At 45.1% G+C, this 287,295-nt stretch overlaps 6 protein-coding genes across 11 annotated transcripts; 1 reads left to right on the top strand and 5 right to left on the bottom strand.

Moving 5' to 3' along the window:
- Positions 1-5,592: 5,592 nt before the first annotated feature.
- On the bottom strand, positions 5,593-23,464 carry LOC134410626 (somatomedin-B and thrombospondin type-1 domain-containing protein-like). Its single transcript, XM_063143994.1, has 5 exons — positions 23,092-23,464; positions 13,477-13,659; positions 12,434-12,524; positions 6,710-6,868; positions 5,593-5,727 (listed from the first exon to the last, which is right to left on the bottom strand). Exons 1-5 carry the CDS (start codon positions 23,351-23,353, stop codon positions 5,622-5,624), a joined length of 801 nt encoding a protein of 266 aa, XP_063000064.1. The 5' UTR covers positions 23,354-23,464; the 3' UTR covers positions 5,593-5,621.
- A 5,842-nt stretch (positions 23,465-29,306) lies between these two features.
- SLC25A1 (solute carrier family 25 member 1) lies at positions 29,307-72,257 on the bottom strand. Its single transcript, XM_063143887.1, has 9 exons — positions 71,987-72,257; positions 45,790-45,897; positions 42,040-42,139; positions 39,413-39,551; positions 37,457-37,541; positions 36,167-36,271; positions 33,010-33,125; positions 32,106-32,179; positions 29,307-30,081 (listed from the first exon to the last, which is right to left on the bottom strand). Exons 1-9 carry the CDS (start codon positions 72,102-72,104, stop codon positions 29,967-29,969), a joined length of 960 nt encoding a protein of 319 aa, XP_062999957.1. The 5' UTR covers positions 72,105-72,257; the 3' UTR covers positions 29,307-29,966.
- A 9,873-nt stretch (positions 72,258-82,130) lies between these two features.
- Positions 82,131-138,528, bottom strand: CLTCL1 (clathrin heavy chain like 1). 6 transcript variants are annotated; one of them, XM_063143883.1, is made up of 34 exons: positions 138,468-138,528; positions 130,422-130,629; positions 125,454-125,722; positions 124,975-125,136; positions 123,983-124,096; positions 120,886-121,059; positions 118,447-118,644; positions 117,986-118,186; positions 116,661-116,813; positions 115,293-115,415; positions 114,490-114,627; positions 114,069-114,233; positions 112,516-112,696; positions 110,097-110,260; positions 108,891-109,016; positions 108,067-108,209; positions 105,985-106,219; positions 103,626-103,748; positions 103,019-103,164; positions 101,752-101,935; positions 100,189-100,381; positions 99,039-99,196; positions 98,729-98,893; positions 98,255-98,362; positions 97,431-97,598; positions 96,648-96,797; positions 95,570-95,701; positions 94,763-94,873; positions 93,282-93,452; positions 91,985-92,206; positions 90,656-90,676; positions 85,988-86,063; positions 85,668-85,737; positions 83,967-84,052 (listed from the first exon to the last, which is right to left on the bottom strand). In XM_063143883.1, exons 1-33 carry the CDS (start codon positions 138,507-138,509, stop codon positions 85,700-85,702), a joined length of 4,962 nt encoding a protein of 1,653 aa, XP_062999953.1. In that variant the 5' UTR covers positions 138,510-138,528; the 3' UTR covers positions 83,967-84,052; positions 85,668-85,699. The 6 variants fall into 6 exon arrangements, with proteins under 6 accessions (XP_062999951.1, XP_062999952.1, XP_062999956.1 ...); XM_063143885.1 differs by lacking the exon at positions 85,668-85,737 and adding an exon at positions 85,084-85,117 and having other exon boundaries at positions 83,978-84,052; XM_063143884.1 differs by lacking the exon at positions 83,967-84,052 and adding an exon at positions 85,083-85,117.
- A 9,097-nt stretch (positions 138,529-147,625) lies between these two features.
- On the bottom strand, positions 147,626-160,225 carry SNAP29 (synaptosome associated protein 29). Its single transcript, XM_063143768.1, has 6 exons — positions 160,170-160,225; positions 156,140-156,507; positions 153,905-154,101; positions 153,052-153,137; positions 151,002-151,106; positions 147,626-149,805 (listed from the first exon to the last, which is right to left on the bottom strand). Exons 2-6 carry the CDS (start codon positions 156,362-156,364, stop codon positions 149,648-149,650), a joined length of 771 nt encoding a protein of 256 aa, XP_062999838.1. The 5' UTR covers positions 156,365-156,507; positions 160,170-160,225; the 3' UTR covers positions 147,626-149,647.
- Positions 160,226-162,117: 1,892 nt separating this feature from the next.
- Positions 162,118-255,161, top strand: PI4KA (phosphatidylinositol 4-kinase alpha). The gene is made up of 55 exons (XM_063143880.1): positions 162,118-162,328; positions 166,859-166,975; positions 167,869-167,962; positions 168,589-168,677; positions 169,624-169,696; positions 170,889-171,148; positions 172,315-172,381; positions 174,771-174,919; positions 177,127-177,192; positions 177,790-177,886; positions 179,337-179,528; positions 181,352-181,452; positions 181,703-181,832; positions 183,129-183,258; positions 183,673-183,768; positions 185,414-185,597; positions 187,070-187,173; positions 187,672-187,840; positions 191,886-191,936; positions 206,090-206,198; positions 207,206-207,342; positions 208,874-209,007; positions 211,064-211,146; positions 211,521-211,591; positions 213,839-213,963; positions 214,920-215,001; positions 215,191-215,274; positions 216,503-216,592; positions 218,002-218,121; positions 219,271-219,363; positions 219,821-219,977; positions 221,012-221,139; positions 221,960-222,118; positions 223,211-223,362; positions 223,948-224,055; positions 225,634-225,761; positions 225,853-225,972; positions 227,851-227,930; positions 228,513-228,706; positions 229,242-229,332; positions 231,861-232,028; positions 233,449-233,502; positions 234,366-234,486; positions 234,901-235,030; positions 236,735-236,805; positions 238,119-238,191; positions 238,344-238,414; positions 241,388-241,497; positions 246,056-246,160; positions 248,143-248,268; positions 249,699-249,819; positions 251,509-251,668; positions 252,675-252,764; positions 253,310-253,393; positions 254,434-255,161. The coding sequence occupies exons 1-55, from the start codon at positions 162,161-162,163 to the stop codon at positions 254,483-254,485; spliced, it is 6,318 nt and encodes a 2,105-aa protein (XP_062999950.1). The 5' UTR covers positions 162,118-162,160; the 3' UTR covers positions 254,486-255,161.
- SERPIND1 (serpin family D member 1) lies at positions 196,468-203,857 on the bottom strand. The gene is made up of 5 exons (XM_063143909.1): positions 203,768-203,857; positions 202,106-202,983; positions 198,900-199,173; positions 197,049-197,193; positions 196,468-196,821 (listed from the first exon to the last, which is right to left on the bottom strand). The coding sequence occupies exons 2-5, from the start codon at positions 202,965-202,967 to the stop codon at positions 196,630-196,632; spliced, it is 1,473 nt and encodes a 490-aa protein (XP_062999979.1). The 5' UTR covers positions 202,968-202,983; positions 203,768-203,857; the 3' UTR covers positions 196,468-196,629.
- Positions 255,162-287,295: the final 32,134 nt, after the last annotated feature.

The raw sequence follows: 287,295 nt of genomic DNA, 5'->3' as shown, positions 1-287,295 counted from the left end.
GCCATTGGGAGGGGCGGGGGGGAGAGAGAGAGAGAGAGAGAGAGAGAGACGCACACACACAACATTCCAAACATTTGTCCACAACCATCAGGGATTCACAGATTCATTGTTCTCTGCTGCCTATACAACTGCAGCCATTCAGAGATAGCAAGCCGGTTTTGGAGCGGTGGGAAACCGAGAAAGCGTGTGGGGTGGTGGGGAGGTTTACGGCTCAAGATGTCAAATTAATTCACAATATTATCCTAGTCCTTTTGATTCTCAGTAAAGGAATGTCTTGGACTCCTTTGGAAGGGAAAGTTGACTTGGGAAGGACATGTATATTCCAGCAGTGCCTGTTTATAGAGACAGTCCTTTTTTTCCTAGCACGCTGCTGTCTTTTATTTTCTCCCTATTTTTTGCCAAGCGGAGTGAGCTACATATAGCTCAGCTGGTTTGTTTTACCACTCATGCCCAAAGTCTTTGTAGCCTAGTGAAACAATTCACAAACAACCCATGGTTCTGGATTCACATGCAATGACAACCCATGGTTGAAACAGCTGAGAGTTCACAACCCAATCATGGATTCATTATTATTGTTGTTGTTCGCGGTTAACAAACCATTGCTTATTAGCATGTCTGGGTTCACACATCACAACAATCCAGAATTCAACAACCCATACTATGGCTTAGCTTTACATGTACGAATCCCAGTTCTGACCTGGTGTGCATGTAATGACCCAGAGTGTCATATCTAACCCTACTGCCCCTGTTTTGAGAGAAGATTTTCAGGTAATCAATCAGAATCAGAACTAAAAGACGCAGCGCCAGACACCAGCCAGCCTGTACTAGTGGGGGAGAAAGCTCTCACGGGCGATTCTCCAGCTGGGAGTCAGCCCTCTCTAGAGCATGTATCCTCAAGGCCAAATCCTATACATTCAGTGGGAAGTGAGGTTTCTTCTGGAGGTGAGCGTCCGGACAAGCTAGCTGATGCTAGTCCTCCAGAAGCTGAAACGCACAGGGCAGAAGGAAGGTGTGAGAAAGTCAGTGAGATTAAGCCAGAACCTGCCTCCGCACCAGGCTCTCTGAAATTACGGGTGTTTGGGAAGTGACTTCCTATTCTTCTTAAGCAGATAATTGTCTTGCTTAGTTTGCATAGTTTTGCATAGGGGGGCATTTCCGAGAGGTTAGACTCTCTTCAGGTAGAAGAGACGTCTGTTGCTTAATAAAAGCTTTGTGGATTACCCTATTTCTTTGATTCTAAGGCGCACTTTTTTCCCCATATAAACATCTCTAAAAATGGGGTGTGTCTTAGAATCGCGGGTGTGTCTTAGGTTTTTTTTTTCTGTTGGTGATACTGAAATTAGCGTGCGTCTTACAATCGATGGCATCTTACAATCGAAGAAATACGGTACTTAGCAAGCTTCGCGCCCACTCCCATTCTGTGTACAAAAGCCAATGAGATTGGCAGATGTATCTGTCTGCAACGATGATAGAATAGCATCCTCCACTACACCTAAACACAGCAAGCTAACTTAGGGGGTGCAGAGTAGGCTGCAAAGTACACAGGTCTCTCCTCCAACCACTTGCTGCCACCTCCCATCATTTGCCGCCTGAGGCAACCACTTCACTTTACCTAATGGTAGGGCCGGCTCTGCTTTGGCCCGGAGAGCCCTGGCTCCACTACAATGCTGCAAGAAACGCAAGTGGCCTGTCTTCAGGACACTGCACCCTCAGGGCAGAAGCCAGGGCCTTAGTTCCTCAGCAAGGCCCACAGCGGACAAGGCCCTCTTGTGAAAATAGCATTCAGTACTCTGATCCGAGCTGGTCTGTGGAAACCGTAATTATAATTTCCCATTGTGTCTCCAATGTAGCATCGCTCAGGGGCACTGTGGGGGAAAGGGCAGCTCCTTAAGACTCAGCAGCCCAATATTAATTGGAGAACCGCTGATCCACACAGGAGGGCTCCCCACAAAAGGGTATTCTGCTGAGGAGCCCCCTCAAAGCTGGCGACAGCCTGCTCATGCTTGCTGTGCCCACGTTGCTTTCGGACAGGGTGCGCCGAAGACAGATTTAAAATGTTTTGGTTTGGTCTTCAACTCCCAGAAGCCCCTGCCTGAATGACCAGTGGACAGGAATGCTGGGAGTTGATGTCCCAAATATCTGGAGATGTACTTTCCGCCCACTCCTGCTTTAGGACAATCTTCCTCAACCTGGTACCTTCCAGGTGTGTTGGACTGCAACTCCCAGCCAGCCATGCACCTCTGGAGAGCACCTGGCTGGTGGGTAGAAACAGTCCAGTATCTGAAGGTACTTTACTACAGAAGATAGATCTCCAGATGTTTTGGGCTTCCATTCCCAGAAGCCCCTGCTAGCATGGACAATGATTGGGAATGCTGCGAGTTGAAATAAATAAGTCCAGAACATCTGGAGAACCTGCCGTTGAGTGGTCCACCACTTGGGACAGCCACATACAGATCTACCAGCTCCCATCACGCCCATGTGCAATCTGCAGCAGCTTTTTTCTTCTCCTCTGTTGCAGTCCAACACGTCCGGAGGCAACCAAGTTGTGGAAGGCTTAATCGCAAGCAGTGCCACCTCTTGATCACTACTATCTCATTGCCATTGCCACCAGCTGCTCTGGCTCCTCCTCCTCTTCCTCATCATGGCTACCGCTTGACAGGTATGGAACATGTGAGCAAGTAGGCAGGGGCATTTCCTGCTCTTCACCATCATCATTGTCTGGGCCAGAACAAGAGGCAGGTGAACAAGAACATTGGGTGAAACAGAGAAGGACCATCTGGGAAGAGAAACCTATAGACTGCACTCCTGAGTGGTACTATAAGTAACATTTGAGTGGAAGTATCAGAGGTGCAGATATTTTTTCCCACTACCTTTTCTCTCTTTTTTTGCTCTCTTCTGACTTCATCAGCGTCCCCACACTTCATTGCATGAAAGGAATAAGCAAAACTGGATAGAATCAGAGGCATGGCCTCCTGTATAAACCATTCCCTTTTTTTTTTGTTGTTGTTTATTCGTTCAGTCGCTTCCGACTCTTCGTGACTTCATGGACCAGCCCACGCCAGAGCTTTCTGTCGGCCGTCGCCACCCCCAGCTTCCCCAAGGTCAAGTCTGTCACCTCCAGAATATCATCCCTCCATCTTGCCCTTGGTTGGCCCCTCTTCCTTTTGCCTTCCACTTTCCCTAGCATCAGCCTCTTCTCCAGGGTGTCCTGTCTTCTCATTATGTGGCCAAAGTACTTCAGTTTTGCCTTTAATGCCATTCCCTCAAGTGAGCAGTCTGGCTTTATTTCCTGGAGTATGGACTGGTTTGATCTTCTTGCAGTCCAAGGCACTCTCAGAATTTTCCTCCAACACCACAGTTCAAAAGCATCTACCTTCCTTCGCTCAGCTTTCCTTATGGTCCAGCTCTCGCAGCCATAGGTTACTACGGGGAATACCATTGCTTTAACTATGCAGACCTTTGTTGCCAGTGTGGTGTCTCTGCTCTTAACTATTTTATCAAGATTTGTCATTGCTCTCCTCCAAAGAAGTAAGCGTCTTCTGATTTCCTGGCTGTAGTTTTTATGCAAACCCATTTCCCTGACTTCAAGGCTGTGGCAGAAAATCAATTATTCCGTGCCAGTCAAAAAAGAAAAAGAAAAACAACAGTGCAGTTTAGGGTTCTGTGATTCACGCTTGCAGCATTGTGCCTTCATGTTTCAGGGAGCTTCCGATGTTGTGACTTTGGGAGCTGTTTCGCCAATTCCGTATGCCAATATTCTGAATTTGGGGGTTTTCAGTTTAGCATGTGAAATCGGTACTTCCACAACATTTTTAAGGTTTTAAATTGATCTTTGTAAACTATGGTTTTACTTGTGAACTGCCCAGAGAGCCTTGGTAGTTGGGCAGTATAAATATGTATTAAATAAATAAAAATAAAATAACATTGCAATGGTGACGAAGAGGCGCATTTCCATGGGACTCTTGTCAGTGGGACCCCGCTGGAGTAGGAACCCTCAGTCCGACTATGCCTGCCCATGTTGCTGGCTTTGATCTAGAAGTACCCTAGTGCAGGGTACAGCAGAATATTACCTCCTGTATCTGAAGACTGTTAGAACCTTGCTGATGACCCTTCCTGTAACTGAGGTGTGCTACGATACGTTTAGCTCATTGTCAAAGATCTGCCGAACATTCGGTGCCTTTAACCAAACTCCACATCAGCAAATACATGCAAGCAAGCCCAAAGGCAAACGCAGCCAGGGCCGCGTGATCTGAGAAAAGCAACCTGTGGTTAATGCGTGTTCGTGCAGAAACGCTTAGCTAGCCGCCTGCATGATCTGTTGAATGAACGCACACAGAAGTGTCCGCTCACTGGAACAAATAGAGAAGTGCTCAAATTGAGACAGAAGCCATTTCAGGTGAAAATCTGTGAGAAATTTATGTGCCTGTTTGTATCAGGGGTCTGGAAACAAAGCCCTATAAGGAGAGACTGAAAGAACCGGGCATGTTTAGCCTGGAGAAGAGAAGATTGAGGGGAGACATGATAGCACTCTTCAAATATTTGAAAGGTTGTCACACAGGAGGGCCAGGATCTCTTCTCGATCCTCCCAGAGTGCAGGACACGGAACAACGGGCTCAAGTTGCAGGAAGCCAGATTCCGGCTGGACATCAGGAAAAACTTCCTGACCGTTACAGCAGTACGACAATGGAATGAATGACCTAGGGAGGTTGTGGGCTCTCCCACACTAGAGGCCTTCAAGAGGCAGCTGGACAACCATCTGTCAGGGATGCTTTAAGGTGGATTCCTGCACTGAGCAGGGTGTTGAACTCGATGGCCTTAGAGGACCCTTCCAACTCTACTATTCTATGATTCTATTACTGCCTATTTCTTCTAAAAACCATCTAGATTTTTAACTGCTCATGTGGCGTGAGATAAAATCACGTTGATGGACACCCCATCCCCCCTGGCAAGAGAAAAAGGTATCAACCCCCACCCCCCAAAAAAAGGCAGTTTTAACTCTTAGAGAGCATCACCAGAACTAACATACACTCCAAAAACTGACATAGAAGATCACATCCAATCCTGAACTTGGTATTTCTTGTGCAACAGGTTCTGGCCCCTCAAATGTTAATTTTCCCGCTTTGGCATAACTTCCTGTAGAGCTAAAAGCAATCATGACATCACTTCCTCTTGTCCCTGCTTTGTCCTTCAAAAGACTCCTTCTTAGGCACAGTCGAGTTTTCCGATCAGAAGAACTGAAGAATCTGGCACCTTTGCAGAAAGCAAGAAAACCAGCCGTCTTCGATTCCAGCTGCATCAATGGAGGTAGGTCGCATCTGTTCTTCCAAGAGGTATGCAATTTGTTTCGGGGGGAGGTTTAAAAAAGAAAGAAAACGCATGAGACATCCTTGTGCTTTCAATCATCATATGGCCAAGCAGCTGATAAAAAAGGTGAAAGGGGAGAGGAGGGAATAGATCATGGATTTATCTTAACGCTGAGGTAAAAAGCGGCGTGATATTTGCATTTGGTATCTTCTTCCTTTCTTTAGCCTGTTGTTTAGCAACCAACGTGTCAGTGGTTAGGTGCCTCTCTCTCTCTCTCTCTCTCTCTCTCTCTCATGTTGGTCACCCAGCTGGACAGGTCATACAAAGATAAAGGATTGCTGAGGACACGCACAACTTTCTTGCGAAGACTCCTGCACCCAGGATCCCTGACAGCTGGTGATGGAAGCCGCAGTCCAGAATGTTCTAGAAGTGAGAAGAGAGCAAACAGACCAGATCGGTTACACCGCCATGGCTTCCCAGTTTGTGGGTCTGTTTATTTATTTGTGATATTTACATACCGCTAAATGGAACCCCATTCCTATATTTCATATAAATATGAAAATTTCATGTAAAACACAACCTTAAAAACACAACCTAAAAGAAAAAGGTTTACCTATAAAGCCTTACATGGCTTGGGACCACAATACCTGACGGAACGCCTTTCCTGACATGAACCTACCCGTACACTTCACTCAACATCTAAGGTCCTCCTCCGAGTGCCTACTCCAAGGGAAGCTCAGAGGATGGCAACAAGGGAGAGGGCCTTTTCAGTGGTGGCCCCACAATTATGGAACGATCTCCCTGACGAGGATTGCCTGGTGCCAACATTGTGATCTTTTCGGCACAAGGTCAAGATTTTTCTCTTCTCCAAGGCAGTTAACAACATATGCGGACTTTTTAACTTACCCCAGAATAGTTGTTTTAAATGGATATTGTTGTTTTTATGCATTTGATGGTTTTACATTTTGGTATATTTGTTTTTAATGTTCACTGGTTTTAACCTTTGTAAACCACCCAGAGAGCTTCGGCTATGGGGCGGTATATAGATGTAATAAATAAATACAATTCCGCTTACAATAAAAGCAATGGAAGGAGCAGTAAGACGGAGCAGCCTGATTAATTTCATTACAGCCCAGGGAAAGTCTGGGTGAACAAGAGCGTTTTCAGGAGGGGTTTGAAAGATGCCACGTTTTCTGCCTTCCAAACTGCACAAGGGAGGTTTTCCAAAGGCACATTGGGGGATTGCATGGCACCATTCCATTAGCAATCTGATGATCTTAAGGGTGGCCTGGGTATGTATAAGGGAAGGCCCAAAAAGATCAGAAAAGATCAGACGTCACAACACCATCCTTCACAACCCAAGTCAGCTGGAGAACGGCAAACGGAGGACCCCTGAGCTACCTACCTGGATCCTAGAAGCCCGTCTCCTTGGCATCGTTTCTTGCTGCCTACGGCGTCCCGTTGGCACTCCACGCAGACGCGCCTTTCTCTCACCAGCTGGCTGCTCCAGAGGTGCAGGCGACAGGCAGCCGTCGACTGTTTCAGACGGAAGTAGATGCAGTAACTGAAAACAATGGAGAGAGAGAGAGAGAGAGAGAGAGAGAGAGAGAGAGGGTGATCTCTCCATGTTCACTTAAATTGCGCTCATCCCATTTCACACATACACATACACACACAGAGAGTGAGAGTGATTTTCCTGGGAACTTTATGAAAGGGTAGAATATTAACCACCTATAAGCATCGTTGTTTAGCTTAGAAAAAAGGCAAATAAGGGGAGACATGATAGAGGTGTGCAAAATTATGCATGATGTGGAGAATAGGGAGACGTTTTTCTCCCTCTTTCATAATACTAGAACCCAGTGGGGTCATCCCATGAAGCTGATGGGTGGGAGATTCAGGACGGATAAAAGGAAAGACTTCTTCACACAGCACATAGTTAGACTATGGAACTCACGACCACCAGATGTGGTGAGGGCTTTCAAAGGGGGTGGGGTGAAGAAAATCCTGGAGGAGAAGGCTATCGATGGCTACTAGCCCTGATGGCTATGTGTTACCTCCAGTAACAGAGGCAATCTGTCCACGTACACCAGTTGCTAATATACACCAGTTTGATAGATTGGAAGCATAAACATACCACTTTTCACTGGTTAATGCTGGGATGCAAAATGTCTTACAGTCCAGGGGCGAATTCCATTTCAGAAGGCTCTCAGGGGGCGCATTCCAATGGGGGGCGTGGCTAAAGGCAAAAGAGGTGGGGCCAAAATACCAGTATGTTTTCTCTTACTTCCTGCCAGTAAGCAGCTAAGCCTTAAGAGAGGCATTCCAACCTTTTAGGATAGGAGGGAAAATCCAGGAAACTATGAAGTCATCAGTGGTCAGGGGAAAGGGGTGTGGCCATTTGGGGAACCCCAGAGGGCCAGATTTGGGCCCCAAAACTGGGGCTCTCAACCCCCACCGTAAAAATAATCTGGCCCTATAGTACATGCATGAAATAATGGTTGTTGTTTTTGAAAAGGCCTGAGGCATCACGGCTCATCTTACAAGCATCTGTCCCTTCTAACACAATGCCAGCACTACAAAGAACGGGGAGACACAATTTGGTTACAAAAGGGACACCGCTCCGTTTGTGTGCCCTTTCAAACTACTCCCGCAGTTACTACACTATGCCTTGGTGTGCAGCATGTGATCGCGTTCTCAGTACAGCAGATACTGCGCTGTGTTGATTAACCAGGGCCGGCCCTACCATTGGGGTGAAGCAGTCACCTCAGGCGGCAGATGTTGGGAGGTGGCAGCAAAGTGTTGGAGGAGAAACTTGTGCACCTTACAGCCTGCCATAGGCTCCCTAAGCTAACGTGCTGCCTTCAGGTTCAGCGGAGGATGCTGTTGTATCAACATGTTGAAGGAACAATCCAGGCAGCTTTTGTACTTGAAACAGGAGACGATGCCATCCTGTTCTTCGCCTTGTCGAGGAAATCAAGCTGGGTGGTTCTTTTATCCATGCCCATAAGTATAAGAAAACGGCTCTAGAAATCATTAGCTATATAAACCATAAAGTTCATGGCTTCCTGCTCTTCAAAAACCTATTTTTTAAGGATGCAATTGCTTTTACAACCGGCGGTGTCCACCCCAGCAGTTGTAGGGTGGAGGACGATGTCTGCAAGGCAAGATAACTGAGAAAGAAACAGATGGAGATGTTTTTCCTGTAACTTGAAATACCCATGTAGTGTCTTCTAGTCAGAGAAGTACTTAAACTCTGTACATGCCTAAGTGCTTTGCTTCTCATTGGTTGTATTGCAGAGCTGTATTATGATTGGTGGGAAAGTTCTGCCATTGTATCCAAGGAGAATTGACCCTATAAATATGTTAGCCATTCCTAAAATTCTTGGGCAGTTCATCAGGTCTTCTGAGACTGTCACCCTGCAGCGCTGCTTGTAATAAACCTTCTAAAGAGAGAGAAATTGTGTCTTGAGAGTCTGTGACCACCACTCAGTGAACCACAGGGACCCGTGGTTTCGGGTTCCACCACAATTTGGCGACGAGGACAGATGAGTGGTACACTGGGAAGCCCCTGCTTCATGGAGACCTGACACAGGAAATCCTCCAACGTGCGCACAGATCAGGTGAGTAGGAACCATGTTAAAATCCTACAAGAGGAGGGCTTTCCTTGGTCAACTCTCCCTGGAAAAAATGTCTCAGGCCGGCCCTGTCATTGACTTTTGCCCACCAAGCAGCCATTGTGTTGGGGGGAGGAATACCGGTACAGCAGAGCCTCATAAACAAAGGGGGCTCCAATGTATATCCTGCCCAGGTATACCTGGACTGCTTAGTTTGTTGTCCACATACTAACTGTCAATCGGCAGCTGGAGGTGAAGGCTATCCATGGCTACTAGCCCTTATGGTTGTGTGCTATCTCCAGTATCCAAGGCAGTAAGCCTGCGTGCACGAGTTGTTGGGGAACATGGGCGGGAGGGTGCTGTTGCACCATGTCCTGCTTTGTTGGTCCCTGGCCGATGGCTGGTTGGCCACTGTGTGAACAGAGTGCTGGACTAGATGGACCTTTGGTCTGATCCAGCAGGGCCCTTCTGATGTACTTAAACACAAGCCCCCTCCTACTCTCCTTTCTTGGGGTTCTTCCTCTTCCAAACAGACCTGGACCAGAAAGCCCTTTCAGATAAAGGACACCCTCAAATAGAAGACTGTGCTCTGTAAAATAGGACACATCCCTCGCCCGCTCCCACCTCGCCAGGGGAGACCCATACGTGTTCGTGGCTCTCTCTTTATAACATGATCACTGCATCAAGCTGAAACACCTTCCAGGGATGACCAAGAAATGGTAGGCATGCATTCCCTCTGCCATACATCATTCCAAGCTTCTTATGTGAGTGCCAGCCCGCCACTTCTGCGGTTTCCTGTTTATTCCTGGCTCCCAAACTACATTTCTGGAGGTGAAACCAAGCGTAATGTTCTTCTGTGGTGGTCCATACAGGATTAAAGGACCTGGGTATAGTGATGTTTGAAGAAATCCACAAGGGATTCAAATGAGTTTGGATTTCTTTGAGTCTGACCAGCCGGCCAGCTTTTTCCAAATCAGGAGGATTCACAGGCAGGGGTGGGTTTTTGCGCTAACGCACCTTAGCGCAAATAGAACGGGCTTCTGGTTTTAAAAAAAACGTAATTCTATTGAACAGACAATGAAACAAAAGGTGCCCAACAAATCCACAAGACAGAGACGGAATGGATTTAATGAAATCTGTACATCTGTGCTCAGGTGAGGGACAGGAACAGTGAATTATAGCTGTGAAATATCGGAGCTGTAATGCAAAGTATTTTGGCTTGGCTTGTTCTTCGATGAGGAATTAAGACCAGATAGATCAGCCTTCCTCAACCTGGGGCACTCCAGATGTGTTGGACTACAACTCCCAGAGTGCTGGCTGGGGCATTCTGGAAGATGCAGTCCAACACATCTGGAGCGCCCCAGGTTGAGGAAGGCTGAGATAGATAGATAGATAGATAGATAGATAGATAGATAGATAGATAGATAGATGATAGATAGATAGATAGATAGATAGATAGATAACCCTGCTACTGATGTAGATGAAAACAGATAAATCTGATGTGTTGCTATAGATCCACAGAGCTGCCGGCATTTTTGGCCTCTCCTTTGAGGTGTGGCTATCAGGATTGTTGCGATGAGCAACTGCACTTCAACATCTACCACTGCAACATCTCAACGCAAGGATGGAGGAGAAAGCATTGATGATTTGCCTGGGACTGGTTCCAGGAGTGGCATCAGCAATCTAAGAACTAGTCCAGCCCCATAGCTCAGTGGTAGAGCATCTGCTTTGCATGTGGATGGTCCCAGGTTCGATCCCTGGTAACTCCAGGTAAGGCAGGTGAAACTCCTGCCGGAAACCCGGGGGAGCTGCTGTCAGTCAGTGTTGACAATACTGGCCTAGATGGACCAAACGTCTGACTCAGTATAAGACTGCTTCCTTTGTTCCTATGTCCTTGAACGGACAACATCAGGATTTGAACCTGGGACTTTCTTCATCCAAGGCTCTTGTCCCCTCCCCATTTCCACATTGCATCAATAAGCCTCAGGGTCAGGCTTCTGCATCAGACTACTAAAAGCAGGAATGTGTCTCTCCGACATCCCGAGAAGGAAAAGCACAGGCAGGCAGGCCTCGTTATCTAGTTATCTTCAAAGCTTTTCACAGTCTAGCTCCTTCCTATCTCTCCTCTCTCATCTCACACTATTGCCCCGCTCGTGCTCTTCGCTCCTCTGATGCCATGTTTCTCGCCTGCCCAAGGGCCTCTACTTCCCTTGCTCGGCTCCGTCCATTTTCTTCTGCTGCCCCTTACGCCTGGAACGCTCTTCCAGAACATCTGAGAACTACAAGTTCAATCGCAGCTTTTAAAGCTCAGCTAAAAACTTTTCTTTTTCCTAAAGCTTTTAAAACTTGATGTTGTGCAGACTTTATATTGTTAGTTTTACCCTACCCTGTGCCTGTTTGCATTCTCTTCCCCTCCTTATTGTTTTACTATGATTTTATTAGATTGTAAGCCTATGCGGCACAGTCTTGCTATTTACTGTTTTACTCTGTACAGCACCATGTACATTGATGGTGCTATATAAATAAATAAATAAATAAATAAATAAATAAATAATAATAATAATAATAATAATAATAATAATAATAATAGAAGTTACGAGCCACTGTGAGCAAGGCAGGAAGGCAGCACAGCTTTCCTGGTGTCTTTCGGCAACGCCAAAGCCTCAATCCCTCAAGCCTGGGGCTTTGATTGCGTTCCTCTAATTAGTCCAGCATCTCTTGCTGGCACAGCACACTGTGAGAATGCAGCAGCCAGAGACAAGCGGTGGAGCAGGCGGCATTATCCACTAATTGTCCTGCCTTGGCCGCCTACCTCCCCGCTCTGCTGGCTCTGTTTCTCTTTAAAAGCAACAGCAACATGACAACAAATAGATCCTGGAAAAGTATATGTGCTTGTTTAAGCAAGAGTTGTGGGGAGCTGAGGAGGGGAGAATCATAGAATAGTAGAGTTGGAAGGGGCCCATAAGGCCATCGAGTCCAACCCCTTGCTCAGTGCAGGAATCCACCTTACAGCATCCCTCTTGAATGCCTCTAGTGTGGGAGAGCCAACGACCTCCCTAGGTCATTGGTTTCATTGCTGTACTTCTCTAACAGTCAGGAAGTTTTTCCTGATGTCCAGCCGGAATCGGGCTTCCTGTAACTTGAGCCCGTTATTCCGTGTCCTGCACTCTGGGAGGATCAAGAAGAGATCCTGGCCCTCCTCTGTGTGACAACCTTTCAAGTCTTTGAAGAGCGCTATCATGTCTCCCCTCAGTCTTCTCTTCTCAAGGCTAAACATGCCCGGTTCTTTCAGTCTCAACTCACAGGGCTTTGTTTCCAGACCCCTGATCATCCTCGTTGCCCTCCTCTGAACCCCCTCCAGCTTGTCTGCATCCTTCTTGAAGTGTGGTGCCCAGAACTGGATGCTTACGTTAGACTTGTTCAAACATACATGTCCATCCAGAATCGAAGCATGTTCACTATGGGCCATGTGGTCCCAAGGGGAGTTTCACTGCCTGATTCTTTGCCACACCTACCTTGGTGACTTCTCCCTCATTAGCAGATGAGGTCTTCTCCAGGGGTCCTTAAAGTCCCTTTTAAAAGAATCAGGCAGAATCTTAGCCACCTCTGTCAAAAGAGCAAAGCGGGGGGGGGGGGGGGAATTGAACACATTAACCGATTGAAAAATGCACATCCCAGCAGGCTGATGCACAGAAGCACGGCAGAGGATAAACTGAAAATTAATCAAAAAGGCAATACAGGTTTTCAAACTTGCATCTCTGTTATTATTTATTATTAGGAGCCCCATCCATTTGTATGGTGCTTGTCCGCAAAGTTTTATGAAGCTCACCACCTTTCAGTACTTCAAGATCTGAAAGCAAATTAATCCACATTTATGTTTATTTAAAATAAATCCATTCACATATGGATAAATCAAATTACACTCATTCAATATGTATTGTTTCTATTCCAACCCTTCACAAAGCAACACGCATCTTTCATAACACAATAACATTGGCTTTATGCTATGAAATATAGTGATTTCTAACTCGCCCAAACAATTATTGATAACGGCAAATAGATTCATGATGGCAGAAGGGGGGACTGGGTACGTTGGACACAGGTAAAAGGTATAGCGATTGCTGTTCAAGCTAACATTAGTTAAGAAACTGGGATATGCAACCACAGTTTGATCATGGTTTGTTTTAACAAGCTTTGGTTAGAACGAACCACAAGAGTTGAATTTGTGGTTCAACTCTTGAACCACAGAGTTGAATTTGTTCAACTCTCTGAACAAACGCTGAGGTTGTTTGTTGACCTGTGGGTTGTCTGAACGCAGCCAGGGCGGCTTGTTAACTACCCTGAACGACCCAACAACAAACCATGGGTTCTTAAGGTGGCTTTTTCGAGAAAATCAGCCACACTGCATGGTTGACAAGCCACCCTGGCTGCATTCAGACAACACACTAACCCACGGTTCAACAAAACCCCACTGATTGTGGGTTAGCGAGTTGTGTGAACAGCCCCAACATTCAACTTTGACTCGTGCTTTGTTGACCGCATTTCTTCTCCGCGTTACCTTTCGCCGTCTTGCAAACAGGGTGATCTCCGAGGCAGCCTCTCCTCTGCTTGAGATCCGGACAGGGGGTTCCCCCGTTTCGAGGGGGCACAGTGACCTGACGCGTCCGGTCTTTGCTGCCCGTGCCACACAAAGAGCTGCATGCGCTCCAAGGTCCCCAAGGGCCGACCACGCAATCGACAGCTGCTGGAAATGAAGTAAAAATGACAAGGGAAGAAGGACACGGCGTGGGTGGGTGGGTGTAGAAACCGATCAGGGTGTGGCGAGACCAAGAAGTTCCAATCTGATCACGGGAGACAGAACGGTTTTGACGAGGGACGGATGAACGCCAGCAGAGAGAGAAAGAGAGATGGTGTGTGGAAGAATAAAAGGGGTGGGAAAGGGGGAGAAGAGGAAAACAAGATCAACTGTGTAGCAAAAGTTGGCATGGAAATTTTCCTAGGTCTTCTCTGCAACCCAGGCATGGAGGCCTTTCTCTCCTTCCGTCCCCGGCTTGCTCAGGTCACGGCTTGTTTCGGAGTCTGACGGGCATCACTCAAAGAGGCTGTGCTTGGAATCCTGAGGATTTAAGGGTGGCCAAACAGACCCATGGAAGCCCGTCGAATAATAAGCCGCCTGTCTCCATTGGCAAAACATGTTAACTTGGCCATCCTTCTGACTCACTGCATCCAGCTTTCTTCTCAGGGCCTCTCCCTTGGCTGTCTAGCCTGCCTGCTTCAAAATCCCACGTCCCGCAGCAGACGGGGCAGCAGACGGGGCGGCGGGGGGTGGGTGGGGGAACCATCACCAACCAAACCTCTGGGCTCTCCCCACTCTGAAGTTTCCCTTCCCCCAGTCTCTTGTCAAAATACCCTACGACGCAAAATGGAAATCCTGTCTCTTTCAATATAGATCTCGATCCAGGGCTAACCACTTATTTCTTCATTCATACATACAATATTTCTATCCCCTCCCAAGGCAGCTTACATACATACATACATTGAACATACAATAGCAATATCCTGCTCCACAGAGAAGAGACCATTTTAAGATTACCCTGCAGTGTCCGGGGGAAACTGACTTCTACACTGCTGTTACGTTTGCCAAATGTCAGTCCACGGAAGTTTTGGGGTGATCAGTGGCCAACTTGGTACACACCCAATGGGTCAACATTTGGAACGTTGATCGATTTGCATTGCATTTTGCAGATAAAATCATTTGTCTGCGCTCTACCTTGGTTGCTACTTCCACATCGCCCCCAAAGGGGAAACACATCACTAGTTTCTCTCTTACTAAGAAAAAGTTGACAGATTTATGTGTGTGTGTGTCAATAGAGATCTGTAGCTAGTGCACAAAGAGTGCAGGACCCTCCAAATGTGTTGCACTACAAACCCATCATCCCCATCCTGCATGGGAGTTCTAGTCCAACCTATCTGGAGGGCACTAGGTTGGAGAAGGCTAACATATATAACTTCTTTAGATTTTTGGGTTGTTGCTTTCATAATATTATAATCACAACTGAGCTCTCTGCTGTCTTCACACAGGCCAGGCCAACATAAACATAACCACCAAACTCTGCTATTTTTAGTCACTGGACTTAATCCTCCGTTCGTGAGAAATTCCAGATGTGGCAGGCAGCGGCGGCTTCCCTTTGGCCAGGATGGGAATAGGTGGCTTCATTTTTCCAGATGCCTATTGTCCCAGTTCAAGGGAAAACTTGCCCAGAATCGGCGACGGCTGCCATGTTGGGTCAAGTCAACGATGACACGGACGTGTTCCTGTGAAGCCGAGGATTAGGAATGTGCTCGGTTCTTTCGACGGCCTTTGAGTTCACAGACGCTGGAACAATCGCTTCCTGAAGGCCGTGTAATAAGATCTGCTCCCCTTTTTCACTTTTTTGAACCGCTTGAAAACTCTCATTGATAAAAAAAATTTTGCACACTAGGGGAAAGAGGAAGTTGGGAAGGGGCAGAAGGGAGAATCCGACAAAGTTCATCCAGTCTTGCCCTATGGCCCTCAAAAACCTGAGCCAGCTCTGTGCACTGTGTCAGGGGTTGGCACGGTGGGCCTCCTGCCGAGGGCCCATGCGGAGACACTCCCTCACACACAAGGCATTGACGCACCCACCTCCCTCAGGCTAAGCACCACCACTTAACTACCTGAGGAAGGGGTAAAAGAAAAGTATAACCTTTCCCTTATAGTAGATGGAAAAGGTGAGATTTGGAAAAGGCTTTTCTGTGAGTATAGCAGGCTGAAGGTTTAATGTAATGTGTTTATTTAGAGCCTTGTGTGGCGCAGAGCGGTAAAGCAGCAGTTTCTGCAGCCGAAACTCTCCCCACGGCCTGAGTTCAATCCCAGCCGAAGCTGGTTTCAGGCAGCTGGCTCGGGTCGGCTCAGCCTTCCATCCTCCCGAGGTCGGTAATATGAGTACCCAGTTAGCTGGGGGAAAGCTGGGGAAGGCAACGGCAAACCACCCCGCTATAAGGCCTGCCAAGAAAATGTCAGCGAAAGCTGGCGTCCCTCCAAGAGTCAGGAATGACTCAGTGCTTGTACCTCCAATAGAGCAGGAGGCACAGGCAAACTGACATGTGGTTTTATGGTAGCAAAATAAAGAAAATGTTTATTGTAGTTTACAGTTCTTAGTTCCTTTGAATTATATTCCAGTCCTGCCTATTCTTAATCATACTGGTAGTAACCAATCTAATAATAACAATCCTTAGTCCCTACGATCTTATTTTCACTCACTCCTCACACAACTCAACAAGAAATCACTCAGCTAAACACATCTGCCCTCCAAACCCAATCACCAACTGAACCCCTCAAACCATTCAGCTCCCCCTATATAGACTCCTCCCCCTTTCCACCGCATCACCAGCCACACCCACTCAGTCCAACATTCCGCACTCTCTAAACATACTCAATCAGACATACCTAAGGGAATAGAAATGTGGATAACGCCACAGCCCACAACCCAGCAAGGGGCCCTCTGACAAGAGTTCCCTGGAGTTGCTCCTTCCCTCCACCATTGCAATCTTCTTGTTCATTAGCTCTTCAAGTGCCTGCAGAAGGCATGAACATGGCCACTGGGTGCATCAGGGGCAGGGTTAGCCCAGATGAGAGCCAGTATGGTGTAGTGGCAAAACTGTTGGACTGGGAGTCGGGAGAACCAGGTTCTAGTCCCCACTCGGCCATGGAAACCCACTGGGTGACTTTGGGCCAGTCACAGACTCTCAGCCCAGCCTACCTCACAGGGTTGTTGTTGTGAGGATAAAATGGACAGGAGGATTATGTACACAGCCTTGGGTTCCTCAGAGGAAAAAAGTCAGGATATAAATGCAACAATAAAGTCAATTTGACCATATATTTTCTTCCTTGCCTTAAGGTAGGGGTCAATGTCGGCGCCAGACGGGCCTCGTCAGGGAGATTGTTCTGCAGTTGGGGGGCCACCACAGAGAAGGTCCTCTCTCTTGTCGCCACCCTCCAAGCTTCCCTCGGAGTAGGCACACGGAAGAGGACCTTAGATGTTGAATATAGTGTTCGGGTAAGTTCATGTCAGGAAGTGTTGGACTGGGAGTTGGGAGATCCGGGTTCGAGTCCCCACTTGGCCATGGAAACCCACTGGGTGGCTTTGGGACAGACACAGACTCTTAGCCCAACAACCTCACAGGGTTGTTGTTGTGAGAATAAAATGGAGAGGGGAAGGATTGTGGGTTCCTTGGAGGAAAAAAGGCAGGATATAAATGAACAACAACAACAATAATAATAAATTTCTTTCTTACCCGCCTCTCCTTCCTGATCGAGGCAGAGAACAACAATAAGTATAAAATACATAAAATATTGATTAAAAACATAGTAAACATTATTAAAACTTCCTTAAAAAAATCCTAAGAACATACTAAAAGCATCCTAAAATTCCACTGGATAGGCCTGCCAGAAGAGATCAGTCTTTATCGCTTTCTTAAATGCTAAAAGACTGTTAAGTTGACGAATCTCCTCCGGCAGGCCATAATAATTATAATGACCAAAAGGAGGATGAGGAGCAAGAGCAGCTGGTGACCATGGAGGTAAGAAGGTGGACTCGCGGAGGAAGGGGCGCAACGCACTTGAAAACCAGCCCAATCACGAGAAGAAATGAAGTCTGTGAAGGAGAACTGTTAACTAATGTCACTTTATGGGGATCAGACAACAGGCTCCCTGTGCAATGAAAGAATGCAAGGGGGGGATCGTGGGACCAATTTATTTATTTATGCATTTATATCCCGGCTTTTTTCCTCTAAGGAACCCAAGGCGGCATACATAATCCTCCCCTGTGAGGTGGGTTGGGCTGAGAGTCTGTGACTGGCCCAAAGTCACCCAGTGGGTTTCCACGGCCGAGTGGGGACTAGAACCCGGACCTTCCGACTCCCAGTCTGACACTTTAGCCACTACACCATACTGGCTCTCATCTGGACTAACCCTGCCCCTGATGCACCCAGTGGCCATGTTCATGCCTTCTGCAGGCACTTGAAGAGGTCTGCAATGTAATGATGTATGCACAAGGTTTATTTATTTATTTATTTATTTATTTATTTATTTATTTATTTATTTCATTTAGATCCTGCCTTTTTTCTCTCCAAGGAACCCAAGGCAGTGTACATAACCTTCCTCCTCTCCGTTTTATCCTCACAACAACAACCCTGTGAGGTAGGCTGGGCTGAGAGTTTGTGACTGGCGCAAAGTCATCCAGAGAGCTTCCATGGCTGAGTGGGGACAAGAACCCAGATCTCCCGACTCTCAGTCCGACACTCTAGTCTACTCCTTTACATCCTAGCCCAATCAGTTCTATGCATGTGCATCGCTACTCGCATAGAACGCATGACAGCTGCACATGCGGAGGCAGGGTGACTCCTTACATCAGTGCTACAGAACTAGTTTTGGGTGGGGGGCAGAATGACCCCAGCCCCAGCCCTCCGCAGGATGTATAATGTCAGGTAGACGTGGCTATGCCCCTGCCATGAATGGATGTGGCCACACCCATCTGACCTCATCTGCTCTCTAGCCCAAGCTTGGGGATCACAGAATCATAGAATAGCAGAGTTGGAAGGGACCTAAAAGGCCATCGAGTCCAACCCCCTGCTCAATACAGGAATCCACCCTAAAGCATCCCTGACAGATGGTTGTCCAGCTGCCTCTTGAATGCCTCTAGTGTGGGAGAGCCCCCAACCTCACCAAGCAACTGGTTCCATTGTCATACTGCTCTAACAGTTAGGAAATTTTTCCTGATGTCCAGCTGGAATCTGGCTTCCTTTAACTTGAGCCCGTTATTCCGTGTCCTGCACTCTGGGAGGATCGAGAAGAGATCCTGGCCCTCCTCTGTGTGACAACCTTTCAAGTATTTGAAGAGTGCTATCATGTCTCCCCTCAATCTTCTCTTCTCCAGGCTAAACGTGCCCAGTTCGTCTCTCTTCATAGGGCTGTCTCCAGACCCCTGATCCTCCTGGTTGGCCTCCTCTGAACACGCTCCAGCTTGTCTGCGTCCTTGAAGTGTGGTGCCCAGAACTAGATGCAATACTCTAGATGAGGCCTAACCAGAGCCGAATAGAGAGGAACCAGTACCTCACGTGATTTGGAAGCTATACTTCTATTAATGCAGCCCAAAATAGCATTTGCCTTTCTTGCAGCCATATCGCACTGTTGGCTCCTATTCAGCTTGCGATCTACAACAATTCCAAGATCCTTCTCGTTTGTAGTATTGCTGAGCCAAGTATCCCCCATCTTGTAACTGTGCCTTTGGTTTCTATTTCCTGCTAATAAAAAGGTGTTGGGGTCATCCCTCAAAGCCCTGGCTCCACTCCACTACCATCAACTATATGCTTCCAGAAGGTACATTGTCTGTGCCTCACCAAAATACCCTGGGTTCAGATATTACAATAACCCACGGTTCAACAAATAACCCATGGTCCAACGTCAACCCACATTGAACATGGATTAGCATGTTGTGCGAACTCAGTCAATGTTTGTTTCCCATCGTAGTCGACTTTCCCACGGTAGAGGCCTCTGCCCCACGGTACCAAGGGTCCCCCGTCTTTTCCTCTCCTGGCATCCAGCTGATTCCTCCACTTTCTTTTTCTTCCACAGCCCTGTCGAATAGTCTGTTCATGCACGGCACATCAGACCTCAGCGCTTACTTGCTTTGGCTAGAGGGACTCACCACCACTCCCAACCTCTCGACACATATGACTTTCCTGTGTGCCCGGGAACTACAGGGCAAAACACACTCCAAAATCAGGTCCCATTTCCGTTTGTCAAATTACTTGGGTTTGGGGGTCAAAATGTCTTACTTTCTTACCCAGTGCCATCCCCTCCAAAGGCACTATCGAAGAGAGAATGTGAAACCCGTTAACTGGTTTCGTCGTTTCCAGGAGATTAAACAATACCCACCTCACCCTATCCGCCGTGGAACTCAGCTTGGAAGCTTGCCTAAGCATTTCACTCAGAGGGGTAACCGAGGACACCATTCCAGAGCCTGACTTCCAACGTTTCCTGGAAACAATTAGGGACACCCTTATTCTCACCCTGAGGATCGTTGCCCAAGTCTCTACCCCTGTTCCACACAGGCAAAGGTTTTCCTCCACCGCCTCTATGCGTATAGCTATCACCCAAAAGATGGAGATGCATCATCAAAGGTGGTGAGACTTGCACACAATTGAATGTGCTCTTTTATATGTTCAGATGCCAGTTTAGAAATGATTGCAATTTAAGCAGAAATGCAATTCATCTCACCATTGTGCAAAAAACCGGGGCCAGGTGACGTTGCGTGGCCCACCTGCTCAGCCTGCCAACCAGGTGCTCCTAACTGTGGGTGGGCAACCCTTATGATTTTTTTTATCTTTAAACTAAAACTGGACAAGGCAATTCTTCAAACAGGAAATGTCTTCAAATAGAAGAGTGTTCTCTATAAAAGAGGATGCATGACCACCCTAGTCCCAACACCTTGGTAGGGCTCTACTGCTGACCCTGGGTTTCCTGCCCCAGTGGGTCGGGTCTGAGCTACCTACCACTTTAATTACCCACAACGCCTCTGAAGTTGCATCACTCCAGGGCATTGTGGGGCATTTAAATGGGGCACCTGCAGCCGCTTTCCATTGTCACTAGAGGGGTGGGAGGGGGACCAAACTCACTGGGACTGGGGGACAGGACACTGCCAGCTCTCTCTCTCCCTCCCTCCCTCCCTCTCTCTCTGGGCATGTCTACACCAGGCGATATCCCGGGGATCGTCCCTGTGCGTCTACATGATGCACAGGGGATCCCGGGAGCAGGGAGGGAAGATCCCTGCATTTCCCCGGGATATCGTCATACCCTTTTTTCTCGGTTTCCCCCGCTGTCCTGGGATGATCCCGAGGATCGCGGATGGTGTGGCCGGCTGTCCCAGCTTCTTCCCTCTTCCCACAAGTAGCGGGGGTCATCTGAGGGAAGGAGCTGGGACAGGAAGAGTCCAGGGCCATCGGGGATGGGGTGAGGAGTGGGGTCGGGGTTTTTTCTTTCTTTTTTTACTTTCTTTTGCGTTGGAGCGTAGGTGCGCGCCAGCTCCTGTATTCTTTTTAAAAAATGGCGGGCGCAACGTCCTCCTTCCTCCCTGGACGTCACACGCCGCATGCGAATGCAGGGGGAGGATCTCGCGATCAGCATATCGCAAGATCCTCCCCCCTCCCTCCTGATCGCCGGGGAGGTGTAGACATGCCCCCTCTCTTTCTCTTGAAGCTGATCTTTGGGGTTCAGGCATGAAACGAAACCGGGCAGCACTCAGTTCAGTTGCTCCCAGCTGAGTTTGCCCCCGCTTTCGATCATGAATCTGTTTCTAAACCAACAAGGTGCTGCCCCGTGGTTTCCAGCTTCCTGACTCTTTTATTCACGGGCAGATGCCGTTGCTCGGTAATCGAGCTGAGTTGTGACTGGCCTAATCTCCGTGGAGATTAGGGATGGCTTATTGGCGCTGTTCTCCCACCTCCCCACAGCCCCACCCCGACAGCGCTGTGTGACCAACATCAAAAGGCAGGCTTCTTTACAACAGGCGTTCACAGGGACAGAAAGGATGGGACAGCACAGGGATTCTCAGATGAACCTGCCCTCTACTGAGCAGTGCCGGCTTCAGGTTTCGGAGGGCTCATGGGCAAGACACCTTCAGTGGGGGCCCTCCACCTGTGAGTCTACCTTCTCGTTGCCATTGCCACCAGCTTCTCTTGCTCCTCACACTCTTCCTCATCATTGCTGCAGCTCACTTGCTTGGCAGGCAGAGAGTCAGAGAGCATGGAGGCAGGAACATCTGCTCCTCAACCCCACTACCACCATTGTCTGGGACAGAGCAAAAGGCAGGTGAATAAAGAGGTTGCAATGGCAAAGAGGAGGACCAACTCCAGTGGGCTCTTCTCAGTGGCCCCCAGCTGGGTTGTGGACACTTGGCAGGTGTCCTCCCATGCCTACCCTTGACACCCATCCTAGACTCAGGAGAAACATCTTTTCCGCGTGCCTGGCCAGCGGTGTCCTGAAGAGGGCCTCTCCTGCAGTACTTAATGACCACACAAGTTCCTCATGGGACAGGCAGTTCTTGGATAGTCAGGTTCGAAGCCATTTAGGACTTTAAAGGTTAGAACCAACCCTTTCAATTGAGCCCAAAAAGGGAGAAAAGAAGAAACAAATGTGAGAAACAAAATAAACCCATATCAAACAAAACAAGACAAAAATAAGGGGAAATCCTCACACACACTGCAGCGTCTTAGCTGGACCGTTTCACTCTAGACATGGTGGGGAGGAGGGGTGTCACGTGACTGAACCCTCTTCCATTCAAAGCAACTCCCTGTACATAGAAAGCAAGTATACCAGGGAGAACATTGGGCTAGAATTCTTCTCACAGCATTAGGCACACATAATCCTATACAAGAGGGGTCCGTCCTTGGGGCCAAATCCAGAGCACCTCCAGCCCTCTGGGGTTCCCAAATCGATTCTTTTTGTTGGCATCCTATGCATTTCTACTTGGAAATAAGACCCGTTCAGTTCTATGGGACTTATTCCCAGGTAAATTTGCAGAAAATGCAGCACATGGGCCACATGTCCCCCCATCCCAGACATTCACAATGATGTGTATTTTATAATTGACACAGGAAAAAGACTTATTTTCTTTTTCTCAGCACAAAGATCAGATCGCCTGAGGGGTGGATCTATAAACATGTTTAGGGGATGGTTTACCACTATGCAATCCACCCACCACCTTTGTACCAAGCTGTAAAGGGCTTTAAAAAGTAGGCCCCAGCTTGTGCGGCCTATTCCCTCTCTGGGACCTGGTCTGCATTCATACCTTCCAACAAGGAATGGTAGCTTTCTTGCGTTCGTTGGTGTCATCGGGGTCAGAAGGGGCCAAAATCTGGGGCCCTGCAGAATGAGCAGAAGAGCCGTCAAATCCAGCAGAGCTGGAAAACCCCACACGATCGGAGTACATGAAGGAACACACATTACCATATCTGTAAGACCATCGTCCTGAGAAGCTGTCTATAAGACCATTAAGGCCAGAGTCTAAAATGATCTAACTGTGCTACTGTTACATTACAACACCCCCCCAAAGTGTCACTGTAGTCACCCCCTTGCCACAAAGTGGTAACTCACCTGATATCTGACAGACAGCATGATAATCTTCACAGCAGTCTCCTGTTTTCTCACAGTAAGTGTCGCAGTAACACGGCGTTCTCCTCCGAGAGAAGTCGGAGCAATCGTTATTCCGGCCCGGGCAGCATTTGTGGGTCTCCCGGTTGCCACATCCGCCCTCTGCGTAACGAAGGGGGCCAGTTGCCAAAAGCCATGCGCAGCAAGCAAGCCAATATCCCACACTAATGTGCATGTCCCTCGTGACCTTTACTTTGGCTCGCATCCTTACAAAAGCTAGGGAACCACTAGGTGCGGGTGCCCTTCGCCTCGGGAGCTGGGACCGGACAGCCTTCAAATCCAATGGTTCTTGGAAAACGTTTCGCCCGATTTCATGCACTCTTACTCTAATACTGAAGCCGAGCCGCCCGGGGAGGAAGCCAGCACTTCAGCAAAGTATTAAGAGTAACATGATGTCCTGGAGCAGAAGAGACTGGATGAATGCCTCAGCCCTCTCATCTATTCAGCTGACAGCATGCAACAGGGAAAAAAAAAGATGCCTCTTCAAGAGGCCAGCGTAGGCAAGCAATCATCAGTGACTGAGCATTGCCATCTGGTTCGCTGCAGAAATTGTTGCTGCTTTGGAGACACTCCCCTGCATTTCCCCTTTCAGAGACCCATGGTGGTGAAAGCTGTCACCGTTCCGCTGGGCTTCTAGTTGGACTGTCTTTTTTATCCAAGAAACAACATCTAATGGCATGAAGTGCCCGATGAACCCATGGCGATTGGCTGGACGTTTTAAAAAGTTGTCCCCACCACCACCCTCCTTTCAGGTCTAGTCTAAAGGTTCCTCCTGGGTCTTAAAGCCAGAATTCTTGTGCTTTCACTTCTCTCCAAAGCTGGGAAAACATTTTAAAATGCAAAAGTTCCCCAGAGTGGATTGAATAGAGAGAGCATATCTGACAACTGTGTATCATGCATTTGATGAAGTGAATGCTAGAAGTCCATAAACGTTTGTGCCCTGATTAATCTGTTCATCCTAAGGTACCCGAAGCCAACAGAAAGGGTAAACACCACAGGAGCTGTTAAAAAAAATCCAAGGATAAAGAGGCAGGGGAGGGAAAAGATATTTAATATAATGAAAGAACTCAGATGCATTTCGGATCCTCAGGTCGTCCTTCAGGGACCTGAGACTCCATAACGCGACCAAATTCTTTCATTACATTAAACATCCTTTTTTCCTACCCCTTTGCCCTTGGTTTTTTGACAGATCCTAAGGTACCACAAGACCACTTTTAAAATTTTGCTGTGGCAGACTCACTGGAACACAGCCACCTCTCGAAATCCTATTATTGGCATCATGGCTGTGAGAGTTTGCTTTTGTATGTCCGCTCTGAAAACAGGAGTGCAAAGAAACAACCAACAAATTGATCCAAATAGCCGTTTCTGAGAAATTTATTTCCAGGAAAATGGGCCAGTCTCCTTTAAGCATCATCTGCCCTTCTGATGTTCTTCACAGGTTCTTTCTCTCTCTTAGGACCAAACTACACATGATATTCTATGTGCAAGTGTTTTTTTAATGCACATTGCATTAGAATCATAGAATAGTAGAGTTGGAAGGGACCCACAAGGCCGAGTCCAACCCCGTGCTCAATGCAGGAATCCACCCTAAAGCATCCAGATGGTTGTCCAGCTACCTCTTGAATGCCTCGAGTGTGGGAGAGCCCACAACCTCCCTAGGTAACTTATTCCATTGTCATACTGCTCTAACAGTCAGGATGTTTTTCCTGATGTCCAGCCGGAATCTGGCTTCCTGTAACTTGAGCCCGTTATTCCGTATCCTGCATTCTGGGAGGATCGAGAAGAGATCCTGGCCCTCCTCTGTGTGACAACCTTTTAAGTATTTGAAGAGTGCTCTCGTGTCTCCCCTCAATCTTCTCTTCTCCAGGCTAAACATGCCCAGTTCTTTCAGTCTCTCTTCATAGGGCTTTGTTTCCAGACCCCTGATCATCCTGGTTGCCCTCCTCTGAACACGCTCCAGCTTGTCTGTGTCCTTCTTGAATTGTGGAGCCCAGAACTGGACGCAATACTCTAGATGAGGCTGAATAGAGAGGAACCAGTACCTTAGCTATAGGGAGCTGGTGCTGATAATCAACAGGATCAAAGCAGGAATGGAAGAGGAGTTTAACCCTTGCAGTCATGAGAAAAACCCTTTAAGGTGCTATTTGCCTCCCACCCACCCCACAGGCTCAGCACCTTGTGAACTGCCTTGAAACAGGAGTATTAAAGTATTTGAAATATGTAATAATTTCAAATACTTATTTAAAGCAAATAAGTATTTAAAGCAAATAAGTATTTTACCCTACCCAGTGCCTGTTTACCCTACCCTGTGCCTGTTTGCATTCTCTTCCCCTCCTTATTGTTTTATTATGATTTTATTAGAATGTAAGCCTATGCGGCAGGGTCTTGCTATTTACTGTTTTACTCTGTACAGCACCATGTACATTGATGGTGCTATATAAATAAATAAATAAATAAATAAATAAATAAATAATATAAAGCAAATACCAGCTTCTGAAGCATGGTTTTTCTCAGGGGAGAAAAAAAAGGTTACAGGTTACATCCCCCTCTCCATGCCTGTGCTGATTCATTTGCATTAAATTCTATCAGCTGATAGAATTTGCATTAAAAATGGGAAAGACAGCACATTAGATGAGAAGACTGCAATTAACGTGTAGTTTGACCCCCAGCCACTGTGTGATGCCAGCTCCGTTGGGGACGACATCCTGGACAGAAATGATTAATTCCTTGGTGGCCATATCCAATGAAGAGTAAGCAAGGAAAGAACGGACCTTTCTTTATTCCGGGTGCAGATCACAACTGGATTCTTTGGTATGCACTTGCTGTTGACTGCATCTCTCAAACTAAAAACTGTTCCCAGCTTTCCCGGCAGAAAGCTTCCCTCTAGCCTGAGCTTCCGACAGGCGAGCCGACTAGCTGCTTAATCAGCAGGTTCTCATCTTTGTCAGGGTGGGCGGGTTAAGGGGCTCCCATTGTGTTTGGGACTTTGGAGTCCCTACATATCCCATTCTTTGCATCACACGGCACGGAGAACTACAGCCAGCAGAGAGGCTGGTGGCTGCGATTTCGGCAGGGCTGTGAATCCATTCTGGGTTTTAGTCAAAACCAGCCAGAAGTCTAACAGGGCTATCCAAGGTGCTGAACCTATTTCAAGGATAAGTGGGTTAGACAAAATTCTTGGAGGAAAAGGCGATCCATGGCGACTACTCTTGATGGCTATATGCTACTTCCAGTATCAGAGGCAGCATGGGTATGTCCACCAGTTGCTGGGGAATATGGGCGGGAAGGTGCTGTTGCACTTGTCTTGCTTGTTGGTCCCTGGCTGACGGCTGGTTGGCCACTGTGTGAACGAAATGCTGGACTAGATGGACTCTTGGTCTGATCCAGCAGGGCTCTTAAGTTCTCAAGAAGGCACCCCAATTCCCAGTGTTCCTCTCCCCACACCCAGACACAGGTATCCACAACCACGTTGCCCTGATCATAAAGGTTCAACCTATAGACAGCATGGCTAATCATGGTTAATGGTTATTACCTTTATACCATTTAATATAGTGAAATTCCTAGACTTTTTGGGCCCAATGGGGTAATTGTGGGGTCCTCAACATAAGAGCTATGATGGATCAGAGCCCATTGAGGGTTTCTTGGCCAAGAGTCCTCCAAAACCTGGCACTGGCACTTGCGAAATGGGGATTTAGTTGAGTTTTGTCCCTCCTTGAACAGGCCCACTCGCTCGCCTGCATGGAATTTCCCGGTCGCCTCCGGAGACCAGGCAAGCTATTGGATAGAAGGCTGTGATGAATCCAAGAACAGCGCTTGTACATAGAAAGCGGCAACGAAGCACAGAGCTCTCCTCCCGGCTCACCATCTGTGCAGGGTTTGAAATCGCTTCTGCGGAGCCGTGGAAGGAGGCAGTTCGGAAGGTTCCAAAATGAAACGAAACAGCCAAGTGACTTTATTAATCAGGCAACTTTGGTTTTTATTGTTGGCGTCCTGGCTGGAGAGTTTGGAAATTCCAGAGTCATTCTAGTGTCGGGCTGCCAGTGCATACAGTGAGACATTTAAAAAACAGAAACAAAACAACATTCATCTCCTTGATTTGTAAAACAGGAGCAACAAACCCCCCCTTAGCTCGACAGAGTATCAGCACAATGAAAGAAGCCGGGGCTTTGATTCAGTCATCTGCTATCAAAGCTCACGCAAGGCGGCGCTCCTTAAAACAGTCAAGTACACTCAAAACCACAAAAGGTTGAAAGGGGGGAAAGAAGTGAAGAAACGTTGCAGGGACAAGTTGGGGATCTCATTTTTTGTGAAAGAACGCAATAAATAATATTTTATTTTAATGATGCTCATACATCAGGGGTGGGTAACACATGGGCCACACGCATACACACCCGGTCCTCTTCTGCAGGCAGGAAAGAGGGGGAAAAAATCAGTGGATTGCCACTATGGAGCCTTTGAAACGCCCCAAGTAGCTCGTTTTCTGGCTAGTTTGGACCTTTCTAAGGCTCTGGAGGGGTTCGTCGCTGAATTTCGGCAGCAAACTTGACGATTTAGTTTGCCACCGTGCCACTGAATTCAGCAGGAGTCCAACCTTCGAGGGGTGCGTGGCATGTCCACGGGCTGGAAATAAGCCACACTTAAGGCTCGTTCAAAAGGTTTCACATAGTCTAGCTTCCTAAGAATTAAGCATACAATTTTATCCAATTTGCGACTCTTAAGATACCTCAGAACGCGGGAGGCACAGGAGCGGTTCCACCTTGGCTGCCTCTGCCGGCCGCTCCCTCAATCAACGAACAGGCTGCATTTAGTTCTCAAGTAGCGTGTAGCTTACAAACACAGAGGGGATAGGAGAAAGGGAGAAGGACCACATGTACCGAAAGAGACAAAGACGTACAAAATTTGGCACAAATCTGTAGTGGAATTGTTACGTGAGTTCTCTTGGCACCTAGATAAAAAAGACAGGGTTACAGTTTTCTCGCAAAACAGTACAAGCATGAATAAGTCAGCGTCATCTTTGTCGAGACTCAGACTCATCTAGGGATTCACCCTGGCCCTCAAACCGAAAGGAAAAAAAGAGAAGCATCCAAGGAGACGGAAATTAAAGACCATTTGAAACGGAGGAACTCTTTAATGGAGGAGTCCCCTTGTTCATCGAACGTACACCACGAAGCAGAGTGGAAAGGGCGAATCGCTTTGCCCTTTCCTCCGTTTTTTAAGGCCTAACTATTCTCCCCTCCCATTTTTTAAAAAAATGTAAACAAGAGAATTCTATGGAATGAGTTCGTATTGCGGAGCGGGCGGGGAGGAGGGTGTTTTGTCCAACCCGGCAGGAAGATTCAAACATGCACAGAGGGTCGTCTTCTCGGGGGCCGGGGAGAGAGAGAGCTCCCCAATTCTCAAGACGTTTGTTGTGCGTGCGCGAAAAGGCCAGCCGTGACACTGTTTTGGGATGGGGACACAGCAAAACGTTTAGAAGAATTGACTTGGGGAGTGGGGAGGCAATGAGGCCATTTCTGGATGGGGCTGGCGGAGCGGGTGCCAGCCAGAGAGGGCAGGGGAGAAAGGGTAGCAATTGCTGTCTGCCACTAGACTAGCAGCTGCTCTCTCACCTGGCCCGTCTTTCCACAATTGCCACTTGCTCAACCAGCCGAGCCAGAACGGGGGGCTCACCTTCTGGGCAGAGGGCCCCCCAAAACCTGGAGCTATCCCCCTTTCCAGACAACGGCTCTCCCAGCACTTACAGCTAGGACAGGTGCTTCTATAGATTGAGAAGCCCTTACCTGTTCGTGAGCCAGCTAAACGAACATCACACACACACACACACACACCCATGCAATGGTCCGAATCCCCACCTGGGCCAAAAGTCTACAAGATCTGCAAATGGCTGCTAATTGCCAAGTCGTGGAATGTATTCTAATTTTTGTTTTGGTCAACATCTCCAAGACGTTCCTTTGCCCGCAGCGATCATTCTGGAAATATGCCAATACCAGGGTGGGAACGTAGATCGGACACCCCTCAACCTTCAAGGTTTTGGGGGGAATCGGGACTATCTGTAAGTCAACCACAATCCCCTGGGCTTCTTTTGGCGGATTCACTGCACGGGATAGGTGGAAGCACGGGATAGGTGGGGGTTCCACCACAGGATAGGTGGAACCCCCCACCCTAAACACACACACACTTCCTGGTAATCTTCCTAGCTTCTAGGAGTTCTTCCTAGCTAATCCTCCAACCCTGGCTCCTTACAACATCCTTTGCTGGGAGAGGCATCAGGCATAAATAACGGCATCAAAAAAAGAAAAGGGAAAAAAAAACACCATCCAGAGTTTTCGTTTTCTCAAGGGAAAAAATAGCTTGAATTTGTCTAGCAGTGCGTGCGTGCGTGCGTGCGTGCGTGCGTGCGGTGTGTACATATTTCCTTTCTCCCTCCCTCCTAGGTCCCCCACCCAGCTCCCAAAGTTGGCAAAAAATGGCCCACCCGAAAATGGCACCTGAACACATTTCCCTGCCTTTCCATCCCGCCCCACCCCCAGCCCAAATTTCCCCCTGGTCATGTTATCATACAATCAATAATTTAAAAAGAAATTCTCCACGGTTCACTCCGATAAATAAGTGTCACGAAGCTCGATATGGAAAAAGCAGGCCGAGGGACTTGATCCGTGTGTCCCGTGTGCTCGCCCAAACTCCTGGCACCGTAAATAGCGGAGGGGGTGGGGGGAGAGAACCACCCCCTAGAATGCCTTCTGTGGTTAGTCGCGCCCTTCTCCCAGCTGTTGCCTGGCGGGTGGGGAGACGGGGCCGCTGCCGCCCGTCCCCGGTGCTCAGTCCGTTTTCCACACCTTGTTGAGTGCCTTGACCACTTCGTCGTAGATGATGAACACGATGGCCACGTCCAGGCAGACCCGACCCAGGCGGGGGATAGTGCCCTTGTAAAACCTACACAAGATGGCGGAAGAGGAAGGGGGGAGAGACCAGGGTTGGCTCCAGGTATTGGAGGACCTTTGATATGCCTCCTCCTTCAGTGAGTCAACCTTCTCACCACCATGGTCACCTGCTGCTCTTGCGCCTCATCCTCTCTCTCATCATGGGTACCACTGAGGAACATAGTAAACTGCCCTATACGGAGTCAAGCCATGGGTCCATCGAGACCGGTATCGTCAACGCTGACTGGCAGCAAGGGCTCTCCAGGGTTTCAGGTGGGAATCTTTTCCTCGCCCTACCTGGAGAAGCCGGAGATCGAACCTGGGACCTTCTGCATACAAAGCAGGTGCTCTATCACACTGAGCTATGGCCCCTCCCCAGCACTTGCTTGCTCAGCTGGTGGAGAACCAGTGATCAAGTTGGCAGGGGCATCTCCTGTTCCTCCTCCTCACCACCACCATTGTCTGGGCCAGAGAGAGAGGCAGGTGGACAAGCAGGGGGCAACAGTGAACAGGAGTAGCAGGTCCAGGGGGGACCTTGGTACATGCCCCACCATGCCTACCCTTGACGTCAGCCTTGCGTGAGAGGGCATTTCATAGACACCAAGCAAGACAGACATAGCTTTGGGCGCCAGTCAAAACTCAACCTCGCTCGTGATCTCCCTTTAGCACAGGGTGCACTGCTGAAATGCCCTGTAGCTGTAGCCCCCTTTGAAAAAGCATCTGGGCGCCACCGTTTCAATATTTCCCACAATGCCCCAAGATGTTGCACATCAGGGGCATTGTAGGAAATTAAAATGGCGGCTCCTGTCCCTAGCTGCCTGGCTTTGTTACCAAGTATGTAGGATGGGACACCCACCCCCGAAGGGGCACTTTGCTCAGGGCCCCCTCAAACCTGATCTCCCTGATCCAGAAACATGCTGCCCCAATGCTCACACGGAGCGCCTCTTCCTGTAAGACCCGCGCAGTAGACTTAATTCCGGACCACAACACGGAGGTCGTAAAAAGGGGCAGAGGTTCCCGTGTCCAGCCCTACAATCCATTCATTAAAAAGAGGAGTGGGCAACTTGTAGTGAAAACCATTTGGAGGGGTGCAACTCCCAACAGTCCTAGGCCGTGCTGACAACAGTAACACAGCGACAGGCTTGAGTGGTGTGCATGACTTGGCTTGTCGGTTGTTCCGTGCATGTTGCTCCTCACTGAAATCCGAAAGCTAGTTCAGGGCTATGGTTTTCTCCAAATTGATTGTTATCTGGCCTGCAGGGGGCTCAGCGCAATCCCACCACCCCACACTGGGAAACAACTGGGCATGTTTAGCCTGGAGAAGAGAAGACTGAGGGGAGAGATGACAGCGCTCTTCTAATACTTGAAAGGTAGGCCAGGATCTCTTCTTGATCCTCCCAGAGTGCAGGACACGGAATAACGGGCTCAAGTTACAGGAAGCCAGATTCCGGATGGACATCAGGAAAAACTTCCCGACTGTTAGAGCAGTACGACAATGGAACCAGTGACCTAGGGAGGTGGTGGGCTTGCCCACACTGGACACCTTCAAGAGGCAGCTGGACAACCATCCGTCAGGGATGCTTTAGGGTGGATTCCTGCATTGAGCAGGGGGTTGGACTCGATGGCCTTGTAGGCCCCTTCCAACTCTGCTATTCTATGATTCTATGATAAAGGTGGAGCAAAGATGGCTCCTGGACAGAGGGCGCTGGCTGGAGGAATGCTCCTCCCACCAGCGCCTCAATTGGGGAGCCAACTGGGAAAAGGCAACGTGACACAGACTTTCTCTAGAGGAGTTCCAACTGGCGCTTTGACTAGGGACGTGAGGTGGGTGGAGCTTTGCCCTTGACATCCATGGGATGAGCCCCGCCCCCTGATGACATCCAGACTGTGGGAGTGGTCGGGAGGGAGGGGGCCTGAACCAAAAAAGTTTCCTCACCCTGCTTCACACTACCCCGAACTGAGGCTTATCCCCCTCCCCCCCACACACACACTATCCAAAGCCCCTCTCCAAGAAACGAAAGAGCACGCAGGACTTACGCACGCGGCCCTTCATGTTTCATGATTTTATAGGCACAGTCCCAGGTGCTTTTGTACTTGTGTGCCTCAAGACCCTACAAAAGAAAGGGAGAAAACAGAAAGGATCAGCCATTCGGATTTAGTAACATCCCTGGGAAGAGATTAAATACCAAGTGTCGGCTCAAGGTTTGCTTGTTTTTGCAGCTCCACAGCCTGTCTGCAGCATGCTCACCTTGTCACACCTGTTTTATTTCAGCCTCAGGGCCAAACTAGAGAGAGAACAAGAGATCCTATGGAGGTTGTGGGTAATCCCACACTAGAGGCCGTCAAGAGGCAGCTGGACAACCATCTGTTAGGGATGCTTTAGGGTGGATTCCTGCATTGAGCAGGGGGTTGGACTCGATGGCCTTGTAGGCCCCTTCCAACTCTGCTATTCTATGATTCTTTGAAATTAACTGGTCCAGTGCACTGTTGTCTGGTTTCTTACACCTGGAGAGTTTGTTTTGAATTTGCTACTGGGAACTTTGTCTCTTCCGTTCTGTATGGACAGGCACCATACCAGGGGCCTGCTGACACAGCACCCCGGGGTTGCCCTCTTCAATGATCTGTTGCTGTCAAATGCGTAGAGCAGACTCGATGGCCTTGTAGGCCCCTTCCAACTCTGCTATTCTATGATTCTATGATCCATGATTGGATCCTCTCATCTCTTTGATTTTTTTTTAGTACATGAAAAAGAAACACGGCAGCAACAGCTTTGCTGCGACCCACCTGGACTGATCCCCTGACCCACTTCTGGGTCCCAACACAGCAGTTGAAGACCACTGTTCTAGACCCTTTGTTGAACTAGACTTTGCTGTCGATTGTCATAGATAACGGCAAATTCCATGAGGCAGAACACAGTTGGAACACAAATGTCTTGGCCTACCTGCATCCTGGTCTTCACGACATCCAACGGGGTGTTTCCAAAGACACTGGCTGCTCCGGCAATAGCCCCAAATACCCCAGTGACGAGCGGGTTTATGACTTTGTTTGGATTGTCTCCTTGAAGAATAAGAGGCGGTGCATGAGGAAAAACGAATCAACAGAAAACAGGGTGTCAGGAATCTGGTGACGGCATGGGCTGGTTGACATCAGGGAACAGGCCCATGTGGGATGGATGAGGAACCTCCGTAGGCAAGATTAGGTCCATGGGCTGGAGGTTCCCTATCCCTGATATACATTGGATATTCAACATCTAAGGTCGTCCTCCGGGTGCCTACTCTTGAGGGAAGCTCGGAGGATAGCGACAAGAGAGAAGGGCCTTCTCTGTGGTGGCCCCCCAACTGCGGAACAATCTCCCTGACGAGGCCCGCCTGGTGCCAACATTGTTATCTTTTCAGCGCCAGATCAAGTGTTTTCTTTTCTCCCGACATTTAACAATACGAAAAGAGACTGCCCCCCCCTTTTTTAGGCTCGTTTTAAAAGTTGATATAGCGGTTTTAAATGTATGTGTATATTGTATGTTTCTCTGGTTTTTACTTTTTGTATGTTGTTTTTAAGTGTCTAAATATTATGTAAACCACCCACAGAGCTTTGGCTATGAAGCGGTATACAAATGCAATCAATCAATCAATCAAATAAGGTAGCAGCCTAAAAAACGTGATTATATCTTTGATTCTAGATTTGCCTAGCCCTGTATCCATTCCAAATGCCCAATTTGACTTGCACTGTGTTTATTTATTTTGTTACTAAGGTTATGGGACAATGCATTTTATTAAAAGATGAATATAGTAGCAGAAAAAAATTGCAGCTTACTTCATTTAACCTATCCCTCTAGCCCCTGACTTGGCTCCTCTCCGAGAGATCTTTCAAGTCTCAGCTTATAACTTAAATTGAGCAGATTATGTGTTCAACTCGGCTTCCAATTGCCCTTCCGGCATCAACTTTTTGTTCTCAATTTCATTTATTACACTTTTTAAGCCAGGTGTTCCTCTAAACAGCTCAGGGGAGAATATGTAGTCACCACCTCCACGTTTAATCCTCTGAACACCTTTGCAAGGGCAGGTGAGGCTGCAAAATGGCAAACGGCCTGAGCCTAACCAGGAAACGTTGTGGCTCAGCACGGGTTTGAACCAGGGCCAGTCCAAGGCCATCGCTAACCACTACACCACACTGTAGTTCTCAAGACCTAGCTGTTGGTATAATCTAGGGGTGTGCTCCACTCCATTATGGATCCCCGGATCCAAAGCGGAGCGGCCCGATCCGGACTTCCGAAGCCTGGTTCCGGAGCGGATTGGGGGAGGTCTGGATCGGGTTCCGAAGCGTTTCGAGTAGGGGATGCATAGCCCTAGTATAATCCTGTCTCACACACAAAGTTGAAGCTCTCCTTTCCTCTGATCCTGTCCCAGTCACCTATAGCTCAGTTGCTGATGCAGGGGGAATGACGCGAAGCCACAGGAGAAAATAACTAGGGGAAGCATTACCAGAAGGTAGAAAGAGCCAAGGAGAAGTGTTGCGCTTATCCTGCATTTGAAGATCTGCTCTTGTTAACAGTGGGATTTTGTGCGTGTTTTTGAGCTTAGTCCTTAACTTAGATGATTTTTTAAAACAGCACTTCTGACTAAAGTGAAGTTAAGCGTTAAGAAACAGAGGAATAAGTGAGCAGAGTTTATTAGGAGGGCGGGATTTCTGCTCATGACCATTCCCTGTGCAACAGAGAACAGGAAATTGGTTGAACAGCACCCCTTAGCGGCTTGCTAAAAAGGATAATTTATACCTGGTTCGCACCTAACAACAAACCGAGTTATGGGTTGTAGCCTTAAGCAGAGTTTACCCGTGATTTGTCTGCTAGATGAATGTGCAAAGCACAGATTGTTGTTTTTAAATTCCTGGGCTGTTTGACTCCTGCCTCTTTTGCCTCCTCCTTCCCTATGTTTTAGGATATTTTAGTATGTTTTTAGGATGCTTTTAGGATGTTTTTAAACGGTGTGTGCCATGTTTTTAATCAGTATTTTATGTGTTTTGGGCTTGTTGTTCCCCACCTCAATCCAATCGGAGAGGTGGGTAAGAAATATTATTATTATTATTATTATTATTATTATTATTATTATTATTATTATTATTATTATATCCCAGTGCCTTTGCAACGCTGTAGTACTAACATGTAGGGCAGCGAGGGTTTTTTTTTCATTCTTTTTTTACCAATCTTTCTTCTCACCTTTGAAGCCTGGCAAAACAAACCACAAACAATCCATGGCTCTGGGTTCAAACGTAATGGCAACCCATAATGAAAACAAGCCAGAGTTCGCAACCCAACAACAAATTGTAGGTCCTCTTCCTGGGTTGTTCGTGGTTAACAAACCATAGTTCTGGGTTTATTTATTTATTTATTACATTTCTATACCGCCCAATAGCCGGAGCTCTCTGGGCAGTTCACAAAAATTAAAAACATTCAAAGTATAAAAAAAACAGTATAAAACCATAATATAAAATACAATATAAAAGCTCAAGCAGATAAAAACAGCAGCAGTGCAAAATTACAAATTTAAAACACCGAGTTAAAATTTATTGATAGACTGTTAAAATGCTGGGAGAATAAAAAGGTCTTCACATAACGACGACACAGGAGTCAACAACCATACTCAACCCGAACTCTGGGTTGTCATTACGTCTGAACGAGGTCAGAGACTTGTGGCATCTTAAATGCGGGACTGCCTTTCAGGAGTCTAGTCTTGTGGGTGGGTGGAGGGGAGGTTGGCATTATGACACATAGGGAGGAGGGGTTAACCCTTCGTTAAATTTGATGTGCAGGGAGAGGGATTAATGAGGCACAGTCCTGACAAAATCAACCCGCTAAAGCTGATTTTTGCTACAAGAGGGAAGTTGATTATTGACACTGGTCAATACACTGGAAAGGAAAAATCCAATAAATTCCATCAGCGTTGCTTTTATATTTGTTTCCTTGCCATCGTAAACCTTCCCGGTTAGTAGATTTCAGACTGTGATATCATTCAGGGCCTACCCAGTAGAAGGAGTGAGGCGGTAAGGGGGGAAAAGGATGCAATGCATGGGAAATAGGGACAAAAAAGCCGGGATCCAAATACCTTTGTACCAGTTCCTGAGCGCTGTCATGACAAAAAAGCGAATGGCTTGATTCGACCCCTGTTTTAGGACTGTCGCCGTTAAACCCTGGTAAGTCCCCCTCAGGCCTAAAGCAAAAAAGAAAGAAAGAAAGAAACTTAAGATGAAGGATGAACAGAACAGGGGTAAAACCGAAGCTTCCAACACATACACATACAAAACATTCTTAGATGGTTTATAACAAAGACCCTGGGATTTCTCCTCTCTCTCTCTGTCTCTCTCTCTCTCTCTCGCACGCACACACACACACAAATTGCAGTCTTTCCAAAAGTCTCTAAATTCCCTCCAAACCACTTAGCTTGAACCTCTTGTTGGCATGATTTTAAAAAAAAGCAGTAAGAGGGGAAGAAAACTGATATCTTTTCAAGTGGGATGTGGTCACCACATCACTTAGATCCATCCTAAGCAGGCGTTATCACTTGTACACTGTGTGCAATCTCTGATGGCATAAAGAGGAATCTAGAACTAGAAAAAAGTGCTATAAAAATGCAGTTTCTTTGCTCCAGCTTCCATGGTTTTAAATTTTTGTATATCTGTTTTTAACGTTCATTGTTTTTAACTTTTGTAAACTGCCCAGAGAGCTTCGGCTATGGGGCAGGATAAATAAATAAATTTAGAGGGTCACAGGTGAAGATGCATGCGAGCCTTCAGAGGAATCGAAACTGCGAAATATGAAGGAGCTGCAGAGATCCTTGAAGCTTCATCTTATTCATGGGTTGAAGAGGGACAAACTCTTCCAGAATCATAGAAGTTTAGAGCTGGAAGAGTGATTGGAGATTATATAAGGAAATTTCTCCTGATATTTAACCATTTCCAGCCATTACTTTTTCTTCTGCCCCCTGGAGCAACACTGAACAAATCTGCTCCATTCTGGTTCACAGATAAGACCATAAGAACAGCCCTGCTGGATCAGACCAAGGGTCCATCTAGTCCAGCACTCTGTTCATACAGTGGTCAACCACTTGCCGACCAGGGATCAACAAAGCAGGATATGGTGCAACAGCACCCTCCCACCCATGTTCCCCAGAAACTGGTGCACACAGGCTTACTGCCTCAGATACTGGAGGTAGCACATAGCCATCAGGGCTAGTAGCCATTGATAGCCTTTGCCTCCAGGAATTTATCCAACCCCCTTTTAAAGTCATCCAAATTGGTGGTCATCACTACAATTTGTAATTACACAAAAGACTAAAAGTATCCTCGCAATGGGAAAGGGCGGCATTGTCTCATTGCTAGCGATCTCCCGGACTCACCTTGTTCCCGGACGATCGACCGGACTCCGTGAAAGAATCCTCGATACTTCGGCTGCGGGGAGCACTGATCGTGGATGAACTTCACCTGTGGAGGAAGAACGCCATGGAACCGATCAGCAAAGCGAGAGAAATGTCAAAGTCACTCTAGGCCTGAAGGCCCCATAACTCAGAGGGATTGAACCCCCCTCCTCCTCCTCCCTCCCAATCCCCTTTCCTTTTGTGTCATGTCTTTTAGATTGTAAGCCTGTGGGCAGGGACTGTCAAGAAATACTTTTGTAAGCCGCCATGAGAGCCTTTTTTGGCTGAATGGCGGCATAAAAATCCTTAAATAAATAAATAAAATAAATAAACCCATCCTTTGCATTCAGCTCGCCAACTCAATTCCTGGTGCCTCTAGTTTAAAAAGAGTTCTCAGGTAACACAGGTGGAAAAGATCTGGGACTGTGACACCTCGCATTCCCAGCCAATGTGGCAATAGGAGTTCTAACCCAACACATCTGGAGATTGGAGAAGGCTACCTGCTATACTCCATCCACTTTAAGAACATAAAAAGTGCCATGGTAGATCAGACCAAAGGTCCATCTAGTCCAGCACTCTGTTCACACAATGGCCAACTAGCCATCGGTCAGGGATGAACAAGCAGGACATGGTGCAACAGCACCCTCCCGCCCACTTTATTCATTTACTGCTCTTTTTTAAAAACCAATGGGGCCTTTGTTTTTTAGATTCAAAGTATGCTAGGACAAGGGCGCTGAGGCATAGCGCAGGGGCAAAATCTAGCCATCCTGGGGTCCCAATCCTGCTCTCCAGAGGTCCTCAGGCATCCCTCAACCGCAAGAGAGGGGGAAAGGTCCCTGCACCTCTTGCTGTTCCCCACAAGGTTTCTGAAGTTAGCAGGTCAGTTTCCATCAAAGCTCATCTGAACAAGACTCTAGAAGTATCATTGCTCATTGAAGGCGATACAGAAATAAAGAAAGGGGTAGGTAGTTAGCAGCACCACAGCAAAGCAGGTTTATATAATACAGGTCTGCCCCTTCCTGGATCTGCACTGGGAAAAAGCGGCACACGTAAAAAGCCCCCCAAAAGTTTGTTTTGCTGCATTTACATGATTTCGGAAGCTGGTTCCGTTACAGCTACCAAATATGCGATCAATTAATCAATCAATTCAATAAACACTCTCCGTCGCACACCCTTATACCAAGTCAGACCACAGAACCATCTATGCTCAGGATTGTCTGCACCCCCTTTCCCAAGCCTGACGCCTTCTAGAGGTGTTGGATTATAACTCCCATCACCCCCAGCCAGCATGCCCGGGGAAGATGGGGGTTGTAGTCTATAGGCCGCTAGGTTAGTCTGTACCAACTGGCAACAGCTCTCTCAAGTTTTCAAATCAGGCGATTTGCCCCCCTACCTGGAGATTGAACCTGGTACTTTCCACATGCGGAACCGGGGCACTGAGGGGCTCTTACCATCTTTCCCACACTGTATGACCAGAATCTATGCTTTCCCCTCCTTCTCGTCTCTAGAGAGATTCTCTCTATATAGGGGAAGTTATGACATGGGAAGTGGCTCTGTTAAACCAGTACGTTCTGACAAAAAATGAAAACAACTCCAATTCTACCCCAAATAGGTTGGTGGGGTGTGTGGGGGAGAGTGAATGTGGTATAGTGGTTCGAGTGTTGGACTGGGACTCGGGAGATCCGGGTTTTGGTTCCCAATCAGCCATGAAGTTCACTGGGTGACTTTGGGCCAGTCCTCCATTATCACCCTCATAGGGTTGCTATGAGGATAATGGAGCACAGAAGGGCCACCTTGAAAGGAGAAAAACGGCAGGATATAAATGTAATAAGGGTCTCAGGTTCTTCTCATTCAAGGAAGAATTCGGAAAACCAAGTCCTGGGATTCTGACTAATAGGGAGCCAGCAAAAGAACACAACGGTGTGTTTGGGGTTTTACCTTAATCGTTTCCATCGGGCACACCACGACCACGGCTTCAGCCACGCCAGCTCCCAAGCCAGCCAGAAGGCCACGTTTGCTGTCCAGCTTCCCATCTGCATCTCTCATGTGGTTGCTGAGGAATTCAAACATGCCGAACCTAGCAAGAGAATGGAGGCAGCCCGTGAAAAAAAAGAAAGGGAAAAAAATGCAATCCTCTTGCCAAAGGGAAGACAAATACTTTATATATCAACCCACAGCAGCGCAACATGCATTCATTGTTCCAAAATAAAAAGACCCCCTCATGGTTCTCAACTCAAAACCACCAGGGTGAAAACAATTCATGCAGCACTCTGCTGCTTGCGTAAACCAGGCCCACGATACGAAACTCCATTTCTGATAACTCTTCCATCTTGTTTCGCCTCCCTCCGTTCTCCCTCCTCCATCAAGCTCCTTGGGTCACTAATATGGAAACAGGCCTGGGCCGGTGGATTGGCTCATGACATTTTCCTCTACTCAGAGGTAATTTCTGTGTGCCGAAATAGGGCCAGCCCTACCGTTAAGCACAGAGTGAGTTGGCCGCCTCAGGGAGCCCATCGGAGGCCTCGTGAAAGGGCAGCAAAGAATTGGTTATTTAATTTATTATTTCTACTGCCTGTAAAAAAGGGAGGAAGGGAGAATGGCTTTAGGTACTAGGCACCGTGACTTTGAGGAGAGGGGCCGCCATTTTAGCTGCTCCGTCTCAGGCCGCATGATTAGGGTGACCATATGAAAAGGAGGACAGGGCTGCTGCATCGTTAACAGTTGCATAGAAAAGGGAATTTCAGCAGTTGTCATTTGTATATATGGAGAACCTGGTGAAATCCCCTCTTCATCACAACAGTTAAAGCTGCAGGAGCTATACTAGAGTGACCAGCTTTAAAAGAGGGCAGGGCCCCTGCAGCTTTAACTGTTGTGATGAAGAGGAAATTTCACCAGGTTCAACATATATACAAATGACACCGGCTGAAATTTCCTTTTCAATACAACTGTTAACGATGCAGCAGCCCTGTCCTCCTTTTCATATGGTCACCCTAAGCGTGATGTCTTGGGCCAGCCCTGACTGAATAATGGCTGCTTTGTAACCAAAGACGCTGAGGAGCCAATTTCTTTCTTCCACCATCGAGTTCCAGGCTTGCTCCCCATCCTAACGCCTCAAGGCTGCTGAGGAAATTACCGGAGTGGAATTTGCCCACCTTTTCCCCCACCGCCATTCAGATATATCCTCTTTGCACCAGCTGAAGATTATAGCTCCGAGGCCAGAGAAGGAGAAGCCAAGCAAGGGATGGGAAGAAGCCTTCCTTCCCTCACCCTGCGGCCATGCTTGCCGCCGACAGCTTATTAGCGGGAGATTTATTTCTGCTGATGAGGGAAGTGACAGCTGCCATTTCCATCCTGGCTCCATCTGACATCTTTGCCTTCTATTTCCTCAGCACTCATTCCCTGGCAACCTACTCTGGGCTTGATTGATTTATTTTATTATTATTTATTATTAAAATAGATTTAATATTTTAAAATATTTTGTGAACTGCATGGTGCTTCAGCTATTCGGCGTCAGAGAAATGAAAATAGTATTACTACTAATACTAATTCTCTGGGCTTTATTAATTATTATTAAAATATTTTAATACTTTAAAGTATTTTTGTGAATGGCCCAGAGAGCTTCAGCTATTGGGCAGTATAGAAATGAAATAAATAGTAATAATAATAAAAACAAAATAATAATTATTATTCTAATACTCTGGGCATTATTATTATTGTTGTTTTTATTGTTGTTATTATTATTATAAATTTATGCATTGCTTCCCACAGCAAAAAGCACTCCAGAAATCCATAATGAACATAAAAGAAACCAAAATCAATATAATGCATAATCAACACAATACAAATAAAAATGAACACCATAAAGACATAATCTAAAAACAATGTAATTTGAAGTGTTCATTCACAACACACAAAAACTGCCCCCCCTCTTCCACCACCACCCCAACAGTCTAGAATGAACCCCACAAAAGCAGCTAAAAAGAACTGAACCATAACTGATGTTCAAAGATGTAGGCTTTTGCCTGGTGCCAAAAATATGACAGTGTCAGTGCCAGATAAGCTTCCTTGGAGAGAGCTTTCCATTTCATTTATTTATTTATTTATTACATTTTTATACCGCCCAATAGCCAAAGCTCTCTGGGCGGTTCACAAACGTTTCCATAAACGTGGGGCTATCACCGAAAAGGCCCTGTTGTCCAACTGCCTTCCCCTGAGCTTCTCTCAGAAGGGGCAAACAGAGAAGGACCTCTGAGGTTCACCTCAAGGTCTGGGTAAGAGCGTTAAGCTAAAATATGCTGGAATTTTGGGTATTTGAGGCTTGGTCGTTTTGCTTTTGACCCACCCCACTGCTGGAATGCACCCCCTGAAAGCTTCTCTGAAATAGAATTTGTCTCTCTCGATAAAAGGGGCTCTGCATCCCTGAAGGAACAAGCTTCATAGTGTTTTTATGTAATTTGTTAAAGAATATTGCACTATCTAGAATTAGCGTAATAAGAGGCATGAGCACAAGGCCTGCTGGGCGCCAACTTCAGTATCCCCGAAAGCGAAATCCAAGAAGAAATTACCTCACAGCGGCCTTTGGTATGGAGCCATATACCAATGAGCTAAGACCTCGGTAAAGACCTTTGATCCCATGGTCTCGCACTGTCACCTTCACGCAGTCCGCTGAGGGAGAAAAAGAGACACAACATGAAGCCAAAAAGTGTATTGTTGTTGTTGTTGTTGTTAATAATATATGTATTATTATTGTTGAATACTTTTTTTTTTTACAAAAATATGCCATCTTCCAGCCCACACCGCAACCATACATTACTAGGAAGGAATCCAGTGAAAACTGCCTTGAGTTTTGGAGGATTCCACACACACCCTCCCAGTTTATAGACTTCATCTAAAAAGACATCTTGAGGCAACAGAAAAGTTTTAAATGCAAAAGACGTCTGCAGTCAAAACGTTCGAAAAACAAAAACAAGTCAATTGAAACATTTAAGTCAAAGAACTAAGAATGAACAAGCTATACGATCAACAAGATATTTATGTTGTCTGTATGTGCACTATATGTTTATATGGGAAAACAAGTACTTTGTATCATGTGTTTTAAAATGTTTGTTTGTGAACCACTCAGAAAGCTTTGGCTGCGAGCCAGTATAGAAATATAATAAACGAATGAACAAATATGAAGCAGGACAGAAAAGGCCTGGATGAAAAGATAGGTCTTTCATGGGCGTCTCAAACATGCCACAGTTGGCGCTTCCAAGGCGGAGGTGCATTTCACAAAGTGGGTGCCACCACAAAGAAGGCCCATTTCCGGCTGCCATCAGATGCAAACCTGCAGGTTGCATGACAACTAGGCTTGGCACCAGTGCCCAACCGGGTCCAAGAGAACCACAGCATAGTTGCCGGCCTGTCAGCCACCTGCCTTCGTCCAGAGCCACCACTGTGCACAAAAATAGAAGTTCCAGAAATGGTGCATTTCCAAAGTTGCAGAAATGGCAGCTGTAAAGGCCCCATGGAACATTGAAGATGCTTGTGCAGCGCCGAGTGAAGGCGGGCGGCAGCAGCTTGGAGGGAGCCCAAAGGAGCCAGGTGCGAGTGAGTCCATCCATCCCTAAATACAACTTGCAAGGCCTCTTCCAAAGATCTTTGATCTCTTCCGGCAGGCCTATCCAGTGGAATTTTAGGATGCTTTTAGGATGTTTCTTAGGATGTTTTAACAATGTATACTAAAAACCAACATGGAGAAGGCCAAATGAGTATTTCTGCGGGAAGGAGTTCGTCAGATGGAACCACAACAAGCCAGAAGGCCCCGTCCTCCATACATAGCAACCACATTTCTATCGCTGGTGGGAGATGGAGGGGGTGAAACTGAAGGGCAGAACCTCTGCTTTGCATTTCAGGGAGAATGTGCCAGGTCTAATCACTGGCATCTCCAATGGTTTCCAAGGTTGAAGGAGGAGGTGAAGATGGAGAAGACCCTGGAAAGTCATTGCCAAGCCAGGATAGACAAGCCAGGTCAGGAAAATAGTCTTTGCCTGGTATGAGCCAGATGCTACTTCAACTTAATGGATCTTCACCACCTGGTTGAAGTCAAGTCTATGAGCTACCACCTAGGACAGTCTTCTCCAGCCTGGTACCCTCTCCAGATGTTTTGGATGCAAACTCCCAGCATTCCTGGCTGAGGCTGATGGGAGCTGAAGTCCAAAACATCTTGAAGGCCAATCTAGGGCTAAACAGTTGTCTGGACCCAGTAGTCTCTTGTCAGAACATAAGAAGAGCCATGCCAGATCAAACCAACGGACCACCCTTGTGTTGACAAAATGGCCAAACAGAAGCTTGCAGGAAGCCCACATAAAAGGCGTTAAGCGCATCAATGCTCTCCCGTTTGTGTTCCCAGCCGCTGGCACGCAGAGGCATACTGCCCGTGATGCAGAAGGTAACACACAACCGTCACAAATAGTAGCTTTATCCTCCTGCACCTCATCTCCTGCAATGACCTCAGAGAAGATCTAAGTATTTATCTTACCAAATTAAATAGCTGATTATCCTTGGCTACCCTCATTCTCCCTGCCTTTTGCCCGGTGAATTTTTCATCACCTTGGGAAGATGCCAGCAGGTGTGGGCAGGAGGAGAAGACAGCATATAGACAAGAGGCAGTGAAGGCTGGTGGCTCCAATGTCATTGCAGCAGAGAATCCACTCCAGGGTTCAGAAGCAGTCAGGACGCTGCAGGAGGTCTCCAACATGCAACCTTGGAGAGCTCCTTTAGAGTTCTGACTGGGTTTGACTGAAACCCGGAGTGGATTCACCGCTCCACTGACATCGGGAGCCACCAGCTTTCATTGATAGGAGGAGGATCCTGGAACGACTCAAGCACATTTCTGCCAAGTTTCTGCCATCTACGCACTCCTACTCCCCCCACCCCATCCCCGGTGCCGGCTATTGATCCCCCCAGCCACTGCACTGCCGGCTCGGGGACAGCAGCCCTGCAAGGTGAGCAACTGAGACCGCTGCCAAAAAGCTACTAAATGCTGCAACGCGGCGTGTGTGAAAAGGAAATCAGAAGATCACAATCCGGCCTTGTTCCAGACAAACTGGAACTCAGCCATCCTCTTTACTGATTCAGCTGGGCCATCCTCTAGGCAATGAATCATCGGCCACTGTCTGCCGCACACAAGGTTCCCCCCTCCCTCCCCCTTGTTGCGATCACAGGGTAGATGCAGCTGGCCTGGTGCATTATGGGTCAGAACTCGAGGTTACTGGAGGGAGACGTTTGTCAGGCTCAACGTACCGTACGGCGAACGCCGCAAGAATGTGGTGACCTGGGAGGGTGTTTGGGAAGGAGGAGGCTGGGGGCTGATAGAACTCCAACAGGAAGTGGGCCTCTCTCCATTTCCTCTGGCAGAGGCTCAGTGAGGGAGTTCAGTGTCTGAACTGGGGAGGCCCCGTTGCTGAGTGGTAGAGCACATGCCTAACATCCAGGAGGTCCCAGGTTCAATCTCTGATATCTCCAGTCCAGAAGAATTCAAGAAGCAGCATCGGACACCCTAGAACAGCCTTCACCAACCTGGTGGAGCACTCCAGAAAACCCTCCCTGAACGTGGTGCTCTCCAAATATGTTGGACTACCTAGAACAGCTCTCTAGAACATCAAGCGCCCAAGACGAGCCTAGAACAGCAGAGCTTGACAGGACACTGTGTGATTTGTTGCCCAACACATCTGGAGGGCGCTGGATTGGGGAAGGTTGTTCTAGAAGAACCACAGCTACCCAGAGCAGACAGAACTGTGCCAGACGGACCCATGGTCCGACAGCTTTGTACACAGTCCCAGCTCTACCTGTGGGAGGTTGGCGTTGGGCAAGAGGCCCCTCCTAAAGTGGGAGTACTCGTCCTCTCTACCATCATCGTTGTTGGCATGTTCTCTTCCTCTGGGCCCAATCCATATTGCCACCCAAAGGGAGAAGGTGAGGGTAGGGTCCTTCTTCTATCATTACTCCCTTGCTTAGAGGAGCCAGGAATAGAGGCAGCAGCGGCTGCAGGAGGCTACAGGTATTGGCAGCACCCCGTTGTCAAGTTGCAGGCCTAGGTAATGCCCAACAATGCCCACTCCCGGCGCTGGACTTTTTTGTATGTTCATACGTCCCCATTCACCTTCAGAACGTGGCACTTTCCTCCACTGCACAACCTGGCCTCCCAGGTCACGTTGGCTGGTGTCACCTTTGGCTACCTCGTGGGAATTATTGGTGGGGAGGTTGGTCAGCCCCTCAATGGACACAGGAGAAACCCGGTGGCTTTCTTTCAGTCCCGCCAGGTGAAGACTTACCGATGCCTTTGTAGCGTGGCGGGTTGGCTTTCTCATCCAACTGCAGCTGGGTTTTCACATATTCTGTGGGGAATGTAATGCAGATCTCAATGCCGCCAGCAATGCCGCCTAGGAATGACAAAGGATAAGATAAAAGCGCTGCTTGTTTCCATTTAGTTCAAAATTAAAATTTAAAAAAAACTTAGCAACAGCCTTCCTTGTTCTGCTTCGTCAAGCGTACATCAACCCCATTAAAAAAAACACTTTAGGGACTGCGCTGTCTTTTTGAAATGTCCCCCAGATGCAAGAATCAGGTAGAAGAAGGTGGTGAAGGGCTGAATAAAGATGAAAGCTGGGGTTTGTTTGTGTAATCCAGCTATGGAGACAAGGTTGCAAACATCAGCCAATCCTCTTCACCCTGAAAGAGGCCTCCTTAAGAGTAACAACCATGAGCAAGGCAATGTACTTATTCCTTTGCAGGATCAATTTTAAACGTGCTAGTTTTGGTTTTTAAAGCCCTGAACAATTTAGGACCAGTTTATTTTAAGGACCGGCTGCACCCATATGAGATCTATGCCAGACGCCCTGCACTCTGACCCACCAGCGAAAGCCATTTAATCAGCGGGAAGCAAGAACAGGGCCTTTTTGCTGGTGGCCCTACACCTTTGGAACTCCCTTCCCAGGGAAGTACACATGGGCCCCGTCACTGCTGGAATCGTCCAAAGGGCTTGAAAGACCTTTTAATCCCAGTCTGCTTTAGGTTTGTTTTAATATGCTGTGCATCCTAAAAGATGGGTTAAAAATATTTCCAAACAATAAGAAACCAGAAAGTAGACATGACTGGGCAGTCATACGATACAGCTGACGAAGGAGATTTTTGGCTCCTCCTGAAGAGAGACTGAAATCAAGAGCATCAGAGGTGGGAATCATTCCTGTCCGACTGAGGTTTGCATGAGCCCATTCCTCACATTTAAAAAGGAATGAAAGCGGTTCAACACACCAGTGATCCATTCCCATCAGTTGCCCCCAGGAAGTGCACAAGCAGCTGAACCGCCATCTCCTCTTGATCGTTCCCATGTAACGGATGAGAACCAGAAGGGGCTGACCGTGTGCCGTCATCAACAGATACAGAGAGCGATCAAGAAGATGGCTCGGGAGGAAAGATGGCGCTATTCAGTCTTGGGGCATGCGGAGTTTGAGATGGTGGCAAAACATCCAAGCAGAAATTTCAGACAGGCCGTTGGGAGGAGTGAGACTGGAGGGAGGGAGGGAGAAATGGCCCGTGATGGAGAAATACAGCTGGGAACTATTGATGAATAAGGTGAAAACCACAGGTCTTAGAATCATAGAATAGCAGAGTTGGAAGGGGCCTACAAGGCCATCGAGTCCAACCCCCTGCTCATTGCAGGAATCCACCCTAAAGCATCCCTGACAAATGCTTGTCCAGCTGCCTCTTGAAGGCCTCTAGTGTGGGAGAGCCCACAACCTCCCTAGGTAACTGATTCCATTGTCGTACTGCTCTAACAGTCAGGAAGTTTTTCCTGATGTCCAGCTGGAATCTGGCTTCCTTTAACTTGAGCCTGTTATTCCGTGTCCTGCACTCTGGGAGGATCGAGAAGAGATCCTGGCCCTCCTCTGTGTGACAACCTTTTAAGTATTTGAAGAGTGCTCTCATGTCTCCCCTCAATCTTCTCTTCTCCAGGCTAAACATGCCCAGTTCTTTCAGTCTCTCTTCATAGGGCTTTGTTTCCAGACCCTTGATCATCCTGGTTGCCCTCCTCTGAACACGCTCCAGCTTGTCTGTGTCCTTCTTGAATTGTGGAGCCCAGAACTGGACGCAATACTCTAGATACTCTAGTCTTCAGGAGTATGTAGGGAGAAAAGCACTGGGCCAAAAGCAGCTCCCCAAATGTCACCAATGAAGATAATACATTCACTACTTTTCTTTTTTATTTACGCAAAATAAGTTGTTTGTAGCAGGCCTTCCCAAAGAAAAGAAAGGGGGGGGAAGAGTCAACTATAATGGCAGCCAGGAGATCCACTGAAATGCTAGGCAGATGCCCGCACATCCTTTCACTTCGGTGCGTGTATCTTGCAAAACAAAACAAAAATACAAATTTGTCTCTCCTGCATCATGATTTTGGTAGACTGAACCTGAATGCATGCGAAAAACTTACCATGTAAAAGCAATACACAATGGGAAAGGGGGTGGGGGAAGTTTAGTAAATAAAGCATTTGTTTCTGAAGAAATGCTAAATTGGGGCAGGGAGAAAGAAAAAAAGAGCCTTTCAGAAGCATTTTATGGGGGGCAAAGCAATGCAAGCATAAAAGCGTCTGAAGCATGTTTGGCTTTGCGTTAGGGCAATTCTGCAATGAAAAGAAAACACACACACACATGCAGATACACACAACAACCCACATCCCTGCCTTAAGGCAAAAGAGCCATTTTGGATGCATTAGCTGATGAGAACTCCCACTCTACAACCTGAAATTGCCTTAAGGGGACAATTCAGGAAATCTCCACGTAGATCTAACATAAGAAACAATATAAATGAGAGAGAGAGAGAGACAGAGAGAGAGAGAGAGAAAGTGTCCAAAGGGGAAGCAGGGCCATTCCAGTAGCCCTGAGAAAGACTACATCATTTTTTCCTCTTCCCTTCCCGTTCCTTTTTCCTTGCGTGCCGTGTCTTTTCAGATCGTAACCCTACAGGCAAGGGCTGTCCTATTCTACTGATTGCACCCTAGCAGCTCAGGAAGCCTTTCTGGCTGAGGAGCGGCATAAAAATACTCCAAAATAAAATAAATATTGCATGTGCACGCAGGCATGCAAGAGGCCGAGAAGGAAGAAATACATCCAAAAAGGCGCAGATTCGCATCCGCTGATTTACAGGCATCGATGCAAATTCAGAAATAATGACTCTAATTTAAAGAGAAATGCAATACATCTCGCCGTAGCAGAAAAGACGGTGACCTATGCGCCAGCCTGCTCAGGCAGCTGTCCAGGATCATGTGCTAACCATGGATGGAAAACTTTTAAGGCTTCTCCTGCTCTCCCCCTTCTTAGGGTTCTTGTTTTTCAACTGGACTTGGACTAGGCAGCTCTTCAAACAGAGGACGCCTACAAAGGGAGGCCTATTGTCTGTAAAGTAAAAAAACAGCCTCCAACAGTATTTCCTGCACCATTAGTAGAATAGGTTTTGCGGCTCAAGAGCGCCCTCTAAGCTGCAGTTCCAGCTGGACTACAGTCAGCTGACCCTCGTAAGCCAATCAGGACACACCAGGGTCAATAAAGTTAGTGCCTCTATCTACTGACCCTTATTGCAAGTCAGAGTTCATCAAGAAAACTGTGGGCCTGTTCAGACAACACTTTAAGCCATGGTTAGGCCACTAACGCTTTTTCAGAGAATGGTTAGTGAGTGTGTTGAAACCGTGGTTGTGTAGCTACTGTGGTTAGGAACGGTTCACACAACATGCTAGGTCATGGTTCACACATCACGCTAAGCCATAAGGTGTAGCTCAAAATCTTTAACCACCATGGCTTAGCATGTCTTCTGAACAGGCTCTGTGTCTCACTCCGTTCCCATCACTCAGCAAATGCAAATTTAAATTGCTCTGGCCATACAAGCAAAAATATTTTTACACCCACTCTCAAGAGGACGGAGAACAGCCGCCTCCAATTAATGCAAGCCAAGCCATTGCAAAAAGATCCGTCGTTGTGCCTAGAAGGTTGGATGCGTTCGTGAGTGCCCGTCATTGAGTGCTCTTATGCCTCCCCGTATGCAAAAGGGAGGGGATGAAGATTACGTTTCTATCCTGCCCTTCCTTCAAAAGGAGCTTAAAATTAAAAGGGTGGTTTGGAAATACAATATTTAATCTACAGAAAACAGCCATCTTCCATTGCAGTTAAAATAAAATAACCCACGCTCTTCCCATAACTAGTCATGTTCCACCCAGCAGTCTATGCACCTGAACAGGCGCGGCTTTGACACATCTTATTTCTGTTCCGGCTGGCATGCGTGAGATCACACACACACACACACACACAGAGAGAGAGAGAGAGAGAGAGAGAGAGAGAGATCAGGCCCTGTAACCTGACCTTTCCCTGCAGTAAGAATCCGCCTTCACATTCCGCCCCTGTCAACTGGCAGAGTCATTCTTTCCCCTACTGCCATTCACAAGGCGCACTACCCAGGCATGACTCAGCATAAGAGGCACCCCAGCAGCGTCATTGGCTAGCCAGGGATACACCCAGTCAAAGCCCAAGCCCAGGAGTTAAAAGGAAACAGGGTCAGCTGAGCCGTTTCTTCAGGCTGTCATGAGGACAAAGCTGCCGGCAGGCCCACAAGGGGAGTGAAAATAATAATCTGTGCACGCTGGAAATCTGATTCAATGAGAAACTGCCTTCTGCATTAAAAAGTTGGCACCCAGAAATATGCATCAGATTAGTCCTGTTTGCCATCTGAATTAGGAAAAAGACCATGCCAGGGGCAATCAACAAGACTTCTAAAGGTTTAAGGCAGGATTCAAAAACAGCCCCAAGGGTTCCCCGGGATTGCCCCAAGGGTCCCCTGGGATTGCCCCAAAGGGTCCCCCAGGATCGCCCCAAAGGGTCCCCCAGGACTGCCCCCTTTCCTCTGACCCCACTCCTTTCACACAACTCCCAACCGTATGTAGGTTTCACAGCATTTATGGAGGGTTTTTTTTTTTTACCCCATTCTAAAAGTTTGAAATATTTCTCCTAAGGCTCACTTAACTGGCAGTAAAAGCAGTCGCCTACAACACGCTGATATTTCATATTTTAATTGATTTGGCTCTTGCCCTCTTTGACCCCTGAATTTTTTTCAGAAATGGAACTTGGTCCTTGGGCTGAAAGTTGTTCTGTACCCCCAGATTTATTTATTTATTTATTTATTTATTTTAAAAAGAGGAAGAGAACCTGGGTAAGGCATGGGGAAAACAAGTTGAGCTACTTCTCACTAACAATTATTTGATCACTATCCAACAAGCACAAGCCATGGCCTGCAAAATGCTCAACATGCTATTCCACCTGAGGAGAGAGATTATTTTTTTTAATATAAGAGAAACTGACAGAGCTAACTTTGCGAAAGAGGTCTTTAATCCCCACAATTACTGAACAACAGTGCAGTGTTTGTGCCCGAAAGGATACTCTGCAAAATCTGAGACTGTTCTCAGCTGAACGACACCGACAACTATTTCTTCAAAGAGCACCCATTCCTGTGCAGCTAGGGCAGCTTCGACAAATAATTCCGCTGGAAGGCACTTCATTTACTCTGAACTTTGAAGTGCCTGATATGCTTCAAGCTCTATTTGTGCGCTAAGATAATGTGAGCAGATTTACTTGTCTTCACATTGTCTAGAGACTGGTTTGTTTGCTGTTTTGCAAGGAGCAGCTCCTACATTTGACAGCAGACCAGATTTTGAAGGTTTGCCGAAAGCACGGTGGTCCGATGGCCCATAAGGCCCTGGGCCATGTTGGCGCAACCCTTGTCCCCGGGCAGATGGGAGAAGCAGTCCCTCGGTTGCCTTTCGCGACAGCCGCTTTCGTGGCCGAGAAAAGTTCAGAAGCGAGAAAGCGCCCCTTGACATCTGCTCCGCCATCAATCACAGAATCATCTCAGGCAAGAGAATGGTTTTACGGGCTTAGGCACGAAGACGTTACAGAAATTACAGGAAAGATGCCGCAGAACTTTTGCCACACTTGGAAGTCAAAAAGCCACACCCCCAAGGGCGCACGCTCCTGAAATCTCTGCCGACTGAGGTGTAGAACGAAAGAGGTCACGCCACAGCCCACATCCTCTGAGACACTTCACAGCAACCCTGCCGCAATCTGCCACCTTCCAAGAGGTATTGGACTACAGCTCCCGTCAAACACCAGCGTGGTTGGCTATGGATGATGGGAGTTGTAGTTCAGCACAACTAAAGAGCAGCAGTTTGAAGAGGGCTGTTCTACACGAACCGGGTATCCTTCAAGTTTCAACTTTGTCTCCTTTTCGTGTTACCTGAGAAACAAGTTTTGGACACCCGCCCTGTCCTTAGTTACAAGAGGCGCCGTGACTCCTCTGCATTTGTTCTCATGTTCCAGTGCCAGAGGCTCCTTGTGAGGTGATCCCATCGAAGATTAACGCCATTCTAAGGACTCTCCCAACCGGGTTTTTTTTTTTTTAAGTTAACAAAGGTCTCCGAACACAAGTGTTCTTTTCTGGCTAGAGGAAAGAACAGCACCAGCCTCAGTCCAACCTGGCCCCCGCTCCGGCCATCGGATCCAGGAAAATATAAAAGGCTGAGCTTTTGGACGGTCTGAGGAAGTTTGGCTGCCAGTTTGGCTTCTTCTCACTCCACAAAAGTACAATTGTTCGACGCTCAGACATTTGGGGTTAGAAGTCAGCCATCTTGGATTTCACGTCGGAGCCCGTTGCTAGGATGCCGTCACCGGGGTGTGCAAGGCCTGTGTGACCAATGGCCTGACATGGGGGAGAGGGGCAGTGCCCCTTGGCGTCGGATAGGAATGGACTTGACGATGGTCCATTTCCCTCGCCAACCACACACCTGTGGGAAGCCCGAAATCAGGACGTGACGGCCGCAACCTTCTACTGCTGTTACTGGCAATGGGCACAACCGGTATTCATAAAACACACTGGCAGGGTGATGATGGGATTTGTAGTCTAAAACACATTTGAAGGGCACCCACTTGGGCAAGGCTACCATAGAAGCTCTATTCAGCCATCATGCCCCATAGCTGCTGAACTAGTTCTCAAGAAATGCCATCTACATTTGGCCCAACCGTGCGACAAACCAGACAGGATGCTAGTTGCGTGAAGGCTATTAACGTGCACATGTGTTTTGCTTCTATGTAAATATTTATTCATTTATTTGGCTTCTATCCCTGCCTTTCCACCCAAAACCCATGAGCAGTTTAAAAAGGGAAACGTTAAAAATGAAAGCCTGCTTAAAGTAGACCAATGCCCGGCAATAGCCACCCTCATAGGCGCTTGATCCCACGGCCAGAAGCAGCTTACAAAATAAAAAAAGGAGAATGACCAGAGACAGCCCAAACACAGGTTCGGCAGTCTAAACACTTATTTCAACCATTTTTCTGTAATCGTGTCGGGTTTTTCCAGGGCTATCGCTTAGCACCTGAACAAAAGGGCCTTTGTTTGTGATGCAGTGCTCAAGGAGCCTCAGAACCGAGCTATGGAAACGCCGTCCAACCCGAAGCAACGTGGTAACAATGGGAGAATTCTGTACCCCGCTAAAGCCATCGCGCCTGGTACAAATCCAACAGGGTGAGCGTGTAACGCTTGTGAACGAGAGGGAAACAGGCAGCAATTTCACCGGGTGGACAAAACCCAGTAAAATGCACCCAGCCCAGAAAAAACACGGACCGACCGTTGCAATTCCGCTTGTAGCTTGCAGACTTAATTTTTAATTTGGGGCATTTCAAAGTCTGTCCTTCGTTTCAAGGCCTTTGATTAATGTTCTCTCCCTCTGGCTTGTGTTGCAATGGTATTAGGAGCAAGGGCTACAGTAAAACAGGTGTCCTGGTTTCAGCATGTGGCTATTCCAGCTCCTGAGAAGCTGGGTCCATTCGCTACTGACAAATAAAATAACTTCAAGGAACAGAAATGGAAGGAAACTCAAATAAGCAAGCTTGCCCAGAGATAGGAAGGCCGGTGGAGGGCGTGGACAGATTCTCCAAAAGGAAAATTGCTTACTTAAATCGCTGCTGCATAGGGCAGAGAGTTCTTGGTAGATGAAATTCTGTCTCTTCCTTCAGGCAAGAGATTGTATAGGGCTTGATGCAAAACCCTCCCATTCAGATGGGCAGCCTGCCCAAAGAAGAGGCCTGCGAGAACAATATGGCACCCATCGAAAAAGGAAAGGAACCTCTCGTGCAAGCACTGAGTCATTGCTGACTCTTGGAGGGATGCCAGCATTCGCTGATGTTTTCTTGGCAGGCCTTAGAGCGGGGTGGTTTGCCGTTGCCTTCCCTGGCCGTTATTCCCTTTCCCCCAGCTAGCTGGGTACTCATTTTACCAACCTTGGGAGGATGGAAGGCTGAGTCGACCCAAGCCGGCTGCCTGAAACCAGCTTCTGCTGGGATCGAACTCAGGCAGTGGGGAGAGTTTCGGCTGCAGAAACTGCTGCTTTACCGCTCTGCGCCACACGAGGCTCTTATGGCACCCATACCCACCAGTAAATAAAAAAAGAAAGGAAAGAGAGGCAGTTTCTCTGAACTGCTTGATTTGGCAATCCAGTACCTGCTGGCAAAGCGCACAGTTTAGCCCATGCATGGATTTGATCAAGCCAGTGCTGGGGAAATGCCCAGCTGCAGCAGAGATTTCACACTCAATTCTTAAAAATGAATTGAGGGCTAGGAACTTGGGGTTTTGTTTGAAATGACAAAGAAACGCCGGTGCTCTCAGGAGCTTGGGGTATGGGTTCCGTGTAAAAACTCTTCTGTAAAAAACTTTCCTGGTAAATCAGCGCCAGATCAGCCCCCATTGGTTTATCCAATCCCCTTTTTAATCTGTCTAAATTAGGGGCTTTCTTGATTTGTCCAATCCCCTTTTCAACCTGTCTCAGTTGGTGGCTTTCTTGAAGGACCAGATTCCATCGTTACCTATGTGCTGTGTGCAAAGGTAATGGAACCTCTGCCTTGTATAAAAAGACTAGTATTCCAAAATCTGCCCCAAGGATCTCTTAGCTTTTTCCAATTTCTTTTTGCAGGAGCTGTTCCTTGCCAAGAGCCTTTCCCAATGACTTGGCTGAGACACAAGAAGGCAAGGAAAGGGGGGGGGGGTGGAGAGAGAGAGAAAAAACCTGATTGCTAATCACATAAAAACACAGTCATAATCTCATTTTACCATCACCCCACCTAAGGACGCCTTGCAATTAGCTTATGAAATTGCAAATCACGCTCAAGAGGCATTTAGCTAGGAGTTCAAGTCCTTCAAAATGCTGCTGTTGAATTCCGCCTAATACAATATTGAAGTCAAGAGGTCCATTAAAATGCAAAAGTGTGTTCCAAAACAGCAGGGAGGTTTCTTAAAACCCACATCGTTTTCAAAAGATCTACTGTGTAATCACTTAGCAAGTGCATTCAGTCCATCATGTTTGAGGACTAAAATCACCCTCAATACTACATAACCTATGGTGCAGCTGAGTGCGAGTGAAATATGCTGGCAAGCGAGCTAAAAATTTACACACACACACACACACACACCCAAAATACCCTTTTAATAAGAGATGCTTAAAAACGGGATCAACAAAAACTTAACTACAGATTTCTCACAAAAATCATTGCTCTGAGTCAGAAAACAGAATTAAAAGAAAGTGAGTGTAACCCCTTTTTCATACTATTTAATGGAAGTGGGCAGTATCCTGCTACCACTATTTCAACTTGAGTCAGCACTTTGAACTGTGGCATGGCACAAAATTTAACGGGAGGGGACTTTAATGTCCTGCACAGTTCCTTGGTACTCCCCATAACTAACAGAAATGTGCATTATTAGCAATAAATATATGCCGAATTTGCACTTTTTTGCAGGTCACAAAAATCAGCCGGTTGCAGGAATTTTTGGAAAAAAATTGTTTTGAAGAAAATAGAAAGCTCTGCTCATCTCTTCACTTTCTCTAGAAATAGGTTAGAGGATGAGTAGGCATCTGGGGGTAGGGACAGGGGCACCCTGATGCAGGGGGAATCAGGGTACCCCTGCTTTCTGGTCACCCCATGAGCTTAATCCTCTTGAACGCCGAGACATTAGAATGAAATGTGGTGTACACATTCAGTACACAATTCCACATTTCAAGTGCAAATAGGGGAAACAAAATGCAAGACCAATGCAGTTCACTATCTGCCTCGAATGAAAGACGGGGCACGTGTTTTTAAGATTGCAGCCGTCCTTTCACATACAGCCCACCCAACCTGGCTCGTGCCTTGTGTTTGTTTTGAACCTGGGTTGGGAAAGAGGTAAGAAGATAAATCCCAAGGCAGTAACTGCCTTCGAAATCGAGAGATCCCGGAAAGAAAGTCAGGAAGCACAAATCGGTCTCCCCTGAACCACATTCGGTGGGTTGGAGAAAGATGCAGAATAAGAGGGCAATCCAGCCTTTACCCGGGGTCTAGGGCAGGTACGGTTGGGCACCTGTCAACGGCCCACACCATAGCAGGGGCACACTGGAGTTGCGCCTCTTCTTCACCACTGCAACCTGCTTGTTCATCTGCCTCGCGCTCTGTCCCAGACAATGGCAGTGCTGGGACGGAGGAGCAGTGGATGCCATTGGCTCTCTGCCCGCCAAGCAAGCAAATTGTACCAATCATGCGGAAGAGGAGGAGGAGCAAGAGCAGCTGGCGACGATGGCAGTGAGAAGGTAGACTGGGCACGTCTTCCCCAAGAGGCCTCCAAAAGCGGAGACCAGATGTGTTAGACTACAATTCCCAACATGTAGTCCAACGCACTTGGAGGGCACCAGGTTGGGGGAAAGCTGCAGAAATCCTACATCTGAAGCCCGGCAACTTCAACACAGGGGACTTTTAATAACAGGCCAATGAGCTGACTCCTTTCTGAAAGGCCGCGCAACGGCTGGGCTAGAAGAAAACGGCGTTGCAGCGGCACGGGAGCAGATCCAACCAGGCCAGTGGGAAGCTAAGCGGAAACCCACCACTAGCTTTGAATAGGGGGAGAGGCCTCCGATGAGCCTTGTAGGGGAAAGGGGAATCTTCCTCGCTCTCTGGGCGGCATTTGTCAACGCTTCGGAGACAGAACGGCCGGCGACCTTCAGCAAGGGACACATTCCTTTGGCTCCGGCCAAAGATCAAGCACACAGAGTCCCGGCGTCACTCATCTCCTGCCCCAGTGACGGAAAAACGGGGAGGGCGTGCGCGTGGGCTGCAGCCGAGGGCTTCACCATGTTGCAAGAGCAGAGTCCGCAGGTCAAAGTCCTCGCCAAATGGGCCAGGAAACTTCTCGGCGGTTTCAGCAGCGCGGCAGAGTCGGGAAAACACCGTCCGAGAGAGCTCAGGCCAGGGCCGGAACCAGAAGGCGGTTGCGCCCTGTTCGCATTTTCACGGGTTGCAAAATGAATGTCAGGATTGTGAAGAAAGAAACATTGGGGAAACTGCAGGAAAACGAGGGGGATCGTTTTTTAAAGTTTCCAAAAAAATCCTTGGGGGATTTTTTTTTTTTAAAAAAATCTGGGTTCTTCCCCTCCATTGTTGTTATTATTAATAATAATAATAACAATAATAATAATAATAATAATAATAATAATATTTTTGGGAGGGGGGCTTCAGATCTCTAGCCATCATGTCCTGAGTTGCTGTCACCGCTCTGCTGTCTTCCACATCACCTAAACCATATAGCCACCCAGAGGAAGAGCACAAGGCAATAGAAGATTTGCGTTGGAACACTGTGTTTTAAAACCCAGTGTTTGTTTTATGCTGTTTGATTTTATCATAGAATCATAGAATCATAGAATAGCAGAGTTGGAAGGGTCCTACAAGGCCATCGAGTCCAACCCCCTGCTCAATGCAGGAATCCACCCTAAAGCATCCCTGACACTGCCCTGAGATCCCGATGATACAGGGCAGGATACAAATGTTTTCATAAATAAATAAAACCATCCTCTTCCTGTTTTTAGCTGCTTATTTTTAAAAAAGCTGATTTTTTGTTTGTTTGCTGCTTTTAAAAACAATACTTTTAAATGTGTTTTATTATCGGTTTGATTGATTTATCATTGGCCCCCCGGAGGGAGGGGTTCATCTCCTGATGTCATCTGGCCCCCGGGTGGTGTCCCAATCCAGCCCCCAGGGCTAGAACAGTGTGTATACACACACACACACACACACCCCGGTATAGATCAAGGCTTCCAAACAAAACGGTGCAAGGCTGCTACACATCAGAAACTCAAAAGAGAAGAGGGAGAAAGACCTGCCTTTGTTCGAAATCAGACAGAAGAATTTTATTTACAGAACAGAAACGTTCGATCGAGGAGAGTTAGACTGATTTTTTTCCTCCTTGCTGGCGGGTCCGCACGATGACCGCTTGGGACCTCTCGGGACATTACAGTCAGAAGATAAAAGAGCCTCCTGCCCAGAACACAAACGCAAATATTAAACATGGGCCTCTCTGTACATATTACATCGCCAGGCCAGCAAATACAATGAGTCAACAAAAAGACGCCGATAACCCCGGAGAGGCTGAAACAGAGTGAAGCAATTGTTCTTGTCCCTTATTTTACAGGAATTGGCTCGTATTTCAAGTATTTCTGCTTTGGTGGCCTCCCCTCTATCATGCACACACACACAAATTGCATTAGAAGCATGACAAGGTGTTTTCTAGGATTTCAGGCATAATAAAGTGACGGCAATTTTTTTTGGCTAGAGTGGCTGAAATTCCAAAATATACCTTGTCCTGCTCCTAATGCATTTTTTTGCAGTTTGATTTCATGGGGGTGGGTGGGGGAGATATTCTGATTTATAACTTCAAGGCTTGTGGAGATATAAAGGAAAAGGTGTGGACGTAGCCTTCTATTCAATTGCTCACTAAGCACCAAACTCAATACTTTTTATGCATTTTATTGCCTTTGGGTGGCTTCTGCCCTGGAAAAGAGAACGGTGGAGGCGGGGGGGGGGGACTAATTCAGATTGGTACCCTGGTGTGAGGGAAAGGGGAGGATTTACGCCTTTCCCATCACTACCACTGCAGTTCTGATCAGGGCCCCTGTACCTGTTTACATTGGGTGCTGTTTCCCACCTACTGCAAATGGCAGGTATAGGAACCCTGATCTGGATTAGGTCCACAGCAATAATAATAATAATTTATATAGTGCTTTCTAACAAAGTGCTGTCCATGAGATAAAATAGGTCCAGAGTTTACAAAAACGGAACATGTACGATAATTCTAATAAAAGACTTTAACTGAAGTTAAAAGAATGTAACAATTAAACCTTAAAATCCCTTATAAAATGTGGTGGCAGGCTTTATCTCAGGAACAACCAACCAATCCCTCTATTCAGAAAGAGAAGGTTTTCAAACTTTTCTTAAACACCTCCAAACTAGGGGAAGCAGATGGAAGGGGAGATTAAATCCCACCCAAATCCCAGGATTCCAATCTGCACCCCCACCTCCTTTCTGCTTGCAATTGACTTTTAAAAGCCACGCGCATGTGAAGGGTGCCGCAGCCCATTTGGCCACATAATGAGAAGACAGGACACCCTGGAGAAGAGGCTGATGCTAGGGAAAGTGGAAGGCAAAAGGAAGAGGGGCCGACCAAGGGCAAGATGGAGGGATGATATTCTGGAGGTGACAGACTTGACCTTGGGGGAGCTGGGGGTGGCGACAGCCGACAGAAAGCTCTGGCGTGGGCTGGTCCATGAAGTCACGAAGAGTCGGAAGCAACTGAACGAATAAACAACATATACGTTCTAGCAGAGGGATGGGCAACATCTGGCTCTCCAGATGTTGTTGAACTGCAACTCCTGTGGTCCCTTACCACTGGCTATGTGGCTAGGGCGGATGTGAGTTCAAGTTCATCTAATCTAAGAACTGGGCATGTTTAGCCTGGAGAAGAGAAGATTGAGGGGAGACATGAGAGCACTCTTCCAATACTTAAAAGGTTGTCACACAGAGGAGGGCCAGGATCTCTTCTCGATCTTCCCAGAGTGCAGGACACGGAATAACGGGCTCAAGTTAAAGGAAGCCAGATTCCAGCTGGACATCAGGAAAAACTTCCTGACTGTTAGAGCAGTACGACAATGGAACCAGTGACCTAGGGAGGTTGTGGGCTCTCCCACACTAGAGGCCTTCAAGAGGCAGCTGGACAAGCATCTGTCAGGGATGCTTTAGGGTGGATTCCTGCATTGAGCAGGGGGTTGGACTCGATGGCCTTGTAGGCCCCTTCCAACTCTGCTATTCTATGATTCTATGATTCTATGAACCTTGCTGCAGAAGGTGGGTCAGGGGCATGGGGAGCTCACCCATCATGTGGGTGCGTGGGAACAACCGCCACACGACATGCTAATCCACTTGCCTAGTTCAGACAACACGCTAAACCATGCTGCTTCACTACAAAATGGTTAAGGGAATGCATGCATTCCCTTAACCATTTTGTGGTTAAGCAGCATGATTTAGTGTGTTTGTCTGAACCAAGCCACTGTGGATTGCATTTCTGAGCAATCCCCGGTGCGTTAGTGTGTCGTCTGAACAGACCTAATGTGTGCAGGTGTTTGTGCGTGCACATATACACAGGTTTTCCCCACCATCATTAAGTCAAGACTTTTCTCCTTCCCCAGGCATTTAGCAATCGGTGATGATCTTAAACAATCCCAATCTGTTTTTAGATTGGGCTGACAGCTTATAGCTGTTAACAGTTGTTTTTAGATGTATGTTTTTGTGGTTTTAATCTTATGTAAACAGCTCTGAGAGCTTCAGCTATGGGGCAGTCTAGAAATGTAATAAATAAATTAATAATAATAACAATCATAAGTCCAGCAACATCCAGAAGGCTTCAAGCAGCCCAATCCAGATCTAGCATTGCCGGAAAAGCGTCTTGCCTCCTTACGCCCCGTACACACACACACACGCACGTGAATTGAGTCTTTGTGCGCAGGAATTTTGCTTCTTGCTTGACACACCAGACTGCATTATAAATGGACCAAAGATCCATTTATATCTGCAAGTCCAGGCTGAGGGAGTCAAGAAGCCAAGTTCTTGGGGAGACCAGGGGGGGAGCAAGAGAAAGAGAACTTTGGTGCGCCAAGTTCAGCATTGTCTCTACGGCTTAAGAGCTTGCTCTTCGGGTTTTCGGTCAAGAATTTTCTCCAGGCTTACTTGGAGATGCCAGGAATTGAAACGGGGATGTTTCGCTTGAAAGACAGGCATCCTATCGCTGGGCTGGTTCCCCCGGGTGCGGAAAATGAAGAGCCTTTTTTATATTCACAGCGCAAAACCTTCCAAGAGAAAAATGAAAGGTGGACGCTTGTAACGTCAGCCAGCTGTCGGAGAAAGGTGGATGATGGCTTGTCCCAAAGCGTGCGTGCGCACGCATCTGGAATACAGAGCCTGCCAGGGAGAGGCCAGTAAAAGAGAAAGTGGCATGGCTCCTATCTCTCTGAGATACGGCTAGGCAAAGGAGAAGGAATCATAGAATCATAGAATAGCGGAGTTGGAAGGGGCCTACAAGGCCATGGAGTCCAACCCCCTGCTCAATGCAGGAATCCACCCTAAAGCATCCCTGACAGAGGGTTGTCCAGCTGCCTCTTGAAGGCCTCTAGTGTGGGAGAGCCCACAACCTCCTTAGGTAACTGATTCCATTGTCGTACTGCTCTAACAGTCAGGAAGTTTTTCCTGATGTCCAGCTGGAATCTGGCTTCCTTTAACTTGAGCCCGTTCCGATCATTCCAGATGAATTCCTGACCATGTCTGCTTAAAAGAAAGAAGGGGACGGGGCTGACCCTAAGAACAGGTACCAGGAAGCAATCATCCCTCCAACTTTCCTCTCCTTGTTGAACCAAGACGTTAGAAGTTTGGTTAACAAATCCACACAGGTTATTTTTCATCACTAGCAAGAGTGCAGAAACTGAGGTACGGAGGTCAAATTTAGCCCTTCTAGGGTTATCCAAGAAGCCACGCCCCTTCCCTTGGCCATGCCCCCTCCCTTGGCCACGCCCCCTCTCCAGGCCACACACCCCTTTCACCCAACTACCAATCATTTTGTGTTTTCCCAGCGCATGTGCAGTTTTCCCCCAATTCTAAAAGGATGAAAGTGAGTGACAGTGACTGACAGTACGAGTCTAAGCTACAATAGGCTGGTACCTGGGGGAGGGTTGGCCCAACCCCCTTGCCTTTGGCCCCGCCCACCACTGGAATGCAGCTCCAGCAGCATCTATGAAAAGTAATGTGGCCTTGGGCTAAATAAAGGACATCCTATAAGCCGGAGCTAGGCCAGATCTACACCAAGCAGGATATGACACTTTGAAAACGGTTTGAGAACTCTATATGGAGCGTGTCCTGGGCGCCAACAATTGTCTCTACCGTTATAAACTGTTTTAAAGCAGTAATGTAGATCCTGCCTTAGACGCAGGTGGCTGGCAGAGAAAAAAGTGACTACCTACAGGGCGGTTTTGGCCCAAGGGCTGTGTGTTCCCAGCCTATAATCGCTGTATGTCCCAAGTTCGATGCCCGACTCTCCAAGTATTTATTTTATTTATTTACAATATTTATATACCACCCCCCGTTCAAAATTTCAGAGCGGTGCACAAGATAAAATAAAATAAAAACAGAATAAAAACTCGTTAAAATAGATTTTTTTTAAAAAGCCGAAAAAGGGTCTTGCTTGCATCCCTGGCGAGCCGCTGCCTGTCAAAGTAGACCAGCCTTGTATGCCAGATATGTTGGACTACAACCCCCATCACCTCCCAGCCGAATGAGGATGATGGGAGTTGTAGTTTGCCACATCTACAGCGAGCCAAGTTGGGAAAGGCTGGTGTGGAGCCAGACAGACCCACGGACTGGTCCGACTTAGCACAAGGCAGCTTCTGAGGTTTCTACGTTCATAGAGAAACCGGAAAATAATGCAAAACCGAACAAGAACCCCCGTTTGTGTGACACCTGAAAGACAACTGTGTTGTTGCTTTTTTTATTTTAAATCATTTAAGAACAAAACGAAACACGCCATGTACATTAAAAAACCTATCCAGAAGCATCTTTAATAAATGAAGGTACCCCCTGAGCCAAAAGGATTGATGGATCCCTGTTGGCAGGAACACCGCTCATTTCTTTTCTTGGCAGATCCGTTTGTTTAATGCAATTAAGCCCTGGAAGAATGGCATTTTTACTCCCCCCACCCTCTGCTTACAGATCTGCGCAAGCTTCTTTACGCAAATGGGAGGCCCATTTTTCCCCCAACACAGGTTCGTTCAACAGCATGAGATTCGCGTTAAAATAAACTTGGCAATGTTGAACCTGCAATTTTTCTTTTATTTATTTTTGTTACAGGCAGTATATGCACCTCTGGCCCATTTTATTTTTTATTGTTTATAAAGTATCTTTAAACTTAGGGTGGCCCTATGAAAAGGAGGACAGGGCTCCTGGATCTTTAACAGTTGCATAGAAAAGGGAATTTCAGCAGGTGTCATTTGTATATATGGAGAACCTGGTAAAATTCCCTCTTCATCACCACAGTTAAAGCTGCAAGAGCTATACTAGAGTGACCAGATACAAAAGAGGGCAGGGCTCCTGCAGCTTTAACTGTTGTGATGAAGAGGAAATTTCACCAGGTTCTCCATATATACAAATGCCACCTGCTGAAATTCCCTTTTCAATACAAGTGTTAAAGATACAGGAGCCCTGTCCTCCTTTTCATATGGTCACCCTACTCGCCACCCACCCCGTGATTAATTCTGAGGACGGGAAATAAAAACAAACCGGGGATGGGGGTGGGGGTCAAGTAGGGTGACCATATGAAAAGGAGGACAGGGCTCCTGTATCTTTAACAGTTGCATAGAAAAGGGAATTTCAGCAGGGGTCCTTTGTATGCATGTCACACATTGTGAAATTTCCTCTTCATCACAACAGTTAAAGCTGCAGGAGCTGTACTGCAGCTATACTAGAGTGACCGGATTTAAAAGAGGGCAGGGCACCTGCAGCTTTAACTGCTGTGATGAAGAGGGAATTTCACCAGGTTCCCCATATATACAAATGACACCTGCAGAAATTCCCTTTTCAATACAACTGTTAAAGATACAGGAGCCCTGTCCTCCTTTTCATATGGTCACCCTATTTAAACTACCCTGGATCCTTGCAGATACTGGGGCCATGTAATATGATTAAATAATGCACGGTACAATAAAAAAAACCCCACCAAAACCACATCACTATGATTAAAAAAGTACAGAGGATGGGAGCAAAGACAAGAGACAGAAACAAATAATTAAAATATCTGGATAAGCAAAAGGGTTTTGCTACAACTAAACAAATGAAGAATGGTTTGTTTAGCTCAGTGTTCACCAAATTGGTGCCTGCCAAATGTGTGACACTACATTTCCCATCATTGTAGTCACCAGATGGTTTCAGGTAAATTCAAAATTCAGTGAAATTTCAAAGATTTTCAGATTAATTTTTGTGAACCGCCCAGAGAGCTCTGGCTATTGGGTGGTATAGAAATGTAATTAATAAATAAAATAAATTAATAAATAATAAATAAATTGTTGGTACGTTTTAAAGCACTAGCAAGTTATTCGCTTGCCAAACACAAGTGCTTTTATATCTTTTTCACCATCGCAAAGCTAACATCCATAAATACAAGAATATTCATCGTTGGGAAGGTTGAAACAATTCCAAATTAAGGAGAATAAATATTCTAATTTGTGGAAGGAAATCAGAATGAAAAGAGCTGTTTCCACACACACCCTAGCCAAATTGCCTCTATTCAAATATTACCCCCAAAGCTTAAGAAACCAGAATCATTACAAAGTGCAATCCTATACATGTCTACTCAGAAGTAAGTTCACTGAGTTCAATGGGGCTTACTCCCAGGTAAGAAGGCAGGCAGACTTCCACAACCTGCCCCCTGTATATTTTGGACTTCAAGTCCCATCAGCCCCACTCAGCTAGGCCAATGGTCAAGGATGCTGGGAGCTTAGTCCAATACATCTGGAAGGCAACAGGTTAGCCTACTGCAGCCTTCTATATCTGTAAAACGTACTTGTGGTGGTAGCAGCTCCTGCAAGCAGAATTGGATGACCCAGCTTATAAGAGAGTCAGTGTAGCCTAGTGGTTAGTGCATCAGACTAGATTGGGGAGCCCCAGTTTCAAATCCCTGCCTAGCCATGAAGCTCAGTGTGTGACTCTGAGCCAGGCACTTTCTCCCAGTCTGACCTACCTCGCTGGGTTGTTTTTTTAAAAAAATTAGCTCCTTGGAGGAAAAGTAGGACATAAATGTAAATTAGCAGATCATTCAGGGAGGCTTTCTGAGGATTTCCCGATACGACAGGGCTCATTTCGGCAAAACATCAACACATCTTTAAATTGCTATCAGATTTTTAGTCTGTCGCTTTTCTGCCGTTTTATCTTTGCAAACGTCTCCTGTATTGAAGCCAACAAATCAAACTCCGGGAGCTGATTGCAAGCCTGTCTTTGAAATCGAATTCCCACTCTTCTCTGCCACCCCATAGTTTTGTTCTGACAAGGGCACAGAGGTACAAAGAGAGAGGGTTTTTTTCCCTTCTCTCTCCAGATTGATACTAACATACAGTGATAGACAGCAAGAGGTCAACGGTTACGTACAGAGTTCTTCCAGCAACAACAACAAACGGAGAAACTGCACGTCCAGAAAGAGACAGGTCAAAAGTAAAAAAACAAAAAAACATAAAAACCATTCAGGAGAGACCAGTAGCTGTTTCCAACTGATGCAAGAAGTACATTTTTCAACACATATTTTGCGGCGTTGCCTTTAGAAGTCAGTTCCCAAAGGCATCCTAGGGGCGGGGGGGGGGGGGGGAGAGCCTTTAATTATAGCTGCAATCCTGTAAATCGCAGGATTTCTTTTCTGCAATCTACCAACAAATGGGTTTTCTGCCTTTAACAACGCAAGATTTAGATTAGTCATTAGTGCATCACTAGAATGACAAAGGTATTTGGGGTTCAGGTGTTTCACCTCCCACCTCAGCATCCCTAGACAGAAAAGGGCAATGCACTGGGGTCCTATGCATTTTGCAACGAAACTCTCCATGGCTCGCTGTGCATCCTTCTTCTCTTACAGATCTCGGATACCGCATTAAAAGAAACATCATTCTAGCCCTAATTGTTTGCCCACCCCAGCGCTGCCACGTGTGGAAAGACCATCATTCAGTAGTAGTAGAACCCATGTGCCTTACTAAATGAGTTTTAACATCATTCCTTCTATTTCTGACGTTCAAGGTGCGTGGGGCGCTGCTTACGTAGCTAAAATAGCACAACACACGTACACAGGTACTGGCAGGCTGTGGGGAAATCCACAAGGATTTTCCACAATACTACAAACGAGAAAGATCTTGGAATTCTTGTAGAACATGAGCCAACAGTGAGATATGGCTGCAAGAAAGGAAAATGCTATTTTGGGCTGCATTAATAGAAGTATAGCTTCCAAATCACGTGAGGTACTGGTTCCTCTCTATTCAGACCTGGGTAGGCCTCATCTAGAGTATTGCGTCCAGTTCTGGGCTCCACAATTCAAGAAGGACGCAGACAAGCTGGAGCGTGTTCAAAGGAGGGCAACCAGGATGATCAGGGGTCTGGAAACAAAGCCCTATGAGGAGAGGCTGAAAGAAATGGGCATGTTTAGCGTGGAGGAGAGACGATTGAGGGGAGTCATGATAGCACTCTTCAAATACTTAAAAGGTTGTCACACAGAGGAGGGCCAGGATCTCTTCTCGATCATCCCAGAATGCAGGACACGGAATAATGGGCTCAAGTTACAGGGAGTCAGATTCCGGCTGGACATCAGGAAAAACATCCTGACTTTTATTGCAGTACGACAATGGAACCAGTTACCTAGGGAGGTTGTGGGCTCTCCCACACTAGAGGCCTTCAAGAGGCAGCTGGACAAGCATCTGTCAGGGATGCTTTAGGGTGGATTCCTGCATTGAGCAGGGGGTTGGACTCAATGGCCTTGTAGGCCCCTTCCAACTCTGCTATTCTATGGTTCTATGAAGGTTTGCAAACTAACACATACACACACACATCGTTGGAGCAAAGTCCTAAATGGAGTGGCGGGGGGGACACTCCCCACCCCCAAAACAGCTCCGTGACAATTGAGCATACAGAGCATGGAACACTGGCTGACAATTGGAGGGGGGGAATAGAATGAATGGCTAGGAACCTGAACATCAGCACTTCGCACTGCAACACCAGTTGCTGGGGAACATGGACGGGAGGGTACTGTTGCACCGTGTCCTGCTTTGTTGGTCCCTGGCCAACAGCTGGTTGGCCACTGTGTGAACAGAGTGCTGGACTAGATGGACCCTCGGTCTGATCCAGCAGGGCCCTTGTTAGGTTCTTACGTTCTTAACATCTTGTTCATACCTGTACATGCTAAAATGACACCCCAACAATTTCGGGCATTGAATTTGGGGCAATTTAGGGCACGGCTCTCAGTTCAGAACACCTGCTTTGCATACAGAAAGTCCTGGGTTCGTTTTCCGACATCTCCAGATAGGGCAGGAAAGTTTCGTACCTAAAACCCCGGAGTAGGGTGGGAGTTTCTAACATAAATATATATTACATATATAAATACCTTTTCTCCACCCTACCCCCACCACATCCCAAGTTATAAATGGCCCTGGTTTTAACCCCCAAAACATCCTATATGAAAAGACCGAATTTGACATTAATACATCGACATTCATCAGAAAGGCTTAACGTTCTTCAAGCTTTTAAAAAAACAAAATTGTCGGTTTGTTTGCTTTGCCTCTCCTGTCACGAACGAAGAAATCCGTGCTCTGGTGGCAAAGTCCACACCATATAATTACGGGGGAAATGCGGTCCGTGTTCAAATTACAAGGGTTCAGGGTGCAATCCTAGGCATATGCAGACGGAAATATGATGGCTGGTGAATGCAGGGTGTTGCAGGACTCTTTTCTGTCTGAACATGCATAGGGTTGAGCCCTTAAATACTGCTTTGGGCCAAGGGTATTTTTCACTCTTATGGTCAATTGCTGTTCTTAAGAACTGTTATGACTTTTACTGTTTATTAATCTGGGCCCTCAAGAGAGCTTTAAATATTGTCGATTTTGTCTGATCGCCACCCTGAATGTTCCCTCTCAGGGAAATAAGCAGGACAGCTTTTAAAATAAATAAATAAGTAAATGCCTGCTAAAATTGAGGGTGGGTTAGCAGTTAGGGATCTCATTACGGGCCCCTATTTCTTGCTCTGTAATTGCAGCACTGGATACGCTCAGCCACAAAACCAAATTCAGAAGTACGTGCGACCAACGTATCTATTCAGGGGTGGAGTCGGGCCGGCCCTACCCTTAGGCAGGGTGAGGCAGTTGCTTCAGGCGGCAGATGCTGGGAGGCGGCAGCAAGGTGTTCAAGGAGAGAGCGGCGTGCCTTGCGGCCTACTCAGTGGCACTGAAATTAGCCTGCCGCCTTCGGGTTCAGTGGAAAATATTGCCCCATTATTAGCGAAGACAAGATTCATCTGCCTATCAAGGCAGATTTTGTACACGGAATGGGAGGGGGTGCCATCTTGTCCTTGGCCTCAGACAGCAGAACGTCTTGGGCTGGCCCTGGTCTGGGGCAAACTCTCCCCAGACGGCCACGCCCCTTCCACACATCACCAGGTGGTTCCTGCTTTTCCATCCACCTCTAAATCCTTTGGTGGCTTCCTGAGTTTTGCGTAATTTCCCCCCCCCCCCCAATTCTGAAAACTTGAACTGCTTCTCCTAAGGCTTAATTACTCACGCTAAAATAGTTTTGGGTTTTTTGGGCTCCACCCCTCTGCCTTTAGCCCCACCCACTGCTGGAATTCCTCCCCCAAGAACTTCTCTGAAACTAAATATGAATTTCCGACTGAAAGAGGTTCTGCACCCCTGGCTCAATGGCTCAAGTTAGTTAATTTAAGGTGCATCCTCTGGACACTTAGACAGAAAAAAGGCCTACAATTCCCAGCTGGGGAATGCTGGGAATTCCAGGCCTTTGTTCTGTTTAAACTTGCATAGGATGGCACCCTTGAAGATGCAGAAGCTGGCCATTTTGCGAGGACTGACATCTCGCTTGTTCTAAAATACCTAGTCTGACTCGATGTACCACCTGGCTATTTTTATTACGGTTTAACAAGGTCCCAATTTTAAGGGGCCACCCCTCAGAAAGTTCATTGAATAAAACCTTCACCCTGTGTTGTGTTTTCATGACACAGCTCGGGTGTTTTCCCAGAGCCCAATGGGTCGTACCTGGAAACAGGTCCAGCATCAGCTTGGGGTACCCAAAATCTGCTCTGTGTCCCTGCTTAAAATTATTTCTCTCCCGTCGTGTTCTGATCAGCTCCAGACAGCTGGGAAGTCACAATTTTAATGCCTCAGTTTAATTTAATGCACCTGATGTCGTGTCGCTTCGGGGCACTGTGGGAAGTTAAAATGGCGGGCCCTGTGGGGAAATTAAAATGGCTGCTCTCCACCGCACGATGCTGATGAAAGCATGGCTGATTTCTGCTGCCACTACCATGTACGCCCACTGAAACAAACATTTCAAACTCCCACATACAAATACGTTTGTAAGCTTTGGTGTTTTCCCATTCTCTTGAAGTTACAAGCCCTCACAGATGCAAAATTCGCCCCTGTTTGTCAACAATTCGTTTGTTTTAATTCTTTGGAGGTTCGTTCTTTTGTGTTTCCGGACTTTTAGCTGGGCTTTGAAAAGCTGGAACTGAGAGGCAAGGAGACATCATCAGCACAGCTATTTCTATCCACACTGGCCCTCTTATCAATACCCGACAACACACACAAGATGGCCTGCCCTGACTTCTTCGCAAGCATTAGTTGGCAACGCAAAGCCATTTTCCAGCCAACCGCCCCTGCCCCCATTCACATACCCCATGGCGGTTGTTCACAAATCCTGCGAAAGAAACTATACAACACCCTTCCCCAACCTGGTATCCTCTAGACATGTTGGACTCCAACTCCTATCATCCCCAGGCACATGGCACTTGCAGTCCATCATACTTGGATGTCACCAGATAGAAGGCTGCTATAAATGAAGCATATCTGTTACTGCAGATATTGGACTGATATTGACTTGGTTTGCACATAATGCTAACCCGTGGTTTATTTAACCCATGGTTTATTTAACCCATGGTTTGTTGCCATACCCGGGGTTTGCTTGGCAGGCGATTTCAATAAAAACACAGATTGAAACGTTCTAAACAAGTGGGGATGGGGCCTTATATACCTCTTTCCAGACAGAGTTCTAAAGAGGCCGGGCCACTACCAAAATTGTTAATTGCCTAATTTAATTGTTGTAAACCGCCCAGAGAGCTTCGGCTGGGGGGTGGTATATAAATGTAATAAAATAAATAAATAAATAAATAAAAGGCCCCCGTGTCTAGCACTTGACAGCGGGTTTGCACTTATGGCCTGAGAGACTGATTTTAAGGCCCGTGGAAGTCCATATAGGTGCAGACGGTCCTTCAAATGAACAGGTCCCAAATCATTTATTGCTTTAAAATAGCGGCGGGCCACTTGTGCCCTTCCAGACGTTTTTGTTCTGCAACTCCCAGCATGACTCACCAGTGGTTATGGCTGATGGGTGTTGCAGTCCACCAACATCCGGAAGCCACCAGTTACCCACCCTTGCTTTAAAAAGCCTTTAAATAAGCTTGATTTTCAGCCAAGGCATTTATCCTCCTATGCCATTTAAGCTCTACTTGTTTCTAGCTGCTACTGTGTTATTTCTTTTTATTGTTATTTATTGCTGAATTTGTATTTTGATCCCGTTCGTATGTCAACTGCCCTGGATGCATGGCTGTAGGGCAGTTAGATAAACTCATAAAATAAATAGATCATGAAATATTTTTCCAGCATCGACCGACAATAATTTTAACCAATGCACCAAACAGGAAGATTCCCAAAAGCAAGGTAAGGACAGCCCTGCTGGATCACAGAATCATAGAATAGCAGAGTTGGAAGGGGCCTACAAGGCCATCGAATCCAACCCCCTGCTCAGTGCAGGAATCCACCCTAAAGCATCCCTGACAGGTGGTTGTCCAGCTGCCTCTTGAAGGCCTCTAGTGTGGAGAGCCCTCCACCTCCCTAGGTAACTGATTCCATTGTCATACTGCTCTAACAGTCAGGAAGTTTTTCCTGATGTCCAGATGGAACCTGGCTTCCTTTAACTTGAGCCCGTTATTCCATGTCCTGCACTCTGGGAGGATCGAGAAGAGATCCTGGCCCTCCTCTGTGTGACCTATTAAGTATTTGAAGAGTGCTATCATGTCTCCCCTCAGACCAAGGGTTCATTTAGTCCAGCACTCCGTCCACACAGTGGCCATGGACTCCAGGACTCTGTTCATACAGCTGTCAACCCACAAGCAGGACTCGGTACAACAGCACCCATGTTCCCCAGCAACTGGTGTATATAGGCTTACTGCTTCTGATACTGGAGATCGCACACAGCCATCACGTCCAGTAGCCCTGGGACCAGAGACAGGACATTCTTGTGAAGTAACCAGATCTCTTAGGTGACCAGTGTTTTGCATTATAGATTGCATGAGCCTTGCCACTAGAAAAGCTACTGTTTGCATAGCTCAGGCGGAACTGCCAACCGGAACCTACAAAACCCCAGGGACTAGGGACTTGAGCATCTCTCCCGCACGTCAATCAATGGCCAAAAAATAAAAAAGGTTGGGCAGAAAGCAGCGTGATTCCAATCCACCAACCAAGTCTCAGCATCAGCAGCACACCCGGGAAGGGAGGAGCCGCGCTGCCGAGTAGCTTGTTGTTTTATCTACTACTACCGGTTGCAAAACAGCAAAAGAAAAAAGGAAAAAGAAACCCGAGCAAACGCACACGCTCGGCTAAAGCTGCACCGCCTGATCTTTGCGCGGCTCCCTCCACCAGCCCAGGCTCGCTAAGAAAAAAGAAGGAAGAATCGCGCGAAGAAGTGGGAGGGGAAAGAAACAAGGAAATGAGATCTGGCAACTAAAAACACGAACTTGAAAGGTGGCGTGATAGGGAGACGTTTCCAACGAGCTCTTTGAAGCGCGAAGAAGTTACTAACTTTTGCTAGACCCCAAACAATAAAGGAATGCCCGGGATGGAGAGGAAGAAAGAAGAAACTGGGCTGGCAAAGGGAGAGGGAGGGGGGGGTCAGCCAGTCTAAGGCAGCGTGCATTTAAAACAAAACAAAAAAATGCAATGCGTTTAAAACGAGAAAAAATGCAGCGTGCATTTAAAAGAAAAACAAAAAATGCAGCGTGCATTTAAACCAAAAATCGCAGCGTGCGTTAAAAGCAAAACATGCATTTTAAAAATATGCATGCAAAAGAAGTTTTTGTTTCAATTAACCAACCAACCCACCAACCCCCCCCCCCACTAACAACTGCCCAATTAAAAACTAAAAAATAAATAAATCCAGAATGGGGGTGTGTGTGTGGCAGCGCGCGCGCGCGCTGCTGCTGCTGGCGTTGTTGCTGTGGTTTTATTTTATGTCATTAATTATTTTTACCTGCTAGGATCGCCTTGCCCGGATGGGTAAGTTTGGCTTTGCCGGCTGGAGCTGCGGCGGCCAGGCAGCGCGGTCTGGGGAAGGGATTCACGAAGGCAGGAGGCGGCGATGGAGCCATGGTCGGTCGGACGCACAAAAGGCGCACCCCCGGGTGCCGTTGGCGAGCCCCACTTCCCGCGAGGGCTCGGCAGGGATTCCAGGATCCGCAGGCGAGGGGGAAAGGGCAGCCGCCGGAGCTCGGCCAAAGTCCTGCAGCCGCTGGCAGGAGATGCCCGGCTCGGCTGGGGAGTATATTAAGCAGCCCGGGCGGTGGTAGGAGCAGCAGCCGCCGCCGCCCCCCTCCTCCGCCCCTGCTGGAGGTGTGGCGGCCGCCGTTGCGCAGCGTCACCGCCTGGTAATTGACATGCGCTTTTAAGCCAGGAGAGGCTGCTTGCAGGGCAGGAAGAATGGGGCTGAGAGAGGAACTTTTGCCTCCTGAGAACGGCCCTAAAGCTCCGCCTCGGGAATCCGAGCAGAAGATCTGGGTTTCTTCCCAAAATGAAAATAAATAAAATAGGAAATGGGGTGTGCGTTTTGGGGGTTTTTTCTCACTGTTTCTGATATTATTTTTTGCAAAACAAAGGAACATGGCCTTATACGGAGTCAGACCTTTAGGGCTTTTCTAAAGGAGGCCTAATGACATTATTATTTATTTATTTATTTATTTAGCACCATCAATGTACATGGTGCTGTACAGAGTAAAACAGTAAATAGCAAGACCCTGCCGCAAAGGCTTACATTCTAATAAAATCATAATAAAACAATAAGGAGGGGAAGAGAATGCACCAAACAGGCACAGGGTAGGGTAAAACTAGCAGTATAAAGTCAGAACAAAATCAAGTTTTAAAAGCTTTAAAAGACATAAGATGAGAAGAGCCCTGCTGCATTAGATCAGGGGTCCAACTTCTTTTATTATTTTATTTTTATGTATTTATTGATTACAGGGCTTGGGACCACAATACTCTACGGACATGAACCTACCAGTACACTGCGCTCAACATCCAAGGTCCTGCTCCAAGGGAAGCTTAGAGGACGGCAACAAGCGAGAGAGGGCCTTTTCTGTGGTGGCTCCCCAATTGTGTAACAATCTCCCTGTCGAAGCCCACCTGGCACCGACATTATCTTTTTGGTGCCAGGTCAAGGCATTTAGCAATATGGCTTTGTTTTTGTATGTTTTTGTGATTTAAAATTTTTGTATATTGTTTTTAAGTGTTTTTATCCTATGTAAACAGCCCAGAGAGCTTCAACTATGGGGTGGCATACAAATGCAATAATAATAATAATAATAATAATAATAATAATAATAATAATAATAATAATATCATAGAATAGTAGAGTTGGAAAGGGCCTACAAGGCCATCAAATCCAACCACTGCTCATAATAATAATAACATTTATATTCCGCCCCATAGCTGAAGCTCTCTGGGTGGTTTACAAAGATTAAAAACAGTGAACCTTCAAAACAAATATACAAAATTTAAAAGCATAAAAGCAAACATATCCAAACATATCCATTTAAATCCACCCATCTAGTCCAGCATTCTGTTCCCACGGAGGCCAACCAGTTGTTGACAAGGAAGCCACAAGCAAGACTGGAATGCAACAGTGCCCTCCTGCCGGTGTCCCTCAGCAACTGGTGTACGTAGGCATACTGCCTCTGATACTGGAGAAAGCATGTAGGCATTTATCATGCACACAGCTCAGTGGTTTGGGAGGTCCAACAGGGAGGTTTGAGCATATAACACCGATTCTGGCCCACTTGCATTGGCTGCCTATATGTTTCCGAGCCCAATTCAAGGTGCTGGTCTTAACCTATAAAGCCCTACATGGCTTGGGATCGCAATACCTGATGGAACGCCTCTCCTGACATGAACCTACCCGTACACCGCACTCAACATCTAAGGTCCTCCTCCGAGTGCCTACCCCGAGGGAAGCTCGGAGGATGGCAACAAGGGAGGGGGCCTTTTCAGTGGTGGCCCCCCGACTGTGGAATGATCTTCCCGATGAGGCTCGCCTGGCGCCAACGTTGTTATCTTTTCGGCGCCAGGTCAAGACTTTTCTCTTCTCCCAGGCATTTTAACAGCATTTAACAACGTTAAGTTTGTTTTTAATGGACCCCAGAATTGTTGTTTTTAAATGGATACTGTTGTTTTTATACTGTTTTTGTGTTTTTAAAATTTTTGTATACTTTTAATGTTTACTATTTTTAATTGTTGTAAACCGCCCAGAGAGCTTCGGCTGTGGGGCGGTATATAAATGTAATAAATAAATAAATTAAAATAAAGGTTCGAGCCCCGGCATCTCCAAGAAGGGCTGGGAAAACTCCAGCCTTGAAATCCTGGAGAGCCACTGCCAGTCAGTGTCGACAGTACTGGGCTAGATAGACCAAAGGGTCACTCAGTATATGTCAGCTTCCTATGTTTCCCTACTCAGGGTTGCTGAATTGGGTCGTGACCCTCCAGTTCTACTTTCTGCCAGATTTTTTCTTCTTTTTTCAGAGCAAGGGAAGCTGTGAGACCAAAAGAAAGCTCCATTTCCTCTTGTGTATTTGTGCTATTTTGCTATACCGCAATACTATCTAAAGGTTATGTGGCAGGAAAGGAAACGCTGCTTATGTAGTGCTGAGATCTCAATTCTGTCGCAACAGCCCATTAACAGCCTCCTGTAGTAAAGCTCTTGGTCCCTTGATTTCATTGCCGACACTGAATGGCAGAGGCTTTCTGGTGTTTCAGGCAAGATTGTTTCCTAGCCCTACCATGGATTTACCTAGCCCTATCGTTGGCCTTCTGGAAATTGACTGACATATAAAATTGTTTGTTGTTTATTCGTTCAGTCGCTTCCGACTCTTCGTGACTTCATGGACCAGCCCACGCCAGAGCTTTCTGTTGGCCGTCGCCACCCCCAGCTCCCCCCAAGGTTAAGTCCGTCACCTCCAGACTATCATCCATCCATCTTGCCCTTGGTCGGCCCCTCTTCCTTTTGCCTTCCACTTTCCCTAGCATCAGCCTCTTCTCCAGGGTGTCCTGTCTGCTCATTATGTGGCCAAAGTACTTCAGTTTTGCCTTTAATACCATTCCCTCAAGTGAGCAGTCTGGCTTTATTTCCTGGAGTATGGACTGGTTTGATCTTCTTGCAGTCCACGGCACTCTCAGAATTTTCCTCCAACACCACAGTTCAAAAGCATCTATCTTCCTTCGTTCAGCTTTCCTTATGGTCCAGCTCTTGCAGCCATAGGTTACTACGGGGAATACCATTGCTTTAACTATGCGGACCTTTGTTGTCAGTGTGGTGTCTCTGCTCTTAACTATTTTATCAAGATTTGTCATTGCTCTCCTCCCAAGAAGTAAACGTTTTCTGATTTCCTGGCTGCAGTCAGCGTCTGCAGTAATCTTTGCGCCCAGAAATACAAAGTCTGTCAATGCCTCCACGTTTTCTCCCTCTATTTGCCAGTTATCAATCAAGCTGGTTGCCATAATCTTGGTTATTTTGAGGTTTAGCTGCAACCCAGCTTTTGCACTTTCTTCTTTCACCTTCGTCATAAGGCTCCTCAGCTCCTCCTCGCTTTCAGCCATCAAAGTGGTGTCATCTGCATATCTGAGATTGTTAATGTTTCTTCCTGCGATTTTAAAATTGGCCCTCTGGAAATTGATTGGCTTTTGGAATTGACCCTCTGGAAATGGATTGGCATTTGAAATTGACCCTCTGACAATTGTATCCTATTTGAAATTGACCCTCTGGAAACTGACCTGATGTAGTGTATAGCATTTTCCAAAGTCACACACACTCCAGCATTGCTCCTCTAGCAGAGCAGAGATACTTGAAGGCCACAATCCTGTCCATACTTACATGGGGGTAAGTCAGCAGGAGGGCCATATAAAATTGGCCCTCTGGAAATGGATTGGCTTTTGGAATTGACCCTCTGGAAATGGATTGGCATTTGGAATTGACCCTCTGGAAATGGATTGGCATTTGGAATTGATCCTCTGGAAATGGATTGGCATTTGGAATTGACCCTCTGGAAACTGACCTGATGTAGTGTATAGCATTTTCCAAAGTCACACACACATACACACCCTCCAGCATTGCTCCTCTAGCAGAGCAGAGATACTTGAAGGCCACAATCCCATCCATACTTACATGGGGGTAAGTCAGCGGAACTTACGTCTAAGTAGACGTAAATGTGATTGCTCCCTAAAATGGATGCAAACCATCCCCTATTTAAAAAGGCCCCATCAAAAATACACAAGCACCATGCAAGATTTATTTCTTTCATAACGCTTCAGAAGCTTTAAAATGATGGCACCATTTTTCTTTTAAATGGCTGTCTCCAAGTCACGCAGTCTTGCTTTTTACTTGCAGTGACTGATGCAGTGACGAGAAGAATCGTGCTCTTTGCCTGTTTAAAAAATATAAATAAATCCCGTTTTTAGCAATAGAAATTCAGAACTGCAAGGGGGCGAAAGTAAGACAGCCCTGAATCTTGCTTTATGCATGCATTCTGGGAAACAGAACATCAGGCCTACACCCCTGCTCAGGTGCAAGGCTTTCTCAGTACCTGCAGCCTGATCCTCTTAGCTGGAGATTGCATTCAATCACTCAATCAAAATAATGCATGTAGCAGCTAGCAACATTTACAAAAACTCATTAAAACACCCATCAAGGATAAAAATGCTTAAATAAATAAATAAATAAATAAAAATAAAACATTTGTAAACTGCCCAGAGAGCTTCAGCTATGAGGCGGTATATAAATGTAATAAAATAAACAAATAAATGAATGCCTGAAAACTAAAATCAAAGGGAAACATTCACACACAAAATCAGAAACCGCATAGCGGTTTATTAAAACAACAGAGTCAACTTAAAACACCAAAGCGAATATAAAAATAAAAAACGGTGAGGTGCCAAAAAGAGCCACCCATGGGTGGGAGTTCCAAAGTGGGGTGCAGCCACAGAAAAGCCCCTGTCATGTGATCAAACTCAGAATCATACCTGGTGTCCTTGCAGCTCTTATCAAGTCAGCTTTTGGGTTGGAGAGTAGGAGGCACGTGCTTTTGGATGACGGTGGGAGGCAACTTTCAGACCCCAATTTCTGAGTCACTTGTGACTTTGAAGAGAGGCAAAGTCATTTTGTAGTTGAAGATGAGTAAAAGTGAAATAGGAGGGGGAGAACTATATTTCAGATTAAATGGTCTCCAAGCAGAAACACTCATATTTGGCAAAGAGAAGGGGCAAACATTTATATTTGTACTCTTGTAAATGGCCCAGAGAGCTTCGGCTATGGGGCAGTATATAAATTAAATAAATAAATAATGTGTGCTGACTAACTTAGCATCCACACATGTCCAGATGCAGAGAAGGGCATGGCTTACTGGAGGGTGCTGAGAACTGTAGGGCTTTTCCCCCCTATCAAAACATGCATAGGATTGCACCTTTAATTACAAAGGAAGGGGGAATGCCACACTTTGGAATAATGACTAGATACACAGCAAGCAGAGTCTAGAATGCCTTTGGATTAAGATGACTGAAGAGTATTTCATGGCAGAGAACAGAAAGCTAGACAAAGGAAGCACACAGCCCTTTTCACGGTGGGTTTTGAGTCTTGGGAATGGTACGGTTCTTCTGATTCAATGCAGAATTCACACATACACTGCAAGTTTTGTAAGAGGCTTCATTTCTCATCTGCCGCAAGGCTGCGTTCTTTCCCAAGCGCCATCAAGGGGACATCTCTAAGTAAATGTGATGAGGACAGACCTGTGAAAGCTGTTGCACGTCCAGAACATGCCTTCGCACAGGGCGGATTTCTGTAAGCAGATGTAGATGCTACATCGCCTGAAGTCTCTTTCGTGTGCTACTAAAACCATCGCTGTCATTTTAATCGCACGTTGCATACACACTCCTGTGCAAAGATGAAGCTAGTTGTGTGGGAATGGAAGCAAGATGGGGTATGAGCTCTTGCAATCCGCAGGGAGAAAGGGGCACATTTTGGAGCTGGCAGGGAAAGGCTGAAGCCATGGGAGGCGAACTTGTAGTCCAATAGACATTCTTGGACTCCAACTCCCATCAACCCCTGCAGCATGACCAATGGTCAAAGACCATGAGTGTTAAATATTCTCTTCTCCCCAGCCATGTCCCTGTTTCCAATCCCATCCTTCCTGAAACAACTTTTGTAGTTTATTTACAGTATTTTTACTGTAAAAAAGCAAAACACTGGCACTCGTTCTTAGTTCCAAAGTTCTTTAAGGAGTTGTTTCTGGCGGAGATGGGCAAAACAAGCTCTCTCTACAGCTGTTTCTTCTCTGGCCAATGTCTGAGGCCAGGTTGGCCTTCTCCTTGCCTTGATGTTTATCCTGGGGAGGCAGGGGATTCCACTGGTCAGGCTGCAGAACCGAGGAAACACAGTAAAAATAAAAAAGAGCCCTCTAATAGCCATTACAGATGCTGGTGTGTTATGTGTAGTGCAATCCCCCAGATAATGATCCACGAAAGGGTTTTGTACCTATGACATGTGCTGTAGTGGTACTGTGGATCTTCAGTTGCACATTGTTTTCAATTGTTTTTAACTTTGTATGCTGCCTAGAGGGGATATAAATTGAAACAACGAAAAGAACAGGGCCTACCAAAATACAACCTTCAGAAACTGGGCCTACCAAAATACATCCACACTAACATCCAGAAAGCAGTCATACTTAAAAAATGCTCAATTATCAGGAAATTCCTGAATCTGTAAAAGACAGCATGACTTGGCAAAACCCATCACGTCTGTCTAGAAAAACTGCCATGAGTTTGAAAGAGATGATGATGATGATGATGATGATGATGATGATGATGATGATGATGGCCACACATACTGCTGCAGCACACCCCTCTCCCAGGAGGTGGAAGTAGGCAGAGCGAGATACACCCACATTTTGATGTACCGTATTTCTTCGATTCTAAGACGCCATCGATTGTAAGACACACACTAATTTCAGCACCACCAACAGAAAAAAAAGCTTTGATTCTAAGAAATAATAAAGACACCCACGATTCTAAGACGCACCCCGTTTTTAGAGATGTTTATATGGGGGGAAAAGGTGTGTCTTAGACTCGAAGAAATATGGTTATATACAAGGTCTGAGGCTGTTTTGAAATGTGGCAGCCGCTTTTAAGCAACTGCTGCCTCCTAGCGTGCCTTAGAGGAGAAACACCTGGGTGATCCAGCCACTGCTTAAGCCTATGCGGCAGGGTCTTGCTATTTACTGTGTAATCTGTACAGCACCATGTACATTGATGGTGCTATATAAATAAATAAATAATAATAATAATAATAATAATAATAATAATAATAATAATAATTAAGGCAGCTGCCTTGACCACAGCATGCAAACCAAACTTGGCTCCATCCTGCTGATGCAACCTTTAATGGGACTCGCCATTAAACGTTCCTCAGCAATTCTGCATGTCACCCTGTTCACTCGGAACACTCCATTCATTCGCTTTAATGAGCGTGGTGTGTTCTCGACCGCCGGCGTAATCAAAGATGACACACCTCTAAATTAAAAACCCTCACATTTCATAAGCCTGCACTTCTCAAGGGATTCATTTGTTGGGAAGGCTAGTAGCTCGGGGGTAGGTTACAGTCTTTGTGGGAGAAGATTCCAGGTTCAATTCTGGGCACTTCCAATTTGAGGATCAGGTAGCATGCAAAGGGAAAGGTTTCCAGCTACAATGCCCTGGATAGCCAGGGCCAGTCAGAAGAAGACACTCTGGATAGCCAGGACCAGTTGGAAAAAGACACTCTGGATAGCCAGGTCCAGTCAGAAGACACTCTGGATAGCCAGGGCCAGTCGAAAGAAGTCACTGGCCCCGTTCAGAAGACATCTTAAACCACGGCTTTAACCATGGTGGCTAAGCCAGAAAGCCAGGCCGTGTTCAGAAGACACCTTAAACCACAGCTTTAACCACAGCTAAAAGCCTTATTAGCCATGGTTAAAGCTGTGGTTTAAGGTGTCTTCTGAAGGGCCCTGGCTTTCTTGCTTAACCACCGTGGTTAAAGCCGTGGTTTAACGTGTCTTCTGAACGGGGCCACTCTGCATAGCCAGGGCCGGTCAGAAGAAGTACTGAGCAGTGTAGATCTGGCATACCAGGGTTGGTGTCAAGTAGGCATGCCTACCAAGTGCCCACGGTCAGTAGATGCTCACTGGCAAGAGCCTACTTGCGTTGTTCCTCAATTGCTGCAATCTGCTTGTTTGCCCACCTCTTGTTCTGGCTTAGAGGATGAGCAACTGCCCATTGGCTCTTTGATGGTCACGCAGGCAAACGGTAGACATGATGAAAAAGAGGAGTGGGTGACAATGGTAGTGAAAAGGTAGGCTTAGTGAGGGAGGGGGCCCATGGACATTGCCTTGACCAAGGGCCCTCCAAAACCTGGAGCTGGCACTGCGGCACACATGCCGGGCAAAGGACAAGATGACATCCTCCCCATCCTATGTACAGAATCCAATGGGACTTCAATCCTTGCAATGGGTTAGTATCCTGCTAATGTCCACCCCTAGCTCTTGCCACCTGAGGCAGCTGCCTGACTCTGCCAAATGGTAGGGCTGGCTCTGCTGGCTCCTTTTAGCCGATTATGCTGAATTGCTTGAAAACTCAAGTTATTCTGGTACACTAACAAGCCATAGTTAATGACTGCACCAGCTCAGCTCCTACATTGTAAATGAAACCCACATAGGGGCGGCCCTAGACTAGCTATCAGCAACTGGTGCCCTAGGTGAACCACCCCTGAACACCAAGGACAGATCTAGGGTGAGGTTTTTGATAAACAGAATAATTTCGGACCTATTTTACATTTAATGAAGAGGCCACCCCTATCCACGTATCTTTGGAAGCAGAAATATCATTTATAATCAAATGCAAACTATTATTCTCTCTTTTCTCGCTCATGGCGGTTTTTCTAGACGGACATGACGGGCTTTGTCAAGTCATGCTGTCTTTCACCGATTCAGGAATTTCCGGTCTATTGAGCATGTTTTAAATATGACTGCTTTCTGGATGTGGATGTATTTTTGGATTATTTGTGGATGTAGGCCCAATTTCTGAAGGTTTTCTTTATAGTTCTTCGACGTGATGCTGGTGACTGATGTGTCTTACTAGAATAATTGTGACCTTTTCCTGTTGCCACAGTTCTTTAGCTTTGATAGCCACTGGCGGATATTTTTCTCTATTATTATTTTACTTATTTTACTAAGCACTCTATCAGCACAGAAGGGTCTGAGAAAAACAAAAGCTCAAAACAGCTTGTGGAGAGCCCACGCTGCCAGAACCACTCCCCAAGAAGTACTTCAGTGCCTGTGGACATTGCAAAGTATATCACCTCTGCTTTTCGCACTCCGAAACGTCATCGCCGGTGCCTCCCGGCCTACAGCTATTTGTTCATATGTAACAGGTTTAACAATGCACACCTGTGTTCAACCTGCAGGAAGTTTAACCTGCCATCTTTTTTTTTTCTTCAGTCCAGCTCTCTGCGTTAGCAAGATTAAAAAGAGAACAGTCCACAGAAGAGAAGATGCTGCACGTTCAGAAGGAAGTCGCATTTGGCTGGTGGCATTTTAACAATCCAGGAACGTCGAGCGTTCAGGTCCCAGTCCCCAAGTGGTGTTAAGAGTTCCAGTTAAAATAGAAGCAGCTCACGTTTTTTCATTCGACTTTTCTCAGAGCTCTCCTTATTACAGTAAAGTACGGCCTTGTCTGGGCACGACCAGATCACTCCCACGGCAGCAGTCCCAACCCTATTAAGGCTGTCCTGAGCACAGGCCATGCTGTTGCCTCCACATACAAAGGAGGACTGTTTGGGAAAGTTTAATGCCTATAGAGTCAAAATATTACAGAGGATAAAAGTGGGACACCACGGCAGATCAGAGCTTCCAAATATGGATAAATTGGGAGTTTGATTTTAAAATGTAGGTGCCATCTCTTCTCCATTTTGGGTCTGGGGTGGGTGGGTGGGTTTACTGGTGTATAGAAAACTCAAGGCAGTTAATAGATCCAACCCATCAGTTTACTAGTATAGCATTTGAGATTTATGCCACTGTTCGCCATTGCACAAAGTTGCTGCATTTCCACAGTTATGCGAGCCGAGCTCACTGAATCCAGTTTGACTAGGAGGGACTCTTTCTCCTCCTCTTCCCTTAGTTCTAGGATGGGCCAAGGAAAAGGATTCTGAGCAGGTATCTTTTCTGCGGTTGCTGCATTCACCGCTTTACAGGCGAAGCTGGCTGACCCAGCAACTCCCTCCAGCCCCAGTATTTCAAACCACACAGTGGACACTAGTTTGGTTTATGTTTATAATTGGACTTTCCATAATATTCATGATTAGCACAAGATTCATAGCCATAAATTATACATTGTTATCTAGTTTTTTAAGTACATAAAATGTTAATGATATATGTCTCTGAAGAGTGGCACAAAGTAGTACATCTCCGTTGGCATTCTCTTATTGGGGGAGAAGATAAAGATTGTATGGTGGACATTTACATCACAGAATCCTGGCAGAACCAGGGGAAAAAAAGAAACCCGAAGTTGAACTGTTGTCAGTTCAAACAGACATCTCCTGAGGCCCAGAAGGTTTAGAGCAACCTCTCCCAATTTGCAGTCTTCCAGATATTTTGGTCTATAACTTCCAACAGCCCCGCCCACCATGGCCAAAGATCAGAAACAATGGGAGGTGTAGTCCAAAAGGTCTAGAGGACACCACGTTGGGAAAAGACTGGTTCAGGGCACAATCCTATGCATGTTTAGACAGAAGTCCTACAACTCCCAGCATGCTGCCAGCCAGCCACACTGACTGGGTCACGTAGGGAATTGTAGGAACTGGTCTGTCTAAGCACGCATAGGATTGCTTATCCTTAGAAACTCAAGTCAAACACAACCGGTCTAGCAGGAAGCCTTGCTTTCAGGTTCAGAGTCAAGATACGAAATGCAGAAGCGCACCACATTCTGTCCCTTCAGAAGTTCACATTCCTCGGTTTGCCAACACAGTCTTCTTTGTACCACGTATTTGTACCACTTGTGGCTGCCCTGGTGTACGCACGCCCCCCTCCCCAACATTGGCTTGTCCAATCACACAGCTGAGCTTTGTTTTTGATTTAAACCATTCGATGCCAACGAGTATCATGCTCTCGCACTGTTATTCTACAAGAAAAGTAATCTGGGAAGTGTCTCCTCTGCAATGCAATCCGATTTATTCTCCAATAAAGAGTTTCGAAGACTCCTCCAGAAGCCATACATGCTTTTTCTTCAGCATTCTGTAAACGGCACCAGCCCCTCAATCCACACACTTATTTCCTTTTTGCATGGTAGTACAAAGAAATTGGGTGGGGTAGGGGGGAACGGAAAGGCAGAAAGTGTGCATTACACGTATGTTTTTTTCCAATGTGTCCAACTAGTAGGGAGATTCTGAAGCTAATTTCTGCTACTCAAGGAGCTTATGCATCTGTTACAGTACTCTGAGCACTAACAGCTTGGAGATTACCCAGCCTAAAGGTGGCTACCCAAAGGACTCTGTAATGAGAAAAGTACCAGCGTTCCTCTAGCCCAAACACAGCTCCTCCTGGCCTCAGGAAGTTATTGCTGTGTTGTTGGTTTTAGTGGAGGAAGCACCTTAGCTTCAGACAGAGCCTTGAAATGTCAGTAACGAAAGAAAAAAAGAGGAGGAGGGCGGGGGGGAAGCTGCCTTTTTGAGGTTGAAATGTAACAGGACATAGCAATAAATAACACAGTGTCCTTTGGATGTCTCTGAACCGAATGGGATTGCAAAGGCAATCAAGCCAACACAGGAAGCCCTCTGCTGCCTTCTTGGACCAAAAAAAAAAAAAAGTAAAAAGGGACGGGAAGAGAAGACGACCGGTTAGAAAGGTCTGTCGCAGCGCAAGTTACATATTGAAACCGTAAACCGGCGGCTGGGTGAATCCTGGTGCCGTGTATCCAAATGGGAAGTTGCCCTGTGGAGGTACCGTGTTGGGGCCTGCTGTTAGCATCAGCTGCTGGCCTGGAAGGAAGGCAGGAAGGAAGGAAGAGTCAGTTGCTGCTGCTGTTAATTTTGAACAGGATCTAAAACTAGACTGCAGAAGAACAAGCCCAATTATGAATGCAAGGGGATGTTGATGTTGTTGTTTTGCTTTTGAAAGCGAAGATAGAAAGTACAGTTCCAGTTTTGTCACGAGAGCCAATCCACACGTGAAGCTGCTTTAGGTGGCTAGTTTGTCCATCTACGCAAACGCTGCCTACTCACTGGCAACAGCTCTCCAGGGTTTCTGGCAGAGCTCTTCCCCAGCGCTGGTTCCCAGGAAAAGATGTCAGGGACTGAACCTAAGATCTCCTGCGTGTGTTGACAGCCAGTGTAGTATGGTGGTTAGAATGTCAGGCTAGCACTGGGGAGACCCAGATTCAATTCCCCCACTCAGTCATGAAGCTCACAGGGGGAACCAGGCCAACATCTCTCGGCCTAGCCTAGCTGGCAAGGGGGACGCAACCGTCAAATGTAATCCACCTTGCGCTCATTGGGGGAAAGGAGAGATATGCGCATAATTTAAGTGCTCTACCATTGAGCCAGGACCCTTCCAGGCTTAAACAGAACAGAAGTTACACAGGAAGACACCAAGGGACAGTTCTAGTGTTCCATTTAGATGCAAGTTGAAGCGGGCAGTTTCTCCAACCATGGAAAGGAATAGGCAAGACTTGCTGAGAAATGGAGCTACTTGAATCAACAGGATCCAGCCTGTCTAGCAAATGCTGCTCTCCCTGTTGGTAAACTCATGACTGAGTGAGGGGTAGTTTTGGGTATCTAGCGTCAAACTAAGGGAATCTTTAACATTTGAATGATACATTATAGACGTTCTGCACGGTCAGAATTTTAATACATTGCAGTTAGATCTGTTAGTTGTATGTTCCCCAGCCTACGATGATTAATTCTGCCACGGACGACACACATTTGTTAACGCTACTAAAAACCACACATGCCTCATGCAGGGAATACTGAACTCCCATTTAAAACCATTCCCACTAGAACACTGACCTCACCTCACCATCATGAACGTCCTCTAAATGGAGGCACCTAGAATGCAATTGCCGATAAAGTCTACCTTTTGCCAAATAAGCCAAAGAGAGTTTTACACATTCCTGGGAGAGAAACGCTGTTTTGTTCCTCAATGGGATTTGTTTTTCTAGATTACATCTCAAGAAGCCTTGTCGCTCGTGCAAGGGCAGTTTTCCCCCTTAACATAGCTCAGAAGAGTTAAAGAGGAAGTATATTCTTTTTATCTTGATATATTGCACTTCTAGAAAAGCAAATCTCCCAAGTATAGCGAATGTTTCTGTTTCGATCCCCATGTAATATTCCAGATGTGGCTCTGAGCAGGTTTTGTGTGTGTGTGTGTGTGTGTGGAGGAATACATTTTGCTGGAATGGGTCATCCCATGCAATTTGCTGGTTAGTTATTTCAGGAGTTCGATTTACCTAGGCATCCACCCTCCAATCAGGAATGAGCAATTTGCATGGCGGTTTGATCCTGACACTTCTTATACATGTGTGCCCCAGGAACTACTTTGAAAACATCCAGAATCTGCAAACACACTCGCCAAGGCTGCAACTCTAAACATACTTACTAGGGAGTAAGCCCCACTGAACACACTGAGGCTTACTTTTGAATAAACAAGTTGTGCTGCATGGCGGGCTCTAGGGTAGGCAGAGAAAAAATACATTACACCAACCAAATTACTTCTAGAATACCTGTAATTTTTAATGCTATACTGGGGGGATTGCATGACAGTCACTAGCAGTAACAGTTCGATCCACTCGAGGAATCCCATAGTTGTCTGCTTTAACATTAACAGCTGGGAGTAGGATCACCAAAACTGAAGTTTAGGGAAGACATATATTTTTTCCAGTTGACAACCTAACAAAAAGAAAGCAAGTCTTCACCTACCAAATACTATTGGAGTGGGTTCAGTTACTTGTTCCTCTTCTTTCCTTAGGCTTTCAGAAGCGTCAAGTTTATCCACCTAAGTTACAAAGTGAACAGGAAATGCTCATGAAGGAACGTCTTAGAGAACCTGTATTCTATGACCTCCTACAGTACAGATGCCCCCCACCCACCCACACACACCACAGAGGCTTCAAAGTCTTAGACATCCTTCATTTGAAATGTCTGTTAAAAACTTCAGGGTGTCAGCAGAACCAGCACAGCCTCCTGCTGGGTTTGATTGTGAAAGCTGATCTGGCAGCCAAGTATTTGCTTAATAGCCAGAGATCATGGCTCTAATACAGGGACGGGGAACACAGACGCGTGGGGCCTCCCCAGCTGGTTTTACACCTCCTCATGCCCCGTCCCTGCCAAATGCGGCACCATGACAGCAGTGGACAAAACAAAAGTGGTGGTGGGGGGAGCACAATTAGCTAAGGAAACAAGGCGTGGGGGGGGGGGAGAGTACACGTCTTGTTCAGAAGCAGAACTGTGCTCCCGGAAGCACAATTCCCGTTGCAGACAAGGCAAATGCTCCCCACATGCCTTGTTTTCTCGCAAAAATGGGGGTGAGGGGGGCCATGGTAGCGGCAGCAAACTAAGCGGTTGTGTGGAGGGGTGCAGCCCTCCCCCCCCGGTGCTCACCCCTGCTGTAACAGGACGGACTGCAGTACAAGCCAGAATGATGAAGTCACGTTCACAATCATAGCATGGAGCTACTGCCTAGTTTCACCTTCAATACATGTTATCTGGGAGCGCCAGTTCCCACAGTCCTTTGCATCCCAGGGTTCAAGCAAAGGAACCCGGGGCTGGCTTATTAGAATGGTTCCTGAAGAATTCTATGGGGCAGAATTGCAAAGTGCTTGCAAATTTAGGGGTGGAGGGGGGACACACGACAAAGTCTGCTTCTCATGCCTTGGAACTAAGGTCATCAGGGCAAGTTTAGCCCTCATCAAAGAGGTGTCCCTGCATGCATACCCCTAAGTCAATGGCTGTGGGTTCGATTCCTGATTCCCCCCCCCCACCAGTGCTAGACTTTAATGAGGGGAAAGAGGGTGCAGCCTTTGCAACCAAGGTGTGGGGGGCTCTTTGCCCTCTTCTGTAGGAAGCAATATATACTCTATACACTGCGTCACTCCCACCCACCAAAACAAGCTGAGTTTAGGAAGGGGATTAAGTATGCACGAAGCACCACAGCCTTTTTTTCTGACTGCTTTCTGAAAATACGTGGGTAAGGGTGGAACAGTGATTCTTCAAAGGACATGTTTGGTTTGGGAATACAGGGAGCAAGGCTAGATTTGAAAAGCACCCCAATCTACCCCTCAGTGCTGGGAAGATGGGCTCAAGAAGAAGATACCGGAGGGGGCGGGGCTCTCCGCCCTTTCCCCACCTGTCAAACCTTCATGGCCCTTCCACTCACATCACCGTGATATTTTACTCAATCTGAGTAAAGGCCTTGGTGGCAGAACACCAAAGCAGACGTTTGTGTGATCTAGTTACAGGAACTGAGACCCGCCATGCTAGCTAACATGTTGATATGAACACGCTAAGAAAAATACTGCACTAACAGCTACAGTTTTGGCACCTTCCAATACTAGAAACTCAGAAAAGCTTCTCTTCAAGGCAAGCTCCTGTGAATTAAAAATAAATACTAGGAGGATCTCTGTTTAGGCTCGAGTTGCCACACTGGCAAGCAGGGGCGTTAATTCTTATTCTACATTTTATTCCCTGGATGGTGGTGGTAACCAATTGCCACCAAAATTCTGACACGCATCGCTACCTAGGGCAGTCTAAATACTGGAGTAACTTTACTCAAGGGGAATTCATTTCATCAGAGCTGGGTTTCTAACGAGGATTCAGTTCCCAGGACTGGAAGAGTGTTTTGCAAAGCCAGACAGCTTCACATTTCCATTTTGATGTCAAGCAATTGCCATTCCCGTGGCTGAGAGCACAGAACTCCTTAGCCTAGTTCTGCCTTACCCAAGCTGTCTTACGTGCACTTTTTAAATTACAGATCACTTCTGTAAATAATTCTGATGAAACAGGCAGCACGCAATGCCAGACAGTAGGTTCCCTTCTTGCCATTCCATGTCTTGGTAGGTTTAGGATTCTTAATTTTTTTTTACAGGCAGGCACCCCAATACTCTTGAATCATAGAATTGTGGAATTGAAAGGGACCACAAGGGTTATCTAGTCCAACCCCCTTCAATGTGCAGGAAAACCAGTTAAACCATCCATGAAAGGTGGCTGTCCAGCCTCTTTTTAAAAACCTCCACAACCTCCATAGGTAGACCGTTCCACTGCTGTACAGGTCTTACTGTCAGGAAGTTTTTCCTTATATTTAATCGACACCTAACTTGTACCCATTATTTCGGGTCCTTTTTTCTGTGACAACGAAAAATAGTTCTTGACCATCCTCCCTGCGGCATCCTTTTATGGACCTGAACCCTGCTAACATGTCTCCCCTCAGCATCCTTTTCTCCAGACTGAACACCCCAAGTCCCTTCAGCCTGTCCTCAAAGGGCCTGTCCTCAAGTCCTTATATCATCTTGATAACCTAATCGGTTGCTTAAAGACAAATCGGCTGAACCATCTTAATCACCGTTATACTTTTGAGAGTTAAACACGCTAAAAGCGTGTGTTTTGGGGGGAGCATTTTCTGGGTTTTAACCCCAGCAGTAATACCGCCTTATTCTAAGCCAGGGATGGGCAACTGGTGGCCCTCCGAGTAATTCGGCCAACAGTTCTCGGCAGCGCTAACCAGCATAGCCAATAGTGAGGACTGATGTGAATTACAGGCCAAAATGTTGCTCACCCCTGTTCTAAGCTAACATACAAGGCTCCCTTAGAAAAGCTGCCAATTAACCTTATCGGTTGGCTTGAGAACTAGCTAAGGTATCTCCAGTTATATTCGGTTGTTTCCCCTCAATTGCTGCCTAGCTTTTCTATGCAGTCTGATCCTTCGAGACAACTCTACTTCTGGGAGCTACGCAATCAGTACCCTTATACTAGACTTGCGATTGCTGCCAAAAAACCCCCCCACCTCTAAGTATCTTGTAGCCTAGCAAACAATTATTACTCCTTTAAAACAGAGGGGCAGTTGACAAAACAAATGTGTCTTCTTAAATAGAGCTACGATGGAACCAGTTACCTAGGGAGGTTGTGGGCTCTCCCACCCTAGAGGCCTTCAAGAGGCAGCTGGACAACCCTCTGTCAGGGATGCTTTAGGGTAGATTCCTGCATTGAGCAGGGGGTTGGACTCGACGGCCTTGCAAGCCCCTTCTAACTCTACTATTCTATGATTCTATGAAACACCATCCGTGAGACGTAGCGCGATCGTGTGACAGGAAGCCAGATTCTGGCTGGACATCAGGAGAAACCTCCTGACTGTTAGAGCAGTGCAACAGTGGAATCAGTGACCTAGGGAGGTCGTGGGCTCTCCCACACTAGAGGCCTTCAAGAGGCAGCTGGACAACCATCTGTCAGGGATACTTTAGGGTGGATTCCTGCATTGAGCAGGGGGTTGGACTCGATGGCCTTGTAGGCCCCTTCCAACTCTACTATTCTATGATTCTACCTCCCACTCCCACTGGATGTTGGGGCCTGCTGGACCAGAAGTCTGATCACAGGTTCTTTCCCTTCACAGAGAGAGTTCCCTTCACATTCTGGATGAACCTTCCACCCACAAAAGGTAAACATGCAATTGGATGTACCCGCTGGGTCATCTGTTTTTTATCCTTGTGTTTTTAAAGGCGTTCAAGCTTTGTTGACAGGAGGTATGCCTTTCGGTAGAAGGCCACACGTCTAGCTGTTAGGTGCACACTTACATGAGGGAAGTTAAATGGGTTTATATTAAATGGGGAAAGGGGGGATTCATTCTCCAATTAATTACTAATTCCACGTACTAGATTAGTGCTTGTTTTAAAACCAATCTCATCATGCATGTTCTTTCTGGAAGACTGAATATTTAGTAGACACTTATCACTTGAAAATCCAACCAGAGTTCAGCTTGAAGAGGACTAGTGTTCGCCAGATCTACTTCTTCAGTTATTTCCGAAATATAAAAAACGTGGTAACAGGGTTATTTATGTTTCATGGCACACCCCATTGTCAAACTCCTTCCACACAGATTAGCTTGTTAGAGCCCTGCCACTTCTCTGAAGAGACCACGAGGAAGTCCTCCGGCTACCCCAATATTACTTCAACTCTGTACATTCCTCAGCTTCAGAGTTTTTCCGAAATTGAGGCTCTGCGCAGGTGCACAGCCCACATGTGTGATGCACAGAGACAACGAAGAAGAACTTAGCAGCTTCCTTCAATAAGTGGGAGCACTCCAGGCAAATCTGCATCTCTTCTGCCTGAAATATCGAATCTGATCAAAATATCCAATTTTGACCGTTGGTGTATTGATGGAATGTTTCCCCCAAAGGAGAAGCAAGCAAGGTCTGGTTGGATTTCCCCCGAAGTTATTTATGAAGAGGCATTTACTATAGCATTAGTTAGATCAAACTAGATTATTCTGCTTTTCAGCAAAAGCTACAGCTAGACTCCCATATAATTTTAGACGTGTTTTAAGGGACACAATTTTTTTTTTAAAAAAAACACTGAGTGTAAAACCAGAGAGACTGTCACCTTATTAAAAAGACCATCAACCTGCAAAAAAAAATTAAGAGGGGAATACTTAAAATCAATAAGCCAAGAAACCAATTTCAAGACAAAAGTAAAGATCACATAACATTTTTTGGGGGGGGGGGGGGGAGGGGGAGGAAGAGGCCTACACAGACAGATGTGAAGGGAAAAAAACCAAGCAAGCATGCACATAGCATTTAAGCCTATGGAAAACCAGTATTTTACTCAGTGTCCATTTGCATACATGGAAATTAAAAGTTCTGCTGCGCAGTTTAAGAGACCCCATATTAACTGGATTGTATTGTACTTGCCATACTAATACGTTTGCAACTGCAAAGTCAGTGTATCTCAGTAACTGGTGTGGGGAAATAATAATAATAATAATAGTAATAATAATAATAATAATAATGATATGTGGATAGGAATGGCATTATTTGATATGACTTTATTCTGGTGGAATAACAGTTAAATAGCCAAAAGCATATTGCTGGTGTAACCACAGAGTAAAGTCCCTCCGGTCTGAAATACAAGCTCGTCAGTTCCAGACCTTCCAATATCCAAGCAGGTTTTATTGACCCATCCAAGACCTCTTAAAACAAAAGGGAACAGCAGCTTCATGAGCTTATGGGGCCAGTGTGAGCACACAAATTAGCTTCTGAAATATAATATCCCAGGTGGGGACCAACATCTAATAGGAGGTGTCACAGCTGAGTGAGCTGGTATAAAGGGAAATTTTGAAGGGAAAACCGAAGATTGATCAAAAGATCCATATCCTCAGACAGCAACGCTACATCAACGAGTTATCAGTTGCTTTACGAGGAAACCGTTACACTTTCGTTTAGCGGGAGTGGAAGGAGCCATTAAAAGTTTCACCCACCACTTGATCATGTGTTAATTAGGCTTGGGTCGTTCCAGAATATTTGGGCAGAGAACCAGTCAGAACAGAACTAGTTTCTGTAGTGAAAGTGCCATTCGTTGGGCCTGTTCAGACAACACGCTAAGCCAGCAAATGGTTAGTGAGAGTGTTTAAACCGTGTTTTTGTAGCCACCATGGTTAGGAATGGTTCACATGACATGCTAAGCCATCATGTTTAGCTCCAAATGCTGAACTACCATGGCTTAACGTGTCATCTGTTTCAAGACTGCTGCAAAGTCCCCCACAATGATCTTATTTTTTTTTACAGTGGCATTGAACTTATATTGCTATATCCAGTAACTGAGTTTTGTCAGGTTTTTAAGCGGAGGGATATGATGAAGCTTTAAGGCAAAGCAGAGCATTCAACTAGGAATCTAGAGCAAAGCAACAAACCTTTTTAGAGAAGCCACACTTACTTTGGTAAGGTATTCCCTCATCACCTGGATGAAATAAGGCATCGCAAAGTCCATAATGTTGTGCCTCCATGCTAGCTCAAGGACCACGTCTGGATGCAACAAGTCATAGCATGTGAAGAGAGAAGCTGCAAAACACTCCTTCTTGTCTTCTTCCAGAAACCACTGCAGCAATTTCTCTGCCAGCTCGGCATCTTTGGATTCCGCAGCGTACTGCATGGCATCCTATGAAAACAGCAGAGTGAAGCTTACCCTTTACAGCCAGGAAATATTATTATTATTATTTATTACATTTGTATGCCTCGTGTGGCGCAGAGCGGTAAAGCAGCAGTTTCTGCAGCTGAAACTCTCCCCACGGCCTGAGTTCGATCCCAGCGGAAGCTGGTTTCAGGCAGCCGGCTCAGGTTGACTCAGCCTTCCATCCTTCCGAGGTCGGTAAAATGAGTACCCAGCTAGCTGGGGGAAAGGTAATAAAGGCCGGGGAAGGCAACGGCAAACCACCCTGCTATATAAGGCCTGCCAAGAAAACATCAGTGAAAGCTGGCGTCCCTCCAAGAGTCAGTAATGACTCAGTGCTTGCACGAGAGGTTCCTTTCCTTTCCTATACCACCCCATAGCCAAGGCTCTCTGGGTGGTTTACATAGGATAAAAACAGCAATATACAAAAAGCAATATACAAAAAATTTAAACCACAAAAACATACTATTTTAAACCACAAAAACATACAAAAACAAACCCAGGCTAATTACATATTGCTAAACGTCTGGGAGAAGAGAAAAGTCTTGACCTGGCGCCGAAAGATAACGTTGGTGCCAGGCAGGCCTCATTATGGAGATTGTTCCACAATTGGGAGGCCACCACAGAAAAGGCCCTCTCTCTTGTTGCCGTGCTCCGAGCTTCCCTCGGGGTAGGCACCCAGAGGAGGACCTTGGATGTTGAGCACAGTGTACGGGTAGGTTCATGTCAGGGGTATTTGGTCCCAAGCTGTGTAAGGCTTTATAGGTTAAAACCAGCACTTTTACCGTACATCTCTCATGTGATGCTAGCGTTAAATACACAGTGCAGTACCCAATGATGCAAGCGCAACACCTCTCATGGAAGCTGGGCGCTATTGGGGTGGACGCCAGAGGTCTCACACTGGCACCACGGAACTTGCGTTAGCGGAATGACGCCGTTGGCTACTGCCCACAGGCACAAAAAGGTGTGGGACTGCTGTACTTCCGCAGACCTTTTTAAATAAACGATTCTGCCCTTCCCTTCCCCAGATACATACAAAAGGAATCGACCAATGCCGACAGACCTTATAAAGGCGATCTTTCTTGCAGAGCTCCACACTCTGTTTCCATCTATTATTGCCTTTGTACAAGTAAGCAGCAATACGCCGGAATTCAATCAGTTCGTGCTTCTCCAGACGCTGAGCCAGGGTAATGTTATCGAAGTTATCGTAGGCGTCGATGGATGCTCGCAAGCCCTGTTTGAAGGGGGAGGACGTCAGGCAATGCAGAGGGGTTAAATGCCCTGGTGAAGCTAAAATATTTGCCCCAAGTGGTGCTAATCCTACAATGCTATAGCATGGGGGAGGCCAGAGCTTCCAGTGGACCCTTTCTGAAGGCGGCAATAGGCAAAGTAATGGGACCATAGATCACATCAATTACGCGGTTATGATTCAAAGGGAAGACGACTTATGTAGTTGTTTGTAAGTGGCCAAGGGATCTATTTAATACAAGGTGTTTGCTTTTCAAGAGTGCAGGAAAGTACACACTAGAACAGGGGTGTACAACTTCAGGGGGTCAGGGGCCACTTTACCCCACCACTGTCAAATGCCCTGCCATGGCAGTGTCATCCCTCCCCCTATTTTCCTTGAAAAAGAAGGCATACAGGGAATACACACTTTGTTTTCAAGCAGATCTGCACTCCCTGGAGGCTTCCGGGAGCATGACTCTGACGATAAACAAGGTGCATGTTCCTCATGTGACTTGCTTTCAAAGAAAATTGGGGGAGGGGGACGTTGCCACTACCAAGGTGGCGAATCGGGTCGTGGCATTTTCAGGCAGCCCCTGTTGGGGCCAGAACATTTCCTTGGGAATTCTGTTTGTGCTCAGAAACACAGCTCACAATGCAGGTCTTACTTAGCAGAGTAAGTTTATTAGCTTCAGACTTCTTAACAGTTCCGTGTCATTGTGCAGAGTGACAAAAGGCTATACATATATACACAGTTCTTATCTATGTTACATACGGCTGTGATTAGGCTAACCCAGCCTCAAGGATCTTTGGTATATTCATATCATTAACACCATGATATCTTACAGAATCCTGGCAAGGTTCCCAGTACAGCTTCTATCTCAAGGTAATTGCTCACAGATAGTCTTCCTCTGTTTAGCCTTGAGATAGCCACACACACAATTTTAATGACTATGCAAGCCTTTTACTTTCTTATACTTAACAGCTCCGCCCCCAAAAAACAGCTGGAGGTACATGTTGTCCTCCCTGCACTAGGCCCTCACTGCACCTACTCTTTCTGCCAGCAAGATCACTTATCATAGAATCATAGAATAGCAGAGTTGAAAGGGGCCTACAAGGCCATCGAGTCCAACCCCCTGCTCAATGTAGGAATCCACCCTTGCTGCAGTGAGTGCTGATTTAGCAGAATACTAAGTAGATGGAGTGGAGTGCAAATGCCAGGTACTTTAGAGTGGCTCATGGATTCAGTGGACATTTGGCATTCATGCCAGGCTCATGGTTTTACTGCATCATGCTATAATCACTACTCCAAAAACTCACCTGGTAGTCTTCTTCCTCCGTCAGAAGGTTGTTCAGTGACTCATTGACTCCTTTATTATTATGGTTCTGGACTGAGCGTAAGTAAGGCTTCACTAGAGGCAGCTGATTAACCTATGGGACAATAAGACAATTTAGGCAAACAGCTGGTGTTGAAGGAACTCACTTGAGTGCACCCTTAAGGCTTTTCCACCCACTTCATTAATCAAACTAAACTCTCATGTTGGAAACAAGCCCTCTCCCAACAAAACTAAAAGTTTTGTATGTAAACATCTTTTTTAAAAAATGGGAACAGGACTCCTTTAAAGATGTAGGCTAATTTATACAAATTGGTGTGGGCAACAATAATTTTGAAAATGCAGGAAAACTCTAAGATCACCTTATCATGTTAAGAGATTACACACACACCCCTTGCTTTTTATCATTTATTTATTTATTATTGCATTTATATCCCACCTTTTCTCCTCCAAGGAACCCAAGGCTTAATCCTCCTCCTCTCCATTTTATAATACATAATCCTTTTATTTTAATTATTTATAATACATAATCATCATCCTCTCCATTTTATCCTCACAACAACCACCCTGTGAGGTGGGTTGGGCTGAGTGTGTGTGACTGGCTCAGAGTCACCCAGTGGGTTTCCATGGCTGAGTGGGGACTAGAACCCGAATCTCCCGATTCCCAGCCCAACACTTTAGCCACTACACCACGCTGGTTCTCACATTGGCTTTGAACATTCAGTTTGAAACAAGAAGAATCTGGAGAGGAGCAGATACTTTAACCCATTTTAAGCAGGTGCCTCCAACTCACCTTGGCGAAAAAGCTGACTGTCCTGGTGTGATCCAGCCGTGGAGATAACACCAGGAGAAGATCATTCATCAGCAATGGTTTATAATCCAAGTAAAACTGCAGGGCTTTGTAATACAGCTCCACATTGGCCACCTAGAGAGCAAGGACGAGCGGTGAGATAATTGGTTCCCTCTGAACTGAAGCATTAGGTTTAATTAAAGTATTAATTAATAATCCCAATACTTGGACAGCTTTAAAATGGGGGATTAGACAAATTCAAGGAGGATAAAGCTATCAATAGCTACTAGTCATAATGGCAATATTTTATTAGAGGCAGTATTAATGCCAGTTGCTGGGGAGTATGGACACAAGGGTGCTATTGCATTCATTGATGGTACTATATTAATAAAATAAATAATAATAATAATAATAATAATAATAATAATAATAATAATGATGATGATGTTATTTTAATGGGCTGCCCAGAGGTATCCAATTGGCCATGGTAAGAATAGAATGCTAGACTAGATAAGACTTTGCTATGATCCAGCTCAACTCTTCGTATGTTTTTGTTTGATGCTCAGGAGCCTAACACAGCTCTGCATTCCAGTGCAGGTATATTTAGGATTCTCTAGGACATGTCGTGCCAGAAGAGAAACAGAAAATTGGGTCAGAGCGACACTTTAAAAAAATGTTAGCTTTGTCAAGCTCACATCCCTTTCTTGGCAAATATAAACACAGATGTGACGTGCACAGAAATGGTGCATATCTGATGCTCTGTTGGGTTGGCTGAAGCAGTTAACATTTGCCATAAGATCTGTCACAGGCCGAGATGGAAGGAGGGAGGCAGCAGGATTGGCAGAAAAGAAATTGTTGAACTCCTGTTTCTCAAGACAGCACCTTCAAGAGGCTGGAGGTTGTATGATGATGCGTGTCTATGCCACGTAAAGGGCTTCCTGTGTCTTTTAGCATTTTGGCCACTTCCTGGGTTCTCAAGAACGCACAAATACATTCTGAGTTCTTGAACTGATGTGACCCTCGACATGGTTTTGGGCACAATGTGTGGAAGCCGGGGAGCATTGCCATTACAGCGCCTTACTTTTGCAATTATATCCTTGAATTGCCCTTCCTTCCAAGCATCTGTGGGATGGTTCATCATCGTAATTATTGCATTGTCATATTCTTCGTATTTGTCGTAGAGGAAAACCAGCTCTCCCCAGAGATGGGCCTGTTCTGCCGCTCGAAGCACCTTGAAGTAAGGTAAGACGAAAGGTAAAGCACTTGCAATTCAGACAAGAGCCAAAGCAAGAGTTCAAATGAAAGCTGCTGCACAGAATATATGGCACAATATTGGCATTAACCCCACTAGCTCCCTGTTTATTTTGGGGAGAAATTCAAAAGTGCTGGTTCTGATTTTTTTTAAAACCCTGAACAGCCCAGGATAAGGGCGAAAGGACTGTCTCTTCCCACACCAACTTGCCTGCTTCTAGGAAATTGAAGGCCCTCCTTCTGCACTGTCCTGCCTGTGGTGATCTGGCGGGATGGGTACCCAGGGTCAGGGCACTTCCTGCACTGCCCTCAGCGGATGGGCACTTCCAGCAACACCCTCCAAATGTTCACCTGGCCCCTTCAACCTTAGCTTTCCACCACGCAGTAAAAGCTTTTGTTCCAGAGGGTCACTGAAGATCCATTTGTCCTGTAAGTTCCTGATCATTTTTGTCCCATCCCCATTGTTGTTCCAATACTGTGAATTGCGAATTCCCCCTGCCCCTATTTTTCTTGCTAGCCAAGCTTGTTGCAAGAGCAACAGGATACACGTGCTTACAAGTTTAAAAGGCACTTGCACTACACAATTTCACTTCACTGCAGTAGCATGAAATACCTTTGGAATGTTGACTCTGGACCAGAACAATTCCAGATGCTCTCTCATCTTCTGTGGTTTATATTTAGAATACAAGATCGCTAGTTCAGTGAACATGCCCATGTGAGCACGCTCCAGGCCTAGAGCAGCTTCTAAGAGGCCAATCAGCTCTTCAAAGTAGCCACGATCCTAGGATACAAGAACCCATCATGTTTAAGAACTTCATTCTTTACTTACAACAACAACAGCATTTTAAAGCCCACATTCTAAGACTTCAGAAAGTATGCAGTTTGACAGCCATCTGTCAAAGGTGGATTCCTGCACTGAGCAGGGGGTTGGACTTGATGGCCTTATAGGCCCCTTCCAACTCTACTATTCTATGATTAACTCTTTAAGTTCCAAACACTCTGGGCAACACTAAAGTCAGCAGAAGTAACTTGAGGGACACAAAGTGTATGGTAGTTTATATGAAGCAGCTGTTAACTAGAATGTTCACATTTTCATTTTTAAAGTCCTCAATAGACTCTTGGCAGGAAATTGACCGAGCCGGGATTTTCTCAGCTATAAGTTTTGATATTTTTCTCTAGCTACCTTATCAGTGTAATAGAATTGTCCTATTTGAGCTGGGAAATGCCAGAACATCAAATCCTGCACTCAGCCAATTAGAGACACATACCCCTTTTACATATTAAAAGCCAGTTACACTAGATTCAGCTATGAATACTAAAGCTGTTCAGTTTTGTTGCTGACTTGGCCAAGGCAGGGTATGAATATTGAAAAACAACTATTAGACTGTCAGCAAGAAGCAAGGACATTTGCACCATAGATGGTTAAAGGAGTCTAACCTGATAATAGCTATTTAGCTCTTCAAGCTCATCAGCATGGATTACTATGTGTAAACCACAGATCTGTGCAAGTCGGAATTCCTTTCCATCCACACAGGCAAAGCACACCTGAAAACAAGAAAACGCAGTTTGCAAACCATGTACAATTAGACACCAGGCTCTTAATGCAAATACATCGGCCTTCAGATTCAAAGATTTTTGCAGATTAATTTTTTTATTCTACGGTAGCATATCATAGTAAATATAGCATTTGAACCAATCTCCAGTTAAATATATGAAAGTTCACCAAAAGTATTTTGAGAGGAATGTGTAAGCACAGTTACAGCCTTAAAAATGTATTTATTTCAACATTTACGAATTCCTTAAAACGGGATGAATTTTACACAAGTTTAATGGCAGCCATAGTTGAGCGGTTCAAGATCTGACCACAACCTTAACATCCTTCCCCTTTAAGACAAACACAAGGCAAGTTACCTCTTTCCATGTCCTGGTGCTGTTGGCTTTGCGGGCGCTGTCAACGGCAGCTTGGTACTCCCCAAGATGAACGAGGGTAGACGCCAGGCGAGCAAAGTTAGATACGTTGTTATAGAGCAGCTTTGCAGCATCATACATTCCCTCCTCATAGCAGCGATCTCCAACCTAAAGAGACGGAGTGTCCGTAACAGTGAAGGAATGCTGAGGCACTGGACCTAACATCTGTGTACTTTGCGTTTGTACGCAGCAATTCAGAAGTCAGGTTAAAGGACAGCATATTGATAGCATAAATGTTAGCGTCAGAACATACCTGTTGTATATGAGCATTGTTAGGGCCGCTGACAAACTCTTCTAGCTCCGAGAGCCGATTCGTTTTTGCCAAGGCAAAAATAAGTTCGGTCTCCACGTAAGATTCTCTTGCCTTTTTCCTAGCCATTTGCAAGAATTTAACCAGATCCTCCCAGTTATCTTGAGGAGGGGTGGGCAGAGAAAAAAGAGAAAAACATATTCCTTATGTTTACTTTTTCATGGTTTCCTATATTTGCAGAATGAAAGCAACAATGGGCCAGTTTGCACATAATAACTATGAAACAGCCCAGGAATTGTTTCTGCCAAGCAGGAATGAGCGAGCGTGTTGTCTCCCATGCACTCAATGTTTTTGCTTTGAACAACCCAGGAACTCCACATGACATCCAAAGCCAGAACTGTGAGTTCGGATGTCATGTAACAACCCAGGGACAGGCATTCCTGGGCTATTGATTGTAAGGAGAAGTGATGAGCATGTGGAAGGTAGCATGCTTACTCACTGCGGCTTGACCCTCACAGTTCCTGCAATAAATAATCTAGGAATTGTTGTGATGTGAAAACTGGGTCAATACGTTCCACCTCTGAACAATATGAAGAGATTTTATGCCTACTGACAAATTGATCCAAACAGGAACGAATCAATTAATCTAGAGATTATTTAAAAGCGCTGCTAAATTTAAAAAGTTAAATGCTGTCGTGTATAATTGTCCAACCTTTTCAGAGTGAGAGGTCCATACCCAGGATTTTTTAGTTATTTTTTTTTGTCCAAGTTGCATTTCTGTATGAAATGACCACATTCTATATAATTCATCTCTGTCAAATAAGGATGCTTGGGGATTTTGTTTGGTCTGCATTTTTAAGAAAGCCAACTTTATTTGCACTCGCCAGAGTAATACACAGATTGGAATGCATGTTATCTTATTTTTGCACATCTGGATTTTGCAATAGTTACTGTACCAAAATGTGTATTTTAGGTTACATGTATATAAAAATGGGCACTGGAGTAAACCATGTACAAAAATGCATCTATTGTGGAAAAATAGTTTCAAGAGTAATGTGAATTTTCATGTGTTGTTCTTTGCGATTGATGTGGAAATGGGATGGAACATATTTATGAATGAACATACAAAGCTGACACAGACCCTATGGCTTACCATTTCTGTTGGCTGCCTGGACGACTTCCATGTAGGCAGAGGGATCATCCGCTTTTATATAAGAATCTATGGCTTCCTTCACCAAATCCTTTTGGAGCTGTGCTCTAGCCAGCTGGCTCCAAACCGCTGGTTCATTACATCTCTCTGCAAATTCATAAGCACGATCCAAGTTGCCAATATGTTCTATCAACACCTAAAAGAGGATACAGAAACTGTGAAAAGCTGTCTCAACAAATGTGTAGTAGGAGGCATTGGGGGGGAGAAAGGAAAGAAGAACTCAAGTCTACGAAAGGGTGGGGGGAACATCCACGCAGCCTTAATATGTCACAAATATTTTTATATATATAAAGCAGTGTTCAAAGACTGTTACTTAGGGAAACACTGGATAGGAGCAGTTCCTCCCCTTTAATCCAGTGTTATGTGTGTTCACACGCATCTGGGGATTTACTGGGCAAAGAGGAAACTTGCCAACTTGAGAAAATGTATTTTACTTTAAAAAAAACAAATTTATTTATTTATTTATTTATTTATTACATTTTTATACCGCCCAATAGCCGAAGCTCTCTGGGCGGTTCACAAAAATTAAAACCATCATAAAACAACCAACAGGTTAAAAACACAAATACAAAATACAATATAAAAAGCACAACCAGGATAAAACCACGCAGCAAAATTGATATAAGGTTAAAATACAGAGTTAAAACAGTATAATTTAAATTTAAGTTAAAATTAAGTGTTAAAATATTGAGAGAATAAAAAGGTCTTCAGCTGGCGACGAAAGGAGTACAGTGTAGGCGCCAGGCGGACCTCTCTGGGGAGCTCATTCCACAACCGGGGTGCCACAGCGGAGAAAGCCCTCCTCCTAGTAGCCACCTGCCTCACTTCCTTTGGCAGGGGCTCACGGACAAGGGCCCCTGTAGATGATCTTAAGGTCCGGGTAGGTACATATGGGAGGAGGCGTTCCTTCAAATAACCTGGCCCCAAACCGTTTAGGGCTTTAAATGTCAATACCAGTACTTTGAATCGGGCCCGGACCTGGACTGGCAGCCAATGAAGTTGTAAAAGGACTGGCGTAATGTGATCTCGCCAGCCAGTCCCTGTTAGTAAACGGGCTGCCCTGTTTTGTACCAGCTGAAGCTTCCGGACCGTTTTCAAAGGCAGCCCCACGTATAACGCATTGCAGTAATCCAAACGAGAGGTTATCAGAGCATGGATCACTGTAGCTAGGCTATTTGGTGGCTCATGCACATGCAGAACAGTTTAGAACTACAGCCATTTCTGGCAAAACTTCAGAACTCAGTGAACAGATGAGCAAGCTTTATATATTCTACTCAACAGACCCAAAAAGCAGTCACTCAACCAGAGTAAAGTGTTACTCATCATTAAAATCAGAGCCCCTCTTCTAATTTATCCTCAACCTTAAAGTACACACACACATACACACACAAATATGTGCAAGATTTTGCTGGTGTTATGTGCATAAGGCCTGGAAGCACTGTAATTTAAAAAAATAAGGAAACCTCTCTTCAAACACTCAAGCGCTCAATCGTTACTATGCCTCACCTGAATGGCGGAAGTATTCACATCAAATTTCCTAAAGATGGCAAAAGCTTCTTCGTAGAGCTCATTGCTAATAGCGATATTGGCAATGTCGGGGGCGTCGTAGTTGTCCAGACGGTTGATGTACTCCATCACACGTGTACGGTCTGCTTTAATGGCAGTCAAGATCAGGAGGTTCTGGAGATTCCTTGAAATGTTTACAACGAAATTGTTAGGCATGCCGGTTCAATCAGTAGGTTTATCCTAGTGAGTTTTATACCAGAGACATTTGCAGTTCTGGACTTATAAAATACAACTGCAACATCATTCGTATCAATTCACTTAAAACAAAAAAGTAGTTTCTAACAGCTGAAGTTAGTTCTAACTTCAAGGCCACAGCTGCCCCATTAGTTATTCTCAAGTGCAGGCTGACAGTTTGGCCTCTGTATCTGTTTTAAAGCAAAGCCTACTATGTGAAGCCAAATACAAAATAGTAATGTACATGGAGGGAGCCAGCCTATGGCCCCTAGACAAATTGGGCAGGGGGGAAGGGGAATAGGATAGTTCAGATTCCAGGATCCAAGAATGGAGTCGCTGCTCTGACTTCAAAGCCAGGATTCTGAGCTCCCCACCTCCTCCCCGCTGGGGTGGAGAGGACTGCACTGGCTGCCTCTCTGAACTTGTAGAACTGACCTCAGAGAGAAGGAAAGAAGAGAGAGAAGCCGGTGGGTGGGGAAGGGACTGGGGAGGCTGGCTAATGCCATATCCCCAGACCTCCGCAGCCTCCTTCTTTCTCACTCCTCAGAGCCCCAGCTAGACGGGCGAAAAGGTCCATCTAGCCAAAATGCAGAGCAGGAAGAGCCTGGAGGTGAAGCCTGCCTCTACAACTCCTCCAGCTCTGCATTGGATGGCCATAAGCCTCTGAGTTATTTATTATTTGTTTCCAATATTTACATACCGCTCCCCATTGAAAATTTCAGAGCGGTGTACAAGACAAAATAAAATAAAAACAGAAAACACACACTTTAAAATAGATTTTAAAAGAAGCAAAATGTACAGCGAAATGTGGCTGGTCATTAAGGAAAGGCTTCCTGGAATAATGATGTTTTCAGGAGGCGCCAGAAAGAATACAAAGTTGGCGCCTGCCTGACCTCCAGAAGCAGGGAATTCCAGAGGAGGGGGGCCACCACACTGAAGGCTCTTCCCCTGGTGGACTCCTATTCAGAGGCTTATGGCCATCCTAAGGCAACTGTTCCCTAAATATATCACAGGGAGAATTCCACTTTCCTACCTGTGCTCACTGAAGACAGAGTTATCCAAAACAATCTTCTCAAGCAACTCAATGAGTTCATTGGGCAGGTCAGCAGTCATGAAAGCTTTGACAGTCACAGAAACCTCTTCTGGATCCTGAGTCTCTGATAATGCAGTTTGGACAACCTGGTAATTGGAAAATTATGACCGTTATTGTGGTGAGTAGCACATATTAGCAGCCTAGTTTTAAGGAGCAAGTAGAAACAGGGGAGCAGGAATGTACCTAGATACAAGGGACAGAGTTGTAGTTTATGTGATAAATAGATGGATTAGAAGAGTTTCTACTACCAGATTTTACACATAACTAATACAAACATTACTGAAATGGAAATATGCCCTATTATTTAACGATGGGCTACTCCAAAGTGGGCAGCAGTTGCTAAAGATAGCATGCCTTTCCTCGCAGTTCTCTTTTAAACAAGATTTGTGCTGTCTCTTTAAAGTTCATTAAGTACTGGTCTGCCTGCTCACTCCATCTTGCTGCTTTGTTTAAGCTATTTCGGGAAGTACTTTTAAATTGACCTTACGTTCTGGATCCCAGTGACTACTTTCAAGCTATTCTTGAAAACTCAGTCTATCTGTTATACCTGATCAATAAGTGGTCTCCTGAATGGATTGTTTTCCTCCAGAACGTTTACCCACAGCTCTGGATCTTTTCTGCGGACTAGGTAGCGAGCTTCGCTCTTGAACAAGGAATTCTCATTGCAGACCTGAGAAACAGAGGGGAAAGGAAAGGAAACCAAGAGTATTATTCCGGACTAAAAGCAGGCATTTCCAGCTTTTCCGTTGGCAGTAGTTAGACTGAACTGAGAATTTTGTTTGCCATGCTCCCAACACATAACATTATTTATTTATTTTTTGGCCAGGACAAAGTTGACATGAGAGAAGAATTAATTTTTTACTTTAAGACACTGTCATCAGATTTATGGTGTGGCTTCAATGGCAGGTGTCTTTTCCCTTAGGTCTTCTTGAACTGGCTTCCTCCATACCGTATTTTTACAACTCAGCTCTTGATCAGCCCAACTCTGGATGCCAAATTAATGATTTTTAAATCCACAGCATTTTTATATCAATTTCATATCCAAATACTTAAAAGGATCTTTGAACAGAACAGAACAGTTTTCCAATTGGTCCAGTGCCATTGCTCCATTTACTTTGAAGGCCTCAAAGCATTTTTTTTTCCAGGCTCATGAGAAGATGGGTTTGTGCCTTGTTTAATAAGGGACATCTGGGGGGAGGTTACATCCAGTGGTTGTCATCCCAGTAGCAGGAAGCTTCTACCGCTGGCGGAGGCCCTTTTTTATCCTTGTGCAGGTGTCGGATCCAGTACTTTGATTCTGCTTGCGCCGGCTGTTTCACGAGCTGTTGTGCAGATCGCGGAGCAAGGCGTTTTACAACTTCGTTGGTCTAGATCAGCGGTTCTCAACCTGTGGGTCGGGACCCCTTTGGGGGTCGAATGACCCTTTCACAGGGGTCGCCTAAGACCATCGGAAAACACATATTTCCGATGGTCTTAGGAAACTGTATTGACTGAACTATGTCATGTATCATCTGTTGTATTATTAAAGCTATTGTTATGTATTATTTTCATTAGCAAACCATCCCATGACAATGGATCGTGTAGAGAAGAACGAAAATAATTTTATGGTTGGGGGGTCACCACAACATAAGGAACTGTATTAAAGGGTCGTGGCATTAGGAAGGTTGAGAACCAGTGGTCTAGATGTTGCTTCTGCTGATTGTGCTAGTTCTGGGTTATATCCAGTGTTATGAGAGTGGAAGAATTAATGTTAAATGTTTTAATCTTTTGTAAACTGCCCAGAGAGCTTCGGTTATGGGGCAGTATAGAAATGTAATAATGTAATAAAAAACTCGCTCATGTCGTGGCAAAAAGACAGAAGGTGATGCTGCAGGTTCTAACTCGATCCAACTACAAACATTTCAAAGATAGGGAGATTTCAAAGATAGGGAGATTGCCATACAACCACTCCTGTTAAGGGAAATGTGCTTTGAATTTCAGGTGTCCATCCTGACTAAAGCACGACAGGTACCAAGGACAGCACTTCATTACCAGGAAGAAAACCTCAGCCAATCTGTGCACTGGGGCTGACAGTTCGTTGTTAATCAAAGGGTAGTTTTTCAAGAGAGAGAGAGAGAGAGAGATACACAATGGGCTAGTGCTGCCTTCCCCAACTTGGCGCCCTCCAGATGTTTTGGACCGAATGCCATCAGCTTCAGCCAGCATGGCCAATCTCCAGGAATGCTGGGCGTTCTAGCCTAAAACATCTGGAGGGCACCTGGTTGGGTAAAGCTGGGCATGTTTAGCCTGGAGAAGAGAAGATTGAGGGGAGACATGTCAGCACTCTTCAAATACTTAAACGGTTGTCACACAGAGGAGGGCCAGGATCTCTTCTCGATCCTCCCAGAGTGCAGGACACGGAATCATGAGTTCAAGTTAAAGGAAGCCAGATTCCAGCTGGACATCAGGAAAAACTTCCTGACTGTTAGAGCAGTGCGACAATGGAATCAGTTACCTAGGGAGGTTGTGGGCTCTCCCACACTAGAGGCCTTCAAGAGGCAGCTGGACAACCATCTGTCAGGGATGCTTTAGGGTGGATTCCTGCATTGAGCAGGGGGTTGGACTCGATGGCCTTGTAGGCCCCTTCCAACTCTGCTATTCTATGATTCTAGTGCAAGCTAGTGTTTACTGTGTATATCTCCTACGTCTTTCTCTGCAGCCCCACGAGCTAGTATTGTTTAGTGACTGCAGTGGATGACAAACTTTGGGGAAAGAATTCTCTCAAGTGACATCGAACTGTCTGCCAAGAACCCCCACATACTGTATCTGCAAGGGGACCCCTGTGCACTGCAGCAGATTTGGGGAGGTGTTCTAGGACAAATGCGCTGTTCGGTTTCCATATCCACGAGAAAGGAGTTCATGCCAACCTTTATGAGCTCAAGATCACACTGCCCCCTCTCGTAAGCCACACAGGCCAAGTGTGGGTCCCTCTTTTCACAGTATTTGCCTACAACGCGGCTGTCATAGAAAGGGTTTTCCCGTAGGAAGCGCTCGGGGTTGTTGTTGCTGTCAATATAGATCTTTGCCAGCGCATTGTGTGTTGCTGGCTCTTCACAGCCTTCATGAATCCGAGATTCGAGCCAGGGCAGGAGCAGCTTAAGCCTAGAATAGATAAGAACACAGGTTTTGGGTTCACGATACCATTCTCCTTCAACCTTTCCGTACCTGGCACCCACCCAAGGCCCACTTCAAATTGACATCATAGAATCCATTTCACTATACACGTCTCTCCCCTTCTCTTAAAAAGAGCAAAGTTTAAAATGGTGGAGTCCCCTGACCCAAAGCAGCTAATCGAAAGCAAAGCACAAAGGAACTTAAGAGGAGCCCTGCTGGATCAGACCAAGGGACCATCTAGTCCAGCACTCTGTTCACAGTGGGCAGCCAACTGCTGGCCAGGAACCAACAAGCAGGACATGAGTGCAACAGCACCCTCCCGCCCCTGTTCCCCATAGGTTACAGGGAGCAGACAACTCCCCTGTGAAAACAGCTCCACTGGCTTCCAGTCTGTTTCCGGGCACAATTCAAAGTGCTGGTTATGACCTATAAAGCCCTATATGGCTCAGGTCCAGGTTATTTGAAAGAACGTATTCTCGCTTATGAGCCTGCCCGTGCTTTGAGATCTTCCGGAGAAGGCCTTCTTTCAGTCCCACCGTCTTCACAGGCACGCTTGGTGGGAACATGGGAGAGGGCCTTCTCGGTGGCTGCTCCGGTGCTCTGGAACTCTCTTCCCGGGGAAGCTAGGCTGGCTCCCTCCTTGATGGGCTTCCGGAAGCAGGCTAAAACTTGTTTGTTCAAGCAGGCCTTTGGAGAATAATCTGGCCCTCCATCTATGTTAAGGACTTATAATTTTGTTGTGTATTTTTTAATTGTTTATGGTTTCGTTTCCCTCCCCTCCCCCATGTATATTTTAAACTTTGTAAGGCCGCCTTGAGGCTCAGCATTGGGCAAAAGGCGGGATACAAATAAATATAATAATAATAATAATTAATAATAATAATAATAATAATAATAATAATAATAATAATAATACTGCCTCTGATACTGGAAGGAAGACAGAGCTATCAGGACTAGTATCCATCAATAGCCTTTTCATCCAGGAATTTATCCACCCCCCATTTAAAGCCATCCAAATTGGTGGCCACTGCAACATCTTGTAGAAGTGAATTCCATAGTTTAACAACGCGCTGTGTGAAGAAATCCTTCCTTTTATCTGTCCTGAATCTCCCACCAATTCGTTTCAAGGGATGACCCCAACGTCTAGTCTTATGAGAGAGGGAGGGAGCATTAGTCAGCCTACAGTAGCAGCATTAGTCAAACCTACAATAAAAGCCTCTAATCCAAAGAGGAACACAACGGCTCAGTTCAGACAACACGTTTCTCAACGGTGGTTTCAGAACTCCACAGTGGAGCGCCAGGATTGGATTTTTCGCAGCAATTTATTTATTTATTTATTTATGTATTACATTTTTATACCACCCAATAGCCGAAGCTCTCTGGGCGGTTCACAAAAATTAAAACCATAAAAAGCATAATAAAACAACCAACAGTCTAGAAACACAAATACAAAATACAATATAAAAAGCACAACCGGGAATGGCTGATGGGATACCCTCGGGAGGACTGGGGGAGGAGAGAGGATGGAGGAACTGCCAATCAAACATTGTGATGGATTTTACTTAACTCCACGGTAGCCCACAGTCATACAACGATGGAGCTAGAACATGTTGCGTGCGGGGTACCCCCTAAAAACTCAACCGTTGAGTGGAGTTTTCACACTGCATTGACTAACGTGTTGTCTGAACCGAGCCAATGAGTCTTTGCCAACCATGCTAGTGTCTTAACAGACATGTTTGTTTCATGTGGTCATTCTTAAAATCTTGCACATTGCCTCGAGTACCACATGGCTAGGAAGCCAGAAGAGAAATTTCAATTCAACAATGGGTCCTTACCTGTTTCTTTTTTCTACCTCAGCTACCAATTCATCTGTTGAGAACTGACCTCTCACCACCATGATCAAGTTCTTAATGACATCTTCAGAACAGTCTACATCTAGAAGCCCTCCAACCACTGCTGGAATACGGCTTGGGTTTACCTAGAACAAGACAACTATTTAGGTTTACCTAGAACAAGTCAACCATTTAGGTTTACCTAGAACAAGACAACTATTTAGGTTTACCTAGAACAAGTCAACCATTTAGGTTTACCTAGAACAAGACAACTATTTAGGTTTACCTAGAACAAGTCAACTACTTAGGTTTACGTTTACCTAGAACAAGGCCACAGCTAGAACTAAGGTTTATCCTGGGATCATCCAGGGTTCGCCCCTGCCTGAGCACTGGATCCCCTGTGTGTCACCTAAATGAACAGGTTTGACCCCTGGATGATCCAGGGATAAACCTTAGGTCTAGCTATGGCCCAAGTCAACCATTTAGGTTTACCTAGAACAAGTCAACTATTTAGGTTTACCTAGAACAAGTGAACATTTTTAGTTTCAGGGCTTGCAAATGAAGGACTTCCACATTATCCTTACGAGCACAGGCAAAATCCAGCTTGCAGATGTCCTCCAAACCCAGAGCAACATTTAAAGTGCACAACATGTTCAGCTGGGGCCAAACTCAATTTCATTTAAATACCCACCAATGGATTCCCCACTACCGCCACGTTTATTGTGTGCTGAATGCTTAGTAGTTGTTCTATATGAACCAAGGAAGGATTTGCTGTTACTGGTGACAAAAAAAGATCTTAGTAATGCTCACAGAGATTCATACTTTACCTTTTGAACATAGATCTCAATGTATTTCTGGAGGCTGTTACGGTACAAGTAGAGAACCAAGTCATGAACAAAGTCAAATCTGTCGCACACAATGATGAGAGGGAGCTGGTCTGTGAGCTTAGCTTCCTGTATAAGTGGAAGGAGAAGAGAGAATGCAGCCAGGTACTGATGTGACCAGGAGAATAATAATACAATACAAGAATGAACACAAGTCCAGAAGAGAACACAACCTGACAGCATTTCCCTCCCACCCATCAACCCAACGTAGGGTAATGACATAATAAATAGGCAAGTAGTGTAGCTTCCGGAAAGCACACAATCCTTTTGCGATAGCTTTCACGCAGAGCAAAACCTCGCTTCTCTAGAAACAAGACCATGAATGCGGGGGCCAGACAGCGATCAAGATCAAAGGATCACTATTCACATTTTGTATGAGCAGAATGTGGTGATGTGGCCTTCTTCATTGTAAAAAGAGTACTTTTTAATTACAATTCATTCTTTCTTTTTTAAAAAAAAAACAGGGAGAGAAAAAGAGGGAGAAATGAAACCCTTTTTCTTCTCTGAACTACCAGAAATGCTCTCTTCCCCGTCTTATTGCCCTAGTCTCCTTCCACCCTGTAGCGCCCTGTCCGAATGCTATGGCGAATGCTTCTGCCTCTCTGTGCACAAAGGGAGGGAGCCATTTCTCAGTTAACCCCTCACACTGCATTCCATAGCAATCATCCTATGCCACAGGTCTCTCTGTCCCCTGGTCTGTTACTCACCCATCCCTTCTTCACCTGATCGAGGGAGAAACAAGCTTTCCACCATCAATTTGGTATTAATTAGTATCACACTCAATGCAGCAGCAATGGAGTTAGGTCCTGAATCTCCCAAGATGGGCAAAAGCCTAGTCGTGAGGAAGTTAAAGCCTTTGGATATATCCACGTACTCTTTCTTATCTACCCCCATCCCCTAATATTACGCCTCGCCTTCCCTAGAAGCTTACCTCCAACATGTTTTTCACAAGCAAGTTCAAACAGTTAATAAGGTACAGTAGCATTTAAGACAGCAACCACACCACCTTGGTTAATACAGCCATGTGCTATCAACAACCAGAAGTAATCCATTACAATTCTTGACGAAGGATGGTTTACAAATCTTCCAAATAAAAAAAACAAATTTCACCTTTCAGTTTGGTATTCAAGATTTATTTATTTATTTTACCTTCAGGAAGTTTTTCACCCGTTCTGGGTTGTAACAGTTGCTTTCCCGGCAGATCCTTTCCACTTCTTTGATTTGGCCGGTCTTGCAAGCTGCCTGGATATATTTAAAGTGGACATCTGGGTCCTGACTGAAGTTCACAATAGAGCCCAAGAAATAAAACAACCCTAGAAGAAGACAGAGACATACATATTGTTAGGGTGTGTGCACACACATCTGTTTTAAGGAGATTTCCCCCCCTTAAATTACAGAATTAGAAGACAGACCAAACGAAAGGAACTTCTGCAAGCATCAAGTTAGAACAGCTTCAAGTTGACGTGGTGAGAGAACGACAGCATTTGATAACGAAGGACATTATCAGTTGCCCGTTAGCTAGCATGGCTAGTGGGACGTACGGCCTTAACTTATGCGATAAAAATAGGACCAGTGTTGAAAATGCTTCTTTAACTCACACTGGCAAAACCAACTCACTTGATTCAATCACTTGGCAGCATCTAGGAATGGGAGCTTAATTCCCCCACCGTGAACATGGCTAATCCTTATATCACGGGTTAAGCTTTATAGATCTTGTTAGAGCCATCTTGATCTTCCGGTTATATCATTTAATTTGTTAGCCATGACTCCAACTGAAGCTTGACAGCTAGAGTTTACAGCAAGATAGGCCTTTAAGATTCAACTCTACTAGAGCCCTTCTCAGCTTTTAGAGTCAAGACTACCAAGAGACATGGCGCTGAAAGCTCTGCTCTAGAACTGCTACGGAGAAAAGCTGTTTGACGAGAAGAGCCGACTTCTGCTGCCTCTAATAAATCATGTATGTTTTTATCTTGTATAAAATACTCCACTTCTTGCATAACTCTGGCTGTTTGGGAAGAAGGACAAGGGCCTGCCCTTGAATTCTTACTTAGCAATGGATTTAGATTCCAAGTCATTGCTAAGTACTGTCCACCACCCCAGGCCTAACTTTACAGTAGGGATGAAAAACCTCAAGCCGGAGGACCATATCGGGCCAACCGCCCAGGGAGCTTTGGCTATTGGGCGGAATAAAAAATAAATAAATAAATAAATACACATAGGGTCCCAATCCGGCCTTCTAGGATTCCTCAGTTGGCCCCACCCCCTTTCGCCCGAATGCTGATCACGGAGTGGTTTCCTGGCTTTTGCACTTTCTCCCCCTTATTCTAAAAGGGGGCGAAGTGTTTCTCCGTAACGCAGTGGTTCAGTAACACACCCAGGGGGGTCCGTGGCACCATTCACATATTAGCTCTGCAAGGTCTGCATTTTAATAAAAGAAAATACGCCGTCTCCCGCGCTCTGTTTGCTTCGACGGTGACGTCATGCATGACTAGCTTCAGAGATTACTTCCCTGCACCTAATCCTGAAAACTCCTGGAGAAGGAATCCTTTCGAATGTGGTGATGTACAACTAACGACTCTATTTGTGGAAGAGCGAGATACACTTGTTGACGTGACTTGTGATGGTTCATTGACATCATTTTTCAAAGAATATAGACTGGACCAATTCTGGGTGAAGGGTTTTCCTGATTATAAGAAGTTAGGTGAAAAAGCTTGGAAACATCAAGTTCCCTTTTGTTCCACATATCTTTGTGAACAAACATTTTCGACATGTTGTTATATGAGAACAAACATAGAAATCGGCTCGACGTTGATCCAGATTTGAGATTAAAAGTAGGAAATATTGAACCGGATGTGTAGGGTCAAAAAGAGGCATGATTTCTCCCATCACATTTAGGTTTAGTAGCTGCTAGACATGTCATAATTTGTTCAGTTGTAAACTAGACGTTAGTAAAATTAAATTCGTCTTTATATTCCTAACTGAATCATTGTCATTTTTGCGTGGTAATATCACAAATATCACAAATTTTATGGTCTGTTTTTTAGTATCCCTAAAATCCTTTGCTTATTAGAGGCTACCCTCTATTTTCTCCAAAAAATTGCTTCGCACAGGTAACTACCATAGAGATAACAATTTTTTTTTCAAAAGTAGGGGTTCCATGGCTTGGCATTTGAAAAACAAGGGGTCCGCAGTACTTAGCTAACTGAGAACCACTGCCATACAGCTTAGTTCCTGGCAATAAGAACTTCAAGTTAAAATAGGCGGACACCTTGGCCACACACCCCTTTGCATTTAGCCCCTCCCACCACTAGAACACAGCCTCCAAGAGCTTCTCCAAAATGGATTTTGGCCCTCGGGCCGAAAGAGCTTCAGCATCCCAGCCATATGGACTAGGAATGTTATTGGGGGTGGGGGGAGTCTGAAAACGAGCTCACTTTTCCCACGCTGCATTTTTAGTGCTTCCAAGGAGCACATCCCTCCTCCTCCCACCTCCGTCAGCTGAGGTTTGGGGAGCCTTTTAGTAAAGCAAGGTCACGGCAAAGGTGGCTACTCAGTTTGCTAGGCTTACCTTCGTAACTTTTGAAGGATTCAAAGAGCTCCACAAGGGACTGGGTGCCCAGCTGTTCATGATACTTAGAAGCTACTTGCACACAGAGCTGCAGGTTTTGCCGGATGTTGGCAGACAGCATTGCACGGAGGCATTCAACGGAGTCTTCAACTGACAGAGAGCCAAAGTAGTTCACAAGCCACTGGGAGGGGGGGGGGGGAAGCAGTAAAAATTATAGTTGGTTCCTAGTTCTGTGAAACTCACAACACGGGACCTACACAATGCCTGTGTCCCGCTTGTGGGTCCCTGGTCGACAGCTGGTTGGCCACCGTGTGAACAGAGTGCTGGACTAGATGGACCCCTGGCCTGATCCAGGCTGGCTCTTCTTATGTCCTTATTACAATACCTACCACTCTGAGATAGGTACAGGTGTACAGCAAGTTGTACAGCAAGTTCCACAATCGCTTTCCTGATGTTTCAGGACAATTTTGTATCTTGACAATACAGGGACATATACAGCGATCAATCTTCCTCCAAGCACGGAAGCTTCTCCCATCCTCGCTCTGTTTTATTCTCCCAAAAACCCGAACAGGTGAGCCATGTCAGAAGTTAAGATCTGGAACTACTGGTAGGTATCTGGGTGATTTGCAATAGACCGGCAAGGATTTCCAACTCTTAATTTACTTATGCAGCAACAACAAAATGACTCCTCTTGCCCTAAACAATACTGCTAGCACAGCCTTCCTCAACCTGGGGCGCTCCAGATGTGTTGGACTGCATCTCCCAGAATGCCCCAGCTGGCTGGGGCATTCTGGGAGATGCAGTCCAACACATCTGGAGCGCCCCAGGTTGAGGAAGGCTGTGCTAGAATAAAGAATGCTTGGGGGCAACCTGGAATGTATTTGTGTGTGTGGAAGAACTGGGAGTTCTGTTGAATTCTGGCATTAAAACAAAATTTCCCAGTTCAGAACTCTTTCATTCTATGGCTTTTATACCAGGCTCTGGTTGGTGGAACTTTAGTTCTAATAAAAGAGAAAAGAAAAGAAAAAAAATCCAAAGTAGGTCCCATAAGCCCAACGTCTGTCCACCCCTGGATTATGTCAAGAGACAGTGACTGGCCCAAGGTCACCCAGTGAGCTTCATGATGGAAGGGTCTCTAGGCCAGTGGCAGCACACATGCCTTGCATGCAGAAGGTCTCAGGTACGATCTCTGGCATCACCAGGTATGGCTGGAAAAATCCCTGTCTGAAACCCTGGAGAGACGCTGCCAATCAGTGTCAACAATACTGGGATAGATGGACCAGTGGTCTGACTCAGGAGAAGGCAGCTTCCTATGGCCTGAGTGGGGATTTGAACTTGGGTCTCCCCAGTTATAGTCCTATATTCTAACCACACCAGCTCATTCAGAAGAGGCTAGAGATTACTATAAGCAGAAGGGGGGAGGGCGACGTCTGAAAGGTCTCTAGAAAAGAAAGCAACCAATCCAGAACAGCAAGGTGGAAAGTGCACAAGAGAAAGTGAAGGTTAATAGTTGGGTGGGCGCATGTGCTCAGTTCAGATGCATCTCATCTTACCTCTGGGTTCAAAAGGTGGGTGTGCACAACAGCACGCTTGATGTCATAAAGATCAGTGTAGTGTTCCAGTGCTCTCTGCAACAAGCCTGCTTTTTCACAAAGCTGGGCAATGTGGGCACGATCGTAGTGCGTGAACATTTGGTTTCCCAGGATGGCATCTGCAACCTAGAGGAAGTCGGCAAGAGTCCAGGTCATTATATAAGAAGGGGGTGAGCAAACCTTTTCAGTGCTCTTAAAACCTGTGCAGATGAACTTCTGAATGGAAACGTAATGGCAGGATGGGTTTCAGTTGTGCTTAGCGGGAGAATGGCTTCCTCTTTCAAGGGAGAATGAAGACGAGCAGTTTGGAAAGAAAGAAAGAAAGAAAGAAAGAAAGAAAGAAAGAAAGAAAGAAAGACCAAAACAGGGAGGGTGAAGTTACCTGCGGAGCATGAATGAGGTTCATCTCAAGCAGGCGAGTTTGAAGGTGACCTTCAGCAGGGCGATTATTTTTCAAGGCATCCAACAAGAAGGAGGTACACTGCTGAATTAAACTGTTCTCCATGAATACATCAACAATCTATGGCAGAGGAAACAACACCTGGTTGTCAGACACATGAACTATTGCCATGGAGTGTGCCATAAAAAATAATAAGCTGACTTTAGAAAGTTTTAGATCTAAAATCAGCATTTCTCCACCAAATGCAAACACTTTTTAAAGAGTTTATTTCACAAGAGAACAACATATCTGGATTTTCATTTAAATGCTCTAAGCTCTTTCCAAAGAATTCAAATCCAGGGGTACATCACAGAGGCAGTGCGGTCTTTCAGAGAGAAATGAGGATGTTTCAAAATTAGTTTACTTAATCTAGTATCCCCCCCTTTGGAAGAGTGGCTGTTCTTACCACAGGAGTTAGAAACAGCAATGGTATCTCTTAAATGTACATTTGGGTTCCTAATGCCCACGCCTAGTAACTTTTTAAAATAGTGTCTTGCATTTGCCTTTCAGGACTACACTTAACAGCTTTGTGCACACAGGATCATCTGCTCAGCTATGCTTTCTATAGAAAGTGATCAGTTCTGGTTACTTTGCCAGTAAATTATAAAGCCATCTGAATTATTTGGATTGAGAGACCAGAAATCACGCAACCTATAGCTATTTGAATGAGACAAGTCATATTTATCTATAGTAGGATTTTCAGGGATTTTCCTGCAATTGACACACTGCAACAGTCTAGTTTTTACCTGATTGATGTTGGCTAGCGGCTCTTCATCCTGTACCAACATCTGAGAAAACTGAAGGCCCTGATCTGGGCTGACCCTCATCACGCTTCTCAACAAGAAAATCCAATCTGGGGTATAGCCAACCTGAAAACCACATTTGAAGGATGTTAGTTTGCGTGAACTAATGGCGATTGGCAGAGACAACGAAGAGAAACTCAAGGAATTTCTGTACTTTTGCAAATACTCCCATTCCAAACCCAACTAGGTCTTGGCATTGCAAGACGCAGCCAAGATCAGTTTATCCTGCTCAAATCAGATTTGTAAGTGCTTCGTAAGAAGAAGGGGCAAGAAATTGATTAGCCATCGTTATTCATGCACTGGTAACATACAAATTTGACTGCTGCAGTGTCTGATACATGGGGCTGCCTTTGAAGGCTACTTGGGAGACCTAAAGCACTGCAAAATAAAGTGACTGGTCCCAGCCAAAGGAAATACTTCGCCGGGGTTTTCTTTTTTAAAAACAAAGCCATCAATTTCACAAGCTGCTAGTCTATTTTAGTTTTATCCTGGTTGTGCTTTTATATTGTGGTTTGTTTTATACTGTGGATTGTATCTGATGGTTTAAATTTTTCGTGAACCGCCCAGAGCGCTTCGGCTATTGGGCGGTACAGAAATGCAATAAATAAATATTTCCAGACCCAATTCAATTGCTGGTTTTAATCTTTTAAGCCCTATACAGCTTGAGACCTGGGTATCTAAAGGACCGCCTCCTCTCATATGAACCTAAATGCAGAAGCCATCCACCAGATACCAACACCTTTAGGAGATTAGGTAGTCACTCTCTGGGAATGCACTCCCCAGTGAGGCACACCCAATACTGGATTGTATGCATTCACAGCACTGGGGCAGAGACAGAGGATTTTGGCCAGGCCTTGAAAAGCTTTAGATCACTTATAATCCTGCTGAGATGTTGCTGCTCTGTTGTTCGTATGTTTGTACGGCATTAGTGTTAATTGTAAGTCACATTTGAAATAAATAAAATGGCCAGAGGCTAAAAAAGGTACGTAACCATGTTAATGGGCAGAGCTCATTTTAATTCGGTCTTTAATTCAGTTAAAACACATCCAATACACTGAAGAACAGTCTAGTTTTGCAGTTTCTGCCCACAACAGAATAGTCTGCGGAAAGCTCCGAAGACCATACAGCTTAAGCAATTGAAACTTAACAAGGTGGGACTGTTGTATATCACACTTCAGATATACTGGAATGTTCTGAAGCCTTGTCTTATCTCAGGAAAGATAAAAACGTAACTGCATCTCCAAGAAGCTTCTGATTTGCTAAGGTAAGCGTTACACAACCACATACCTTTAGAGGAGTCAAGATATTTACCTTTTTTGCATAAAGAACTATTTTCTGGAATTGACCTGTTTCTGCAAAACACTGGATTACTTTGTTTGGTACATTCGCACGGAGATAAACACTGAGGGCAAGAGTCGGGTCAGCAGTCTTTACTAAATCTCCTAGCTCCTCAGAGCATTCCAGCTGAAACAGAAAGAGCGTTTCGGAATCAACACAAGCCTAAGTGTTCAGAGGCATCCGGTTTGCTAGGGTGGGATAGAGAACTGCAATCGAACCAGCGTTTTTGAGGGTAGGAACAGCACACACGCCTTTGCTGGTGCTGCCACCCAGGTCTCCCCCGTCCCTGCCACAGCAAGCAACTGCAGTTTTTACTGCCTAACTGAAGAGATGGCTTCTGCCTCGTTTGATTCTCAACGATATACCTCACTGCTCAGGAAGAGAACGCTATTGTTAACACAGGAACGCAGCGCAAGACTCTTGCCAGCAGGTATTCTTACCTAGATGATTCTATCGGCTTCATGCTGGTTTAAAGACACACAAAGCAACCAACCCCCCAATAGACATACTGGAGAACACAGCAAGGACTTAAGCAAGAAGCCAGCAGACCTCTTGGTTTTGTCTAGGGGAGAGCATCGGCCGCCCATTTTCTTGGTAACAGAAGAGGTTTGCTGCCATACTTCCCTCTGCTTGTGCCTTGAAAATGGTACGACTAGTCCAAGGTGTAACCAATTTTAAACGGCAGTGGCTTACTGCGACGCCACCCCCTCAAACACAAGGCTTTGACGCGCCCACCTCCCTCAGGCTAAGCACCACCACTTAAATACCTGAGGGAGTAAAAAGAAAAGTATAACCTTTCCCTTATAGCAGAGGGGAAAGGTAAGGAGATTTGGAAAAAGGCTTTTCTGTGAATATAGCAGGCTGAAGGTTTAATATAAGGTGTTTATTTATGAACTAATAGAGCAGGAGGCACAGCCAAACTGACACGTGGTTTTATGGTTGCAAAATAAAGGAAATGTTTATTGCTGTTTACAGTTCTTAGTTCCTTTGAATTATATCCCAATCCTGCCTATTCTTAATCATACCAATCTAATAATAACAATCTTTAGCCCCTATGATCTTATTTTCACTCACTCCTCACACAACCCCTGGCAAGAAATCACTCAGCTAAACACATCTGCCCTCCAAACCCAATCACCAACCGAACCCCTCAAACCATTCAGCTCCCCCTATATAGACTCCTCCCCCTTTCCACAGCATCACCAGCCACACCCACTCAGTCCAACATTCCGCACTCTCTAGACATACTCAACCAGACATACCTAAAGGAGTAGAAATGTGGGTAACGCCACACTTACCTTATCTTCTTTCAGCCATTTTTCTAGGAGCTGCTTACGGCCTTGCTGAAGAACAGGACGGCAGAGTTCTAGGGACTCGAATTTGTTGAGCTGGCCTTGATCAAGGAGGATACCAAAGTACTGCAGCAAGGGAGAGGCCTGGCCAGGTTGAGCTGGTACGCTCTGGAATTTCCGGATGGTATCGCTAGTGCGCAGGATTCCCTGAACGTTGAAACAGGATTTATTTAAAAAAACAAAACACCCTACTTTGGGGATAGTTCCAAGGCAGGCAGCCAATCCATATCCATCTTGCCATTTCAGAACTCCAAACGCAACCTCCTTGCCTTGCCTCCTTGAAGGAGGACCAATGTCACAAAAAAGAAGAGCAGTCTAACCTCACACTGGGTACTGCTCGTTGATTTAACCAATGTGAAAGGCTACAAAATTCACTGAACACACTCCCCTGACCCCAAGATGCTTACCTTTGGAGCAGATGCTGCCACTTTAGCTGCTTCTGCATAGTTTCCCTGTGCGAAAAGAGTATTGAATTTCCTGGCAAAGAGTTCTTCAGCTCCGGCTAAGTTACTCCGGATAGCCATACGCAGACCCAGATCAGGATTCTGGAGGACATTGGTGGCATAGTTCACAATGTTATCTTCTTCCACGCAAACAGACAGGACCTAAAAGGACAAAACGCACAGGAAAGTTTAGAGAAATGAAATATGCTCCAGACCATACAATATATCAAAAGCATTTATATGGTAGAAAGAATTAAACCTGCTTTGAAGCGTTTAAATTATAAATTTGGAAGAGGTCCTAATAGGACACAACTGCTATACATCATCAAATGTTGGACAAAATATCAATCACTATAGTCCTATTTCAGCATTTTAAGGAGAAGGCTCTATCATGGATTGCCCTGTTGCCATTTGAGCCGCTTCCCTGCTTACACGTTGCCTGAGAAATCTATTCCATCGGACATGCTATCTGTACTTGTTACAGCATTTTACAGGATAATCACAGGGGCAGCCTCCATAATGCTAACTGCAAAGCTATATAAAAGAACCGTGCTGAATCAGGCCAAAGGCCTATCTAATCCAGCAGTCTCTTCCCCAGCTGCTTATGGGAAACTCACAAGCAGGACATAAGCACAATAGCATTCTCCAGCACATGTTCCACAGCAAATGGCACTGAGAAACATACTGTCCCCAATACTGGAGGCAATATATAGCCATGACAACTAGTAAACACGGATAGCCGTGACAACTATATTCTCAACAAATTTATATAGTCCTTTTAAAGCAGTCCAAGTTGGTGGTCATCACTACATCTTGTGGAAGTGAATTCCATATTACTATGCACTGTGTGAAGTAGTACTATTATGTGTCCCAAATCTCCCACCACTCAGCTTCGTTGGAAGCTATTCTATTGTCAGCATTGTCACAAAGAAAGCAGCCTTCACATGTATGGGCACATTATTGTTGTTGTTGTTGTTATTATTATTTTGTATCAATGTACATGGTGCTGTACATAATAAAAGCATAAAACAGCAACATCCTGCCACATAGGCTTATATTCTAATAAAATCATTATTATTATTATGTATTATTATTTATTTATATAGCACCATCAATGTATATGGTGCTGTACAGAGTAAAACAGCAAATAGCAAGACCCTGCCGCATAGGCTTACATTCTAATAAAATCATAATAAAACAATAAGGAGGGGAAGAGAATGCAAACAGGCACAGGGTAGGGTAAACAGGCACTGGGTAGGGTAAAACTAACAGTATAAAGTCAGAACAAAATCAAGTTTTAAAAGCTTTAGGAAAAAGAAAAGTTTTTAGCTGAGCTTTAAAAGCTGCGGTTGAACTTGTAGTTCTCAAATGTTCTGGAAGAGCGTTCCAGGCATAAGGGGCAGCAGAAGAAAATGGACGAAGCCGAGCAAGGGAAGGAGAGACCCTTGGGCAGGCGAGAAACATGGCATCAGAGGAGCGAAGAGCACGAGCGGGGCAATAGTGTGAAATGAGATCATAATAAAACAGTAAGAAAAGGAAGAGAATGCACCAAATAGTGAGGACGAGCTGTGAACAGGATTGTGTTGGGGAACGTTAGGAAGTTACTTTGCATCTCTCTGCACAATTTCAAAGCCTGTGAGAGTTAGCACAGGGCTCAGTAAGATGGTGACTTAAGGAAAGTCACAAGGTCTGGCCAAACAGATTGTAAGCCTATGCGGCAGGGTCTTGCTATTTACTGTGTAATCTGTACAGCACCATGTACATTGATGGTGCTATATAAATAAATAAATAAATAAATAAATAAATAAATAAATAAATAAATAAATAAATAAATATAATAATAATAAAGGCCCTTTCTACACTGTGGATTTTTCCCTGGGTCGAGCTTGTGCATCCAAATGATGCACAGGGGATCCCGGGAGCAGGCAGGGACGACCCCTCCATTTTCCCAGGTTAACTGCTTCCGCAGTTATCCCGATTTTTCCCACAGTCCCAGGACAATCCCAAGGACCACGGGCGGTGTGGGGGCTGCCCTGGCTTCTTCCCTCCTCCCCACAAGCAGCGGGGGTCAGCAGAGGGAATGAACCGGGCCAGGGGGAGTCCAGGGACATCGAGTGGGGAGCAGGGTTGGGGTTTTGTTTTGTTTTGACTTACGTTTCGCTGGAGTACAATTGCGCTCCAGGGCTCCTGTCTCTTTAAAAAAAAATGATGGACACGACGTCCCTCTTCCCTTCTGGGATGTCTGCTTTGTTTGGACGCCCAGGGAGGATCGTGGAAGCAGGTAAGTCTGCGATCCTCCCCCCCCCCTCCCTCTACACCCTTAGGTGTAGAAAGGGAAAAGTTAAAATGCAGAGCTGAAGTGCAAGGCCTCCAATAATCAGGCCATGAAGTGATAAGTCTTACCTGCCCTTTTTTATTCACTCCAATAATTCCCGAGGTAGGTTCATGAGGTGCAGTTACGAAGATGGTGTCTGCACTAATTCGGTTCATGTAGATGCACACTCCAGATTCCAAGTCATACATATGAATGTATCCATATTTTGTGATCAGGTAGATAACACCATGCTTTGTTCCAATCTACCAGACGTCGAAGAAAAGGACACGGTAAAACTCTTAAAACTGAACGGATCAGAAATTTGTTACGAGCTACTAAGTATCTCATTAGGGATGCAGGCTAAACCCTACAGCACAGCAGAAAGAACTCAATATGTTCAATTGGATTGATCTCGCCCATTTCTTACACGTCAGGTTAAAGAGTGAGCATTGTTTTTACACGAGAAGGAGGGCACTGTGGTACAGACATATTTTTTTTAAAAAAAGAAGTGGGACACCACTCAAGTTTAAGCCCTACCTGTGCCACAGAAGCATTTATGGCCTTGGGCAAGTCACTGTTTTTCAGCCCTAGCCTATCTTGCAGGGTGGGAGAAGTAACGTCTTGCAAAACAATTGCAGAATACAGAAGGACGTCATGCATTTGAAGACCTTTTGTTACCTGAAGTTATTTGAGTGCTTGTGAAGAATGCTATATATTCACTCACGAAGAACGCTATATACTCTTAGCAATCCGTACAAAGCTATAAAGTATGTGTTATGGGGAAGGAGGAGGGAGAAGAGGCAAGGCCAAGAAACGGTGGCTTGCCTAAGGCTAGCTAAGATGTTTATGGTGGAGCCAAGCTCTACACCTATGACCCTTTAGCCATTAAACTGCACTAATTCTTAAGTGTTAGTTAATGCACTTAAGGACAAGATAAAGTTTTATTAGTACTACTATCTTTCCGGCGCCAGGTAAAGACTTTCCTCTTTGCCCGGGCATATGGCGGCACATCCTAATTACCCACATGTTTAGTTTTTAATTGGTTTTTAATGCTCTATGTGTGTATGTACTGTGTTTTAGAGTTTTAAATTTTGTATTCTTGTTTTTATCTCAATTTTAGAATTTCTGTAAACCGCCCAGAGAGCCCTGGCTATGGGAGCGGTATATAAGTATAATAAATAAATAAATAAAATAATTAGTTCAAATAGCTGGATCCCAGCTCAATGGCAGTTATCAGATTTTTAGAGTAGGTACTGGGCTGTACCAATTTGTTTGAAGTTAAAGCTCCTGCCCTGCTCTGTGCTAGAATAATGGATAATATGCATCTACATATAAAAAAAGAATGTAGGAACAAGGATGTTCAAATCAATTATCAGCAGACCAATTAATCTAGTGAGCAGGCTTTGACGTGGCTCAATATACTTTTCAGGTGAAAAGTAGAATTCCAGTGGAATTTTAGGATGTTTTTAGGATGTTTTAATCATGTATACTATGTTTTTAATCAGCTTTTATGTGATTTATATTTGCTGTTGTTCCCTGCCTCGATCCAAGTGGAGAGGCGGGTAAGAAATAAATTATGATTATTATATTATTAAAAATGGTGCCAGAATATATGTATGGAAGAACTTATTGGGCATATTATACACTACAACGAGTTTCAGCACACAACTTCAGGGACAAAACTAGTCCATCCAAAGAAGCTTTACACTTCAGAGAGAGATTAGTATGTTTTAAAAGTATTCCAAGAACTATTTTTGCCCCCCGAAAAAGATGTTAGCCAAAACATGCTGGGGTTTTTAGACCCAACAATGAAGTTTTCCAAATATTCCAGTACTGTTTTGAGGCCTTCCCTCTTTTCCCTTCTCATCTGCATTTGGCGCTACCCTCCTTTCTCTTTGCCAATACAGTTCTCAGCCACCAACCCACTGGGAGCTCACGAACCATTATTCAACTTCGTGTTTTGAATTTACAGGCTACAAATAGCAGCATAATTCACAGCAAGTGTCTTGGGGCAAGCAAGTTTCGATATGCTCAAGTTTAGGTAAATGATATCATAGTAGAGCAAGTCACCACCAACACAGCATCAGACTGACCGACTGATTATAACTACAACATTCACTGCGATGGACCCCAAGTAGTCTCATATGTCCTGGTATTTTGCAGTATGATTTTAGGCACTGGTCTCATTTTGACAGCAGCAGTCTCGTGTTTCTCAATGGCTGCCCCCCCACCCCCCGCTTTGGAACTCCCTGCTGAGAGAGACTGGATTGTCCCCACCCTCTTGTCCTTCCGCCAGCAGGCGAAGACTTTTTTTTCAGGCCGGCCTTCGGAATGTAAACTGGTCTGCTGCCGAAGGGGGTGGGGATGATTGGCTCAGTGCTATTTATTTTATACTTGTGTTTTTAATTGTGTTTCAACAGGTCTGTTTTTTATGTTATGTTTTAATGAAGATTTTGTTTTTAAGCTGTATTCCTGTTAGCCACTTTTGAGTGCCATTTTGGACAGAAAGGTGGGGTATACACCATTGCCAGTACACTGTAACACAAGGAGACAGACGCCTGTCGAGAACACAATGGCTGCAAGAAGCCACAGCCAATGTTCAGATAAGGAGAAGTTGAATTCTAGGTGTGGTCTCCAAGGGCCTGGTTATACCCAGTGGGATTTGATCCTTCTTTAAAGAGCAGGACTGCAACTTCTACCTCACCTCTGATGTTGATCTGCTTTGGGAAACCCCTTCAAGTTTCTAGAGCAGCTTGCCACGTTCCTGCCTCTTGAGCGGACATGGGTTGGTGCCTTTCAGCACACAAAATTACATACAAATGACATAAAAATTCTCTGGATCCCTTCTCTGCAGGATTATAGTATCACACAAATTGCATGAAGCAATAGCCTGGCTCAACTGCTGATTAGTTTAAGCAAGTTTGCATACCAATGCAGTGCTTTGGAGACCACTAGGTTCTATGTTGGCCTGGTTTAGACAACACGCTAAACCTTGCTGCTTAACCACAAAATGGTTAAGGGAATTCCCTTAACCATTCTGTGGTTAAGCAGCATGGTTTAGCGTGTTGTCTGAACCAGGCCTTTGTCTAGGCCTGATAGCCAGTAGAGGCCATGCAGTACTATTGCTACACTTAGGTACAGCCCTGCCAGGTTAACAGAAGTTTAAAGACACTCCTAATTCATTACCTGCATTGCGACCGGGAAATCTGTTTGAGCCTCAGGAGGGAAAAACACATCGACGGCTTTCTTGACAAAGGGCTGGTTTCCAGCAGCAGGTTGACCCACTTCAATTATATGCAGCTGAGTGAGAAGACACCACAGAATTATCATCAGTTGCTTAGTTTGAAGCAGAAGAGCTTACTCAAAATCAGACGTTCCTCGAAACAGACAACTTCTGGAAAATAATGCTATGTTTCTTCCTTAGTTTCTGCATAGTTTTAACTAAAACACTCAACTCCTTTAACGTTCTACACTAGTTTGTTCCATAGCCTGAATTTGTCAGGAGGTTTATATATCAAGTTACATTTACTGGCACCTTGATAATTAAAATTGTTGCTTTCATTGTTTGTGGAAACACAAATTTGTTACTTTTGTTGTTTATTGAAACACAAAATTGTTTCGAAAAACAAATTTGTTACTTTCGTTGTTTGTGGAAACACAAATTTGTTACTTTTGTTGTTTATTGAAACACAAAATTGTTTCGAAAAACAAATTTGTTACTTTCGTTGTTTATGGAAACACAAATTTGTTACTTTCGTTGTTTGTGGAAACACAAATTTGTTACTTTCATTGTTTGTGGAAACACAAAATTGTTACTTTCGTTGTTTGTTGAAACACAAAATTGTTACTTCCATTATTTGTGGAAACCAGCAGGTGTTCCGTCCCACATCTTTAACTTGCATCGTTGTGGCTATGTTGGTGCAAGCTCTTAGGCTTCAGCTAGACCTAAGGTTTTTCTCGGGATCGTCCCAGGATCATCCCTGCCTGCTCCGAGGATCCCGTGTGTCATTTACATGAACAGGTATGACCCCAGAATGATCCCAGGATAAACCTTAGGTCTAGCTAAGGCCATAGTGCGAGAAGCTTTGGAGGACCTTGGTTCCCTTGGTCTCAGCTCTTCACCTTCACCCGTGCTAAACAGTCGCTTTTAGTCACAGTGAGCAGCGTGACGTTCTTACCTTGCCTCCTGCAGGACTTCGCACAGCAAAACAGAAAAGCGTGGAGGGCTTGGCGTTGGCTTCTATCTTGAACTCTGCAAAGGCTGCTGCGTGGCCCTCAATAGGCTGGGAAACTTTTCGATCCACAGAATACAGCTGCATGGCACCCACTACGCGATTTTGCTGACGAAGCAAAAGTTTGAACACTCAATGGCTATAGTGGTTAAGAGCTTCATTAGTGCCAAGAACAAAGATTGAGCTTCTTAATTCATTTGGAGCCTCTTACCCTACCTCCTGCCACCAGAGACCTCAACTACTAATTTAACAGAACAGACGTAGAACCATGCCACAGCTTACGGGTTCACCGTATGTTCAATGAACAGTAGTGCCACTTGCCAGCTGTGATCAAGAAACACTTGTCGTCTACTAGCCAGATTTCTTCAATCCACATGCTTCGATTCATACTTGTACCCCCTGCAATACCCCATAGTTTTCCTTACCTGGGCAGAGATTCCTATTAGGAGTAGCCACTTTTGATTTTCATCTGTTCTATAGTTGATGATTTGGCAGCCTGCGAGACTGGCATGCCTGTCGAACATCTTTTGTGGTAGAGAGTCGCCTTCCATACTCCAGTGATAAACTGCAGTCTCAGTCACTAAGGCAACTGTATTCACAGATATCCATTTCCAAAAGATCACTTCCTCGGCCATCGTGTGTGCTTTCATTTTACTTTTCATCTCAATGTTAAAGATCTGGAGTGTTTTCCCCGCTGGTGTACAAGACAGAAAGACAAGGAGAATCACAGACCTCCAACGTATTAAGCAACAACTATCCCTGCTGCAACTCACTTTTTAAAAAGTAAAAACAAAACGCAATTTAGAAAGGTTTCTAAGCCTACAGCTGTCAAAGGCCTCGATGCAGAAGGTGCTAAAAAAATGGGCATAGTATCACTTCTGACAGCAGCTGGGCAAAACTCTGCTTTTGAACATCCTCCCTAGATGCAGATGAAGTGGTACAGTCCATTTTACCTCCTAATTCTGCTGCATATCTAGATCCAGCATAACTTAGAACACTGCAACTGGAGTATTAATTGCTGGATGACTAACCCCAGCAGACTAACAGGGAAGTACTTTATCCAGCACCCAACCCATTCCAATGGACTTAGGCCTTAGCTAGACCTAAGGTTTATCCCGGGATCATCCCTGTTCATGTAAATGACACACAGGATATCCTGGGAGCAGGCAGGGATGATCCTGGGATAAACCTTAGGTCTAGCTAAGGCCTTAGCCTACGACGTGTAGCTAATTTAAGCACTAAGCCTTGTGTGCAGTTGCTTAGAGTTAAAGAAGGGAAAGTCTATCGTCAGAAAAACTATCATATGAAATGCTATCACCACACTGTGTGAAGAAAAACATGGAAATGATTGATGCCATAGCTTTATTAGCTATATCAAAGGAAGATATCGTCAAAGACATCCACCATATCTTAGACAGACAGGATTTTACATTTTTACCATGGATACATTTCTACTCTGTAGCATGCCTAAAGTATACCGTGGATGCTCCTTATTGATCAATATTACTATTCCTCTCCAAGTTCCCATTTCCTTTGCAAAGCCATCACATCCTGCAGAGCCAAGCTTAACTATTCCCAACTGGAATCAAGACGGATCACGACTACTTTTCAACAGGAGCTAAATGGCCTGGGTGCACAGAAGGGAGGCAGACAGGCAAAAGAGAAGTGAGGCACCAATTCTTTCTGATGGCAAAGAGATCCTTGGATTGGGGCCAGACTTAATCCGTGGCTGCCAAGCATGTTTGCTATACACAGACTGGAAAAATCAAGCAGAAAGCCTCTTTTCTTAGTAAAAAATGAAAATGCACCGTCTGGGATTTTCTCATACCAAGAGAAGAATCCATACTCTCGTTTTTTCAGCTGAACGCAACTCTAGATGTAGCACAACTGAAAGACTCGAATCTAATTTCATTCCTCATTCTTTCCCTCCATCTTTAACTATATCCAGAGTAACTTTGGACTCCCAACTGGGGATTTTTAGCATTTCTATTTCCGTGTCGTAGCCAGATCATTCTTTGCCAAAGTTAACTTTACATCACGATTGTAGACATATTTTCCTTGCAGGAATCTTTGAAGAGTGACTGGTATGACCTAATATACTAATTCCTGTCTTACAGAAGAGGCCCTACTATTGCAGTAATGCCATGAAAGTGATTAAATTTACAGAGAAGAGGATATTGTCAATTTTAGATGGTAAGATCCCTATGTGATGCAAACACTTGCAGGATATATTGACAAGCGCTTGAAACATACGCTTGTTGTTGTCGTCTTTGGACTAAGTCAATAAACTCTATCATCATCATCATCATCATCTCTAAACAGTGGTGCAGCTAGGTCATTTCAGACCCTGGTCCTGTGGTTGGGTGGTTGGTTTATTATGTCTATGTGTATAACATCAGCTATGAAGCATACAACTAATATTTATCGTCCCCCACCCCCTGGCACTGCCATTCCATGCATCAAAACCTCTTGAACATCACTGATATGTTAGAAACTGTTTGGCAAATGTTGCTAAGTTTAAAAAAACACACCAAGCATGTGTAAGTTTGTATTTTAAACTTACTTAAATCCTAACGCCATCGTGACTAGGGGAATAAAATGGAGTTTGCTTCTGCACCTGCTGCTCTCTGAGTAGCTGTTTGTGTGTGTGGGGGGGGGGAGCTTAGGCTGCGGGGCCTTGGATTTTGGCCCCAAGGTCCAACCCTAGCTGCACCACCGACTTCAAAGGGGAGTTGTGTTGGTTACTTGCAGCAAAAACAAACTCATGTTGAACCTTACAAACCAGACTTATTGCAGCCTAAGTTTTCATGGACTAGAGCCCACTTTAAATGCATGAAGTGTTGCCCTCAGTTGCAAAGTTTATATACAAACATGTATGGGGGACAGGAGACAGTGAGGCCAGAAGGCCATGAGATGCAAGAGGGTTTTATCCTCCAACTCAAGTGATAATATCCATAACTGTTGCCTCTTCAATTAATTCCTTTGTACATAACTGTATGGGGAAAAGCATGCCAAGACCAGGAGAGCTCTAACAAGCAGGCTCGTGTCTGAGTAAGCTGTTAAGGACAAGAGTACTCCCAACAGAATTTGGGGGGAAGAGCAACATACAACAATTTCACCCCAGCCTCTCCAGTAAAGTTCCTTCCAGCAGGTTACATTGTATGCCATCATCCCACCAAGGAAGCTTACCCACAATAGATTCTAGCCTCAAAAAAGGATTAGCACGAAGCATCAAGAATTACACAATTGAATTATGTTGCTTATCTTAAAAAGGCAGACATCTGTTCTCTATTCAGGTGTCTCCTCTCTCTCTCTCTCTCTTTTTAAACGCAGGCCTGAATAGTTTCGTCAAATTCCGGAGAAAAAAAAAGGCTTTGAATACTTTTACTTCTGTGGAAGTGTAGAGCATGAAATTGTGTTTTTGCATTTCCATGCTGTGCGTATGAAAATGTCTTCTGAAAGTGCTGCATTCCCCCGTTCTGCTCAACACTGATCACTGGAGGTGCTCTCGTGGTACAGTACAACACAGGATACATAGATACAAGGACAACAACGCTTTGGTCACTGTGGTAATGCCACATGCAATCCAGAAATGCAATTTGTATGCACACACCATACTCTTATCACAATTTAGAGAAGCATTACATTTCTGAGGGACTGGGTATTGTATGTTCATTGCTCACACAAAGAATGCAAGCTTCAGGCAAGATATAATATGCAGATATCGTTTGTCATCACAACGCTCCAGCAGCAGGGAACATTTGGAGACCATTTCTAAAGTAATGTTTCCTTAGCATTTTAATGCAAGTTGATCTGTATTTCGGTTGGACATTACGTTTTTGTGCAAGTTAAGAGTCCTGCTGCTACTACTGAATAATTATATGCTTGAGAGGTGCTGTCATGCCTGCCCATCTGGACTCTTTTTTTTAAGAGGCAAGTAGAAAAAACGGTATGGCAGTGTTACAGGAACTGTTGACATAGAGGAGACACTAAATTTCTAATCGACGTTACTTGCATCTCTGGGGTTAGCACTTATTGCAAAACAAAATAGTGTATTAGATAGAATTACATCCAGGGTTATCACTAAGTATTAGCTTCCTTGGCCAATAGCTTGATTCACAGGGGGCCAAGATAATTTCAGTTAGAGCATTATATATGCACCGTATCTTAGGTCAAAAGTTAACATTGAGATCATTCACCCCATGTTGTACATTCACTGCCTGGCTGTGACCGCCAGGATATGTTTTTAGCAAGCTTGGACATGCTAAATCCACACATACATCCAACTGTATGGATTCCCAATACAAGTTAATTGGTAAAAAAAAATGCATCGTGGACCCCTGTGAATATTGCCATGGACTTTTGGGATGAAATACCACATTTAAGATCAAATAAGTGACTAGCACACAAGACACCATGCTGGCAAAGGTCTCTCATAAAAGTATTGTGACTTGATTCTGTCGAATTATATAATGGGATTATAATGTATTATAATGGGATTGGTTATGACTATCTGTTGGTACAGCTATAAACCAGCAAGTCAAGAATGGTACATCAATAGAGGATAAGAATTTCCCCAAAATTCAAGTTGTAGCATTGAGATCCCAATTAGGCCTACAGCCATGGGCCAAATTGCTTTTTGCAGAATTCAGTACTTTTTATGAGATTAGACCATTCCATACTGTTAAACATGAAGTGTGTCAGGACAAAGTTAACTCACCATCTGTTTTAAGACAAGAATGCAGGAAGGAAAGTACACAGTCAGTGACAATGAAACTATTTTATATCTAAAGAACGTTTGCATTTGCATGTACACAGACATTTTTATATGATGATCAGGCAGCACCTGGATTACATAGTTCCTTGCAGCTTGAAGACAAGCTGCAACAGAAACTTTACATTTCATTTTCATGACCTCAAGCCAAACTTGCAGCAGAAACTAAGCATTATTTATCAGACAATTTTTACATCAATAGGTACAGTCTGTGAGATTCAAAACTGTACAATAACTGTGCTGAACACTACCTTGTAAAAGCAGTACTTGGCTGGAAAAACCACTCAGGATCTGGCTTGGGAGTGCCTAAGAATTTTCTCCAGCCCTGAAAATACTTATTTTGCCAATCTTAATGAATGGTAACAATATCATTTTAATGTTAATTTTCAATAGTTTGCTTTGCAAAGCCCTATATTAAGCAGACTCCCAAACCACTTCCTTCCTAGTACAACTCAATTCCACTATTTTACTCTATTCCCAGCCTGCCAATCTTACAACAGTTATCAAAACTCAATGTTCAGGTCTTGTACACTGAACTTTAATTTGAGTCAAAGCAGAGCCAATACATTGCAGTTATACTGCAGCACCATTCCAGGTGGATGAAGGACAATAAACTTACCTTTCAGAGCAATTACTTTAGAAGCTGGGTTCATGATAGCGCTCTCTGCAGAGATTGGACGCCTGATAGGAGTTGTTGGATCACTCATGTCTATGATCACAACCTGTGCTTGCTCACCAACTTTTTCACGGATACATATGAATTTGTCAGATTCCATTGTTAAGGTACTGAATCCAATGTTTGCTGGATTAATTCCAAGGTTTTGGAGCTAAAAGGAAAAATAGCCAGTTAGTTTGAATGTTACTTACATTAGATTGATTTGTTTCAGGGGAAGGGAGAGAAAGACCTTCCTAACCATTCAATAAAAAGCCCATCACAAGTTATTGGGCATGTGATTGGAATAGTCCAAGGTTATTTTTGCTGAGTGGCACACTTTCTACTTCAGCCTAATTTTATACTATGGAATCTAAAGTAACCCATGGATAACAGTAACTTTGATTTCCAACGTCTGTCAACAACCATATTGTCAGTTTATTTTTATTTATTTTAGTGTAATTGTACACCACTCAATCTATAAAACTACCTGGGTGGTAAATGAAACAAATTTGATTTAATACAGATAAGACAGAACTGAAATCAATCTTTAGTCCACTTTCTTGCTATTTCAAGCCTCAGATTACCACAAGTAGTTTCATGTATTCCTTTATTTATATACAAAGCTGGATCTTGCTATACTATTTCAGCGTGACCTTTGGTTTACAAGCCGGCTAGAAAGACTGAGACACAGAAGACGCATGTCAAGAAAAAAACCCAAGTATTGTTAAAAATCCCACAAGAACACAACTCTACCCCAAGGAAAGGGTGGGTTGGTTTTTACAAAATAAATAATTAAAATCTGCACAGGTGGCAAATCGCCACCACTGTTATTCCTGGGGCAAACATTTCTCAAAGGGGTGTGAAGAAAGTGGGAAGGGTAGAACTGCACATACAGGTTACTTATATGTGTGATCTAGCTGACATGAGATGATCTCTCATTGTGATCATGGAGTTAGCCTTTCTTTATGATGTGGTTCACTTAAGCCTTCAAGAACTAATTTACTCAACGGCGTGGAGCTGTCAATTCACACGACCACATAAGCTTGTTCTGAATATGGACTGCGTATACCCATGCAAAGATTGGATAATCACAGGATTGCTTCGCTGTGTTTCCAGCTCACAATCTGCTTACCATTCACACACCCTTTTTTTAGTAATTTGGTTGCGTGTGGGATGTAGATTTTAAACGTAGTGAAATAGTAGTTAGCCTCTTCAATCTGTGGACCAGAACCACCAAATTCCTATATTACCAAACTATTATTGTAAATATAAGTCAGCTCTTGCAGATACTAGTACCTCTAGAGCATGGCAACCTTCTGTTATATGCGACATCACATGGTACCAGCTTCCAGTATTGGAGCAGGATTCTAAAGCTTTAGTTTGGCAACCAAGTTCTGTATTACAGATTTCATTGTGGAAAACTTGCACTTCTCAAGCCCTCAACATCCTTCCCGGGGTGTGTGTGTGTTTAAAAATGGTTTTGCAGAGTTACATTCCTAAGCAATTGCGCTAATATTCCCAATATTTATTATTTCAGCATTTATTTGGTACATGCGCTGCCATAAATGGCAACATACATTTACTTTGCATTAACGGGAAATTGAATCAAGTCTGTATCCACACCCAATGGAACACTCCCAAGCATTTTGCTGTTGGGAGGAGCCATTAACACTCAGGAACCCATCTAAAAGAATGAAAAGAATCCATGACAGCTGTTCAACAAGATTACTTTATTTCTGCAAATACCTAGTAAACACAGGATTATCTGGCCAAGATGCATTAAAAATGAGAGGAATCAATAGCTCTGAAACATGCAAGTCACATTGCTCGATAAGTGCTGTATTAACCTATTTTAAAAGTTTCTCTAAAACACTGCAGGGGGGGAGAAGGGAGGCAAGGTTTGCCATTTTAGCATTATATGTTTTAATACTGTATGTTCTCACTGAAGTTCCTCAATAAATCTATCTAGGGATCTATTTATGGGCAACTGCCTGTTATTGGGGGGAGGGGAAAACAAAGGGAAAAAACACACATATTATAGTTTGTATCATGGAACACTGAGCAAGCAAGATGAATTACTACTTGCCATATTTCTACACCATTCTGTTATGGCAATGTTCCATTCTTACATCAATAGGCACTGTTCACTGCAGTTACGGACTGTTCTCAGGAGACATGGATGGAAATGCTTTGTAACAGGCATAAAAATAGTAGCTAAAAGAAAGGTCATATTCCCCCTTTCTAGCGTCCAGAGACCAGCATTTCACTCTACCATTCCACCCAGAGCATGGAAGAATTCAAGAACTAATGACTGGTTTGATTGCCCACTGTGGGAAATGCCAACACACAGCAAGTGCTATTATCAGACAGCCTCTTCTGTTTATCATGTATAGCTTCTATGTAATTTTGTGGTCCCACACAAAAGAGAGTCAAAAGTTCTTGTTGTGACATCTTTACATCTGCAGAGATTATTCAATCTTGTATAGTCGTAATCAAACCGACTTGAAGAGAATAGTTTCTATTCAGAGAAACAAAATCGAATTTTGCATGGTCTGTTTTCCATATCCACATTTATGAAGAACTACAGTGGTCAGTCTTTGCTTCTTCAATAGCAGAAATAAAAACGCTACACTTGCCAAAACCATGAGTAGCAGACAATCAAGCACTATTTTCAGAAAGATGGAAAATTGAAGCTTGGCAAGACCCTTTATAAACCTCCCCCATTAAAGGAAGCTATTCCTTATTTAGACCATCTCCATTACTCCAATATTCTACTACCTGACAAAAAGAGAAAAGGGACAAGTAGTCCCCTGGGGAATTTGGGAAGAGAGCAATTACTGCAGTATTTTATTTATTTGTTTAATTACTACATTTCTATACCATCCAATAGCAGAAGCTCTCAGCAGTTATTCTTATGACAGACCTGTACATATTTTGATATTTCTCCCTCCTAGAAGCTGAACATGCTCATCTTTTTTCTCTTTTAAGATCTCAGTCACTTGCGCCTAAGGTTTTCTAACACAGATATACCATCCAAGTGACAGGATAATGTAGCAGAGCTCCTCCCTTAAGCAAACAGTGTTTGAAGAAAAGAAAAATCTCAGATCAGCAAGCCGCTATGTCCCATGTTGTGAAAGGCCGTATATCCTACAGTGGGTCGGGGAAGAACGGAACTCCCACAAGGATCAGTGCTTCCAGTATTCCAGACCAATGGCCATGTTGGCTGGGGCTGAAGGACGTTCGCCAGATTTGGGGTGGCTGTCAGTACAGATTCTATACAAGTATGATTCTGTCCCCTTCCCAGATTAAGAACATATGAAAAGCTTATGCTGGATCAAATCTAGGGTCCATCTATTCCAGCATTCTGTTCACACAGTGGAAAACCAGCTGTCGACCATGGACCAACAACACAGGATATGAGTATAACAGAACACACATTCCCCAGCATGGAGGCAGCATATACCCATCAGGACAAGTAGCTATTAATAGCCTCCTCATCCAGGAACATGTCCAATCCCCTTTTAAAACCATCCAAAGTGGTGGCCATCACTGCTTGAGTGATCGTTAAACTATATGTGCTGTGTGAAGAAATCCTTTCTTTTATCTGTCCTGAAGCTCCTACTAATCAGGTTCATGGGGTGACCTGTGTTTTAGTACAATGAAAGAGGGAGAAAAATGTCTCCCTGGCCACCTTCTTCACTCCGTGCATAATTTTGTACACCTCTATCATGTTTCTCCTTACTAACCTTTCCTCATAGGGGAGCTGCTCTAACCCCTTGTTTGTTTTAGCTGCCCTTTTCTAACTCTACAATATCCCTGTTTTTAGGAGCAGTGACCAGAACTGTACACATAATTCTAAATGTGGTCACAACATATATAAGGGTAGCATGAAATTGGCAGTATTATTTTCAATTCCTTTTCTAATTACGCCTAACATGGAGTTCACCTTTTTCACAGCAGTCACACACTGGGTTGACATTTTCATTGAGCTGTCCACCACAACCCCAAGGTCTCTTTCTAGGTCAGTCACTGTTACGTCAGATCCCATCATCTTATACCTGAAGTTGGGATTACTTGTGAACAGCTACATTATTCCCAGCAGAAAATAATTATGCAATTATGATAGGTTGACAGAAGTACTTAATACTTCGCCTGTAAGAGCTCTGGTTCACTACTACTACACTAACCATTACTGAGCAAATATTTTCACAACGTTGATGAGTTAAAATAATTTCATAACGTTTTAAACTGAATTTCCAGCTGAATATTTGTTCCCACATAATTAACTGGAGGGGAATTGATGAAGTCAGTTTCCAAGTCTCATCACTATTACTTGAATTTTCAGCACGACTGCATTCTCTGAAGGAATTATTCTGTCAATGATTCTCTTCATATAATGATTTATGATCTACTCATCTAGAAAAATGTGTAGGTGTGTTCCTGGGGTGTGTGTTTTTAAATAAAGACCTGGCAGACACAAATGCCTAAAGTGCTGGGTGGCAAGATTCTTGCATTAAGAGCATACCGTTGTGTGTGGTCTTAGGAGGAACATTAAGACAACTAATCTTACAGGGTCTACCTGATCTATACATCGAAAAATCCATGTGAATGTAGTAGATACTAATATACTGCCAAGTTACTACTCATGTCAGGCATCCAAAAAGAACTAATGAATTAAGTATCAGCAACTACATTTTTTAAAAAAATGGGGCAATCTGATTATTCTTCAGTTTCAACTTCATTTTCAGTAAGGTTTAGCTCCTCCATTTCTTTCCAAAAGTCAGAACTAAACACTGAAGTCGTATTGCTTTCAATAATTATGCTCACTCACTTAGCTTTCTCCGAGTTGCATTCGCATCACATATAAAATGAATTCACTGAAACTTATTTTGCCATTTAAGAATATAAACATATTCTCATTACTTTGGCCAGTCTACCCCAAACTAGTGTTCCAGGTATTTAGACTATATCCCATCATCCCTGACCATTGGCCCTGCTAGCTAGAGTTAATGGGAATTATAGTCCAAAACATTCAGAGGGCGCCAGGTTGGTGAAGGATGAGTTTAGCTTCCCTCTTTGAGCAAGATCTGGATACAAGATTTCAAATACTTCATAGAAGGTCAGGGATGCAGCCGACATGGACGTTTTCAGAGAAGATAGCTATACTATCACAATGATGTAACACTAAAAGATAAGCTGATAAAATTAAGTTAATCAAAACTAAGCTTGAGTCAGTTATAACAGGGGACTTCCATGCAATTGCTTGGAACAACACCTGGTAGAATATCCATAAATGGGTTCAAAACTTTTAAAACACTAGTCAATTCCATCACCATCCAGCAAAAGAGAGGTATCTATTATGAAGTACGCCATCCATGCACACCAGTTCCTCAGTCTTCCCCCTTCCAAAAATGTAACCCTCTAAGTCCAGTTAGTGGACTGTACTGAAACCAGACATATCTCCAGGTTCTGTAGATCGTTTGAATATTTTATAGAGTATGCACTGCAGTCTTCACACAATTTGACTGCAGTAGTGCAACAGTCAGTATTAACACATAAATGTCACATTTTGAACATATATTTATGTTTAAAACTGTTCCTTCTGCAACCTATACTTTGTGCTGAAAGCAATGAAGCCTCCATCAGTCATGGGCTATGTTGGTGTGATGATTCGAAATGTTCAGTTGCTCAAGGAACCAAGCAGTTTACAGTCCAGAGTTTAAAGGGATGCCAATTTGGCTGGGGTTAAAACCTCACACTGAGGATGGCCATAGTCTCAGAATATGGAGGTCCCAGACAATGTAGTGTAGTGGTTAGGCTCTGACTGTTAAGAGTGTCAGGCTAGGCCTGGGAAGACACAGGTTCAAATCCCAGTCAAGCTACAAAGACCACTGGGTGGGCTTTGGACAGTTATTTTCTCAACCTATCCTAGCTCACAGGAACATTGTGATGATAAACTGTCTTGAGCTCCTTGGAAGGAAGATAGTATATAAAAGAAAATATAGGAAAGCTAAAAGACAGGAAACCCAGAGACAAGCAAACAGAAGAGATGGTACAGAGTACTCAATAGACTGAAAGGATTCCAAAGAGGAATTTGGAAGGAGGGTAGCTGGAGGACAGCAATTAAACTAGTGAGAAAGGGTTAAAAAAAAGTCTAATATCACCATGGGATTGACCCTTCATTTTAAATTATTTGTTCCTAATGGTAAGCAATCAGCTGGAAGGTCAAACAACAGAAATGCGGTTAATACTTCTCTTGAGTCCAAGTCTAAATCTTAACTTAGCTGGAGTACAATTGTTGGGAGATTAAAGCTGCACTTTCCTGGGAGTACAGCCCACAGAACACAGTGGGTCTTACTACCTAGAAAACGTACACAGGATTGTGCTACATAACACTAATGAAGTCTTAGCCTTGAACTTATTCCCCAAATCACATTTCCATCATGTTAAGAATTATGACAGTTGCTTTTACTCAGATCTAAGACTAAACTTCTATAGGACCAAGTTTATAGTACAAGTGCATATCGTGTGTGCTTAGGAACTATGAGGCACTCAGACAGGCTCGTATATCTCACTAGGGGAAAGCTGAGATGTTTAAACAACACAGTGAAGAAGAATGTAAAAATGTAAGTTATGTTACTAAACACTAATAACAAAAGTCACAGTGATATCATGCAGTTCACATTTTGAAATGGATGCCTGTCTGACCAAAGTGGGGAAGGGAGGGGCAAAGGCGAGACATTTGCCAAGTCCACTTCCTGTTCTCTCATTCATTTAGTGAATTCCTTCAATTCCTGCCATAAACTGTCTTTTCTTAGGCCAACGTTCCCCACACCCGATCCACAATCTCCCCACCACCACCACCGCAGTCCTTTTAGACATCTGCAGTCCTTCCTTCGTTATTCCAGACTCCGTTAAATCTTCATAATATAGTGCATCCGCCTACAGATTTATTTATTTTGTTAATGTACCACCAGAGATGTTTGGAGAAAGGGCAGAGGTAGAAGGAAATAGATGGAGAGATGTGGAGTTCTCCGGAGCAAGATAAAAATCTGTCTGCACATTGACGGCTCCTTCCTAACCTTCTACTTACTGCCCAATCTTGCAGGTCCATTTGCAGGGCTGAAAGATTCCCAAACTCTACCCGCCACCCCACCCTGATACGCAAGGTCTAGGTCTAGGGACTGACGACGAAAGCAGAAATTACAGGGACACGGCTGTGAGCTGTCGCCCCCCACCCAAGTTCTGACGGGAGCGTGTCCTCTCCTGCACCCCATATTCCTTATGGTGTAGTAATGCAGGCAAGCAGCTCAGAGCCTTCTCTCTTCACTCCACACACACACCAAAAACGAAAAAAAAAAAAAGAGAGGAGAGTCAGTCATTCAGGCAGCCAGTGACTCTGCACAAATACCCGCAAAAGGCTGCAATCCAAACTAAGAAGCCTCGCTCAGGCACAAAAAACACCACTGGATTCTTGGATCAGGTGCAGCCAGAGCCCCTTCGTTTCCCCTATCAAGGGCAAAAAATAAACAATGAGAGTGAAATGTGCATTTTGGGTTTTCAGGCGTGTTTATTTCTCATTTAAAGGACACCACCGCCCCCCTCTGCGTTAAAGGAGCAGCTAGGGCAGATTTGGTGCCATCCTTCCCGAAAGAAAGAAAGAAAGAAAAAGATGAAGCAGAGGGCATAAATAAATAGAGATTTCCCCACCACCACCTCACCCCCCCCACGTGCACAAGAGGGGGCTTCTTCCAATTCGCCCTCATAACCCTCCCAATAACAGAATCACCCCCTTTTCGAAAGGAGGCTCCCTCTTCTCCCCCACCCCACCCCTTTCCAAGCCCCCTCCCCAACCACTGCCCACACTAGGCCGCAGCCCCTCCTCCCCTTCCATTCATCCCACCCAAGACTGAAATGGGGGGAGAGGTTTTGAGGGGGGGGGAGGAACGGGCCCCCTCCCTCCCTCCCTCTTCTTCCCCCCCTCCCTCCACCCCATAGGCAACTGCTCACCTGAAAGTGCTCCTGGAATCTTATGGGGAGTATTTGAGCCATGGCTGGGTTGGGGGTGGAAGGGGGGAGAGCAGCCCTCTCAAGGAGGGGACCCCCAGAAAGAGAAGCGGGGTGGGGCAGGGGGGGTTGAAGGAGGCTCTTCGGGTAAAGGGGGGGAGGAAGAGCGTCGTGGGTCTGGCAGCAGAGAGGGGAGCCGCCGCCGCCGCTGTGCCCCACACATATACGCGCGCGCGAGGGGAGGCTGGTTTGGTTGGGCTGCTTCAGAGAAGGGGCTGCGCAGGCGCGGAGCGTGTCCTCTCTCTCCCCCACCCTCCTCCTTTCAGGGCTTCTGCTCCCTCAGCTTCGGCTCCCTTTTCTGCCTCAGCGCCCAGACCCCATCACCCCGTTCTGGAGATCCCTCCGCTCCTCAGACCAAAAAGAGAGAGAGAGAGAAAGCGAGGAGGCACAAGGGTCTCTCGCAGCACAAAGAGTCCCTGCCCAAGCCTAGGGATTGTCGCCGTTCTCAAGTCTTCCCGAACATACACATGAATAAATAAATAAATGAATGAATGAATACATGCAGACACACACAAGGTTTTCATTTTCTCAAGGAGACTGTGAAGGAGTCCCAAGGACGGGGTTTGGGGTACCATTTGGAGTTTGCTGGCGCTGAAGGGGGCACTTGTTCCAAAGCGCCCCCTTCAGCGTCAGAAAGCCCCAAATGGTACCCCAAAGCCCATCCTATATATATCTACAGTATATCACTTTGGAACAAGTGCCACCTTCAGCATCAGAAAGCCCCAAATGGTACCCCAAAGCCCATCCTACATATATCTACAGTATATCACTTTGGAACAAGCGACCCCTTCAGCGTCAGAAAGCCCCAAATGGTACCCTAAACCCCATCCTATCTGTCTGTCTGTCTGTCTGTCTGTCTGTCTATCTGTCACTTTGGAACAAGCGACCCCTTCAGCGTCAGAAAGCCCCAAATGGTACCCAAAGCTATACACCACTTTGGAACATATATATTCGCTTAAGGAGTCGGGGTCTGGCGCTTCTGCTACCACTTTAGTGGACCCTTTCCCCATTAACATCACCCCGTCCCTCCTCCTTCTCATCCTCCGCCTCACACAGTCAGGCTCCCAACCCCACCGCTGTGTGGAAGGAAGGATTTTGCACGAGATGCTACTTTGGGACGCCTGAAGCTGCCCCTCTCATCGTTGTTGTTCCCAATTCACTTCCGATTAGCGTCCCCTCGCCCTTTTTTTGTCTCCCCCTCACGGACAAAATAGAGATTGTAAGCTGCTCAGGGCAGAGACCTGCTTTCCCCCTCCATTTCATTCGCTGCTCTGTAAAGTCTCAAGTGCGTTGAGGCTGCAGTAAGGAGTAACCATTGAAATCAGTGAGTGTTACCTCAGAGTAAATATGGTGAGTATTACACTAAGAGAGGAGGAGGAGAAGAAGTAATAGTAGTCGTCATATGGTCATCTTGCTGGAAGAGTGGAAGCCAATTTGTTATCTCTGTGGCAAGCTAGGTGCATGTTTTTATTTTAATTATCACATTTCTATCCTGCCGGTTTCCCTCTTGCAAGGAACTGTGCAGGCTTACATGATCCTCCTCTTCCTTTCCATTTTATCTCCACAACACCCCTGTGAGGTAGGTTAAGCTGAGACTCAGTGACTGGCTCAAAGTCACCCGGTGAGCTTCATGACCGAAGGGGGATTAGAACCTGTGTCTCCCAAATTCTGGTCCAATGCTCTAACCATTACACCACACTGACTCTCATGTGAAATAATGTGGGGGGCGCAGCCACAGGCTAGCCCCACCTCCAGGGACAATGCATGCAACAGCATGACCCCTTGAGTCAGAACTTCCTATCTTTCTAACCTTGGTGCTCCTATAAAACATGAACTGATTGCCATTGACCAGTTCCGTTGCCAGTTTGGTCTTAGAATCCCAGATCAGTAGTAATTCAAGAGTACATTTATACTGCACTATTCACTAGAAATGAATCCAAGTGCATGGGATCACCAGCTGGGATAATCTAAGGTGGTTATCCAAATTAGTTGGTGCATAGGGTCCAGTCAATAACTGTCTGCAGCTCCTGTCGCCACCATTTTGCACGCGGCACGGCTGTTGATTTTTCCTTGGCTCCGCTCAGGGAACATCGCAGTTCTAATAGAAATCAAGTCGCTCCCACCAGCCTGAATCTGTCCTCCCCTGTGCGCTGACAATATCTGACCTTTCCTGTCCTCCCCATCTAATTCTCGGGCCTGTGCATCATAGGTACAATATTCAATATTCAAGAAATCTTTTGCTCAGCTCGCTGGCAGCGATCCTGACAGACGTTGTTCTTTATAGAGAATCTATAACCCTTGCGAGGTTACTGGAATGACACAGCTCCAAACCTGGTAGCCATTCCACAAACCACTGACTTCCCTAGATTTCAATGGGCCTTTGATGCAAAGGGATGGTTTGTGGCTTGTAGCCTTCGCCTCAAAAGACTCTGGAAGCGTGCCAACTGCATCTCATCATCTTAAGGAAGGGTTGTAAGCCCAACCTTCTGCCAGGGCTCTATGAGCCTTAATGTACACTCCCGCAACTCTGTTTGTGATCTAGTTCACTGGCAAAAGCACCGGGTTCTTCAAAGTAGCAACTGCAAGGGAACCAGACCCGATTATGATCATCATAATAATACCTGTCCTGTGTAGTGGTTAATATCTTAGATTAGGATTGTGGGGACGCTGGTTTCAAATTCCCACACAGCTACAAAACTCACTGAAGACACAATCCTATCGGGATGGCCATAAGCCACAGGGAAATATATGTGGAAAGTCAAAAGACAGAAGAAGTGGTGGGAAAACAGGAGCGTATTGCAAGCTGAAGACAACGTTGTCCAGACCCCCTGCAGAATCTCATGGATGAGGCAGGGTGAACTGCATCACAAAAGCCTCATTTGGAAGCACCTTGAAACGACTTCCGTAGCCCTGGTGAAATGCCGGTCCATGAAGAGGCAAGGGATATGCAATCATTAATCCTCTTACACTTCTCAGCTGCTTTTGACACCATCAAATTCTGCAGAGCCATCTGGCTGCATTGGGAGTTTGGGTGAGTGCAGGAGCAGGGTGGGGATTTTTTAATTTTAAGTCTCAGTTGCACAAAAGCTCACAACCTCATCACTTCAAATTGTAGAATTTTAGAGTGAAAAGGGACCTTGGAGGTCATTTAGTCCACCCCTTTTCTCAAGCCCAGACTCTTACAATGACAGCTTTCCTGGCCCACCACTGTTTAAATTCGTCCAGCAAAGGAAAAACCCACCACTTTCTAAGGGAGTCTGTTCTGCTGCCAAACTGCTCTTATTATTAGGAAGCGTCTCATGAATCTATCCGTACTCTACATTCAGCATCTAAGGTCCTCCTGCATGTGTCTCCTCTGAGAGAGGCTCAGAACACAGCAATGAGGGAGAGGGCCTTCTCAGTGGTTTCCCCCGCCCAACTGTGATTCCCCAACGAGGCCTGCCTGACACCAACATTGTCATCTTTTTGGTGCCAGGTTAACACCTATCCCTTTTCTCAGGCATTTGGCAGCAATGATTCCTGGATCTGTCTTATGGTTATGATTGTTTTTAAACATACGTTGTCTCTGTGTATACTGTTTGTTTATGTGCTTTATGTAAATGCTTTTTAAAAACTTTGCGTATTTTGTATTTTAATGTATTTTAATCTTTGCAAATTGCCCAGAAAGTTTGGCTATGGGGCAGTATAGAAATGCAAAAATGATGAGGATAATAATATTTAGTTGAAATCTGCTTCCTTTTCATTTCCACCCATTGGTTCAAATGCTGCCCCAGGAAAAACATACCTTTGCTCCATTCTTCTGTATGTATGTCTGCCCTCCAGGTATTTAAAGACAGCTCTTATGTCTCCCTCCAATCTTCTTTTCTTTAAGCTAAACATACACACCTCTTTCAATGGTTCCTCATTAGACTTGGTCAATTAATCAACTGGATTTCAATCCATACTTAGATCAGTTGAAATCAAAGGGACTTCAGTTAGTCACAACTAATAAGCGGTCTAAGGCTGATTAAGTCTGCAAACCTATATTTGCATATGGCTAAAATGATAGTTGCCCTTGCAGAGGGGCTGAATTAATGGGCAGGATATAAATACCTGTAATTTTTAAAGGACACAATGCTATTATTTCCAAACATGTAGTGTTATTCTCAGTTGGCAATATATTTAACATATGGATGGGCAAAGGGAGATTGTAAACAATGAGGTCTGTGTTAGCACCCACAACTATTTTGATAAAACACCTTTGGCCCTTGGTGGCTTTTAGACCAGCAGTTTCATGAAATCTGTTCTTTGCAGTTTCATTGTCCAAGAATGGACACCTTAAGGTCATGGACATATTGTCCTGGGAGGGTGATATGTTTTTCCTTCTGATTTGTGAGCATTGTGATTTCTGATGTCAATATCCATTTATTCTTTTGCATAGAGACTGGCCTTTTCATCCTTTGTAGAATGCAGTGGGATTGCTAGCAACTGTTGGCATATATCACATTGGAAGATAAGCAGGTTTTTGAACCCCTAATGCTGTGGATGACATTATTAAATCCTGTAATGGTGTTGACAGAGTAGATACGAGGACAGATTTGGCATCTGCAGGGATGGCTGAAGACATTTGATTGCTGGAGACAAGGGACAACGTGATGCCCTCTTCCATTCCAATTGGCTTGGCAGTTGAATCTTTCTTTGACTCTGGCAATAAGACAGAATCCTCCATCACACCAGACTAGCTCAGGGGCCATAGGTCAGGTTGCATGACCAACAGTGTTCTTTTTGCTGCCTCCCAACATCTGCCGCCTGAGGCAATCGCCTCACCCTGCCTAATGGTAGGGCCTGCCACAGTCTATTGAGACAGAGAGCGAGAGGGAGCCTCTGCAATGTAGTCTGTTGCTAGTAAGTAGCTATTTTAGGTTGGGGTAGGAGTGTCTGTAAGCAAGTAAAGGCCTACCATTCAGGGAGAGGGGAGGGTCACTGTCCAGAATGGGCAGTGAATCATTGATGTGTTTGTGACATCTGTAGGAACTGTAATTGACTACAAGTAATGCGATGTCATTTTCTCTTCTGGTTCTGTCCTGGAGTAGATTGCTCCTGGCTGGCCAAGCTCTGTTGATCTTTTTTTTCACTTCATTGGGTGGATATTGTAGTCTGAGAAATACCAGATTTAAATTCTTAAGCTGTGAGTCTCTGTCTGATGAGCCTGAACAGATGCAGTTATATTGTAGAGCTTGCCTGTAGCTTTTGTGGTGCATCCTGGATCTAAGCATGTATAGCAGCCAGTAAGTTTTGGATATACTCTGGTTCTTATATTTAGGGATGTACAGATTATAAAAAAAATGTTCCGTCAGTGTTTCACAGATTGCCAGGCGTCTTCCATTCCATTGTTCGTTCATTGACAGAATTGGATTTTTTCTTAGCAGAATTCGGTTCCACTTGTGCTAATTTGTATTAGTGATAATTTGCGCTAATGGAAGTGCACATTAGCGCTAATGTGCACTTGATACTAATGCACATTAGTGCAAATCCCACCAAAAGTGGAAAAACTGGTCTGCAACTCTGCTGAATCCATGTGACTTGAAAAGACAGTTCACTGCAGAATCTGAATGTCAGAGTCACAGAAGTTTGAACTCATACGAATCCATTGTGGATTTCTCTAATAACCATAGCTTATATATCATGTTGATGCACAGTAGTGACCATATAGTGAACCTTTGCATGGACTGGTTTACAGACTCAAGTTAATGGTGGGGTGAAAGTTATTGAAATCCTGATAGAACTTTGCCAAGGCCTCCTGTCCGCGAGTCCAGATCATAAAGATATCAGTATATCTCAGAGAAGCAGCTGAGAAAGCATTGTTCTAAGTTAGCCATGAAGACGGTAGCAGTAGAACCTCATGACAATGTCATTGATCTGAACATGTATGTTCTTCTCAAAGCTGAAGTAATTGTAAATACAAAATGGCAGAGTTTGCTGGCTGGATATGCTATAGCATCAGGGGTAATATTTCTGGTGGCTTTATGGTTTGTCTCTGTGGGGGTGTTGGTGCAAAGGGCCTGAACTTAGACATTGTCAATGGCTTGTAGTTTCCTCAGAAAGTCATAGGTATACTTACCGTATATACCTTAGAATACTGGTGGCATTTGGCTCAAGAATGAAGTCCATATAACTAGATATCCCAACAGTTATGGTCCCAATACCCCCCAAAGAATGGGGCATTCAGGGTTGGCTGGTTTGTGTATTTTGGATAGCAGATTGAAGATGCCTAGTCAAGGCTCCTCAGATGGGCCAATGTAGATTTGTTCCTACACATTTGTGAGAAATTCCTTCACCAGGTTGTGTAGCTCTTTCTGGAGTTCCTCAGTAGTATCTAAGGATGGGAGCCTGTAAGACATGGGAATCTTAGCCTCCCATCTGCAATCCAACTTGTCGTGACGATAACAACTCTTCCTTGTCTGATTGTATAATTCTGATGTCAGTATTGCTTCTGAGGTCGTAGATAGCATGCCATTCTGCACCACTGAGATGGTGTGCAAACAATGCTACTTGCTGGCTACTGCAGCTTGGGGTGCAGTGGTGGGACCACTCTATGTAAAAAATCTAATCCAGTGGTGCGCTGATTGGTCTCATGGTGGAAACATTATTTCAGTTGTAGATGGTGGGAAAAAACCCCTCTGCATCACCACAGAATTGTGTCGGATGTGTAGATTGGGTGCAAGTTTATTATTCACTAATAAGCAAGATGTTTGTACTCAACAGGTGACTGCCAGTTTTCTCCAATACATGCTGGCTTCAGGATGGGGTTGTAGTCTATGGACGATGGGAATGAAATGGAGTAAGCTGGAGGGGGCGTGGCTGGCTAGGAGTTAAGGATACACTGCAACTCTGTGTTGCAGCCCCCCTTTGTGCAATATAAAACCCACACATTCTTTGAAGACTCAATAGATTTTGACAGTGTTAAGAATGAACCATGTCCCTATTAGGGCTAATCTTTCGTATGACAAGATGTCTTTTACTTTCCCAAGATACAGAAGAGATTCTTGATAAATAAGCAACCTTTATTGACCATCAGACTACCCAAAGCACATCCAACTCAGTTTAACACCGTGACGCTACATTTCCATCTAATTTTTCTATTAAACAATGAAAAGCTAGTTAGTATAAAAGTTAAAGGCCCACGTTTAGCTTACAACAAAGTTAAACTTAGAGATGAAAAAGTTTCAGATTTACCGTTCTAAATTGGAAAGATAAAAATGTTTCCTCTACCACTGAAAAAGAGAATCAAAGGGATAGTTCGCTTTCAAGAATGGAATGACTTGGTTATAAAGAACAACCTCCCTGTTTTACAGAAACCTACTTTGCAAGAGAAAGAACACACCAATATTTCTCACCAAGAGTCTGAGGGAAACTGGACTTAAAGGAAGTCTGTGAGTGACTAAGTGAACTGGGCAGAAGTTCAGCACATGAGCCATATTTTCCAAGGAAAGGACTATATGCTTTCAAAAATGACGGTCTTAAATATAGCGAAGAAAGGTCTTGCTCACCATCTTTGGTGCCTCCAAAGCGATTGCTTGCCATTCTCAGGTCATTTTATTCCAGAGAAATGGGTATTACTACCAAGGACAGTTCATGAAATAGTTTGGGGAAAATGCAGTCCTTTGGCACTGAGAAACAAGGGGACGCTCCAGCAAACCCCTCCCCCCCAGCCCTTTTAGCTAGGAAATTCCTGGGCCTTCAGTCCGTAATGTGACTATAGTCAATTATTTCCTGCAGTTTGGATGCAAGTTTTTAACATTAAAAATCGGACTTATCCAATATTCTTAAATGCCATAAGATGTCTTTTCCTAATGAGCCACAAAGACGCCACAGGTTGCAAAAGCATCCAAGAGAATATTTACATTTATAAAGGCATTTTACCTATTTGACAGAAGGTATTCTATTTTGGTTGCAATTGTCATCAGGATCCACACAGTAGGCCAACGATGGGGAAATGGTGGCCCTCCAGATGTTGCTGGACTACAGCTCCCTTGCATTTGCTCATCCTGGCTGAGGATAATGGGCTGCAGAGTCCAACATCTGGAAGGGCACAGGTTCCCTACCTCTGCATTAAAGCAGTGCAAACTCAATACCAAGTTGGGAAAGAGTATTGAGCAAGGACAACTGAAATGGGAGACTGCAAAACCAACCCTTCAGCAATACCTGATGCTTCCCAAGAAGGGGCAAAGTCAGTTTCTTGGTCAGGTTCCTTTTCCCACGGAATTGCATCTTTATTACAGAACAGCCTTGTTCCCCCCCCCCCCCCCCCCACCCCTTCCTGTTAACTTACATGCACCTTCTGCAATAGCAGATGGTAAAAAATGTTGCCTATAGCTTCTCTGCTTTGGACAGACATTTGTGTATATCCTGTAAGATACTCTCAACACGGAAGGAAATTCCACAGAAAAGCCCAAGGGAGCCAAACAGTAGAACCCAGGCAGCAAGATGTTACAAATTAGCTGTGAGAGAAGAAGGGGTGTATGTGTGATTTTGGAAAGATAGCTAATGGCAAAACTAAATAGTAAATAGGGCAAAGGCATGGATTTCCCATTTTGAGTTGGTTTCAAAACCAGGGAGTTCTATAAGGCAATTACAATGCCAAGAATATGTGTCTGAAGTTTTCTTGGCTTGCCTGTTGACAACAGAAAGCAATTTCCATGCGGGGAAGTTTCCCCCCCCCCCTTCCTTCATTGAGGACTACCACTCTTTCCTGCATCGACCTGACACAAGAAATCCAAACCCATAACTATCACCAGTCCTTTCAAAACGGTCCTATATGTTTAAGAAATCCATACATTGTAAACACCGCACAGACAAGGTTAATAAGTTAAGACATCCTCCCCAGGTCTGTCTAGGCAATAAATAAATCCTTTTATAGAACATGGCAGCCTTCCACCTGGTGCCCTCTGGATGTTTTGGATTACAACTCCCATCAACCCCAGCCAGCATGGTCAACGCTGGGCTTGCAATCCAAAACATCTGAGGGCATCAGGTCAGGGAAGGCTGGAATATGAAATGAGTGGCGAGCATCACAGCTACTTCTGTCAAACCCAGCAGGTTTTAAAAACAAAACTAAAGTACCCATAATCCTTTAATCAGGGCCTTCCAATCAACCACTAAACATTTAAGAACTAAATTGACATAACAGGATCTACTAATTTAATTGTGAATGTGAAATAGGCATTTCTTCTGCAGAGAGGGTATGTGTACACATACCCTGAATCTATACGAACATCACCAGCATTAAAGTTCATGTAGTGAGAAAGTACTAGCTAAATAGATTTCAGGTAAAAAGGTAAGAGAGTTCCCACTCTGGTCCTTTCTCTAATACAGTTCTCTGATAGTCAGAAGCCATATTTCTTAAGGTTTAGAGACAGTAACATAAGCTGCTCAGACTCAACCTTGAATACAAGAAGTGGATTAAGAAAGGAACTACAGTAACAGATATGACAGCAGTGATGTGTAGGTACTGTAGTACTGATAGACTTTTGCCAAGTTTCCAAGGAATTAAAAGTGGGAGGGAAGGGTTTAAACTCAAAGTCAGCATATCACTGATAGCCAGCATAACTGAAATGCTAAGAGCCATGGCTGGTACTGGATAACTGGCAACATGTGACAGTAGAAATCATATTAATTATTGCAATTACGAGCAGTTCTACTATGATGATTCACCGAAGGGACTCAAGGGATGGGTATTTGCCAGTAAGTGTGGGTTTCAAACTTGTTTTCTTTTCAAATAAACACAGAGTTGATCAAATGGAATTTAGAAAAAAAGAAGTTTGCTTTGTACCTAAGAGGAGCTATGCTAAAAAAATCAATACACAGAATGGAATACCTTCGAATAAATTAGCATCACAATCAGTTCTGAAGCAGGTGACTACACCTATTGGCCAGTATCCAGAGTTACTTTAGGTGTAGCAAGAGGGCAGACCTGCATGCCATATCACACATAAAATTCAAAACTAAACTCAGTTCTGGAAGCACTTTGCCTTCAACATACAGCAGCTTTTTCCAAGCTGATCCGTCCAGATGTTTTGGATTTCAACTCCCACCAGACAGAATAGCCGATGGTCTGGAATCTTGGGAGTTGCAACGCAAAACATCTGCAGGGCAACAGGTTGAGGAAGGCTGGCACACAGGGAATCTTTGTTCAAGAATCGAAGATCCAAAGCATCATGGGCTAATTGTGTGGTGTTCTAGGAATTCCCTCAAGTCAATTTAAAAACAGGTTTAAAACCTCTGCTCTTCGGTTTAAATCTATTCTCTAAATACACACTTAATCATATTGGCACCCATTAAGCATTTTGATGCATCAGAGGAGAAAGATGAGAGGGAAAGGAAGCAGCAGCCAGACACCTCTCCATCATGCCTGGGTCCAGCTCCAGCTGAGATCCTCCCCTCCCTCCTGCTACCAACTGTCACTGATGAAGCCATCAGAGGGAAAGGAAGCAGCCTAGAGCCCTCTATCATGCCTGGATCTGTATGAGGCTATTAGAGGGAGAAGAGAAGAAGTGGCAGTCTTTCCATCGTGTCCATGACCTTCTGAAGTTTGCAACTAAGAATCTAGTGCCTAAATTTGCTTTTTCTATCCTCTGAACCACTGCTTGATTAAAACTGTCGCTTTGCTTCACTGACACGTGCTCTGACTTTTTGCAGGCTGTTCTGGAAGCCTCTTGGTGTGCCCAAGCTTTGAAATGCTGACAAACAAGTAACTTGGAGCTACTCCGCAACCAGCAATTTCTCAACGTTTGAGGAATAAGTAATGCTAATTGTGAAATAGGCCACACATACTCTTATCACAATGGTTGTGTGCCACAATTAAGGCCTAGGAGCACTTCAGGGTAACACGTCAACTTTTAAAACGTTTGTCCAGATCAGAAGCCCAAAGAGACAAATCTTAAAACTGCAGTTACGTGCAGATACATTAAAGAAGGTGGTTTAAAATTCTCATATTGCACTTAAGGTTATTCATTTTTAATCACAAGGCAAGCCAGTCACATCAGCCATTTTCTTATGCTTGTAGTTTTCCCAGACTGCAAGACAATGTCCAGCTGTATCAAACACATGGAGTTCCTGCATGGAGTTGAGAGACTTGGAGCTCCTTAAAGCTCCTTGACTTTTTTGTCCGTGCTTTTAATATTGACATCCAGAGTATCCACTTTTTGGGTGAGGTGACCCAGGATGTCGTCTTGTTCGTCAATTTCGGTCTGTAAGCCAAGAGCAAGGTTCTTCAGACGGCCCAGCCCTAAGGACATTTCACCTGAAAGAAGCCAAAGAAAATGTAGCGAGATCAGCAGCAAAGAGGTTACGCTAATCTGAGAGGCAATTTGGAAGAAATATTGCTCTGGTAATGTCCTGGACTAAGGAGCCGACGTTTAAGGAGATGGGTGCTTATTTTCATTTCCGAACGGCACAAGACTTTGAATGTGCATTTCAGCCGGGCTCTCATCAGCAAAAAGTTGTGCCACAATGAAAGTATTTTTCTTTAAGGTGCCACAGGGGTTTTGCAAACAAACACAGCTACCTCTCTGAAATTCATTAATATGTGGAGAGACATTCCTGCCTTTAATACATTTTAATATTTCCAAGCTATTTCAAGCTCATTACCATGGTATTTTATGAAAGCAGCACGTTTTTGTTAACCCCATTCACTTATTTTTTGTGGTCCAAAGTGTGACTTGTGAAATAGTATTTTTAGAAAAGATTTTAACCTGCCTTTCACAAGGCGTCTTAAAAGATGACCGCACACATAAAAATACAGTTACAATTTACTCACACGTACAAAGATCTTTTGAAGTATGAAATGCAGATTAGAATATGTGCATATTTAGAGCTGTTGGTGTTTGTTGTTTTTAAAGACAGCAGCGATGAGGTTATCTTCATCTTCCTGGGGAAGGAGTTCCAAAGGTGTGGAGCCACCACTGAGAAAACCCTACCCCTAGCACTGCCGGACTACTACTCGTTGCTGGCGTGTCGCCACCCAGAGTCAGATGCAAACTTTCATCCACATTAACAGATTACTTCTGCCTTATTTGGAGTTATATGATGTGGTGGTGGGAATGACAGCAGTTATAATGTACCCACAGCCACTCTTTGTCAAGTTTCCGTACGGCAATTACAACCCTGGTTGACAACTTTGCTAGAGGGACATGCTGAGGTCACAATGCAGTATGGCAAACCCCAACTTTCACCCATGATCTGCTAAATATCACCCCAAAATCAGTGTTTCTCTGTTTTTCTCCTCTTCCTGCTGGGGAAGAGAAAACTGTAGATAGTAGAAGTTGTTCCTTAACAAGGGTCCCATAAGCTTATGTTCCATTTCCTTCTTAATCCATAAGAAAAGGAGAAAACTGGGCACATATGCCCCTTTCTCCTCGGAAGTAAGAGTCATGAGACTTCCTTTCAGAGTAAGCAACTGGAATTAAGCATTACAAAACTCAGGCTGTTGCGACTCACCTAAGTTGTTGTCAACTTTCTGGTGGTAAGCTCGGAGATGTTGATTCTTGGGGTAACTATCAGGCTGGAATGAAGAATTTGAACTGGCTCCACTGGAGTTATCCTCTGGTAGGGATAAAAATGGACATAGATTTTTTTAGATATATACCAATCACCAGCTTTGATAGCACCAATTCTATATATGTAAAAGTGCTTTTGTGTAGCACGTGTGCCATAGCAAGTAGGTATGGTTTTATATTAAATTACTGAAACCCATAATTAAGCTTGTTTGAAATTGGAAGTGAGCCGTGAAAACGTTCTTTCAGACCTGGCAATCACCATTTGTAACTTCAAGCTACTATAAGGAATTGCTGTCCAAGTAAGAGGCAAAGTTGGTCTCTATTAAGAACCACCATATCACCAATGCCCAACAGCTTTGATGTGCTCACATTTAGACTGGCTGCCTTTGGAGATATTTAGGAGGCTCAAGTTGTCACAAGAATGATGGTCTAACTCCTGCAAGCCAGGCTCTGAACTGGTTTCCCATGGCCTGTTTATCCTAATGCCCTGGTCAGTAATTTATCCTTAATTATTATCCTTATAGTGACCTATGTTTAGCACGCATGCACCTCCTTTTTTACAGTTTCCAGGAAAATCCAGAAGGAAGAAAAAATAGCCCCTCTGCTATCCCACCCACTTTTGACTTTCCCAGGCATGTGCCAGAGAAAGGGTAGCAGAAGGACAAAGAACAGAGCTCTTCTTGTTTAGCCTATCTATCTCCTCCCATCCACTCCCTTTTCTTTTTTTGAGTTGAACACAGCTATCGTCTTACCAAACCAGAAATGGTTCAGAATTTCAAGAAAGGAATGAGACACAGAGGCTGTTCACCCAAAATGCTAACCCACACTCCATGTTTGAACACAGGCTGTTTTGAACCATGCTGCTTGCTGAACTGTGGGTTAGCACATTGTCTGAATACAGCACATTTCCCACAGAGTGGGTTATTGTGTTATACGAAGGCAGACAGGGTTAACAATGTAGTGTTCAAACACGAAACTAATCCGCAGTCCAGCAAACAAACAATGGTTCACAACAATGTGGGTTAACATGTTGTGTGAATAGCCCATAGAAGAGCTGCTTTAATTAAGCTAACAACCAAAATAATCTGGCTTTTCTACCTGTAAAGAGTGTTCCTATCTAATGTTTTCAGAACTTAGCAAGGTATCTGAATGGTAGCTTCGGTACAGCAGGCCACAAATAAATTGTGCACTTTTGAGATTTAATGAAAGTCTATAAATCAACTTATTCAAAATAAAATCCTACACCAAAACACTCCATATCAGGTGCGGGGAACCTGTAACCTTTCAGAAGTTGCTGGACTCCTTCAGCTTTTGCCAGCATGGTCAACGGTCAGGGATGATGCAGGCTGGCATCACAGGTTTCGCACCCCTGTTCTTTCCATTCAGATTGCTTAGCTTTTCAGTCTCATTTTGGTAAAGTCATGAATCTACACACACTTCCCTTCCCTAGTTTTTTGCTTTATACTTATGATATAGATATCTATCCCAGAGTTGTCACTTCATACATCTGCCCAAGTACCATGAAAGCCTATGCCACAATACACTTGCTGTTTGTAAGGCCATATTTTGCTGTTTTAACAGCTAATAAGACTATTTCTTTCTAGAATTTGTACAGTCTTGAGTGTTCAAAGTATATTTCCATATTATAATCAAGATGTGCACTGCTTCAGTTACAGATCTACGTTTTTAGTGCATGCAGTGCTTCAACACAGACATGGTATTGGTGCTAAGTCAAGGAAGAAAGCAATAGATACCTGCTAGTAGTGAAGATGATTATAGTGAAGATGACTAGCATTGTGGGCTCATATCTCCTATGAGATCAATAGCCCAGCATGGCTAAGACTCATCAAATAAGTTATATACGTTAACTTATATACGTTATACATTAGCTACAGTCCAAATCAATGCTCAAAACCACAAAGTTTTTCAGAGATAAATGAGATTTAATCAAGCTAGTTTCAAACTAATTCAGTAAAAGAGATTAAACAAACCTGAATTATCCAACTTTCGTAAATTTGGATGACTCTCCTGGTACTTTGACTCCTGTTCTTTACTGACAGATATGGCTTCTTTTAATCTGGAGACAAAGAAAAGACAGGTACCGTTCTCAGAACTGATTTTAACAGCCACCAAATCCAAACAGGCCTTACATTAAGAGCAATATGTTTTGTTTCTAAACTTTGATTTTTACTTTTGTGGTGGTTAAAATGAAACAGCCACTGAAATGGCCGCTTAAATTCATTTCTTCCCACCCATGGAGTCCAAAATGAATCCATGAAAAATGATCCAACAGACCATTTGCAAAGGAAACCTGGAATGTCATGGAGATCCTTATCCTTTGAACTCCTGAGAAAAAATGCATTGTCTACAGATCTTAGAAAGTCAAATGATGAAACCTCCAGGAAAAAAAAGCGCTATTTTTAAAAACACACGCAGCATAATGTTCAAATGGTCATAATTTAAGTATTGCACTGTGATGTATTTTGCTGCTTTCTTAGCTTTGTTGAAAATGGGTGCAGGGGGTTGAATGGGTATCCAAACAACAACATTGTTTATTATTATAATATTATATTATTGTTATTTATTACATTTATATACTGCCCTATAGCCAAAGCTGTCTGGGCAGTTTACAAAGATTAAAAAGATTATATTAAAAACAAGCAAAAGCACCACTTGTCATTGTGTTTACAAGAGTTGGAAAAGGGGTGGGTGGGTTGAATCTGGGATTTAAACGCTGCTGCAAAACTGTGTCCTGGGCTTAAACAACCGCTTTTTCTCAGGTTTCCACACTTTAAATGTTGTAATCTTTGATAGCTTCCGTTGAAACGAGTTTGGGTTGCTTGCCTGCTGCTTGCTTGGTAATCGGACGCCCCGTTCTGCTCAGGTTTGGTCTCTTGTGGCTTGGCCTTGAAATAATTCACAAAGCCACCGAACACGCTCTTAATGCTGTTGATGTGTCTCTGGCTGGTTTTTAGGTCTTGATCCATCTTATCCACCATGCGTTCTGTGCGCTTCAGTGCCTCACCTTGCCGCGTTAGCTCCTACAAGAAACAATATCATTTTTAAGGGCTGCCGGGGGGGGGGGAGGGGGGAGGATTTGGATATATAACTTCCTATAGAATCACATTTCTATGTTCAGTTGAAACAGATATCATTTATTATTTATTATTTTATTACATTTATATACCACCCCATAGCCGAAGCTCGCTGGGCAGTTTACAAAGATTGAAAGATTAGATTAAAAAGAATGAAACCTAAAAAATCAATATACAAAACATAAAATCAGCTAACGTTTAAAACAATTTTTAAACACAGATTTAAAGATGCGGCACAGTTCAAGGGAAGTGTTAAAGTAATAAATGGTAATTCTTTGAATTTCCCCAGCATTAATTTATGTGCTATAGTAGAAAAAGAAGAACTCATTCAGCAAAATGTGAAAAGCTAGGAAGAAGCTATAATGTTGAGCTGGGACTTAGTAGATATCTACTTAAAGCTCACCTGTCAACTGAACCACATGTGCTCATTTCATGAACTTTTAAGCATTTTTTAAAAAGTTATGGTCTGGAACAATTGACAGTGCAGGCTTCTACCTATAAAAAATACCTGTAGTCTCTTTTGCCAATTTCCCATATATATAAGCCCCAGCACGAAATACAACTAATAAGTAGTGACAACGAAACTGATTGTTTTTATTGCTTTTACGCTGCCCTGACATTCTAGTGATATAGGGTGGGATACAAATGTTTTAATTAATAAATTAATAAAAGACAGTCCTTTGAACAAATGAAGAAAGAAGTTTTGCTTCACACTTATGCTTCGGCTTCGAATAAGCTAGCAGCAAAACGAGAAGCGGAACTGTTTGCGCGTGTCGTAATTTGAGTAGCGCAGGGCATACAAATCTGTGAAAAAGCAGAACAGGCAGGGTTTTTCCCCCCAATTGCAAAACTAAAACAAGGCACCTCGGAAAGAGTTTAGCAAGATGAAGAAACACAAGCTAGAACACAGAAAAGTCTTCTGCTGCGTAACAAGATAGATATAATTAAGAATATGCGGTCGTTAAGTCTACCGTTTCCTTCAGAAACTCTTGGCGCTATATAATTTTCCATTGTTCAGGAGATCAATAGTCATTACTTTTAAAACCATGCCAAATGTGTAAACCCTAATCCTAAAGTTCTTATTAAGTTCCCATTTGTAGAAGCATTTATATACCGCATTTCGGCCCTGCTTAATTTAGCCTCATTATGAGAGTTAAAATACAGTAAGGAGTACGGCAATTTTGCTCTCTGTAATGAAGTCCCAAAGGCAGTCAGGACTTGCTCCTACCTGATGGCCTTCTGAAAGCCTTCTGGTGGCTTTTGAAGGATGGCATGGGGCAGAGGAGAATACTCTGAAATACGCCTTGGCTGCTGGATTTATTGTTTGCTGTAGTTTGTTTATAGTTTATTGTCCATTTTTAAACAAAGAGTTCATTTGAGGTTTATTTAAAAAATAAACTACACTGAGTCTGGGAACGGTAGTATTTAATTTAAATATAATGATCAATCTCAAAGCAGAACCAAGCACGTACACTATGGTAGAACTGAGGCTCACAAACCGGCTTCTTATGACAAAAGACTGTTTAGTGTTGTTCCAGTCATAGTTTTTTAACAGCTCTCTATAACACTTTTGAAAAGGTATTGCTGATTTTTAAACAACCTTACTCCTAGAAAGACACAACCCAGGTGGCCTCATTAGTGATTTTACTTACCAAAGATGAATAGCAGAGATTTAATTGTATGCTTCATAATAAAAGGAAATGATTAATAGAGTGAAGTATTGAGTCAGGTGCACATTGAAACTGGTTAAGTAGGCAACATCTCCATTCCAGCCATTGGCTTAGAAATCAAGCACGGTTTGATGTATGCCTCAAATGTATGCCTCAAAGCATGCTTTCCACAAATGTATGCCTCAAAGCATGCTTTCTATGGGCCTGACGTACTCCTATTCAAGAAATTGGACAGAGGAGTCTGAGACAAATTAACTCAAAGCTTCCTACTTACTATACACTACAGCCTGATATATTTTAAGATTCTTGCTTACCTCTGACATGGCTACTCCAACATGTTCAGACTCATAAATGAGGGACAGGGAACGGTTACTGCTATCTACAGTGGCCTGGGACCGCCTCAGGACTTCTTGCTGCAAATACCTCTGTCTGTCTGGGCCTTCCCTAGGAGGCTCATTGCTTTCATTCCACTTTACTGGCTTTAAATCTTCATCATCATCATCATCGAAAGGATTGTAGCTTTTTGGATGAGCTGACATAGCGGCAGCTTCAAGTTCAGTTCTTTTTTAAGTGTGAATGTAGACAAACAAAGGCAGAATGGAATCCAACTAACGGCCTTCACACCCAGACCTATTTCTTCATATCAAAGATAGCCAGCATCCATGAGATGGAAAAGCGAATTCTACAAGAGAAGCAAAATCTCAGTCAAACCTACACAGAGGTCAAAATGATTTATTGGAATGCACATCTACATAGTTAAATGAAGAACTATAGCCAATTAAGACCCTCTTCCCCAATCCAAAAACCATTGGAATATATTTTATTCCACCTTTCTTTGAGTTTCCTAAGTAATGCTTTTGGAATCAGACAAAACCTGTCTGGTTTGACATAGCAAACAGCTCCAAAAGGCACAACGTTGAGAGAACCAAGCCACACTCTTGACATCCACTGTACCACACGGGTTGGCTCATGTACATCAGGCATCTCAAACGATCTGCTCTGCGGGCATCTTTCCATAGCTAGCATACCTGTGCTCCACCAGTGGTACTTTCTGACAGGCATGGTATAGTTTGATTTGTGAAAGTAGGGGCTGATATGCACATGTGGAAGAGAATCAGATCAGGCCTCCCTTCCAGAGCTGGCCCAAGATATTTTGCTGCCTGAGCCAGAGCAACAAATGCTCCCTCCCCCATATGAAGGTGCACAGTAGGTTAGTCTGGCACTTGAGGCAGGAATTCCCACAAAGCAAGAAGAGCGTGCTAATGGATGAACAGGTTAAGGGCGCAATCCGAGGCAACACAGCAAAGTCAGCATTTCCCAGGCAGTCATGACACCCAAAATTAGCTGCCTGAGGAAACTGCATTACCTTTTCTGATGGCAGAGCCAATCCGGGCTGATATTTTGATCTTTACCTGCTATATGATATACCTGTGCCTTAGCTTCCAGTTTAAACAGCTATGGAAAGGCTAAAGTTCCCAATTTGAAACAAGAAGTTGCTTAACTTAAGCGATCATGAATCAAACTTTCCTTAGGGCATATTGATATACTAATTACTATTACAGAAATCTACAGTTTTTGCCCTTATGGGAAATAACTCCCTGTTTTAGTTCCATTTCTATATATGTTTTTCTTTTTTGCTAACCCCAATACTTTACAATTACCTACTTTTTTTTAAAAAAAAAGATCCTTTATCAGTGACAATCTCTAGAAATGCAAGAGCACCTATTGACAAGGGAAGTCACAAGATTCCTACAATGGAATCTGACTTATTACCGTTTAATTATCAACCATTGCTCATCCCAGCACAACTTGTGTCATCACTCTGGGCTATCTCCTCACAAGATAAAGCAGCATTTTGAAGACATACCCTGCTTGCCTCTTTCTCTTTAACTTACATCACACATACCAGCCTGATCACATGATGCAGGGCCTTTTTGGGTCAGCAGCCCCCTTTGGAGAGTGTTGCGGGTGCTCTCACAAAATGGCTGCCACACTGGGGATGGCTGGTGGAAAAAAATACCCATTTCCTACAAGGCGAACTGGAGAGACTAAAACCAAAGTAACTTGCTCAAGAACCTAAGTAGAAGGCAGAGATGGGCTGGAGGGGGGGGAGGGGCTGAACTCCCCCCCCTTCTTTAAACCCAAATAAAGATGGTGCTGGAAGGCAGCCCTTCTCTTTGTAGCATGCCAGCCTCCCAATATTTTTTTTTAAATTAAAAAATCAGGAGAGACAAGGTGGCAAAAGAGGTGCCTACAGGGAGAATCATACAGTCAGATGAGGCTAAGTAATGATAAACCAATGCACTAAGGGATTCACATTTACAGGATTGATCCTAACAGTGCTTGCTTGAAAAAAGCCCTGGAAAGTTGAGTTCGATTGATTACTCATTAATGGTTATCTACCAAATTCTGTTGGACCTGGCAAGTGTGTCTAGGACTGCAATGTTTAATCTCAGTAAACTTTGTGCCAAATCATGCAGCCTCCTGCTCCTAGTTTTGTCAGGTATAGCCTCCAGAAAGTTTCTGGGGCTTTCCCTTTCGCCACTGAGCTCTGAGTGCCAGGATAACATGGAAAATATCACCTTTGCCATTCCACTTTGGAACGGCACAAGCCAAGATCCCTTTGGACAGACCATAACTCTTCCCTTAAAGACCCCCTTCTACTTCAAGTTTTGTGTGCGTGGATGGAAAAAAATAAATACTATTTTGATTCATACTTATGGGTTTGTAAGTAATGTCACTGATTCCCTGGAGGGGAATGAGCCACCATCTCAGTCAAAAAGCAGAACAGAAATAAAACAGACTTTAAAGTTTAATGATGTGGGGAAATGGAAATGGAAAAAAGTTTATTAAGGAACAATAACCTGAGGAAAGATTCGCCTGTCCCAAATTTGTACAGAGCCTGTGTCGTGGGTTTACAAGATTGGGTCTTCCAATTAAACTTGGAAGACCCAATCTATACTCAACTTATTCCGGTCACTCTGTTTTCATTTGCACGTAAACCTGATAGCAACTTCTACTAGCATAAACAGCTAAAGCAGGCTTACCCAACCCAGTGCTCTCCAGATATTATGGACTTCATCAGCCCAAGGCAGCACAGTCAATAGTCAACAACCATGGGAGTTGTAGTCCAAATCATTTTGGATGGCACCATGTTGGGGAAGGTGTAGCTAAACGAACCAGAAAAGGTTCGTTTAGCATGTCATCTGAACCGGAGATCTTGGCTTGTTGCTTCCTTTACAAACGTGGATTGTAAACCAGAGTTTGTCCTTGGCTTACGAATCTCGGCTTGTTTAGCGGAGTATGCTAGTGCGAGAAGCCAAATGGGCCCTGTACTCTGATAAACTGGTTGTTCATGATATACTGGTTGTTCATGGTAAACCTGGCTTACTATTCAATAGTTCTTACCATTTGTCATACGATTATTTGCTAATTAAAAAACCCACCTATATTTCTTTTTTAAAAAACTATACATCTTGGCTTATTGTTCTCTCTGTCACCTAATCCAGCCTCCCCCAGCCTAGTTCACCAGATGTGTCATAGAATCATAGAATAGCAGAGCTGGAAGGGGCCTACAAGGCCATCGAGTCCAACCCCCTGCTCAATGCAGGAATCCACCCTAAAGCATCCCTGACAGATGGTTGTCCAGCTGCCTCTTGAAGGCCTCTAGTGTGGGAGAGCCCACAACCTCCCTAGGTAGCTGATTCCATTGTCGTACTGCTCTAACAGTCAGGAAGTTTTTCCTGATGTCCAGCTGGAATCTGGCTTCCTTTAACTTGAGCCCGTTATTCCGTGTCCTGCACTCTGGGAGGATCGAGACAAGATCCTGGCCCTCCTCTGTGTGACAACCCTTTAAGTCCTTGAAGAGTGCTCTCATGTCTCCCCTCCATCTTCTCTTCTCCAGGCTAAACATGCCCAGTTCTTTCAGTCTCTCTTCATAGGGCTTTGTTTCTAGACCTTATCGTATAACCCTAACTGGTTAGAGGATGCTGGGGGTTGTAGTCCAACACTTCTGGTGGGCACCAGGTTGGGGAAGGCTGGTGTAACCTACCTCGCCGGGTTGTTGTGAAAATAAATGGCTCTAACCCCCCCTCCCCCCAGCTATAAAACTCGTTAGGTGATTAATCTGGCCAGGGATTACCTCACTCTCAGCCTAACCTACCTCACAGGGCTGTTGTTGTGAGGATAAAAACGGACAAGGGGGAGCCCGCCTGCCGCTTTGAGCTCCTTGGAAGAAAGGCGGGAGATATTTATGTAATAAATAAAAGGCAGTAAGTAAAGATAGGCCGAGAGGGCTTTGTTCCCGAAGCCCTAACCGCGTCCCCTCAGCGCTCGCTCACTCACCAGCTGCCGCTTAGCGAACCTCCTCTTCGCCTTCTCCCTTCCCGTCACGAGAGGCGGAAACGGCGCAGGCGCGTTCCTCCTTCCTCTAGGCTTACTGGGACAAACCATCCAAGGCGGGGGGGGGGGAGAGAGAAAGGAAACAAGATGGAGGCGGTTGGAATGAACCAACCAGTGGCGGCAGGTGGCTCGGGTTTCGGTGGGGCTGTGATTCCGTTCTGGGTTTCCGTCAAAACCAGCCACGACTCTAAAGGAGCTATGCGAGGTGCTGAACCTATTTGGGGAATAGGGCTCAGCACTCTGGAAGGCTCCTTTAGAGTTCTGGCTGAAACCCAGAATGGATTTAGAGCCCCACTGAAATCGGAGCCACCAGCCTCCACTGGTACCAACCACTGACTTTAATGGGGGACAAGTAAAAATATAATGGGGATTTCTTTCATTTTCTCATCTGAAAGGATAGTGGGGGGAAGAAGTTGGACTAGACTATTCTAGTAAAGTGGTTCTGGGATAACTCATTTGCCTTAGAAGGTTTTTGAGTGTGTGTGTGTGTTTAAACAAAAAAGAGAATTCAAGAGATTTGTGAGTTGGTCGAGGCTTGTTTTTATGAGGGCGGAATTCCAGGAGTGAAGCCACCGCGGGCGCCACCATCTTCGTTGTCACATGCCATAGACATAATGTACTCGTCCTATAGACTTACACCGCAGTTCCATCCGTGTATACTCAGAGGTAAGCCCCATTGATTTCAATGAGGCTTACTCCCGGGTAAGCGGTTGTAGCCTTGCAGCCTCCATATATATATATATGAAAATCAGTTTTCTCCAACTTGGTGCCCTCTAGATGTTTTGCTGTTCAACTCCCATCAGCCAATGGAGAGGAATGCTGACCGTTGTAGTCATAAACATCTGGAGGGCACCAGGATGGGGAAGAATGATTGTAGATTGTGGGTGCGACGAAAGGGTTTTCTCGATTTCACAATTTTTCTCCTCTGCATGGGGGAAAATGAGAGATAACCATTAAAACCAATGGAAACAGCAAAGAGTCTTGGGGTACCATGAAGAAGAGTAACAAATATTTCAGAATAAATTTGTCGGTCTTTAAGATACCACATAGGGTGACCATATGAAAAGGAGGACAGGGCTCCTGTATCTTTAACAGTTGCATAGAAAAGGGAATTTCAGCAGGTGTCATTTGTATGCATGTCGCACCTGGTGAAATTCCCTTTTCATCACCACAGTTAAAGCTGCAGGAGCTATACTAGAGTGACCAGATTTAAAAGAGGGCAGGGCACCTGCAGCTTTAACTGTTGTGATGAAGAGGAAATTTCACCAGGTTCTCCATATATACAAATGACACCTGCTGAAATTCCCTTTTCAATACAACTGTTAAAGATACAGGAGCCCTGTCCTCCTTTTCATATGGTCACCCTAGTACCACAAGACTCTTTGATATTGCAGTACACATTGGGTGGGTAGAATCCATCATAAGACGCGTTGAAACGAATGGGACTAACTTAAGTTCCGTTCATTTCAATGGGTCTCCTCTAAGTAGGGCTTATATTGGCTTTTAGAAAAAGGCCTACAACTCCCAGCATGCCCCAGACAGCCATGTTGGGGCAAATATGGCAATACTAAGTTACACACATCCTTGCAGACGCTTAAAGCGAACTTGGGCTCTCTCAGCAAAGTGCAGAAGAGGGAGGGTTTCACCGTAGAGACGCAAGGATAGAGCGGCAGCACCCTGCGCAATAGTCGGGTTTCACTTTAAAAACAAAGTTCAGTTAGCGTGCCGCTCTAGCCTCCCGCCGTCATCTCTATGTAGAAGACGCGGCGTTATATCCTCTCGTGAGGGGAGCCATTCTCGCGAGAACTGTGTTCCGGGCGGTGAGGGAAGGCGAAGCGCCGGGCTGAGGCGAAGAGGCGGCGCCGGCGGGCATGAAGGGGGCGCCGGGAAGGCTCCTCTGAGGCGGCGCTCGTCGTCCTTCTCCTCCTCGCAAGATGTCGGCTCTGGCCGTGGCCACGGCGGCGGCCGCCACGGCGGCGGCGGTGACCGCGGCGCGCTCGGAGAAGCCCAGCAGCCCGGGCTCGTCGCGGGGCTTCTACTTCAACACCGTGCTGTCGCTCGCCCGCTCGCTGGCCGTGCAGAGACCTGCGCCGCTCGAGAAGGTGCCGCCGGGAGGGGAGGGCGATGGGCGGGCGGGCGCGCTGCCGCTACACGGCTGGCTGGCTTCTCCCGGCCCTGGATGCGTCGCCACGTAGGTGGGGCGGATCTGTGCCTGGGGGGACAGGTGTCACCGGTGTGGTGCTCTGCTTTGACAGGGGTGGGGATGATGGTGGTGGTGGTTGTGCTGAGACCATCCTCCTCCTCCTCCACCACCACCACCACTACCAATCAGATTGAGCTGACTCTGCATCGTTGTCTTTATTTTTATATAATATCCCAACTGCTAATAGTCATCCTGATTTTGCTTCATCTTTCTACTAAATAATATTTTTTCCGACGTTATTTATCACAAGGTTTGCAAGGTCTCATTATTATTAAACTAGTCATCCCTATTATTATTATTATTATTATTATTATTATTATTATTGTTATAAAATATTGCAGATAATTATCATAATGAGACCTGGCCATCTTTGTGATAAATGCTGAGGTGAATCATGATTATATTGGACCGTCCTTTACATCAAAGGTTGCTAAGTCTCAGGATTATTCTTATTCCCAGTGTATAATATCTAATAGAATATTGCTGGTAATGATAATTCTGAGACCTGGAAATCTTCATGGAAGTTGGTGATGGTGAAATATCGTTATATTAGACTATCCTCATTTACCACAAGGATTGCCTGGTCTCAGGGTTATTGGTAATAATACCAGTAGTATATAATGTTCTGTGTAACATTGTTGCTAATAATAATAATAATAATAATAATAATAATTCTAAGATCTGGTGATCTTCGTGGTAAATAATGATGGTGAAATATGATTATGTTAGACTATAATCATTTACCATAAGGATTGCTATTTCTCAGTATTATTACTAGTAAGTACTATGTAATATTTTATATAATATTGCTAATAATAATAATAATTTTGAGAGTTGACTATTTTCTTAGTAAATGATGATGGTGAAATACGGTTCTATTAGACAATCCTCATTTGCACAAGGGTTGCCAGGTCTCAAGATTATTATTCATAGTAGTAAATATTTTTTTTGTTTAACATTAATGTAACTACTGCTATTCCTATTATTAATAATAAGCATGAGACTTGGTAGTCCTTGTTGTAGTTGATGATTATGATGATGATCCCCAAAACTAGTCACCCCCATGGTAAATGCTGCTGCTGAAATATAATAATATTTCACCTTCATTAGGATTATTATTCTTTTTGCTTCTGATGTTCAGGCCATGCAGTTGCTTATGTAGCTAAAATGGCACCAGCTAGCATGGGTTTCCCAGCCAACAAAATAGAGGGGCACTAGATGCCATGCAAACCCAAGAGAGAAATAATTCTTCAAGTGTCTGAAATATTTATTTTGCTCAATGTGTTTTAGAACTACTATTTCTTCTTCAGGGAATTCTAAAAAACACAAGAGAATTCTATAAAAAATCATTACTCACAATTAAAAGCTAATATATAAAAGATTACAACAACCCATTTTCTATAGCACACCCAGCGACAGACATATGTTCTACCATTGTGAAATGTAATATGTTTATATCCTATTAATTTTTGTTTGTTTGCATGGAGGATAGCAGGGCCTCTTCTCTTCCAGCTAAAAATGCTTTTCTTCAATGTTTAGGGTAGGCGAACATGAAAAGGGTAGTGGTGATTTAGTATGAAACTAGATATGAAGTATATATAGTAGAAATATCTGACCGATCAGGTTCTAGCTGATCTCTCTGTTCTGTTTGTTTTAGTCCCAAAACAAATAATGCTGCACAATTGAATTTGTACAGAACTCTTAATGTATTATTTGCAGATTTTTAATCTATTATGTAAGGGGCAGGTTTAATGGAATCAGGCTACTTGTCCCTTGAGAGCTATCCTAAGCATTAGGAATGGTGGCTATTTGATACTAATATATTATATATTATTAATTAGTGCTTCTGTGTTATTCATCAACATATAAAATTTGTGGAAGGCCTTTTTACTAACCCCTTTAATTTGAGTAACCTGGTGTTAATTCAGGACCGTATTAATAATAGAAACATAGGAAGCCCCCTTATATTAAATTTGACAATTGGTCAGAATAGCCTAGTATTGTCGACACGGATCAGAAGCAACTTGCCAGGTTTCAGGCACCAATTTCTGCAGACCCTTCCCTGGAGATTCCAAGGATTGGAACTGGGACTTTCTGCATGCAAAGTCCTTCTCAAGGAGGGCACTCTTATGTAACAGGCTACAAGAGTACTAAAACAATGGGTTTTTTTAGATTTTGCAGTATAGTTCACTTTTTTTAACCTAACATGGTGTCGTCCAGAACTTCTGGACTACAACTCCCATCTTCCCTATTCATGCCCTGGCAACCTCTACGTAGGACTAATGGGGTGCTCTCTACCTGGGGCTTGCATCTGAAGGCAGTTTGGAAATTTCAGGTGGCACAGAATGCAACTGCTTGGTTGCTTGTGGGGGCCAAGTGACTGGAGCATATAACGTAGATGCTGTACTGGCTACACTGGTTTGCCAGTGTGTTTCTAGGCTCCATTCAAAGTGCTGGTTGTTACCTTTAAAGCCCTTGGAATCAGGTTTTTTGAAGGTTCACCTGCACCTATAAGAACCTGCCCGGGCCTTAAGATCAGCTTCTTATGACCTGCTGGCAGGATCCATCATGCTGGCAGGCATTAAAGGTGGGGTGTTTTCATGACAACAGTTAAAGCTGGTATAGTGAGAGTGACCAGATACAAAAGAGGGCAGGGCTCCTGCAGCTTTAACTGTTGTGATGAAGAGGGAATTTCACCAGGTTCCCAATATATACAAATGACACCTGCTGAAATCCCCTTTTCTATGCAACTGTTAAAGATACAGGAGCCCTGTCCTCCTTTTCATATGGTCACCCTATTTTGTAAGTATATTTTCCACAATTCTAACTGCCCGAAGATATTCTGTTAACTAAAAGAACACAGTTCAGCTTTAGTTCCGTTTTTACTTTTTAAATTATAGAATGCACTGCTAAACTTCTTGCTCGATCTTATGGTTTTGCAACTTAAAGCTGCCCTACTCTCAAATTGGGAATTCATTCCGCTTGCATATTTTAAACATGCTGCATGCATGCAAATGACACCTGCTGAAATCCCCTTTTCTATACAACTGTTAAAGATACAGGAGCCCTGTCCTCCTTTCCATAGGGTCACCCTACCCATTATGGAATGTTCGTCGCATGATCAGTTTCTTTTGAGCATCGTGTGAGAGCAAAGGGAGTTTAATGCTTAGATTTGGCAGAGTAATCTGTTGTTTAATTGTGAAGATTTGAATAATTAGGCACACCTTACTGGGAAACATTGCATGCTTTAGTAATACTGTGCATGTGATAAGTATCGGCCCATTAATGGCATCATCCATGCACGGTTAAGAAATGTTTCTAACTGCAGCCAGTTTAATAATACGTGACTGAACCATGTAATTCTTACGAACACGTAAGTGTCTTGTGGCACTTAAAGATTAATGCTGCAATCCTAGTATGCACACTTATGTGAAAGTAAGCCCCACTGATCTAGGTAGAACCTATTTCTGAGTAGACATGCTGATAGGATTTCCTATTGCCCTTTAGAGAAGTTGGCTTTCATACAAGATAGGTGGTTGGTTTTTATTTTGGTGAAGGCCCATTTCATGAACAGAGCATATCTTCAGTCTGAAAGCTTGTGTGTGTGTGTGTGCACATACACATATGGATTTATAGTTCATTTTGTCATAAGGGCCCAGGGCTGATACTGGTATAAAACCAATTATAAAAATAAACATATGCTTGCCCGTAAGGCTTGCAGCCAAAAATACATAAAGCTGCTGCAAAGAATGAACGAGTGCAAAACAGAAGGAAAGTTATGTGCACATTTTATTTATTTATTTCCACTGTTGTTTGTGACTTTATTGTCTGTTACTTCCTGTTTGCTCTTTATTTTTGTTTGATCTTAATTGTTCATCATGTTAGCTGCTGTGTGGACTCTCATGGGTGGAAAGCCAGGATATTCATATTTCAGATAGATAAGGAAATAAATGTAAAGTTCTAGCTTGCTGGTAAACTCAGGGCCATGCTGAAGAGCATTTGTGAATGGTTTATTCCTCGTCCTCCCTGAGCCCATTTAGAAGTCTCATGGCTGAGAAGAAAACTGGACTTCCTCTTTTAATATATGGGACTGGATGATGAGGCAGTTGTACTGCTGTCTTTTGCGCAAGTGTTATTCAGTTTTAGCACGCCACTATGGAACGGGGTTCATGAAATGGAAGATTTCCATTTTAACTGCAGAAGGGCAAGAATTTTCTGGGTGTATTTCGCTATCAAGTTTGAACAGGAGAAGAAAGTTTTAATAAAGACTTTATCGTGGAGGGCTTTTCTTGCTCCGGAAAAGCAATAGGTGAACCTGTTCTTCTTTATCCTCACTCTTAACACATACCGTTGTGGTAGCTGATGGCAAATGTTTGGAAACGTGTTTATTTTCACAATAAATATTGTTATATCAATTCTCTTCTTGTAGGTCCAAAAGCTACTATGCATGTGTCCAGTAGATATCCATGGGATCTTTCAGCTGGATGAGCGTCGCAGGGATGCTGTGATAGCTTTGGGAATTTTTCTAATCGAATCTGACTTGCAGGTACAATTTTCTATTATTAATTATTATTATTATTATTATTATTATTATTATATTTATTTGTATCCCGCCTTTTGCCCAATGCTGGGCCTCAAGGCGGCCTTACAAAGTTTAAAACATACATTGGGGAAAAACAAACAAACAAAACCCATAAACATTTAAAATATACGACAAAATTATAAGACATTAACATAGATGGAGGGCCAGATTATTCTCCAAAGGCCCGCTGGAACAAAAAAGTTTTAGCCTGCTTCCAAAAGCCCATCAAGGAGGGAGCCAGCCTAGCTTCCCCAGGAAGAGAGTTCCAGAGCACCGGAGCAGCCACCGAGAAGGCCCTCTCCCATGTTCCCACCAAGCGCGCCTGTGAAGATGGTGGGACTGAAAGAACGGCTTCTCCCGAAGATCTCAAAGCACGGGCAGGCTCGTAAGGGAGAATACGGTCTTTCAAATAACCTGGACCCGAGCCGTAATATTATCTGTCTATCAATTTATAGCCCACCAAGAGTTTGCAGAGCAGCTTGAAGTCTAAAATTATGGTAAAACAAATTAAACACAAACATTAAAACAATGAAATATAAAAGAACAGCATAAAAGCAAAGTATAGAAGATTAAGAAGCTGAGGGTGGGGGAAGGAAAATTAAACTAATGACATCAAGGCACGTGCCACTTCTTTGGTTTTTTTTTTTGAAATTAGATTGAGGCCTCCAGGTTGCCCACCTGTGCCTTAGAGTAATTATTGTCCTCATATTGTTTGTTTATTTGTTGTTTCAACGATTGTGGTCATATCAACTTTACAGATGAAATATTCATGTTTCCTTTCCTCTGTATTTGTATCTGGATTTATATTTATTATTCTGTGTTTGTTTTTTTTAAAAAAACTTTCACTTTTATTCCAGCATAAAGACACTCTTGTTCCTTACCTTCTCCAGTTGTTGAGGGGCCTTTCCAAAGTGCAATGGATAGAAGAAAGCAATTCGCGGAAAGCCCGAGGTAACGTTTGTTATCTTTTCGGCGCCAGGTCAAGATTTTTCTGTTCTCTCAGGCATTTAGCAGCATATGCTGAGTTTGCGATTGACTCCGGATCCACTGAGAGTTCATAGTTGTTTTAAGTGTGTGTGTGTGTGTGTGTGTGTGTGTGTGTGTATATTGCTGTTCTTTCTTGGGACTCAGGATGACACATGGAGGATTTAAGGGCAGCCTCCCACTCTGCTTCAACGCAGTTTGCTTCATCATGTGCCATCAGATGGTTCTCTTCCCACAAATCAGTAGTTTTCAGAGGTTCCTTTAGATGTCCTTCCAGCTGTGTGTGGGAGCTGCTTCTTCACGAGCAGATCCTGTGCAGCTTAGGCAAAAGTGAAAATTACCCAACAACGTGGGTGGGACCCAGTTGTCTTACCACAGTGCAGATTCCATGGGAGAGATCTGTTCTTTTGCCCCCTGCTCGCGTGCTTTGGAGTGGCCACGAGGCTCCGTCCAATAAACTACAGTTTGTCAGACCAAGGTCATTACGTTTGAACTTGGGCTTTAAAGCTTTGTGACTTCAGATGGATTGGAGTTGTTGATACGTCTCCAGCCGGTTAGTCACAATCCTGTCGTGTTTGTTTCCCTACTTGCAGGCATGCTTCCCATTGCAGAGAACTTCAGCTTCTGTTTGGTGACCCTCTTGTCGGACGTGGCTTACAGGGATGCTATCCTGAGAGAGCAGGTAAAATTCATTGAAAAGAGGTGGCGTGCCATGCAATAATAGATGTCATTCGGCCCAGATTGTTAAAATAAAAATATTTTTCTTCCTGAACTTTTAAACAGAATCTCAGGTCTTGGGGCCCATATTTGACCCTCCTGGGGTCCCAATCCAGCCTTCCAGGTTTCCCCAGATGTCTATGCCCTTTCCCCATGGCCTCACCTCCTTTTCCCCAACCGCTGATCCTTTGATGCTTTCCCACCTTTTCTGCAGTCCCCCCCCCGATCTAAAAGGTTGGATTAGGGTGACCATATGAAAAGGAGGACAGGGCTCCTGTGTCTTTAACAGTTATATAGAAAAGGGAATGTCAGCAGGTGTCATTTGTATGTATGTATCACCTGGTGAAATTCCCTCTTCATCACAAAGTTGCAATAATAATAATAACAACAATAATAATTTATTTCTTACCCGCCTCTCCACTTGGATCGAGGTGGGGAACAACAGGTGTCATTTGTAAATATGGAGAACCTGGTGAAATTTCCTCTTCATCACAACAGTTAAAGCTGCAGGAGCTATACTAGAGTGACCAGATTTAAAAGAGGGCAGGGCACTTGCAGCTTTAACTGGTGTGATGAAGAGGAAATTTCACCAGGTTCCCCATATATACAAATGACACCTGCTGAAATTCCCTTTTCTATGCAACTGTTAAAGATACAGGAGCCCTGTCCTCCTTTTCATATGGTCACCCTATTTTATAAGTATATTTTCCACAATTCTAACTGCCGAAGATATTCTGTTAACTAAAAGAACGCAGTTCAGCTTTAGTTCCGTTTTTACTTTTTAAGTTATAGAATGCACTGCTAAACTTCTTGCTCGATCTTACGGTTTTGCAACTTAAAGCTGCCCTACTCTCAAATTGGGAATTCATTCCGCTTGCATATTTTAAACATGTCTGTCCTGATTATTCTAGGTGCTAGAGGCAATTTTGCAAGTGATGCAGGTCCTGTTGGGAATGTGCCAGTCTCCACAGATCCAGGATAAAGGTAGGCGATTCCAGTAGGCGCTGCTGCTTTTGCTACCGCAAATGTAACAGTCGACTGCTACCTTCATTCTTCTGCAGGCTGACGTTCACAGAATAACAAGCGCCATTTGCTCTGCAGAAATGCTATCCTGGGTTTTGTTGTTAGTTTCCCTCGTTCCCATAGTTCAAACGACCCCAGGCCTGGCATGTGTCCCCCACCCATCCCTTTCCTCCACTTTCACTGCTGCGAGAAAGATCCGAAACCAACAAGCTGCCGTTCCCTGTTGTATCTGACCTCATGGAATTTATTATTATTATTATTATTATTATTATTATTATTATTATTATTTATTTATTTATATAGCACCATCAATGTACATGGTGCTGTACAGAGTAAAACAGTAAATAGCAAGGCCCTGCCACATAGGCTTACAATCTAATAAAATCATAGTAAAACAATAAGGAGGGGAAGAGAATGCAAACAGCTACAGGGAAGGGTAAGCAGGCACAGGGTAGGGAAAAACTAACAGTAGAAGTCTGCACAACATCAAGTTTTAAAAGCTTTAGGAAAAAGAAAAGTTTTTAGTTGAGCTTTAAAAGCTGCGGTTGAACTTGTAGTTCTCAAATGTTCTGGAAGAGCGTTCCAGGCGTAAGGGGCAGCAGACGAAAATGGACGAAGCCGAGCAAGGGAAGTAGAGGCCCTTGGGCAGGCGAGAAACATGGCATCAGAGGAGCGAAGAGCACGAGCGGGGCAATAGTGTGAGTGAGAACAAACCAGGAATTGAAACCTCAGTTTGGATCCTAATTTGTTCTCAGTAATAGTTTAAACAAGCCGCAGTTCCCCGGGTTGAGACGTAACTGTTTTGTTGGAAGGTGGAAGTAAATTATTTCCTTGCAGCTGTGAAAGAGAGAGAAGAAACTAGTGGGAAAGTGATATTCCATTGCAGCTGAACCAAGGCGTACTGACAGTAATTTATTTATTCATTTATTGCATTTATATATCGCCCCGTAGCCGAAGCTCTCTGGGCGGTTTACAAAAGTTTAAAACAGTAAACATTAAAACAAATATACAAAGTTTAAAAACATAAAAAGCATAAAAACCACAGTATCCTTATAAAAACAGTAATGCTTTTAGAAAGTTGACGCCACATCTGCCAGTAGGAAGAAACAAACTTTTGCCTGCCAAAGGTAAATGGCCGATCTTTGTTTTCCAGAATACTTATGCAAATATGCCGTGCCGTGCCTGATTGGAATTTCACGAGCATTTGGGCGCTACAGCAACTCGGAAGAGTCTCTCCTGTCGAAACTTTTCCCTAAAATTACTCCACATGCCCTCCGAGCCCCAAGTGAGTTGGACGGGATCCGAAGACGCTCGTTTAACGACTTCCGGTCAATTCTTCCGCACTCCCTCCTGACGGTTTGCCAAGAAGGATCTTTAAAGCGAAAGGCCGGCAGTGTGTGCAGCATCACACAGGTTTGTCTATTCTTGAAACGAAATACCGCTTGTAACCTATTTCATGATCCAGGCACTAGTTTTAGCTGAGAGGATGATACGGCTGTCCCTGAATTTCTTTTTGAAGGACGGCATACAAGACTATTAGGAGAGTGCCCATAATTCAGTGGCAGAGCACATGGTGGGCCTGCATAAGATTTCCAGGTCAGTCCCTGACACCAGATTCACGTCAGCTTCTCACCTAACAGTCATGCATCCACCAAAGGGATCTTCAGGTAGTGTGTTTAGGATTGTGTCAGCTTAATCAGGGATGTTAGTGGTAGGTTGCCGTGACAAAGTGTGTAACCTGAACCGCTGTTAGACTGTTTGATTCGCATTGGAGATTGACTTTTTTGTTTGACTACAAACATGCCGGGAGGGCTTGAGGATGGACAGTAATGCTGTGTAAATTCAACATGGCCTCTCATGTATTTAAAGAGCTAAGGAAAGTAAGACAGAGAGATTACTACTCAGAGGGAAGTTCGGAGGGTGGCAACGAGAGAGGGCCTCCTCCGTGGTGGCCCCCCAACTGTGGAACAATCTCCCTGATGAGGCCTGCTTAGCGCCGACATTGTCATCTTTTCGGCGCCAGGTCAAGACTTTTCTCCCAGGCATTTAGCAATGTGTAATGAGCCTGGGTTTGTGTTTTTTTGGCTCATCGTTTTTAAAGTGGTTAAAGTGGTTTTAAATGTTTGTGCATATTGCATAGTTTTGTGGTTTTTAATTTTTGTGTATTGGTTTTAAGTGTTTTTACCTTATGTGAACCTCCCAGAGAACTTTGGCTGTGGAGCGGTATACAAATGCAATAAATAACAAATAACAATAATAATACATGGCTGGTTGGGTGCGGCCACAGTTTGCAGTTACACTTGGAAATTAGACCCTAACTAATGTCCACTATGGTAGCCATAACTACGAGGCCGTAGCAAAGCCGTTTGTAGGCCTACCAGTCTTGGACCCTACTTTGTGTTTATATTTATTACATGGGGTTTTGAGATCATTAGATTCGCTGGACATCTCAGAATTCCGCCGACGTCAAGGAAATTAGAAGCGGTTGCTGCGTTTCCGGCTCGTTTCCAGCCATCTTAATTCCAATACGAGAAGGTGAACTCCAAATGAAACTTGACCGAATTTTGTGTTTGTTCTAGGTCAGTCCTGAACGTGGAATTCCTCCTCCCAGCTCCCCCGGAGGGACTGCTGTGCAGTACTTTGAAGGTATAGTTTTGTTTTTGGGTGAAGATTATTTTGAATAGGGTACGGTAACATCTGTGAATACATGGGGCTGAACGAGACTGGTTTGTGGCATACCAGCATTGTCATGCTTGAGCAGTGGCTGTTTGGAGTACCTCATATGGGCTTCTTTTGAATATTTGGAATTAGACCGTGGGAAGTGACATCTGATTTCATTTATTCTTTTTATTATTTGGAACTTTTAAGTCTGTCCTGATAAAAAATAGCCCTTGGTACCAATCAGCTTGGCACACCGGCCACTGAAGAAGACCTTGAGTTGAAACGCGTCTGGCCAAAGGGAAAAAAACTCCACTGAGCATTTTCTGTCTAGTAGTTTTATTGTTTTATTGTATTATTGTACGTGTGATAGAATGCGCTATATGTTTTTTTAATATTATATTTTAATTTATCAAATTGTATTTTTAATCTCTTTCCTTAACTTCCTTGTTTGCATTTATATTGTGTTAGGTTAAGGCCATCACCTTTTTGTTGCATTTGTGGCATATCTGAACAGTTACTCTGCAATAAAACAATTTAGGAGAATGTGTGTGTGCATGTGTGTGGTGGGGTTATTTTAAAAAAGGACTTATATTCCATTTTCCCACTATGGCCACTTACGAACATAATTTAAAACAGTATAAAATGCTTCTAATAAAACCAATATAAACAACCTAATTAAATAACACAGGTAGATGGCAGCTAAGGCCAGATCAATGTTCGTGTCTCGAATTAACGGGATGAGCTTAGTTTGGTCTCTCAAAGGCAATGATGGCAAGCGGCCAGTAACCTCAGGGAGAGAATTCCATAATTGCAGCCATATCTGCATAACCTCTGAAGACAGGGACGCCCAAAGCAGAGCCTCTGCTGAAAGTCCTGGCTGATAGGCCGGTTCACACGGGGTGGTGAAATGTGCGGTGGGAAATTTAGGAGCAAACGCCACCAGCTGCCCGCACTTACATGTGCAGTAGTGCATGCGAAGGACATAACTTTGCAATATCTGAAACAGCAGCTTGTTCTTCTCTGTATTGTGTGCGAAAGCTAGTAGTATGTATATGGTTAAAGGGTTCGCTGCATTTGGAGCAGGGGTGGGCAACTTGTGGCCCTCCAGATGTTTTGGCCTTCAACTGCCATGATCCTTCACCATCGGCCATGCTGGCTAGGCTGATGGGAGTTGTAGGCCAGAACATTTCAGGCTGTACTTTGCCCACCCCGGTTTAGAGTGATCCCGTTAGCCAGTGTGGTATAGTGCCTAAAGTGTTGGAGTCAGGAGATCCGGGTTCTGGTCTTACTCGGCCATGGAAATCCACTGGTGACTTTGGTTCAGTCACAGACTCTCAGCCCAACCTACCTCACAGGGTTGTTGTTGTGAGGATAACATGGAGAGGAGGAAGATTATCTACACCACCTTGGGTTCCTTGGAAGAAAAAAGGTGGGCTGTTAATGCAAAAAGAAATACATAAATAAAATAATCCAATATACACATGGGTATGAGCACTGTTGTACTCAATGAGAGTATTTTTATGTAAGCACAGATTAACATATTTATCTGTAAGAAAACGTTGAAATCGGTGGGATTTACTTCTAAATAAACATAGGATTGGACTGTAGAATCTATTCTCATTGGTCACAAATTGGGAGAGGGGGCGTCTCTAAAACAGGTGCTATTCTCCAGTTGCTTAGTAGCAAAGAGCTTTATTGTGCTAGCTAAAGCATAGTTTAGAAGATTAATGAGAGAAGTTTTAAACAAGAATGTGTTGGATTGTGTTTCACTAAAACCCCAAACGAGAGTGAAGGGATTTTGAATTACCATCCACAACTGCAAATACGGAACACAGATATTCTGGAGTGAAAGGTAGCTTATGCCAATATGAAAGTAAACCAGTTGCATCATGGGGAAATCCGTTCAGTTAACTTGGGCGAGTCTGCATGCATTGAACACTTTATTTATTTATTATTGCATTTATATCCTGCCTTTTGCCCTCCAAGGAACCCAAGGCGGCATACATAATCCTCTTCCTCTCCATTTTATCCTCACAACAACAACCCTGTGAGGTAGGCTGGGCTGAGAGTCTGTGACTGGCTCAATTTATTGGACAAAAGGTGGGATACAAATAATAATAATAATAATATAGCAATTAGTAATGATGCAAATGTCTAGAATGAGGCTCATCCCATAGTCTTTCTCTGTATGCTTAAGGAAGATGTCACAGTCTGAAGACCAGTTGAGCTTTATTTGCATTGTTCGCTTTTAGTTTCAAGTGAGTCTTGTTTTTGTGTGTTTAATGGGAACTAGATTACATAGGCAATGTGATCATTTTTTAAAAAAAACAAAACTAAACATTTTCTCCCTCTTTTTCTTTTTTTTAATGAACAGGCTCCTACCTACCTGACGGGAGCGCGGTAGATCCCTATTATTACTTCTCTACAATCAGTTCCAGCTTCTCAGTTTCACCTCTCTTTAATGGCATCAGCAACAAGGAGTTTAACATTCCACTAGAAATGCTCCGTCAGCTGCTGAACATGGTATGTTGGGAGGCACTTAGAAGATCATGCAAGATAAATGTTGCCGGTTTGGAACCCGAATTTTTTAAGGCTGATCAGTGAATAGTGTAAAAGGCTTCTAAATTAATGGTGCCTATTTATATCCATTCATTATGTTAAAAGTTGGAATTAAAGTACAAAATTAAGTTAGCCAGACATCAGAAGCTTAAATTCCTCATGTCAGAACCAGATACTAAGTCCAGATACTCTTTGCGCTCATCCTGCCAGGTCATGGGTCTTGGTAAAGAAGCATGGACTTCTTTTATTGCCCATTTTCTAGAAGAAAAATAAATAAATAAAATCAAACAAATCCCTGTGCCAGGAAACCCAGCTGTCTGTTGCTGGGTTTCCTGACTTCCTAACCTCTCACTAACCTGTGGTCCCTCAGTCTTGTTGGTAATTTGTGGCCATTAATCTGTAGTTCATAGCTTGCCCCCATGTGACCTGTTTTTTCTCTCATCCTCTTCCTCTGAAAATGCAGAACATGGCAAATGTGGTAAAAAAAAACACCTTAAAACTTTACCACTTCTCAGTTCATTTCTGCTGAACTCAAAGTGTTGTTTTTGTACTTTTGGCCCCAGAAGGCCTGGGTTCAAGATATTTAAACTATTGTGTTCTTCAATATGAGCCCACCCTCCATCTGAGATCTTCATTGGAGGACCTTCTCTGTGATCATCTCCTTCTGAAATCAGGAGAGGGAACCTTCTCTGTGGTAGCTGTCAAATTTCCCATATACATAGAATTATAGAATAGTAGAGTTGGAAGGGGCCTATAAGGCCATCGAGTCCAACCCCCTGCTCAATGCAGGAATCCACCCTAAAGCATCCCTGACAGATGGCTGTCCAGCTCTTGAAGGCCTCTAGTGTGGGAGAGCCCACAACCTCCCTAGGTAACTGGTTCCATTGTCGTACTGCTCTAATAGTCAGGAAGTTTTTCCTGTTGTCTAGCTGGAATCTGGCTTCCTGTAACTTGAGCCAGTTATTCCGTGTCCTGCACTCTGAGAGGATTGAGAAGAGATCCTGGCCCTCCTCTGTGTGACAACCTTTTAAGTATTTGAAGAGTGCTCTCATTCTTCATATTTACCTCGTGCCATCGAAGTTACTTTTTAGGCTCCAGATGAAGCTAGTCCTGTTCTCTGGTGTTTTTAATAGTATTTAAAATCCTTTTTATGTTTAGCTGCTGTTTTCACCCTTTGCTTTTGGGGGTTGTTTGTATTTTGCTGCTTCTGTTGATTGATATAGGCTGCCTTGAGGGCATTTGTAAATTACAAGCAAACCCCAATGTATATACACAATTGTATTTACCCTCAGTGTTTTGCAAACATATATGTCAATATACATATATATCCATAGAGGGCAGTATCCAATGTGCCCCAACCCCTAATGTAAATTACATTGCACTAGCGTAAACTCTTCTAACACAATGCTGGTGCGCTGGTTTACCAGGGAAATGGTTTATGGTACTGCAACATTAGTAGCTCTGTCCCTTTGGATACTGTCCATTTTATGGAGTACCGTTAGAATTTCATTTTGGCTACACAAAGTCTTTTTCAGGTCCGCCTTGAGTGCTGTTTTTTAGTAGAAAGTTGGACTATAAACGAAATAAACAAACATGTGTAATAAGATTCGAAGTCCTTGGGGAGAAAAATCTTTTTGTTTTTTCTTCATTTAGTGATAACAAGTATTCTTCCAATCACCAAAACACCTCTACAGAAATCTAGTGATCTAGAAGCTGGGCTATTCCTTCCTCACATTATTAACTTAAGCGCTTCAATTCTTAAAACCAGCAGACAGACCAAATGATCCGATAATAGCTTATGCAATCTGATTCTTCCACGCTGTGCTTTTTCTTCCTGTACCTATTGCACGGCCATCTCCCCAGGGCTGCTGTTCTAAAGCTCAATGTGCATTTTATGGTAGAAAGTTCCAGCTACCATTTTCATCCTGGATAGCGTTTGATGCCATAATTTAATCACAAACATTTTCACAAAGATTTTCTTTGCCCAGTCTAACAGCCCAGCTCTGTGCTTACTTACTACAAAGCAGTCCTCCCTGTGTTCAGTAGGGCTTTCTTCCCATTAAGTGTTGGTAACATTGCAGCCTAATTTGTTTTATATGCAAATAATAATAATAATAATAATAATTTTTTTAACAACTGGAAAAAAAAACATTTTTGTTTTCTCCGTATAGGTAAAACAGATTGTTGGGGATTCTGTACTTAAAAACCTAGATACAGTTGTCACGGAAGTTACTGAGGTATGTTCTCGCCACATTGCTATTTTGTAAAGAAATTAATCTCCATGCTGTTGTGAATTGAAGGGGCTTCATTCCTTGGTTCTAAAAGTTGGCTCTTATGTAAAATTATCCAGGGATATTAACAAAATATATTGAAGGACTATTTTCATTTTTAAGGTCATACATTGTACTAATCATGTGGAAATGTTAAATCTTTATAAATTAACGTAGGTAACCTGCTTAATTTATGCTTTAATCCCTTAGAAGAAGTGAAGTCTCATCAGAAAATGTTGCTCTCTGAAAATTTGGTTATTTAATAGTTATTGGGTTGCTGTTTAATTTCAAAATGTGACTTAAATATACATAATTATGAGACTTTCCCCCTTCTGATTGAAATTCCATTGTGCTTCTTTGGGCACTTCTATATGGGAAAAGTGGCATACAAGTTAATAATAACAATGTAGTAGCTTTCCCTATCTCTATTGGGAATTTTATGTCTAAAGCTATTGATAACATGTGGGCACGTATGCAGAAAAGACCCTGTGAGTAACTCTAGGATTGTTCTTCAATCTAACGATTTCTGTACAACTGAACCTCTTTCTTTTAAATATGTTTTAGGTAAATCCCCATGCAGATCTGTTCTACAAAATGTTCAGTGATCCTCTATACGTTGCCCAGTTCAAGATGCTGAGGGACACGTTGTACTATATGAAAGGTGTGATGTTTGAATTAACAAGGTTTTAGCTTTTCTCAATGGTAACGGGAGAATTAAAATTATATACGTTTCATATTTGACATTATGGGCCAACTTTGAGGTAACCAGAAACCACGCTTTCCTGCTACATGTATGAGCTTGCAGCTGCGAGGAGAAAGTTGAGAGCTTCCACTTGCAGAAACTGCTGTTCTGAACTTGGGGAACTGTGGTTTGTTTAAACTGTGGTTTGTTAGAACAAGCCAGGATGTAACTGTGGTATGTTGCTGGCATGCTGCACAATAAGATGCACTCAAACTGTGTATAGAGTTATTTGTCTGTGTGTATACTTATATTAATTAATTAATCTGCCCTGCTCACTCAAGTCCTCTGGGAAGAATTTACTCCAGCCAACAAAAACAAGGCTGACAACTATTACCCAGAGGACCTTTTTCTTCTGCCGCTCCCAGTTTGTGGAACGGCTTGCCGGGAGAGATTCGTCAACTTAATAGTCTTCCGGAATTTAGGAAAGCCATAAAGACTGATCTCTTCCAGCAGGCCTACCCAGTTGAATTTTAAATTTGCCTTTTAATGATGTGTTGCTTTTAGTGACGTATTGGTTTTAAAAGTTTTAATTAGTTGTATGATGTCGCATTTGTGTTGTGCCCCACCTCGATCCAGAGGGAGAGACGGGTAACAAATAATTTTATTATTAATATTATTAGCGTTAAAATTATTTTTAAAACCACTTCTTCACCAAGACTTTCCTGGATCTTACATTCTCGGCACTGCTTCTTGTCAATTGACATCTGTGATCATCACTTTCCCCCTCCATCTTATTTAGGCTTTAAAACATTGATGGGGAACCTGTGGCCTGCCAGATATTGTTTCCCTATAACTCCAGTCATCTCTTACCATTGGCAATGATGGCTGGGGCTGATGGGGATTAGAGTCAATCTGGGGGGTCCCAGGTTCCTCACCTCTGTTGGTACTCTTGAGATCCACTGCTGGACAGCATCCAAAATCTTTGTGGTTCTTTAGCACAAAGTTTGTTTAAAGGGAATAAGGAATATTTTAAGTTATCAAAAGGAGTACATTAGGAGATAGCGTGGTGTAGTGGCTAGAGTGTTGGACTGGAAGTTGGGAGATTCGAGTTCTAGTCCCCACTCAGCCATGGAAACCCACTGGGTGACTTTGGGCCAGTCACAGACTCTCAGTCGAGCCTATCTCACAGGGTTGTTGTGAGAATAAAATGGAGAGGAGGAGGATTATGTATGCCACCTTGGGTTCCTTGGAGGAAAAAAGGTGGGATATAAATGCAATAAATAAATAAAATAGCATATCCTCATGCTGTGAAGTACTTTCCCCCCAAAAGATGCTGTCACATTTAATCCCATTTTAGTTTTTCTTTTTCGATCTCTTTCTCTTTGTTCAGATATCACCACATTAATATTTCTTCTCTTTGCCTGCTCAGATCTCCCAACCTCATTTGTGAAAGAAATTCATGATTTTGTGCTGGAGCAGTTCAACAGCAGCCAGGCAGAGCTCCAGAAACTCCTTCACGATGTGGATAAATTACACAATGAGCTGAATCCTCTGAAGTTGCGTTGCCAGGCTAATGCAGCCTGTGTGGATCTCATGGTGTGGGCTGTGAAAGATGAGCAAGGTGAACATCGCACACACCAATGTCTCAGACTTTTAAAAAATTGTACAGTGTGTTTGTTTTTTTCTTAAGAATATTTCTGACTGGCGTTGGGTTGTTTTTTTTTAATATGAAGTGCATAAACTTTAGAAAGCATGTTATGTGATATAGCTCCTCTTACAGTGCAATCCTTTTAATTTCTACTCAGAAATAAATCCCATCAAATCCAGTGGGGTTTAGCTTTACTCCTAGATAAATGTGGATGTGTTTGCAGCCTTAGCGTCAATAGGAACATATGAAGCTGCCTTATTTCCAGGTCGGACTATTTGTTCAACTAGCCCAGCAGTCGTGGTGTTTTAGACTACAACTTCCATCAGACTCAGCCAGTATGGTTAGTGGCCAGGAATTCTGGGAGCTGTAGTCGAAAACATCGGCCAGCGAAGGCTGAGCTAGAACGGCTTCTCAGGCTCTTAGGCAGAGCTCTTTTTCATAATCTATTACCTGATCCCTTGAGCTGATGACGCCAGGGATTGAACCTGCTGCCATCTGCACTTCCATTGAGCGGTTACACAGAGACATGCTTGATTGCTGTTTTACCTTCTTGTGTGTAGACTCACGCCTTTATTTCTTTTATTTATTTATTTATTACATTTTTATACCGCCCAATAGCCGAAGCTCTCTGGGCGGTTCACAAAAATTAAAACCACAATAAAACACCCAACAGGTTAAAAACACAATTACGAAATACAGTATAAAGAGCGCAACCAGGATAAAACCACACAGCAAAATTGATATAAGATTAAAATACAGAGTTAAAACAGTAAAATTTAAATTTAAGTTAAAATTAAGTGTTAAAATACTGAGTGAATAAAAAGGTCTTCAGCTGGCGACGAAAGCAGTACAGTGTAGGCGCCAGGCGGACCTCTCTGGGGAGCTCGTTCCACAACCGGGGTGCCACAGCGGAGAAAGCCTTCCTCCTAGTAGCCACCTGCCTCACTTCCTTTGGCAGGGGCTCACGGACAAGGGCCCCTGTAGATGATCTTAAGGTCTGGGTAGGTACATATGGGAGGAGGCGTTCCTTCAGATAACCTGGCCCCAAACCGTTTAGGGCTTTAAATGTCAATACCAGCACTTTGAATTGGGCCCGGACCTGGACTGGCAGCCAATGAAGCTGGAAAAGGACTGGCGTAATGTGATCTCGCCGGCCAGTCCCTGTTAGTATACGGGCTGCCCTATTTTGTACCAGCTGAAGCTTCCGGACCGTTTTCAAAGGCAGCCCCACGTATAACGCATTGCAGTAATCCTAGCGAGAGGTTATCAGAGCATGGATAACTGCAGCTAGGCTATCTCTGTCCAGATAAGGGCGTAGTTGGTATATCAACCTAAACTGATAAAAGGTGCTCTTTGCCACTGAGTTCACCTGTGCCTCAAGTGACAGTTCTGGATCCAAGAGCACCCCCAAACTACGGACCCGATCCTGCCTTTATAAAACATTTTTGGTGTGATCATTTTACTGGAGAATGAATGGATTCTTGGTCGACCCATCGCTTAAGCCAGCAACGACTTTAGTGGTGTTAAGGGTAAAATGTATACAGGCTGCAGTCATGTGCCCTTATGTGTGTTGACTCAGCAGAGTTAAGGGGTTTCAGCAGAGCTATCTGGTAAAGGTTCACAGTCTCAGTTTTGGGTGGGTTTCCACAATTCAATTCATTTGGTTCCCCACCAAAACCAAGCAATCAATGAGTTACAGCAGTTCTACCATGATGGTGTAACTGTCAGATGTTTTATTTCTAATGCCCAAGCATGTTCTTTGAATACTTTTCCTTTTTTGTTCTTTTGCAAATAAGGGGCAGAAAACCTGTGCATCAAGTTGTCGGAAAAGCTGCAGTCCAAGACTTCCAGCAAAGTGATCATTGCTCACTTGCCTCTTCTGATTTGCTGCTTACAGGTCTGTTGAGGAACCCGTCTTGGCTTTTGTAATAACCATGTAAATATCCTGCAACTTCTGGCTGGGGAATGCTGGGATTTGTAAGACATTTTTCTGTCTAAACAGGCGTAATAAGATTCCCCTTAAAGTGCTGCATCTTGGTGGTTTCCATCACCTTTAAAGACACTGAATTGCTGTGAAGGATCTTGCACAGACTTCCTTTGTGCAAAAAGAGTTTATAAATATCCTGCGTTTTCATCTTTTCTCTTAGGGTCTAGGCCGCTTATGCGAGAGGTTCCCCGTAGTGGTTCACTCTGTCAATCCATCCTTGAGAGATTTCCTTGTGATCCCTTCTCCAGTTCTGGTGAAACTTTACAAGTACCACAACCAATATCATACAGGTATGCTTTTGCCGCCTGCTTATCTCTTACGTGACTTGCCTGTTTACTTATTGCCTCTCTCTCTCTTTATTTTGGCATGTCTTGGTAGCACCCGTCAGCACTGTGTTAAAATGTAGCAAATAAATTGCAGTACGCCTAGCAAAAGGTGCGATCTTAAAAGAAATGAATCGCTTTTTCCTCAAATATTTAATTTTTTAAAACAATATTCACATTTTTGAGAAAAAGTTGAGTCTGTTTCTTTTAAGATGGCGCCTTTTGCTTCGCGAACTGCAATTTATTTGCTACGTATTATCCTGCTTCTGGTAAGGAACTCATGGTTCTGCTTCCGTTTTCTCCTGACATCAACCCTGTGAGGTAGTGACTGGCCCAAACTCACCCTGTGATCTTCCTGGCTGGATGAGAGCTTGAACCTTGGTCTCCACCGTTCTGATCCAACAGTATGCCACACTGGCTGTGTTTCGGAGTGTCGTAAAGTGTTTATACGGAGCCTTCTCACCCATAGCTGCCTTATATGTACTCGGAAGTCATTGTTCTCAAAGATTATTATTATTATTATTATTATTATTATTATTATTATTATTATTATTATTATTAATTTATATAGCACCATCAATGTACATGGTGCTGTACAGAGTAAAACAGTAAATAGTGAGACCCTGCCGCATATGCTTACATTCTAATAAAACCATGATAAAACAATAAGGAGGGGAAGAGAAAGCAAACAGGCACAGGGTAGGGTAAACAGGCACTAGGTAGGGTAAAACTAACAGTATAAAGTCAGAACAAAATCAAGTTTTAAAAGCTTTAGGAAAAAGAAAAGTTTTTAGCTGAGCTTTAAAAGCTGCGGTTGAGCTTGTAGTTCTCAAATGTTCTGGAAGAGCGTTCCAGGCATAAGGGGCAGCAGAAGAAAATGGACGAAGCTGAGCAAGGGAAGTAGAGACCCTTGGGCAGGCGAGAAACATGGCATCAGAGGAGCGAAGAGCACGAGCGGGGCGATAGTGTGAGATGAGAGAGGAGAGATAGGAAGGAGCTAGACAGTGAAAAGCTTTGTAGGTCAACAGGAGAAGTTTATATTGGATTCTGAAGTGAATTGGGAGCCAATGAAGAGATTTCAGAAGTGGAGTAACATGGTCAGAGCGGCGAGCCAAGAAGATGATCTTAGCAGCAGAGTGGTGAACAGAAACCAAGGGACTGATGTGAGAAGAAGGAAGGCCAGTGAGAAGAAGGTTGCAGTAGTCCAACCGAGAAAGATATAGCAAAGCATTTTATCTCCAGCTCCCCTTTTTGTTCCATTAGGAGGCAATGACATCAAGATCAGCATCACGAACGAGCATGCAGAATCCACTGTAAGCGTCATGTCAGGCAAGAAGAGTCAGGCCTCCATGTACGAACAACTTCGGGACATTGCGATTGATAACATCTGCAGGTATGAATTGTACTGGGATATATAGAGGTGTTCTCGTCTAGGCATCTTAAAAAGCATGTAATTCCTTTTGGGGTACAGATTTTGATCATAGTACTTGAGTTTACTAGTTCAGGCCAGGAATGGGGCAAACCTCAGGTTTGTGGGATCTGCTTTGTGTTGTCTTAGAACTCCGTGGTCCACGGAGGGCAATGACTGCCTATAGTACCATCCTATGAATGTTTATGCATGGGAAAAAAAATCCTACAATTCCCAGCATGCCCCAGCCATGACAGCTGGGGCATGCTGGGAGATGTAGGACCTTTTTCTGTATAAACATGCATAGGACTGTGCCCTTAGTGTTTTTGTTACCGTAAACTTTACTTGACTATGAACAAGAGGTGCTTGACTATTTAAATTGTTCACCATTTCTTGCAGGTGCTTGAAAGCTGGCCTGACCATCGACCCAGTAATTGTTGAAGCGTTCTTGGCTAGTTTGTCTAACCGTCTCTACATCTCACAGGAGAGTGACAAGTAGGTTACCTGCGTGTGATGGCTATTTATTTTTCTTTCTTCAGTAAGAGCTGATTTGAATCTTGTTCTTCCCTAGCCTTGCAGTTAGAACGTGGAAGTAAGATGGGGTGAGAAGTTCTTACATAGGCACTACTGGCTTCGTAAAGCCCAATGAAATGGGTTTGACATATCTTGCGGACCTAGTGTGACCACGTGCAGCGCGGGAGAGCTACAAGATGTGGTTGTCAGGCATTTGGCTTTTCTTTTTTCCCTGCTTGGTTTCTTTAAATCACCAGTAGGGGGGAAAGGCTTCTTTAAAAGAACTCTCCTTGGCTAAATGCTATTCAAATGATACAGGTGTTGCAGGTCTCCTTGGCAATAAAGCTGTAGCGGTTTCCTTGCCAGATTCCAAACAGCTCCAGCAATAGCCCCTTGTAAGTAATCATTGCACAATCTTGCTTTGAGTGAAATTAGTATTTTACTAAGTTTACGGATAAAGTGTGCAAGGAGCATTAGGTGGTAGTTGGAGAGGGAGGATGGATCATGGGTTTTGTTGTTGTTGCTGAGTATAGACGTAACAGTGATGGGTTTGAATGCGAATAGGAAGGAGCCAGAGATGCTGATGATATGGTAGAGAAGAGGTATAAGGGTAGGGGAGATGACGGCTAGGCATTGGGAGGATATAGGGTCAAAGGGCCATGTGGAAAGGTTAGACGGGGATAAATAGGGTAGTTAGCTTATCAGCTGCGACAGAGGAAAAAAGAAAGGGTCGAGGGAGGTGATGAAGAGCTCAAAGTGGTGGAAAGGGAGGAGAGAAAGTTGGAAAGGTTAGGATTTAATTTTAACATTGAACAAGGAGGCAAAATCTTGAGTGGAGAGGGTGGGGCAGCAGGCTTTGGCAGGGCATCAAAGGGACAAAAGAGACGCTGGAGATTCCTACCGTTAGGGTTGCTCAGAGAGATGTAGTAGTGTTGTTCAGCCAGGGAGGTGGTCGATGAGAGGGCATAGGATAAATTTAACAGTGGAGAAAATCAGTAAACTCTTCTGTCCTCCTCCTGAGGGGGGTGAGAACATCAACGGAGGTCCTGAATGGAGGAAGTCGGGAAAAGGGGCAAAGTAGTTCATTGGAAGGGTAGGATTGCGAAGAAAGCCTAACATAACAGAAAAATCGTAATTGGTTTATTATATGGCCGCGACACTTAGCTGACTGATAGGTTAAATTAATCAATGACACACATTCTGATTGGCAAAAGAGATGCCCTGGATAATTGGGCAGCAGAGTTTCATTTGTTAATTTTTTCAGTAAAGGTACTTAGCAAAGCACCATCTTAGAAGAGGCATTTTCCTGTGAAAAGAGATTGGAGAGGGACTGCCTCTTCTAAAGTGATGCCTGTGTAACACATACATGTATCATCTAAAACCAAGGGAAGTGTATATATTCTATAGAATTATTTTGACTATATGCAATCATACAATTGAATTGATCAGCTACAGTTCCTATTGAATTAACAGACTTCTTTAATACAGTGGTATACCTAATTCATTACAAATTTGCTTCTTAAGTTAGCTAAAACTTCTTTATGTCTGTCGCTATTATTAGAAGTAGATACGTACTTTCGCTTTTTTATGGTGACTCAAATGTAATTTGGTGGATTTTTTTGTTTAGGGAAGCCCATCTGATTCCTGATCACACAATTCGCGCCCTGGGGCACATTGCGGTGGCACTGAGGGACACGCCGAAAGTGATGGAGCCGATTCTTCAGATCCTGCAGCAAAAGTTCTGCCAGCCGCCATCTCCTCTTGATGTGCTCATCATTGACCAGCTGGGCTGCTTGGTCATCACAGGAAACGTAAGGATTGTTTGGGAGTCTGTCAATTGCAGCGAATGCAGCATGCTGCTATGGGTGTGTGGTGAATCTGAATTACTTTTGAAACTGAGAACTTGCTGCTATCTCCTGCCATGTGCAGGAGAAACAGCGCGATCAAAACTGAGTGGGCCACGTGCACGTTATTTACTTCCTCTTTCAAAAGAGGAAGTAATGAGGGACAAAAGCGCGGGAGGAGAAGTGACGGTAAGGAAACATGATTCCCCCCTTGTGTGCTGGCACTCTTGATCTCTTTTCTCAACTACCTCACCCCAGGATTGTCCCCATAAAGATGGGGTGGCATCTCCCTACCCAGTTTTGACCGCTTGTGCTCCATGGGTACTGGTTTGAGGTCTTTTGATGCTTGGCTTAGACATACATGGATAACAGCAGGTGATGGGAACTAGGGTTCAGCAGTAGGAGCAGGCTGCAGGAAGAGAGCAGAGAGAGAGGGTTCAACTAGGCATTGAAAGGGGAAACCCAAGGTTCCTTTGTAAAGCTGATAGGGGAGGGGGCACTTGCAGGGGAAAATTGGAGGGGGTGCTTTATCCTTCTCCCTGCCCACCAATTCATTCTCCACTGCAAGTGCGCCCAGTGGTTTTACATTGTTGATTTTTCCAAGCCAGGCACCAGAACCAAAAGTGAGCTGGGGGGGTGGGGGGGTGATTTGCAGGGTAGAGTTGATGAATGTGTGAGCTGCTCTGTAAATCCCCCCTCCTCTCCCATTCCCACTGTCTTGGTTAACCCGAGGTTAAGAACACTTTGGCCCTGTTTTGTCTTATTCACCATGGTTAAAGCCATGGTTTAAGGTGTCTTCTGAACGGGGCCAATTTTTTTGGTTAATGCTGTGTCTAGTTCTGCCCAAAGTCTTGGAATGCAGACAGACCTGGCTTCATTTCGGTGCCAAGTTAAAACATGGCTTTTTATCAAGGCCTTTTTGAGGGCTAAATTCTCCATGGTTGCACATCGTTTTAGGGTTTTTAATTGTTTCTATTGCTTTTTAAAAATTTTTTACTGGTTTTATTTTAACAATTTAATATGCTTTTAGTTTTGTATTTATTGTTTTACCTAGTCTGTACACTGCCCTGACGTCCCAGCGATATAGGGCAGGATACAAACGTATAAATAAATAAATGAATAAATAAATACCACACATGTTCCAAAGTACAGCAAGAGACACATTCCACCAAGCCACAGAGCTCAACTGAGTCATATCTAGGAGCTGATCTCGTTTATTATCCCAAATTTTCATTCAGTCGAAAGTGAAGGTTGCTTACGGGGGTGCTCTCTGGCCGTGAGCCTTTCCTTTCCTTGGGTATGTCTACATTCTAACGATTGAAATCCATTTCCAGCTGGTTGTGCCAAAGGTCTTTTGCGTTTTTATTAGTATTGATTTGTTTACAGGTTTTTGTACCTGGTGCTGACTCAGTTTTTTTAAAATTTTTATTTTCATTCAGCAATACATTTACCAGGAGGTATGGAATCTGTTTCAGCAGATCAGTGTTAAAGCAAGTTCAATTGTTTACTCTGCGACTAAAGACTACAAGGATCATGGATATAGGTAATCTTCCCTCAATTTGCTTGCCTCGTTGGAATTTTCATACAGTGACCAGTATGAAAAACCCAGTGCTAGTTTCTTTCCTGCTGCAGGTACAATTTGATCCCTTCTGTCACTGGCAACATTTGCCCAATCCCAAACTGTTTCTGTTGCTTCTTTTGTTGGTCATCCTAAATGCATGTTGGCAGCAGAAGGGGTAAAGTATCTAAGACGAGAGCTGGGACCCTTAGGGTTGTTTAAATAATATTTTAGAAATGCTTTCCGGACACTGAAATCCTTTGCAGGTGAAGGTGTCGCCAGTTTCAATCCATCTTTCCTCTTATTGCCAGCATTTGAATGAGAGGAAATTGAAATTGACATTCAGTGCAGTTCTACCAGGTGAAAGCAGGAACTATTTCATCAAAGGGTTAATGCTTATGATTTCCTTTTTTCCCTTTTCTTTCTCCTTTTCTTTCTTCTCTCTCCTCCTCCCTGTGCCCCCCAATCTTCATTTTTCATCAGACACTGTTCCTTAGCTGTTATCAATGCCCTGGCGAACATAGCTGCAAATATACAGGATGAACACCTTGTGGATGAACTACTAATGAACCTGCTGGAACTGTTTGTGCAACTTGGGCTTGAAGGGAAGCGAGCCAGCGAGAGGGCAAGCGAAAAGGGTCCAGCCCTAAAGGTAGGATGTGAAACAAACGGTGCATTTTGCTGAACTTCCGAGTAAAAGCTGCTGGCGCTGAACTCTTAGCTTCATCCCACGTACCTGTTTCTCTCGAATTATCCCCTATATGCTAAGCTGTTGTTGTTGTTGTTGCTAGCTAAATCACCCCGGGCGGCAGCGCTCCCAAGATCCTTTGCATACCAGGAAAGGGTTTAAGGGGGGAAATGTAAAACAATCATAAAAAATCAACGGATGACCCAATCCGATTCAAATTTGGTATGCTTAAAGCTCTCCGTAATATCTATTGCTGTGACAATTTTGATGCCTTTATCTTTAAAACTTATGCAGATGTAAGCATTTGTTTAATTTTTCTTTAAACATATCAAATCCTGGCCCCCAGTGGCCGCTCGGAAAACAACAAATGATTCGCTCCAAAACTAGTAGCAAAATAGGTCGAGTCTTTTGCCTTTATAGCACAATTAAAGCAGGATGCATGGCAGTGCTTCACAGTCAAAGCAGATTATAAACTTGAAAACTTCAGAGTCCTTTGCACGCAATTCGCAGTGATTGCACAGTATAATGCTGGTGTGATAAAGCTCTCTTTCTTGTGTACGTTTAAGCAAGTTTTACTGAGATTTGGGGCCAAGCAAGATGAGGCTTTAAGAGATCCATCCCTGGATCGCCACTGTTATAAAAATGTTTTATGGCAGCTGCAGGGGGCATGGTAGATCTGATTCAGACTGAGGTGCTGTGGGTATGGGGGAGAGGTATTTAACCGGTACTAACTTTCCTATGAACATTGTCAACTTGAGCTGTTTATTTGCATCCTAGATAGGGATGTATGTGATTTAACCAGTTTGTATCTTCCGGACCAAACACGGACACAGTCTGTGGTCGAAGTCTGTACATTTTCCAGCTTGCAACGTGGATCCCCAAAAATGTGTTCAACGGCGGGCATACGTTTGGAAAATGCGGGCGGAAGTATGTGCACTTTTGAAAAATGTGCGCAAATACACTTGAAGCGACGAGAGAAGAATGTGTCCATTTCAAAGATGCGCACAGTTGATGGACATGTTTGGGGAAATATGCGGAAAATACACATAGATTTTCATGCAAAAAGGAAAAAAAAACCCACAAAGCTTGCCATTTGATGTGGACTCAAGTTGGAATGAGCTTCAAGATGGAATTTGGAGAACTTCAGCAACTGGAGTTCTGCTGGTTCACACATCCTGGGCTTGTAGGGAAACCTGAATGTTTTGCCCTCTGGGACAAATAGCTTTTGCCAGCAGGGCAGGGCAATTTCAGTTGAAAAAAACTAGGTAACGGCTAAAACATCTCCCATAAAACACCACTGACTAATCAGTTTCCCACCCCCTGTAGCTGTTATTAAACTGGGGAAAAAAACCCAGCTGGAGACCTGATTACAACTTCCCACTGTCGCATCTAGTTATGTACTTAAGCACTCCTTACTGTGCACTGATTGCAAGCATCAGCTCAAGAACGTGCACCTGTATTTGACAGATCTGCCTCTGTTTTGAAATATTAATAAAGTACTAGTTTTATTAATATTTTTGTACTGGGGAACATAAGTGCTGTATTTCACCAGTTATTTTGGCATGCACATAGCGCCCTCAGAAATGTGAAGTTCCGAGGGGGCAACGGAGTCTCACATCAAGCCTTAAAGGGGAATGCTGGATCTGAATTGTCTTCCAGGAAATTGACTTGTAAAATGCGTTTTTCCTTGAAAAAAATCTGTGTCTTTGAATGGGCCCAGTTAGAGATGACAATCAAAATCCACAACAATTGGACTCGGTGCAAATAAATCTAGTTTTTGGGGAGAGGCAAGTGTAGATGCGCTTTACAGTATCTCGTCCGCCACAGGAAGAGAGATGGGGAGATGATTTGTTGTTGTTGTTGTTGTTGTTGTTGTTATTATTTGTATCCCACCTTTTGCCCAACAAAGTTTAAAACCGACATTGTAAAACCTAGGAAAAGAAATGTACCCCAAAAAAATTAAATTTAAACATAAACATTTAAAATACACGACAAAATTATATGTCATTAACATAGATGGAGGGCCAGATTATTCTCCAAAGGCCTGCCGGAACAAACAAGTTTTAGCCTGCTTCCGAAAGCCCATCAAGGAGGGAGCCAGCCTAGCTTCCCCGGGAAGAGAGTTCCAGAGCACTGGAGCAGCCACCGAGAAGGCCCTCTCCCATGTTCCCACCAAGCGCGCCTGTGTAGATGGTGGGACTGAAAGAAGGCTTCTCCAGAAGATCTCAAAGCACGGGCAGGCTCATAAGGGAGAATACAGTCTTTCAAATAATGATTTAAGGTGGATTTCTGCATGGAGCAGGGGGCTTGAACCCGATGGCCTTATAGGCCCCTCCCAACTCTCCTATTCTATGATTTTATGTGTTTTCAAATGGGTAGAAAACAACAGTTGAGCCTAGAAATCTTAATTCATAAAATTAAAAGTAGTAGGACGAAGGAGCTGAAGTTTTGTGAGAAGGGTATAGCCGAAAGACGTTTTGTAGAGAATGTTCAAGGTACAGCTTCTTTGTGTAATAAATGAAGAGTCTGAATAGCTGCAGAAGCTTAGAATCACATAAGTCTGGGTTTTAAAAACCACTTTTATTAATGTTGTAATGATAAGAAACAATAGAACTTAACTGTAATATCAGATTGCAGTTGGTTTTGCATTGCCTGGTCCTGCATAAACATGCCATTTTAGTGGGGCAAGCCACTGTCTGCTGCAGAAGCTAAAGCAGCTTAAACCGATTTTGCTGCCAGCAGCTAATTTCATTAAAAAGAGAAATGAGAGCTGATTGTGGAGCCAGGCAGATTGGTTCCGTTTGCAGAGTTCAAAGCAGCTCTTTTTTGAGCTGCTTCCGAATGGGTCTGTTTCAGCCTCAGCTCACAATCTCAAAAAGAGTTCCTTTTTCTATCATTTTTATGGGACCGGGGCAATGTTTTCGGCATGAAAAAGGACCTGCTTTAAACCAGCCTTCGCAAACCTAGTGCCCTCCAGATATTTTGGGATTACAATGCTCAGCACTCCTGACTGTTGGCCATGACGGCTGGGACTGATGGGAATTGTAGTCCAAAACATTTGGAAGACACTGGGTTGGGGAAGGCTCCTCTGAGTCTTTGAGTGAGATGTTTCCTATTGCCTGCTGGGGATTGAAGTTGGGACTGTTTACAGAAGCTTTGATGCTTTACTTTAGTGATCTAGGATGCAATCCTATGCATGTGTAGACAGAAAGAAAGTCCTACAACTCCCAGCATAGCTGTCTAAACATGCAAAGGACTGTGTCCTTAGTAATTTATTTAAATGGCAATACTTGAGTTACTATTGTGGTCCTCTTTTGTATGTTCTTATATTTTCTATACCACTGCTAAAAACTCCCAGCCACCTATGCATTCAGGAAGTTGGTGAGTAGACAGGGCAAAGAGGGCATGCCACTGGGCCCTTGCATGTCTGGAAACCCCACCATGTGCCTTCTTCCTTGGTACCAATCCAGCAGGTATAAAATGCCGTTTACCCCATTTCTTCCCAGCAACAAAGAGGTGATGGTTTTGTGCAGAATTGTCTGGGGCACGGCCCGATGAGTAGAAGCCAGGCAGGCAGCTGCTCTTCGTTTGGCTGAAGGGTGCCTGATCTTGATGCATCACAAAATTAGTCTAGAAGAACCCTGTGGTAGATCCGTGGGCATGTGTGATTCCTGTAAATTCCTTTTGGGCCTCTTTCAGAATGGCTGCCCTATTTCCTCCAGAACGTATTACAGGGATCTGCATTTCTCGATTTGCCGCTGGATCTATCTTGGCAGATCTTGTGTTTCTGAAATACGAAGATGTTTAAGGCAGCGATTCCATTTGCTCATGTAGATTCCCGTCTCTTTCAGTAGGATCCAGTGTAAGCATTTCCCGCACCGTTTTTGCAACCCGTAGTTCTGTGGGCACAAGACGCTAAAGCAGAGCAGTTTAGTTTTACACATTAAAACGGTTTGATTTTTCTAGATTTTTTCAAACGTCATTCTCTCTTTCCCCCCTTCTTTTGTAGGCATCTAGCAGTGCGGGAAACCTGGGAGTGCTGATTCCTGTTATTGCTGTGGTGAGTGTTGAAGCCAAGTTATTTACTTTCCTGATGTAGAGCATGGTGTTTTTGGGAAGTTGGGAAGCTGAATATTTAGGCAGTAATTGAATGGTAGAAATATGTCATAGAATGATCAGCTCTATTTCCCCCCCCCTCCTTATTGTGCCAAAAGTAGAGGGCAGTGAATGCCTTTTTAATGATATAACTTCAGATAGACAGGTATAGTTAACAGTACCTATCTAATTAAATAGTTAAGGACCTAGATTGAGAAAAATAATTATCATCCGAGTTCCTTAAATGCAGAAGCATGCAGCTGGGGAAAAAATAGTCCCCACATTACAGACTGGGAGAAAAAGCCCCCAGGAAATACGTAACAATAGTCCATAATTTAGCAGCATTGCAGAATTTTTTTGGAGAATGCAGGTCCTCTTCTGTACACCTGTATTTGTTCTGGCTGGGGAAGAGATCTCTTTATTTGGGCTGATTTGTAGATTGAAAATTATTGCTCTTCACTAAGACCAATTCCTCTTGCTAGGAAGAAGTGGTTTCCACGAAAGACGTCAAAATACATACTTCGCTTCAAACTATTTTGGTGTTTGATCTGAGATTCCTTAATCTGCATTCCCACCCCCTGCAACTGGGATGCTCTCAGTAAATACTGTTATGAGCTTTAACTGAAGTTAATGGTTACATGAAGGGTCTCTAAACCAAATATTTGGTTTCCTTGCACAATTTATGATGAACATGACTCCCCAGCTGCTGTTGCGTGTGTTTTTCTATGTAGCTTGTTAGTAGGAATTGATCTTTGTTTCAGAAAAAAAAATACTATTCAATATTACCACTTTATATACATTATTATTGAATATACTAATAATAAACTCAGGTGTTGAGTTAGGATGGGTAGCAGGAACATCGCAGTGCAACCTTGTGTTGCAGGGCTTCTTATTTTTCATACAAAGAGATCATCTTGGTGCATTTGTTACTTACTTATTACATTCGTCTTTCGATCGTTAGCTCAAGCTCTTTGGGTGGGTCACAAAATAGAGGTTAAAACCTTAAGAGATGGCCAGCTTTTCACCAGACACATCAAGATAAGGTTTTGTTAACCGTATTTAGTTTTTGGTTTTGGGCAAGGACGAATGGTAGCGTAGAAAGTCTGATATAGAGTCAGACCCATATAGAGTAAGACTTATTGATTGGCAGCATCTCTCCGGGGTTTCAGATAGGAATCTTTCACAGTCCTGCGTGGAGATGTCAAGGACTGAACCTGGGAACTTTTGCAAATCGAGAGCTTCAGCTATTGGGTGGTATAGCAATGTAATTAATAAATATAACTTCCCTGTTTTGTATTCGGATGCAGGATCTCATTGGGGAGCTAATTAGCAAATACATAAAGCAAACCAGAAACTCACATATTCTTTAAACACAGAATAGTGGAGTTGGAAGGGGCCTATAAGGCCATTGAGTCCAACCCTGCTCAGTGCAGGAATCCACCTTAAAGCATCCCTGACCGATGGCTGTCCTGCTGCCTCTTGAAGGCCTCTAGAGTGGGAGAGCTCATGACCTCCCTAGGTCATTGGTTCAATTGTTGTACTGCTCTAACAATCAGAAAGTTTTGCCTGATGTATAGCTGGAAATTGGCTTCACGTCACTTGAGCCCATTATTCCGTGTCCTGCCCTCTGGGATGATCAAGAAGAGATTCTTGGCCTCCTCTGTGTATTTGAAGAGTGCTATCATGTCTCCCCTCTGTCTTCTCTTCTCAAGGATACACATGTCCAGTTCTTTCAGTCTCTCCTCATAGGACTTTGTTTCCAGACCCCTGATCCATCCTCTTTGCCCTCCTCTGAACCCCCTCCAGCTTGTCTGCATCCTTCTTGAAGTGTGGTGCCCAGAACTGGATGCAATACTCAAGATAAGGCCTAACTAGTGCTAAATAGAAAAGGGTTTTGATCCTGTTTGCACAATAAAGCTTTTCCTTCCTCTTCATTTTATTTATTTAATGGATTTCTTAGCTACCTTTCAAAACTGCAGTCTTACAGCATCTTTCCTGTTGATAACTCCTGTGGTCCCTAAATAGGTGGTTGTGGGGGACCCTTCAGAATACCACTCATTATGATGTTGGGGGCTGTAACGGGAGAATAGAATCCGTATAAAACCAACCAACCCAGAGATCTACCTTTGAACTAAAGCTCTTTTGAATCCAAACCGTAGTTTCCAGCGGTGCGCATTAAAACCACTAATCTTTCTGTAATCGCATTGAAGTTTCTCTTGAATTAGTGTTAGTTTGAACAAAAACATCATCACATTGAAAGGAATATATATATATAAAAGAAAACCACTTAACATCAATACTTGTAAATATTGAGAATGCTTTGGCCAAAAGTAGAGCATCTACTTACATTAAATTATGGAACTCACTACCACAAGATGTAGTGATGGCCTCCAATTTCAATGGCTTTAAAAGGGGGTTGGATAAATTCCTGGAGGCAAAGGCTATCAATGGCTACTAGCCCTGATGGTTATGTGCTACCTCCAGTATTCAAGGTAGTAAGCCTGTGTGCACCAGTTGCTGGGGAACATGGGTGGGAGGGTGCTGTTGCACCATGTCCTGCTTGTTCATCCCTGGCCGATGGCTGGTTGGCCACTGTGTGAACAGAGTGCTGGACTAGATGGACCCTTGGTCTGATCCAGCAGGGCACTTCTTACGTTCTTATCTAAGCCCCAGTAGTTTCAGTGGGAGAGTTTCAAGAAGAAGTATTCAAGTTTAGCTGTCCGGAGCCCACCGTTTTCTGATACAAAAGGCACCTTAAATTGGGTTTCATGTTTGACCGAATTTTCTGTATGGTTAGACTAATAGTTAACGGGCAGAACTCCAAATTATATTGGCACTGAAGCATATAAAGAAAATCTGCATGCGGTATCCGAATCTGGGATTTTAACACAACCTTTTATTATATATGAATTAATGTTATAATCATGCTGATATATATTTTTGTAGCAAGCGTTCTTATAACTTCAGCATACATTCCTTAAAAAACAAAATAGGGAGCAGTGTTTGCATCTGTACATGATTGCTTCTATTGCATTTTGTGACCAGGACCTCTGGGATGTGTACATATCCGGGTTTGAACATCAGCTTTGCTGTTCAAAGTGCAGATTTGTTCTTCTTCAAACAGATCTCATTTTAGAATGAAAAGAGATTCATGCATTCCTTGCCAAATAAGCTTCTCTCACATCTGCACTCCCAAAATGATGTTGCTGGGTTCATGTTCTTGCTGATACACCCTAAACTGAGTGATCTCTATTTTTTTGTGCTCTTTGCACCATCCCTTAAAGCAGGGATGGCCCTCCAGATGTTTTGGCCTACAACTCCCATCTGCCCTAACCTGTATAACCAATGATGAGAGATCATAGGTCTTGTAGGCCAAAACAACCCTGCCTTGAATGCTCTAAATAGAGATGCATTTTCCTGATCCCTTTACTATGCACTTTCAAAAATCCCTCTATATAGGAAACTGGGAGAACTATGATTCAATACTTTCTAGGGATTGGTTTTAAACCTTATCAATGCACCTTCATTTTTCATAGCTGAATTATATGTATTAGGCTTTGTACACTTATTAGGAGAAGAGCCCCATCTTGGTAGTAGTACAACTAATACTGGAGAGCCACTACTAGTCAGGGTAGACAGAATTGGGCTAGATGGACCAAAGGGTGTGGCAGTGCAAATCTACATGTCTTGACTCAGAAGAAAGTTCCATTGAGTTCAATGGGGCTCACTCCCAATTAAGTGGGTATAGGATTGCAGCCTTAGTGGGGTTAAGGCAGCTTTCTATGTTTAACTAAAGCCAGTCACCCTATTTTACACTTCATCTTTCACTTAGATTACTGCTAAATTTGATAAGGTGATATATATATTTTTCTAGGAGGCCAAATGAACAGGGTGTCCCCCTCTTTATACAAACAATCTCTTTTAGGCTGTTAAGATCTTCTAACAGTGTTTAGGTATAAATACTGGATAGCCTTCTCTGCATTTTTAACAGTCAAGCTCAAGCTATCTGTCTAGAGCAACCTTTTCTAACCTGGTACCCTTTAAATGTGGATTCCAACTCCCATCATTCCCAGCTAGCATGGAGCATGGCAGGTTGGGGAGAGCTGCCTTAGCTGGAATCTCCTAGGCTTCTGCTTCTTCCATAACCACGGGTGCTTTACCCAACTTTAAATGCAATCTAAGTTGATTTCCTTGTTCTGTATTCTGTGTGGTTCTCATCAAATTTTAATAAACTCATCATTCTTCTATAAATTAAGGTTTTAATCTCTTTTTGGCCAATGGGAAAGATCCATTATTAGTAAATTAAAAACTGTGTGTTGCTAATAATTTGACTTCCTAAAGATCAATGGAGCCAATTATATTCACTCTGCAGGTGGCATGAAAATGTTCACCAAGATGCATCACAAATGCCACTGGCCGCCATGTTGCTTTTGCTGAAATAAAACAGGACATTTAGCACTTTATGGCCACAATTATCCTTACAAATTGTCATCAAATCATCTTATCGCTGTGACTTTTATTCGGGCTTTTATTGCATTTTTCATCTGATAGCACTTGTGACTTAACACAACGCCTAAAAATCTGCATGTAAAAACAGATACATTAAAAACGTAGGAAGGCTGCCGAGATGCCTTCTTCTAGAAAGCTCATCTCTGCTTTTAAACCTTGTTTGGGTTGGCAACTCTGCCTATGAAAAGCAAGCAGCTGGTGCGGTGCTCGTAGATGAGGATTAGAAAAGGGCGGTCGATAATAAAACGAATTTGAGTGGAAAGGGGCATGAAGCCTACACTGGTCACTGCGGAAGCTTCGGTGCCTTCTTCGTTCACCGTGATAGTCCCTTGATGATTGAACTGTAAAAAGAAAGGGAAAAAAATATTATAGCACATCAACATTCAGAAGCAGCAGTTCTATGGATCAAAGCACCTGGCCAGATCACGAATCTATAACCTCTACCCCAACCATTGCTGTGTCTTCAACTTTGAGGCTGGTTTTGAACCGTTTTCTCTTTCTCTCCTGGGCCAGAGAAGGCTTATGGCAAGAGGTAGGTGGGTTTCAGTTCCCGCTCGTGTGGACTTACCTTATCAATGATGATGCTCTCTTCTGAAATCCCAGAATAGTTTCCATTCTGGGTGAAAAGCTCATTTATTCCCAGTGCTTTCAGATACTCGATCAAGTCGTAGCTCCTCTGCAGCTTAAATTTAGGCACGACTACTTCTCTCGTTCTAGGGAGAACAGAATGATGGCATCAGCTTTAATTGACTTGAGCCAAGATTGTAGAATCCAGAGCAGGCTGCTTTTGTTTTCCTATGTCTGCAGTGTTAGAAGCTATTAATGGAGCTTTTACTGTTCTGCAGCAGGTATATCTCTCACAGACTACTTAGGACTATAGTCCTATTTCGGGCTGTAATGTTTAATGTTATCCATTATCAGCTGGTTCGCTCAACCTTTTGATTGACAAAAAGATGACCCCGTTTGTCCAGCAGATTTTTTTTTAATGTATATATTTTAATTGTAAAAAATTACGTATGATGGCCCTTTTTAAGTATCTTGGTTCTAAGCCACTTAAAGCTGTAGAGGTGATAACCAGCATTTGAACTGAGCCTGCATACCAGTGATAAAGAGGGCACATGCTTAAAAAAAAAAAGAGGGAGATTTTAGCCAGAACTTTGACATTTGCATTCTGTAACAGCTGAAGAAGCTTCAGGCGCTTTTCAAAAACAGCCTTGTGTAGAGCATTTTCCAGCAGTGCAGCCTTGATGTAAGTAAGGCATGTGTGGCCATAGTTTTCTTCAGGAACAAACACTGTTGGTGTGCCAGCACAACCTGGGAGAAAGCACTCCTAGCCATCACCTAGTGTGGGCTCTCCCACACTACAGGCCTTCAAGAGGCAGCTGGACAACCATCTGCCAGGGATGCTTGAAGGTGGATTCCTGCATTGAGAAGGGGGTTGGACGCGATGGCCTTAGAAGCCCCTTCCAACTCAACTATTCTGTGATTCCATGAATCCAGGAGCAAGGGTATTCCAAAGCAGCGACCCTGATTTCAAGGTGTGTGCATCCCTGTCGTAGGATTGGTAGCCGTTACTGACCAGAGCACTCCTGTTTTGTTTGGATTAAGCTTCAAATCTGTCAGTCCTTCCCTATTCTCAGGCAACAGATTCATTACCTCCATAGCCTTCCTGGACTGAGATGGGAAGGAGAGAGAAATGAACATTGTGTGCATATATCGATGACAACGAACTTCAAACCTTTGGATTGTCTCTCCCATTAGTGTCATATAGAAGCTAAATAGTATGGAGCCCCGGGTGTACACCATAATTTGGTAGACCGGGCATTGAGCAGAGGTTCACCAGCATCACCTTCAGTAAGGTCAGGGAGGTGGAGTTTTTGATCGCCTAGGCAGGACCTGGAAGCTCTTCCGCATTCCCCCGCTGCTTTCTCAATTGTTTTTATTTCTCCACACACACACACACACTGCCCGCCTATTCCCATGCTTTTCTTCACAACTGTAAGGTCTAGACCCCCTCTTCCTTTTTAAATAAGAGATTTTCAGAATGCACACTAGTCACAAGATTCCAATCGTGGTAGAACACGCACACAAATACAGCAAGTCTTGATTACAAGTATGCAGCAATCTCCCGTATATATTTTATACAGGCAATTTGTATCACAGAATATGGGGTCATAGAATCATAGACTAGTAGAGTTGGAAGGGGCCTATAAAGCCATCGAGTCCAACCCCCTGCTCAGTGCAGGAATCCACCTTAAAGCATCCCTGGCAGATGGCTGTCCAGCTGCCTCTTGAACGCCTCTAGTGTGTGGAGCCCACAACCTCCCTAGGTCATTGGTTCCAGTGTCGTACTGCTCTAACAGTCAGAGTTTTTCCTGATGTCATTAGGAAAAAGACCAAATCCATGGCGACAGATTACCTGTTGGTCATGCTCTTCCGCCATCTCTCCACCACCTGGGGCGTCAGTTGTTTCTCCAGCTTGTTCATGCCTGTGAGCTTATGCGGCAGTACAATCAACATGCTGATATTGCCCACGTACGGCAGTTGGAGGACGCCGCAATCTAGCTCGCTATCCACAGTGGCCAGGAAATTGGCCTTCGTCTGCATCATGTCAACTTTCACAGTCTCTTTTTCATTGAGGCGGAAAGTGCGTTTGTGTGTCATATCCACTGGGAACTTGTTTTCCCAGGTTCCTGTTAACACAACGAAACCTTATTGCAGAACTCATTTTACCACGCAGTACAATTGGCAGTCTGAAGCTATGAAAGCAATATTCTACTGACTTTGGCAGTTACGAGGAAGGTAGCTTTCCCTCCCCCTTCCCCCATTATCGAGGTGACACTCTTTTTTTCCTTGTAAAAATGATTAGACTTTACAGCATAAAATATTTTAGGCTTCGCCTAAAGCCTTGGAAAACCGTTATTAACATGGAGCCGACAATGAAAATATTTCAGTACATTCTTCTATAGAACTCTACTTAATCACACTTAGAAATAAGGATCAATGGATGTACATGGCCTCATGTTTTCACCATTTTGTGAGAGGAAGGTGGTGTATAACAGCACAGATATGTCTCTATACGTATTTAATTTATGGAATTCACTTCTTCCAGGTGTGATAGCCACCAACTTTAAAAGGGGGTAAGACAAATACATAGAGGCTATCAATGGCTAATAGATGTTTTAATTTTGTTGTAAGTTGCCTTCGATCTCTCTTGAGAAAGGAATCTAAGCGCGTATTTCTTCGATACTAAGACACACTTTCCCCCCATATAAACATCTCGAAAAACAGGGTGCATCTTACGCGGGTGTGTTTATTATTTCTTAGAATCAAAGCTTTTTTTTTCTGTTGGTGATACTGAAATTAGTGTGCATCTTACAATCGATGGCGTCTTAGAATCGAAAAAATACAATAATAAATAATAATAAATAATAATGGCTATATGCAGACTCCAGGTTAAGAGGTAATACTCCTTTGAGTAGAGATGGGGAGAACTTAGCTTAGTCTGCATTTTTAAGCAAACAGATCAAATTTATACTTCCCAGACTAATATATAGATCGGAACACTATTATCCCATGGCTCAAAAACTGAAAATATATGGATCGGAACACAATTATCCTTCTTGACTCAGAAACTGCATACAAAATTGAAGATACTGGAGGAAACAGAGTATGCAGTAGATGCAGTTTTTTGTGTGGTTTTAAAAGGAAAGCAAGAACTACAGAACGATGTGAAATGTTTGAATACATGTGGAACTGACATAGACGAGACATAGGTTGATTTGTTCATCCCTACCTGTGAGTACGAATTCCTGGGGAGCAGCAGCAATGAGCCATTGCTTGTACAACAGGAGTTTGCTTGTGGGTCTAATAGTCTTTCTAGTCCCATCTTTCACTGTCGCCAGACAGATGCCCAGCATGGCCAATGGAATGTTAACTAGATAGACCTTTAATCTGACCTGGAAGAGTTCATATATTTGGATCTTTATTCAAAAATAAATAAATGGATAAACCCACAGGTTTGTGAGCTGGGCCTTTTAAACTTAGTATAAAATGCAGGTGGAAGACAATATGCTCAGAGCTGCTCGTGATGGATGAATGCTGGATAAGCTCCAAATGTGGAAGGTGCTGCACCAAGAGGAGCTTTTTCAGAGGTGGAATCCTAGTAGCTTATATATATGATAAAAGGAGCAGATGTTGGTGTTCTGATGCTATTATGTCAATCAAGATCTGGCGGGATAGGAACAGTGTATTCAGGCATCGGTTTAGACCAAGGAGGAAAGCAGTTAAAATTTGGATTCTGTTTAGGCTCATCAGAATTTAACTCTCTGGTTTGAAATGGTTTGAAACCAGTTCATACAAACTGAGGTTAAACTCTTATAACTAGGATGTAACTTATATACTGGGCGGGGTCATAATTCAGGATGCAGAGGAGGTGTGTTACATGTAGCAGACCTCTGGTTCGGTCCTCAGCATCTCCAATTAAAAGGATTTGGGTAAGAGGGCTATGAAAGGCCCATTTCTGCGATCCTGGATTTCCACTGCCAGTCATAGTAGACAGTACTAGGCTAGGTGGGCCACTTATGGAATCCCTTCCAAAGACAGGTTAGGCTAACTCCGAGGACTTTTAGGTCAATGGCAAAAACATTTTTATTCCGCCTGGCTTTTAGTGGTTTTTCATTTTGAGTTCGAAGGTTTTAACTCTGCATTTCTTGGTTTTCATACTTTTGTTTAATTCTGTTACGGTTTCAATTGGTTTTGTATGTTGTTTTTGTAAACTGCCTTGAAGGTCCTTGCTGGTGCTGAAAGACAGTGTCGAAATGTCTTTGTAAATAAAGAAGGAAAGGGCTTGGAGCACTTACGAAGAGGGTGCCATTTTAAACCATTATATTTTTATATTGCATTTTATGCTGTATTTTGTGGTTTTGATTTTTGTAAACTTCCCAGAGTGCTTTTGGCTATTGGGCGGTATAGAAATGTAATAAATAAGTAAAGTCAAGGTCTAGTTAGGAGGCCGTGCTCAGGGTTCATCACCCAAGAGACCTTTGCTTCATGAGTGCAAGAGCAGAAACCTTCTCTATTCTAGTACTGTTCTTGCACTTCTCTGTTGTAGCATTGCAGGTCTGCAACTCCCTTCCTAAGAAGACCACCAGCCTGTACCGCAGGTAATGGTTTGTGGAGAGAAGGTTAACTCCCCCTGCCTCTAGCCCCATTGTCCCCATTCTGCAGCGACTGGTATTAATTCTTTTTCCAAAGCAGGAGATGTTGTTTACAGATCTCCCTCACCTTGTCTATGTGGTCCTTAATCATACAATGTGGAAAACCTTAGGATTTCTCATTCAGGTAACTACTAACCTTTGGCCTTAGCAGGCAATATATGCTTTAACAGCTGATTTTCTGTCAAGCAGGCTAAATTAGCACACGTAACTAAAGGGTAAGTCGTCTGTTTAGAGTTAAGAGGATTTCAGTTGTCAAAACCAAGTCTGACCATGATCAGCTGGCCGGGATCAACTGCAAAGCGTTTGCTGATCCCTCTTTGTTGCACTCTTTTTTAGTATTCTGTTTGGCAATCATACGTGTTACATGTTTTTGGGGAAACGGCATTGCATCTTTTTGTTTCTTTACCTTTAAAGTATAAGCAGTTGAGAATCATCATCAGCGTGGCGGGGTCTACATGCACGAGAGCTTCCTTTATTAAACCTTTGGTGAGCTTCGAAATCCGCTGGTTCGCTTTAGCAATGAAGGCTGGGTCGGAGAAGTCAGCCGGCTGAGCCTCAGCAAAATAGTACTTTTTCATGTTGTTTTTGAACTCACTCAAGACAGGAAATTGTTTTTGAATGTAAAGATCGTTGACTGACCTGAGCGTGTAGCCAAAATTCCTCCTGAAGAGCCGGTGAGTGAGCTTGTGGAAGAGGTTGTGAATGGTCGCTATGTCGTACTTGGAGCTGGCGTTCACAAAGTCTCCGAAGCCCAAAGTAGCCAATACCTCCTCCTGTGTTTGACCCTTCAGTCCCAACGAAAGCATAGCCATGGCTGTGGAAATGCCCACCGGAGCCAAAAGGATGTTTTCTGAAACGTTGACTTTGTCCTTCAGACTCCGGTAAAGGTTGAAGGCGAAGTTTGCATTGAGGATATTGAGACGCTGGATTCTGCTTTTCCTTTGGAAAAGCTCCAGAATGTTCCCTTGCGTGACCTCCGAAACGGGATCTGGCTCAATGATGTCAAAGTAGAATTCATATTCATTTAGTATTTTATCAAAGTCAATATAGTCTTCCTCCTCCTCCTCTTCAACGCTCAAGACATCAGTCACTGTATTCTCTTTATGAAACTCGGGCGAGAGATTAAGCGTTTCATTGCCATGGAACCCACGAGGGTCGACCGACTGAGCGTCACTGAGCTGTTCAAAATGCTCGTGGAAGTCTTTGATTCCGCACCATGCAAGCTTTACAGCGAGAGAAAAGAGAACGGAGCTCAGCAAGAGGTTCATCTTGGCGAGCGAGAAGCTGGAAGGTTCAGAACATCACAGTTAGACATTCTGGGACTTGAAAGCTTACACACATTTTTAGGAAGTATGTTCCTTTATCAGTATACAAAGGCTAGGAGGAAGCACTACGAAACACAGTTTGGACTTCTGAGTAAACATGCATATGTTTAGAGTGACCAACCTTCTACATTGAACTATCAACGTCATTGAGCTCGTACAGCGTAGTGTTTAGTGTTGGATCCAAATCCCCATTCAGCCATGGGTGCCCTTGGGCCATTCACTACTTCTTATCCTTGTCTTTCCCCACAGTGGTTAGTGCTAACCCTAGAGAACCACAGTTTCGCTAACCACAGAGCCTGAAGTGTGATCTGAACAGGCCCAATAAATCTAGAGCCAAAGCCCCAAGAGAAGCAAATACAAATCAATAACAAAACCAATATTATAGCAGTGAATTTCGAAGTCATGTTGAAATTCAGCCTCGAAAACTAATTGTTCTCTTGTTTTTACATATGCAGCGCAAAACCTACTCAGAACCTATGCTAGAGCAAGGCAACAGTTTTAGTCTTATTTTAGTTTATTTGGTTTCAGTAGTCATTGTTGAAGGCTTGCTTGATTCTCCTTTACAATAGAATTGGTATTAGTAGATTGCAGGTGTATTCCGGCCTCTTCATTACATAACTTTTCATACGGATGATATGTAATGCTTAACAATGTTTAAAATTTGTCATTTTTATGGCAGCTAATAATCCCCTCCTTTATTAATTAAAGTTAGTCCATCTCCAAAAGAGAGTAATATTCCTTACCTCCTGTATTGCCAACAGAATGCTTGCAAGAGAACCTCAAATAAAGTGGATGAAAATGTTTAAATGTGAACTTTGGTGTTTGGGTACGTGCTAAAGCAAATAGGCTGTAAATCAATCATTGCTCAGCTTATCTTGTCAGCTAAAATCCCTTAAGTTGGCGGGTTGTTTTTGCCAGTTGACTTTCCGCTCCCTTCCATGTTCATATGTTTTAGGTGTTTAGTTTTACATTGAGGGGTAAAAAAAAAAAAGGGGGGGGACTTTACTTTAGGATACGTGTTGACACTTTTGGGGGATACATAATAGCTCTTAAGGTACAACCCTATGCATCGCTGCATGGGGAACCCTGGGAGTTGTAGGACTTTTTTCTGTCTAAACATGCCTAAGATTGTGCCTTTGAGGATCTAGCAGGAACAACCGTTGCCAGTGCATCCTCACGTTCTGCCAGATTCACAGATTATTTTCTGCAACGAGGAGTTATTTGCAGTCGCTTCACATTAAAGCCCAACAGAGGTGAATTGTAAGATCAGGAACCAATGCATTTATAGCGCACCTTTAGAACAGACTTTCTAGAATCATGCTGATCTATCATCCTGATGCGTATTGGTTCCGTCACATCAGATAATTTTGTGTTGATCTCTGCAGCAGGGTGACCTCGCCTATGCTAGATGTGGCATATGTAGTTTCCCCCAATTCTTTCGGTTTTAATCAAAAGGCTGTGAGTGAGCGGAGAAATGATGCTGGTGGGGACTGCTTAACTTCCCCCCCTCCAATTGTTTTCCCATTCAAAATCACCCTTCCAAATCTGCATTTCTCTTAATGGTGGAAAAAAGTGGGATTGTTTAGCTTAGGAAAAAAAGGGTGAGTAAGGAGAGACATAACAGAGGTGTGGTGTGGATAAAGAAATATTTTTCTGCCTAAGACTAGAACCCAATAGGATCATCCCATGAAGCTGACTGGTGGGAGATTCAAGGACAGATAAAAAATAAAAGGAAGGACTTTTTTACACTGCAAATAGTTCAGTTATAGAATTCACTTCCACAAAATGTAGTGATGCCACCACTTTAGATGGCTTTAGAAAGGGATTGGACAAATTCCTGGAGGAGAATGGCTACTAGTCTTGATGGCTATACACTATTTCCAGTATCAGAGGCAGTATGCCTATGTACACCTGTTGCTGGGGAGCATGGGCTGGAGGCTGCTGTTACACCCATGTCCTGCATGTGGGTTTCCCCCGGGCAGCTGTTTGGCTACTTTGAACAAAATGCTGGACCAGATGGACCCTTGGTCTGGTCGAGCATGGCTATTCTTTTGTTCTTAGATACATGTGCCATGTCTTTTTCAAGACTGATGAAAAAGTGGGTCAGGATGGTAGGGCTTGAGCGGAAAAACTGCTGGAGGCGAAAGGGTTAAGCAGCCTCCCCTATCCCTGCTGGTAGTTCCTCTGTTCAAACTTGCAAAATATTGATATAGATAGTTAACCATTGAAGGACTGAGCCCAAGAAAAGTCACCTTATGGTGGTAAATATGGCTAGGGGAATATCAGATCTGCTCCTTCTTAACGTTGCGCCTCTCATATTCACCAATCACTCTTCTTGTTTATCTAAACTGCTTTTGATGTGATATGATACCATCTAATGTAATAGTCGGGCAGTCTTCAATTACATCTTCTAGGGGGTGGACCTTTTTTAAAAAAACATGCTGAGATTATCACCTTTAAAATTGAAAAGTTGATAGCGTTACAACATGTGGAATTTAAAATTTAGTTCCTGAGCTCATAACATAGTCAACTTTTGTCTGTTTTCTGCACATTATTTATACATTAATCTGTTGTGAATATGTATATGTCTTGAAATGTATGTGTGGAGGTAATCTTGGGTCTTATTACTATTAGATATCATTAATAGAGTACTGTAAATTTGGGCATGCACCCCCCTCCTGTGAGGTGGGATGATGATAAAAATTGTATTATTACCAGTTTGCATTTGGGGCCCAAATTCCCAGGGCCACACATTGAGTCATGTCAGAGCCCACAGTAGGTGTCAGACTAATGAGAAGTAATATGATATGGATTTTTGTTTTTTGCTTCTTTTTAAATTTTGTTTTAACTGTTTTATTCTGTTTTTATTTTCATTTTACCTTGTACACCGCTCCGAATTTTTTTTCAATGAGGAGCGGTACATAAATATTCGAAATAAATAAATAAATAAATAAATAAGATCAGAAGTACCAGAATATGAACATATCACTGCATTTATATTGGCAGATTATTTAATAGACTTCTACCTTACTTTTCCTTTTGTTTTATTCCTGTTTGTTTGCTAGCTCACAAGACGCTTGCCACCCATCAAAGAAGCTAAGGCCAGGTTACAGAAGCTCTTCCGTGACTTCTGGCTGTATTCTGTGCTCATGGGATTTGCTGTGGAAGGCTCAGGTAATCCAGAGACCTCTTTTTATAAAGAAAAAAAAACTTCTCAATGGGGTGGCAGGAGAATATGCCATGTAGCCAGCCAGTGCCACATTTAAAGGAGCTTATTTGCCAGGAACTTTACCGCTGAAGAATTTCAGCGGGACAGCCATACTAGTCTGTTGCAGTAGCAACAAATAGTCTGGGGGCACCTTTAAAGGCCAAGACTGGATTCAGATGTAATGGGAAACCATTGCTTGCTACTACATGAATGAGCCTCCGGCTCACATACTTTCCCTTCCTCTTGTGCAGCCATGACGAGAAGATCAGAAACATCTGGTCCTGCTTTTAATCAAACCACAGTTACACTTTATATCGCCTTTACGTTAGGGAACCGTGTTTTGTTTTAAACGGTGGTTTCCAAACAAGCCAAGATCTGAAACCATGATTTGATCCTGGCTTGTTCCAACAAACCACAGTTCCTTCAGTTTGAACGTAATGAAGAACTATGGCTTGCAACTCGAGGTCAATGGCAAACTATGGATGTCATGGCAAATGATGGCTTACCACAAAAGAGAGAGTTGGATTGGGCAAGGGGAGGAGGAAGGGTATGATCTTGAGACTCACTCAACTCTGGTTACATGTGGATCAAGTCTTCATCTTTCTGATAGAGAATCCAGTGTTTAAATAGTAAATGAATCTAATTGTGTTACTTTTAACCACCCTCTACCATTTTCTTTACACTACCCTTCTGGTGCTAGGGTCCAAGTTAGTTATCAAGTCTTAGTTGGGAAAAAGACAGATTTTGAATTCGAAATGACTCCAGTCTGGCAGAAAAAAATAAATCATATTGGTATCACATTCCATCAATGTGGTTTAACCAGAAACTATTGGGATTCATTGGACCTCACAAGGTTAACAAAAACCGTTGTCGTTATGGAAGCGTATTAGGCATGTTCTGGACACATTGCCCAGAAATAAAGTTCTCTCCTCCTCCTCCTTGTCCTCCTCCTCCTCCTCCTTCTCCTCCTCAGGGCTTTGGCCAGAAGAGTGGTATGAGGGGGTTTGTGAAATAGCAACCAAGTCGCCACTTCTGACATTTCCTAGCAAAGAGCCTCTTCGCTCCGTTCTTCAATACAACTCTGCTATGAAAAACGACACCGTCACGTCTGTAAGTTGTTTTTCTCTGACGACGTTTCTCAGATATTCATGAATGCACAAGAGTTATCATCCGTGACTGCTGCTAAAGGCAAAAGGAATAACTGGATGTGCCCTGCAATTCCTAGCTGAACATGATGAAGGAACAGCAAAGGTCTCTTTCACTGAAACCCCAAGTGGAAAACTTGTGACTACAGGTGATGAGGGCCAGGGGTGATTTACAGAGGCAAATCAGCTGGAGGAAAGTAGTACATAAACTTTGCCCCGCTTGCTGATTCTCCCTGTTCCCTGCAACCCCTCTCCCAGGCCTTTTCCCCTCGATGCTCCAAGACCAAAAAACATCGTGGGAGAAAGGATTGTAGAGGAGAATCGACAGGCAGTTGAAGTGCTTAACCCTGGCCTGCCGGCCTGCCTGCCGATTTCCACCTCTATCTGCCCCCGCCCGACATTAACATTGCAAGCAAACCTGTGTTTGAGACCCCCATATTATCCTCATCAATGTAGTTCTGTCTGGGGTGTTTCAGTTTGAAAGAGAAAACATTAATGGTGTTCTTGATAATGGCTTGGCGAAAATATTCAAAACCGAGGGTGACGGTTTTATACCTGTGTGGCGTTTCAGAAGTCCTCTGCGTTGATCCCGTTTTTCTAATTTCATCTTCAAGACATCAGCTGCAGCTTGATGATCGTTCTTTGCCTTTGTCTGCTGCTTGCCTGGAGCAGCCGGCCGATGACTTGCGCGTGCTTTTTATCAGGGAAGAAGCAGATCCGTTGGCCCTCCGTTGGGGTTTGTTTTGGCAGACTTCATCCTGACTTGTGATGTTGCGTTGAGCTGCATCAGCATTCCTTCACCTCACTACTTGGAAACCAAACACAGGGTGTTTGTCTTCTCCTAGGATGCACTTTGAAATATTTGAGCACCTTTTGTATGCCGCAGAAGGGTCGTAGGTTTCTCTCGTTTGATTCCCTTTATACAGAATAATTAGTGGCGTTTTCAAGGAGCTTGGCAGGTTCAGGCTGCAATCCTATGCCTACTTACCTGGGAGTAAACCCCGTTGAACTCAGCGGTGCTTAAGAACATAAGAAGAGCCATCCTTTTACCTCTTAAAGGTTTCACACCATCTCCCTTGAAAGTTATTGGCATCTTTCTTTTATGTTACTTAAGAACATAAGGAGAGCCCTGCTGGATCAGACCGAGGGTCCATCTAGTCCAGCTCTCTGATCACGCAGTGGCCAACCAGCCATCGGCCAGGGATGAACAAGCAGGACATGGTGCAACAGCACCCTCCCACCCATGTTCCCCAGCAACTGGTGCACACAGGCTTATTGCCTCTGATATTGGAGATAGCACACAACCATCAGGGCTAGTAGCCCTTGATCGCCTTCTCCTCCAAGAGCCATCCAAAAGCTTTTAAAGCTTACTTCTGAGTAGACATGCATAGGACGGTGCTGTTAGTCACTTCAACATCTTGTGCCAGTAGAAATCCTGCTGCCTGTTTGGAGTGGTTCCCAATGTCGAAGTTGGCTGTTCTTTGCTTTGCCTTTAGGCTGAACTGGGTGAGTTACGGAGCACCATCATCAATCTTTTAGATCCTCCTCCAGAGGTGTCGGCCCAGATCAATAAGCTGGACTTTGCCATGTCTACCTACCTGCTATCTGTGTACCGTCTAGAATGTATGAGGTAAATTTCTAAAACCCGCCCGTGGATTCAGAGTGTTTGGTTTCTGGGGTTTGGTTTCTAAAACCCGCCCGTGGATTCAGAGTGTTTGGTTTCTGGGGTTTGGTTTGGTTTCTTCCCCTCAAATAAGGAGGAAAACTTAGCACATTTCAGGCTGGCACAGGGTTTTAGGCCCCTAGCCCATTAGAGTGGATGCCCAAATCCTCACTGTTTAATTACTTTCCATTATATCCTTTAGAAATAGTGTGAGCAGGGGTATGAGAGCCCCCTCCAGCTTGTCATAAGAACATAAGAGCCCTGCTGGATCAGACCAAGGGTCCATCTAGTCCAGCACCCTGTTCACACTGTGGCCAACCAGCTGTTGACCAGGGATGAGCAAGCAGGAAAATCGGTTGAGCTTTCCCAGCATTGTTGTCAAAAGCTAATTGGGAAAACTATCAGCCCATGACCCCCCTATCAGGAAAAGCCGCCCCACATGCTATTTACGGGGAGGCCTGGGTGGGGTAGGGGTGGAGTGTTTTCAGTGTTAAAATGAGACACACACACACACGCACGCACCTCTTAGCCTCTTCTCCAATATAAGGGTTTTGTTTTGAATTGGGGGAAGATTTGGGCTGGAAGCCCTGTCTCTTGAGTTGGGTCCAACTTGAAGGCGGCTTGACCCAAACAGTTCCAGAAATCAAGAAAAAGAGAAGACCCTGACACCATGCATGTGTTTAACATTAGGTCATGTGGATGGCACTTCTTTTATCTGGTCAAGGTCTCCTTAGTCCATCATGCTTTCTCCAGCAGTGACCAGTGAGGCGCCTTTGGAACGTTACAAGCAGGGCATGATGCTCCCTCCCTCTAGCCCTGTTCAGCTACCTAACGCGTCAAGGGGCCACTAGGAACACACAAGGCTAGCCCCCAACCCTGGCCCAGACATGATCATTGTCTGGTCCATGTTGTGTTTCCTCCATGGCCAACTGAAACCGTGACTGACCAGTGTTCCTGTCCCTTTGTTGGAAATGCTGTTGTTATTAGAATCGTAGAATAGTAGAGTTGAAAGGGGCCTACAAGGCCATCGAGTCCAACCCCCTGCTCAGTGCAGGAATCCACCCTAAAGCATCCCTGACAGATGGTTGTCCAGCTGCCTCTTGAAGGCCTCTAGTGTGGGAGAGCCCACCACCTCCCTCGGTAACTGGTTCCATTGTCGTACTGCTCTTAACAGTCAGAAAGCTTTTTCTGATGTCCAGCCAGAATCTGGCTTCCTGTAACTTGAGCCCATTATTCCGTGTCCTGCACTCTGGAACAATCGAAAAGAGATCCTGGCCCTCTTCTGTGTGACAACATTATTATTATTATTTCTTACCCGCCTGTCCCTCTGGATCGAAGCAGGGAACATGCTTACATATTTGGAAGCAAACACCGGAAGAGTACTCCTTTCTCCCCAGCATCATAATACCCGGAAGCATACTGGCTTTGAATATTTTTTATTTATTTATTTTATTATTGCATTTATATCCCGCCTTTTTTCCTCCAAGGAACCCAAGGCGGCGTACATAATCCTCCTCCTCTCCATTTTATCCTCACAACAACAACAACCCTGTGTGGTAGGTTGGGCTGAGAGTCTATGGGTTTCTATGGCCGAATGGGGACTAGAACCCGGATCTCCCGGATCCCAAGTCCAACACTTCAGCCACTACACCCCAGGGAAGCAAAGATTTTTTTTCTGGGTTTGGCTCTTTTATTTATTTATTTATTACATTTTTTATACCGCCCAATAGCTGAAGCTCTCTGGGCGGTTCACAAAAATTAAAACCATGAAAAGCATAAAAACAACCAGCCATTTAAAAACATGAATACAAAATACAATATAAAAAGCACAACCAGGAGCAACTGGGATTTCAGTGTGACATAGTACACACTGGCTTACTTAAGAGCTTTAGGGTGAAGAGATGGTAAAGAGAACGAAGCAGAGGCTGTTGTCTCCCTTGAATTACACACGTGCAAGTAGAGCGAATGGATGTTAACGCCTGTATCTCTGTGCGAAATGCATCACTGGTCATTGGTCTCTTAGGGTGTTGCGTTCGACGGACCCGGATCGCTTCCAAGTGATGTTCTACTACTTCGAGGATAAAGCTATTCAGAAAGACAAGTCGGGTAAGACCATATCGGTTCTGTTTTACCTAAGCTTTGCGTCTGGCCATAACTTCTGCTAACTTTGGTGTAGTTTTGCAAAAATGGTTGGGTTTATAGTATTGGTGGGGTTTCCAGAGCCATTGGCCTGGGAGAAGACTAAAGCCAGAAGAAATGGAAGTGGTGCATAACTGCTGGAAGGATATAAAGAGTAGAACAAAGCGATGTGGGGATGTGGGGTTTTTTAGGATAGAGGTAAGTGAATGATCCAAAGCGTTCTCCTTGTTAACTCTACTGAGAAAGCAATCTCTCCCAAAGTTACAGAGAGAGTTGGGTAACAATCAACAGGTCTGTCATTTCTTCTTCTTTTTAAATGCTGCGCTATTTCCTCCTTTCAGGTATGATGCAGTGTGTAATAGCTGTTGCAGATAAGGTGTTTGAAGCTTTCCTCTGCATGATGGCTGACAAAGTAAGTTCACCTGATGATAGAATTATTATTATTATTATTATTATTATTATTATTATATTTATTTGTATCCTGCCTTTTGCCCAATGCTGGGCCTCAAAGTTTAAAACATACATGTGTGGGGGGAAACAAAACCATAAACGTTTAAAATACACAACAAAATGATAAGACATTAACATGGATGGAGGGCCAGATTGTTCTCCAAAGGCCTGCCGGAACAAACAAGTTTTAGCCTGCTTCCGAAAGCCCATTAGGGAGGGAGCCAGCCTAGTTTCCCCGGGAAGAGAGTTCCAGAGCACCGGAGCAGCCACCGAGAAGGCCCTCTCCCATGTTCCCACCAAGCGCGCCTGTGAAGATGGTGGGACTGAAAGAAGGGCTTCTCCAGAAGATCTCAAAGCACGGGCAGGCTCATAAGGGAGAATACGGTCTTTCAAATAACCTGAACCCGAGCCAGAAACAGAGTACATGCAGCAGTCAACCAAAACGCAGAGAAGGTTTGCGAACAACCCTTAGTATAGAACTTCACAGTCCTGATGTACTTCTGTGCTAAGTTTATGAGCAATTAAATTAGCATCCCATGAAGCTGATTGGTGGGAGATTCAGGACAAATCAAAGGAAGGACTTCTTCACACAGCGCAGAGTTAAAATATGGAATTCACATCCCCAAGACATAGTATCAGAGGCAATTAGCCTGTATAGACTCGTTGCTGCGGAAGATGGGTAGGAGGCTGCTGTTGCATCATGTCCTGCTTGTGGGTTCCTGGTTGACCACTGTGTGACCAGAGTTCTGGACTAGATGGACCCTTGGTCTGACCCAGCTTGGTTCTTCTTACATTCTTAAGTAACATAAGGGAAAGATGCCAAGAACTTTCAAGGAGATGGTGTGAAACCTTTAAGAGGTAAAAGGGTGGAGTTCCTGCCTGTGGACGGTGTGAAGCCAGTAGGGACCAGATCTTCTCTGAGTTGCGTTGCTTGGGAATGTGAACCAAAGTGGGTGGTAAACTCCATTTAAGACTAAATATTGGCATGGAACAGCCATTTTTGTGGGGGTGGGTGGGGAATGTACAAATGGTGTGGCCCGTACCACTAACCCATTCCTTTGCAATCCATCCAAAGAAGCTTCAGAATGACCTTGGGCTTTGAATACTAGAAGAACCTTGTGCTGGCCAAAAGCCTTTAGATAGAAGGTTTTCTTGCTGATTTAGAGAAAATGTGGGTCAGACCTATACATTCTGGAATAGGGTTCAATTCAGATCTATTATCAGGCAGTGGTTTGGTGCTACGTGAGTGAGACCCGTGCAGAGTTTGCTCAGTTTGGATGTAATGGCAAATTGTGGTTTGCCACTAATCCCAAAATAAGGGAGAGAATTGGAGCATGGCAAGGAAAGAGGAGGGAGCGCATGAGCACACAGATCGTTCCCATAACGGCAAACCGAGGTATTACAATCCCACTACGCTGCCTTTCTGTTTCCTTTTTTATGTGACTGAAAAACAGTGACATTTTGGCAGGATGTGGAGTTATCCAATGGAGATTTTAGGAAAAGGAAAGGAACCTCTCATGCAAGCACTTGAGTCATTGCTGACTCCTAGAGGGACGCCTGCTTTCGCTGACGTTTTCTTGGCAGACTTTGTAGCGGGGTGGTTTGACGTGGCCTTCCCCAGTCATGGTTACCTTTCCCCCAGCTAGCTGGGTACTCATTTTACCAACCTCGGAAGGATGGAAGGCTGAGTCAACCTGAGCCGGCTGCCTGAGAACCAGCTTCCGCTTGGATCGAACTCAAGCCGTGGAGAGAGTTTCGGCTGCAGCAACTGAGAACTCATTACACTGCAAAGCAGGCACGAACACCAGTAAAGTAACCTTTACAGGAAGGAAGTTCGGCAATGCGTAGTTAGAGTAACGGCCCAATAATTGCAAGAATGGTTTTAGCGATCTGTGATGGAAATACAACACAAGTATGTTTACATGTGCAAGGTGCCATTCATTATTATTGCGATAGCACCATTCACTTGAATGAGTGAGAAGAAGGCAACAGGTCCCTGAGGCAAGGAGCTTACAATGCGAAGTGCTTATAATGCATTGGTTTGTTTACAACCCAAATCCCTGTGCATGTTTACTCAGCCGTTAGCCCCACTGTGCTCAGCGGGACTCACTCCCAGATAAGTGTGCATTAGAATGCAGCCTTAAGCGGTGATTTATCAACTTAAAACGATGGCAGCAACGGGGCTCATGATTCTGTTTGACGTGTTTAGGCTAAAACGAAAGAAAACGAAGAGGAGCTGGAGAGACACGCTCAGTTCTTGCTGGTGAATTTTAACCACATTCATAAGAGGATCCGACGGGTTGCGGATAAATACTTATCAGGCCTTGTAGATAAGTGAGTATTTAATATTGCCCTTATCGTGATGCCTCTTTTGCACCCGCTACTTTGGCAAACTGAAACAGTCGCTTGAATGCATTGCGTGAGGCCCCAGAAGGGGGTTGGACTTAATGACCATTGAGGCCCCTTCCAGATCTCAATGATTCTATCATTATTTTATTAAACTGAAGATGTGTAACTTCAGATTAATAACGTAATTCTAATATATGTTTGCACATCTAATCAGTTAAATGAAAAATGATTTCTTCTGTGGGCTATTGAAAAATAACTGGATCACTTCATTATCGGCCTTAGTCCCAGATTGGCCCCTCTGCCCATGTGGATGCAAACTTGTAGCACAAATTCATTGTTTGATTTTTGCGTATTAGGACACAATCCTATGCATGTTCAGACACAAAGATTCCTCCAGTTCCCAGCTTTCCCCAGCCAGCATCGCCCTGCTAGAATTTTTTTTCCTCCTAAACATCCATAAGATTGTGTCCTTAAGTTAAGTATTTTAAAATTTAGTAAGAGCTACAGGAAGGCAGATATACGAATGTCTCTTATCGCAGACGCATGTGCCCCTGTGGATCTGGAGGCATTGAAACAGTGACCCATGTGCTGCTGCATTGCCCTTTTTACTGGGATCCGCGCAGAACTCTTATTGAGCCTTTCCTACTGGGAAAGGCAGGCTGATCAGATGCCTTCTATATTGCTACACCGTGATATGACCGGCACCGAAACACTACCTTCAGAGCTGCCAACTTTTGTGCAGCAGCTATCAGAATCTCCCGGAAACTGAAATCAGACATCTCATAAACAACTGTATATAGCAGTTTCGTTTTTGTGCTTTTTATCTGGTGTGGTCACAGACTGTAACAAGATTGATTGATTGATTGATTGATTGATAGTAAGAGCTGCAGTTTCGTAGGGGCCCTTTTCTTTGTCTGCACACTTATCTTCTGTGTTTTCAGGTTTCCTCACCTCCTTTGGAGTGGAACTGTGCTGAAGACCATGCTAGATATCCTCCAAACTCTCTCGCTCTCTCTGTGTGCAGTAAGCCCTTTTTATATTACTCCTTTTGCTACTTGGTTATTACAAGGCTCATTTATAGAGTTCTTGCTGATTGTATTCATATTTTGCAAGAGCTGGGTGTATTACTGAAATACTCAGTAATGCTGATATTTCTTAGAATGTTATAATAAACACTGATTTTTGTTTTTAAAAAAATGCTTTTTATTTCAGGATATTCACAAGGATCAACCATACTATGACATTCCAGATGCCCCGTATAGAATTACTGTTCCTGATACGTATGAGGCTAGGGAGGTAAATGTTCCAAACTGTAAAGAAATGATTTATTTTACTGTCATCCTTTCTGGATACGTATGTTCTGGCTTCTTCTGCGCTCGGTTATAGCTGAGAGTGCCTGTTTAGTAAGGCCGGGCTCTTATTTCTTTTCTTCCCAATCAGCCTTCCATCCTCCCGAGGTCGGTAAAATGAGTACCCAGCTAGCTGGGGGAAAGGTAATAACGGCCGGGGAAGGCAACGGCAAACCACCCCCCTATAAGGCCTGCCATGAAAACGTCAGCGAAAGCTGGCGTCCCTCCAAGAGTCAGTAATGACTCAGTGCTTGCACGAGAGGTTCCTTTCCTTCCTTTCAATCTCCCATTGCAGCAGTATTGAGCTTCTTGCTTCCAAGACACAGAAGTATTGTGGGGAGGATAACTTTTACGCAATTGCATACGGTGGGTGGAACAAGACCCTGCTTTCTATGTCTACATGGCATGCCTCTTCCATCTCCCATGTCCAAGGCGTCCCCACACATAGACAACACATTTCTCAATGGTGGTTTTAGAACTCCACCGTGGAGTTTTTACACCACTGTTGAGAAATGTGTTGTCTGGCAGGAAAACTCCACCACACGGTGGAGTGGTTTTTTTCGGAAAACATCCCATGCAGAATATCCACGTTGTGCAGAGGAGAGTTCCTGCACAACTGTTGTGTTGCTGGCTGTGGGAAGTTTTCCGTTGTGTTGAGTGGACTTTTTCCACTGGCTACAGAGTTCCCTGGCAAGAGCGGCGAAAGGAGGGAGTGCCTCTCTAGGAGAGCCGCCGGGATTGTTTTTTTGCAGCAATGGCTGATGGGATGCGTTTGGGAGAACTGGGGGAGGAGAGAGGGTGGAGGAACTGTCAATCAAACATCACGATGGATTTTACTGAACTCCACAGTAGCCGACAGTCACACAGTGGTGGAGTTAGAACATGTTATGTTCTAACTCCACCGCTGGAGTTAGTGTTAGTGTTTTAACTCCACTAAGTGGTGGAGTGGAGTTTTCACACTGTGTTGACTAATGTGAACTGAGCCTATGGCTTATCTATGGGGGCCCGTGTTCTGTGATTTATGTCCCAGAGAGAATCTAGGAATCAACAGCAAAATCTGAGTTGACACAAGTTGGATTTTAATGCATGTATGTCTGATCTGGCTCAATGTTTGCTTTATTATTAAGCACAGGAACTGATTTACTGTGTGGGCTGTTTTATACCTCCCTTTCTAGAGTATAGTAAAGGATTTTGCTGCACGCTGTGGAATGATTCTCCAAGAAGCCATGAAATGGGCCCCTTCAGTCACCAAATCTCACTTGCAGGTAACTGCTGTGATCCCAGGTGTACTTAAAGTTTTGGTTTAGCCTTCCTAATGGCCAGGCTGGCTGGGAATGATGGGAGTTGTAGTCCCACACACCTGTAAGGCACTAGGTAGGCTTGATTATAATACAAAATCTGGTCTTGCTGTTTCTTAAAGGGGGACATACTCTTGAAGGGAATGCCTTTTGTAAGTCAATGCCTGCTAAGGTGGGTGTATCATCTAAAAGTAAAGAAAACATGCATCTCGTTTCAGAACTATTGTTTTTATCCCCTATGCAAATTTAATCAATAGAATAATGACAGGAATTGATATGATGACTGCATTAAAATTTCTTGAACCAGGTTGCAGCTTGGATCAGTGTGTGCGCGCCTTCTTTTACACGCCTGCAACGCCAGTTTTCCTCCTTCTGAAGGCACAAACGTTATTGGAGTGAGCCAAGCTCCAGCTAAACTTAAATGCCTGGGAATGGAAATGCACAGTGCCGTTTTGTGAGGCTCAATCCCTGTAAATACCGGCCAGGCTACATGTGACATTTTCCCTTTCTTTTTAGACCATGTTTAAGGTGTCTACTCTTATTTTGAAGAACAAGCAGCCATGGAGCCCTGAGCTGGAAAATATGCTCCCGACCTGGATCAGGGCCTCATGCCAATTACCTGCCATAAATACCTCCCCCCTGACTGCTACTTGCCTCCCAATGGGTTGATTGCAGAAAACAGAACCTTCAAGAGGAAAATAGCAGCTAGTGGTGTGGAGTGAATTATAAGCAGAAAACTGGTGCAGGGCTCTGATTTGGAGTAGAAGCATGTTCTGGATCTGGGCTTTACAGCTGCTTTTTTGTCGTAATTAAATTGGCCAGCTTAAGCAAGCTTTGTGTTTGTTTGGTTTTTTAAAAAAAGCATGAATAATGTCACGTATAGTTTGCAATCGAGTGGTCAGGGTCTCGACCTCCCTCCTCCCTCCCCGCAACCCCCCCCCCGCATCGTGCCTGTGGATGTTTCCTGAATGGGTAGTTCACTGCAGGGCCGTGGGGCAGCGACCCATGCCTGGAGGATATGTGAGGAACAGTTTGCAGTTTGAATATGACACACAGGGCGCACAGGCTGAGAGTTTCTAGTTGGAGAGAACTTAGAACTGGAGGTGCCTTCTCACGCCGCCCCCAGTCTGCTGCAAGAGTGCCTGTTTTGCTTCCGCTGTGCTTCCTCTGTATATTTATAAATAAACCAGACGTTGCAGGCAGTTGAAGTCTCCAGTGCGCTCTCGTATCCACTGAACCTGGTAGCACCGCCCCTGGGAAATTCCGCGACTCAGGGAAATGGCGAGCATATGAGAGCGGTTAATCTGCGGAGCGAGGCAACGGGCAGGATTTGAACTCGGCTTCCACTGAGTCCTGTCTTTCCCCTCCTCTTTCAGGAATATCTAAACAAACATCAGAACTGGGTGTCCGGCTTGTCTCAGCACACGGGGCTGGCCATGGCCACGGAAAGCATCCTCCACTTCGCAGGCTACAACAGGCAGAACACTACCCTGGGGGTGAGTGAGGGCAATCGCCTCTCTGGTCAAATAACCGGGGTTGCTGTGAGTGCTTTGTCGGTTTGGCGACCGTTTTATCTACCCGAGCCGAAATGCTTCGCATCGATGCAATGCTGTCAAGTTTCACTGCATGGAATGGATTGAATTCCCTGCCGCGAGACGTGATGGGTGCACGTTTGTGTGGCTTTAAAGGGGTTTATGGGGATGCATGGAGGGAGAGAGGTCTGTCAGCAGCTGTTAGTCATGACAGAGGAATGGAGCCTCCATGTTCAGGGGCGCTTTGCTGTTGAAAAGCAGTTGCTGGGAGGAGGGCTGTTGCCTCTATCACCCGCTTGTGGGCATCCTGGAGGCATCCGATTGGCCCCTGTGGGGAAATAGGATCCTGCACTGTGGGTCTGATCCAGCGTGGCTACTCTTCCCTTCTTAGGCTTCACATTCATTAAACTGTTGAAATCCTTTGGAGTGGCTGACATTTAGGTCAATATTGTTAGCCACAAATTGCAGATGGGGGGTAAACCTGCGCGAGACAGAGAGAGTGAGTGAGTGCGTGATTGCTTCTCAGCTTTCTGGCTAGGATCAAGTGTAATGTGTGTAGCGAGGGAGTGTCTTGCTTCAGGACACCTGGAGAGCTCATGGCAGAGGCAAAATCGGGACCGGGAACACCCAGATTCATAGCTCTGGCCCTGTTCAGGCAACACGCTAAACACGACAGTTAAGCATTTTAAACTAAACGTTATGGCTTAGCGTGTCATGTCAACCATGAATTAATGACCCTGTTTGGATGGCATGCTAAGCCATGGCGGTTAAGCATTTTGAGCCAATCATTATGGCTTAGCGTGTTGTGTGAACCATTCCCAACCATGGTGACTACATAACCCTGGTTTAAACATGCACACTCACCATTTGCTGGGAAAGGGTTAGCGGCCTAACCATGGCGTAGCGTGTTGTCTGAACAGGCCATCTGTCTCTTAGCCACTATGTTCCTGGTGATGGGGGCGGCAGGGGGAACCAGTGGAAAGTGAGAACAGGGTAATGCACCTCTTGTGTGTTTGTTTGTATAACTCCTCCGACGTTCCTGGGTTCCGCTTGGCACCTCAGATGCTCCTATATTTATAAAAACTTAAAATGGTAATTGTACGTTGTTCGTAGGCGACCCAGTTAACTGAAAGGCCTGCCTGTGTGAAAAAAGACTACTCCAACTTCATGGCGTCTCTGAACTTGCGCAATCGCTACGCTGGGGAAGTAAGTATTTATTTATTTATTGCATTTCTATACCACCCAATAGCCGAAGCTCTCTGGGCGGTACAACAGGCTTGAGTTCTGCGGAGCGCCCAAAGAGGCGAGGGTGTGTGCCTTGATCTGGATGTCTTAAAACTGGGTGCTTAAGTGATGTGCAGCGACGTGCGGAGCAACGGGACGCCTTGCTGCTTTGCAAGCCACCCCCGGGAGATCTCACAGGTTCATGACAGGATTTTGAAAAATGTGGGCGCTTGACAGTGGTGAGCACATTGAATGCTACTGCCATTCAAAAAGGATGTGCGGGGAATATAGACATCTCTTTGGCACACCTTAACTGTGCTTTAAAAAAAGCCTTATTAGCGAGAGAACAATTTTAAAAGAATTGGGTGGCTGTTAAGATGTATGTAACCTTTCAGAGGTTTTCCTGAGTCGTATTAATTGAGGGAAGGTCTCTTAACAGGTAGCCGGGATGATTCATTATTGCAGTGCCACAGGGTGCACGTCGGATCTCAACAAGCTCATGATCAAACATCTCAACGATGCGCTGGTTCCGTGCCAACCACAACAATACACTCAAGCCATGTTTAAGCTGACTGCATTGTTAATAAGTAGCCGAGGTAATAATGAAAGTGTGTGTGTGTGTGTGTGTGTGTGTGTGTGTGTGAGTGAGAGAAGGGGGGGGGAGGGAAGAGTAAAGAAATACTTTAAACTGATCTTTTTATTCATAAACGATCTTTTAAAAAGAAATTATGTCCAGTGGTCGATTGGGAAATGATTATTCATCTTTGTACCACAGCAACAAAGGTGACTACAATAACAAGTGAGACATTTTAGATATATAAGTTCATTTAAATATGTGGGTACCCTTTTATATTTGGACAGTTAGAAAAAGAGCGAATTATGGATTGAGTATGGCCTTAGCAGCTGCCTTTGATAATGACAGAAGTGGCTTTCTGTAGAGATGGTGGCATTGTCCAAAACTGATGTTGATCTAGAATAATGTTTCATGCGTTTCAGTAACATGGGATCTTGTGGTATTGCTGGATGTTGGGTCCAATTCATTTTTTTCCCAAAGAATTTATTCTCAGGACACAATCCTATGTGTGTTTAGATAGGGGAAAAAACTCCTACAGTGGCTGGCTGGGGAATGCTGGACTTTGTAGGAATTTCTCTGCCTACGCTTGCATAGGATTGTGCCTTAAATGTATTTACAATCCCTTTGCACAAATTGACTTAAACAACAATTGGGAGGGCGAATGTTCAAAGTGTTCATTGGCTGAATAGCATCTAGGATATAGTAGCTATGCTACAGGGACCAGATGTTAATAAGAAAAGTAAGGTTAAAATCTGTTGACGGGTTAGTAGCTCAGAATAAAAACACTATGTTTTGGGAATAGCCTGGATGATGTGATTTGCTTTTGGTCTTCGCATATAGTGTTTGACCAAATGTAACGTACTGCTTGTGCTTTGTTCAGACAATGTTTGTGTGATAAATATAAAAATAATTTTTAAAAGTCTGTTGTTTATTTTAGAACTTAAACCTTCACACTTTTGCTCCAAAGGGTTGATCAAGGTCAGCGTGCAACATAATAAATAAAACATTAAAAATGCACATTAAAGAGAAGTATGTATAATTGTTCCTTTTTTTCAGACACTGACCCTCAGCTCTTGCACCACCTCTGTTGGGGCCCTTTGCGAATGTTTACTGAACATGGCATGGAAACGGCCATTGCTTGCTGGGAATGGCTGCTTGCTGCTAAGAATGGGACAGAAGTGCCGGTAAGGAAAACCACATCTCTGGCAGAAGAGTCTTATTCCCCTTTACTCAGATGTCAGCCTGAACGCCTTCTGTTGGGCTTACTCTCTAGTAACCGCCTCTAGGATTGCAGCCCCAGATTTGTTCTCAAGGAGAAATCTGGCATGAAATCAGCCAACAAGCATGGTTGTATCGAAGAGAGACAGTGTGGTGTAGTGGCTAGAGTGATGGACTGGGAGTCAGGAAATCCGGGTCCGAGTCCCCACTCGGCCATGGAAGCTCACTGGGAGACTTTAGGCAAGTCACAGACGCTCAGCCCAACCTACCATATAGGGTGGTTGTTGTGAGGATAAAATGGAGAGGAGGAGAAGGATTATGTGTGCCGCTTTGGGTTCATTGGAGGAAAAAAGACGGGATATGAATGCAGTAAATAAATAAATGAACCATCTGTTGATTTGATGAGTCCAGTTTCCAGAACAGGCGATGTTAAAAATCTGGTACCGTCTTGTATTTGCATTCTTCCATCATTTCTTTTTCTGATATATTCTCATGGCGATGGGGAAGTGCTGTCGCCTTCTCTAGCTACTGTAGACAACTCGGACATTTTTTTCATTGGAAATGTCTTCCATCGCTTTTGTAGTGCACGGGTGGCCAAGCAGAATGTCCCCCAAATTTCCCAGGGAGTCGAATGTGTTATTGGCATGTGCTTGGTTAACTGCAAATCCAGGCCTAGAATTAAAGGAGCGTGTTTCCAAGTTCTCTTCGTTCTACTGTTCCCTCTGCTGTTAGAATAAGACGAAGGGCTGCAAGCTGGAAATAAAGTGAAGGTTCTTTTCTTCCCAGTTCATGCGGGAAATGTCGGGCGCCTGGCAAATGACAGTGGAGCAGAAATTCGGCCTGTTCTCTGCGGAGCGAAAAGAAGCCGATCCGTTAGCGGCTTCGGAAGAGAGTCAGCCCAAGCCGTGTCCCCCAGAGGTCACGCCGCATTACATCTGGATAGAAGCAAGTAGTCCTCTTCTGAAATGCTAGTTTCGCACTTAGAGATGGAGTTAAGTAGACATAGCCGAGGAGAGGGGTAGACTGTTGTGAATATGTGTTCCTGGAGACTTTCTTCCCCCCTTTTTCTTTTCTGTCCTGGTTCTCCGCATTACGGAGATCCCTCTAAGCAGAAGGCAGTGCTCTTGTGTTAACGGGAGTGCATAAAGAAGGTTAAGAACTAGCGATGGCAGAGGAATTCATCTGGTGGGGGGCGGCGGTGAAGCTCACCAAGCTTTAGTTAGCTTGCACCCCCACCCCCCCAGACTTCGGCTCTCTTTCTGCATCGAGTCAGACCAGGTCCTGGATTTTGGGGAGGGGGGGAACATAAACAGCAATTTGCGCAAATTGCATCCGTCGCAGCTATAATTTGCGCAAATTCCTTTTTCTGCCAGAAAACAACAACGAAATAGTTCCCCAGATTTCAGGAACGAGCCCCGGCTCGGCTTACAAATGCAAGCTGAGTCGGGGGCGCTGTGGGAATCGGTCGGGCCCAAAAAGGGCTGGATTCCCCTGCGACGGACTTCCCTATTAAGAACGCGAGTCCACCGGCTTAGACTCATCTGGTCTAGCATCCCGTTTCCCATGCTGGCCACCTGGACGTCTCTGGGAAACCCACAAGCAGGACTTAAAGGCAACCAAAGAATCCTTTTAAATAAAATGAAAGAAGGCAATAGGCCTCTCCTCTTGTTGCTCCCCAGAAGCTGGTATTCAGTGGCCAACTGCCTTTGAACCTGTTTGCTACACATAGCCATTGAGCAGAGGTGGCTCTGCATTTAGGGCAAATGGGACAGCGAACCTCAACCGTCCCCCACCCACTGGTGGCAGAGAGATTCCCCCCACAATGCACCTGCCCTGCCTTCCACCCTGAGTGACCCTTGTAAGGGTGGCTTAAGATTCTACCTCCTGCCACCACTACGATTGAGACCAGTAGCTATCGATCAACCTATCTCCTGTGAAAGTATTCAGATTTAAAATAAGCATGCAGCATTTTTTTTTTTTAGTTCTTTGGAGGGAGAGAGAAAGAGAGGGATCTAAATATTTATTTCATTTACGCAGTTTCTGGTGCAGAGGTTTGAAATCGCAAAGTACTGCAGCTCTGACCAGGTGGAAATCTTCTCCAGTTTACTCCAGCGATCTCTTTCTCTGAACATTGGAGCATCAAAGGGCAGCATGAACCGCCACGTGGCAGCTATTGGGCCACGTTTCAAGTAAGTGGGTGTCCTGATTTTTTTGCTGGGTAATAGTGGTGGTGGTGGTGGTGGTAAGCTGTAAGGATTTCAAAGACAGAAGGCTCAGAATTCAGACGCTTTAGTTTAACCTCAATAATACACACAGCCACTTGCCCCCATGACTTCTGGATAGCAAGGGTGTGAGCACACTCTTTCTCTTTGTCTGTATGGAAATGTAACATGGGAAAGGATGGAATTATGGAACTCACTACCACAAGATGTAGTGATGGCCACCAATTTGGATGGCTTTAAAGGGGGTTGGATCAATTCCTGGAGGAGAAGGCTATCAATGGCTACTAGCCTTGATGTTTATGGGCTACCTCCAGTATCAGAGGCAGTAATGCCTATATGCACCAGTTGCTGGGGAACATGGGTGGGAGGGTGCTGTTGCACCCGTGCCCTGCTTGCGGGTTCCCGGTCAACAGCTGGTTGGCCACTGTGTGAACAGAGGGCTGGACTAGATGGACCCTCGGTCTGATCCAGCAGGGCTCCCCTTATGTTCTTACGATGAAAATTCTTTATTTATTGCCGTTTTTATGCGTTAATTACTTTTGAATCGCTTAGGCTGCTGACGCTGGGACTGTCCCTGCTGCACGCCGATGTGGTTCCAAATGCAACTATTCGCAATGTTTTGCGAGAGAAGATTTACTCAACGGCTTTCGATTACTTCAGGTATTGCCGTTTTTCTCCTCCTTACCTCCGAAAAGGGAGAATTAAAACAGAGAATCCAAATGGGCCCCTCCTACCCTCACATACTAGTACAATAACAAGACGTGGCAATCCTACATGTTCATGTAGATTGCCCTGAAAGCACACATTTAAGAGGGCTGCAAGTTTGGTGGCTTTGTCTGGACGTAACAGTGGTTTAGCGTTTCATGAACAAGCTTTGGACTCGTGAGTGCCTTCCTCCTCTTCCTTCCCTGGAGTGGCCACAAGGAGGAGATTGGAAGATTTCACTTCAATCTCTAACTAGTTAGCATTTATCATTATGCCTGAACCCGATAGTAACCTTTGTTTTATTGAAACAAGCCAACTTCAAACCATGGTTTCCCTAAACCAGGAACGGTAAACCTGTGGCCCCCTCAGATATTGCTGGACTCCAAACCCCAAACCCCTCTCAATACTTGAGAGAGCGCCTCTCCTTATATATGCCTGCCTGAGACCGTAGATCTGTTGGAGGAGCCCTTCTCCGCATCCCATCAATGCAACATATACGTTATGATGGGACAAGGGAGAGGGCCTTCTCTGTGGTGGCACCCCGACTGTGGAATGCCCTCCCCTCGGAGGCCCGATTGGCGCCAACATTGATTGCATTTCGACGCCAAGTAAAAACATGGCTTTTTAACAAAGCCTTTGATGGTTAAACTCACTGGCACATTGTTTTAACTGTTTTAACTGTATCTATTGGAGAAGAGAAGATTGAGGGGAGACGTGATAGCACTCTTCAAATACTTAAAAGGTTGTCACACAGAGGAGGGCCAGGATCTCTTCTCGATCCTCCCAGAGTGCAGGACACGGAATAACGGGCTCAAGTTAAAGGAAGCCAGATTCCAACTGGACATCAGGAAAAACTTCCTGACTGTTAGAGCAGTACGACAATGGAACCAGTTACCTAGGGAGGTTGTGGGCTCTCCCACACTAGAGGCCTTCAAGAGGCAGCTGGACAACCATCTGCTTTAGGGTGGATTCCTGCATTGAGCAGGGGGTTGGACTCGATGGGCTTGTAGGCCCCTTCCAACTCTGCTATTCTATGATTCTATTGCTTTTAAATTATATATTGTTTTAACTTGGATCATGGTTTTGTTTTTAACTGTGTATATTTATTGTTTTATACTGTATGTTTTTATCTGTATGCCGCCCTGAGAACTTAGTGATATAGGGCGGGACATAAATATTTTAAATAAATAATAAATAAATCAGCTGCCGCCAGTTTGAGCACTGGTTGGGGATGATGGGCGCTGTAGCCCAACAATACCTGGAGGGCCACTGGTTCCCTCTCCTGGCCCTAAACCACAGTTAAGATTAACCATAGTTTAGGGTTTGAGTGTGACTCTAACCTGGCTAGTTGAAAATGGAAGCCAATGTTTCTGATCTTCCCCTCGTGGCTGTACTAGAGAAGGAGAGAGGAGTAAGGAGCACATGAGCCTGATGCTAGTTGACTTGCCACAGTTTAGCGTTAAATCCAAACAAGTCCATTGCCTCTTCTCTGAAGTACCTGTGTTATTGTGACATGTCCGCTCTGTGTCAAAGCTCTGCCCCAAAGTGTCCGACCCAAGGTGAGAAAAGGCTGCGTGAAGATATCATCATACTAATCAAGTTTTGGACTGCAATGTTCTCCGACAAGAAATATTTAACAGCCAGCCAGCTTGTGCCTCCTGGTGAGTCTTAAACAGGCAACTCTCAACCATTTTTCTTTCCATTTTTTTAGTTGCTTGGCTCAAGGACGGAATACTTTTCTTTTCTTTTTAGATAATCAAGACACGCGGAGCAACTTGGACATCACAGTTGGCTCCCGGCAGCAAGCCACACAGGGTTGGATAAATACATACCCGTTGTCCAGTGGCATGTCAACTATATCCAAAAAGTCAGGTCTGTCTCAATGAAGCTGCTTTATTCTACTGATCCTTCATTCATTGATTTAATTCATATCCTGCCTGCCTTCCAAAGAGTTCAAGGTGGCGTGCATAGTTTGCACCATGGTTTAGTGTGACCTGCACAAGCCGCAGTGAGCCTCAGGCTCTCACGCTATTCCTTTCCCTCTCCTCCTCCCATGAAACCAGGAAGAGGATTTATTTTTGCTTTTAGTTAACCACACTTGGTCATATCATCTGGAGCAACAAACTAGGTTAATACTAGCTATGATCAGTTTCAAACAAGCCAGCTTCAAGACATGAACCTACCTGTACACTGCGCTCAACATCTAAGGTCCTCCTCCAAATGCCTACTCCGAGGGAAGCTTGGAGGATGGCAACAAGGGAGAGGGCCTTTTCGGTGGTGGCCCCCTGACTGTGGAATGATCTCCCCGATGAGGCTCGCCTGGCACCAACATTGTTATCTTTCAGGCGCCAGGTCAAGACTTCTCTTCTCCCAGGCATTTAACAACATTTAACAACGCTAAGTTTGTTTTTTAACGGACCCCAGAACTGTTGTTTTTAAATGGATACTGTTGTTTTTATACTGTTGTTTTTATGTTTCTGATGGTTTTTAAACTTTGTATACTTTTTAATGTTTACTGTTTTTAACTTTTGTAAACCGCCCAGAGAGCTTCGGCTATGGGGCAGTATATAAATTTAATAAAAAAATAAATAAATTGTTTGAACTAACCATACATCATGTTGACCACCATTCTAGGTCCGGACAGCATGGCAAATGATGGGTAATTAAAAGCAAAATGAAAAGCTTCCAGACTCATAGTTGTAGCTGCACGAGAGGGGAGTGTGGGAGCACATGAGCCCAAGGTTAAATCATGGGTTAATGCGATGTGGGAATGTGACAACAGATATCACCATTGCAAAATGCAATCATTACCCACAGGTTAATCTAAAAAAAAAATGGCAGTCACAGAATCACAAGCAGTCACAAATTTTGTAAGTGTACAATTAGTTGCAGTAGTAAAGAGATCAAAGAATAGCTCATAGCCTGAGTGTGTAAGTCATTCAGGATACAGGTAATGAAATCCTTATCATAATCAAAGTGTCATCTTTATTTATGTGATTGGCATTACTGATGATTGCTTTTTTTAAAAAAAAACACGTCTCGTCTATAAAATAGTAGAGGGAATTGTTTGCAAATGCAACCTTGACAATTCAGCGCAACATGAATGCTGTCAGATATTTAATCAACCCTTTCAAGATTTTTTTTTTTACATTATCTGGTATCTAGCAAACTCCGTTCTTTGATCAATTGCAAATCATGGGAAAGTAAAAAGGAGCCTAGATTCCATTTTTTCCCACTCTTATAGTTCCTTAGTCAGCATAATAAAATATTGCAAGGACTTCGCTTTTTCTCCTCCTATGCTGAACAATAGTAAGCCTAGAGTGAGTATCGCATGTCCACCAAATGCAGATTAATACCGTAATAATGCTATGGAAGTTATGTAAATGGCAGGCAGCTGTGACTGCCATGGCATACAAAAGCCCGCTGGCTCAGGGATGATGCCCAAACAGTTGTCCACCCGTGTTGTCATTCAGGAATGGTTTTGCATAGAGTTAGCATGTGGTCAGAAGCTTGTTATAAAGCAGGGGCCTCCGCCCTCAGGCTTGGGCTGTACCTGGCTCACCTGGCGTTTCAGTGCATCACTCTGGGGTTCCACGGATGGCCATGTGCTTTTCCCTGTACTGCCAAACGTTTGGTGTTTTCCCGACTTGCAGAGTTTAGTCCCATTGCAAAAGGTTGAAATGCCTCTCCTGGGGCGAAGAACGGGCCCCATGAAAAAGACTGAGAACGCTCTCTGTTACTCTTTCCCAGGGATGTCGAAGAAGACCAACAGAGGTACCCAGCTACACAAGTACTACATGAAAAGGAGGACGCTGCTACTGTCACTGCTGGTAGGCTCTCTCTCCTCCTCAAAACAGGATAGATCTGGCTTGGGTTTCCAGTATTATTTATTTTTATTTATTACATTTATATACCGCCCCATAGCTGAAGCTCTCTGGGGGGCTATTGTTGAAGTCATTTTGTATCTGTTACTCTTAAGGCACAATCCCATGCATATTTAGACAGAAAGACATCCTACAATTCTCAGCAGGAAAAAAAGTCCTTCAACTCCCAGCACTCCCCAGCCAGCATGCTGGGGAATGCTGGGAGTTGTAGGCCTGTTTTCTCTCTAAGCACGCATAGGATTGTGTTCTTTGACTGCTTGTGCATCTGGCTTAGTCTTGTCAACTAGCAGCGGTTTTCCAGGCTCCCTGGAAAAGGTCTTTCCAATCATCCTCTACTTGATCCTTTTTCCTGGAGATGTCTGGGACCTTCCGCAGGCAAATCAACTGCTCTCCACCACGGAGCCATGGTCCCCTCCCCACCACACGATAGCCATACCTACAATTCAAACACCGTTCTGTCCGTATGGTCAGCCATAACATGTTTTCTCTCCTCCCTCCTCCCCCCCTGCCCCCGCCTTGTCTGTGAAGGCTACAGAGATTGAACGCCTCATTACGTGGTACAACCCACTCTCTTCCCCGGAGTTGGAGTTGGATCAGACCGGAGAGAACAGCGTCGCCAACTGGAGGTCAAAGTACATCAGCCTGAGTGAGAAGCAGTGGAAAGATAACGTGAATCTGGCGTGGAGTATTTCTCCTTACCTGGCTGTCCAGCTTCCCACCAGGTGAGCCCCGTTTTCAGAAGGAGGCGCTGACTTCCGTTCACGGCTGCTTTCAGTGTGCAACTTATGCCTTGCTCACTGAAAGCTCAGCCTCTTTCGTGTTAATAAGGAAGCTGGTGAGATTTGAGACGTTTCAGACAGGGTTCGCATGTTGGCATGTGCCTGTGTGTAAAAAATTAATCCCCACACACAGAAAACAAGCATGTTATGGAGAACGGTTACATCCTGGCCTTCCCTCTGCCATGCTAGTTTTCTACATGCCATGGCATCTTTTGGATGGAGGTGGGTTCTATCATGCGAGCTCCCTGAAGTGGTACCATCTCAATGAGTATTGGGCCAAAGTTGGATTCCTTCTCTGTTAGATGCCTCCTTCCTAGCTCACGCCAGGGCCAGCCTTCGTTCTAAAGTCTCCCACCTTTGGGCCTGAGCTGGAGAACCAAGCAGCATTTCTGCCACTTCTTGGTAATGAGTCGGGGGAAGCGACACTGTAATGCTCACCATGTTCAAGTTACGGATTTAGATCCCTGGTTGCACTTAGGTTTAAAAACACAGAAGCCATTGGAATGGAAGTGACCCGTCTCGTTCGTTTGGACCCAGGAGCGGTTTGCGACGTGCCTGAAGCAATAAAGGTAGGTGCATCCTCATTGAGTTTGTAATCTGATGAGAACGGCTTATTCACGCACTGCGGCTTCACACAACACAACGTCGCACACTCAGCCCATGAATATGGGTTGGGTTTAAATTGTTGTTGAAGTGTGCGCTGTCCCTGAAATGTGGATTGTTGTGTTGTTGTGTTGTGCGAACCCAGCCGCACCAAAAAAACATGAGACGGGGGGGAAATGGAATGGAGTATCCCGGAACAGGGCATGGCTGGTTGGCTCAAACCCTGAGCAAGAGCATTCCAGTTCCTGCTAGTGAAGTTTTTATTGGATTTTCATACACTTGATTTTTTCTTAGTCTGTCCATGGCTGTCCCGTCATGGTTTGTTTTATTTATTTATTTCATTTCCATACCGCCCAATAGCTGAAGCTCTATGAGTGGTTTACAACTGTTCATGAGATAACAAAATACAGCATAAAAATATAAACATACAAATTTAAAACAATTTAGACAACTAAAAACAGTTTCGCTAGAGTACTAGACCTGTTTAGATGACCGGCATAAATGCCTGGGAGTATTTATGTACCACTCAATTATCTAACACAGATTCCAGAGCGGTGAACATAGGTATAAACAGTGGCTGGCCAGTTAGTTAGTTAGTTTATTTATTTATTTATTGCATTTCTATACCGGCCAACAGCCGAAGCTCCCTGGGCGGTTCACAAAAACTAAAACCATTCAAAGTATAAAACAAACAGTATAAAAACATGATATAAAATACACGTTAAAAAGTGATGAAGAACATACCACACATGATTAAAACATCTTTAAAACATGTGGTAGAAGGACTTCTTGAAACAGAGGTGTTTTCAGGAGGCACCAGAAGCAGCCTAGCATTGGTGCCTGCCTGACCTCCAGGGGCAGAGAGTTCCACAGAGAAGGGGCCACCACACAAAAGTCTCTGCTCCTGGTGGACTCCAGTCGGTCCGCAGGTCCACATGGAACCACCAGGAGCATGCCCTCTGACCACCTCAGTGATCAGGCAGGTCGGCACGGGAGGAGGAACTCACTCAGGTACCCTGGTTCCAAGTTGTTTAGGGCTTTGTACACTAGTACCAAAATCTTAAACCTGGCCCATTATTATTATTATTATTATTATTATTATTATTATTATTATTATTATTATTAATATAGCACCAACAATGGACTTTGTACTGTACAGAATATACAAATAAAACAGCAATGCCCTGCCTAGAGGCTTACAGGCTAAAATCACAATTAAAGCATATGAAGGGGGGGGGGGAAGGGGATACTCAAAAACAGAAATAAGGGAATAATCATAGCAATATGAACAGCAAATCAGGCTAAAATACCCAAAGCTATGGAAAACAGATGAGTTTTCTAAATGTATTTCAAACTCTAAGATGGAACTCGTAGTTCGTAGATGCTCTGGGAGAGCATTCCAAGCAAAAGGTGGCAGCCCAAGAGAACGGGCGAAGCCGGGCAGGAGAGATAGAAACTCTTGGGCGGGAGAGCAACATAGTATTTGAAGAATGGAGGATACGAGGGAGATGGTAGAGTGAAATGAGAGAGGAGAGAGAAGAAGGCTATCTCTCCTCTCTTTCCTATCTCTCCTCTCTCATCTCACACTATTGCCCCGCTCGTGCTCTTCGCTCCTCTGATGCCATGCTTCTCGCCTGCCCAAGGGCCTCTACTTCCCTTGCTCGGCTCCGTCCATTTTCTTCCGCTGCCCCTTACGCCTGGAACGCTCTTCCAGAACATTTGAGAACTACAAGTTCAACCGCAGCTTTTAAAGCTCAGCTAAAAACTTTTCTTTTTCCTAAAGCTTTTAAAACTTGATTTTGTTCTGACTTTATACTGTTAGTTTTACCCTACCCAGTGCCTGTTTACCCTACCCTGTGCCTGTTTGCATTCTCTTCCCCTCCTTATTGTTTTACTATGATTTTATTAGATTGTAAGCCTATGCGGCAGGGTCTTGCTATTTACTGTTTTACTCTGTACAGCACCATGTACATTGATGGTGCTATATAAATAAATAAATAAATAAATAAATAAATAAATAAATAAATAATAATAACAACAACAACAACAACAAGCCAATATGCAGCCAGTGCAATTCTCTCAGCCAGTCTTAACCTGGTGTTGAAAAGAAGGCCATATTGATGCCAGGCGGACCTGTGTGGGGAGCTCATTCCCATAGTTGGGGTGGGGGGTACTGCTGAAAAGACCCTTCCTCTTGTAGCCACCCTCTGAGCTTTCCTTGGAGGAGCCCCCCCCCTTTTTTTTCTTTTTACGTTCACAAAGGTAATTTATTGGTTCTTGTCATTATGAACTAAGTTTAAACCCGTGGATGGCTTTTCAAGGGCTGCGATTCGTTCCTAAAAATTGTACTGACCTGCAGAAAGATGCAGCGCTCTTAAATGGTGCTTCTTTCCAGTTTATGCTTTCACCTTTAAGCCAGTTGAGTGAAAATCCCGGCTGTTCCAAGATGCATGTCCTGGCTTTTAAATGCATTTTTCTCCTTTCCTGCTTTCAGTACCTTGTTACATGGCACACCATAGATGCTGACGCTCCGGAACTCAGCCACATCCTATGCTGGACGCCTACCGATCCCCCCACAGGCCTTTCGTATTTTTCCAGCATGTACCCACCTCATCCTTTGACAGCTCAGTACGGAGTAAAAGTCCTCCGATCTTTCCCTCCGGTAAGAAGCTGGTTCGTTTGCCATCAAGTTCTTAGAATGCACTTCGTATCCATGCATTTGCATGTTTGCCAGTGCATGAAAGTAAAAAAAGAATTGCTTCAATGGCTATTAAGAAGCTGAACATTTTTATAGCACCTTTTTGCAGGAATTCAGAGGTGTTGTTTTTTAATGATTCAGTGACATAATGTGCAACTTTAGTTTCTCGGATGGCTCATGTCCACAAGGTTTTTTTTTTTTTCCTTTGATGAAATGTGTACGGCATTTGGTGGTGTAAGGTTAGGCTCTGGAGAATTTGTCAGAATAAGTGTAGTGGTGTTCTAATAGGTCAGCTTTGCGTTTAACAACTTGATAGGTCACCATCAGTTCTGTGCGAACAGGTCAGTCCGCTAGTGGAGAACAGACAGATCTGTCATGTTTGCCCCTACTGCTCCAGTGTTGGGAGCAGGTGACACAGGAAATCAATCAGAAACAGATTCTGATTCAGAAGATACCGAGCCAGTGGGGGAGGAAGTTCACACAGGAGAGCCTCCAGCTGCGACTGCACCCCCTCCAGAGTCTATCTCCTCAAGGCCAGATCCTATGCTCTCAGGAGACAGGGAGTCAACTTCTGGGGGTGAACATTCAGAAACATTACTTGATGTTAGGAATCGCCAGAAGTTAAAACGTTCAGCGAAATTAGTAGCAAAGAGACAGCCAGAGAGATTGCGTGAGAAGTCGTCCACGCACCCTCTTCCACTTTGAAGCTTGGGACATTTGAAAAGCCTTTTCTTTCCTTTGAGCGGTCAATTGTTTTGCTTAGTCTGCATAGCGTTGCCTAGGGGGGATTTTCCCATAAAGGTGCCTAGTTTGTGTTACAGAAGTGTTAACTGTTTGCAGTAAAGCTTTGTGGATTGGCCTTGGAACTTTCCTTGGTTTTGACTCCTTGGGGATGCTTGGGCAGCTACAGCACACAACAAGATCCCACTGCTGCTTCTTTACCGATCCACTTGGTTTCCATGCTAGCCATGGAAAAAGGAAAGCCGCTTCTTCCGTGACCAGCATGGATTGAGCCATTCCTACTCCACCAGCCCACTTGGTAGAAGGCAAGGTTTTTTTCCCCCTCTCTAACTTGTTAAGAGGCTAGCAGTCTGCATTTCCATGCCTTCCTTTGCAGCCTAGAAGCACAGGCTACTAGCCTCTTTGAAGGCTAGATATTTTTTTGGCAGGCTAGTAACTTTTATGAGCTTATTTACAAGGTTGTAATGTACATTTTTAACAGACCCAAGTGCCAGAATGATAGTAATTGAGAAAGCTGCTCTTGGAGCCAGGATTAGGTTAAATATTCATGTTTGTGTTTTCTTTTCCCTTCTCTAAGAAAAATCTCTTAATTGATTTTCTCTTTTCCTCTCTCTCCTTTTCTTACCCATCTCCCCATTCCCAGGATGCCATTTTATTTTACATTCCACAGATTGTACAAGCACTTAGATATGATAAGGTAAGGAAACATGAGTACCATATACTTCATTCATTCATTCATTCATTTTATGGCATTTTGTATGCCATCTTTCAGGCGAAAGCCCTCCCAAGGCAGCTTACCAAACCTAGATAAAGCAGCAACTATATGAATGATACAAAAACAATCCATTTCGAAATTTAAAGCATCAGCAGTCTGCTTTCAAAACATCAATAAATGAAATGTTTCCAACCCTTCCCCACTTTCGTAACCATCATACTATAATAGTTCTCTTGAGAGTGTTTCCCTTAATTTATTTTGTTCTTTTTGTTAGCAAACCTAGGCCCTTCACTTTAATTATCATTATAGCTTTCCATAAGCGTATCATCAGGCGATTGTTCATTTAAAAAAAAACACATGAATAGCCCACTCTATAATGTGCTTTTTTGCTTTCAAAGCCACTGACAAAAGATCAAGAAAACAAATTAACAAAATGTAAAATTTCATTGAAAAGATCCATAATGTCTAGGCAATCAATAAGCAAACAGTAAAAGCAGGGGAAATAACACAGAGGTAGCATAAAAAAGTTGCTTCAGATGGATTAATCCTTAGAAAGCCAAATGTAAAGATCTTAGCCTGATATCTCAAACTCCCCAGACTAGGCATCCCTGGAGAGCATTCCAAAGCTGAGGTGCCACCACTGAGAAGGCTCTCCCCCCCTCATTGTTACTTGCATAACCTCTGAAGACAGGGGCACAAGAAGGACCTGTAATGTTTAGGATATTAACAGGGAGATGGGTTTACATAGGAGTAAGCAGTCCACTAGAAGCATTCATGTTTCAGTCTCAATACGCTACCACCTGGAATAATAATACTCCAGTTGGCTGCACTATGTTCCTTCTCAGATGGGCTATGTGAGGGAGTACATCCTATGGGCGGCCGCCAAATCCCAGCTATTGGCTCACCAGTTCATTTGGAACATGAAAACGAACATCTTCTTGGACGAAGAGGGACATCAGAAAGACCGTGAGTGCGCCACATTGCCTTACAAGTTCCTTGGATTGTTAAGCCTTGCGGAGGCTGGGTTAGCGTGTTGTGTGAACCCAGCCATTGACTGGCAGTGGCTGTGGTGAATTAGTCTGTATCAGTTTTGCATGTAGTCAGTCGTAAATCTGTTGCTGACACTGTTCTGCAAATTAAAAAGAATGCAACAATTTGTGTTTATTTTCGTATGCGTCTTTCCCTAACATACGCATTTCTGTATGTAGTTTTTGAACTGAGAACTGCATTGCAAAATTCAGAGAGGTATGCAGCCCAAAGGATAGCTATTCCGGCCCACTTATTAGTCCAGCAAGGGAGAATAAAATCCTTGCGGAATCGTTTTGGAGACTGTGGCTGTACGTATCTAACATGCTTTCCTCTGGTTGGTTCTTAATGCAGCTGACATTGGGGAACTATTGGAGCAGCTGGTTGAGGAAATAACTGGCTCATTATCTGGACCAGCAAAGGAGTTTTACCAACGCGAATTTGATTTCTTCAATAAAATCACCAATGTTTCAGCTATCATCAAGTAAGTACGTCTACACTGATGGGATCCGGGTGGGCCGTGACTGACCAAGAAAGAGATCTTGGAGTTGAGTGTGTGTGTGTGTGTGTGTGTGTGTGTGTGTGTGTGAGTCAAATTCCATATTATGAATCATTAGAAAAGGAATTAGAAATAAAACTGCCAAGATCATAGTGCCCTTGTACTAATTGATGGTACGACCACGCTTGGACTATTGTGTGCAGTTCTGATCATCACACCTCAAAAAGGTTGTTGTAGTGCGGGGAAAGGTGCAGAAAAGGGCAACCAGAATGATCAAGGGTCCAGAGCAGATTCCCCCTAGGCGGGAAGTTGCAATGCCTGGGACTGTTTAGCTTTAATATTTTAACATGTAAGGTTTTCGTTGTATGTGCGTGTATGTTTTAACATTTTATAACATTTTATCTATTCTTTTGTAAATAACACGCTTTTATACTCTGTGTATAACTTTTGCATATGTAATTGGCTAAAACCTGTATTTGGTTGCCTTCAATAAATTGGTTGGTTTAGCTTAGGCAGGGAAAGCGAGTAAGGGGAGACATGATGGAGACGTGTACGAAATTATACGTGGTTTAGAGAAAGCTGACCAGAGGGTGGCAACAGCTTAACGCACAAATGCGACTTCCAGACAAACGCAGAAGTGTTCAACCTGCACTTTTAAAAGCAACGTCCCACTATTTGTACACGTGAAGAGCAAAGCAGAACTTAGCCTGACTTGGGGTTTTGTTTGTCGTTAAAGTCCAATGTTTGCAGACTTGGTGCGTGACCATTGGACCCTCACGATAGGTGCTGCTTCATAAACTGTATTCTCCCTTTGAATTCAGGCCTTCTATATTTGTAGCAATGTGTGAAGAGATATGATGATATAACTGAAATAATGATGGACAACCGTAGGCCCGGTTATACAGATTGCATTGTCAGGCAGTATTTGTATAATAGAGGTGTCTATATTTACATTGAAGGTTTGCCTCCCTAATGTATTTAACTTGGGCTATTGATTCTCTGGGGTCATAGTTTTTGTGTTTGTGTGGCTTACTTGCATGAGCACGCAGAGGAGTATAAGAATGCTACACTTTCTCTTGGACAAGAATAGCCTTTACATTGGTTGCGCTGCTGAAAATGTATGCTTCTTGAAAGCTGAATTTCTAAGCTCTTTACTGTTGACTCTGGATAGCTCTCTTTTGGCACTGAAGAGTATATTAAAAGTAAAACGCCTCTCCCGACATGAACCTACCCGTACACTGCGCTCAACATCTAAGGTCCTCCTCCTCCAAGTGCCTACTCCGAGGGAAGCTCGGAGGATGGCAACAAGGGACAGGGCCTTTTCAGTGGTGGCCCCCCAATTGTGGGATGATCTCCCTGATGAGACACGCCTGGCGCCAACGTTGTTATCTTTTCGGCACCAGGTCAAGACCTTTCTCTTCTCCCAGGCATTTAACAAAATATGCTAAGGTTGTTTGTTTTTTAATGGACCCCAGAACTGTTGTTGTTTAAAATGTATACTGTTTTATACTGTTGTTTTTATATTTTTGATGGTTTAAAATTTTGTATGCTTTTTAATGTTCACTGTTTTTAACTTTTGTAAACCGCCCAGAGAGCTTCGGCTATGGGGCGGTATATAAATTTAATAAATAAATAAATAAATGGCGCATTTCCTTGCTGAGTTACCAAACGGGACTCTTTTCTTCACAGGCCATACCCTAAAGGTGAGGAAAGGAAGAAGGCTTGTTTGAGCGCTTTGTCCGAGGTGAAAGTGCAACCCGGTAAGACGTTGGAGCAGTTGTTAGAGCCATCTTTGTTCTTGGTCTCAATCGGAGGGAAACTTCAGTTTGGGTCTCTCCCCAGCCCCCTGACACATACTTTTTATTCTTCTTAATTCATTGAAAATATTTGTATCCTGACACTTTGTCGAAAGGATTCTTGAGGCAGGTAAAAAATTGCTAAGGGACAAGTTGCCTCAGAGAAAAATCTTGCTTTTTTGTTAGACAAAGGTAGGGCCGCTCCATTGCTCTAGTGAGAGGTTAGTTCTATGGGCCGCCTCCGTTCCTCAGCAGTCACCTGGCAGCAGCGTTTCTGTCAGGCTGCATAGAGAAGGCCTGAAAAGCAGGGGGTCACTCCATCGCCCCTCCTCCTGAGAGTCCAGCTCTCCAGGGCAGCCTCCTCTCCCTTGAACCATTTCCATTCTGTCTGGTCCTTGCAAGAACCGCTGGGGAACTATGGGCCCGTTCAGACAGCACGCTAAACCAAGGCTTTTGCAGCAAATGGTTAGTGGGTGTGTTTAGACCGTGGTTATGTAGCCACCATGGTTAGGGAACGGTTCACATGGCAATCGAAGCCATAATGTTCAGCTCAAACTGCTTCACCACCGTGACTTAGCGTCTTGTCTAGCATCTCTTTTCTTGTTTTCCTTTCCCCTTTTTTTCTTTTTTTTGTCATGTCTTCTTGTTTGTAAGCCTGTCTGCTGGAACCATCTTGTTTTTATTGATCGTCTATAAGTCGGTCTGGACGCCTTTTCAACCAAAGAGCAGGCTAAAAATGCGTTAAATCCTAGAAGGATTCACACACACCCTCGATTGCTCCACCATGCTTCTACTACAACCTTCCCCAATCTGCTGCCCTGCAGATGGGTTGGACTAGAACTCCCAGGTGTGCTGGGGTGGGAGATTCTGGGAGTTGTAGTCCAACACATCTGGAGGGCTCCAGGTTGGGGGAGGCCGTCCCTAACTTTGCAACCAGGGTTTTAGGGAGGGGAGGTGTTGTCAGCCAGCTCAACTGAGCATCTCAATACTTGCTAGCTATAAGCGAGAGACTAGTAATTTTTCTAGTAATTATCCCATTCACGAATGAATTGCACTGTGTGTGTGTGTCGGGATTAAGCGTAATCTGGCTCAGGAATTTGGGTTTCTTCCAAAGGCTGCAGACCACAATCTGTATGTACATGGCAGCTACGTTGTATCAAATGCTAATTCCCAGAATGATTTGTAAATTGAATGGATAAAGGTCTTGTCGGCTGCGCTTTTGAGACTTGGCAACTTGACTTGCTTTTTCAAGGAAATCTCTTATCTCTCTAAAATAGGTTGTTATTTGCCCAGCAATCCCGAAGCTATTGTTTTGGATATAGACTACAAGTCAGGAACTCCCATGCAAAGGTAGGGTGGTCTTCCCCCCCCCCCCCCGGGCCCTTTTCTTTCTCAGCTCAGTTGACTTTCAGTAATAAAGATTTGTGTCTTTTTCTCTCAATGTATTATTCACTGGCTGCTTCAACCTCTTCAACCTCTCTGTACTCTCGTTGTACTTTCAGCGCTGCAAAAGCACCTTACTTGGCCAAATTTAAGGTGAAGCGGTGTGGAGTCAGTGAACTTGAAAAAGAAGGTTAGCTCCCAGTTTATGTTGTCTGTTCTGGCTGCCCGTTGTGTGTCTCTGCCGTCAGATTTCAATATTTGTTACTCCAAACCAGTGCCGGCCCCAGGTTTTTGAGTGTCTTGGTCAAGACACCTTCAATAGGGCCCCTGCCTCATTGAGTCGACCTTCTTACCACCCTTGCTATTACTCCTCATCCTGTTTCTCCCTCTCTCAAAATACTAAATGCCAATGGGGGTCATCCCATGAAACTGATTGGTGGGAGATTTATTTATTTATTTATTACATTTTTATACCTCCCAATAGCCGAAGCTCTCTGGGTGGTTCACAAAATTTAAAACCATTAAGAACATAATAAAACATCCAACAATCTAAAAACCCAAATACAAAATACAATATAAAAAGCACAGCCAGGAGAAAACCACACAGTAGAAATTGATATAGGATTAAAATACAGAATTAAAACAGCAAAGTTTAAATTTAGGTCTTAAAATACTGAGAAAATAAAAAGGTCTTCAGCTGGCGACGAAAAGAATACAGTGTAGGCACCAGGCGGGCCTCTCTGGGGAGCTCGTTCCACAGCCGGGGTGCCACAGCAGAGAAAGCCCTCCTCCTAGTAGCCCCCTGCCTCACTTCCTTTGGCAGGGGCTCACGGAGAAGGGCCCCTGTGGATGATCTTAAGGTCCGGGCAGGTTCATATGGACAGATTCAGGACAGATAAAAGGAAGGACCTCTTCACACAGTGCATAGTTCAGCTACGGAATTCGCTACTGCAAGAAGTAGTGATGGCCACCAATTTGGATGGCTTTAAAAGGCAGTTGGATAAATCCCTGGAGGAGAAGGCTATCAATAGCTACTAGCCCTGATGGTTGTGTGCTCTCTCCAGTATTCGAGGCAGTAAGCCTGTGTGCACCAGTTGCTGGGGAACATGGGTGGGAGGGTGCTGTTGCACCATATCCTGCTTTGTCGACAGCTGGTTGGCCACTGTGTGAACAGAGTGCTGGACTAGATGGACCCTTGGTCTGATCCAGCAGGGCTCTTCTTATGTTCTTATGTTCTTACTACTTCCACTTGCTTGCTTGACAGGCAGAGAGCCAGTGAGCAAGCAGTCCTTGGGCAGTGCCCAGCCATGCCTACTTTTGATCCTGCCGTATTCCAAACACCCGTGCCTGTGTGAACGGCCCCCACAAAGTATTGAAGCAGTTCTAAAAAAAAAGACCAAGCCCCTTAAATGTTCCTGATTTGGATTTCATCAAGACGCAAAAATCTAAATTGGTGAAAGGATCATGCCAGTGTGAGTTGTGCACTGGGCTCCGCCAAATAAAACTGTAAGAAGAGCCCTGCTGGATCAGGCCAAGGGTCCGTCTAGTCCAGCATTCTGTTCACACAGTCGCCAACCAGCCATCGGCCAGGGATGAACAAGCTGCATACGAGAAACCCAGGACATAAGTGCAACAGCATCCTTCCATCCTTTACCGGTAACTGGTAAATAACCGAGCTGCAGTCCTAAATACACTTCCTAGGGAGTCATCTCCATTAAACAGAGTGGGTCTTACTACTGAGCACACATCGATGGGACTGCACTGTCAGTCCCTGGGGGTGGGTGGGGTGTCCCACCGTTTAAATGTCTGCAAAAGTCAGTAGGGATTTTCATCTGGCATCAAGAACACCTCTTTATTTAGAACGTGTCCGATGTGAATGTTGCTCACGTAGGACAGAAAGCAGGGGAGCTGTTTTAAATTTTGCCAGTCCTTTTCCAGCTTCATTGGCTGCCAGTCCAGGTCCGGGCCCAATTCAAAGTGCTGGTATTGACATTTAAAGCCCTAAATGGTTTGGGGCCAGGTTATCTGAAGGAACGCCTCCTCCCATATGTACCTACCCGGACCTTAAGATCATCTACAGGGGCCCTTCTCCGGGAGGCCCTGCCAAAGGAAGTGAGGCAGGTGGCTACTAGGAGGAAGGCTTTCTCCACTGTGGCACCCCGGTTGTGGAACGAGCTTCCCAGAGAGGTCCGCCTGGCGCCTACACTGTACTCCTTTCGTCGCCAGCTGAAGACCTTTTTATTCACTCAGTATTTTAACACTTAATTTTAACTTAAATTTAAATTTTACTGTTTTAACTCTGTATTTTAATCTTATATCAACTTTGCTGTGTGGTTTTATCCTAGTTGCGCTTTTTATACTGTATTTCGTAATTGTGTTTTAACCTGTTGGGTGTTTTGTTGTGGTTTTAATTTTTGTGAACCGCCCAGAGAGCTTCGGCTACTGGGCGGTATAAAAATGTCATAAATAAATTAATTAATTCAAGGGGATTTTGTGTAGGTTTTGCCTTTGACTTGCAGACCTGGGAAAGATGTGGCCGGGGAGCTAGTGATCCCAGGCTGGCAGCCCGTCCCGCTCATCCCCATGCAGAGCTTTTGTTCTGCGTGTGACTAGCCCCGCCAAGTCTGTTGCGCAAGCAGACCCTCATCGCTTGCGCCACGGTGATTTAGCGCCCCGCCCCCCGACAAGTGGAGACCCTTGTTTCTGGAAGTGGGCAGCTCAGCAGAGTTTCTATATCCCAGCTCTGCCAGCCTGCCCCATTCCAAAAAAGAATGCGAAAGCAAGGAAAACCCCGTAGGGGAGTAAAAAACAGCCAAAGGCAAGGGTGGAACCAAGTAATCTTCTACAATAATATTATTAGTAAAAGTTTTATTAAAGTGCCAGGTGCCTACGCGTTCCGAACGCGGTTGCGTTCTTCCTCAGGGCTTTATAACGTTCGTGCAGTTGTCTGCAGCTTCTGCTATTTTTTACTCCCATTAACGAGCGTTTGCACTCGTTAGGGGTGCCTCCCGGAAGTGCCAAGTCGCCGTTGGGCAAGCGGCTTCGGCCGGCCGGTCAGAGTTGGATGTTGCCCTAAATCTCCCCCAAGCGTCTTCCAGCTTTATCACAGTTCAAAGCTGTTAATTGAGGCGACCTGGGGGTTGGGATCCTGCCCTTTTTCTAGGTCTGCGTTGTCGTTCAGACTCCATAGACGAAAGCGGAGAAGACGGGGTGGAGAGCAAGAAGATCTGTTGGCAGGCCGCTATCTTCAAAGTCGGCGATGACTGCAGACAGGTAACGAAGCTGCAAGGCTCTCTGAGCGACGATGGCGCTTTCCCTTCAGATTGATAAACGCTGAGCATCAGTTGTCCCGTTGCTTTTGCCACTCCTCCCGCGCTGTTTTCCGTTCAGTAGAAACGTGTTCATTGTGAAGCTGATGATTCCATCTGTCCTGCCCACCCGGCTTTGGTATTGGACTGCGGGTCAAACTGCACGCCACGCTAAGCACACCGTTTTAGAAGCAGGCTCACCACTAGCTGCTTCCTACACCGCCACCCCCTGAGAATAAGCACCCACTTGAAGCTCCAATCAGAGGCGTTGCTAGGCACTGAAGAGATTTGGGGCCCACCCACCCCCATGACACAGATCTGTATATTATCTCCGTTCATTATTTATGCAAATGTAGAAGTAATTACTAGGAATTATTTAAATTTCACAGGAGGCAAAGCCAGCCAATGAATGTTTCATACAAATCTCAAATTAAGTTCTTAAATTAATTTGTCCCCTACTCATATCATCCCAAACCAATGATTCTTCCCCTTCTAAGTTCTTAAATTATTTTGTCCCCTACCCATTTCATCCCAAACCAATGATTCTTCCCCTTCTAAGTTCTTAAATTATTTTGTCTCCTACCCATATCATCCCAAACCAATGATTCTCCCCCTTCTAAGTTCTTAAATTAATTTGTCTCCTACCCATATCATCCCAAACCAATGATTCTCCCCCTTCTAAGTTCTTAAATTAATTTGTCTCCTACCCATATCATCCCAAACCAATGATTCTCCCCCTTCTAAGTTCTTAAATTAATTTGTCTCCTACCCATATCATCCCAAACCAATGATTCCCCCTTCTAAGTTCTTAAATTAATTTGTCTCCTACCCATATCATCCCAAACCAATGATTCTCCCCCTTCTAAGTTCTTAAATTAATTTGTCTCCTACCCATATCATCCCAAACCAATGATTCTCCCCCCTTCTAAGTTCTTAAATTAATTTGTCTCCTACCCATATCATCCCAAACCAATGATTCTCCCCCCTTCTACCTCAGCTGTATTGCCATGCAGGGGGGCGAGTGTTGCAGCATGGAAGAAAGGGAAAGTTAATCCTTTCCTCCACCTTGAAACGTGGTCTCTGCATGGCAGTTCAGTGGAGAATGAAACCTTCTGTTGGCACCAATGGACACTCAGGGCTCTGTGGAAAAGATCTGGGGCCCTGGAAAATAGATTCGGGGCTCAGGCCTCATGGGGCTCAGGCCTAGCAACACCCATGGCTTAAATATAGGTCAAGACCCCTGGAAAGGGGTTTAAACCTTCCCTCCTTGCACAGGGACGTGTGTGTGTGTGTTGAGGGTGCAAATAACAGCAGTGGGAAGGGGAAAGCATTTGGTAGGAAATCAACCCAGGGTGGGAAGGGTTAATCCCCCACACTGCATGCTGTGATCCTGCTGTACATCAGGACCCCGCACGGCCGTTAATTCTCAAAAAGAGAAAGTGGACGGTGCTCGCTATGCTTTAAAAACGCGAAGTCACTGTGCAATCCTGTGCACACCAACTCGGAAGCTAGCTCCACTGAATCCAGCGAGGCTTACTCCCAGGTAAATGTGTGTAAGATTGCTGCCTTAGTGGTTTGCGTGCTTTGAGTCATGTATGTGTTGGTTTTCCCAAACGCCTGTCGTTGCTGTTTTTTGTTCCCCTCGTACGAGGTGCGTCAAGGACTTCTTTGTGCTCTTTGCCTTCTTTCTAATCCTGGCTTGTTGACTGAGCAAGGAATTAAAAAATCAGCGGCAAGTGAGGAAAGGGACCCCCCCAATGTAATTAGAGGCTCTTACCTAGCCCCCGTTTCATCTCTGAACAAGTCGCCATAAATAATACTGTGTCCCTGGATTCTGAAATGCTTAGTTGAGAACGTATCACGAGCACACTGTGACCTTAGCCGAGACCCCCAGGTAGGAAACAGGGATATGTGAGCAATATATTTCTCTTGAAGAGATTGATGCCCTGTCTCTTCAAAATGAATTTTCAAGGCAGCTAACAGGAAGGCGGAGCAAAATAAATAAATTGCGATCGGACCGTTTAAAGTACAGTAAGTGCGACAATGAAACCACAGTAAAACGAGAATCAGTGCAGCAGCTTAAAACCATAAGAACGATAAATAAAACAACAGCGGCAGGAAAAGCTCTGTTAAATGCCTGGGTGAATAAATAAAAACAGGTTTGGCCGGGCACCCCAGGATCAAGCCGGGCGCCAGTCATTCCGAAGTTGGGGGTGTCGTGATGCAGAAGGTCCCTTTCTTGGTAGCCATTCGTCTGATCGCTGACAGCAGGGACTGTCTGAGGAGGGGGGGAGGTGTCAGATGATTTATGCTGGGAGCAGGAAGCCTTTCAGAGTAGTAATAATAATAATAATAATAATAATAATCAATTTATTTATTTCTTACCCGCCTCTCCCTTTGGATCGAGGCGGGGAACAACATTAGAACAGGAATCAATACATCTTAAAAAATTCATGATTTAACATTGATCTGGATAGGCCTGCCGGAAAAGGCTAGTCTTTAAAGCTGCCTTAAAATCACACAAAGAGTTAATTGTACGAATCTCCTCCGGCAGGCCGTTCCACAATCCAGGGGCGACAGAAGAAAAGGTCCTCTGGGAAATTGATGTCAGCCTAGTTTTAGCTGACTGAAGTCAGTTCACCCCAGAGGACCTGAGTGTGCGGGGCGGACTATATGGGAGAAGGCGATCCCGCAGGTAACCTGGACCCAAACCAGAGTAAGCCATAGGAACATGCATCTGGATCAGGCTCGAGCTCCCTTGCGCCCCTTGCCCTCTCCTTTTAGCACAGCATGAGATTTGAAGCATCTGCTTCCTGTTTTTAAATGTGGTTTATTGTTATGTCTAAACTGGGCTGATCATTGTTACTTTAAACCATGGTTTATTGAAACAAGCCAGGATCAAACCGGGGATTATATTCTTTGCCCTTCTTAACATCGGTCATTTAACCCAAGGCTGCAGAACTATATGGGGAGTGGTGGTGTTCCCTCCAAGCTTTCCATACACCAGATGACATCAGTGGGTGTGGCCATGCCCACTGATGTTGTGTGCTCCCCACCCCCCGGCGAGAATTTTGCTGTTCTCAATGCTGAGAGAGGCACAGATTTCTATGCCTCTCCCAGCACTGAGAAAGGGACTCAGATAGTACTGGGAAATATGTACAGTGCAATCCTTTTCGTGTCTACTCAAAAGCCCCATCAAGTAAAATGCGCTGACTCCAGTATCAGAGGCATTAAGCCTATGTACACCGATTGCTGGGGAACATGGGCAGAAGGGTGTGACATGGTCCCCTAATAATAATAATAATAATAATAATAATAATAATAATAATAATATTTCTTGCCCACCTCTCCATTTTGATCGAGGCGGGGAACAACAAAAAGCGATAAAATACATAATACTCAATTAAAACTTAATATACATTGTTAAACACATCCTAAAAAACATCCTAAAAACATCTTAAAATTCCACTGGATAGGCTTGCTGGAAGAGATCAGTTTTTATAGCTTTCTTGAATGCTAAAAGACTGTTAAGTTGACGAGTCTCCTCCGGCAGGCCATTCCACAGTCTGGGAGCAGCAGAAGAGAAGGTCCTCTGAGTAACAGTTGTCAATCTAGTTTTTGCTAGCTGAAGTTGATTTTTCCCAGAGGACCTGAGTGTGTGGGGCAGATCGTACTGGAGAAGGCGATCCCGCAGGTAGCCTGGACCCAAACCATGTAGGGCTTTAAAGGTGATCACCAACACTTTATACTTTGCTCGGAAACTAATTGGCAGCCAGTGCAGAGATTTTAAAACTGGTGTGATGTGGTCACCCCTAGGCATACAGGTGACCCTTGGCCTGATCCAGCTGGGCTCTTCTTATGAACCCCATGGAGGAACCCAAGGAAGTTCTGTGGGTTGGATGTGGAACCTTCATGAGCCAGAGGTTCCACATCCCTGATTTAAACTAATCAGAATTCCCAGTTCGGACATATCAAGGAACTCTGGTTAGTTTAATCTGGGAAGCAGATGCTTCCAGTCTCCTACTCCTTACTCTTCTCCACTTCAGTTGATTTGATGGTAAACTGTGGCCAAAGCGGCCGACAATAATACCAGAAGTGAATATGCCAGAGGAGAGGAGAGAGAGCAGCCCGGTTTTTGCTGCTGCTCATTCACGTAACCCTAGCGTTGCGAGCCAGTGAGTCTTACTATGGAAATGGCCACCATCCATGTGGAGTCTCCATGCGTGTGCTTCCCCCCATGGATGGGGGCGTGAATATCCTCCATGGGATAATAGATGTTTGCACGAAAACGCCAGGGAACGAAGTGTGTTTCTTCCAGCATTAAGGCTGCAACCTGAAGCTTGCTGTTGAAATCAAGCCGGTGTTCTCCAGCCGACGGTGCGTTTAACGTCGGGGTCTTAAAATTCCCTGCCGTACCTTTGCCAAATCGATGCTACTCCAACTCGTTGCTTCCCTCTCGTGTCGTGTCCTGCTGCCCCTGATGAGAGTTTCCTCTGACACCTCTTTCCTTTGTTGCCAAACAGGACATGCTGGCCTTGCAAATCATTGATCTCTTCAAGAACATATTTCAGCTGGTGGGCCTTGACCTGTATGTGTTTCCCTACAGAGTCGTGGCGACGGCCCCAGGGGTGAGTATTTGCTGACCGATGGTTCAGATAGCGAGACAGAATTTCATGCAGAGGGGCCACGTCGCTGACGTGTGCGTTTTACCTCTCACACGCGTGTTTTGGATCGTCTTCTGTTGTGGCCTCCATTCACGTATGGCACATGTATGGGGCTGCACATGTGCGAACCGCCGCAGGGGATGTTCTAAAGCTTTTAGGGAGACCAAAGGCTCTCCCATTTTTAATAATAAAAAAATATGTACAGCACTTAGCATATATTGGGGCTTTCTAAATACAAAATGATGAGCAGGAAGACCTTCTATACAGCTAAGGGGCAGGATGTGCACCTTCTCATTCATTTCTCTTTGGAGTTCTGTGTGAGCTTCCTTCATTGCTCCATTCACCTTCGGGTTTCTACCTTTCTGGATTTGCGGCTTCATAGAGGAGGGTGCAGAGCTCAGGCTTACGGCTGTTGCTTTGCATGCAGAGGTTTCCAGGTTCAGTCCCCAGCATGTCCAGGTAGGATTGGGAAAGCTGTTACCTGCGACCTGCCGTGATCCCAAGCCCTCCCGCTGAGATGCGAGACAAGAAAGAGGTTTGCTGTGTCATCTACGAAGCTTTATTCAACAAATAGACGTCTCTTCACACCTGATAGGGTGTGTGAATGCTAGGAGCTATCCTCTAAGCTTCATTAGCCAAACTGGGCAGTTGCTTTTCAACTCAAACTGGACTGTTTCCCTGCAGTCGAACACGCACTTTGATTCAGGGAGAGTCTTTTTGGAGAACCTTCTGATGAAGGGTTACCCTAAGGGACCACCTCCCACCTTCTCTCAACTCCGCTGGCTTGGCTCTGTGGCGGACTCTGGGATTTGTCAACTCCAATGTCCCCTGCTCCTCTGATAGAGGGTGAATTCCGAGGGTCGTGTGTGCAGGAACGGTTTCTGAGCTTTTGGCATCCGGTCCAATAAGCTCCTGCGAAGATTCATCCTTGACTCTTGAAGAGTCTTGGGGAATCTCCTCACCTGCTTCCTGTCTTGGCTGATATACTTCTTTGTCTCCATATTCTGAGCATGATACAGCCCCTGAAATCCTTTCCCCCGCACTAGGGAGAACGATCTGTGATCTTGACAAGACCCTGGAGAGCCACTGCCGGTCAGTGTGATCCAAGGATGCAGAACCCTAGGCTTGGGGGCTAAATGTGGCTCTTTGTGGTCCCCAGATGGCCTCTGACCCTTTCCCCCCGACCACCAATCGTTTGCCAATTTCCCAGCTTTTGTAAAATTTTCTCCAGTTCTGAAGTGTTGAACTGCCTCTCCTGAGACTTAGTTATTGGCACTCAGAGCTTTAAGCATTTGGCCCCGCCCCTTTTGCCTTTGACCCCGCCCACCTCTGGAATGCAGCCCCCAAGAGCTTTTCCAGAATGGAACCCAGATTCAACCCTCCTGTTCTAGACAAGGCGGAGCTACGTAAGAATTGCCCTGAGGCTGGATCAGCCCAAGGGCCCATCTAGTCCAGCGCTCTGTTCCCACAGTGACCATGCAGCTGTGGCTTAGGGACCCACAAGCAGGTCACAGGGCAACAGCACCCTCCCACCCATGTTCCCCAGCAACTGGTGCATATAGACGTACTGCCTTTGATACTGGAAGATGGACCGGTGGTCTGACCCTGTATAAGGCAAGTTTCCCACGTGCATCCATCCTACCACTTTTCAATAGCTATGGTTCTCAAAGTGACACACGCTAATAAACCGCCCAGAGAGCTTCGGCTATTGGGCGGTATAGACATGCAATAAATAAATAAATAAATAAATAAATAAATAAGATCAGATTTGTAGGCGGGTGATATTGCTCTTAGTAAATGTACAAACTGAGTAAATGGGTATAGGGTCAGGTCAGGCACAGCTCTTTGGATCCGAGGCAGTTGCCCTCAGTAGCTCATTCGGGGACTGTTTGGCCCATGGGGTGAGGGGTTTGCAACGGCTCATTCCCCCTCCTTCCTTCTCTCAGTGTGGCGTCATCGAATGTATCCCCGATTGTACATCCCGTGACCAGCTGGGCCGGCAGACAGACTTTGGGATGTACGACTATTTTACAAGGCAGTACGGAGATGAATCAACCTTGGCTTTCCAAAAGGTATTTTCATCAGATGCGCGGTTAGCGCTTTGACAAGGCGCCTCCACTTTCCTCCCCGTTATCTCGCCTCGCAGAATCTGACAAGCTGGGGAAGCCTACAGCGGATGCTGTGGTCCGAAACACGTTGGGGCTGCTGCTTTTGGCCCCAGAGACCAAATACTCCAGCCAATAATTCTGCGAGTTTTGTTTGGCTTTTGCAGAATCGTGACGTGCCGTTAATTGTCAACCTCACACTCAAGAAATACAGAAACTTGATCCATCTCCAACCGTCTAGTTCAACCTTCCAGTATCAGTGGACAACCCAGTTTGATCGAACTCCTGATTTATTTTTCCGATTGGCCATTTGTAGCCCTTCTTTTTCAATCCCTGCCCACTCTGTTACTCTCTGTCAGATCCATTCAACTCTCCTGTTAAAACAGTTCCACTGGCTTCCGGTCTGTTTCCAGGCACAATTCAAAGTGCTGGTTATCACCTACAAAGCCCTGTACGGCTCTGGTCCAAGTTATCTGAAAGACCGTATTCTCCCATATGAGCCTGAGATCTTCTGGGGAGGCTTTCTCTCAATCCCACCAACATCTCAGGCGCGCCTGAAGAGTACATGGGAGAGGGCCTTCTTGGTGGCTGCTCCAAGGCTCTGGAACTCCCTTCCCAGTTTGGCTAGGGTGGCTCCCTCTGTGCTACACTTTTGAAAGCAGGCAAAAACTTTTTTCTTCCAGCAGGCCTTTGGAGAATAGTCTGGACCTGTTTTTATGCATTGGATTTTTTTAAAAAATAGTCATTTGTATTTTAAATGTTTCAAATGTTTTAATATTACAGCAGGTTTAATTCTGTTTGTAGCTTTTGTAGATTTATATTTGTATGTTTTAGTTGTGTATGTTTTAATCTTGTAAACCGCCTTGAGTCCCAGTACTAGGGAAAAGGCGAGAAATATAATAATAATGGGGAAATACAACAAAATAGGAATTGACTTACAAGAAAACCATTCCAAGAATCCACAAATTGTAGAAGATAGCTAGTTTTGAAAGCCTTCGTCAGAAGGAATATATGGAACTATATGGGTCAATCAGTGCTGCTTTTCCACATTTTCACCTTTTGTAGAATAAATTGCACATCTTCTGTTGTGACATTACAGCGGTTGACTGCTTTTCAGCATTTAGATTGTGATGGGGGTTGGAGAACGGTACCATTTGGGGTCCCAGGCCTAGGCGCTCTTTGCTATAGCGATGTTTGTGAATCTGTGCGGTATGGCTGAAATCGAAGGCATTTGACTCATCGAAGAGGGTGTTAAGCTGCCCTTCCGATGTAAATGCGGTGTTCCGTTTTCTTGGTCTCCCCCCCCACCCCAAACTGTTAGCTTCTCAGTGAATTTCTGTCCCTTGTATTTCGTCTGTGCCTGTGTATAACGCTGCTGCCCTGTCTCCTTCATCCAGGCTCGCTACAACTTCATCCGCAGCATGGCTGCCTACAGCCTTCTCCTGTTCCTGCTCCAGATCAAAGACAGGCATAACGGCAATATCATGCTGGACAAGCACGGGCATCTCATTCACATTGGTTAGTTCGGTCCTGGGTTTTGTTTTCAGCGTGCCCTTGCCTTGGATCTAAGGCAGTGTTTCACGGCCATGAGATCTGCACTCCCTCAAGCGCCCGCTGGAGGCTGCTGTTGTTGTTGTTAAATAATAACTAGCTTGACTTGCCCAGAGAGCATCTGCGCACTAGTATTTTATTGCTCAGTATCATAAATTTCTCTAAACATACAGGGGTGGCTGCTGTGGTTTTCCGGGTACCCGGGAAAGCTGGGCATGAGGGTGGCTGGGAATCCATTGGACTTCCACCCCCCTAGCCGCTCCTCCCCGCTCACTCTCAGCCGCTCCTCCCCGCTCACTCTCAGCCGCTCCTCCCCGCTCACTCTCAGCCGCTCCTCCCCGCTCACTCTCAGCCGCTCCTCCCCGCTCAGTCTCAGCCGCTCCTCCCCGCTCAGTCTCAGCCGCTCCTCCCCGCTCAGTCTCAGCCGCTCCTCCCCGCTCACTCTCAGCCGCTCCTCCCCGCTCACTCTCAGCCGCTCCTCCCCGCTCACTCTCAGCCGCTCCTCCCCGCTCACTCTCAGCCGCTCCTCCCCGCTCACTCTCAGCCGCTCCTCCCCGCTCAGTCTCAGCCGCTCCTCCCCGCTCACTCTCAGCCGCTCCTCCCCGCCCAGTCTCAGCCGCTCCTCCCCGCCCAGTCTCAGCCGCTCCTCCCCGCCCAGTCTCAGCCGCTCCTCCCCGCCCAGTCTCAGCCGCTCCTCCCCGCCCAGTCTCAGCCGCTCCTCCCCGCCCAGTCTCAGCCGCTCCTCCCCGCTCAGTCTCAGCCGCTCCTCCCCGCCCAGTCTCAGCCGCTCCTCCCCGCCCAGTCTCAGCCGCTCCTCCCCGCTCACTCTCAGCCGCTCCTCCCCGCTCACTCTCAGCCGCTCCTCCCCGCCCAGTCTCAGCCGCTCCTCCCCGCTCACTCTCAGCCGCTCCTCCCCGCCCAGTCTCAGCCGCTCCTCCCCGCTCACTCTCAGCCGCTCCTCCCCGCCCAGTCTCAGCCGCTCCTCCCCGCTCACTCTCAGCCGCTCCTCCCCGCTCACTCTCAGCCGCTCCTCCCCGCTCACTCTCAGCCGCTCCTCCCCGCCCAGTCTCAGCCGCTCCTCCCCGCTCACTCTCAGCCGCTCCTCCCCGCCCAGTCTCAGCCGCTCCTCCCCGCTCACTCTCAGCCGCTCCTCCCCGCCCAGTCTCAGCCGCTCCTCCCCGCTCACTCTCAGCCGCTCCTCCCCGCTCAGTCTCAGCCGCTCCTCCCCGCCCAGTCTCAGCCGCTCCTCCCCGCTCACTCTCAGCCGCTCCTCCCCGCTCACTCTCAGCCGCTCCTCCCCGCCCAGTCTCAGCCGCTCCTCCCCGCTCACTCCCAGCTGCTTCCCCTTCTGCTCGCCTGCCCGCCAAGACCCTCAGGACTTACCCGAGGCCTTCATGTGCACCAGTGAGACGCCCAGCCTCCTCTACACTAAACCTCCTTTACAACACTAAATCTGTGGCAGCTGAGAGTGGAGGCCGGGCAGCCTGCTGGCGCACAAAGGCCTCAGGTAAGTCCCGCAGGTAGGCGGGTGGCAGCGGCTGGCCGAAGACCTCCCTCGTGGCTGAACTGATTTCTAAGCTGTTTGGCGAACCCAAACAGGAAAGATGTAGCCTTTGTAACCGGTGGGTCCCTCTCTTCTTGTCCTTCCCGGCACAGATTTCGGCTTCATGTTTGAGAGTTCGCCCGGCGGGAATCTGGGTTGGGAGCCAGACATCAAGCTGACCGACGAGATGGTAATGATAATGGGAGGGAAAATGGAGGCGACGCCTTTCAAGTGGTTCATGGAGATGTGTGTCAGGGGATACCTGGCAGTCAGGTGAGGCCTCCGCTTTGGATTTCCACCTTGAGTTTCTACGCTGAGGGCTGAGACCCTTTTCACCCACAAACCTTTTGCAAGCGTCACTCAGATCGCCCTGTCTAGCACCTCCCGAGTTACCCCTGCCTGCAGCTCATGTCTTAAAAGGTTAATGCTTAAAAAGCATAGACAGGCTTGATTCCATTCATTTAGGCCAGCCTTCCTCAACCTGGGGCGCTCCAGATGTGTTGGACTGCATCTCCCAGAATGCCCCAGCCAGCTGGGGCATTCTGGGAGTTGTAGTCCAACACATCTGGAGCGCCCCAGGTTGAGGAAGGCTGATTTAGGCCTAAATAGAGACAATGATTTCCTGTCTCCATAAAGGTATAAATTAACAAAGGAAAATTGGAATTATTATTTTTTTCTTTTATTCATTATTACATTTATAGCCCACCTTTTTCCCCTCTTGTAAGGAACTCAGATCTTCTGGTGGCCCAGGGTGGTGGAGCTACAGAAGCAGACGCCGCTGGTTGAGATGAATCAGGAAAGAAGGGCAGAGAGATAAAAGGGGAGGCATGACGGTGGAGGGTCTTGAACGAAAAGACGAGATGCTCGGGCAGGATCCGGGAGCAGACAGGAACCGGCATGGCAGTTTTTTTAGGCGCATGCTTTAAAACGGTAGCCCATGAAAGCAGTCCTTCGTTTCCCAAACTATGGTGTGCTAGCATCCCTCCCTCGAAGTTATCCGTCTTACAGTGTCCCTACAACCATGGGGGTGGGGGGGCAGGGTGTGTGTGTGTAGCACGGCAGCCGCCAAGCCCCAAGGAGTAGAACTGCCTTTGTCGCAGTAATTTCGTTAGAGTGATAGATTGTGGATGGCAGTGCAGCTTCATCAGCAAATGGAAAAGGATTTAATTACAATAATAAGGTGTGATCCATTCCCAGCTGAGTTTCTCAGTTTTGATTCCCTCCTTTCCTCTTTCTTCAGCAAAAACCTAAGACTTCCCTTTCCTCTCCCCTTGTGCAGGCCTTACATGGACGCCGTGGTCTCTCTGGTGACGTTGATGCTGGACACGGGGCTGCCCTGTTTCCGAGGGCAGACAATCAAGCTCTTGAAGTAAGTCTTGCATGCTTTTGAATAACTGCTCTGGAAACTTGGCAACTTTGGCAAAGCTAACCAGGTCTGGGTGTCATTTGTGCCTGAACGGGAGACTACCTGGCATGCCATGAAGAGGGCAGGGGCATGAGAAATAACCGGAGAGTGGAGCTTGGCATGGAAGGATAAGAGCATGAAGATCCTGCATTGGGCAGGGGGTTGGACTTGATGGCCTTATAGGCCCCTTCCAACTCTACGATTCTATGATCTTTATTGCGGCACACTGGTAGCTTGCAAAAATGTACTGGCAGCCCCCCAAATCCAAGCAAGGCTGCCCGCATACTTGGGCCGTCCGTCCCATTAAACAATGCGGAAGTCTCGCGTTAAACTCCAGCCCCCACGAAATGAACTTACTTTTGAGCTAAACCTGCTTGGAATCCAGCTGGAATTCAGCGGCCAACCAAGCAGATGTCTGCCGCGCCGGGTTCACTTTAAGGATCTGGACGTTGTGGCTAAGAGCGGCGTCTTTTTGTCCTCTTCTGCTCCCTGCTGCTTTTCTCGAACAGGAACCGATTCAGCCCCAACATGACGGAGCGAGAAGCAGCGAACTTCATCATGAAGATCATCCAGAGCTGCTTCCTCAGCAATAGGTATGAGTCTCCGCTTCTACCTGCCTCTTTCCTCATCTTCCTTGGGTGGCGTGAGCCGGCCAAGGTTTGTGACCTGCCTGGACTGGAGAAGGAGCAGAGGAAGGTGCCTCCTGCCAGGCCAAATTCTTTGTCCATCTCACCCAGTATTTACTCTCTAGCAGCTTTTCAGGGTCTCAGGCAGAGAAGAATCTTTTCCCCATCACTTGCTGGCTCTTCTCTTTAACCGGAGACGCCAGCGATTGAACCTGGGACCTGCTGTGTGCAAAACACGTGATGGCTTCCTGCCTCAACTAAGCCGGTTACTGAAGGCTGAGTAGCTGCAGAAGGACTTCAGGTGATGATCTCAGCAGATGGAGAAGTTCCTATGGAGTATGACCCCCGCTTGTGGTCGCAGACCCACCAGCTGAAGACCAATGGGGCATAAATGACACATTGGGTCTTTGTTTTCATCTGGAATGCTAGGAGCCTCATCAGCTGCCCTATACCAGATCAGAGATGTTGTCCACCTAGCCCAGTGTGGTGTATTCCGACAGGTGTGTCTCTCCAGCGTCTCAGGTAGAAAAAGGCCTTTCCCATCCCTTCCGCCTGATCCTTTCATCTGGAAATACTACCTGGGACCCCAGCTCAGCGGTAGAGCACTTGCGTTGCCTGTAGAAGGTCCCGGTTTCAATCCCAGGATAGGGCTGGAAAACTTCCTGCCTGAAACCCTGCAGAGCGGCTGCCAGTCAGTGTCGACAGTACTGGGGTTAGATGGACCAATTGTGGCAATTCCATATAAAGCACCTTCCAGTGTTCCTGTAACCTTCGGCTCGCAAAGCATGGACTCCCGCTGAGTGGCAGGCTCTCCCCGAATGCCAGGGGGAGTTGTGTGACCAACACAGGTCTAATTTAGCCAGGGCCTGTGGCAGTGAAAGCAATGGAGATGTCTTTATAGACACGACCGGGTGGGATCATTTGCTGTTGCAACCTGCTTAAGACAGTCTAGCTGTACAGCTCTGACCATCTTTGGGGTTTTGTGTGTGTGTGTGTCTCCCTTTTAGGAGTAAGACCTACGACATGATCCAATACTACCAGAACGACATCCCCTACTGAACGCAGGGACATCCTGGAGGTGGAGGGATGAGAAGGAGGACCCCGAGCCCTTCAACCTTCGTTCCAGCCTCGAAACGTGAATTCCGATGTCACAATGTACTGCCTCCAAACAATCCCGTGTGTGTGCGTGTGCGTGCATGTGAACGTGGGTGTCCCCTTTTTACCGGACCTTGGAACAATCAACCACTCGTAACTAGTTCCTTTTAGCTTAACTGGGGTGTCTGCGTTCCTTGATTACGGAGGAGTTGGCTGCAATCGCAGACCTAAAAATCCGGTTGCCGCTACGAGTGTGTGGAAAACGGATGACTGTGTTAGTTGTCGAGCAATGCAAGGATTTTCTTTCTTTTTATTTGAAAGCAAGAACCCTTAAAATGCCCGCTCTGTAGAATCCGATGGACGTCAGGTGCTCTGGAGCCCCTGTTCAGAGCCATGAAGAAGCAGTCGGTTGCTTTGGAAGATGCTGTAGAAATTGTAACGATAATCGTCCGTTCATGGTAGTGTCTGTATTAATATATCGTACTTTGCACTGTAAATGGTTCCTGCTCCACGGTCAGTATTTCGTACATACATGAAGAATGTATTTTTTCCCCTTTTGTGTGGTTTTAAAGAGAGAAACTCTACTGAAGATAGATATATTTAATCTAAAAAAAAATGGAATAAAACGATTTTAGGATAACATACGTCTCTGGGCGTATTTCAGTATTTCTGGGCGCAAAGATTACTGCAGACGCTGACTGCAGCCAGGAAATCAGAAGACGTTTACTTCTTGGGAGGAGAGCAATGACAAATCTTGATAAAATAGTTAAGAGCAGAGACACCACACTGACAACAAAGGTCCGCAGAGTTAAAGCAATGGTATTCCCCGTAGTAACCTATGGCTGCGAGAGCTGGACCATAAGGAAGGCTGAGCGAAGAAAGATAGATGCTATTGAACTGTGGTGTTAGAGGAAAATTCTGAGAGTGCCGTGGACTGCAAGACGATCAAAGCAGTCCACACTCCAGGAAATAAAGCCAGACTGCTCACTTGAGGGAATGGTATTAAAGGCAAAACTGAAGTACTTTGGCCACATAATGAGAAGACAGAATACCCTGGAGAAGAGGCTGATGCTAGGGAAAGTGGAAGGCAAAAGGAAGAGGGGCCGACCAAGGGCAAGATGGAGGGATGATATTCTGGAGGTGACGGACTTGACCTTGGGGGAGCTGGGGGTGGCAACGGCCGACAGAAAGCTCTGGCGTGGGCTGGTCCATGAAGTCACGAAGAGTCGGAAGCGACTGAACGAATAAACAACAAACACGTCTCTGTAGCATTTTTTTTCCTTAAATGAAAGCAACTAGCCTTAAGGGGGTGAGGAGCGTGAGAGTGCCTGACGAAACTGACAAAATGAGCGTGGAGTGGGAGAAGGATAATTTGTACGGGTTGCAGAATCCAAGTTTTCTTGGCCCTGGACAGGAAGAATACTACTGGATCAGACCAAGGGTCCATTCTGCTCGCACAGTGGCCCACCAGCTGCTCACAAGCAGGACAAGGGTGCATCAGCACCCTTCTGCCCGGGTCCCGTGGTATCTTTTGGGACATTTAACTAATGCTGCAGTTGGGGACACTGTTTTACAGGGATTCTAGTCTTATCTGGCTGAACATTCGCCGAAAGAAGGTGCTGAGGACTTCTGCTCAGCCTCATATGGGGTTTCTCAGGATGTAATAGCCTAAAAAAAGTCCTGGCAGGGAGATACGTCAGGCTGTGAGTTGTAATGTTGAAAAACACAATTTCTCTCTAAGCCTTTGTGCTGGATCACATCCTGATAATCATCTTGGAACAGAGGTAGGCAACATGTGTTTCCTGAGGTCTGGCGTCTTGCAGAGGTATTACGGATTCTCATTCTTCTTTGCAAAATATCGCAACTTTCCCCACTACCCTCGGGAATTCCGAATTCTGTAGGACGTTGCATTTTTCAAAAGTGAAATTGCCAGCTGTTCATCTTTATATACGTGTTTGCGTAGTGCGCACACACACACACACAAGCCCCGTAGAGAACACCAGAGGCAAAATATATAGTCTTAATTTGCATTTGCTGGGTCCTTGATCAGCACTATCCAAGTGTTAATTTTATTACTCACATCAGAGATCAAAGCACAGGGAAGTTGCTGGCTGTTAGCGTAACATGCCGGCATGATGCAGTAGTTTCATTTTCCTGCCCTACAAGCCCCAGACACGTAGGGGAAAGTTGAGTTTCCCTCCTCCCCTCCCTTCTCTCAGGTATCCGAAGTTTTCATGAATGGGATGGGGGTGTCAGGTAAGTGTTTGTTTGTATTCATTATTCATTTAAGTATTTACACCCCTAGTAAAACAAGATAGTGGCTCAGTCCAGACAACACATTAGTCAATGCAGTGTGAAAACTCCACGGTTGAGTTTTTAGGGGGTCCTTCCTACACAACATGTTCTAATTCTACCATTGTGTGACTGGGCTACCGTGGAGTTGAGTAAAATCCATCACGACGTCTGATTGACAGTTCCTCCGCCCTCTCTCCTCCCCCGGTCCTCCCGATGGTACCCCATCAGCTATTGCTGCAAAAAACAATCCCGGTGGCACGCCTTTCGCCTCTCTTGCCAGGGAACTCTGTAGCCAGTGGGAAAAGTCAACTCAACGCAGTGGGAAACTCCATGGAGCCCAACACGCAGCACAACAGTTGTGCAGGAACTCTTCTCTGCACAGCGTGGAGATTCTGCGTGTGGAGTTTTCCCGCCAGACAACACATTTCTCAACGGTGGTGTAAAAGCTCCACTGTGGAGTTCTAAAACCGCCGTTGAGAAACGTGTTGTCTGAACTGAGCCAGTCTCTTCTTGGAAAGACACAGCATACAAGGGAAAAGGGAAGAGGAGGGAGAAGGAAAAAAAATGAATTAACCTTTCAGCAGGGCTGGTAGAATGAGCCTCACGCCCTTCTCATCTTCTATACAGCCTGTTGGAATGGCTGTTGGTGTTGAACAAGTGATATTCCCCTTTGTGAGAGGTTCTGTGCACACACACACACCCCACCCAAGTTTTACAACTTTTAGCTTACCACTATTACTTTAACTCCCAGGACACCATCCTTAACAGTGGCCATTGTTCATGAAAAGATTTTTAAAGATAGATTGCAACGCAAAACAACGCAACTACATTTCATCAAGAGGTTCAAGTCTATTTCCTGCAGTCTGATCAGGAGATTCAAAGAGGGTTTTTTTGTTGTTTTGTTTTTTTAAACATCGCACTAGATGCGTTCAAGTCATCAAGGACATCTGTGTTATCACCCAGAAACTGTTTTGTGAATGGTCACTAGTAAGTGTCACTGTCTGTGCTTTCTCCATGTTATTTCCCTTTGTCCTCACTGTTTACACACACACACTGCTGAATAAATACATGTAACGCAGCATAACACAAAAGCGTATGCCATAATAAATGGGTTCTTCTTTAAGGTGCCACAAGACCAGCTGTTATTGTTATGATTGTAATCTGGAGCTGCCACCAGAGGGCACTCCATGGCAAATTGAATCTGAGTATGGAAAAGGAGAGAAAAGAGCGGATTTAGATAGTTAAGCTGCTATTCTTTGGCTCAGGAGTGCCTTGGAAGCGCCCATGCCAGGGTTTTGAAGGCTTTGGGGCAAGACCTCCTGCATAGCTCCCTTCCTTCAGTGAGTCTGCCTTCTCATGGCCATTGTCACTGGCTTCTCTGTCTCATCTTGGCTACTGCTTGCTTGCTTGAAAGGCCGTGAGCCAGTAGGCCGGGGAATCACCTGCTCTTCCTCCTTGGTATCGCTGTTGTCTGGGCCAGAGTGAGAGGAAGGTGAACAAGCAGGTTGCAACAGTGGAGAGGCGGAAGAGCATCAGTAGGGTGCTCTTGACAGTGGGCCCCTTGCTGGGGTGAGGGCCCCCAGCACATGCCCGGCTACACCGACCCTTGGTGCCAGACTTGCTTCTGGCATTCTGATGTTTAGCGCTAGACCTTACATGAAATTGAAAAGGTCCATGCAGAGGAACGCAGGAAGCTGCCTTCCATCAGGCCAGACCGTGAATCCACCTGGTTCAATATTCGCTGTTCTAACGGGTTGCGACTCTTCGAGGTCTCAGACAGGGAAGAGTGTTTCCCATCACACCTGCTAGCGGATCCTTTTTAACTTGGTGATGGCAAAGATTGAACCCGGGACTTTCTGCGTGCGAAGTACATGGTCTGCCACTGGAGATGCACCCGCCATCTGTGGGTGGTTCTTTGCCATTGCATGCTAGGGATTTGGTGAAATTCATTTGGTGGGTGTCGTTTGATGAGTCTTCATTCCAGTTCCCACTGTGGTCCTCAACTTGGTCTGCATTGAGTTGATCCAATTCACAGATTTTCCAGGCATTTTGCACATTTCTGAGCCATTTGCGCACATTTTTGAGCCGTTTATGCTAATTTCTACTCTCTTTGTGCAAACTACAGCCATAACTTTTAAAAGTTCTTGCCATGGTTTGCATAAAATTTGTCCACCATTTGCGCAAATTGGGGGTGGGGACGGTCAAAAAAGTTCCCAGACTTTGGGAAACGGACTGCAGGTTGCCTTGCAAGCATAAATCGAGTGGTACATGCTGCGAAACTGCATCGAGTCAAAATAGGACTGTCTTTCCCAGCAATGGACATCCCTGCTTCACACACGTGATTGAATCGGCCTGAGCTGAGAGGAAATTCCCGATGACAGCTGGGAAGATATCTGCTTGCAGGACTCAAGCTGAATTTCTTAGCGGGTGATGTGTATAAATGTTGGGTTTATTTGTGCTTGCCTGGGAAGACTGTAGGATCCGTTCCCGCTTCTATAGACCATTCCAGTGTTTTAGCTGAGTGGTGTGGCTCTTTTCTGCTCCTTGGGCCAATCGATCCCTCTAATAGTGATTTCAAGCAGTGAGTGCCAATAGAAATGGAGCCCAAATGCGGCTTTTGAGAAACGAGGAGGAGGGTGTCAGCATACTCAGGGGACCCTTGAGGATTGCAGAAGTAAATAAAAAGGGGGGCTCCCCCACCCTCACAAAGGACTGAGCATACTCAAAGGAACATAGGAAATTGCCCAATATTAAGTCCATCTAGCCCAATAATGTCGACACTGGCTGGCAGTCTCTCTCCAGAGTTCCATGCAGGATTCTTTCCTATCCCCATGGAGTTTCTTCAGGAATGTCTTCTGACGCAATTACTGCAGAGATGAATTAGTATTAGATAATCAGGCTGATGTCTCTGGATTCTTGTTTCAGCAGGAGAGTTACTGGTCTCACTGGGAAATCTATTTATGAAATTGCTAATTAAGCCACTGAATTAGCCTTGGTGCAGAATAGAGTTTTAATGAGAGCCCAAATATAGAAACATGGGAAGCTGCCGTGTATGGAGTCAGACCTTTGGTAATCGTCGACGCTGGCTGGCAGCGGGTCCCCAGAGTTTCAGGTTGGATTCTTTCCGAACAATGGAATGGAGTCATCTGACTCAGGGCCGGCTGGCACCGTGAACAGAAGGACTTGTGCTAGCAGGCAAAGATGCACCCTGCAATATTTGGTCACTAATGTCCCACCTGTCATTCATAAAGACCCTCCACCCAATAATCTAGATTTAGGAGTGTTAAGTCCAGCTTTTCAGCATGCTCTGAAATGCGCGTGGGTTTCCTTTGGGAGAGGATGACTTGTGAGAAATGGCAGGGAGACCATGTGCTGGTTATTCCCATACGGAGAGTTTTCATCTCAAAATGGGTCCCAACCCTCCTGCCCCCATTTCAAGCGTCTCCCCTTGAGCCAAGAGTCTGTCTGCGTCCCCCTTTGGGTCTCTGTGCCTCTGGCCCAGCTCTGTTCTCACCATCAATCCAGCCTTCTAAAACCGGGATGTTAAAATTGATGAAAGAGCGAGACAAGGATGGGAGGGTTGCCAGTGGTAATCTGGCAACGCAATCAGAGAACTTGGAAGAAAGGAATGGGGCGGGGGGGGGGGACAGACCCGCAGAAGAGCATCTGCGTGGCGTTCTGCCTGAGGTTGGATAAATAAATGAAAACGGGGGATGAGATCATGGACTGCCAAGAATCAAAGTCTGCTCAAGTGAAAGATAGAGGGAGCTTCATTATTTATTTGATAATGGGGTTTTTTTTTCCATCCCAGCCTTCCTCAAAAGAGCTCAGGGCAAGATACATTATTTCCCCCTGTCTTTTAGGCCCACAACAACCTTGTGAGGTACGTTAAGAACGATTCAGTTAAGTCAAGATCATCCAGTACGTTTAGGGTTGAGTGTAGATTTGAACTTGGGTCTCCCTGGTCAAAGCCCAACAAGTTAATCACTACTTCCTCTGGCTGTACATAATCTTTGTCGCTCCCTCTGCAGGCATTAGTAGAGGTGGTCCTGTGGGCAGGAGGAACTTTTCGGCAGTGGCCGTACACTAGCCGTACTGGCTCTTCCTCTTCCCCGAATAAATGCAAGATCAAAGGGAAAGGGCATTGCTGAAATACTTCCTGTAATTCAAGCTGTGGTGGGCAACTTCATTGACTTAATTTGAAAAGCCCTCTGGAAGGGAACACTTCGGCCCTTGGCAAGAGTGATCTGGGTCTGCCATGGCAGCCTGCAAAGGTTGGGGGGGGGGAGAGGGAAAGAGAAGGGGTGTCACAAAGAGAGAAAAATAAAAGAGATGCTGGAAAGAGAGAGAGAGTGTGTCAGAAAGAGAAAGGGATGGGGTGTCAGAAAGAGAGAGTGCGTCAGAAAGAGAAAGGGATGGGGTGTCAGAGAGAGAGAGAGGGTGTCAGAAAGAGAGAGAAAGAGGGTGTCAAAGAGAAAGGGAGGGGGTGTCAGAGAGAGAGAGGGTGTCAGAAAGAGAGAGGGTACGTCAGAAAGAGAAAGGGAGGGGGTGTCAGAAAGAGAGAGAGAGAGAGGGTACGTCAGAAAGAGAAAGGGAGGGGGTGTCAGAAAGAGAGAGAGAGGGTGTCAGAAAGCAAAAGAGTGAGAAAAGTTTTAAGAGAAAGAATGGGTGTTAGAGAGAGAGGCGCAGAGATAATGGGTGTTAATGGGAGAGAGAGAGAGAGAGAGAGAAAGGACTTTCGGAAAGAGAAAGAATGAAGAAGTCACTTTTAGCTCTGGTCCACCGACTACCCCTTTTTGCCCCATTCACCACCAGCACATAGCCCCAACAAACACCCCTTTTTCTGTTGAGAGCCTCAACAGAAAAAAGGGTTCCCCATCAAAGGTATGTTAGGAAATCCATCTTGGAGAGGTCTGTGCTTGGCCTCCCCAAAGAACTGTTGCCCATCAGGGTTGACACAGTATGAAGCTAGCTAGAAGGGCGACTGACGTCGTCCAAATAAAGCCGCCTCCTGAGATTCACATGGCTCAGTGCTTTGCATGTTGTAGGTCCCAGGTTCCCTCCTCGGCATCTCATAGTAAACAGAGGAAGCTGCCTTACCATCAGATTACGGGTCCATCTAGGCCAGTATTGTCCACACTAACTGGCAGCAACTCTCCGGAGATTCAGGCAGGGATTTTTCTAGCCCTACCTGGAGATGCCGGGAATCGAACCTGGGACCTTCTGCATGCCAAGCATGTGTTCTGCCACTGAGCCATGTGAACTGAGCCAGGTAAAAGTATCAGATACCAAGTGAGAGGAAAGTCCGTTGTCTGCCTCGGATCACAGAGAGCAGGATTGGGCTACGTGGACCAGTAATTTCACCTGGTAGAAGGCAGCTTCTCATGCCACACCACTAGAGACCACCATGGACTAGATCCTTGCAACGTGCTGGAAGAACAATGTTCTTGTCCCCGTTGAGGCTCTTTTTTATTTCACAAGAGAGGTGGGGTGGTGGTGTTGGATTTAGGAACCTTTGGGTGAACCTGCTCCTGGCTTTCCACGGTTGCAGACATAAGTTTGAGCATGCACGCACTGAGCCCGAGGTGACGGGGGAGATTTATGGGTCGAGGCAGGAACCGTGGAGTGGCTTAACGTCAACGCTAGACACGTCTCGGCTGCGGGTTTTGCTCGGGGAATCGGAATGGTTTGGAAACGGATTGAAGGATCTCTTTCTCCCCCGCCCCAACACACACACACACCGGGGCTCCGTTCCCGAAGGTGGATGCGTGCGAGAGCCCGACCTGAATGCAACAGCAGGGTTATCATGCTAAATTGAAAAGAGCACAGCCCTGCTTCTTTTTATTTAAAGTGGGGCGACTCCTGTTAGAACACTGGTCTTCAACTGGTGGGTCCAGAATAAATTCCTGGAGGAGAAGGTTATGTGCTGCCTCCAGTATCCGAGGCAGTGAGCCTGTGTGCACCAGTTGCTGGGGAACATGGGTGGGAGGGTGCTGTTGCAGCATGTCCTGCTTTGTGGGTCCCTGGTCAACAGTAGTTGGCCACTGTGTGAATGGAGTGCTGGACTAGATGGGACCTCGGTGTGATCCAGCAGGGCCCTTCTGATGTTCTTAAAGGTGGGTTGCCAGATCCATCCAGACAGGTCACGGCAAAGCTGTTGCCACCATGTTGGGCATGGAGAAAATGGTTGAAGTGGGTCCCATGTTGCAAGTTGGGAGTCCAAGGTGGGACTCAGGTTGGAATCAGTTGAAGAAGTGGCCCGGGGAATCTGGTCCACAGCCCATTCTGTGCGTCAGGTTCTTAGAAATCCAGACTCGTTTTAGTCGAATTTCTCCGGCGTTCTTCACCATGAGTGTGTAAGTCCTGGAATTCCATGGATGTTTCCAAGTAAATGCAGAAAGCAAATTCAAGCCTGTTTGATGTCATCGGCTTGAGATTCTTAACCTGGCATAAGGGGAAGGCCAAACGCTCTGCTGCAGACCGCCTGCTTTCTGAGTAGGGCTGTGCACTACCACCCCGAACTGGTTCGGGTCAATCCGACTCTCCCCCAATCCACTCTGGAACTGGATCCGAAGCAAGATCCGGAGGGCTGGATCAAGATTCGGACTCCATTTTGCCCCCCCCCTTACTTGCTTCCGCAGCAGATGGCGGAGGCAGGTAAGTGGGGAAGGGGGGACAAAATGGGGGGGCGAATGGGTCCACCTCCCCCCTTCCCTGGCTTCGCTGTCTGCCGCCACATGGACCGCAGCGGCGGCAGGCGGCAGAGCCAGGTAAGCCCCCCTCCCCCCACTTACCTGCTTCCGGAGCTTTGGAACGGTCCAAATCGCTTCGTGCTGATCCGGACCTCCCCCGATCCACTTCGGAACCGGGCTTCAGAAGTATGGATCAGCCCACTCCACTGCGGATTTGGGGATCTGAAATGGAGCGGAGCACAGCCCTATTTCTGAGCAAAAAGGTGGCAGCTTCGGTCCATGGGACCTGCAATTTGAAGGACCCGGTTTCAGGCGATGGCAAAAGCCTTTCTCTTCCTGAAGTTCACAGTGAACACCTAGACAGAGGATGCAGGCTCAGAGCCACTGTCAACCTGGTGCCAGGGAGGGTCTGAGCTGGACCTGCGGGGCATTGATCCCTCTTCCCAAAATTTGCCACGTAAGGGGAGGCCACGACACATCTATTTGGGTCTCAGCAGTGCCAACATGGGGTTATTTCCAGGGCTCCTTGCCTGTTTAAAAATGCTTCTGCTAACTGGGTATGCCCCTGGGAGGTGCCATAATGAACACATGCGGCCGATCCATTGCCCCCCTGGTGCGCCTTGCCCCCCTTAACACTGTCGGTGGCAAAACGAAAACAAGAAAGAGAAATCTAAAGCTGGAAACTTTCCGAAAGGCCTCCATGCGAGGAGGAACTGGCTCTAAGAAATGAGGCTGCCATTTCTGGCGAAATCCCAGTACAAGGATAGGGAGCTCGAGAGAGAATTGTGTCTCTTCGTGGTGAGGACCAAAGCACAGAGCATCAACGGGGCCAGGAAAGGGGATGTGCTCCTTGCGCAAAGCCATGTGTCGTGTGTTCGGCTTGCCTTTCCCCAGTGTCAGAGGGGCTGGCCCTCCCAGAAGCATTTGATTGGCCAGAGAGGGGGAGGTTGCATTTAATTAGGCCTCTCCTCCTCCTCTGCATTTTTCCTCTGGCACAAGTCTCTTGTGGGTTTCACCTGCCACTCTTCTGACGCTCCTTCAGTCAGTGGCGCCGGTAAATAATTCAGCAAGCGCTCAGCCTGCAAACGGACGAGGCAGGAAGAGGAAATGGAAAGCGGAAAGGCTGGGAGGGAGGAAGAAAGAGATCCACAAGGGAGAAGAAACGGGCAGAGGTCCTGCACAGGAGCCTCTGCCTTTCTGAGTTCCAGCTTTAAAAGGAAATGGCATCCAGCCCATAAATAGCCCACGACATTCGCAATGTCCTGGCCGCCCTGTGTATTCCGCCCCCGGTTTCCATGCAAGGGTGTGAATCTCACAAAAAGAGAAGGCAAAAGAGGACACCTATTTGCATAAAATCTGCATATGCTAATGAGTAGATTCAAATTTAGAAATCATCACGGTTTAAATGGAAAGATCGTACGTCTCATTAAAGGGTGGGAGACTGACCTGGCTCAGGCACCTGGCCAGGTGCCGTTGAAGGAGAACCTATTTATTTCGTTTTATTTCCTTTCTATTCTGTTCTGATAGCCGAAGCGCTCTGGGCGGTTCACCAAAATTAAAGCCACAAGATGCGGCATAAAATATGAAACAGGGAAGCTTAAAACCACAATATAAAAGTATGACCGGAATAAAACCTAGCAGTGACGCAGAGATTTCCTTCTGAGTTTTTCTTTTAATCTTTAAACTGGACTTGAATTGCACAACCCTTCGAAATAGAGGACAGTCTTCTGTAAAAGTAATGTGTCAATTAGAAAGGTTGTGTACAAAAATGTGTCTATAAAGAAAAGTGGCATATAAAATATGGTTTTTGGTGCATTTTTTTATTTATTACATTTATATCCCGCCTATTTTCCTCCAAGGAACCCAAGGTGGCATACATAATCCTCCTCCTCTCCACTTTATCCTCACAACAACAACCCTGCGAGGTAGGCTGGGCTGAGAGTCTGTGACTGGCCCAAAGTCGCCCAGTGGGTTTCCATGACTGAGTGGGGACTAGAACCCAGATCTCCCGTCTCCCAGTCTAGCCACTACACCACACTGGCTCTCTTTTTAGTGCCGAAGATGCGGAAGTTGACTCATGACTGAATACACGTGGAACTGACAAGGAGAGCATATCCACTGATTTGTAACCATTCCAATGTAGCGGCTTTCTCCTCTGCAATGTCACAACCTCACAGACACTCCTTCCCAATAAACATGGCTCTCGGACTGCATTAAAACCAAAAATCAAAATGTTGCGCTCAGGAACACCAAGCCCCTGCACCAGCCAAAGAAAGCACTCTGTTCTTTTGTCTCAAAATATATCAACGCTAAAGCGAAAATGCTGCCTGTCGCCTGTTTAACTTTTATCCCGTGGAGTTTCTTTTGAAATACCTTTCGACACAACTGCCCCCAAGATGAATTAGTATCAGAAAATCAGGCTGATGTCTCCGGCTTGTTGTTTCAGCAGGAGAGTTTCTGGTCTCACTGGGAAATCTATTTATGAACTTGCTAATTAAGCCACTGAATAGCCTTGGTGCAGAATAGCATTTTAATGAGAATCCAAATATGGAAAGTTAGGAAGCTGCTCTGTACTGAATCAGACCATTGGATCTAGCCCAGTATTGTTGACACTGACTGGCAGCAGCGGCTCTCCAGGGATTCAGGCAGGAATTTTTCCAGCCTTACCTGGAGATGCTGGGGATTGAACCTGGGGCATTCTGCATGCAAAGTAGGGGTTCTACCCATTGAGCTATGGCCCCTCCCCATTTGAGGTGGGTCTCATACACGGCCCTGAAGAAACTAGCATGCCACAGCCACCCCAATTTGTTGCAGCCTGAGGTTGCTAAAAGAGGCCTAGCCCCTTTAAGAGACAAAGCCTCAATCAGCATGGAGGCGGGGCCAACCACTTGAAATCCAGCAACACTCCTATTTAAGCCCCAGTCATGCTCTGATCTTTGTTGGAGCAACATACAGAAAACCCTGTCTGGTTTCCAGTCTCAACACTTCTTGGAGCTTTCCATGGTGCTGATCTCTTTTTGCCTCACTTCCTGAGAAATCTGCTCCCTGCTCCAGATCTGAATCATAGCAGAACCCTGCAGCCAAAGCCACATTGAAGAGCACCATCGGAACCCACGGCCTGAAAAGGTATCTATCTACTGTGTATAACCACACTGATGATTTTAAAGACATATTTGATATTAGTAAAAGCAAAGATTTGAGAGAACTCAGTCTGCCCAGATTTTTACCTATCAGGTGCAATTCACCCCAAATGTATCCTGCCGTTAGAAATAGTATTTCTAGGCTAAGCCTTCCCATCACCCTGCCCCCATGGTTTCCAGATGTGTAAAAGGAAGATCAGATTCTAATCCTGCAGTTCTTTAAACAAGGACATGCGTCTCCTTTCATCTCCCAAGCTCAGATCTTACTCTCCCTCCACCCACCCACCAGCTCCTTGATTTCTCCCCCCCCCCCGCCATTTTTCATTTACCACCGGGATGCGCCACTTTGGAAGAGACAGTATTGCTGAATAATCATTATGTTCTCCATCAATTTACCATGTAGGGTGGGTAGGCAACTCAGAAGGTAGCCCCAAGGGGAGTGTGTGTGAAAGAGAGAGAGAGAGAGAGATGTGTGCGCGATCAAAGGCCCATTTCTCATGAATCTCTCATAAGATTTCTCTGTGGGACTCTCGCTACATACATAACAGATAACACACACACCATGTAAAAGTTCATGTACCCAGGGCTGGGCCATGGGGTGGGGCGGTAGTGGGGCCAGTTGGCATGGGTCTATGATTTTGAGGGGGGCTACTCTGAGTACCCCTGGGCAAAGTTGCTTGATTTTTCTGTTGTTGATGAATTTGCCCAAAGAAAAGCACGTAAAGCATTTCTGAATGTGAATCATAGAATCATAGAATAGCAGAGTTGGAAGGGGCCTATAAGGCCATTGAATCCAACCCCCTGCTCAATGCAGGAATCCACCCTAAAGCATCCCTGGCAGATGGTTGTCCAGCTGCTTCTTGAAGGCCTCTAGTGTGGGAGAGCCCACAACCTCCCTAGGTAACTGATTCCATTGTCGCACTGCTCTAACAGTCAGGAAGTTTTTCCTGATGTCCAGCTGGAATCTGGCTTCCTTTAACATGAGCCTGTTATTCCGTGTCCTGCACTCTGGGAGGATCGAGAAGAGATCCTGGCCCTCCTCTGTGTGACAACCTTTCATAGAATCATAGAATAGCAGAGTTGGAAGGGGCCTACAAGGCCATCGAGTCCAACCCCCTGCTCAATGCAGGAATCCACCCTAAAGCATCCCTAACAGAATAGAATCATAGATGTCTTATATACATCTTGAATAAAAGTGCTTGCCGTTACCTTTTTAAATAAATTGTTCTAGTTCATATGTATTTAGAACGGATTAAAAACTACTTCATGAGTGGTTTGAAATGGGACCTACATTTCCTATCTGGCCTGGACCTATTACCAGCTTTGCCCGGCCCTGCATGTACCACAATCCATAATTTCTGTCCTCCCTCGCCACTCATTTTCGGAACCTCTTGCTTTGCAACCTTTGTGAAGAGCATCCAGGCAGGCACATACAAATGGTGTATGCATATTGTGTGGTGTGTTGCAGGGACTGCAAATTGGGTAGTCTCCAATTCGAACCTTGTCTCTTGAGCACACTAGGTGGCCTTAGGCAATACTGACTTACCTCACAGGGTTGTTGTTAGGATTATAACTAGATAATGTGCAAGTGGGACTGGCAACAAAAATGTTCCAGTGTGAAGTACGGGAGACAGTGGGGTGTAGTGGTTAGATTGTTGGCCTGGAAGTTTGGAGACCCAGGTTCAATTCCCCCGCTCAGCCATGAGGCTCTCTGGGTAGCTTCAGGCTAGTCACTGACTCTCAAGCCTAGCCTACCTCACAGGGTTGTGGTGAGGATAAAATGGAGCGGAGGAGGACCACGTGAGCCAGCTTTTACATTATGTGAAATGTAATAATAAGTAAAATAAATAAATAGAACTACAGTACCTGAGCATAGGGATGTCGGAGAAATGTCAAAGGAATCAGCTGAGTTCGGTTTTCTATGAATCTGACCCTGGGATTCTGCAGCAGACTGGCTTCTTCTGAGTTAGCCTGATTCTGCGAACTTGCAGATTGGTTTTATTACTTCCTGGAATGTTAGGCAAATTTAGTCCTAGAAAAATATGACAAAAACCAAAAACTGCTAGCCAAAAATGCAGATTTCCTCCATAGGATAATGCATGAAAAGGCACATGGGTATGTGTGCATGCATTTTGCTGGGGAATTCAGGCATTTTCACAAGTGCAAATGTTCACATGTGCGAATTTGCACGGATTCGGGAAACTTGGGGGAAAAAATCTGATTCCGCCACTGAGCGGACGATGGAACGAAAGACACCTGATAACCTGCAAAAGGCAGACTGAATGGATTTCACAAAATCCGTACATTGCTAGCTGAGCATAGGGTTGTGTTCTCAAGCCTGCACGTGGCCCAATTTCGTGCCGGAGAACCGAATTTAGCTGCTACAGAGAGCGATTTGCAAGGCCCAAGGATACGTCGAGGGCAGGTGGTGGGTCTTCCCGGGTGTCGAATAATGAACGGCGTGAAGAGCTGATCCAGAAGATCGCGGCGATTGCCTTCGTCCGTTGCTTCAACCGAGGCCTTTATGCGCTTGCTGAAAGAGACACGTGGGCCCGAAGGGTGCCGGAGACTGTTGCACTCACTGACACGTGAAGAATCAATGAGGGGAGGTTGTAAAATAGACAGGATTATTGAGGCTTTGTGGGTGAGGGAAGTATTAATGGGAGAAGAAGCTGCACGGTCTCATTGGTACGGAGGCCAAAGGAAACTCCAGGATGCAGGGACTGTGGGGGGGATCCATGTGGCTGACGGGGAATTATTTATTTATATTTATCCCTTTGAGAAGGCTAATTCTGCAGTTGATCTAAGCAGGGCAGGGAGGTGGGGAGAAAGGTTGGTACCAGTCCAACCAACAGCAGCGGCAGATGAGACAGAAACTGCTCAACTCAGACAATGGCAGCAGCAAGAGCAGAGGACAAACGCGGACGCCGATTTGCATTAAAGGTGCGCGGGTTGATTCCAATGTATGGGCACAAATGCAGAAATAATGACTGCAATGCAACACGTCTCTCCCTAGCACGGAAGACTGGAATTAGGCGATCTCCGTGCCTTCTCAGTCCACTGCCGGCATGCTGCATGTGCAAGGGCAACGTCAAGTGGGTTTTAAAAATCTCGAATCCTTTTTAAGGGTTTTAAAAATCTCTAACCCAGACTTCCAAGATCCAAAACGTTTATTGCTCAATCCACAGATCTTTGCAACACATACAGACTTGAAGTTTTACTATACTATTATGCAATACAATGTATAGTTAAAACAACAGAGCTATCAGATATGTAACACCCGTTACTAAAATGATGGGAAAATGGGTGAACAGCAAACGTACAGAAACCTTTCGTTACTTCTCAATCACAATTCATTTATATCTCTGAATCTTCATAACACCTCACATCAATACTGGCCAAAAACTTTACATCTGTTAGCTTTTGCTGCAAATAATGCAACCCTCTGTATCACATATGGGTCAGTTGAATATAATAAATAACTCAGTTTCTCCTTAGCACCCCCTATGTTTCACTTTCTTTAAAAAAAGGCTCCAAATAACTTTCTTATGTCTGTACATAAGGGACAGTCAAATACATAATGCGCTATGTCCTCTAGAGCTGGCTTTCCACAAACACACAACCTGTTGTCTGGAGCTGCCCCTTTCCAGCATGTAACTCCTCTGCTGAAGGAACTGCACTGGCTGCCTATTCGCTACTGGGCCAGGTTGAAGGTTCTTGTACTTGTGTACAAAGCCCTAAACAACTTGGGACCAGGATACCTGAGAGAGCGCCTTCTCCCCTACCAACCTGCCCGGTCACTGAGGTCATCCGAGGGTCTGCTCCTGGTGGTCCTACATAGATCCATTCTCCAATTGGAGTCCACCAGGGGAAGAGCCTTCGGCATGGTGGCCCCCCTCCTGTGGAATTCCCTGTCTCTGGAGGTCAGGCAGGCGCCAATTTTATACTCCTTTCGGTGCCCCCTGAAAACATCTTTATTCCAGGAAGCTTTCCTTCTTTTAAGATCTGTTTTAAGTGTTTTATTATGTTTTTATTTTCATAGAATCATAGAATAGTAGAGTTGGAAGGGGCCTATAAGGCCATCAAGTCCAACTTCCTGCTCAATGCAGGAATCCACCCTAAAGCATCCCTGACAGATGGCTGTCCAGCTGCCTCTTGAAGGCCTCTAGTGTGGGAGAGCCCACAACCTCCTTAGGTAACTGGTTCCATTGTCGTACTGCTCTAACAGTCAGGATGTTTTTCCTGATGTCCAGCCGGAATCTGGCTTCCTGTATCTTCACCCCATTATTCTGTGTCCTGCATTCTGGGAGGATCAAGAAGAGATCCTAGCCCTCCTCTGTGTGACAACCTTTTAAGTATTTGAAGTTAAGTTTTTTTTAATAAAAATAAATTTCCCCACTCCACCCACCCCAACCCTGATGGGCACAAAGCTGCTGTGGTTGGGGCCCAATTCCTCACAGTTGCTTGCGAGGAGCTGGGACAACTTGCCACACCCGGCCATGCGTTCCGCGGTCTCGAGATCATCCCGAGACCCATGGAAAAAGTGGGGGGAAAGTGCCTGCTGATATCCTGGGGCAAGGGATGGATCATTCCTCCCTGCTCCCGGGATGCCTTGTGCGGCATGTGGATGTGCAGGGATGATCCCGGGGCGATCCCTGCGATATCGGCTGGTCTAGCTATGCCCAATGTGTCCATCAGGCCTGTGGGAAAAAAAGGGGGGTCATATCTCAGTGGTATGGTAGATCGCCTGCTTGCCACGAAGAAACGGCCAGGTTCAATCCCTCTAAGGATGCAGGTGACGGGAAACAGGTGTGGTCTCAAATAGTGTGGCTTCTAGATACATTCCTGGCTTCTGGGCAGCCTCTCTGCTGAATTAGTTGCATTCTATTCCTGTTCTGATTGCCAGCCCTGAGAATTCGCTGCAAGCCTCCTGGGAGATCCGTTCCTCTTCTCTATGCTTATTGTCATGAAAATGAATAAATATTTCTCCCTTCCCCCCACCCTCCCCACTTCAACGCTTCCTTGGCTGCTCTCCTCAAATGATCTCGGAGCGGGATTAATTTTGCATGCCTCCCCTCGGCTTCCCACCTGAGCTCCGCTTTTCGTGGCGTTGCTTGGCAAAACCGGATTCGCTCGCCGGGAATGAACCCCCAGCAGACAAAAAGAGCCCAGGCCCGTACGATTCTATGGGGCGATCGTGCAAAATGCACCGTGGACAGGGGAGCGTCCACGTCTCTATAAGAAATGTCCTCATCTGAACCTCTCAAAGGAATGTAAGGATCAGAACTGGTGGCACAGTTAGATAATGTTAGACTCTGGTCTTAATGGTTTTCGGGGAAAGGTGTACCCCTCTTTAGATGTGTTCATGCAGCTACCTGGGGTCATGCCCCGAAGGCCCTACCTGGACAACGCCACTGATCTGAACATAGATATCCAACAGAGGTCACATGTCCCCAGTATCACAACTCAGTCCTTGGCAATTGAAATGTCGCAAAATATGTCTTTAAAAGAGTACGTACGGCCTCTTTTCTTTTGTAAGATGATGCTATTTGACGTTAGGGACAATGGATTATTTTAGCTCATGTGAAAACATGATTTGGGGGGCTTATATAGAGATTTTAAAAACTGTGAATGCAATATTTTGAGGAAAAACCCAGTGTTTAAGTACACATGTAAATGGGCAAAAATTGCAGATTAAGGTAGGAATAGATGAAAACACGCAAGGGCGAAACAGACAGGTTTGTCGATAGAATGATCTCTTGTGGTCCTGGTATAGAATCATAGATTCATAGAATAGTAGAGTTGGAAGGGGCCTACAAGGCCATCAAGTCCAACCCCCTGCTCATTACAGGAATCCATCCTAAAGCATCCCTGACGGATGGTTGTCCAGCTGCCCTTTGAATGCCTCTAATGTGGGAGAGCCCACAACCTCCCTAAGTAACTGGTCCCACTGTCATACTGCTCTAACTGTCAGGAAGTTTTTCCTGATGTCCAGCTGTAATCTGGCTTCCTGTCACTTGAGCCCATTATTCCGTGTCCTGCACTCTGGGAGGATCGAGAAGAGATCCTGGCCCTCCTCTGTGTGACAACCTTTCAAGTATCTAAAAAGTGCTATCATGTCTCCCCTCAATCTTCTCTTCTCCAGGCTTAACATACCCTGTTGTTTCAGTCTCTCTTCATAGGGCTTTGGTAAGTGGGAGTAGTTTTATACAGTATTGGATTTAAAAAACATGAAGGGCTCCGTTGCTGGATCATATTCTAGGGCTCCGTTATTTTGGATACATGTGTTGTACTCAATCCTTCCCCCTCCCTTTGCACAACCAAGACAGAGGTTGGGTTTCTTTTGCATCTTCTTAATCCCCACCTCATGGTTGTTGGGTTGCTGAAGGGGGAAAAAAAAGTTTCATTATTCTATTTGTTTTCATGATTAAAAGCCATCCTATCTTTCATTATTCATTTGTTTCAATGGCATTCATTTTCTTACTCATTCGTTCAAATGAATATGATCAATTGAATGGATGTTATCGATTGGTTGGCTGCCATTTTTCCGCCTTTTATATCTTTGAAAAAGAATTATTGTTGTCAGAGGTGGTGGCAGCAAGGCTTAATTTCAGTGTCTGCCTCTTTGTGTTTCTCCTCCTCCCATACACACATATTTTCTTTCAAAAAACATACCTGTGAAGGCCACAACTGAAAGTGAAATGCCTGTGTGGAGAGGAAGGGCTTTTTAATTCTTTCTCCTGTGGTGTTTCCCCCCACCCCCTGCTAAAAAAAACCCTCCCAACTGATTCGATTTTACGACAGAAAATTTTGAAGGGGTTTTGATAGGGTGACCATATGAAAAGGAGGACAGGGCTCCTGTATCTTTAACAGTTGCATAGAAAAGGGAATTTCAGCAGGTGTCGTTTGTATATATGGGAAACCTGGTGATCGCAGCAGTTAAAGCTGCAGGAGCTATACTAGAGTGACCAGATTTAAAAGAGGGCAGGGCACCTGCAGCTTTAACTGTTGTGATGAAGAGGGAATTTCACCAGGTTCTCCATATATACAAATGACACCTGCTGAAATTCCCTTTTCAATACAAGTGTTAAAGATACAGGAGCCCTGTCCTCCTTTTCATATGGTCACCCTAGTTTTGATCGCCACCTTACTCCCAATGTCAATATTTACCACACCTGACCTGTAATTCTCCTTGAATGTTTAAGCCAGCTTCCCCCCAAACTCTGGGATGTGTGGAATTACAGTTCCCATCATCCTCAGGCAGCATGGCCATTGAGGATTATAAGAGTTGTAGTTTGACACAGGGTTAGTTCAAGATATTTTGCTGCCTGAGGCAAGAAACAAAATGGCTTCTCTTTGCATCCCATGCACAAAAGCCAGCCGGGCTGGACGCCTGAAGGCAGCAGGCTAGCTTAGGGTGTTCAGAACACACAGGCCTCTCCCCCAACACCTAGTTGCCACCTCTCAGCATCTGCCGCCTGAGGTGACTGCTTCAGTCTGCCTCATGGTAGGGCCGGCCCTGGCCTGACACATTTGGAGGGTGCCTATTTGGGATGCTGCATTGGGCCACAATCCTGTGCATGTTCAGACAGAAAAAAAACCCTACAACTCCCAGGCATTCCTCCAGTCAGCCACGCTCCTTTTCTGTCTAAACATGCATTGGACTGCATCCTGAAAGGCTTTAAGGGCCAGATTCTTGGGAGAGCTCAACAAAAGCTGTTTCATTTATGGAGGGTATAAAATGGGACCACAATTTCCTTGCAGTTTTATGAAGTCATGTAATTGCATGCTTTATGAGAGTTGTTCAAATAAAACACGAAATCTCTAATGTGTATAATTATATACTGTATATATTTATTGGGGGATTCACACTTAAAGGTAGAAAGTTGCACAAATGTTTGACTAAACGGCCAGGGCTGGCCTACCCATGAGGTGGGGTGAATCCCTGCTTCAGGCGGCAGATCCAGATGGGTGGAGGCCTTGGAGATCAACGGTGCTGCTACAGCAGAGATGGTCTTCAAGGCCATCCTTCTGCCGGATGCTGCACTATGAGGAAGGCGAGGTTTTGAGGGGGAGTCGGATGAGGCTGGAGAGGAAGAAGGAAAAGGGGGAGGAGAGGATGTCATTTACTGGGGGGGACAGAAGGGTGGTGACCACAGAGACTGCAGGGGATGGAGGAGGTCAGCAGCCACTCTTCCCACCTTGATGGTCTTGTGCTGGCCCAGTTCATGGCAAAGTTCTTCTTGGCTTCAGCTGTAGAAGGGGTGGGTCTTCTTTAATCTCAGCGTTGCAACTGCTGTTTTCCCTTTTGGAGAATGCCAGAGAGAAGAAAGCGTGTGCATTGGAATGCAGATTTCATTATTTTTGCTGCAGCAATTCAAGGGGGAATTTCCCCGTGGCTTATTCTGTGTGTAGAAATATAATTCGGCTGAAATGATTCCGCACGCACACACCGCTCCCAATATCCCTGGAGCTGTTTCAGTGACACTCTCTTCTATTACAATGACAACAAAGACAAACACATAATTCCATCCTCGGAAAATCTAGTCCTTCCTGGGCCCAACGGATCGCCTGGCTCGGCTTGCGTTCACAAGCCCAACCTCAGCCTATTCGCAAAATCGGGGAACTTTTTGCCTCCTTTCTTGTTGTTGTCAATAGAAAGTTGTGCGGTTTGTGGAATTTGCACAAATTCTGGCCGTAATTTGTGCAAGTGAGACGGAGTCTGGCCGTCATTTGCAGAATTACGTGATTTGCATTCGGTATTTGCACAACTTTCTATCGGCGAGGAAAAAAAGCAAAATGGAAAATCTGCAAGCCGACCCAGGGCCGAGCTGCTGAAAGCTTGGCAAATTTTAGGCCCCGGATGGATTCCTTCGATGTCCTAAAGGAGGCTGAAGAGGGGAGAATCACTTCCATTGCTACTTCTGCTTTGCAAGACCTCTGCAGGCAGAGCATGGTATATTTGCAAAGCATAGCTTGCCCCCGAATACATTAAAAGCATTACAGAAACAGCAATTCCATGTCAGGGAAATAAATTGACGATGATGATGATGATGATGATGATGATGATGATGATATGATTACATTGGCTGCCAGTCCAGGTCCAGGCCTGATTCAAAGTGCTGGCATTAACTTTCAAAGTCCTTAATGGCTTGGGGCCAGGCTATCTGAAAGAACGCCTCCTCCCATATGTACCTGATGTAATCCTCAGGGGTCCTTCTCCATGAGCCCGTGCCAAAGGAAGTAAGGCAGATGCTTACCAGGAGGAGGGCCTTCTCTGCTGTGGCACCCCGGCTGTGGAATGAGCTCTCTAAAGAGGTTCGCCTGGCACCTACACTATATTCTTTTATACGCCAGGTAAAAAGACTTTCTTCCTCGGCCTTTTAACAGTCTAGTAATTTTAACTTTGCTGTTTTAACTTTGTATTTTAAATCTGTATTAATTCCTGCATCGCTGCTTGACTTGATCCTGGTTGTGTTTTCACTTTGTATTTTATATTACGCTTTTCTACTGGTTGTTTTATATTTTGAATGTGTGTGTGTTTTGCGGCTTGAATTTTTGCAAACCGCCCAGAGAGCTTCGGCTATTGGGCGGCATAAAACTTCAATATATAAATAAACAAACAAACACTTGGAATTTTTCAGAGCCAGAGTTGTGGCGATGGCTTTTTCTCTTTTCTTTTTTGTCGCTAGCGTTGTGCTGGAATGTGTCAGCCTCTGGGGACAGGGGGAGTGCGCCGTCTTTTGGTTCTCCTTTGTAGCGGGGCAGTAGCTAGCGGGGCAGACACGCCCGCTTTGGCTAGTTGGAACTGGAGAGGGGGGCGGAATAGCTTACACGCCGCTCTTGCCCCCGCTGTGTGTCTACTGCTGCTCCCATGCCACCTCATGTCAGAGCAGACCTGGGCGGATTGCCAAGGGAAGCAGAAGCCAGGGTCTTCCCGGCTGGCAGTGGGCCCAGAACCTCTACATAATCAGGGATATTCAACAGCTTGCCAGAATGTGGTTGTGTTTACATGCCTGGGGTCAGAGAACAGGCAACAACACGGAGCTCGGGGAGTCATGTGACCACACCACAACCACCAGGGAGTCCTTAATAGCGAGGCCGCTTCTTAACTCACCAGGCGCTGGGCCCAGGCGGCCGTGTGTGTGTGTGTGATTTAGAAGAAGCTGGGCTGGATTCTAGTGCAGCCACCAAAGTCCTGTAGCAACCCACCTCTGGGAAGCCCCAAAGCAGGAGATGAGGTCAAGAATAGAAGCCTAGAGAAGAGAAGATTGAGGGGAGACATGAGAGCACTCTTTAAATACTTGAAAGGTTGTCACACAGAGGAGGGCCAGGATCTCTTCTCCATCATCCCAGAGTGCAGGACACGGAATAACGGGCTCAAGTGACAGGAAGCCAGATTCCGGCTGGACATCAGGAAAAACTTCCTGACTGTTAGAGCAGTACGACAATGGAACCAATGACCTAGGGAGGTGGTGGGCTCTCCCACCCTAGAGGCCTTCAAGAGGCAGCTGGACAGCCATCTGTCTTGTATGCTTTAGGGTGGGTTCCTGCACTGAGCAAAGAAGGAGGCAAAGGCTATCCATGGCTACTAGCCCTGATGGTTGTGTGCTATCTCCAGTATTTGAAGCAATAAGCCTGTGTGCACCAGATTGGTGGCCATCACCACATCCTATGGTAGTGATTTCCATAACTATGTGCTGTGTCAAGAAGTACTTCCTTTTATCTGTCTGGAATCTCAATCAGCTTCATGGGATGACCCAGTTGGGTTCTAGTATTTTGAGAGAGTGAGAAAAACGTCTCCCTTTCCACATTCTCCATACCAGGCATAATTTTGTACACCTCTATCCCCTTAGCCTCCTTTTCTCCAAGCTAAACAATCCCATCATGTCTCCTATTACTTACTCACTTTACTTCTGAGCTAAAAAGCCCTAATTATTGTTACCATTCCCCAAGAGAAGTTACTCCAGCCCCATGCTCATCCGGATCACCCTTTTCTTCAGCTCTAGAATATCCTTTTAGAGGTGCAGTGGCCAGCACGGTCACACCACAGATTTGTAAAAAGCAGGGGTGGGTAACCCGTGGCCCTCCTGATGTTTTGGCCTACAACTCCCATCATCCCTAGCAAACATAACCAGTGGTGAGGGATCACGGAAGCTTTGGGACAAAACATTTCAAGGGCCACAAGTTGCTCACCCCTGATATAAAGGCCTGATGATAAACCCACGTGTCAGAAGTTTTTCATAAAAATAAATAAATTCAAATTTGGGACGTACATGTGGCACCGATCACTGTTTGATTTCTGGCACCTGTAGCATGGACTGTGTGTAACAGGCAGGGAACCACGCATGATGCACATTAGGGCTGTGCTCCGCTCTGTTTTGGGTCATAGAAGCAGGAGCGGAGCGGCCTGGTTCGCTTCTGCCAAAGGTGGATAAAAATCGGGTCAGGGGAGCTGTGGATCAAGGTGAAGCAGTTCACCTCCATCTAGAGCTCTGAACGCAGGTACGTGGTGGGGGAGGGGGGCTCACCTGGCGGCCGTGCCACAGTCCGTGCAGCGACAGCGGCAGAGCCAGGTAAGTGGGCAAGAAGGAGGGGGGCTTATTTGGCCCCCATTTTGTCCCCCCTTCCCCACTTACCTGCCTCCGCTGTCCACCACGGAGTCAAGTAGGTAGGGAAAGGGGGCAAAATCTCAATCCACCCCTCTGGATCTCGCTCTGCAGAGCGGAGTGGGGGGAGGGTTGGATTGACCCAAAGCGGTTCAGGCCCAATCCAGAAGTTCTGGATTGGGCCACAAAGTGGTTCGGGGGGTCTGTGCACAGCCCTAACGCGCATACATGTACATACACTGCAGGAATGGGTGCTCTTGGCGCGGTGTTAAAACTGCCTCAAAACAATTGCTTGCGAGTGATGTGGGCTACCTAAGGGCGCCGTCAGGTATTTTGAAGGTGTTGTTGAGGCACGGAGCAGCTACTTTTGCCTCCCTCCCCCCCTATGCGCAGGGAGCATGACCCCTGTCCTGTTTCATTCCCAATGAGGGATTGCGTAGATACACAGGAGGACAGATCTATCTCGTGAAAGGCCTGCCAGATGTTGACTTACTAATGGTCTCCATAAATAATGGATATGCCAGAGTCTTAATTGGATGGCAAGAGGGCATGATACAGGGAGCCTTTTGGAGGCGGGTTTCACTGCTCTCTGAGCCACTGGAACAATGGGTTCATTGGATTTCAAGGTTCTGACGGCTGCAGACAAGGGGAGGGCAGCTTCCATATGTGGGCCATTCCCGCGATAAACAGGAAGCACGAGCGATGCACTTCCTCTTCAACCATGCAGGAGGTTTTAGCTCACAGCTCACACTGCCAGTAACTAAACCTTTTGAACCATTTCAACCTTTTAGAACGGGGTGGGGTTGGAGTGGAATGTTCAAAAGCCGGGAAAACATTGAGCAATTGGCAGTTGGGAGACACTGGCCCCCGTTCAGATGACCCGATAAACCATGCTGCTTAACCACAAAATGGTTAACGGAATGCATTGACCTTAATACATCCCGTTAACCATTTTGTGGTTAAGCAGCATGGTTTAGCGGGTTGTCTGAACGGGGCCACTGTTTACAACTGTTTAGGTTAGAAAGGGAAAGGGAAGACCTGATAGAGGTGTACAAAGCGATGCATCGTGTAGAGAAAGTAGAGAGGGAGACATTCCCCACTCCCATCCCATAATACTAGAAAACAGTGGGGCCATCCCGTGAAGCTGATCGGCGGGAGATTCGGGACAGAGAAAAGGAAGGGCTTCTTCACACAGCGCAGAGTCCAACTATGGAATTCGCTACTGCAAGATGGCGTGATGGGCATCCATTTGGATGGCTTTAAAAGGGGGTTGGATAAACTCCTGGAGGAGGAGCAGGCTATCCATGGCTACTAGCCCTGATGGCTTTGTGTTCCCTCCGTAGGGATGGGAGGACCAAGCATCCTCAAGCTCTCTGAAATTCGCCAAACTTTATTTCAAAGTTCGATTTGGCACATCCCTGTTTCCGTTTCCAACCCGCTTTTCCAGTTGTTTGCCAAAACGTTGCGCGTTTTGAGAAAGGCGTGTGTTTTGTGAACGTGAACGCAAGGTTGGGGATTTGCGAGCGTTCTCTGAGAACATGTGGTCTCGTCTGTGTTTGTGTTCAGGGATGCAAAAGGATCATTTTCAAGTGACGTGAATTAAAACTCAATTCTCCTACACCCCTGATGGCTCTGTTGTCTCCAGTATCAAAGTCTGTATACCTATGTACACAAGTTGCTGGGGAACATGGGTGGGAGAATGCTATGGCACTTGTGCAACTTGTGGGTTTCCCACAGGCAGCTGATTGGCCATGGTGTGAACAGATTGTTGGGCTAGATGGACCCTGATGCAGCAGAAGTCTTCTTATGTCAGGGACGTGGCCATCTGGAAAACCCTGGAGGGCCAGGTTGGACCCCCGAGGTGGGCCAGGTATAGCCCAAAGGCCCTGGCTTCAACACACCTAGGCTAGGTAGATGCTGCAACTTGCAGTTCCTTCTCTTCTGTCATCCCTTCGGAAAGACGATTGCCCTCTGTAAAAGAGGACACCTGGCCACTTTAGGGTGGCCCCATTCTTCAACCAAGCTTTGGATTGCTTCGCCTCTGATGCCTCCCGTCTGCAGCACCAAGTCGCGACTTGCATGCCTGAATGAATCGGCCACCTCAGGTTGATCCACAACCTATAGACCGTTCCTATCACTTCACCTGGCCTCCAAAGCAACTGTTGTTCAGCGGAGTCAATCCCCTGCACCTGTGAGTCACCGGCTGTTGGCAGTTGTTTGTATCAGTTTATTAATTTCACTACATCTGTAGCTCCGTTTTTCTATAGGCTTACCTTCAAAGCAGCCAGGAATCTGATTAAAACCGGGCCATACATTGCTTTATTCACTTCCATCGTTTGCTTGATGATACTTTGATTATTCAACGGCAGAACTGATTTACTGCTTGGCGGTTTTATGCCTCTCTTCCGGGAGAATGGGAAAGGATCTTGATGCACGCGGTAGAATGATCCTCCAAAGCGGTGAAACGGGCTCCTTCCGTCACCAACTCTCACTCGCAGGTAAGGGCTAAAAGTTACTGTGAGTGGGCAGGATCCACAGCCGATGTCAAAGGTAGGCATGGTTGGGCATCTGCTGAGGACCCTCAAGTCCAGAGCCTGCTGGAGTTGCTGCTCTTTTCTCCCACTGCAACCTTCTTGTTTAGGGTGACCCTATGAAAAAGAGGACCGGGCTCCTGTATCTTTAACAGTTGTATTGAAAAGGGAATTTCAGCAGGTGCCATTTGTATATATGGGGAACCCGGTGAAATTCCCTCTTCATCACACCAGTTAAAGCTGCAGGTGCCCTGCCCTCTTTTGAATCTGGTCCTGCAGTATGGCTCCTGCAGTTTTAACTGTTGTGATGAAGAGGGGATTTCACCAGGTTCTCCATATATACAAATGACCCCTGTTGAAATTCCCTTTTCTATGCAACTGTTAAAGATACAGGAGCCCGGTCCTCCTTTTCATAGGGTCACCCTATTCTTGTTGACCTGACAACCGTCTGGTCCAGATAGTGGCGGCGTAGTGGTGCCCTAGTCTGTCAAGCTTGCAGTGATGAGAAAGGAGAGATCAGTTCACACCACAATCTTCTCCGCTCCCATCAGCTCGCTGGGCAGACAAGAAGAGAGAGAAGAGATAACTTCTGCCCACGTTTGAGTCTGGCCTGTAGAGGATGGTGGCTCCAATTTTGGCAGGGCTGTAGATCCATTCTGGGTTTTAGTCAGAACCAGATGCAGCTCTAAGGTGCTCAACCCTAGCCCCAAACTGGGGCTGCCCAGGCCTAGCCCAATTTGAAACATCAGAAGGGTGGTGGTGGATAAATTCCTGGAGGCCAAGGCTCTCAATGGCTACTAGCCCTGATAGTTGTGTGGTACCTCCAGAATCCGAGGCAGTAAGCCTATGTACACCAGTTGCTGGGGAACATGGGTGGGAGGGTGCTGTTGCACCATGTCCTGCGTTGTTGGTCCCAGGCCGACCGCTGGTTGGCCACTGTGGGAACAGAGTGCTAGACTAGATGGACCCTTGGTTTGATCCAGCAGGGCCCTTCTTGTGTTCTTAAGGAAGAGCTGGCCTTTTTTTCGAAACAATAAAACATTTAAAAGTAAAAAAAGGAAGGAAAAGCTGGCCTTTGACCATCAAGACCATCTGGATGGCAGACACAGGAATAGCAGCCTTTTGGAGAAGGGGGATTATTATTATTATTATTATTATTATTATTATTATTATTATTATTATTATTATTATTTTTTATTTATTTATATAGCACCATCAATGTACATGGTGCTGTACAGAGTAAAACAATAAAATAGCAAAACCCCGCCGCATAGGCTTACATTCTAATAAAATCATAATAAAACAATAAGGAGGGGAAGAGAATGCACCAAACAGGCAGTATAAAAATCAGAGCAAAATCAAGTTTTAAAAGCTTTAGGAAAAAGAAAAGTTTTTAGCTGAGCTCGGGGGTTGCATAACAAATGAATTGCTCACAAATCCCCAAATTTCCAATCCGCTTCAAAAAAAATGCAGACTATTTTTAAATGCACACTTTGAATTTCTTTTTTTAAAAAATGCATATTTTTGATCTTCAGTCTACAGGGGGAAAGTGCACCCTTGCCCAGCGCCTTGGGTAGTTCCCTGAGAATTCTGGCTGGTACTGACTGAAACCCAGAATGGAATCGCAGCTCCCACTGAAATCGGAGTCCCCAGCTTCAGCCCTGCCCACTGGCATATGGGCCCTGATCTCTGAGTGATATAGCCCTTGGCGGAAAAGTTTCCCACCCCGAGACGGGATGTGACAAAGTCCTGTTTGCCTCCTCTCCCCATGGTGTGCACTCAGGAGCACTCAGTACAAAGCATAGGAGATCCAGCCGTTTTCGAGCTTGCCTAACTCTCCAGAAATCCCTTCGAAGCACATTTCGGCTTGCTCCCATTTTCGTTTTTGACCGTTTTTCCGGCTCGTTTGAACGGGAGAAGCGCACATCTCGAATGGGAAGAGGGCGCATTCCCCCACCCCACCCCATTGACTGAAATGCAAAGATATCATGGTTTTGATTTTTTTTTTTAAAAAAAATTGCATTTCGAAGTGTGCATTTAAAAAATAGCATACATTTTCTGAACAGGATTGCAAATTCAGGCGTTTGCAAACGATTCACCGAAAATAATAAAAAAGCTGCTATTGCTGTGTCTTCCTTTCAGGTGGTCTTGACGGGCAATTCCAAGGACAGGTCTTCCTTCTGATAGTTCAAGCTGGGCTAGGCCAGGACAGCCTTTCAAACAGAGGACACCCTCAAACAGAGGACTGCCCTTTGTAACAGAGGACCGGTGGCCACCCTAGCTCTGTCCAAGTAGTGTACTTGTTATATCCCTCTTATATCTATATTTCTAACTCATGGTTGTGCTCTACGCCATCCCCACCCTCGCTAGGGGTGGTCTAGACATCTACATGAACAGCCAAATAAATGACTGGAGTGGACCCTCCTCTCCGGCAGTTTTGTCACGTTCAGAAGCCACCGTCCTGAATCAATCGCTCGCTCGCTCGGCTGCCAAAGAGCCTTGGCACTCAAACAGGCAGGGCCCTTGTAGGCGATGCCAACGCCTGAGCCTTCTGTTTACTTTGCCGCACCGTGGACCTTCGCTGGGGCTCACTGGCCGGTTTGGGCTGGCGAGGCTGGAAGCCCTGCGGCTGTCCCTGGGCAGCGTGAGGTTGGGAGGCGGTTTGGGCTGGCGAGGCATTCTCAGCAGGAGAGCTGGCCTCATGAGCATCTGGGAGAAGCCCCAGGATCTGTGTGGAAGAGCAAAAATAGGAATCTGCACACGGCATGGAGAAAGAAGAGCATCGGGGAAAGGCAAGGTTGATTTGACAGTAAATTAAGCCGGTCCTCCCTTCCTTCCTTCCCTGCCTCCACTCATCTTGTTCTTTCTTTCTGTCTGTCTTTCTGTCTGTCTGTCTGTCTTTCTTTCTTTCTTTCTTTCTTTCTTTCTTTCTTTCTTTCTTTCTTTCTTTCTTTCTTTCTTTCTTTCTTTCTTTCTCTCCTTCCTTACTTTCTCTCTTCCTTCCTTCCTTCCTTGCTTCCTTCCTTGCTTCTTCCCTTTCTCTCCTTCCTTCCTTTCTCTCTTCCCCATCTTTCCCTGCCTCTTCCTTCCTTCCTTCCTTCCTTCCTTCCTTCCTTCCTTCCTTCCTTCCTTTCCCTCTCTCTTTCTTTCCTTCTTCCCTTTCTCTCCTCCCTCCCTCCCTGCCTCTTCCTTCCTTCCTTCCTTCCTTCCTTCCTTCCTTGCTTCCTTCCTTGCTTCTTCCCTTTCTCTCCTTCCTTCCTTTCTCTCTTCCCCATCTTTCCCTGCCTCTTCCTTCCTTCCTTCCTTCCTTCCTTCCTTCCTTCCTTTCCCTCTCTCTTTCTTTCCTTCTTCCCTTTCTCTCCTCCCTCCCTGCCTCTTCCTTCCTTCCTTCCTTCCTTGCTTCCTTCCTTGCTTCTTCCCTTTCTCTCCTTCCTTCCTTTCTCTCTTCCCCATCTTTCCCTGCCTCTTCCTTCCTTCCTTCCTTCCTCCCTCCCTCCCTCCCTGCCTCTTCCTTCCTTCCTTCCTTCCTTCCTTCCTTCCTTCCTTCCTTCCTTCCTTCCTTCCTTCCTCTCTCTCTTTCTTTCCTTCTTCCCTTTCTCTCCTCCCTCCCTCCCTGCCTCTTCCTCTCTTCCTTCCTTCCTTCCTTCCTTCCTTCCTTCCTTCCTTCCTTCCTTCTTTCCTTCCTCCCTCCCTCCCTTCCTTCTTTCCTTTCTCTCTCTTTCTTTCCTTCTTCCCTCCCTCCCTGCCTCTTCCTTCCTTCCTTCCTTCCTTCTCTCCTTTCTCTCGCTCTTTCTTTCCCTTTCTCTCCCCCCTCCCTCCCTTCCTTCTTTCTTTCCTTTCTCTCTCTCTTTCTTTCCTTCTTCCCTTTCTCTCCTCCCTCCCTGCCTCCTTCCTTTCTCTCTTTCCTCCCCCTCCCTCCCTCCCTGCCTCTTTCTTTCTTTCTTTCTTTCTTTCTTTCTTTCTTTCTTTCTTTCTTTCTTTCTTTCTTTCTTTCTTTCATACCAGTCAGTGTTTTCACCTACCCCTCCTCTCTCTCTCTCTCTCTCTCTCTCTCTCTCTCTCTCTCTCTCTCTCTCTCTCTCTCTCTCTCTCTCTCTGACTGCAAGCCTGGAGGAAGGGTGTACTCTGGGTAAGCCGCGGGGGGTGGGGGTGGCATCAGGCAGCAGCTCCCCCCCAACCCCCCCCAATTACAACAAAGTCTTTTTGATCTTGTTTCCTGCCATATTATGAAGACTCCGATGGATTGCTATGGCAACTGGCCAGCCGGGCCTGCATACTAAGCGGGGCTGGCAGAAGGAAGGTGGCGGAAAGTGTTAATAATGCAAGCGGGGGCCCGCAACACGCATTCAGCACGGCACCGATGGTGCGCAAGGGGGGCCCCCACCCGGAGGCGAAGCAGGCCGTGAGCGAGCCCCGGAGAGCGGGGGGAAGGAGGGGGGAGCAGGGGAAACCAAAGTGGTGAGTGTAGGAGCCGAATCCGCTATCGTTTGCAGTGGGGAACCGGGGACTCACTTGTCATTGCAACATCATGGTTTTCATACAGAGAGGATGCATATTCAGCGCACACAGCAGAAGGCTGTGCTCCACCCAGCATCCATGTACCCTGCCACAGCTTGCCTTGCATGACACCCCCCCCCCCCGCCGCATAGCTCTCCATTGGTGGCAGGGGCATCTCTTGCCTGCGGATGAAAGGGCCCCACGCACAGGAGACACAACCCACTTTTTCACCCAATGTCGAAGCTCATGCAGATCTGTTGTTAACCAGACTGCAGGACAGCAATATCTTGACTACTACTCCCAGCATTCCTGACCGTGAGCCATGCTGCCTGGGGCCGATGGGAGTGGAAGTCCAAAACAGCTGTAGGGTACTTACACTGCGCTTGGAGAAATGAAAACGAGACCTAGGGGTGGGCCATGGTGATGTTTTGGTAGGCCTTCGAACATCTGTTGGGAGGAAATACACGTTCTTCATGTTCTGAAAGTCCCTCGTCTGGGAATGGGTGGTCACTTGTACTCAGAAACTAGGTGATGGCATGCGCTTGACCACACTCGTATATCTAGGGTGACCATATGAAAAGGAGGACAAGGCTCCTGTATCTTTAACAGTTGCATAAAAAAGGGAATTTCTGCAGCTGTCATCTGTATATTTGGAGAACCTGGTGAAATTCCCTCTTCATTGCAACAGTTAAAGCTGCAGGTGCCCTGCCCTCTTTTAAATCTGGTCGTTCTAGTATAGCTCCTGCACTTTAACTGTTGTGATGAAGAGGGGATTTCACCAGGTTCTGCATATATACAAATGACACCTGCTGAAATTCCCTTTTCTATGCAACCGTTAAAGATACAGGAGCCCTGTCCTCCTTTTTATATGGTCACCCTATGTATATCCCTTGACTGATAACAGTTTGGTGCCAAGCCACTTAGCAGATTTAGGCAGGGAATGCCGTTTCTTCAGTAGCCAACATGGCAGAAGCATGGGTCCCAACCCTTTTTTGGGGTCAGTGGACACATTTGAAATTTTGAGTGTCGTGGGTGCGCTCACAAAATGGCTGTAATGGGGCAGGGTCTTATGCACATTAAAAATGGCTGCCATGCTGGGCAGGGCATGTATGAATGTACAATAATTTGTTTCAGTTCGTTGAGTAACAGAACTCGCTCCATTTGCAAATACGGAACCAAAGGAAAAGAAGAGTGCGTTTGTTGGTTTTGAAAAAACACACATGCTTTTTCATGTTTCAGTCAATGTGTGAGTGTGTCTGCGGGAGGGAGGAGACATTTGGGTGTGCAGTTAAAACAAGGCTCCGTTTTTCTGTTTGGGAAAAAAAGGAAGCCTCATTGATTCTACCATCCCTCATGTCCACTCACAAAGCAAACTAGCAGTGCCGGATTTAGGAACGTGTCAAGTAAGCCAGGGCTTAGAGCCTCATATTATGAAGGGCCCCTAAATATGTCTGAGATAATCAAGATGTATTATAATTGAAATTGCTTTTGGCTTAAATATGTTGGAAAGTCTGGTGAGACTTACAGCAGAGTTGCCTTAGATAGAGAAAGTGTGGCAACACCACATTTAGTGTTGGAGGCAATTAACGCAGACTAGAGCCAGTTTAGAAGAAGTTCCAATTAATTTACTTTATCAGTGCTTTTATACACATCTTCGGAGAAGGCTATCTAACACTGTTTAAATACAAGCCCGCCCTAATGCTGGGTGGTCCCCTTTCATTACCCTTTCTATTATAATGTAATGCCCTTTTTTCCTTCTTTTTATGGCATGGGGCCTCTGAATCTCGACATGGCCTAGGGTCTCAGCATGTCTTAATCTGAACCTGCCCTGAAAACTAACAGAAAAACATGACTTGCCCCAAAACCTAAGTATAAGGCAGGCTGAGCTCTCAAACATAAACCCACTCTATGGAACTCAAACATTAAGATGGTGCTAGATGGCCTCCCTTCACACACACACACACCTTTAGGGCACAATCCTATCCCAGAAGAAAGTCCTACAATTCCCAG

The sequence above is a fragment of the Elgaria multicarinata genome, chromosome 18, assembly GCF_023053635.1.
Source record: "Elgaria multicarinata webbii isolate HBS135686 ecotype San Diego chromosome 18, rElgMul1.1.pri, whole genome shotgun sequence".
NCBI lineage: Eukaryota > Metazoa > Chordata > Lepidosauria > Squamata > Anguidae > Elgaria > Elgaria multicarinata.
This window is presented reverse-complemented; position numbering and strand designations above follow the sequence as displayed.

What these genes read in the sequence shown, in the direction of transcription:
- SLC25A1 (XM_063143887.1), bottom strand. Translation starts at nt 72,104, where the DNA reads ATGGCTCCATCGCCGCCTCCTGCCTTCGTGAATCCCTTCCCCAGACCG. An exon ending in GCCACGCTACAAAGGCATCG is followed by an intron (nt 42,140 to 45,789) that starts GTAAGTCTTCAC and finishes TTTCTCCCTCAG; the next exon opens with CGGACTGCGTGAAGGTGACA. An exon ending in ATACCAAAGGCCGCTGTGAG is followed by an intron (nt 39,552 to 42,039) that starts GTAATTTCTTCT and finishes TTCTCTTGCTAG; the next exon opens with GTTCGGCATGTTTGAATTCC.
- CLTCL1 (XM_063143881.1), bottom strand. Translation starts at nt 138,509, where the DNA reads ATGGCTCAAATACTCCCCATAAGATTCCAGGAGCACTTTCAG. An exon ending in GAGGTAGAAAAAAGAAACAG is followed by an intron (nt 106,220 to 108,066) that starts GTAAGGACCCAT and finishes TATCTATTCTAG; the next exon opens with GCTTAAGCTGCTCCTGCCCT. An exon ending in ACCCACTCCAATAGTATTTG is followed by an intron (nt 84,053 to 85,987) that starts GTAGGTGAAGAC and finishes CCTTCCTTCCAG; the next exon opens with GCCAGCAGCTGATGCTAACA.
- LOC134410626 (XM_063143994.1), bottom strand. Translation starts at nt 23,353, where the DNA reads ATGCGAGCCAAAGTAAAGGTCACGAGGGACATGCACATTAGTGTGGGA. An exon ending in TGCTGTCTGTCAGATATCAG is followed by an intron (nt 13,660 to 23,091) that starts GTGAGTTACCAC and finishes CATTTCCAGCAG; the next exon opens with CTGTCGATTGCGTGGTCGGC. An exon ending in TGTTTGCAAGACGGCGAAAG is followed by an intron (nt 12,525 to 13,476) that starts GTAACGCGGAGA and finishes CTCTTTTGACAG; the next exon opens with AGGTGGCTAAGATTCTGCCT.
- PI4KA (XM_063143880.1), top strand. Translation starts at nt 162,161, where the DNA reads ATGTCGGCTCTGGCCGTGGCCACGGCGGCGGCCGCCACGGCGGCGGCG. An exon ending in ATTTGCTGTGGAAGGCTCAG is followed by an intron (nt 206,199 to 207,205) that starts GTAATCCAGAGA and finishes TCTCCTCCTCAG; the next exon opens with GGCTTTGGCCAGAAGAGTGG. An exon ending in GCAATCGCTACGCTGGGGAA is followed by an intron (nt 219,364 to 219,820) that starts GTAAGTATTTAT and finishes GTCTCTTAACAG; the next exon opens with GTAGCCGGGATGATTCATTA.
- SERPIND1 (XM_063143909.1), bottom strand. Translation starts at nt 202,967, where the DNA reads ATGAACCTCTTGCTGAGCTCCGTTCTCTTTTCTCTCGCTGTAAAGCTT. An exon ending in CAACTGCTTATACTTTAAAG is followed by an intron (nt 199,174 to 202,105) that starts GTAAAGAAACAA and finishes TTGTGTTAACAG; the next exon opens with GAACCTGGGAAAACAAGTTC. An exon ending in CGGAAGAGCATGACCAACAG is followed by an intron (nt 197,194 to 198,899) that starts GTAATCTGTCGC and finishes TGTTCTCCCTAG; the next exon opens with AACGAGAGAAGTAGTCGTGC.
- SNAP29 (XM_063143768.1), bottom strand. Translation starts at nt 156,364, where the DNA reads ATGTCAGCTCATCCAAAAAGCTACAATCCTTTCGATGATGATGATGAT. An exon ending in GATTACCAAGCAAGCAGCAG is followed by an intron (nt 153,138 to 153,904) that starts GCAAGCAACCCA and finishes CTTTGTCTCCAG; the next exon opens with ATTAAAAGAAGCCATATCTG. An exon ending in GAAAGTTGACAACAACTTAG is followed by an intron (nt 149,806 to 151,001) that starts GTGAGTCGCAAC and finishes GGCTTCTTTCAG; the next exon opens with GTGAAATGTCCTTAGGGCTG.